At 48.5% G+C, this 275249-nt stretch overlaps 18 protein-coding genes and 3 non-coding genes across 41 annotated transcripts in view; 11 read left to right on the forward strand and 10 right to left on the reverse strand.

The window, feature by feature from the left end:
• The first annotated feature begins 25452 nt into the window (after window positions 1–25452).
• CEL (carboxyl ester lipase) lies at window positions 25453–31637 on the forward strand. Its single transcript, XM_061352345.1, has 11 exons — window positions 25453–25604; window positions 26117–26267; window positions 26685–26807; window positions 27075–27272; window positions 27369–27499; window positions 27934–28041; window positions 28270–28387; window positions 29292–29478; window positions 29983–30186; window positions 30672–30869; window positions 31371–31637. The coding sequence occupies exons 1-11, from the start codon at window positions 25539–25541 to the stop codon at window positions 31555–31557; spliced, it is 1671 nt and encodes a 556-aa protein (XP_061208329.1). The 5' UTR covers window positions 25453–25538; the 3' UTR covers window positions 31558–31637.
• Window positions 31638–32238: 601 nt separating this feature from the next.
• Window positions 32239–39754, forward strand: GTF3C5 (general transcription factor IIIC subunit 5). Of its 2 annotated transcripts, none has more exons than XM_061352347.1 (11): window positions 32239–32331; window positions 32813–33035; window positions 33279–33477; window positions 34550–34745; window positions 35100–35204; window positions 35754–35868; window positions 36454–36534; window positions 37083–37180; window positions 37817–37899; window positions 38915–39057; window positions 39567–39754. In XM_061352347.1, the coding sequence occupies exons 2-11, from the start codon at window positions 32993–32995 to the stop codon at window positions 39719–39721; spliced, it is 1218 nt and encodes a 405-aa protein (XP_061208331.1). In that variant the 5' UTR covers window positions 32239–32331; window positions 32813–32992; the 3' UTR covers window positions 39722–39754. The 2 variants fall into 2 exon arrangements, with proteins under 2 accessions (XP_061208331.1, XP_061208330.1); XM_061352346.1 differs by having other exon boundaries at window positions 32245–32410.
• Window positions 39755–41856: 2102 nt separating this feature from the next.
• RALGDS (ral guanine nucleotide dissociation stimulator) lies at window positions 41857–98441 on the reverse strand. 4 transcript variants are annotated; one of them, XM_061352343.1, is made up of 18 exons: window positions 98338–98441; window positions 50266–50376; window positions 49519–49712; window positions 49064–49138; window positions 48669–48862; window positions 48131–48252; window positions 47761–47976; window positions 47540–47643; window positions 47136–47220; window positions 46363–46440; window positions 46179–46265; window positions 45877–45909; window positions 45516–45637; window positions 45247–45342; window positions 44885–45086; window positions 44306–44665; window positions 44047–44161; window positions 41857–43864 (listed from the first exon to the last, which is right to left on the reverse strand). In XM_061352343.1, exons 1-18 carry the CDS (start codon window positions 98356–98358, stop codon window positions 43689–43691), a joined length of 2391 nt encoding a protein of 796 aa, XP_061208327.1. In that variant the 5' UTR covers window positions 98359–98441; the 3' UTR covers window positions 41857–43688. The 4 variants fall into 4 exon arrangements, with proteins under 4 accessions (XP_061208327.1, XP_061208325.1, XP_061208326.1 ...); XM_061352341.1 differs by lacking the exon at window positions 98338–98441 and adding an exon at window positions 85385–85817; XM_061352342.1 differs by lacking the exon at window positions 98338–98441 and adding an exon at window positions 67774–68065 and having other exon boundaries at window positions 44306–44551.
• Window positions 98442–102539: 4098 nt separating this feature from the next.
• LOC133211758 (globoside alpha-1,3-N-acetylgalactosaminyltransferase 1-like) lies at window positions 102540–103823 on the reverse strand. Its single transcript, XM_061352348.1, is given in 2 exon segments — window positions 102540–103039; window positions 103041–103823. Coding segments are annotated over 2 exon segments (813 nt in total). The 5' UTR covers window positions 103811–103823; the 3' UTR covers window positions 102540–102996.
• A 4652-nt stretch (window positions 103824–108475) lies between these two features.
• CCDC180 (coiled-coil domain containing 180) lies at window positions 108476–134104 on the reverse strand. 2 transcript variants are annotated; one of them, XM_061352338.1, is made up of 36 exons: window positions 133998–134104; window positions 133084–133166; window positions 132416–132525; window positions 132191–132319; window positions 131913–132023; window positions 130826–130921; window positions 130397–130560; window positions 130180–130299; window positions 129442–129521; window positions 128716–128804; window positions 128070–128189; window positions 127275–127448; window positions 126633–126748; window positions 125702–125828; window positions 125462–125501; window positions 125136–125365; window positions 124326–124543; window positions 123677–123852; window positions 122392–122572; window positions 121700–121846; window positions 121282–121426; window positions 120956–121072; window positions 120453–120551; window positions 119994–120107; window positions 119043–119242; window positions 118255–118316; window positions 117639–117771; window positions 116494–116568; window positions 115516–115582; window positions 115027–115177; window positions 114445–114605; window positions 113296–113433; window positions 112155–112266; window positions 111807–111912; window positions 110178–110316; window positions 108476–109743 (listed from the first exon to the last, which is right to left on the reverse strand). In XM_061352338.1, the coding sequence occupies exons 1-36, from the start codon at window positions 134102–134104 to the stop codon at window positions 109612–109614; spliced, it is 4569 nt and encodes a 1522-aa protein (XP_061208322.1). In that variant the 3' UTR covers window positions 108476–109611. The 2 variants fall into 2 exon arrangements, with proteins under 2 accessions (XP_061208322.1, XP_061208323.1); XM_061352339.1 differs by lacking the exons at window positions 133084–133166; window positions 133998–134104 and adding an exon at window positions 132899–133059.
• A 693-nt stretch (window positions 134105–134797) lies between these two features.
• SURF6 (surfeit 6) lies at window positions 134798–137371 on the reverse strand. The gene is made up of 4 exons (XM_061352349.1): window positions 137248–137371; window positions 136618–136833; window positions 135954–136045; window positions 134798–135514 (listed from the first exon to the last, which is right to left on the reverse strand). Exons 1-4 carry the CDS (start codon window positions 137357–137359, stop codon window positions 134846–134848), a joined length of 1089 nt encoding a protein of 362 aa, XP_061208333.1. The 5' UTR covers window positions 137360–137371; the 3' UTR covers window positions 134798–134845.
• Window positions 136702–143813, reverse strand: MED22 (mediator complex subunit 22). 2 transcript variants are annotated; one of them, XR_009725279.1, is made up of 5 exons: window positions 143646–143813; window positions 143367–143447; window positions 142856–143064; window positions 138467–138785; window positions 136702–136833 (listed from the first exon to the last, which is right to left on the reverse strand). XR_009725279.1 is itself a non-coding variant. In XM_061352350.1 (4 exons), exons 1-4 carry the CDS (start codon window positions 143766–143768, stop codon window positions 138587–138589), a joined length of 612 nt encoding a protein of 203 aa, XP_061208334.1. In that variant the 5' UTR covers window positions 143769–143813; the 3' UTR covers window positions 137861–138586. The 2 variants fall into 2 exon arrangements, 1 of the variants encoding a protein (XP_061208334.1); XM_061352350.1 differs by lacking the exon at window positions 136702–136833 and having other exon boundaries at window positions 137861–138785.
• Window positions 143814–144379: 566 nt separating this feature from the next.
• Window positions 144380–148159, forward strand: RPL7A (ribosomal protein L7a). The gene is made up of 7 exons (XM_061352324.1): window positions 144380–144560; window positions 145005–145154; window positions 146009–146149; window positions 146456–146535; window positions 146879–147009; window positions 147437–147506; window positions 147997–148159. The coding sequence occupies exons 1-7, from the start codon at window positions 144380–144382 to the stop codon at window positions 148099–148101; spliced, it is 858 nt and encodes a 285-aa protein (XP_061208308.1). The 3' UTR covers window positions 148102–148159.
• LOC133212042 (small nucleolar RNA SNORD24) lies at window positions 144863–144934 on the forward strand. Its single transcript, XR_009725362.1, has one exon. It is a non-coding gene; the product is annotated as a small nucleolar RNA SNORD24 (small nucleolar RNA).
• LOC133212041 (small nucleolar RNA SNORD36) lies at window positions 146218–146294 on the forward strand. The gene has a single exon (XR_009725361.1). It is a non-coding gene; the product is annotated as a small nucleolar RNA SNORD36 (small nucleolar RNA).
• On the forward strand, window positions 146730–146802 carry LOC133212038 (small nucleolar RNA SNORD36). Its single transcript, XR_009725358.1, has one exon. It is a non-coding gene; the product is annotated as a small nucleolar RNA SNORD36 (small nucleolar RNA).
• A 788-nt stretch (window positions 148160–148947) lies between the features above and the next one.
• LOC133211761 (surfeit locus protein 1) lies at window positions 148948–153794 on the reverse strand. Of its 2 annotated transcripts, none has more exons than XM_061352351.1 (9): window positions 153684–153794; window positions 152871–152952; window positions 152629–152756; window positions 152181–152263; window positions 151206–151397; window positions 150834–150906; window positions 150289–150451; window positions 149573–149708; window positions 148948–149330 (listed from the first exon to the last, which is right to left on the reverse strand). In XM_061352351.1, exons 1-9 carry the CDS (start codon window positions 153744–153746, stop codon window positions 149264–149266), a joined length of 987 nt encoding a protein of 328 aa, XP_061208335.1. In that variant the 5' UTR covers window positions 153747–153794; the 3' UTR covers window positions 148948–149263. The 2 variants fall into 2 exon arrangements, with proteins under 2 accessions (XP_061208335.1, XP_061208337.1); XM_061352353.1 differs by having other exon boundaries at window positions 149022–149330; window positions 149573–149654.
• Window positions 153795–153845: 51 nt separating this feature from the next.
• SURF2 (surfeit 2) lies at window positions 153846–156874 on the forward strand. The gene is made up of 6 exons (XM_061352354.1): window positions 153846–153989; window positions 154251–154405; window positions 154619–154722; window positions 155133–155324; window positions 155902–156068; window positions 156774–156874. The coding sequence occupies exons 1-6, from the start codon at window positions 153882–153884 to the stop codon at window positions 156855–156857; spliced, it is 810 nt and encodes a 269-aa protein (XP_061208338.1). The 5' UTR covers window positions 153846–153881; the 3' UTR covers window positions 156858–156874.
• A 246-nt stretch (window positions 156875–157120) lies between these two features.
• Window positions 157121–171319, reverse strand: SURF4 (surfeit 4). Its single transcript, XM_061352355.1, has 6 exons — window positions 171125–171319; window positions 163192–163378; window positions 161997–162073; window positions 161336–161379; window positions 160193–160379; window positions 157121–159943 (listed from the first exon to the last, which is right to left on the reverse strand). Exons 1-6 carry the CDS (start codon window positions 171170–171172, stop codon window positions 159677–159679), a joined length of 810 nt encoding a protein of 269 aa, XP_061208339.1. The 5' UTR covers window positions 171173–171319; the 3' UTR covers window positions 157121–159676.
• Window positions 171320–171439: 120 nt separating this feature from the next.
• STKLD1 (serine/threonine kinase like domain containing 1) lies at window positions 171440–175049 on the forward strand. 4 transcript variants are annotated; one of them, XM_061352362.1, is made up of 5 exons: window positions 171440–171572; window positions 171888–171984; window positions 172458–172502; window positions 173800–173874; window positions 174563–174733. In XM_061352362.1, the coding sequence occupies exons 2-5, from the start codon at window positions 171946–171948 to the stop codon at window positions 174650–174652; spliced, it is 249 nt and encodes an 82-aa protein (XP_061208346.1). In that variant the 5' UTR covers window positions 171440–171572; window positions 171888–171945; the 3' UTR covers window positions 174653–174733. The 4 variants fall into 4 exon arrangements, 3 of the variants coding, with proteins under 3 accessions (XP_061208346.1, XP_061208347.1, XP_061208344.1); XM_061352363.1 differs by having other exon boundaries at window positions 171440–171567; window positions 171890–171984; XR_009725280.1 differs by lacking the exon at window positions 171440–171572 and adding an exon at window positions 174851–175049 and having other exon boundaries at window positions 171672–171984; window positions 174563–174660.
• Window positions 175050–175064: 15 nt separating this feature from the next.
• On the reverse strand, window positions 175065–179546 carry REXO4 (REX4 homolog, 3'-5' exonuclease). The gene is made up of 8 exons (XM_061352359.1): window positions 179367–179546; window positions 178738–179096; window positions 178312–178467; window positions 177926–178119; window positions 177411–177499; window positions 176736–176816; window positions 175982–176056; window positions 175065–175422 (listed from the first exon to the last, which is right to left on the reverse strand). Exons 1-8 carry the CDS (start codon window positions 179529–179531, stop codon window positions 175327–175329), a joined length of 1215 nt encoding a protein of 404 aa, XP_061208343.1. The 5' UTR covers window positions 179532–179546; the 3' UTR covers window positions 175065–175326.
• A 364-nt stretch (window positions 179547–179910) lies between these two features.
• Window positions 179911–199785, forward strand: ADAMTS13 (ADAM metallopeptidase with thrombospondin type 1 motif 13). Of its 3 annotated transcripts, none has more exons than XM_061352356.1 (29): window positions 179911–180030; window positions 180332–180398; window positions 181202–181485; window positions 181681–181822; window positions 182180–182319; window positions 183083–183166; window positions 183245–183369; window positions 184115–184261; window positions 184586–184720; window positions 185273–185423; window positions 186050–186154; window positions 186601–186752; window positions 186868–186931; window positions 187464–187590; window positions 187803–187951; window positions 189242–189362; window positions 189586–189666; window positions 189957–190138; window positions 190568–190703; window positions 192328–192457; window positions 193088–193277; window positions 193985–194102; window positions 194436–194565; window positions 195936–196140; window positions 196613–196901; window positions 197249–197395; window positions 197844–198020; window positions 198355–198539; window positions 198822–199785. In XM_061352356.1, the coding sequence occupies exons 1-29, from the start codon at window positions 179956–179958 to the stop codon at window positions 198978–198980; spliced, it is 4197 nt and encodes a 1398-aa protein (XP_061208340.1). In that variant the 5' UTR covers window positions 179911–179955; the 3' UTR covers window positions 198981–199785. The 3 variants fall into 3 exon arrangements, with proteins under 3 accessions (XP_061208340.1, XP_061208342.1, XP_061208341.1); XM_061352358.1 differs by having other exon boundaries at window positions 193988–194102; XM_061352357.1 differs by having other exon boundaries at window positions 182183–182319.
• A 1414-nt stretch (window positions 199786–201199) lies between these two features.
• On the forward strand, window positions 201200–210192 carry CACFD1 (calcium channel flower domain containing 1). Its single transcript, XM_061352366.1, has 5 exons — window positions 201200–201408; window positions 205246–205318; window positions 205643–205768; window positions 205912–206019; window positions 206471–210192. The coding sequence occupies exons 1-5, from the start codon at window positions 201285–201287 to the stop codon at window positions 206562–206564; spliced, it is 525 nt and encodes a 174-aa protein (XP_061208350.1). The 5' UTR covers window positions 201200–201284; the 3' UTR covers window positions 206565–210192.
• A 1345-nt stretch (window positions 210193–211537) lies between these two features.
• Window positions 211538–216410, reverse strand: SLC2A6 (solute carrier family 2 member 6). 2 transcript variants are annotated; one of them, XM_061352364.1, is made up of 10 exons: window positions 216268–216410; window positions 215530–215692; window positions 215236–215442; window positions 214581–214680; window positions 213816–214027; window positions 213515–213667; window positions 213073–213181; window positions 212674–212847; window positions 212226–212371; window positions 211538–212143 (listed from the first exon to the last, which is right to left on the reverse strand). In XM_061352364.1, exons 1-10 carry the CDS (start codon window positions 216366–216368, stop codon window positions 211988–211990), a joined length of 1521 nt encoding a protein of 506 aa, XP_061208348.1. In that variant the 5' UTR covers window positions 216369–216410; the 3' UTR covers window positions 211538–211987. The 2 variants fall into 2 exon arrangements, with proteins under 2 accessions (XP_061208348.1, XP_061208349.1); XM_061352365.1 differs by lacking the exon at window positions 215236–215442.
• Window positions 216411–237378: 20968 nt separating this feature from the next.
• MYMK (myomaker, myoblast fusion factor) lies at window positions 237379–245104 on the reverse strand. The gene is made up of 5 exons (XM_061352303.1): window positions 244970–245104; window positions 242273–242387; window positions 239721–239869; window positions 238687–238803; window positions 237379–237707 (listed from the first exon to the last, which is right to left on the reverse strand). The coding sequence occupies exons 1-5, from the start codon at window positions 245102–245104 to the stop codon at window positions 237561–237563; spliced, it is 663 nt and encodes a 220-aa protein (XP_061208287.1). The 3' UTR covers window positions 237379–237560.
• Window positions 245105–253033: 7929 nt separating this feature from the next.
• ADAMTSL2 (ADAMTS like 2) overlaps window positions 253034–275249 on the forward strand; it is a 25775-nt gene continuing 3559 nt past the window's right edge. Inside the window, exons 1-15 of one of the 8 annotated variants that reach the window (XM_061352368.1) lie at window positions 253034–253484; window positions 254902–255013; window positions 255927–256069; window positions 256685–256760; window positions 257171–257273; window positions 258936–259081; window positions 259179–259302; window positions 260222–260302; window positions 261285–261460; window positions 262383–262647; window positions 263420–263801; window positions 268495–268598; window positions 270365–270491; window positions 272426–272639; window positions 274089–274244. In XM_061352368.1, coding sequence (XP_061208352.1) covers window positions 254903–255013; window positions 255927–256069; window positions 256685–256760; window positions 257171–257273; window positions 258936–259081; window positions 259179–259302; window positions 260222–260302; window positions 261285–261460; window positions 262383–262647; window positions 263420–263801; window positions 268495–268598; window positions 270365–270491; window positions 272426–272639; window positions 274089–274244 — 2208 coding nt within the window. In that variant the 5' untranslated portion in view covers window positions 253034–253484; window position 254902. Of the gene's footprint in view, window positions 253485–254901; window positions 255014–255926; window positions 256070–256684; window positions 256761–257170; window positions 259082–259178; window positions 259303–260211; window positions 260303–261284; window positions 261461–262382; window positions 262726–263419; window positions 263802–268494; window positions 268599–270364; window positions 270492–272425; window positions 272640–274088; window positions 274245–275249 lie in introns of those variants that run through there. The other 7 variants (XM_061352367.1, XM_061352369.1, XM_061352372.1 and 4 more) reach the window with 7 other exon arrangements.

Below are 275249 nucleotides of genomic sequence, written 5' to 3' on the forward strand. Positions count from 1 at the left end.
TAGCTTGTACAAAGGTAGTCAAGCAGTTGTGCAAGCCTGGTGTTAGCAGTCCTCGCAAGCTCTGCGTGTATCGGGAGGTGATGGAGTACTCCCGTGTGGTTGTGGTATTGTGGCAAGTATCCTTTAGGAACTTAAGTCCTCCACAGCAGTAGAGGAGAGTGTCTCAAAGCAGTTTTTAAGGCTCCTGAGTTACGTGCTTAATGAGTTATGTGCTGCCGAGTTATGTCTTGCTTAATTTTGGGCACGGAAAGTAAGTGATGGCATCGGTTGGGTGCTGTAGTTGGGAGAACCAGTGCCTGGGTTTAGACAGAGTGAAGTGAGAATGGCTTAAGTGGCAGCGAAATTGAGTAAGAGTCCAGCTGTGCTGATACTTGGCACCAGATGTAGCAAGCTGAACTATCTAATCAGGGTGTGCTTAGTCCACATCTGCTTGTACTGATCTTGCTTTGCTGCAGATGTGATGTTAGAGCTGACTAGTCTGGCAGTAATGCGTGTTTGGGTTTCGCTTACCTGAAGTGCTGAGGGCAAAACACTTCACTTGTCAAGGTTTAAAACAACCCCAGCCTTGTCTTTGCACTCTTCAGAAACGCTCATTTGATCTGGTTTGTTTCTTAACAGGCACGTGGCACGGTTACGACCATCTCGAAGGAATACCTGGATCTGCCCTCACTCTTTGTGATCCTGGATTCCAGAGAGACTTCCGAGTGTACCTGCAGCTGAGGCAAAAGTGGGTAGCGTTTAGTAAGTGCCCTTTCGACTTGGTATCTGTTAAGAGATATTCAGGAGGTTCAGTCGCTGTCTGGCTACAGTTTCTGCCTTGGTAAATCTCCTCCTCTACATATGGTGCTCACAGAAGGAAGCAGAATTCACTTTTCACTTTTTCTGGAAGGCTACAGGTGTGTGTGTAAGGGGCCATAATGCAGTCTCAGTAGCGATGAGAGTGAAAAAGGCTTGTGTTACTAGCAACCTGCTTGCTCTGTAGCAATTTCTTGCTATTTCTGATCCATTTTCTGCCTTTTCCTAACTTGGTTTAACCCATTTATGGCCCTTTTCTACCCTTTTTCCTATTTCTAACCCATTTTAAGGGTGGTTTTTTTTTTGGCCATTTGTAAACAATTCGTGGCCATTTCTATTTCATATTTGCCCTTTTCTTACTAGTTCTGAGCCTTTTTTGGCTATTTCTAACCCATTTCTGCCCATTGCTAACCCATTTTAGGTCTTTTTTGGCTATTTCTAAACAATTGATGGCCACTTCTTTCTTATTTTTGCCCATTTCTTACCCTTTTGAAGTCTTTTTTGGCTATTTCTGAACAATTTATGGCCATTTCTAGCCTGTTTTAAGATTTCCTTAGCTATTTCTAACCGGGCTTGGGCTATTTCCCCGCCCAGTTCTAACTTTTCCTAGGCCATTTTGGCAATTCCCAAACCATTTTTCTCCTTTTCTTACCAATTTCTTGCCATTTCTGACCTGGTTTTGCCCTTTCCTGACTTGGTTTAAACCGTTTTCTTCCTTTACCCCTTTTTAAGTCTTTTTTGGCTATTTCTAAACTATTGCCGGTCATTCCTTATTACTTTTGCACTCCTTGACGAGTTTTAAGGCTGTTTTGGCTGGTTTTACTCATTTTTCCCATTGCTAACCCGTTTTCAGTCCTTTTTGGCTATTCCTAAACAATTGATGGCCACTTGTATCTTATTTTTGCCCATTTCCTACCAGTTTTAAGCCTTTTTTGGCTATTTCTGAACTCCTTATGGCCATTTCTAGCCTGTTTTAAGCTTTCCTTAGCTATTTCTAAACTGGCTTGAGCTATTTCTAACCTTTTTTTGCCCAGTTCTAACTCTTTTTAAGCCATTTTGGCCATTTCCAAACCATTTTTCTCCTTTTCTTACCAATTTCTTGCCATTTCTAACCCGCTTTTGCCCTTTCCTGACTTGGTTTGAACCATTTTTATCCGTTTCTAACCCCTTTTATCTTCTTTGTGCTATTTCTGTAGGATTTACAGTCATTTCTCTCGTAGTTTTGCCCATTTGTTTCTCTGTACCAGTTTTAAGCCATTTTGGGCTATTTCTGAACAATGTATGGCCATTTCTAGCCTGTTTTAACATTTTCTTAGCTATTTCTAAACTAGTTTGTCCTATCTCTATCCCTTTTTTGTCCAGTTCTAACTCTTTTTTAAGACATTTTGGCCATTTCCAAACCGTTTTTGTCCCGTTCTTACCAATTTCTTGCCATTTCTGACCTGGTTTCGCCCTTTCCTGACTTGGTTTAAACCATTTTTGGCCCTTTCTAACCCATTTTCAGTCTTTTTTGGCTATTTCTAAGCGATTGCTGGTCATTCCTATCTTATTTTTGCCATTTTCTTACTAGTTTTGTACCATTTTTGTCTATTTTTGGACTATTTATGGCCATTTCTTGCCTCTTTTAAGGTTTTTGTAGCTTTTTCTGAACTGGTTTGGGCTATTTCTAACCCTTTTCTGCCCAGTTCTAACTCTTTTTAAGCCATTTTGGCCATTCCCAAACTCTTTTTGTCCTGTTCTGTACCGGTTTCCTGCCATTTTTAACCCATTTCTGCCCTTTCCTCTCTGAACAGGCTCCTGGCCGTGTGCTGTCTGCGCAGCTGTGCAGCAGGCCCCTTTCTCTTCCTTCTTTACTCGTGTCCTTTTAGGGTTCGATTTCAGAACTCTCTGGCAGGCACACGGTACCCCACCTTACTGTTGAACCACAGCAGCAGTTTGCAGCGGCTTAGTTTTATAGGTTGTACAAAGGTAGTCAAGCAGTTGTGCAAGCCTGGGGTTAGCAGTCCTCGCAAGTCTGCGTGTATCGGGAGGTGATGGAGTACTCCCGTGTGGTTGTGGTATTGTGGCAAGTATCCTTTAGGAACTTAAGTCCTCCACAGCAGTAGAGGAGAGTGTCTCAAAGCAGTTTTTAAGGCTCCTGAGTTATGTGCTTAATGAGTTATGTGCTGCCGAGTTATGTCTTGCTTAATTTTGGGCACGGAAAGTAAGTGATGGCATCGGTTGGGTGCTGTAGTTGGGAGAACCAGTGCCTGGGTTTAGACAGAGTGAAGTGAGAATGGCTTAAGTGGCAGCGAAATTGAGTAAGAGTCCAGCTGTGCTGATACTTGGCACCAGATGTAGCAAGCTGAGCTATCTAATCAGGGTGTGCTTAGTCCACATCTGCTTGTACTGATCTTGCTTTGCTGCAGATGTGATGTTAGAGCTGACTAGTCTGGCAGTAATGCGTGTTTGGGTTTCGCTTACCTGAAGTGCTGAGGGCAAAACACTTCACTTGTCAAGGTTTAAAACAACCCCAGCCTTGTCTTTGCAACTTTCATAAACACTGATTTGATCTGGTTTGTTTCTTAACAGGCACGTGGCACGGTTACGACCATCTCAAGGAATACCTGGATCTGCCCTCACTCTTTGTGATCCTGGATTCCAGAGAGACTTCCGAGTGTACCTGCAGCTGAGGCAAAAGTGGGTAGCGTTTAGTAAGTGCCCTTTCAACTTGGTATCTGTTAAGAGATATTCAGGAGGTTCAGTCGCTGTCTGGCTACAGTTTCTGCCTTGGTAAATCTCCTCCTCTACATATGGTGCTCATAGAAGGAAGCAGAATTCACTTTTCACTTTTTCTGGAAGGCTACAGGTGTGTGTGTAAGGGGCCATAATGCAGTCTCAGTAGCGATGAGAGTGAAAAAGGCTTGTGTTACTAGCAACCTGCTTGCTCTGTAGCAATTTCTTGCTATTTCTGATCCATTTTCTGCCTTTTCCTAACTTGGTTTAACCCATTTATGGCCCTTTCTAACCCTTTTGTGCCCATTTCTAACCCATTTTAAGGGTGGGTTTTTTTTTGGCTATTTGTAAACAATTCGTGGCCATTTCTATTTCGTATTTGCCCTTTTCTTACCAGTTCGGAGCCTTTTTTGGCTGTTTCTAACCCATTTCTGCCCATTGCTAACCCATTTCAGGTCTTTTTTGGCTATTTCTAAACAATTGATGGCCACTTCTTTCTTATTTTTGCCCATTTCTCACCCTATTGAAGTCTTTTTTTGGCTATTTCTGAACAATTTATGGCCATTTCTAGCCTGTTTTAACATTTTCTTAGCTATTTCTAAACCGGCTTGGGACATTGTACTCTTTCTTCTTGCCCAGTTCTAACTCTTCCTAGGCCATTTTGGCAATTCCTCAAACCATTTTTCTTCTTCTTCTTACCAATTTCTTGCCATTTCTGACCTGGTTTCGCCCTTTCCTGACTTGGTTTAAACCGTTTTTGGCCCTTTACCCCTTTTTAAGTCTTTTTTGGCTATTTCTAAACTATTGCCGGTCATTCCTATCTTATTTTTCCCCATTTCTCACCAGTTTTAAGGCTGTTTTGGCTGGTTCTACCCCATTTTTCCCATTGCTAACCCGTTTTCAGTCCTTTTTGGCTATTCCTAAACAATTGATTCTTGTATTCTTATTTTTGCCTATTTCCTACCAGTTTTAAGCCTTTTTTGGGCCATTCTGAACTCCTTATGGCCATTTCCAGCCTGTTTTAAGCTTTCCTTAGCTATTTCTAAACTGGCTTGAGCTATTTCTAACCTTTTTTGCCCAGTTCTAACTCTTTTTAAGCCATTTTGGCCATTTCCAAACCGTTTTTGTCCAGTTCTTACTTATTTCTTACCATTAGTAACCCCTTTTTGCCCTTTCCTGACTTGCTTTGAACCATTTTTTATTATTTCTAACCACTTTTTATCTTCTTTGTGCTATTTCTCTACAATTTACAGTCATTTCTGTCTTAGTTTTGCCCATTTCTTACCAGTTTTAAGCCATTGATGGCTATTTCTGCACTCTTCATGGCCATTTCTAGCCTGTTATAAGCTTTTCTCAGCTATTTCTAATGAGTTGCTTTATCTCTATCCCTTTTTTGTCCAGTTCTAACTCTTTTTAAGACATTTTGGCCATTTCCAAACCGTTTTTGTCCGGTTCTTACCAATTTCTTGCCTTTTCTGACCTGGTTTCGCCCTTTCCTGACTTGGTTTAAACCATTTTTGGCCCTTTCTAACCCATTTTCAGTCTTTTTTGGCTATTTCTAAGCGATTGCTGGTCATTCCTATCTTATTTTTGCCATTTTCTTACTAGTTTTGTACCACTTTTGTCTATTTTTGGACTATTTATGGCCATTTCTTGCCTCTTTTAAGGTTTTTGTAGCTTTTTCTGAACTGGTTTGGGCTATTTCTAACCCTTTTCTGCCCAGTTCTAACTCTTTTTAAGCCATTTTGGCCATCTCCAAAGTCTCTTCCTGTTCTTTACCGGTTTTCTGCCATTTTTAACCCATTTCTGCCCTTTCCTCTCTGAACAGGCTCCTGGCCGTGTGTGTCTGCGCAGGTGTGCAACAGGCCCCTTTCTCTTCCTTCTTTACTCGTGTCCTTTTAGGGTTCGATTTCAGAACTCTCTGGCAGGCACACGGTACCCCACCTTACTGTTGAACCACAGCAGCAGTTTGCAGCGGCTTAGTTTTATAGGTTGTACAAAGGTAGTCAAGCAGTTGTGCAAGCCTGGTGTTAGCAGTCCTCGCAAGCTCTGCGTGTATCGGGAGGTGATGGCGTACTCCCGTGTGGTTGTGGTATTGTGGCAAGTATCCTGTAGGAACTTAAGTCCTCCACAGCAGTAGAGGCGAGTGTCTCAAAGCAGTTTTTAAGGCTCCTGAGTTACGTGCTTAATGAGTTATGTGCTGCCGAGTTATGTCTTGCTTAATTTTGGGCACGGAAAGTAAGTGATGGCATCGGTTGGGTGCTGTAGTTGGGAGAACCAGTGCCTGGGTTTAGACAGAGTGAAGTGAGAATGGCTTAAGTGGCAGCGAAATTGAGTAAGAGTCCAGCTGTGCTGATACTTGGCACCAGATGTAGCAAGCTGAGCTATCTAATCAGGGTGTGCTTAGTCCACATCTGCTTGTACTGATCTTGCTTTGCTGCAGATGTGATGTTAGAGCTGACTAGTCTGGCAGTAATGCGTGTTTGGGTTTCGCTTACCTGAAGTGCTGAGGGCAAAACACTTCACTTGTCAAGGTTTGAAACAACCCCAGCCTTGTCTTTGCACTCTTCAGAAACACTCATTTGATCTGGTTTGTTTCTTAACAGGCACGTGGCACGGTTACGACCATCTCGAAGGAATACCTGGATCTGCCCTCACTCTTTGTGATCCTGGATTCCAGAGAGACTTCCGAGTGTACCTGCAGCTGAGGCAAAAGTGGGTAGCGTTTAGTAAGTGCCCTTTCAACTTGGTATCTGTTAAGAGATATTCAGGAGGTTCAGTCGCTCGTCTGGCTACAGTTTCTGCCTTGGTAAATCTCCTCCTCTACATATGGTGCTCATAGAAGGAAGCAGAATTCACTTTTCACTTTTTCTGGAAGGCTACAGGTGTGTGTGTAAGGGGCCATAATGCAGTCTCAGTAGCGATGAAGGAGCCAAAGGCTTGTGTTACTAGCAACCTGCTTGCTCTGTAGCAATTTCTTGCTATTTCGTATCGATTTTCTGCCTTTTTCTTAACTTGGTTTAACCCATTTATGGCCCTTTCTAACCCTTTTGTGCCCATTTCTAGCCCATTTTAAGGGTGGTTTTTTTTTGGCCATTTGTAAACAATTCGTGGCCATTTCTATTTCGTATTTGCCCTTTTCTTACCAGTTCGGAGCCTTTTTTTGGCTATTTCTAACCCATTGCTGCCCATTGCTAACCCATTTCAGGTCTTTTTTGGCTATTTCTAAACAATTGATGGCCACTTCTTTCTTATTTTTGCCCATTTCTCACCCTATTGAAGTCTTTTTTTGGCTATTTCTGAACAATAGATGGCCATTTCTAGCCTGTTTTAACATTCCTAGCTATTTCTAAACCGGCTTGGATATTTCTGACCTTTTTTGCCCAGTTCTAACTCTTCCTAGGCCATTTTGGCAATTCCCAAACCATTTTTCTCCTTTTCTTACCAATTTTCTTGCCATTTCTGACCTGGTTTTGCCCTTTCCTGACTTGGTTTAAACCGTTTTTCTTGCCTTTACCCCTTTTTAAGTCTTTTTTGGCTATTTCTAAACTATTGCCGGTCTTTCCTATCTATCTTTCCTATTTATTTCCAGTTTTAAGGCTGTTTTGGCTGGTTCTAACCCATTTTTCCCATTGCTAACCCGTTTTCAGTCCTTTTGGCTATTCCTAAACAATTGATGGCCACTTGTATCTTATTTTTGCCCATTTCCTACCAGTTTTAAGCCTTTTTTGGCTATTTCTGAACTCTTTATGGCCATTTCTAGCCTGTTTTAAGCTTTCCTTAGCTATTTCTAAACTGGCTTGAGCTATTTCTAACCTTTTTTTGCGCAGTTCTAACACTTTATAAGCCATTTTGGCCATTTCCAAGCCATATTTGTCCACTTCTTACCTATTTCTTGCCATTTGTAACCCCTTTTTGCCCTTTCCTGACTTGGTTTAAACAATTTTTATCCGTTAAGCAGCCCTTTTATCTTCTTTAGGACTCCAGGGATTTACAGTCATTTCTGTCGTAGTTTGCCCATTTCCTACCAGTTTTAAGCCATTTTGGGCTATTTCTGAACAACGTATGGCCATTTCTAGCCTGTTTTAACATTTTCTTAGCTATTTCTAAACTAGTTTGTCCTATCTCTATCCCTTTTTTGTCCACTTCTACCTCTTTTTAAGACATTTTGGCCATTTCCAAACCGTTTTTGTCCGGTTCTTACCAATTTCTTGCCATTTCTGACCTGGTTTCGCCCTTTCCTGACTTGGTTTAAACCATTTTTGGCCCTTTCTAACCCATTTTCAGTCTTTTTTGGCTATTTCTAAGCGATTGCTGGTCATTCCTATCTTATTTTTCCCATTTTCTTACTTATTTTGTACCACTTTTGTCTATTTTTGGACTATTTATGGCCATTTCTTGCCTCTTTTAAGGTTTTTGTAGTCTTTTCTAACTGGTTTGGGCTATTTCTAACCCTTTTCTGCCCAGTTTACTCTTTTTTAAGCCATTTTGGCCATTCCCAAACTCTTTTTGTCCTGTTCTGTACCGGTTTCCTGCCATTTTTAACCCATTTCTGCCCTTTCCTCTCTCTCCTACAGGCTCCTGGCCGTGTGCTGTCTGCGCAGCTGTGCAGCAGGCCCCTTTTCCTCTCTCTTTCTTCACTGGTTCCTTTTAGGTTCGATTCAGAACTCTCTGCAGGCACACGGTACCCCACCTTACTGTTGAACCACAGCAGCAGTTTGCAGCGGCTTAGTTTTATAGGTTGTACAAAGGTAGTCAAGCAGTTGTGCAAGCCTGGTGTTAGCAGTCCTCGCAAGCTCTGCGTGTATCGGGAGGTGATGGCGTACTCCCGTGTGGTTGTGCTATTGTGGCAAGTATCCTGTAGGAACTTAAGTTCTCCACAGCAGTAGAGGAGAGTGTCTCAAAGCAGTTTTTAAGGCTCCTGAGTGCTTAATGAGTTATGTGCTGCCGAGTTATGTCTTGCTTAATTTTGGGCACGGAAAGTAAGTGATGGCATCGGTTGGGTGCTGTAGTTGGGAGAACCAGTGCCTGGGTTTAGACAGAGTGAAGTGAGAATGGCTTAAGTGGCAGCGAAATTGAGTAAGAGTCCAGCTGTGCTGATACTTGGCACCAGATGTAGCAAGCTGAGCTATCTAATCAGGGTGTGCTTAGTCCACATCTGCTTGTACTGATCTTGGTTTGCTGCAGATGTGATGTTAGAGCTGACTAGTCTGGCAGTAATGCGTGTTTGGGTTTCGCTTACCTGAAGTGCTGAGGGCAAAACACTTCACTTGTCAAGGTTTAAAACAACCCCAGCCTTGTCTTTGCACTCTTCAGAAACACTCATTTGATCTGGTTTGTTTCTTAACAGGCACGTGGCACGGTTACGACCATCTCGAAGGAATACCTGGATCTGCCCTCACTCTTTGTGATCCTGGATTCCAGAGAGAGTTCCGAGTGTACCTGCAGCTGAGGCAAAAGTGGGTAGCGTTTAGTAAGTGCCCTTTCGACTTGGTATCTGTTAAGAGATATTCAGGAGGTTCAGTCGCTGTCTGGCTACAGTTTCTGCCTTGGTAAATCTCCTCCTCTACATATGGTGCTCATAGAAGGAAGCAGAATTCACTTTTCACTTTTTCTGGAAGGCTACAGGTGTGTGCGTAAGGGGCCATAATGCAGTCTCAGTAGCGATGAGAGTGAAAAAGGCTTGTGTTACTAGCAACCTGCTTGCTCTGTAGCAATTTCTTGCTATTTCTGATCCATTTTCTGCCTTTTCCTAACTTGGTTTAACCCATTTATGGCCCTTTCTAACCCTTTTGTGCCCATTTCTAACCCATTTTAAGGGTGGGTTTTTTTTGGCCATTTGTAAACAATTCGTGGCCATTTCTATTTCGTATTTGCCCTTTTCTTACCAGTTCGGAGCCTTTTTTTGGCTATTTCTAACCCATTTCTGCCCATTGCTAACCCATTTCAGGTCTTTTTTGGCTATTTCTAAACAATTGATGGCCACTTCTTTGGTATTTTTCTCCTATTTCTCACCCTCCTTAAGTCTTTTTTTGGCTATTTCTGAACAATTCATGGCCATTTCTTGCCTGTTTTAATCTTTTCTTAGCTATTTCTAATCTGGCTTATGGTATTTCTAAGCCTTTTTTGCCCAGTTCTAACAGTTTATAAGCCATTTTGGCCATTCACAAACCATTTTTCTCCTTTTCTTACCAATTTCTTGCCATTTCTAACCTGGTTTTGCCCTTTCCTGACTTGGTTTAAACCGTTTTTGGCCCTTTACCCCTTTTTAAGTCTTTTTTGGCTATTTCTAAACTATTGCCGGTCATTCCTACCTTATTTTTCCCCATTTCTCACCAGTTTTAAGGCTGTTTTGGCTGGTTCTAACCCATTTTTCCCATTGCTAACCCGTTTTCAGTCCTTTTTGGCTATTCCTAAGCAATTGATGGCCACTTGTATCTTATTTTTGCCCATTTCCTACCAGTTTTAAGCCTTTTTTGGCTATTTCTGAACTCCTTATGGCCATTTCTAGCCTGTTTTAAGCTTTCCTTAGCTATTTCTAAACTGGCTTGAGCTATTTCTAACCTTTTTTTGCCCAATTCTAACTCTTTTTAAGCCATTTTGGCCATTTCCAAACCGTTTTTGTCCAGTGCTTACCGATTTCTTGCCATTTCTAACCCGCTTTTGCCCTTTCCTGACTTGGTTTGAACCATTTTTATCCGTTTCTAACCCCTTTTATCTTCTTTGTGCTATTTCTGTAGGATTTACAGTCATTTCTGTCATAGTTTTGCCCATTTCCTACCAGTTTTAAGCCATTTTGGGCTATTTCTGAACTATGTATGGCCATTTCTAGCCTGTTTTAACATTTTCTTAGCTATTTCTAAACTAGTTTGTCCTATCTCTATCCCTTTTTTGTCCAGTTCTAACTCTTTTTAAGACATTTTGGCCATTTCCAAACGGTTTTTGTCCAGTTCTTACCAATTTCTTGCCATTTATGGCCTGGTTTCGCCCTTTCCTGACTTGGTTTAAACCATTTTTGGCCCTTTCTAACCCATTTTCAGTCTTTTTTGGCTATTTCTAAGCGATTGCTGGTCATTCCTATCTTATTTTTGCCATTTTCTTACTAGTTTTGTACCATTTTTGTCTATCTTTGTACTATTTATGGCCATTTCTTGCCTCTTTTAAGGTTTTTGTAGCTTTTTCTGAACTGGTTTGGGCTATTTCTAACCCTTTTCTGCCCAGTTCTAACTCTTTTTAAGCCATTTTGGCCATTCCCAAACTCTTTTTGTCCTGTTCTGTACCGGTTTCCTGCCATTTTTAACCCATTTCTGCCCTTTCCTCTCTGAACAGGCTCCTGGCCGTGTGCTGTCTGCGCAGCTGTGCAGCAGGCCCCTTTCTCTTCCTTCTTTACTCGTGTCCTTTTAGGGTTCGATTTCAGAACTCTTCTTTGTGCTATTTCTGTAGGATTTACAGTCATTTCTCTCGTAGTTTTGCCCATTTTCTGAACTGGTTTCAGCTATTTCTAGCCCTATTTTGCCCAGTTCTAACTCTTTATAAGCCAGTTTGTAGGTTCCCAAACCATTTTTGTCCAGTTCTTTCCAATTTCTTGCTATTTCTAACCCTTTTTTACCCTTTTCTTACTTGATTCGAGCCATTTTTGCCCATTCCTAACGCATTGCTGGCCATTTGTAACCCATTTTAAGTCTTTATTGGCTATTTCTAAAAAAAGTTATGGCCATTTCTATCCTATTTTTGCCCTTTTCTCACCAGGTTTAAGCTTTTTTTGGCTGTTTCTTGTCCATTCTTGCCCCTTTGTACCGTATTTTAAGCATCGTTTACTATTTCTAAGCTATTGATGATAATTTTTATCTTACTTTTGCCAATTTCTTACCTTTTGTAATCCTTTTTTGGCTATTTCTAATCCATTCTTTGCCATTTGTACCCCATTTATACCATGACGAGCTGTGCTGTTCCGTGCCGAGCAGTGCAGTGAAAATTCTGGCCCTTCCCATGGCAGGGGCCTTGGAAGCTCATGATCCTAAGGTCCTTTCGATCCCTAACTCTTATGTGATTCTATAGTTTTAATACAGGGCAGTGGGGGCTATGGTGGGGGAATGGGGGCTAATATGGTGTAATGGGAGGTAACGGGTTTAACCGGGGTGTAATGGGAGGCATGTGGCCGCAGCAAGGTGTTCGCGCACTAGTTCTGGTCCCTCCGCCGCTGCCCTCTTCTCCTTCATCCCTGACTGCAGCCATCGGTCCGTCACACGGACGAACACCGTTGATTGGCCGTCGGTCTCTAGGCAGGAAAGGGTCCCCTCAGCCGCTCGCTGTATCTAAGAGGCGGCCAGGGATTGGACGATGCTGACATTCCGTCTCCATATCCCGCCCTCTCCGTGAGGCGAGCGGCGCCGTGATTGGCTGGTAGGCGGGAGAGGGCGAGGCTATAAAGGGGGCGGTGGGGTGGCAGCCGTTTTTTCGTCGGCGGTGACTGGGGTGAAGATAGCGGCGGTCTCGGCAGCGGCGGCGGCTTCGGCAACAGGGGCGGCTGGAGCGGCGCGGGGTCGTTTTGGAAGGAGGGGGCAGGAGCGGCGGGGGAGGGCCGGTGGCAGCGTCCGAAGGGGCTCTTGCGGCGGCAGTGGCGAGGTAGTAAAAGAGCGGCGGCCGCCGGAGGAGCGGCAAGGGCAATGGGCAGTGCCAGCGGCGGTGGCCGGAGCGGCGGGGGGTGGGGGGGGAAGGAACTAGGGGACTTAGAGTTCATCAGTGCATTTAATTAAATTTGACTTCCTTCATGTTTATATACGACTGTATAAATTTGAGTTTTAGTGGAGGTTTTGACACTTTTGTTCACTTCTGATCACTTCTATTCATTTAATCATTTTTTAATTGAGTTGTATTCACTTAATACTGACTTTCAGCCACTTTAAATTTTGTTCTCTATTTCTTCACATTATATTTGCTTTTTAGTCACATTTTTCAGGGTTTGGTTTTTTGTTTTCCGGTTTTTAATCACTTCTGTTTCCATTTATACCCTTTTTATTGAGGCATGTTTACTCTTGCTTACTTTTACTCAATTTTTTGTACAGTTCTATTTACTTTTAATGACTTTTTATTCAGCTTTGTTGGGAAAACCTGCTTTTGGTAACACCTCGTGAGGCAGAGTGAAGTGTAAAGGCTTATTTGAATAAAGGGAGATAGAACAGAATCACAGAATAGTTAGGGTTGGAAAGGACCTTAAGATCATCCAGTTCCAGCCCCCCTGCCATGGGCAGGGACGTGTCACACTAAACCTTATCACCCTAGTCCAACCTGGCCTTGAACACTGCCAAGGATGGAGCAGTCACAGCCTCCCTGGGCAACCCATTCCAGTGCCTCACCACCCTAACAGGAAAGAATTTCCTCCTTATATTCAATCTAAACTTCCCCTGTTTAAGTTTTAACCCATTACCCTGTGTGCTGTCACCACAGCCCCTAATGAATAATCCATCTCCAGCATCCCTATAGCTCCCCTTCAGATACTGGAAGGCTGCTGTGAGGTCCCATGTAGCCTTCTCGTCTCCAGGCTAAATCTCCACCAGACATGTCTGGTTCAGGGTTTTCCATTTGCATTCAGTATTCACTTACTTGATACCTTCCCTGCCCTGCCCTGTTAACATTACTCGTTTCGTGTTCCTTTGAAACTCCTGAGGGATATTTTCGCATTCTTGGAATTTGTTGGTGTTAATTTTAAAAATTTATTCTTTGTTTCTAAGCCTTGACTGAGCAAAGCATACATGAAATGGATACTGTATGAGTAAAGCTTTACATAGCTGACATTGCAACACCAGTCAAATGCAGTTCTTCACATCTTAAAAACAATTGGAGATAGAAGAATATTTAGACAAATTCAGCAAGAAGTTGTCAGTCTTCATATGGGTGTACTTGGCATTTTCTCTTCATTTAACCTTGCAGGGTCTTTCAAATGGTTCCTTAAATTCACTTTCCAAGATAAGATAGGTTGTTTAATTTTGGCTGCTACTTGAAAGGTATAACCCAGATTAATATCTGCCTGAAAAAAATTATATTGTGACTTCAGATCAGAAAAACTGGGTGATAGCTGATGATCAGTCTGAAACCATCTGTCATAGGTCTCCACTAACATGCAGAATTACGATATCTCTGCATGGAAGTACTTTGGTAATTGAACATTTTCTAGGAACCGAGCAACCATCTCATTTGGTAGTTGAATTTGCACAAAGATTATATAAATCCTGGTAATCTTATCTGCATTTCAGGTTAACAATGAAGCTTATGCCTGTTACACCTCAAGAATGAACAGAAGTAAACAGAGAAACCTAAGCCAAAGGCCAGTCTTGGAATGAGCATCCGTATCTGACACACGTGGTTTCGAGATGTAACAGTATCTCCTATCTTTGTTTAGTACCTCTGACAGAATTGTTTGCTACATCAATCCTTCTTCCTCATGATCATGATTTTTTTCTTCAAACTTATAGTCTATGATTCAACATGTGGATAGTCAAAAAAAAGTTTCCAGGATTAGTGGACTTTGTAGACACAGAGAAATACGTCCTCAAAAATGAGGAGTCACATTTCTTTACTATGATATTTGAACTGGATGCTCATACAGTCCAGAAATATTTTCATTATGAAAACTGAATGATGAAAATAAAATATAAAATCTGTATTTGTATATCACACATATAGATAAATGCAAATTTATGTCTGTCAGGTATGTTTTTATAAACGATATTGTATCTTCTTAAATCCTAAAGCATGAACTTGTCTAAGTCTAGGCAATGCTCCCATTGCATTTAAGTGATTAAGTTTTGACATGTGAAGTATCCTATTGAGCTTTTCAGGCTTGCAGAATGATGGCATTTTGCATGGATATCTGATCCAGGCTTGGCTGTTTTACTTTCCAGACATTTTTATTGTTATACAGTATTCCATAGTGAAAGACATGCATCAGTTCTCTTGCCATACTAAGTTCCAGAGCTGGAACTGTGTGGCTCAGATCCTCTGAGCCATTCTACTCTTCAGAAGTGACAGTTCCCATGAGACAGGCGAGTTTTACAAGGCCAAGCAAGTCCTGCGAGGCTTAAAAAGTTATTGCGTTATTTTCACGGTTTCTTTTTCATAGAACCACAGGTCTTCTGTAAGATTGAGCACTTTCTCACTGTTATCAGCAGGTTCTGTGGTTTTGGCAAGGCCACAGCTTTTCTCCACACCTTTATTTAGGCTTTTTATTCACCTTTATTCACTTGTATTCAGCTTTGAACTCACATGTGCTTGCTTTAGATTCGCTTTTCATTCACGTTTATGCAGTTTTATTCAGACTTATTTGCCTTTTAGTTATGTTGAGTGGTCTTCAATTCTGTTCACTTTTCTTGGAGATTTATTCAGGCTTATTCCCTTTTAGTCTTTTTCATTGACATTTAATTAGGTTTTATTGAGTTTTATTCAGGTTTATTGACTTTCGCTGGTGTTTACTCACTTTTCAGCTTGATTCCTGTTTTATTTAACTGCAATCTAGTTTAATCGAGCTGGAGTGACTGCACTCGGCCCAGCGTCAGGATAGAGTGGAGCTTCCCGCAAAGGTGAGACCCACAGTGATCCCCACAAAGGGGAGACCCACAGCGACCCTCACGCTGCCGCGTGGTACCCCAGTGACACCCGATAGGTACCCTGCAGTGACAGGTAGACACTCCCAACACCTGCCCCATAGTGCCCTATAGATCCACAACACATCGATACTCCACAGCCACCCTGTAGGGAGCTCTGGAAGCCCTGTAGTGAGCCACGGCCACCCATAAACACCCCACAGGAACCCACTGCAACTGCTACATGCCTGTTGACCCACACCCATGACAACACACAGAGCTGTGCAGACACCCTGCACTGCCACGTAGCACTCCGCAGGTTCCTTTCACCACTGCCCCATAGTTCCTTATAAATGCATAAACACAGTGACTTTCGTTGACTTAAAATGTGGTGGTGTCACCTGGCCTGTGATGACATCATCAGTGACATGGTACCCGATAGGGAGCCCCATTGAGGGTTCCCAAGTGCCCTGTAGGGCTTGCACACATGGCCACACCCCCCCATGAGTACTCCAACACCGATTTTTTTTCATTGATAGTAATTCTTTTTCGTTGACTTCTATTTAGTTTTATTCAGTCTTGTTCACTTACGTTCATTTTTATTCAAGGTTTACGCACTTTCTTCACTCTAATGCGCATTTCACTTGCATTTTTTTCAGTTTTCTTTAAATTTGGTTTTATCACTTCTATTTCATTTTTTTTTTTTTCAGATATCCCGTAGCGGTGCAGAGCAACCCATGGATGCTCCATAGAGCCCCACAGACCCCAATAAATCTTATTGGATCGCAGAGCGACCCATAGACACTCCACAGCAACTGTGAGCGAGCCCTGGACATGCCATAGTGACCCACAGACACGTGTCGTGACATCATCAGGACTGCAAAGGATATCATTACCCACCATGGTGCCACATAAGCCCCCCCCACCCTGTTGTGTCCCATAAGTACCCCAACACCAACTAATTATTTTTGCAATTGACTTCCATTTTTTTATGAACTTTCACTCACTTTTCTTCGTAACTCATTCAGGCTTGTTCACTTTTATTCCCATTTGTTTGCTTTCTATTAATCATATTCTTCTTTTTTACTTTTTGTTGTCTACATAGTTTTATTTATTAGATTTCTTACTAAGCTTTTCTTCACTTATCTCTGCTTTTTTAGCCTCCTGTAGTAACATGCTTTGGGTTTAGATTCCTCCTAGGCCCCAGAGGCAGTCATAGAGCCATCCCATGGATGTGCACATCAATTACTAGAGACACATAGAGACCATATCCATGATTATCACAACTATGACATGATGAGGAGGGGCTGGGTGTGGGGGTAATAAAGGTGTAAGCGTGTGGTCGTTGCTGTGGGAGTGGCTAAGGGGTGCGGGGCAGGAGGTGAGGAGGCCTCTGTTGGGCTAGCCCAAGGTGTGAGAAGGGGTGTGGACTCTCGTGCAGGTGTGCTCTGGGCTGGGGGTGAGGCAAGACAGGGACGCTACTGCGCATGCGCGGACCCGGGACGCTACTGCGCATGCGCGGGTCCGTGTCCCTACTGCGCATGCGCGGACCCGGGAGGCTTCTGCGCATGCGCGGGTCCGTGCCGCTACTGCGCATGCGCGGATCCGTGTCGCTACTGCGCATGCGCGGACCCGGGAGGCTACTGCGCATGCGCGGGTCCGTGTCGCTACTGCGCATGCGCGGACCGGGAGGCTACTGCGCATGCGCGGACCCGGGACGCTACTGCGCATGCGCGGGTCCGGGAGGCTACTGCGCATGCGCGGGTCCGTGTCGCTACTGCGCATGCGCGGGTCCGGGAGGCTTCTGCGCATGCGCGGGTCCGTGTCGCTACTGCGCATGCGCGGGTCCGTGACGCTACTGCGCATGCGCGGGTCCGGGAGGCTACTGCGCATGCGCGGACCCGGGACGCTACTGCGCATGCGCGGACCCGGGAGGCTACTGCGCATGCGCGGACCCGGGACGCGACTGCGCATGCGCGGGTCCGTGACGCTACTGCGCATGCGCGGACCCGGGAGGCTACTGCGCATGCGCGGACCCGGGACGCTACTGCGCATGCGCGGACCCGGGACGCTACTGCGCATGCGCGGACCCGGGACGCTACTGCGCATGCGCGGACCCGGGACGCTACTGCGCATGCGCGGACCCGGGACGCTACTGCGCATGCGCGGACCGGTACGCTACTGCGCATGCGCGGACCGGTACCGCTACTGCGCATGCGCGGACCCGGGACGCTACTGCGCATGCGCGGACCCGGGACGCTACTGCGCATGCGCGGACCCGGGACGCTACTGCGCATGCGCGGACCCGGGACGCTACTGCGCATGCGCGGACCCGGGACGCTACTGCGCATGCGCGGACCGGTACCGCTACTGCGCATGCGCGGACCGGTACCGCTACTGCGCATGCGCGGACCCGGGACGCTACTGCGCATGCGCGGACCCGGGACGCTACTGCGCGTGCGCGGACCGGGACGCTACTGCGCATGCGCGGACCCGGGACGCTACTGCGCATGCGCGGACCCGGGGCGCTACTGCGCATGCGCGGACCCGGGACGCTACTGCGCATGCGCGGACCCGGGACGCTACTGCGCATGCGCGGACCCGGGACGCTACTGCGCATGCGCGGGCCCGTGTCGCTACTGCGCATGCGCGGGTCCGGGACGCTACTGCGCATGCGCGGACCGGGACGCTACTGCGCATGCGCGGGTCTCGCTACTGCGCATGCGCGGACCCGGGACGCTACTGCGCATGCGCGGGTCCGGGACGCTACTGCGCATGCGCGGGTCCGTGTCGCTACTGCGCATGCGCGGACCCGGGAGGCTACTGCGCATGCGCGGACCCGGGACGCTACTGCGCATGCGCGGACCCGGGACGCTACTGCGCATGCGCGGACCCGGGACGCTACTGCGCATGCGCGGGTCCGTGTCGCTACTGCGCATGCGCGGACCCGGGACGCTACTGCGCATGCGCGGGTCCGGGACGCTACTGCGCATGCGCGGGTCCGGGACGCTACTGCGCATGCGCGGGTCCGGGACGCTACTGCGCATGCGCGGGTCCGGGACGCTACTGCGCATGCGCGTCCGGGACGCTACTGCGCATGCGCGGCCGTACGCTACTGCGCATGCGCGGACCCGGGACGCTACTGCGCATGCGCGGGTCCGGGAGGCTACTGCGCATGCGCGGACCGGGACGCTACTGCGCATGCGCGGACCCGGGACGCTACTGCGCATGCGCGGACCCGGGACGCTACTGCGCATGCGCGGGTCCGTGTCCCTACTGCGCATGCGCGGACCCGGGACGCTACTGCGCATGCGCGGACCCGGGTCCCTGCGCATGCGCGGACCCGGGACGCTACTGCGCATGCGCGGACCCGGGACGCTACTGCGCATGCGCGGGTCCGGGACGCTACTGCGCATGCGCGGACCCGGGACGCTACTGCGCATGCGCGGACCGGTACGCTACTGCGCATGCGCGGTCCCGGGAGGCTACTGCGCATGCGCGGGTCCGTGTCCCTACTGCGCATGCGCGGACCCGGGAGGCTACTGCGCATGCGCGGGTCCGTGTCCCTACTGCGCATGCGCGGACCCGGGACGCTACTGCGCATGCGCGGACCCGGGAGGCTACTACGCATGCGCGGACCCTGGAGGCTACTGCGCATGCGCGGACCCTTGAGGCTACTGCGCATGCGCTTACCCGGGACGCTACTGCGCATGCGCGGGTTCGTGGCGCTACTGTGCGGACCCGGGACGCTATTGTTATTTGCATTTGATGAATTCGCAGAGGAGCAGGGCAGTAGTAGATTGAAGGGTCCTCTGAAGGAAGTGGATTTGCGTCTGATTCCACTACAAAGACCTTTCCATGACACGCACAAAACTCGGTGCAGTTTGGCAGCCGGGGGTTTTTGCGGTGCCCGGCGCTCTCGCTGCTGCCATCCTGTCCCCACAATTCGGTACTGCAGTCCGGGCTCCGCGCATGATCTCTGGTGCTTTTGTCTCCGGAAGTGGCCGGTGACTCACTGGCTGGTGAGCAATGGCCGGCGCGCCTGCAGGTTGAGGTGCGCGCGGGTCCGCGCGGTGTTCGCGCGCCGGCTCCGGGCCCTCCGGCGCCGTTTCGGTTATGCAAGTGCAGAGACCGGGAGCAGCATGGCGGCGGTCAGGGTCCGGGTCCCGGTCCCAATCTCGGCGGCGGCGGCAGCAGGCAGTAGTGAGATCCGAGCCACCGGGGGTCCGGGGCGAGCGGGGAGGCCTTGGGCGGGCGCAGAGCGGCGTCTCCTGCCCTCTAGGCGCGCGACGCGGGAAGCCTCACAGCGCCAGGTGCTCGGTTCTGGGGGGAGTAAAAACACGGGGGGGGGGGGGGGTGTTTACCCGGAGGTCCTTGATTCACACTGTACCTGCATGGGTAGGGGAAGGGACGAAACAATTTCTGGCCATTTCTATCTTATTTTTGCCCATTTCTTACCAGTTTTAAGCCTTCGGGGGCTCGTACTAAACCATTTTTGCCCATTTCTTGCCAGTTTTAAGACCAATTTGGGTGTTTCTAACCCATGTTTTCCCATTGCTAACCCATTTTAAGTCTTTTTTTGGTATTTCTAAACAATCGATGGCCCACTTATTTTTGCCCGTTTCTTACTAGTTGTAAGCCATTTTTAGCTATTTCTGAACAGTTTCTTGCCATTTCTAGCCTGTTTTAAGCTTATCTTAGCTATTTCTAAACTGGTTTGGGCTATTTGTTACCCTTTTTTTTGCCCAATTCTAACTCTCTTTAAGCAATTTTGGCCATTTCCAAACCCATTTTGTCCAGTTCTTAGCAATTTCTTGCCTTTTCTAGCCCATTTTTGCCCTTTCCTGGCTTGGTTTGAGCCATTTTGGCCATTGTGAACCCATTTTGGTTCCTTTCTAACCCATTTTAAGGCTTTCTTGGCCCTGTTTGGTGTCTGTGATATCTGTTGAAATATTTAAACTGATGGAATCAGAATGAAGCCCCGTGTTGACTATATACACGTAGCTCTTGGAAAGGCTCCCCTGAAGTGCGGTTTCAGAGATGGGATTAAAATCTTGCCCGCTGTTGCCTTGACTCAGCTATTGATAAGCTCAATGTTGAAATTCCTGTCCACTCAAGTAAGGAAACAGGAGAGTGCTTGGCAGGTTTTCCTATTTCAGCTGCTAGCATACAGCTGTATCACAAGCAGGGAACAAAAGGAAACCTTTGAAAGGCAAGGAAATAAAATCTGGTGCCTGCACGAGCTTTCCCCTCAGTGCTCTGAACCCAGACAAACAGCGCCCAGTAAAAGTCTTATCCTTTCTTTTATTCCTTTTTTTTTTTCCCCTTCCGCACAAGGAGGTTTCAGTGTTACTCTTCAGGATATTGTGTTCTGTAATCTTCTCTGGGAGACTACATCTCTTTTCCTAAATGACTGGCAAAAGACCTTCATTCAGGTTTATTCACTTTTATTCATTTTTATTCCCTTTTTTATAATTTTATTGACACTTTATTGACTTTTTACTGACTTTTTATTGACTTTCTTTCATTTTTCGTTCAGTTTTCTTCTGATTTGATTTAGTCACTTTTAGTAACTCCCCCCCTCCCCCCCCCCCAGATACACCATAGTAGCCCAGAGCCACCTCTGGGCATCCCATAGGGTCCCAGAATGACCGATAGACACCCCACAGCAACTCTTAGCGAACCATGGAAATGCCACAGTGACCTACGGAGACCCACAGGCACCATATAGTGACCTATAGGTGCCCAGAGCAACCCAGAGACAGCCCACAGCCACCCACACATGGCCCCATGACAACCATTATGAGTCTCTGGGATGTCTGTAAGCTGTCTGTCAGGGCTAGGGTAGCCATCTGCTATGGTCTGCTGTGGATGGCTACGGGGTGTCTATGATTAAAAAAAAAAAAAAAACAGCAAAAAGTGGACAAGCGTGAATAAAACTAGAATAAAAGTGAATGGAAGTTGGGAAAAAAATGAACATGAATAAAAAATTAACTGGTTGTGGGGTACTTATGGGTTGCAGTGTTTAGTGCAGGCCCTATGGGGCTGTCATTGCTGATGGTGTCATCACAGTCCTGGTGACATGGGGCCAGGAGTCAGTAAAATCTGTGAGACACGCCTTGTTGGTCTATAAGGCACTATGGGGCTGGGGGGTTCTGTCTATGGGTCACTGTAGGGTATCTCTGGGGTGTCATTGGGTCACAATGAGCATGACCATTAACTTAGCCACACCAACAGCACAGACCAACCCCCCTGGGCCTTTATTAACCTCAACCCTCCCATTGCCCTTCCATATCCACCAGCATGATCCCACTTCAGGCCTGAGAGCAGCTGAGACGACGCCCCTTCGCAAGCTACACCCTCACTCACCTTCCCCAGCCCAATCCACGCCTCTGCTGAGGTCACATCACCGGCCTTTCTTTAACCCGGCCCCAGAACAAGCCCCACCCCCTGCAGTGACAACTGCCTCAGCTCCAGCGAGGCTCCGCCCACACTTCACCTGGACCCGCTACCCTCATGATGGAAAACAAACTTCCATGTACAACAAAGTCCTAATGCTCAAACCAGAGAAGGAAGAATTTTTCAACAGAGAGTTACCACTCTACATCCCACCACCAATTTTCTCACGTCTGGACACTCCCATTGACTATTTTTATCGGCCAGATATACAACACCGGTTAGTGCCTTTTCTCACAATGTAGCATATAGCTGTGTTGGTTCTGGAATGGACAGGTAGTGAAAAGATTTCCTGGTTTGATATATACTTCTACTTGAGGTATAACCACTTGAAGATGCCTCGAATTCATTCTGACTTCACTGTTATTATAGGATCTCTGCTCTCAAAGCATCAGAGCAGAACTAAATAATTCATGTGTTTCTCCTGTTTAAGCTGATGCCTTAATCTGTTTTACCCCTCTTGATTTGGCACAGCAGAAGCAGGCACCCTTCAGAAACTGCCTGGACAGCAGAAACCCCAGCAAAAGTCCACCTGAGGCCTTGCCAGGTGAGGGGAGCTGGTGATCTGCTGCAGATGGCAGCCTCCCCCAGCATGCTCCTGGAAGCATGGCATGCAGTGAGCCTGGCTTTCTGCCTGCTTCCAGCGGGCTGGAGCCGAGGGGGAGTGTGCAGGAGTCAGTGCCATGTGTTCCTGTGACTGTGCTCACTGGACTTGGTCCCTCTTGGTCACCAGTTGGTTTTGCCAGAAGAACAACCTGTGAACTCTCCCACAAGAAACATATTTTGGTTTCTCACTGTGGTCCTTCATTGGCACTTAAAAATATATATTTATTTATTTATCTTAACTGCATTTCCATTTTGCCTGGTCTGTGTACCTACCAACCTGCAGTAGCTACAGAGGAGCAAATGGGGAGTGTGAAGCCTTTTGTGCTGCTAATGCATTTCATACAGAGCACTGGGGTAACTCCCCAGGAGTTTTCTGCCAGGTAGTGCAGAGAGCTCTGTCATTGTGGAACTGTATGTAGTTTTCATGTTGTTTTGCAGGTTTTTTCTCTTTTTTTTTTTTTTTAATATTTAAACTTTCCTCAGTGGTGTCACAAGATTCCTTTATGGTACCAGTATGTGATAGGGAGGTGGGGTGAAAGACAAACTGACCCATTGCTCACTGAAGCCGAGTCCCTTCTCTTCCAAAACCTTGAGCACAGGCTTCCATTTTCACGTTTCCTGTGAAGGCCCCAGGTCTGTGTGTGCCCCAGGCAAAAAGCAGACCTGATCCTTTCCCTGTTTCTTAGGGAAGGATACAACAATCCCCAGGTGTCTGGTGAGAACCTGATTGGCCTCAGCAGGGCCCGTCGACCACACAATGCTATCTTTGTGAACTTTGATGACAAAGAGGTCCCCGCTAAACCACTGGATGCTGCTGTACAGACCTGGAAGAAAGTGTGCACAAATCCTGTGGATGAAAAGGTGGAGGAAGAGCTGAGAAAGGTATGTGCCTTACTCTTTGTCTGAGCACTGTACTGTGGCATGCAGACCTTACTGAAAATTCTTCTGGTTGTAACTACTTCTGCTTCTTTGAAGATTTTGTTATTGTGCTTGTTTAACCTTGTTACTGAGTGAGATATGGGCCTATGTAATTAGGCCAGGGACCCAAATACAAGCTTTTGGGTTCCACTTCTGTTCAGTATCAGTTGTCCTTGTTTTTTCTGTAATCTGTCAAATGAGGAGAGCTGTACTGGCACATTCTGTCATGGATACGGGAATATTTGGTGTTCTGAACAGCTGCAGTTCCACTTGAAATGATGGATAATAATTTGTCAAGGCTTGACAATGTCACATCAGGAATGTGAGTGAGTGGCATGTGTTTGAAATGCTGGCCAAGGCTCTGAAATAGTCTTGGCCATGTTCTGAAAATGAATTTTGCAGTGTGCTTTCTGCACAGTTCTCCAGCCCTTTTGAAGAGTAGACTGGATGCTGGATGGACATTGTCTGTTTATCTGGGGATAGAAATGGCCAAATCCATAGTCTGACTGATACAGAAAGTCTCATTATATGCCACCAAGACTGCTGTGTTCAGTTCCACAGTTTGTATTATTTTAGATCTTTGAAATTTGTCCTGTCTGGTCTTGGAATGCAGTGAAAGCCAATATCAGTGTCCTACCCAGACAAGCATAAACTTCTTTCACGGCATTTGGCCTATTACATGGTAAGTCCATACATCTGCCCTTGTGCCTGTTTGAGACTGCTAAAAGGCAGAGCAAGGGAGCAACAGCTGGGTGTTGGTGGTCCGCTGCATCTCATGCAGGACAGTTAAGTCCCAGATATTGGGACACAGTGTTCCCCTGCTCTGATCTTGCGAAGGGCAAGTTGAAAGAAATGACCTTTCTGAGATCATCTAGTAAGTCCATGGCAGAGCTAGCATCCAGTCATTGCCATATCTCCCAGTCTAAATGGTTTTATAGATGAGACAGCTCTCCTCTCCCCACCTTGCTAAAATCACGGTAGCCCAAGGATCACCCTACCACTTCTGTTACTGGGCTAGGTATATTCTGCAGCGTGCTTACCCTCTGTTCATTATTGGCTTTCTCTTTTCTCCTCTAGGTTATGCCCCTAATGACATGCCCTTGAAAGCAAAACGCAGTACATGTAACTACAGTCTGCCCATCACAGTCAAGAAGCCTGATATGCTGTGCCTGCAGAAGGGCTTTCTTTGGTTAAACAAGCACTGAAGACAGCGAAGAGCAGCTGGCGTATGAGTCTGCAGAGGATGAGGATGATGAAGAGGAGGAAGAGAACTTCAAGCCTTCTGATGGAAGTGAAAATGAAATGGAGACAGAAATTCTGGACTACATGTGAACTCAGGGAGCAGTCTGGCTGCTGCTCAACTAACATTGTCTCTGCTGTTGGACCCTGAGAGCTGAGGGTTCAGCAACCATGCCCAGGATGTGAGAAAGCAGAACTTGCACTAAGAGGATGACAAGCTCACTGCACTAACTGTGGTGCTTGCTGATTGCTGTCATCCATTCTTGATGTTAGGGAGCATTACCTGTATTTTCGTAACTGCTGGCTAGTAAGTCTTCAAGTAAAGCTCAACAAACTCCTAAGACAGAGCGCAGAATCCAAAGCAGATGGTAATATATCAGAAGAGAGGAGAAGCTGCATACCCAAATGTTTCCATGTGTAGGAAGTGCACTTTAACTGGCTTGGTGTCCACATGGAAAACAGGGAATGGACATGAGGACAGCACTCGTCTTACTGGAGTCCTCAAGACAGGTGCTGCCCTTCTGCTTGTCTAAGGGGAATGAAAATCCTGGGCCATGACTTGAGCATCAGACCTCACTGGTGATCTTGGAAACAAAGCCAGCAGGAAAGAACACTTTCCGGCAGTGAGTAACTCCTTTGCACAATATGTAGTGTATGTTGCCCTCACGAGCCAGTGTGCTTCTCAAGCCTGTTCTGACTTCTCTGGTAGTTAGCAGAGACAGAAGGAAGCAGGCAATGGAGCAGAGCTTCAGGTCCACAGAGGCTGGCCACTTCCTAAGTCTGCCACTGACATCTGGATTGGTACCACCCTATTGCAGAAATTAAGGATCTGCTGGCATTTTCAGAGTCTTGGGCATTACGAGCACAAGGTTTCTCATTAGTTGCCAATAATACACTCTACTGTATGTTCAGTGTGTTTTGAGACTCTTGGGCTTGTGTGAGGCTTCTCAATGCTTCAGCTTTTTTGGTGTGCGCTGGAGTTTTGTTAGACTGAGCTATTTCCTTAGGTTTGGCTTGCAGCCCACAAAAGCAACATCTGCAGGGCTCTCACACTGTGATGCCAGCTTACCTCATCCATGGTTTGGCCTCAGCCTACTAAAGGACAAGTGTGTAGCGGCTCCTCTGGTTTAATTTAGAGCCAAGACTGGTTCATGGCATCGACTCACAGTGGCACTGCTAGATATATATGAGTCTCCACTTGGGAGCTGGCTCCTTGGGTGTGTGCTCACCATGGCTCGATGGGAGATCCTGTGCTTCGCCTTGTGCACCTTCCCTGTGGTAGCACAAGCTGCAACCGTAAGTACAAAAGCACTTTTTATGGCTTTGCAAGACAATTTGCCTGTTCCTGCCTGAATGAGTAAACTCCTTCTATGCCTGGTCTGGAGCCCATGAAAGAGAGCCTGCAGACCCTGACAGCCAAATCAGGGTATTTTCCTGCCCTAAAAATTGCAAGGTTCTCAACAACATTTTTCCAAAAGTTCCTGCACAGTTCTGTGTCAGGTCTGGCCTGGTTTAAATCTTCAAGCTGAAGGTCCTCAGGTTCTGCCATTCTCTTTGGGAGAGCAGGGGAATTGCTGCTTCCTGTCTGCTCCAGAGTGCATCCTGTAGGACATCTGCATTGAAACGTCTCCAATGGAAGCTACTTGTCATTTCCCCAGGGTTCTAAGGGGACAGCTGGGGAAGACAGGCTGTAAGTGGGTCTACTTGGGGGACTGGCCAGGGCAAGGTGTGGGTGCTGGCAACATGGGAAGCCAGAGGCATGAAGAACTGTGCAATGGATTTTCTCTTCTCCATGGTACCACATGCAGCTGGGTGTGGTGCTCACCGAGGGAGGTTTTGTGGAAGGAGAAAATAAAAGACGGGGACTCTTTGGAGACTACGTTGACATCTTCAGAGGGATCCCCTTTGCTGCCCCACCAAAGACTCTGGAAGACCCCAAACCTCATCCTGGCTGGGATGGTGAGATCCAGATTTTGAATGCCTTTGGTTTGGGGTTTTATTTTTGCTTCTCTCTCTTTAGTCTGTTTTGACAAGCCAAAGATACTGTTGCTTGCTTCTGTCTACTAAGCACTGCTAAGGAAAAACTCTTAGTCTCATGTTGGGTCTGAAAGTTTGTGTCTGAATGTTCCCCAACAACTGAAGTAACCATATGACAAGACTGAAGCATGGAACCTCCATCTCCCCCTCTGTCCAGAGCTAGTTAACATGGGGAAGGGTCCCACTTTGTCATTCTCACAGACTGGTCACAGTGGCTGGGGAGATTTTGCTGCCTCTGCCCTGGACTCACAGAGGAGAGCATGGATGGATGGAAGCTTGGAACCAAAAGATGGAGTTGATGCCTCTAACTAGGACCTGTTGTCTTTCCTCTCTTCTCAGGAACACTGCAGACAAAAGAATTCAAAAATCGCTGCATGCAGGTGACACTTACACAAACTGATGTCCGCGGGAGTGAGGACTGTCTCTATCTGAACATCTGGATCCCTCAGGGGAAGAGACAGGGTATGTGTTTGGCAGAGACCTGGGGAGGAGATTCTCAGTTGACTTTTGTGAACAAATTGCTCTGGAGCATCTCCCAGCAGCTATTTTCCCATAGTGGGTATCTGCAGGAGCACTGATTTTCAGGGGGAAAGGTGGGAACCATGTCAACTAATGTCCCTCAGCTGCAGCCTGTTGGGAGTTTCAGCCTCTTTACAGAATGTGGGCTTTCTTGGCCACATTCTGTAAAGACATGTTGTGGCTCACACTGCTTTTCTTCCTCATCTCCAGTCTCTACCAACATGCCAGTGATGATCTGGATCTATGGCGGCGCCTTCCTGCTAGGAGGAAGCCAGGGAGCCAACTTCCTCAATAACTACCTTTATGATGGTGAGGAGATTGCTGTGCGGGGCAATGTGATCGTGGTGACCATCAACTATCGCCTGGGGCCCCTGGGCTTCCTGAGTACTGGAGATGCAAACTTGCCAGGTATGGTTGCTGCTCCCTCTTCAGGGGATTGTCGTGGGTCCCCAGCTTACCAGCTTTGCTTTGTCCTTACTCAGTGGCAGGTGCTCTCTTGCTCAGGGAACTACGGGCTGAAAGACCAGCACATGGCTATTGCCTGGGTGAAGAGGAATATCAAGGCCTTTGGGGGTGACCCAGAAAACATCACAATCTTTGGGGAATCAGCTGGTGCTGTCAGTGTCTCCCTGCAGGTGTGTTGTCCTTATCAGAGTCCTCCAGAGCCACTTCTTTTCTCTGCAGACAAGAGAAATGATCCCCTTGGCATTCTGATGCTTTCCTCCACACATACCACCTGATTAACATCCTCTCCTGCTGGGGATCAGCAATGCTCGGCCTCTTTGCTTTGTGGCTTCTCCTCCCTCTTCAGTTTAATCTATCCCACTGCTGCAGGGATGTGTCCTTGCTTTTGGGACCCATGGCAAAATAGCATTTATTTGCCATAAGGCCCTACTCTGCTCTTCTTGTCACCATATCACCTTTTAACTGTTGAGACTGTTAAATAGGATGAGATCTGGGAGCTTCCCAGTGCCTGGAGCACAAGCTGTGAAGGGATCAGCCAGGTCTGGGAGGCGATGATCTCTTCAGCAGTTTGCACCTGAAACCCTGTTTCTATTTTGCACCACAGATGTTGACCCCAAAGAACAAGGGCCTGTTCAAGAGAGCCATCAGCCAGAGTGGCGTTGGTCTCTGCAGTTGGGCCATTCAGAAGAACCCACTCACCTGGGCTAAGAAGGTAACATGGAAGTCTTGCCTTTGGGAATGGAAAAAAAATAGAAAACTGATTCTCCAGAGAAAGGCATAACTAGCCAGGGATTCAGCAGGAGCCATGGTGCCAAACTGAGCTTTGAAAACATGCTGTTTTGAGATTAAAACCAACCATTCCTCTGCCTTTGTGAAGCTGGTAATGAAACCTGGCTTCAGAAGGTAGTGCTAGGAGGTTTCTCTCTCTCCCCTGCTGCAGCTTGGACAAAGTGTGGGATGCCCCACAGACAACACCACTGCCTTAGCCAACTGCCTGCGCATCTCCAACCCCAAATCTTTGACACTGGCCTACCATATGCAGCTGATCAACCTGTCCTGTAAGTCGTCCAGCCCATGCTATGGTGACTCCTCCACTCACAGCGACCCAGGTCTCTCTATGCTTTTGGTGGGACATGGGCAATTGCCAGGAGTGTTGAAGCAGTGCTTGTGTCCTATAGAAAGAGACAATAATGACAGATCTTGCAGTGACCTTCCACAGGCAGGTGCCCATTGGGCTGCATGAACACTGTCACCGTGCAATGGCAGCAGAGGCAGAGGCATTATTAAAGGGCCATGTCTTAGCTCCAGAGCAACCATATGGGCTTTCTGTTCTGTGAAAGCAGCAATTCCAGAATGAAGCTTACAAACAAAAATAATTGACCACAACCCTGGGTTTCTGAGTCACTGGGTGGAGTGTAGGACTCTTGCACCAAGTAGAGAATGTTTCTGGTTTTGTGCCTGTGGGGATTTCTTTCCCAAGAACACTGTCCTCCCCTTGCTCTCCTCATGCTCCTAGCAAATAGCTCCAGTGTTTGGACTTGCTTGGGTCAGAGAGCAGCCACACAGTAGCATAGTGCAGCCACACTGGCTGGAATCAGCTGTTCTGGCAATGAGTGAGCACAGCCAGGTGAGATGAGGAGAAGTTCTGCTCTTCCCCACATTTGGCTGGGCTTTTTGGAAAGTGACTGCATGGAAGAGAGGAATTTTTGATGTTACCTTCTGGTACTTGGCTGGCAGATCTCTTGCTCCTCTCCCCCACCTACAGGCATGAAGTTCACTGAATGCAATCCTGTGGTCACCCTGCTTCTGGGTGACATCCTGCTCATGCTGAAGTCACTGCCCAAGCTCTCATTCACCTCAGCCTATTCCTTCTACAGTTCTTTGAGTCATGGGATATGCCATGACTCACACATCTGTCTTTTCTCAGCTCCTAATGGACTCTCTTTTTGTCTTGTGCTGCAGCTCCTGTGGTTCACACACTTGCCCTCACTCCTGTCATTGATGGAGACTTCCTCCCAGACATGCCAGAGAACCTCTTTGCCTATGCTGCTGACATTGATTATATTGCTGGAGTTAATAACATGGATGGACACATGTTTGCTGGCATTGATTTACCTGTTATCAATCGCCCACTTGTGAAAATCACTGCGTAAGTGAAGGATGCACTACCTTCAAAAAAGGATGTCAATCCAGGTTAGGGTGCCTAGGGCATATGGTGCCAAGCCTTCAAAAGCAAGGGCCAGTTAGTGGAGAAGCTTCTCCATATTCCTTTAAGGTCCCCCTGAACTCAGCACCAGTGATAGGCTTAGCAGCCCTGATGCACTCTGTCCAAAGTAGATACACGCCAGACGTGCTAGGTGCCCACCCCATAAGACTCCTCTCTGGGGATGAAAGGAACCTGTGGCCAATTTGGCCTCAGGCTGTGCTGCTAAGAAAGCTTGAAGCACATGCCCTCCATCTAAGGCCTGGAATGAAATAACTCGATTTTATTCCACCAAACCATCACTAACTGCAGGGTTGGATCTGAATGTCAGTAAGGACTGGGATCCGTTTCCATGAGCCCTGCCCCACTTGAAGCTGCTGGTCTGCAAGAAGCTGCTGGCCTGCAATAAGCTGCTGGTCTGCAATTAATTGATACTACTTGTTTTTTCAGGGACGAGATCTATAATTTGGTCAAAGGACTTACTGTGGACAGGGGTGAGCGTGGAGCCAATGAGACCTACAGTGTCTACACACAAGCATGGGGCAAAAACCCAGAGCAGGAGGCCATGAAGAAGACAGTGGTGGACCTGATTACTGACTACATCTTCCTGATTCCCACGCAGTGGGCACTGAATCTGCATCTGCAGAATGCCCGGTGAGCAGCTCAGCCCTGGCAGGAGCCCAAAGCCCACCTGGGAGCCAAAACACTGAGTCCCAGCATAGGTTAAGAGGACTGAAATTGTAGGAGGCAGGCTTTTTGGTACTGAGTACACACTCACATATAGCTCGTATAAACACTATTTCTCTAATGATGCAAAGCAGTCATGCTAGAAATATGTTTAAAATTCCCATTACAACAAGTTTTTGCATCCTAAAAACTTCACAATTCATCCTAGCAATGTTTAATGCCATGAGACTTGGCAGTTGGATGATATGAGGGTTAGGGTGAGAATCAGAAATGGAAGCTAAAACTTACTAGATAGAAAGCTGTTTTCTCCTGAGACCACCTCTTAGATGCATGTGAGCCTCTTCCAAGGCTAAATCTCTGGCTCTGCTGGTATTTGGCGCATGGTTATGAATCTGCACACCTTTCTCTGCTCCCTACTTGCAGCTGCTTAGCAAATCCATTTATTTCCTCAGGAGTGCCAAGACATACAGCTACTTGTTCTCCCAGCCATCCCGAATGCCCATATACCCAAGCTGGGTAGGTGCTGACCATGCTGATGACCTGCAGTATGTGTTTGGGAAACCCTTTGCCACACCTCTGGGCTACCTGCCCAAGCACAGGACTGTCTCAAAGGCCATGATTGCTTACTGGACCAATTTTGCAAGGACAGGGTGAGTGCTTCTGGTTCCACATTTGCTGCAGCACTTCAACCTGCTCCCTTTGCCTATTAAGTTCTTAGGAGCAATTCCCAAAAGCTAGTTGTCCTCTGTCTGTACTTCCAATGTGAGCCTGGCTCTGTTTCGCAGTGGTGGAGTTTGCTCTGGGTCCTCCTGACCCAGAGAACACCTGGAGACAGCAGAAGCATTTTCAGGATTTGTGAATTCTACTTCAAACTTAATGATGAGGTTTGTTTCCAAGTCCTGGTGTTCAGACAGGAGCTAAGCTGTTGCATGCTGCCAGGGATGATGCTAGTAGGGACCAAGGGAGGAGACTGCAGGTCACCAGGTTGCTCCTAGCAGGGAGAATTGCTATTGCTTGTCCCAGTGTCCAACATCTTCTTTGCACTCACTCAAAGCCTCACCTGAGCAGTGTCCCTGCCAAACAACTCAGACCTTGCTGTATCCACAAGCTGCCCTAATACAAATGCATTTCTATGTCTCCTTTTCCCCCAGTGATCCTAACAAAGGGAATTCAAAGGTGCCTATTACCTGGCCACCCTATGCCAGTGAGGGCAGTTACTACCTGGAAATCAACAACAAGATAAACCAAAACTCTGTGAAGCAGAATCTGAAATCCCAGTATGTGAACTTCTGGAACTCTGTCTATCAGAATCTGCCGCTGGCTGCAACATCACCCTGACTGAAGAGCTGCTCAGCAGATAACAAAGACAAAACAACTTTTTAAAGAGAGACCTCATTCATTAAAAGCTTGCTTGTAACTGAGCAATTCTGTTTTCTCCATGTCTTTGCTGTGACAGGATTTTCTCCCCACTGTTAAGGCAAGTGACATCCAGCCTTTGGGCAATGCGTGTTCCCCTGACCCGGTTACACTGTGATGTGCCAGGGAAGCTGCTGACACAAGAGCCACGGCTCCCTCTGGACCAAGCAAGCACTTGACAGGGTTTGCTTTACCTCATCACCTGTGTGATGGCTGACTGGACAGGATTAATCCAGTCCTGCCCGCTCAATATCCGCACGTCATTGTCAACATCCATGCTAATTACAAGCACCTCTTAGATAATTACAGTGGTAATATATATGAACGCAAACCAGTGGGTGAACTATCACCATACGTGCCCACAAATCGGCTCAGAAGCTCCAAGGGGGCAAAAAAAGCCGGAGGATGTCGTGCCGCACAGGCTTGTGGGCAGAGGCCAGCCTGGGGAGATCCGGCTCTGAGCGCGAGCAGAGGAGGAGCCTGAGCCCGGCGGCGCTCGCTCCCGCAGCAGCCACCCCTATCGGGACCGCCCCGGCCTCGCGCCGCTGCCGTAGGAACCGTCCTGGGGCGGAACTTTTGTTCTGAGGTCAAGAGCGACTGCCGGGAGCGGCCCGGGCGGGGAGCGATGGCTGAGTGCGGGCGGCTGGGAGAGCCGGGCTCGGCCGTGCTGGAACTGCCTCGCACGCCGCGGCTGGTGTGCGTGGAATACCCGGGGCTGGTGCGGGACGTCGGGGCCATGCTGCGGACGCTGGGAGGAGAGCAGGGGGTGTCGCGGGTGAGGGGACCCCGGGGGAGGTGGAGGTGATCAGGGCGGAGGGTCTGGGGGGTAGGGAGGCCAGTCCAGGCGCTGGGGAGGGGCTGAGGGGGGGGGCAGGGAGCCTCCCATTGCGGGCTCGCTCTGTCCGACTGCCCAGGCCCTGCATGTGCCCGCTCAGGCTCCACGCGTGGCTGCGGGGTAATGCCGCTCGTCTGCACGGCAGCTGCCCGCGAGAGGAGGCGGGAAGTGCCGGCCAGGGCAGGATCCGCTGCCCGTCCACCCGGAGCGCTGCCGGCCCTAGTGTGGCGGCGATTCCTACCCCTGAGGCGGTGCGAGCGCGCGGGGCTGGTGCTAGAGGCCCGAGGAGATGGGCTGTGCAGGTGAGATGCTGACGGAGAATGTGCCTGGCCTTGCTGACAGATCTATGCGGACCCCGCCAAAAGGCTGGAGCTGTATTTCCGCCCCAAGGACCCCTACTGCCATCCCGTATGTGCCAATCGCTTCCCAACCTCCACCCTGCTGCTGAAGGTGAAGAGGAGGACCAAAAAGAAAAAGCAGTTGGATACCAAAGAACAAATCCAGCCTGAAGTCGAGTTTGAAATGGAAATTCTTGGGACTGTTGCGACTGTTTACAAATTTCAAGGTAGTACTTGGGTTTGTGTCCACGTGACTTAAAGACAAAGTGTGTCTGATGGGAAAGAGAAGTGTTTCCCTTTAAACAATTCAGGACTGAAAGGAAAATCAAATATCCTGTTGTTATAGCCTACTTGGTGTGTAAACCTTTGCATAAACTTGTCAGACTCCTGCTCATGTAAATTGAGTGTTGTGAGAAATACTGGTGTATTCACAATTAACTTTACTATGTTTTAAATTCTGTTTCGCACAGGAATGTCTGATTTCCAGTACCTGGCAATGCACTCTGGTTCTGATGGAAAACAAACTTCCATGTACAACAAAGTCCTAATGCTCAAACCAGAGAAGGAAGAATTTTTCAACAGAGAGTTACCACTCTACATCCCACCACCAATTTTCTCACGTCTGGACACTCCCATTGACTATTTTTATCGGCCAGATATACAACACCGGTTAGTGCCTTTTCTCACAATGTAGCATATAGCTGTGTTGGTTCTGGAATGGACAGGTAGTGAAAAGATTTCCTGGTTTGATATATACTTCTACTTGAGGTATAACCACTTGAAGATGCCTCGAATTCATTCTGACTTCACTGTTATTATAGGATCTCTGCTCTCAAAGCATCAGAGCAGAACTAAATAATTCATGTGTTTCTCCTGTTTAAGCTGATGCCTTAATCTGTTTTACCCCTCTTGATTTGGCACAGCAGAAGCAGGCACCCTTCAGAAACTGCCTGGACAGCAGAAACCCCAGCAAAAGTCCACCTGAGGCCTTGCCAGGTGAGGGGAGCTGGTGATCTGCTGCAGATGGCAGCCTCCCCCAGCATGCTCCTGGAAGCATGGCATGCAGTGAGCCTGGCTTTCTGCCTGCTTCCAGCGGGCTGGAGCCGAGGGGGAGTGTGCAGGAGTCAGTGCCATGTGTTCCTGTGACTGTGCTCACTGGACTTGGTCCCTCTTGGTCACCAGTTGGTTTTGCCAGAAGAACAACCTGTGAACTCTCCCACAAGAAACATATTTTGGTTTCTCACTGTGGTCCTTCATTGGCACTTAAAAATATATATTTATTTATTTATCTTAACTGCATTTCCATTTTGCCTGGTCTGTGTACCTACCAACCTGCAGTAGCTACAGAGGAGCAAATGGGGAGTGTGAAGCCTTTTGTGCTGCTAATGCATTTCATACAGAGCACTGGGGTAACTCCCCAGGAGTTTTCTGCCAGGTAGTGCAGAGAGCTCTGTCATTGTGGAACTGTATGTAGTTTTCATGTTGTTTTGCAGGTTTTTTCTCTTTTTTTTTTTTTTTAATATTTAAACTTTCCTCAGTGGTGTCACAAGATTCCTTTATGGTACCAGTATGTGATAGGGAGGTGGGGTGAAAGACAAACTGACCCATTGCTCACTGAAGCCGAGTCCCTTCTCTTCCAAAACCTTGAGCACAGGCTTCCATTTTCACGTTTCCTGTGAAGGCCCCAGGTCTGTGTGTGCCCCAGGCAAAAAGCAGACCTGATCCTTTCCCTGTTTCTTAGGGAAGGATACAACAATCCCCAGGTGTCTGGTGAGAACCTGATTGGCCTCAGCAGGGCCCGTCGACCACACAATGCTATCTTTGTGAACTTTGATGACAAAGAGGTCCCCGCTAAACCACTGGATGCTGCTGTACAGACCTGGAAGAAAGTGTGCACAAATCCTGTGGATAAAAAGGTGGAGGAAGAGCTGAAAAAGGTACGTACGTGCCTTACTCGTGGGCTGAGGGCTGTACTGCAGCATACTGTGAAGGAACAAACTGCAGGCAGCCATTTTCTCTGACTTCCCCAAAAATTCTTGGTGATTGTAACTGACTGATATAGCAAGTGTCAGTAGACACCGCTGACATTGCTGTGTTCAGTTCAATTGTACATGTCAAGATCTGAATGTTTTTGCAGCCAGCTCACATGAAGTTCCTTTTCCTGCCGCTAGTTCTTGCATTACCATTTTGGTAGCCAAAGACCCCAGCATAGAAAAAGTCCACTTGGAAAGCTGAACTGCCCTTGGTAACTCACTTCCCACTGTTCCATGGTTGGTTTTGTATTATTTTAGCTCTTTGAAGTCCGTCCTGTCTGGTCTCGGAATGCAGTGAAAGCCAATATCAGTGTCCACCCAGACAAGCTGAAACTTCTTTTGCCGTATTTGGCCTATTACATGGTAAGTCTGTATAGTTGCCCTTGTGCCTGTCTGAGGCTGCTACGAGGCAGAGCAAGGAAGCATCAGCTGGGTGTTTCTGGCTCTTTAGCATTTTTTGAGGCCCTACCACCAAAGTACCTGTGCTTAATCTTATGTAAAGAGAATGATGGAAGGAAAGCCTAGCTTCTGAACAGACGTTAAAGCTGTGGAAGATTCAGAAACTGTTCGCATTATTGCTTCTAATCAGCTCTGCAGTTCAGTCAGACACTCAAATTAACTGTTCATCTGGCATAGATAGCAGGTTTTTTCCAAGCAAACACTTTATGGTGACCTTGCAAGTCAGTTTGTAAAAGCACACAAATATTTGTGCTTCGATGCATTGATTGACTTGAGTTTCAGTAGATAAATACATGTTGTGGCAAGTGAGGAAAGGTCTGGTAAAAGAAATAACCTTTGGAAAATGAGGGGAAATACTAAAATTTTTTAAGACCCTCTGCAACACTGTACTGAAGAAATTATACAACACTGTCCTGTTTTTTTGTAACCATGTTCCCGCATGTGTGTTTATAGTTAACAGGTCCTTGGAGAAGCCTATGGGTTAGGTTTGGGTATGACCCCAGAAAACATCCTGAAGCAAAGATTTATCAAGTACTGGACTTCCGAATTCGCTGTGGAATGAAATATGGTAAAAACGCCCAACCCACAGAGATGCTCTCTCTGCTTTCTGATTAATCCTGATAGTACTTTTCTTTTTACTTGTTTCTCATACTCTTTTGTATTCCTTTAATACATTTATTTTATAGTAGGCAATAGTCTTTCCTCATTTGGCACATTCCAAACTCAGCGGACTGACTGTATAGTCAGCTGGCTGACTTTTCTCCTCCATGTATTCAAATCCCAAGTGGATGTAGCAGACCGTCTTCCCTCTCACTCAGGGGAGGCACTGAGCAATACATTCTGTTACTTACCTAGTAGCTTTCCCTCGAGGAACTCAGGAAGGACCTCATCTTGTGCAGGATGCTCAGTCTCAGACCTTTCTGAGGTCAGTCCATGGGAGAGCTAGCATCCAGTCATTGCCGTCACATCACATCACCCAGTCTAAACGATTTTATAGATATGACAGCTCTCCTCTCCCCACCTTGCTAAAATCATGGTAGCCCAAGGATTACCCTGCCTTTCATATACCAGCCCACCACTTGTTACTGAGCTAGGGATATTCTGCAGTGTGCTTACCCTCTGTTCATTACTGGCTTTCTCTTTTCTCCTCTAGGTTACGCCTCTAATGACATGCCTGTGAAAGCAAAACGCAGTACATATAACTACAATTTGCCCATCACAGTCAAGAAGCCTGGTACGCTGTGCCTGCATAAGGGCTTTCTGGCTCTTTTGTTTGTTTAGTCCACCCTAGTGCCAGGTGGTGAAGGGTCTTCCTGTTTTCTACCTGAGCCAAAACTGGAGCTTTATTTCTGGTTATAATGTGGTGTTGCTGTTAAGCCAGTAGAAGAATCTCCTCGGAAGTGTTGTGAGAGTCTTTGGTGCATGTCTGGCTGAGCCACAGTACCTGGTAGCAGACAAGGGAGTTCTGCCAGCAATACTGAGGAAATTCAGCATTCACTTCAGTGATGGTGCAGAGTAAGGGGAGAGGTTTCTGTTTTCTTTGTCAAGGAACAGTAGAAGAGGTTAAAATTCTGAACAAATGTGTTACGGAAAAAGCCACCAAACTTGCCGCTGTTCCTGTACCTGTCTAGAAATGTCTTTGAAGAATGAGCAACATGTGCTCAGTTGCTGGCTTGGTCTGGTTTTTTCAACCAGCAAAGTTGAGTCAGCATAGAGAAATGATAGTACAATGCCACAGGATGAAAGATGTCCCTAATTAGGACTCTTTTTTTTGTCTTTCAGTAAGTCACACAGTAAGTGTACATGATCTGAAACAGGGGCTTGGTACACCCAGTGCCCTTGGTGCAAAAAAGACTGCCTCCAGCAGATATAAACTGAAGGTAACTATTACTCTCTTTAACAAGAATCTTAAAATAACTTAGTGGAAAAGTGTTGTTTACCATTTTGTCAGTGAGTGAGGGAACAGTTGTGGGTGAATTGATGTCCTCAGATTTCGTGGGAAGCTGCTAGTTATACACATCACTACAGAATTTCACCTGCTGAATGTATTTCTGCAAGATGGCATTGATACTCTCAGCCCTAGTCTTAGATGATGTCATGAGCATTTTGTTTCAGTTGATAAAACTGATACTTTGTGAGCAACGAAACGCAAAAAATGGCCATGTATTTATCAAGTTGTCCTACAAGCCAGGAGTCTTTTGTTCTTCCCTTTTTGTTAGAATGAAACCTATGAGCCACTGTTAAACAGTAACAGGCTGCATAGCTGCAGTCTGAGAGATGAAATGTGTTCTCTGCACAACTGTGCTGTTGTGACTATTGCTGCAGTGAAGTTTTGCTGCATTCCTCATTCAGCTTTATCTTTTATCATATGCAGCCCTGTGTCTTGGAACTGATCTGCATTGGAAGCGCCTTATTCTTGATTCAGCCAACTGGAAGTACTGATCAGTTACACCAAAGTTGTCCTGTTGCACCATAAAAATGCACATTAATCTTTTCTCCTTCTTTCCTCCTCTTAGGAATCCATTTATATTTTCCAAGAAGGAGCCTTACCCCCTTATCGGCAGATGTTCTACCAGCTCTGTGATTTGAATGTAGAAAGGTATTGCACACTGGCAGCTGAGTCTTCTGTTAGAGCTAGATTTCAAAGCCAGCATAGAATCATAGAATGGTGTGGACTGGAAAGGACCTTAAGATCATCCAGTTCCTCTAGCTCCAACCTCCCTGTCATGGGAAGGGATGCCTCCCACTAGACCAGGTTGCCCAAGCCCCATCCAGCGTGGCCTTAAACACTGCCAGGGATGGAGCATTCACAACCACCGTGGGCAGCCTGTGTCAGCACCTCACCACTCACAGTAAAGAATTTCTTCCTTATATCCAACCTGAACTTCCCCTGTTTCACCCATCACCCCTTGTCCTATCACTACAGTCCCTGATAAAGAGTCCCTCCCCACCATCCTTGTAGCCCTCTCCAAGCTACTCTGAGGTCTCCATGCAGCCTTCTTTTGTCCAGGCTGAACAGCCCCAATTTTGTCAACCTGTCTTTAAACAGGAGGTGTTCCAGCCCCTGATCATCCTCGTGGCCTCCTCTGGACTTGCTCCAACAGCTCAATGTCTTTCTTATGTGAGGACACCAGAACTGCACAGAGTGGTGCAAGTGGGGTCTTACAAGAGCAGAGCAGAGCAGAGGGGGCAGGATCACCTCTGTCAACCTGCTGGTCATGCTCCTTTTGATGCCGTTCAGGACATGGGTGGTTCTTGCATCAGGTGCACACTGAAGCGACTTATGTTCAGTTTCTCATCAACCAGCATACCCAAGTCCTCAGGCTGCTCTGAATCACTTCTCCACCCAACCTGTAGCTGTGCCTGGGATTTTCCGTATTGTTTATAGCCAGTCCATTCCCCTCTCTCGACCATAGACTTGAGAGGTGTTTAGCTTCATTAAAATAGAACAGACTTTTCACACGTGAACTTCCAGTCTCATATGACAATTACCCGAATAAATATGCTATTCCAACTCAATGAAATAAAAGGGAAGTAAGGCATACCCTGCCTCATTTGAAGCCTGTATCTGAAAGTAGAAGGCTAACATTTCCTTCTCTTTTGCTGTTTTTTAGGCTACAGAAAATCATCCATCGTAATGATGGCACCGAGTCAGAATGCACAGAGCGGGATGGATGGTGCGTTCCAAAGACTAGCGATGAGCTGCGAGATACCATGTCTCTGATGATAAAGCATATAATCAGATCCACAAGACCTGGTAGGGATGCTTCTGAACATCAAAGTGTATTACTGTCTTACTGCCTACTACTATTATTGGGAATAGCTGGAAGTAAAGGTCATCTGTTTCATCTTCCCAGTGTCACAGCCTTCAGGTTTTAAATGTCTTTGCACAGTGAAAATCAAGATCCTATTCTTAATGATGTATCTGCTGGTGGCATTTTACTTTTTATTTATGTTATTAATCAAAGAATAAGCAAGGAAATTATTTTTGCATGCTGAGCCAAAGCAGTATCCCAGTGAGAGAGATCAGAATCAGCCGGGAGAAGGGGCACAGCACTGCAGATGTGCCAGTGTTCTGCTAGCATTTCTGGAATATGGAAACAGATGGCTTTGGGCTTAATCAAAGTCTATTAAGATGTGAAATAGTGGCTGTGCCCCTCCAGCTTCTGCCTTCCTCTCACATGTTTTGAGAACTCTACTGCAGATGCCCACAAGTTTCACTGAGAGAGGCATCATGGTGTCTTTCTTTCTTTCTTCCCAATTAAGCTCTTTTCTCAAATAAAAGAAGCAGGGAAGATAGTGAAGAGCAGCTGGCATATGAGTCTGCAGAGGATGAGGATGATGAAGAGGAGGAAGAGGACTTCAAGCCTTCTGATGGGAGTGAAAATGAAATGGAGACAGAAATTCTGGACTACGTGTGAACTCGGGGAGCAGTCTGGCTGCTGCTCGACTAACACTGTCTGCTGCTGGACCCTGAGAGCTGAAGGTTCAGCAACCATGCCCAGGATGTTGTACTAAGAGGATGACAAGCTCACTGCACTAACTGTGGTGCTTGCTGATTGCTGTCATCCATTCTTGATGTTAGGGAGCATTACCTGTATTTTCGTAACTGCTGGCTAGTAAGTCTTCAAGTAAAGCTCAACAAACTCCTAAGACAGAGCGCAGAATCCAAAGCAGATGGTAATATACCAGAAGAGAGGAGAAGCTGCATACCCAAATGTTTCCATGTGTAGGAAGTGCACTTTAACTGGCTTGGTGTCCACATGGAAAACAGGGAATGGACATGAGGACAGCACTCGTCTTAACTGCAGTCCTCAAGACAGGTGCTGCCCTTCTGCTTGTCTAAGGGGAATGAAAATCCTGGGCCATAACTTGAGCATCAGACCTCACCTGGTGATCTTGGAAATAAAGCCAGCAGGAAAGAACACTTTCCGGCAGTGAGTAACTCCTTTGCACAATATGTAGTGTATGTTGTCCTCACGAGCCAGTGTGCTTCTCAAGCCTGTTCTGACTTCTCTGGTAGTTAGCAGAGACAGAAGGAAGCAGGCAATGGAGCAGAGCTTCAGGTCCACAGAGGCTGGCCACTTCCTAAGTCTGCCACTGACATCTGGATTGGTACCACCCTATTGCAGAAATTAAGGATCTGCTGGCATTTTCAGAGTCTTGTGCATTACGAGCACAAGGTTTCTCATTAGTTGCCAATAATATACTCTACTGCATGTTCAGTGTGTTTTGAGACTCTTGGGCTTGTGTGAGGCTTCTCAATGCTTCAGCTTTTTTGGTGTGCGCTGGAGTTTTATTAGACTGAAGTATTTCCTTAGGTTTGGCTTGCAGCCCACAAAAGCAACATCTGCAGGGCTTTCACACTGTGACACACAGCTGTGCTGCTGGGTATCCAGCATATGTATTTATGTATGCGTGTATCCCCATAGAAGCTGCATCTGAGCACTCAGGTGTGTGCTCATCATGGCGTGCTGGGAGATCCTGTGTTTTGCTTTGTGCAAACCTCAGGGTAGCACAGGCTGCAGATGTAGGTACAAAGGCATTGTTATGGCTTTAATATGGGGGGGGAGGGGGGGATGCTGCACATCTGTTGTTTTGTCTAAGGGCGCCTCCAGCCAAGGTAAGTTGTCAGTCCTGCCAGTGTGGGAATTCTGAGGCACAAGCGGCTGTGCAATGGACTTACGCTTGTCGGTGCAGCACATCACAGCACTAAGAAGAAAAGGAGAGATGTAGTGGACACAGTGCTGCTATGTCAGAATATGTGCTCAGATACTAGGAAGCATCACAAATAAACATTCTTGTAAATGCTAAGAAAAACACAGGCTTCCTATGAACAGGAGGCCCAAAGCCAAAGGAGCTAGCAGTCACTTGTGCCAGAGTTCATTCACTTTCCTGGCATTTTCAAAATTTCCCTGTATTGGAAGGCTGTAGCAATTTGGGTGTTTAATTCTTCCTGAGCAGGTAACAGCATTACCAGCCCTGAATGTACAATGCAATCCTTTCATTTCCAAAAGCTTAGGCCTTAAATGGATCTACATAGCCACAGGCACAGCAAAATTATTGATTATGCTGCTGCATCCTTAATATCCACACTCTGAATCAACACAATATCCAAGTAATATCCACTGCCATTTGTGCAGTTATAGAAGATAAGCATTCTGGCCATGCTAGGAAATGAGCCCTTGAGCACCAGAATGATGCCTCAAACCAAGGCAGATCACTGTATCCAGACCATAAGGACCAACCACTGCATTTGCTCTTAAAGCCATTGCTTATATTGAAAGGACATCCAGTAAATTGGACGCAACCAGAAAATGCGAAAGTCCCAACAAGTCACAGGTTCAAATGAATAGGTTTCATTTGAAAATAAGGTACTGGCCCCTCAAACAAAAAGCCTGTAGCTTACTTCAAACACAAAATAAAGCTCAGCTCAGCTGAGTTAATGTAAGGTAGCAACCACCTTCCCCACAGTTAGGCCTACTCTTCTTTCTCCAGGAACATGCCAGCATTTTAGGGAAGGAGGACAGGACAAACTCTGCCCTGGGACAGAGACGTTTGAACATCAGTATTTTACTGCAAATATTAAATTACATTGCTGTGTACAAGTCACACCAGGGAGTGTGCGCCTTCACTGAAGTGGTACAAAATACATACGGTACAGCCAGTCCGTCCGATGACACTGGGTTGCTGGGGGACACTAGGGGAAGGGGGACCAGCATGGCCCCAGGGTGGGCAGGAGATGGCAGCACAGAGCAGAGAGAGGACCCTGGATGCTGGTGCCCAAGGGCTGGGTTTTGAGCAGGGTGGGAGGCAGGAGGCTGCCCGTGTCAGGGAGCCATGGGCTCCCATCATGTGCAGAGATGTGCAATGCCACCCAAGGGGATAGAGGGCTGTGAGAGCACACTGCCAGCAGCGCCGGTCCCCAGCGTGGCCATGCAGCCTTGCTGCATCCCCAGGTGCTGCCCAGGCCCCTCTGCTACAGAAGAGGTGCTGCGACCCCCAGGAGCATGGACAGAGGGAAACGGGAACACCACTTTGGAAGGAAGCACGCTGAAAGGTAAAAAATTAAAAGAGATGGAGGAGTAAAAAATGGTCCCCTTTTGGTTAGTGTTCCCTACAGCGATTAAAACAAGCATCTCTGCTCCTGCTTGGATGGTAGAAAAACGGGAGGGGAGGGTGGCCAGCAGTGCCTGCACCCCATGAGCATGGCAGAGAGACTGCTGCTATCACTGTCCCTCCAGGCACCCTTAAATACCAGGGTGGGGGGAGGGACTGGACTGCAGGGCAGGCGGAGGCTGGATTAGTAAAATGTACACGTTTGACTCTTCTATTTACAACCAATAAATATGGGGGGGGGGGGGGGGAGAAATCAGTAAACTATTTTGTTTTATACAAAAGAAGTCTCAGTGCTGCTTCTCCCATGGTCAGTGTTTGAAAAAGTCTGGTTGAAGCCCAAGGCGTGTGGCACTTTCTGTGGGCAGCAGCTGGGGCACCAGAAGCTCTGGCTCCTCACCTGCCCATGCAGACCCAAGGACCCTATTTACACGAGTTCAAACAGAATTTTGTTCTCCTCCTCGTGGGCTGGCAGCACTTGGGGCACAGCCCAAAGCTTCCTCAGATGGCAGAAGAGACACTGACGTTTGATCTTTGGTGCAAGTTTGAACATGGGCTGTGAAAGTCCAGCTGTGGGGCATGCTGGACTTGGGAGAGAAGAGAGACCATGCAGGCTTTCAGTTGTTGGGAGTATGAGCCACCCAATCCATCATGGCATGGACACAGCCCTCCTCCACAGGGCTCCAAGCATCGGTGCAGGGCTGCATCCTTTCCAGCTCACTTCCCAGACCAGGGCATCCACAGCTTCTCCCAAAGGAATGACAGGCAGAGAAGTGTGGCAACAGTGATGCCAGTTATCCAGGGGAGGAAGGACATGGAGGTAAAACACCACCAGGAAAGCTGGGAAGAAGAGCACCCCACCATGTGCTTGTGCTCTACTCCTTGCAGATGGCCCCTCTTGTGAGTCACTACTCCCTGGCTTGCTCGGACACAAGGCACCTACGGCAGAGGCAGCTTCAGCCAAGGGCTGCCCAGTGGCTGGGCTGGACTAGTGTCACACCAGGCGGGAGGGGAACAGAGAGTGAGGGGGAGAGAGAGGCCCCCATTCTGCTGTCTTCCTGTGCAGAAACAAGGACCCAACCGAAACAGACCGAGGTCGACACCGGCTGATGAAGTGCCCGGCTCTTGGTGCAGCAGGGCGATGCACAGCGGGACCTGTGGGCAAGGGCCACTGCTCTTGCTGTGCCAGGCAGCACAAGGACCACCTGCAGCCAAGGCCGGATCAGCATGCCCCCAAAGCCCCACTGGTGATGGGTGGCAGTGGGGCTGAGGCTAGAAGATGCCTTTGGCGATCTTCAGGCCTTTCTGCTTCATCCTGGGCAGGGTGGAGCTGGAGCCATGCTTGATCTTCACTCCCTTGGAGAAGCCCCTCTTCTTGAGCACAAAATCATAGTTGGCAGCAGAGTTCATGGCATAGAAGACATTGGCATTGTCGGGGATCTTCAGCTCTGGAAATGACCAAGGATGGGGGTCAGTTGGGTACCCTTTCCCTGAAGGGGGGGGCAGAATGGGGCTGAGGGCTGTCCCCAGGTACTGACAGCTCCAAGTCCAGCTTCCAAGCCAGGCTGCAGGGCTTCATGGCTGGCTGAGGATATAGACCCCCGGAAAGCCCCCACACCCCAGCACACACCTCTCTCCTCTGAGATGATCTGAATGAGCTCATAGTCTTCAGGCCTGTCCCCATCCAAGTTGTGTTTTGCCATGGCCTTGCGAATAACAACTGGGGTCTTATCCTGGCTCGTCACCTGCAAGCAGAGAACATTATTAACCAAAGGGTGCAAAACACGGCAAAGCCTCTCACTACGGCCTACCCCCAAAATGGGCCTTGACCACAACCAAGTGGGGTGAGCCACCCTTTCCTGGCATCACCACACATGCCCTGCACTAACCAGGATGCTCTTGTACATGTTGCCGTTGTCCACAGCCAGGCTGACACGGATGATGCAACAGTCGTCAACCTGCTGGTTGTAGAGGGGCAGCGAGAGCGAGGAGTAGCTGGAGATGCCAGAGACTGAGCGCTTGTGGGTACGGGAGGCCGTCACTGGTGTGGAGGAGACTGAAGAGGATGAGGCACTGCTGGAGCCTGAGCCAATGCCTGATGTGTCCAGGGAGGAGAGGGACGTGGATTCCCAGAACTGGAGGGCAGGGAGGAGAGGGGATGCGGAGGACACAGCAGGTTTAACTTCTCCATTGGCCACAGACAGGGCGTACCAGCGCTGGGGTAGGGAGGCCAGAGGGATCTCACTGACCTGTGAGAACAGGGGACTGACATGACTACAGCCACCAGAGGTGAGAGAGCCTTGCCATTCCGCTGGAGCAGCAAAGGGGAGGGGCCTCCCTCACCCCAGTGGATCAGAAACAACCTCTGGGAATCCCCCAGACCCAGTGCCAGCACCAGAGCTGGGGCAGTTCCTACACAATGGCCACACCTGCCTCCAGAGGCCCGGACCCCATAAACTGCCCCATACCTTCTTCTCCTGACAGTCGGGGGACTCAGGGATGAAGCTGATGTTGATCTCCTCCACATCGGAGCTGCTGGAGCCAGCGGAGGTGACGCTCACTGAATCAGTGGCATCCCCGCTGCACAGGTACTGCCCACACTTGAGCTGATCAAAGGATTTTGAGTGGGAGCTGCTGCTGCCACAGGGCTCGGTGCTTGGTGGCTGCCGGCTGCCAGGAGAGATGCAGGGCAGGTGAGAACAGGGCAGAGCAGGTGTGCACTTGGCTGGCAGGACAGTGGCCACCACAGCCTGGCTCCCTGCAATGCCAGTGATGCCCCATATTTGCCCCTGTCTCCACCCTGCATCTTGCCGGGGACAAGCAGACTCACTCGCTCCATCGCTTGATGATGCCTGTGTTTTTCTTTGCTTTCAACGTGTTGCTGGCTGACTCTGACAGTGGCTCAATCTCACATGACAGCCCGTAGCTAGGAAGGGAAAGATGAGGGTTTGAGTTCTCCATGCTGCCATGGCTGTGGAGAGGAGGCAGCACAGACACTGGAGCGTGGGGTAGCTGCTGCTCATTAGCTGGAGGAGACCAGCAGTGGGACCTCCCCATGCACCAGCAGCAGCACAGCCTTAAGTTCCCTATCATACTCACCTCTCAGCCTCACTGAGCCGCTCCAGACTGTGGAACCAGTCCACGAACTGGTCCTCCCGCGTGAAGCTGTAGTTGTTGCAGGCTGACTGAAGCAGCTTGATCTGAGCAATGACTTCGAACTCCTGCAGTAAATAGACGCCATGAGACCAGATCTGTTTGCCAGCCAGAGTCTTCTCCAAAACAGGCCAGTCCCATGTATGGAGGCAGATGTGAAGGACCAGAATCCTTCTCCCCAAAAATGAAGGCATGACAGCAAAACAGGAGAGGGATCGACCCCAAAGAGACTGGCATAGCCTGGGCTAGCACCAAGTCAGCCTCCTCCTTCCACCCTGCTGTGCTGCAGACTGGGAAAAGCTCTCACCTTCCTTCTCTTCTCAAAGTTGATCAGCCCGCCCTGGAAAAGAGTGAGCCAAATGTCAGTGTGCAGCAGGCACATCCCTCCCTGCCACTACAGTGCCTGTGTCCCTGCTGAGGGGTAGTGTGAGACTGGCCCATTTCCATGTGCTGACAGCAGTGGATGTGCAGTGTTGAATATAGGATGTGCAGGGTGCAGTGTCAGATGTAGGATGCACAGGTAACAAGCCCTCCTTTCATCAGCCCAGCCTCTGAGGTTGCTGTGTGGAGAAAAGAGAGGAAGGGGAGAACAGAGATGGAGGGACATACATCCAGGAAATCCTTCATGGCAGTGTCGAGCATCACCAGGTCAGTAAGGAAGGTGCCAAGGTAGGGAATGGTGCCCTGCATCACACCCTGTGGGGACAGAAGGGACAGTAAGGTCAGCAGAGAGCTGGGACCAGCCTGAGCACCCACCAGGGAGCGGGCATAGCAGCACCTGTGTCAGACTCACCATTTCTCTCTGCTGCTGCTGCCGCTTCTGAGCCCTCTTTGGGTTGATCTCCAAGGTGGCAAATTTGGATGTGCCTTCCTGGATGGTAGGGAGAGGTGGAGATCAGCACGGAAAATTGTACTAATAGAGGAGCTAAAATTCACAACTGCTTTTATTTGTACAACCTTCCTTGTAGAGGAAAAGAGGGATGAAGGGAAGGGGAAGAAATCAAACCTGCGATTTTTCATGGCTCACAGAGAGGAGCAGCTTAGTGAACAGGAACTCCTGCTCCCATTTCCAGCTCTGTATAAACCTTCTCAATGAAATGGTTTGTTCCTTTTTGCATTTTGTGTCCTCTCAGCCCCCAAACTGTGAAGCTGCAGAGAGGCTCCAATGGGAAGAAGGACAGTTTTGCTGCATCCTTTCACAAACTCTACAACCCCACCGGACATCAAGAGGATTTCACACTGTGCTGTTAAAATGCAGCTGCTTCCGGGGAGAAGCTGTCACCTGACGCACTGGATCCTATCCCACTGCTTATCTCTGCTTGCTGAATATTTCTCTGCAAGCTGCAGACAATGTTGACTTTTTGGTGGAGAAGCAGAAAGCACAGCCTAGTCCAAAACCCCTGCCTGCTCCCCAGACCCAGCACACCCTGCCTGCACCCCTGCCTGACACCTCAGCAGCACTGACAAGGCTTTATTCTGGTGACTGGAACACTGCAGAAACTTGTGCTGACACCAGCCTGAGCTCCATGCCAAAGACGGAGAGATGTGGATGCCACTTCCCCATACCTTAATGAGAAGCTCCCGGCTCAGCGAGTGGTTGTTCTCATCGGAGAAGATCTCTGAGAGTTCATGGAAAGTGCGGAAGCTCTCCCTGCTCAGGGGAAAAGTCAGCAGTGCTGTCACAGTTGGTCTCCTCCTCTGCTCACCCAAATGACCCCAGCTCTGCTCATAGCTCTAGAAGGGCCTTGCTGTTTGGGGGCTACTGAAGGGTGTTTCACATGGCAAGGAGGTCATAACACTTTTATCTCCTCCCTGACCTTACACTGGTCCCTGTGTTTTGGGCACACTACAAGAAGCAGTGCTGGAGCTGAGATGATCCCATCTACATATTTAAGGACCACAGCAGCCACAGCATAACCTGCCCCTTGAAACCTCCCAGCGGCCACATGAACCCAGCAGGTGCTCCTTACCTTAGGACCTCGTCCCAGGTCTTCTTCAGCCGGTGAACAGCGTTGCACTGCAGAGCCGAAAGAATGGCTCGGAGGGAGGAGAAGTTCTTCAGGATGCGGCACTCCTGGGGCAGACAAGGAGATGACAAGACTTAGCATTAGGGAAAGCTCAGGGATCTGCTGGGATTCATGCACTGCAAAACCTCAGCCCTTGGGCCGAGAGGGACAGTAAGCTGTCCTACCCGAGCCACTTCGATCCACCGCTCCACCACTTTAGCCCTGTGCTGTGGCTTCAAGGACCGGTCTCCAAGACATGTGGCAATGACACAGTTGGCCACACTATTAAACTGCGAAACCGTGGCACGGATGGTGGGTGCCAGGTGTTCTTTGCCCTTCTTGTCTCGCTGGGACCAGATGCAGCCCAGACAGTGGTAAGGCACCACTTTCTTAAACAGCTCCTGGAAGATAAAGGCATGGGGATGGGTGTCTACTTTTCCTGGGAATAGAACAAGCCAGGAGGAAGAGATGGCTGGAAGGAGACAGGCCTGTGGCCAGAGTTGCAGATATCAGGCAGGCAAAGCACATTGACCTAGCTGTTGGATGAATACTCACAGCATCCATCAGTGTGAACTGTTCTGCTACCATCTCTGGGGAGAAGGAGAGGAAATCCGGCTTCCTGTCCCCGACCCCGTTCTCTTCCACCAGCTGAAAGGTGCAGCCACTGTGGTCCACAGCTGTGAGAGATGGTGTGAAGCTGAGCACCACAGTGCTGACAGGAGCTGGGGCCCATGATGAACCACTTCAGCTCCCTGTGGACATGGACACCCATATCCCACCACCCGGGCTTTTAATTCCCACCTGGCTTTACACCATGATAAATGAGGCTCAGATAAAAGCATAGTCATTTTAAACCTGAACACATGTATCTGCAGAGGCTTAAGGGCAGATAAGCTAATCCATTTAGAAATCCCACTTCTGGTGCAGTTGGATTAGCTTCCCGGTGCACCTTCATGTAAACACAGGCAGAGTTTATGGGGGTTCAGCCATGTGGCAAGAACCGAGGTTTTGGAGACCCTTAATGCCAACCAGTAGCACTACCTCCACCTGCAGCCCCAAATGGCCCCCTGCAAGCAGGGAAAAAGACCCCCACCTTCCACCTCAGACTCGCTCTGCTCTTGCTGCTGGAACTGGGCTAACAGGATGCAGGCTCGGCGCTCCAGGTCTGAGCCAGGGATGTTGTGGCGCACGTAAGAGATGAGCTGCTTGAGGCAGGAAAAGTCCGGGGGCTTCCGGAAGTCCTCTGAATACTGGTCCAGCCAGGCACCCAGGATGGAGGAAATGGTGCTGCAGGGAGGGAGGGGAAACACAGGCAAGCCTGTGTGAGAATTGGGTGCCAGGAGACAACCATGCGCACTCTCATGAGCACCCCCATAAGCCTCAGGTGCACCTCTGGGACAAGAGGAATAACAAATGCCTTTGAGCGAGAATCAAAGAGCTGTCACCAGAGCTACCCATCTTGTTTACCCACAGTGCAGTCAGACTTACTTCTTCAGCTCCATCCTCTCATCCACAGCATGCCTGGCATGGTCCCCATTCATTTGCACATGGAGTTTGCCGTACCTGGTGGGGCACAGCGTGGAAGCAGTGAGCATCCTTGAATCAGCTGCCTCTTCTCCCTCTGCATCACCCCCCAGCTCTGCCAGGGGGTCAGGATAAACTTCCCAGGCACTGCCCTGCTCCCCTCTCTGCCACAGCCCCCATGTTATGGGAATAAGGAAGCAGCCAGCACTGGCCACCTCACAGCAGGGTACCAGTTGGAAAGGCTCCAGCTTTCTGGGAGGTTGTATCCTCCCCGCCCAGCCCCAAAACCTTCATGTTGATGGAGCTGGGAGAAGCCCATCGGCCCTCTGAAGCATGGCAGCAAAAGAAGCTGGGGCTCTCCTTGTTGAGGGGGCTTAGACACCACCCCAGCTGTGTTTTGGGACTCAGGGCAGCCTCACCTGTTAAGCAGCAGATCCAGCACTTGCTTGGTGGTAGCGAAGGCCCGGTAAGTGCACAGGAAGATGGTGACATAGGTGGAGTCGTTGCCCTTGAAGGCTGAGACCAGGTATTCTACCAGCTTCTCCAAGGTCCCGGCTTTTATTGTCCGTACCTTGCATGTCTCGTAGAGGTTTAAGGCTGACTCATTCTCAAACTGTGGGGACAGGATCAGAAGCCAGTAGGCTGGGTGAAGACAGACACTTTCAGCTTCACAAGACACTGTTCGGGTCTAGGCAGGGCCCATGGACACCCTACACAGGACCTGGGGCTCTCATGACGGGCCTGAGAAAGGGAAACCGGGTCTCTTCAGACACCAAATACCAGCAACACAGCTGAGAAAACTCGAGCATTTGGGAAATGCCAGGAAAGGCCTCAAAGTTGCCAAAATCTAGATGCAAACCAGAGTTGCCCTTTTTGCAAAATGGGCTTTAGATTGTTTCCACCATGCCCCTTCCTGTGAAGAGGCAGAGGTGCTCCCATGCCACTGCTTCCTGTGAAGAGGCCAGCAGGTGCTCCCATGCCACTGCTCCCAGGTAATTACATGATTCCCAGATAAGGCTTGGAAGGACACCCCCCAGGACAGGAGGTTTGGGGGAGCAAGAAGAGGGTGAGACATGTGCTGGTATCAACCCTGCAAAGCCCTGACTCTGGCAGGAAACATCTTTAAAACACCCTCTGGCAAGAGGCTGGTGAAGCCCCTAGCTTACCCCCAGCCATCGCTGCCCTTTGTTGGCTGTGTGATGGAGCTGCACTTTCCGAAGCGATATGCTGTAGATCACACCATCCTCCAGCTCTTCTCCAATCTCCTGTGTGGAGCTCTGCACAAAAGGATACGATACACCATGAAATAAGGAGAATGAAGTGTGGCAGAAATGCTCTTGCAGGCTCATACGAGGCATCCCAGCAAGCCAAAGGCAATGGCTGGCAGGCAGTGAGTCTCCCTTGCTACTCAGAAATGCAAACCAGGTGACAACTTTCTGGACAGATTAAGCCTGGGCCCACCTGAGCCTGCACACAGGCAGAGCCAGGACTTGGGAAGCTGCTCTCGGTCTGCTCCATGCCCCCTGGTTTGGTGTCTCAGCTCTTCCTACCTTTGCCACCACCAGGTACTGGGCAGAATGAGGACCCCTCGCCAGGCAGTGAGGGGAGCAGGTGGCAGCACATCCCTGAACCCAGCCCCAGCTGTTTCTCCCTCCCCAAGCCTTTGTCTTTCTCACAACATGACATTGCTGCCTGGTCTGACCACATTCTCAGTAATCTGCCTTTGTGGAAACTGAGCACCTCAGCACACTTTGGTAATGAATAACAACTGTCAAAGCAAGCTGCCCACAAGCTCTCGCAGTGCTGGCCATGCACAGAAGGCAGAAATCCAAAGGGGGAGCTCAAAGCTGAGGGGAAACCCCAGGGAGCCACACTGAGATGGGCTTGGGCACATCAGGAACACGCCCCTGTACCTCTGGGGACAGGCACTTCTGGCCCACAGCCCGACCCAGCCACGAGGCTCACATTTCTGCTCTGTGGAATGGAGACCATCTAAAATTCAGTGAGGAAAGAGGGGATACTTCAGGCAGGTGTCCAGGCATGCATGTCCCCTAGCCCCACATGCCAGCATGGGGCTCCATGGCAGCTCCAACCCCACAAGGATAATCTGTTTCCCTCCTTCTCTCTAACCACACTCTGATGAGTCAATGCCTCTGTTAAGAAGGATTTATCCAAATCCTTTCAAACACTGTGGGATCTCCCTTGCCCTCCATTCCCCATGCCAAACGGTGGGCAGTGTAACATGCAGCAAAACCCCACTGCTCAAGCAATGCCTGGAAGCAGTAAGCGGTTAGCAGGCGGATGTGACCACATGCTGGGGTGTAGGGGCTCAGGAACAAGCCGCCCTGCATATCACAGTGCAGCCAAGGGCTTTCCTTGAAATCTGCCTCTCAGGAACACAAAAACCTCTGAGCAATGCAACCACACAAGGCTTTCCAGGGGAGATGCTGCCAAGGAGCGACCCAGGACAGAGTCTCAGGAGCAGTGCTGTTCCCTGTAAAATATTATCCTCCCAGACTGTTCCCTGTGAACATGGGAACAGCCATACCCAAGGCCCCAGCTTCAGATGGCACTGCCCATCTCAAGAGACACTGAGCAGAAAGCACTGAACATGACCCTGAGCTGATATATCAAATGTGCACCTAACATGTTCTTCAACCACCACCTTATATTACTGCCATCGCAGCAGCAATCACTGTGCTGTTGTCACACCCTGCTCAAATCAAGTGCTTGTTATGAGCAAGGAATCAAGGCAGGGAACCACAGCCAGTTCAAAGACTAAGGGGAAAACTTTAAAAAGCTTGTTGTTCATGGTTCCAGTGAATGAGGACAGAGCCCTGGGCAGGGTTACTGGACTTCTTACTTTCTGCTGAACCTGCTCTTTTCATTTCATGCCAGACTATGGAGAGGTTTTGTCTGTTGAAGCTCAAGGGTTTGTAAAGCTCCTAACTCCAGCTGTACTGCCATCCCATGGCAGGGGGGTTGGAACTTGATGATCTTAAGGTCCTTTCCAACCCTAACTATTCTATGATTCTATCAAATGTCTTTCCTTGGATTCACTGGCTTCCAGACCAACCCTGACAGCATCCGCTCAAGGCAGTGGACACAGATGTGCTTCCAGACACCTGCGTCAGTCTCTCTTGTTCTATGCTCTGGGATAAATTATGGCATAAGTTTATGTTCAAGTATAAACAGGTCTGAATCACAAGAATGGAAAAGGCACCCAGCAGCACACATGCCCTGCACCCTCCTGGACAACATGACATGAAAATACATCTCCCTCCTGCCTCAATAAATCTTCCAAAGTGAAGATGCTTGCTGCTGGGGGTAGTGCAGCTCTAAGGCCAACTTTCCCCCAGCTTACCTGGCCCAGGCCCAGGCAGGCTGACAGCCCTGAGCCCCAGTGGCTGGCACAACGCAGCCTGGACACCAACAGGACCATGAACAAGCCCCTGAGCCCACCCTGACTCCCTGGCTCCTCTGCAGCCCCATGTCACACCTGCACCGGGAGCTCCATCAGAGCAGCCCATCCAGGACACTGGCCCCAGTGTGGAAAGACAAAGCTGTTTAAAACACATCAGCAAGGAGGAGGTGACCTTGGTACACAGCTAAAGGCACCGGCAGCCAAGAGCACTGGGCTTCTCCTCCATCACCTCTCCTCTCCACCAAAAGCTCACAGGAACAAGGTGCTTCTATATCAGGTGAGTCCCCCTCCAACCCCACAAGGTGCTGTAGCTGGGAACTGGAGGGACTTGATAGAGTGTCATGAGAAAGCTGCCAGCAATGCTAAAGGCTTGCACCTGCTCTAAATCAACCCCCTACAGCAAAGGTACCTAACTTGAGTCCAAGTCAGCCAATTTTCTTTCTTCCATCTATAGATGCTGTTTCCAGCAAAACAAAAGAAAAGCTGTGGAAACTTCCCAGTTTGCCCACTGAGACCACCAGATCCTGTTGTTCACAGCTACGTGCTGTCCTGCAGAAGTGACAGCAGTAGATGCCTCTTGAGCACACAAGCCCACTGCCCATGGGGCAGTGATAGGGAAGAGGGATCACTACCAAAGATGCTTTACATCAGCTGTCCTGGGCTCTCTCCCAGGTTTTATCACCCAGCCTGCAGACCAGCCCTACCCTTGTGTGTCTTTCAGTTATGCTGACTTCAGGCTGGAGGAGGGAGAGCTCTGGGTCCAGCAGGACCAGCAGACCCCCATACAGTCTCTCAGAAAAGAGATTTGGCTTGGCAGTTATAAACTCCAGACACAAACATCACGAAAAATCAGATGCTTTAGAGATGGAATTAAATTGATAAAGAAGTTTAATCATATAGGAGGATAAAATGTCCTTGGATCAATTAATGAATCATTGACAGCTGCTATGCAACTACAGTGGAAAGTATTACCACAACTGCACAGGGGTTTTCACTGTGTTTCGTGTCACATGCAGAGGATACACCCAATTTTTACGTGCGTAGAAGCAAAATTCATTTCCTTCCCATGTTCAAGATTGTCAAATTCATTCATTTTTTTATCTCGCTGACTTGTGTGATATCCCCTGAAGTTCCCCCTTTGCAAACCACACATGAAGTACCGCAGTTTCGCAGCGGTCTCTAGCCAGGCTCATGCCAAGAGCCAGGCAAGCTGCTACACTGGCACATTTTAAAATTTGGCTATTTATATTCTATGTGAGCTTCCTTTTTCCTACAGCCACTTCTCCAAGATGCTGATTGTGCATTCTGCACATGCTGGTTAAAAACCAAGGAAGCAAAAGCCAGCAGCAGGGTGGAGCCAGTGAAGTCCTGCTTAGCACCTGCACTGAATTTGCACACTTCTCCCTTTGCAGATGCGGAGACACTGGGTGGGAGCAGGGCTGGGGGGGACAAAAACCCTTGACCTCTGTCTTATGTACATGCCAGCCACCAAGAACACTGCAATGCTATGTATGGCACTCACACCAGGATTTCCAGCAAGACAAACAAAGATGAACATCTTCAAAACAGTCTTTAAAGAGCTCTGACAGACAAATGCTGGTAAATATTACTGCAACAGCTACTGCTCCCCACTGCCTGCTCTACACATCTGCTGGAGTTTTCTGCTCCTCACAGAAGGGAACGTGAGTCAGGGCTCAGCCAGCACAACCACAGCCCAGCCCAGCACGCAGTGGTTCGACTTGAATAACTGAGCACCCCACCATAGCAGAGGTCCCTTCTTACTGCATCACGTTGGTAGAAGAGAGACATCCAACAGGCCCAGAGAGCTCCTGGCTCAGCTGCAATGAGATTCAGCAAAGCTTTTCTGTGAAAGCACTAGCTTTGAGCATGCTGATGGTTCTGGCTGTTGTGGAAGTGACTGAGCACCCCAGAAAGCGTGATCCAATGCATTTCATGATGGGCACCAAAAAAGGGAAGACACAGGTAATGAACATTTGAGCATGATTTCTCCAGTTCAGTGTGCAATCCTGCTCCTCTCCATACAGCAAGAAAAAGGCCTCTCAGTGGAGGGGCACAAAAAAAAGACATGATTAACACAGGATCAGACATCCAATTCTGCAGAGTGGAAGCTTTTGCAGAAACAGCTGTAAGCAAACTCTCTGCAAAAGTTCATCCCTTGAAACATGAAACAGGAGGTCAGTACCTGATGGCTTGCCTGGTTTTAGGCTGCCTCTTCCAACTGCAGATAGCCCCAGGCTGCATGAGCAACCTCCCACAGTTCAAAACCTTTGTGACTATACCAGGGAGGAATTCCTACTCTCCACACTGGTGAATGCTCTAGTATATGGTGTGGTGTCAAACCATATCTTCACGCTGAGGTTTAATAATGAGCTCTAAGACGTAGACAAGGCTCATGAGCCTGGATAAAGGGCTATGGTGTGACGGATTCTCGAAGGAGCCAGGCAGAGAGCAGAAGGGAATCTGCCTTTGTCTCTTCTTGCTAGCTGAAGAGAGGGGAAAAATGCAAAAGCCAAATATTGGCTAGGGATCTGCATTTTGGAAAGCACTTTAGTTGTCACAAGGATGGTTTTAGTAAGACAGGAAGAAAGTACAGGATTACACATGAGCATGACAGCACTCCTGTGTGTTACACACAGACAATTATTCAACAGTTACCAGGTCTTCAGAGCTCTGATCTATGTCCTGGGTTAGCACACTAGCCTCCAAAGACACAAACCAATGAACTGTTATTGGAAAGAAATTAATTTCAGCAGACACGGAAGAGGCAGAACTGCTTGAAGTGCTTTTACTGATGCTCCCTGGATGACAGCTGGTTTAAAGATCAAGAATTTCATGTTACTCTGTTCCCTTTCAGCTGGGCTACACAAAACGCCTGCTCTATAGTTAGGTATAACACAGCACCCAGAGTATCTCTGCACTGTGATTTCAAAGAGCCATTAGCCACAGAGAGAAGCAGATGCTAACTCTGTCCATGGGAAGTCGGGGACCTGCACTTCCTGGGAATTGACATTGTCGCTGGCTAACAAAACAAGAAAAGGCAGAGCTGAACCTGGGAGACATCACCAGGAGTTTCTCATTGAAGCTCTGCATTTGCACAAGTTTGAGAGGATTTGAAGAAAGCTGGGAAAGCTGGAAACAGAAAGTGGGGAGCTAGTCTTTACAGCCCTCAGCCCCTTCTCATAATAAGCCCTTTCCACTGGCAAGGGGAAATAAGCCTTTACAGTAGAAAAAAAACCCACCTCCACCAAGGACCATGTCTTCTGTGGCTGACACAAGCCTAAGGTAACTTTCATTACACTTTTGGGAGCAAAATTCAGAACCCAAGCAACCCATAGCAGTGACTTTGGGGCCTCTTACGTAAACTGAAGCACACAACATTATGTAAAAGGAAATAGGAAAAACAGCACCCCTGTCTAGTGAAAGGAAAACAGCTGCAGTTCCGTGAACCAAAGATAAAGACTGCGAAAGCAGAAGTACCCTCTGTCCTACACATCCAATATAAGCGCACACAGCACAAGATTTCCTCACGGAGACTTTCAGGCAAAAAGCCCCGTGGTGCACGTTCCCCTACAGCTCCACCAGTTGGGATTGTTCCTCTGTGCCTCACCCTTGTCAGCAGTTTCCTTCCCCTGGCCGCACTCAGAAAAGCTACAGAGACTACTGAAAGCTGGCAAGGAAACTGCAAAATATCCCCTGTGTTCAGGAAAAAAAAAGGTGCCCCATGCTAGTGCCTGCTTACCCCAGCACTCTTGCTATTCAGAACACATCCCAGCAATGACCATACAGGCACTGGGGTGCAATGGTTTTCTCTAGCCAACACTGGCCTCAGGCAAGTTGATCTCCCATTGCCTCCTTTCTCCCTGAGCCATGTTTCCATTGCCAGTGATGGAACTCAAGTTTACTGTCACAGCTCAGCTGCACCCAGCCCCTCCTGGGCACTGCTCCCTTCACAGAGATGTTAGGCAGATAGACGTGATTCCTTTGGGTTTTCAACACTCTGCCGATCTGCCTGTCTGCTCAGAACTGCCTCAAACCAGAACCAATTCCAACAGCGCATTAAAACATAGTGACAATGGTGGAAACATGAAAAGAATAGAAAAAGGGCAAGAAGCTAAACTGAAACCCACTGTGAAAAGGGGGTGGTTTTGCTGGGACAGCAGGACAGCAGTAATAGTCAAGAGCCTGATCTCACCCCATCAGCTGCTGGGCTCTGCAGCTGGGCTTTCCTGACACCCTGAGCACTTGCTCTCTGCTTCCAGTGTTTCAGCAGGGAAAGCTGCACCTGTGGAGAACAGCCCTGAAGCTGAGCATCACCCAGCATCACACACTCACAGGGAGCAGGATGAGAGAGGAATGGAACACATCATCCTGTATCTGCCTGCTGTGGGGATTTTACACCTCCTCCCTGGGGTCTGGGGTTGCCCCAGAACAACAGCAAGCTGTTCTAAGCCAGGGAGGTTAGAAACAATATTCAAAGGCAGCCTCCTCCATCCTTGTAGCTTAGGAAGAAAACAGCAGTTGGTTACAAAGGTATCTTGTCACCTCCATGCAAGTGAGTCAGTGGCTGGAGTGAGGATTAGGATCTCAGTGACCAGGTCCAGAGATGAGACAGAGGAGATACATAGGATTCCTCACCCATTTGCTTCTTTTTCGCTTTTAAAGAAAATCGAGAGCCTTCCCATATGCAGAAACTTTTTTTTTTTTCTCTTTTTATGGTCAAGAGTCAAAGATCTGCAAAGATGCTCTGTCCCACTCTGGCCTCCAAGGGGCCTGATCCTGTCCCTTATGCATGAGGTGATGTAGGTGCTGGAAGATTAGCCTTGCTAGGGGGATGCCCCAGGGAAAAGTAAAACTTCATCTGTAACTGGCAGTGCCAGAGATAACGGCTTAACTCCAAACCCTGTGCTTCCTCCACCCAGGAGTATAGAAGACCACCAACACCTCTACCTAGACATTTATTCCCTATGTGAAAACACTACCAAAGCAGACTTCCCTCATGTTTCCTACCAGGTGACATGCTGGGATGGGCTCTCCTCCCAGGCTGCTGAAAGTTAGAAGAAAACTGAGTGCAGCAGGTTTTGCTTCCCCTCTAAGTTGATGGAAATAAGATCCTACTGACACAGCAGTTCTAGCTCTTGCTCCACAGTCATTAGCTTTGTATTCGTGATCACCTTGGTGTGTGTTTTAGCAGCATCCACGCTCAGTGCCAAGGCCTACAGAGTCAGGCTTGCATACAAGGAACACAGCTGGCCTTGGCTTAGAGCAACAGCTCCACTAAACTCACCCAGAGCCTGGAGAGTAATTGCTGGAAGTGAAACCAGAATAACATGCCTGATGAAAATCAGTGCATAAAAAAATATAATATATATTGCTCTGTAAGGTTAAAAATTGTCTCACAGTAAGTAATTTCTGCTCAGAACAAAGGTCTATCTATTTCACCAAGACAGAACAGAAAAATCTGAAAAAACCCACAACAGAAACAAGTTCAAAAATGGACTATTTGTGTGTGTGTGTACAGTAAGTCACATGCAATATGACAGCTATATAGTGCCTTGTTCAAACACGAAGAAAAGCAGGGCGTGTGTCCCAAAGAGGACACAGTTCAAGTGTACCTGGTCCAAAGTTACTCTATGGATTCCACTGCTGAAACAGGGCACTTCTGCACCATCGGTGTTATTTCTGCAGCAAAAACTGCCATATGTATTTGGAAAGGGAAGGCAATTAGGTTGGCACTCAGAGCTGATGTACCCTTAAACTGATCAGAATGGTCACTCCTGAGATGTCAGTTACATCTCAACACATTAACCACAACAGAGATTTGTTCCTTGTTGCAACTTCAGGGCAGTGCTTGTCCCTCTCATGTCTTGGCATCTGCAAGCTAGCAAGTTCATCTATCTCAAAAATCAAGCCTTTGCAACCTTGGACACCTAAAGCCTCGAGTGAATATTCTCCTGCTCTCAGCCCGTAGCCCAGGTGTCAGTCCAGACAGCCAAAAAAATTAATTTGAAGCAGCTTCAGCTGCTCTAAACCAGCTTTTTTTGTAAAGCCTTCTCTTTGCCCCAGCCATGTACATGACCTGCATGACCAAAGTGCACGTCAGTGGCACAAGCAAGGCACACAGGATACGCAGAACGGGCAAAGCAGCAAGCATGGCACCAGCAACTGCCAGGCCCAGCCCCAGGAGGCAGCTTGCAGCCCCCCATGCCATGCTGAACCACCCCAACAGCCCCACACCAACATTCCCAGGGAGCTCCACCATGCACTGTTCCCAAGCAGCCTGGGTAAGCTGTAAGCGGCTGCCTACGCAGTAACTCACCTGCTGCAGCTCCCAGAGGGAAAAACAACGTCCTGTCTTTCTGTAATTTTGAAGGTGTGCAGGTTGCAGTGGACAAATTGGAGCCTGGCCAAAACCCACAGCCCTGCCTGGCTGCAGTCTGCCTTACAGTAACTGTGCCATCACCTTCTGTTCCAATTTGAACAAGGTTAATTTCAGTTTAGCTCAGACACACAGAAAACTGAACCAAAATAAGCCCTGGTGAAACTTATGTGTCCACCCATGTGTTTAAACTGCCTTATGTCAACTTAAATTCCCTCCATTAAAGCTGCTGTGACTGAAGCATGGGCAAAGACCTCTTGGGCCTCCACTCCTTAAAACCCCATCACCCCTGCCTGTCCAGAACAGGATGCCCAGGGAGCTACGGATGCCCCTGACCCAGAGCAGGGCAGGCTCAGGCATCTCCCAGTCTGTCTCAATGGCACCACTGGAGAGGGGCTCACGGAGCTGGTAGCAGAGGAATGGCCTCGTTGGAAGGCTCACTCTTTGTGTACATGTCTGCATCAGGGTGACCCAGTAAACAGCTGAAGCAGAGAAAATGCAGAAACAATCCAGTACTGGGAGGCAGCAAGGGGTTGTGGTGAAAGGAAGGAAGGAATAAATGAGAGCCTTTGTTCTCTGGTCATGCTCCTCATGCCTGACTCCCACCCCAGACAGGATGACGTAGGATGCCTCCATTTGCTGAGAGCATGCTTCATGGAAGTCTGGGCAGAGCCTGTCTCATCTCAGCCTCCTCTCGACACCTGCAGCCCCAGCATGTCCCACCACATCCCAGCTGCAGGTCTTAGCCCATCTCCTTTGCTCTGGGAAGGGCTGGGAGAGATCCTTCTCCTCCACCACTTGTTTCTCCCTGGGTCTGCTGTCAGAAGCTGAAAAGGAGAAGAGCAAAGCTTCTTTTGCTTTGCAATCAAGAAAATTCCACCTACTGAGCATTACTTAAATAGGTGTCAGCGAGGCAGGAGGTGCTACATAGGAAAGTACAAGGGCAAGAGTCAATAAACTGACACATGGGGCACCTGCACTCAGAATGCTCAGTCAACTGATTTCCACAGCTGAAGCAACTGAGAGCTTAAGTTTAACTGGCACCTTTAGGGAGAAAACAACTGCAAAAAAACAAAGCCAAAACCACTCCAGCTGTTGTCAAGTGTCTGGACACACACCTCAAGAGCCCAAGCAGTCAGGTTTGGAGCTGGGCCTTGCCCTGAGCACTGGGTGTGCCAGATCCTGCACATGGGGAGGGCTGAGAGCACCTGCAGTATGAGGAACATGGTTGTCCAGGCAGGGTGGTGGGATAAATTTCCTACCTGGACCCTCTGCCTCATACTTGTAGGTGCGAGTCCTGCCATGGACCATGTCTGAGCATCAGCCAGCGCAAGAGCTGCAGGCAGCCAATCTTCCATCAGATACTAGCCAAACACTGGAGGGTGGCAGGGAGACAGGAGGCAGCTTCCCGCATGGTTGCTCCACTTTCCCACTTACCCTGACTCAGCACAGACTTTGGGGATTGTTTTCTCCCACTGCTTAAGACACAGTCCTTTGCCAGCGATGGCTGATGACAAGGGTGTAGCAAAGCCTGCAGCACACCTGCATCTGTGCAGGGACACTGGGATTTCAACCTGGCGCTGCTCACTGTAGGCATTTGCAGGCAAGCATACTCTTATGTTACTAGAGCTGTTCCATGGCAGGTAAAACACCACATAAGTAAGCCTGTTCCTCGTAGCCATGTCACTTTGTCAAGCCAGTACAGGCATGCTCCAGCCCTGATTCATCTGTTCCTGACGCATTCATCCACTGGGATTACAAGCCACAGGTAAGCATTCCTGCAGCTTGGACTCCTATTTAAAATTATCGGGGGGGGGGGGCCCCCCCCGCACAAACCCTGGGATACCCAAAAAGCTGATGTGCAGAATGACCATGGGCAGCATCAGTGTGAAGAGAGCAGAGGTGCCCACCTTCCTCCCGTGGCTCCTTTGCCATTGCCTGGCCTAAGACAGGTCAAGCCTCAAACAGCCCCATCCTCCCAGAGCCGAGTTTTGCTGAGGAACATGCTGAAATCCACAGGAATGAGCACTGGGACAGATGGAGTTTATGGGATACCCCCCTCCTCAAGAAGTGCCTCAAGGATTGTTTGTTATGACACTGGCATGAGGCATAGCTGTGTTCTGAGTCAGCCCAGCATGCTGCAAGGGAGGGACCAGCCGGCCCGTCTTAATGCCAGTTCTCATTGTTGCAACTCAGATTGAACCTAGTAAACCACTAGGTTTGTTGTATAGAAACCCAGTAATCATAGTGACGGTCACCAGCAATGGTCACTGCTGCCACATTGCTCAGCACTGGGATTTGGCCAAAGGGGCCTGACCAGCAGAACTGCAGCTGGGATCAAATACCCCTCTGTGTGCCGGGCTGCATTCCCAGAGCATGAGCAGCAGGTCAGGGAGGGGATTCTCCCCCTCTGCTGTGCTCTGGGGAGACCCCCCCTGCGGTCCTGGTCCAGCTCTGGGGCAACAGCACAAGAGGGACCTGGAGGTGCTGCAGCGAGGCCTAAGAAGTCAAGGCAGATGCTGAGAGGGCTGGAGCAGCTCTGCTCTGGAGCCAGGCTGAGAGAGCTGGGCTGGGTCAGCCTGGAGAAGAGAAGGCTCCTGAAGGGGAGACCTGAGAGCAGCTCCAGTGCCTAAAGAGGCTGCAGGAAAGCTGGAGAGGGGCTTGGGACAAGGGCCTGCAGGGACAGGACAATGGGAATGGCTTGAACCTGCCCGAGGGGAGACTGAGCTGAGCTCTTAGGCAGAAGCTCTTCCCTGTGAGGGTGCCGAGGCGCTGGCACAGGGTGCCCAGAGAAGCTGCGGCTGCCCCATCCCTGGCAGTGTTCAAGGCCAGGTTGGACACAGGGGCTTGGAGCAAGCTGCTCCAGTGGAAGGTACCCCTGCCTGTGGCACGGGTTGGAACTGGATGAGCTTTAAGGTCCCTTCCAAGCCAAACCAGTCTGGGGTTCTATGAAAAAGCAATGTTTGTAAAAAAGCTGGGCTGTTTGAAGACAATACACCAGATCGAGCATTTGCCTTACCTTGAAAAATCTGCAGTGATTGTTGGGGTCACAGCATGGGAGGAATGGGGGTGACACCATCAGCCCACTTCACATCTCCCACACTTCCCAGTTCCCGCAGCTCACCAGCTTTGCTGCTGCTCTGATGCACAGAGCCTTTCAGGCAAGTGTCTTTGAACAAAAACGTAGGGTTTTTGCCTAAACTGGAAGGTGAGGGTTTCCAACCTTAACTAGCCTATGATTCTGTGTGAGGTCCCAAGCCCCCAACCATGTGAAGGTGTGCACTTCATAATCCTTGTTCGCTTCTCACTGCAAAGTTTTCACCCTGCCAGTCTCAGGCAACATGCTTTGCTTTACCCAGCTTGGCTAAATGATGGTTTCCTGAAGTGAGTTCCAACTCTAAGAGGTAAACCCAAACTAAACATTTCACAAATGAAAACACCAGCTGAAGCAGGAGCCTAGGGCAAGTTCTCAGCTTGCAAGTCTCCATGGAGACCTGACCACCGCAAAGAGCAGGGAAAGGTTGCATGGTTTTACTCCAGCACATGAAAAGAAGTTCTGGTAAGACAGGTAGCAAACCCTTTGAAAAGCAGGTTTCCACAGGGGCCCTCAGCTCAGCTGCTGTTTGTTAAAGTGTGGTTAGCTGAAGGAAAAGCTGTTCTAAAAATAATGCTTCAGCATTCCAGATGAAGTTCCCTCCAATGAGTTTCCTCCCCAGTTAGCTCTGTTTGCAAGTTAAAAGAACTTTCTCCTCCCCTGTCAGCTACAAGGACTCAGCCTGGTGCCTAGCAGCCAGAGCCATCTCCGTCCTGCCTCCACCAAGCCCGGGCTTGACAGGTAGCTTGGTCCCGCTGCACAGCCACCCAGCACCCCACATGCAGTGGGGAGACACCTTCCCCGCTGCAGTGTTCATCAAAATACCAACTGTGTTTGGAGACAAATACACTCCTGTCGAGCTGTGCAACAGACATGGACATGCATGTGCCTCTGCATGTGCTTATCTCCACTGGCATTTAACTGTCACGTAACTACTGACCCTCAGGTATGTTAGAGAAATTCTCAGCAGTTACCTAATGTAAAAGCGCTGCCCTATAAGAACCTGTACCAACAGGGCCCCAGGAATGTAACCAAAACCTGTAGACATTATTTTATGTAACATCATAAAAAAAAAAAACCAAATTCAGGTGGAGAGAGACAGAGGGTTTAGTTTAGGCAAACCCTCCACTTCACTGCATCGAAGGAGATGGGTGTTTGCTCACTGCAGCCCACAGGACCATGCTGAGATTTAGGAAAGGACTTTCCTGTCACCTCTGGAAGAGCTGTTTCCAGGTGTTAAGAGAACAAAAGGTCCATTCACAAAAGCCGTTCTGCAAACGCCGGCTTACACATGTGAGCAAAGCTACCCCTGTGCTAAGCTGAAGCACCTGCTCCGGAGTGGGCTCATGGTGCAGCACTCTCACACCTCTGTCCTTGCTCCAAACCCCTTCTCGTGTTTCTATTCAGATGGCCAACTGACAAGGCAGAGCCCCCGGGAGCAGCTGAGACTACTCCATGCCAGACCTCAGCACCTCCCTGACGACTCAGGAGCAAAGTCCAAACACATCCTTATCGGAGCCCCATTAAGCCAGGTGGGCTGGGGCTGCTGTGGTGTGTGGTGAGTCCCTGCACAGGAAGAGGAATGAGACAAACCGAAGACTGAAGCAGCCAAACAGCTCAATCCTTCCCCGCTGCCAGTTTCCTAAGCTCCAGCCAGGGACTGTGATGTATTTTCAGTGTGATGGTGAATAGGTCTCCCTGGGCATCATGTCCTTCCTTGCAGAAGCCCCCATGCCACCCTCACCTCCAGATGCTGCTGCAGAATGAAGGTCCAACAGACCCCTGCAGCAAATGCCACACATTTTGGGCATGCCATGAATGCTGCCATTGTGTCCAACCCATCACCACACCATGGGATGAACAAATTAATCTATGGAGGGTATGAGTCCTGCAACTCAACTCTTTCTCCCCAGTCCCCAAGTAATGCTTCAGTGCTCACTCAGACCCCACAGATGCCATCCCACAAAGCAATGCACAAACTCTGACCCACCATGGGCTGCGCTGGAGACTCTTGTGCCCCCTGCCAGCAGCTTAGGCAGCTTTGCATCCAAATCCTGCTCCTTAGCAACAACATTCCCCCGCCCCCTGCCCCTTGCTGAGTCCATGGGAAATGGAAGAAATATTTGGGAACTGAAAACAGCCCTGCTGCATGTATATATTTAAATAAAAGGCACGCATCTGCTTGAAAGCCAGTCACCAGGCAGCTCTGGAGATAACAGCATTAGAGAAAGTACAAGCAGGGGATATCCAGACATTAAACGTGGTCTAGAGTGACCTAAGTAAGTTCATTGCTCCTTCAGTTACACATCCCTTGTGGACAGAGTGTCTGACAATTAGAAAGCCAGAAAGGGTGATTAAGTTGCTGCTAGTGGTGAGCCCTTTCTATGGTTGGATGAGCTCAGGCAGCCCCAAAACTAGGCTGTGCTATGCCCCTAATGGGGGGGGGGGGGGTGTGACAGCCAACCCCCCAGCTCCAGAACAGGGGTGACAGCTCAGCCAGACCTGTCCTCACAGGCACAGCCAGCCTGATGCCCTTTCCTTTCTGCAGCCCAAACCCAGGCACAGGAAGTGTGGAAATTCTCCAAAACTATGGAATCACGGCACAGCAGCCTCCAAGTAACACGATTCTTACACAGACACATTTAGAAGCCTCTCTCCAACTTCTCTCTAATCATATCAAATAGTAATAAAAAAAATCCCTCCTACTCCTGTTACTCCCACGCTGCAGCAGCCACCAACAATTAGCATCTCAGCCTGCTCCCAGCCTCATCACCAACTCCAAACCTTTCTGGAAGGCAGCCAGAAGGTGGGTCCCCATCCAAGAGATACAAGCAGATGATGTTCATCTGGCAAGTTGCAAGGAACGTATCAGGTTGTGCCTGGGGGAAGAGAACAGACTAGGAGAAAATCTTCTTCCAAAGGCACTACAGGAAGGTAAAAGAAAATGGCTTTTAAGAGGTATCTTTGTCCCTCCCTTGCCTCCTTCCCAACTGCAAAGAAAAAGCACTGACCTCCAAGGCATAGGGGCTGAGCAATTCCAGTTTTTGAGGATGTGTTTGGCAACTGAAAATCTCCTAATTGTTCAGAAGACAAAGCCAAAATACAAGGACACAAGGTTTTTTGAATGCATCAGCCAGCCACTTGTCTCAAGGTTCAGTAACATCAGCCTCATGAGAATTTTGGTCTGTGTCTTCTGCAGTGATGTTTATGGCATGCTTGTCCAGCAAGGATGAGGACAGCCACCAAATTCCCTTTGTGGCTGCTGCTGGAAAGGAAGGATTAACACTTACTGCTGATTTGGGATGGAGTGGAACTGGAAAGATCAAAGCAGGTGGTCTGCAAAGCTGCTCTGTCGAGCCTTTGCTTAAGACAGTTTAAATTTTCCATTCCCCATGGTCAAAATCATGGCAAGAACACTTGGAAGCACATGGCCACCAGACCTTGAGTAGGACCCCAAAGCGATGCCAAGGTTATCAGTACTGTTGCTGTGGGACACAGGCAAAGGTCTGCCCTGCTGACATTTGCAGGGCTCAGCCAAGGAATAGAAAATGAGATCCACATTCCCTGCAAATTGCCCAGCAGCTTTCCAGAGATCCTCTGTTCCCTGTGGGAGCAGACTAGCCACCCCACAAGCTGGCACAGCTCTGCCAAAAACAGTTCCATCCTAGTGCAGGGGCCATTCCAAGCCTGGGAAGCAGAGCTCCCTTCAGTGGAGGCAGCAGCCCCAGCCTCCCATGGAGCACCCAGCACTGCTATGGGGCACCCACTGGGACTCACCCAAACACTGAGGATTCTCAGGAGATATTCAAATAATCTGCCCTTCTCCTCCCACCAAGCACCTTGCCGTCTCTCTACCTAAGGATTATAACCACACCAGGCTGCTACCACAATAGTTGTCACAACACTGACACTTTTTTTCCCTTCCACAGTCATGCCCTCCAATGGCAACCAGCCCAATGTGTCCAGTGGGGATTAGTGAGCAACACATAGGCCCTCGCATGGGAGGCTGCTCGAGGCGAGCAGCTCTTCAGGCACCTCAAAGCCGCCCAGAAAGCAGAGGGTCACCATACACCACTCTGGAATACATCTTTTCTTGGCATCACTTGCAAATGGATGGTGCAGAGAAGGGAGGAATTTGTCTGCAAGCTGTTCAGGGCTGGGAAGTAAGCCCAAGCGATCAGATGCTGTGGCTCTGCTCTGACCATTACAAGGCACAGACCCACGAACAGCCCAGGACAGGAATCTGAGCAAAGACAACTTCAGAGGAGATCTGCTGGGCAATCATCTCCCTCCACTGTGCTCAGAAGAGCAGGAGTTTGCTCAGTACCAGTGGGGACCATGCAAAGCCTCCTTCAGCCCCCATCACCCGAGATGCTGCCAACCCTTCTCCTGAGCTCCAGAGCATCCTTTGGCCAGAGTGTATGGGCAGCTCACACATGCCAGGTACCTCTGGGTGAAAGAAGCAGCAAGCTGCATCACCCCATCAGCTCCTCCCCACTTCTCTTGCTCTCCTTGCCAAAAGTGCGGCCCCTCAGCCTCCCGGAGTGCTGCGGGCCAGAGAGGCTGGACTTCCTGCCAGGCATAACACAAACCAGACGATGTACTCTAAACCATGTCAGTACACCCACCCCCAGGAGAGAGGAGGAGGGAAGGGAAAGGAAGCTGGCTGGAGGTTGATGAACTCTCAGCAGAGCTGACGAGCCCCTTCCACCCAGCCAGAGATGAATGATACAACCAGAGCATGAGATAATCCCTTCCCATCTATGGCTGACAAGCTTTTCAAGCTTAGGTTATGGGGTATTTAGTGCTAGGAGAAGGAGCCATCACCTCCTGAAATGCTGGCTGCCTTGTGTGGATATCTACACAATAACCCAAAAGGTTTTAAGTGCAGATCCCCCCCTCCACCGCCCCACTCCAGCAGGAAGTATCCAGAGCAGAGAAGCACATCTGCAGCTGGCTCTAAATCCCAGCAAAGCCAGATTTGCTGACCCTTGCTGATATTAACCACTGCACCACCAGCAAGCTGTGCAGGGCTCAGACACTGCATGAAAGCACCACCTCAAATGCCAAAACCTTTCTCCAGCTGAGTGTCTCTTAACACCCCCTTTGCTCACAATCAGTGACGTTCCTGGCACGCCAAAGATGATCATCGATTACTAAGAAAAAAAAGCACAGCTCTGACTCAGGTTATTTCAGGTCCCTCCACACACACCTGCCACCAACAAACGGCTCAGGCTCAGGCTGAGACCCCTCGGGGACAGGCTGACTCTGAACCACTGCAGGCTGAAGCCAATGAAGCACGAATATTTTGCATCCTCCAGCAAAGTTGTCCCAAATACCCGTAACCTTCCCAGGGGACACTTTTGTACTTTGGACAAGTCTAAAGCCCTTACAAGCAGCTCAGACCTGAGCAGTCTCAAATGAAATATTAAAAGTCCCCAGTTTTAGCAATCTGACCCCTTCTCTGCTGTTTTGAGAGAAAGCATCTCAAGCATCTCTTAAGTGAAAGCAGAAAGCCTGGCAGCCTGCCCGCCAGTCAATGGCACAGGGATGCACAGCCAAGCAGGGGCACCCATTTATTACACGAAATAAAACAGCACTATGCGTGCCCACAACCACCCCCTCATCAGGCTCGGTGCCAGCTTTGCCCACGCTGCCAGTGATGTGGAGAAACACAAACTAGAGCGGGCTGCGTGCCGGGTCCTGCTCCGTGTGCTCCCCCGGCTACCCCCACCAACCACCAGGCTCTCCGCGCTCACCTCCAGCGGCGGCAAGTCAGGGTCGAGCTGGGTAAAGCTGTGCAGCACCACAGGACTGCTCTCGCCGGCCACCTCCAGCTTCACGCCGCCCCAGAGGCTCCGCACTCGCCGGCAGCCCTCGAACATCCTCTCGGGGACGGGCGCGGCGGCATGGTGCAGAGGGGCGCGGCGCCGGCGCCGGCTCACCATGGGCCCCACCGCATCCCCGGCGCCGCGCTCCGCCGCCGGCCCCGCCAGCGCCCGCGGGCTACCCGAGGCCACCGGGCAGGGAGAGCCGCAGCGGGCAGTTCGGCGGCGCAGGGGGGAAACGGGAGCGCCCGCAGCCGGCCCCGAGCAGCCGGATGTCACCGCGAGGCCGGGACGGAGCCGAGCAGGCTGCAAACCCAGGCGCTGGATTTCCTCCCGCAGCTTCCGCCCGCCCGGGGGCCGGCCAGACTCGGACCGGCCCCCGCGGGGTGGGGGAGTGGGGGGGCCGGGGGAGGACGGACACGGGGCGGGAGAAAGAGCAAGGGAGGTTGGGGAAAATACCGAGCTCACGGAAACGCGAGCAGCGGTGACGCGCCCGGAGGAGCGAAACTTGGCGCCGGGGGTTAACTAGGGTGGCAGAGAGCAAAGCTATACTGGTGGCAGCAGCTTTGGGCGAGGATCCTGGCATTACCAGATGCTGGTACAGCACCTAGGTCTGGAGTTCACACACACCACCCAAAGAAAAAATATTAAAGTCAAGTGCATGAATATTCATAACGTGGGTTTGTCTGAAAAGACAAGTTTTAACTCACCACCTGAGCTGAGCCCCCAGGAACAGTGCCGCGGGTGTTCAGAGCCCTGCCCAGTCTTTCTCCGTCCACAGCTGCAGTTTATGGGTGCCACAGTCATTGCCCCACAGGCAGCGTCCCCAGGGAGATGAAGGTGTGTGACCAAGGCTTCTGCAGCGTGTGAAAACGGACCCCTGCAGGACCAGGGACTCTGCACTCAGACCAGCAGGGACTTGGGGAAAAAGAAATGGGCCCAGGGGACAGCATGGCTTCATATCCCCACTGATTTAATGAGTCCCTGAGTCTCCAAAATGATGCTGAAACCCTGCAACATGAATTTGTTTCCAGAGGCAAAGAGAAATGGGCAAAACTGTTTGACATTCATTAGCCCCCTGTACTGAGTGCAGCACACTCCCATCCTCCCCTGGCTGTTCCCCTTCTCTCCTCATATGCTGCTGATAAAATGTGTCACAAAGTTCAGAGCAGTTGCTGCTAACAACTCCAAAACCCAAACTTCTGCTCCTCGGCTCTCTGCACAAGTGAAATACATCAGCCTCCCAGGACCTTCCTGCCCCTGGCTTTATTTCCAGTGAGAACATGAAGCGGAGGTTTGCCCATCAAGCTCTGCTGAGGGCACCCACTGCTCCTGCTAGGGGAGAAAAGGATTAACAATGCTGCCAGGGATGCAATACCTTCAAACTCAAAAGCATACCAGGCAAGATGATGAGCAAAGACAAGGCGAGCTATTGCCCTGCTTATCAGGAGCTGCAGCAGGCCAAGGGGACTTTCTGGGACAACCTGGGAAAGGGCATCCAGCACTGCATCATGGCCTTGTACTGCCCCAGGCAGTCCAGCACTTTCCAGATGCTCTCTTGGAGGCGTTGTGGATTTTTAACCCTGCCTGGGCACAGGGAGGCAGCCCTTAATTCCTGGCCAGGATTACCTGGCCAGGTCACCCCACACAGCCAGTCAGGTCCCCAGAGCTCTCTCTGCTGCAAAAACGATGTGAGAAAGCTCTGCACAGGTGTCCTTCAGCCCACTGGCATGTCATGCAAAAACTGCATGACACTGCAAGATGTGCTATGAAATGAGACCAGTGGTGTGCATCATTTCATCCACTACACACAAAACCTGGAGGTAGTGCCCAGTTCCCTCGCAGAAATCGGTGTTTGTAGGATCTTTGGGAGACTGTTCTTTGGTGTTGATCTCTTAGGGCAGTATAATCATGGCCCACCACTGGAACTGCTTGGCACTGCTCGAGTACACACAATAAACAACAGTACTACTCATTTTCAGTTGGCAAAACCCTTAAAAACCCTCCAGCTTTACTGACCTCTATGGAAAAATGCATCTCTGATAGGCAATTTTCACTGGTCCCCTGGCTGACCACTAAAGATGGTTGCAGGGGAGAAACACTTCTGATAATGGATAATAAATAATATAAAGCAGAAAGGCAACTGCAAGGGTTTAAAAATAGCCTGACAGTTTCCTTTCTTCTCTCCTGGGAACCTTCTGGGTCTGAAAAGCAAAACACTCAAAGCAGGGTCAGGAGACCCAAGTTCAGGATGTTTGCTCAGCATAGCTAACCCCAAACACTCAGCTGTCAGGGGCCAGACTCTTGAAAAGAGTGAGATTCAAAGCAAGTAACTTTTCAGGGCTTCTGATTTGTCCCTAAGCATAGAGCCAAAGAGAACACACAGAATTACACCCTCAGAACTCTCCCCTACACTGCTGAAGATGCAGAAATTGTTGAAAAATGCAAGTATTTTACAAGCATGTGACTCCAGGAGCAAGGGACCTAAGGAAATGATCAATGATTCACTAAAGAAAATACCATCGATTTATACTTGGCAAACGCAGCAAAATCATTTCACAACACACTGAGCTTTTTGCATTGACATCAGCTCTGTACATCCCATTGACTTCAGCAGGCCCAGGAACTGGGTGCTCCAGGAAACCCCTTTGTTTCTTTCTGCCACTGTAAAATCAGCACTTGGCTGGGTAAATGCAAACCCATACAGCCAACACCGGAGCATCTACAGGCCACTAATCTGTGCTCCTCTGCTGGTTTTGTGGAGTGGGTAACACAGAGAGGCTTTCGCAAACACAAAGCCAGCCTCCTGGTTTAGCTCAATGCATTTGGGTCAGGAGCCGCAGATTCAGACCTTTTGTTTCTTAATAACCGGGCTCAGTGACCTCGAGTCAATTCTCCCCAGCACATACAAGCTCATACACATGGCCTGTGAGCATCCTCCTCAGTTCTACTCTCTACGCTTCCCAGCAACTGCTCTCTTTTACTTTCATCTCCCTGCTTCACTTCCAGGAAGGGCTTTCCAATGTATTTCCTACAGGACAAAACTTGTTGTCCAGTTCCCATGCTCGGTATTGCTGGTTGGGTGTGCTTGATTTTGGTTTTCCTTTTTCCATGGGGCCACAGATTGAGTGAGCAAGACTGCCCAGCCCAATGCATCACTCTGAAACACTTTCACAGGGGTTGCTGTCTCCCACATGGCATCAGGCTGCCTGCAAACACCCCCAAAGCCTTGCCACTGTCCCAGAGGAACACACTGGCACCGCCTTGCGAAACCTGTGTTTCCTTTGAGCCTCAGTGAGCCTACAGCAGGACAGATGTCAGAGCACAGAAATGAAGAAAGCTTATCTTGGCCCCAACCAGAGAAGGCAAGAATCGACCCCAGCCACCTCTAGCAGAGCCCTGCACAAGCATCACGTACCACCAGCTTCTGCTGTGAACCAGGACCCAAACCAGCAGCCTCCGATGGGAGCCAGACTGTTTTATATGGGAGTTGTGACATCATCCAGTTTCTGTCCCAAGCTCAGGCACCAACTGACAAGCTGTGTCGAGTCAATCCCTGCAGTAGTCTGTGTCAGGCTGCTTGCTAGAAAATGCAGACAACAGTTCCTTCTACTGTAGGGGCTGGGGAAGCCCTTTCCATGGCTGTTTGTAAAGCACTCTGGAGAAAAAGCGCTACCAATAGGAAAGAATTTTTAACTAAAAGTCAGACTGTTTGTTACACTTGCATCGAGTCTTAAATCAAAACTTTTAGACATTCACATTTTAATTTGGAAAACTTTCATTTCCACTGGCCAGGCTCAAGTGGAAGATTATTTAATAATAATAATAAACTAGTACTATCTCTTCTACTTCTGGACAAGGGAAAAGCTTCCAAGCTTGTGCAAGAAGGGAAAACAATGTCTCTGCTTCATTCAGTACAATCTGTATATAGATGTCAGGTTAGAGCAGTTGCTTCCAAAATCTGTGGAACAGATCACAGCCAGCCCTCAGTCCCTCGCAGATCCAATTCTCACTTGCAAGCACAATCAGTGCCACTATTTAACCAGATTTTAGGGTGAGTCACACACACATCACTTGCCCGGGCTTACAGCATCATGGATTTTAGGACATTCTCTGGTGAGTATTTTGGATCCAGGGCACTTGGATCACTTGCTCTGCCCACAGGTTGTGGATATTTCTCAGGGCCATTTCCCTAACAGATCAGGACTATGAACTCTCTGTGCTGGCAGAGAGGAAGACTGAGGCTGACGCAGGCTCTCCTGCACTGCTTGTCCCTTTTGCCAGTGACACCACCTCCTCCCCACAGCCCCCATGGGCAGCTATAGATTAAGCATCGGGTTAATTCAGGAACACAGCTTGCCTCCAGCTTCTCTGAGCACACCAAACGTCTAATGCAGCAATGCAAGCTCCTAAATATTGTCAGTTCCTAGTAGAGGAAACACATCACACCCCTGGGCAATTAGGATCCAAACCTCTCCATCCAGCTAGTCTGTGTTTCATTTCCTGCAGCTCCTGCACACAGCTGGGTTCCAGCATCTCCTGTGGAGACTGCAGACTCCTGAAGTTCTGCAGTGGCAATACAATTACGCAAAAAGCCTTGGGGACTTGAGAGCTTGCAGGAATATTTCTCCTCAATCCTACTTCTTATTCCATCCACTTGGCTGTAAGTATTTGAGCATCTTCCATTAGGGCAGCAAGTGACAACATAAACCTGTTTTTCAAGCTTGCTGGCCTCTAATAACTTAGCAGAACAAAGCTAATACAGGGGGTAGAGGGGAACCAAGCCATTTTCCAAGAAACAACTGACTAAAGCACACTTTGTGTGGGCATTTCTGGTGAGAGGAGCCTTGACTCCTTCGCAGCAAAGTGCCACACAGCCATTTACAGTGAAAAGAAAATAACCAGAAAAATAAGAGGGAAAATATGAGTACTAAGATTAAAATATGCCCAGGATGCCGAAGACAATAGGGTCCATCTCATGAAAAGCACCAAGACACACGAGCATTTTGCAGGGCAGTCATGGCAGGGGGATGCAGGAAAAGAGGCATGAAAGCTTTCCCACAGCTCGCTGTTTCAAAGAGGATCACAAGATACCCCGGGAGTTTTACTACACGTTGCGAGGAAGCTGGGTCACAGGGTTTCCCTTTTCCACATGCTCCTCTGCTGCCAGCCGCAGCGCTCCCCCGAGGGCGGGGCTCAGCAGGCATTAAGCTGCTGAAGCCTGACACACTGCAGACACACCAGAGCTCCTCTGGTTAAGACTTATTTCTTGGGCTGTTTGTCTTTAAAGGCAGCTTTTATCTCCCTATCACCTTTCTGCCAGAATGCTTCAGTCAGCTTTTTTAACAAATACCACCTAAGGTGCTCGTAACCAAAAGAAAAACAGGAAAAACATTTTTCTGTGTTGCTTAGTGATGAGCATTCGACAAGTTGAAGTCTCCCAGGTGCTCAGAGTTATTGTAATTTCCATCCTCTCTTGCGTGGGCCCTCTGCATAACAGTTGGGTGAAGAAAAAACACTGATAGAAAAAGAAGAGAAGGGTTATGAAGCCACAGAAATTGGCAGGGAAAGATGGGAATATGTGCAGCCCCTGAAGATAAGGAAAACTCATTCCTGAAAACAAACCAGCCCTGACACATCATCTATTTGAAACACAAGTGATTGCTAGTGTTGGGCAACATCCAATGGCAGCAGCATCCCAAGCCTTGTAGGGTCCCCCAAGAGCTGGAGTCACACTCCCACAGGCAGCCCCTCCCTTCCTGAAGGGCACCCCAAGTGCTGTCAGTCCCTGTCCTGCTCAGACATGCAGCAGCCATGGGCCACACAGAGGCACAAAGCAAAGTGAATTTGCCTTCCAGCTGCAGTGCTTCCCAGGAGAAATTCAACCTAAACTTACTCACCCCACTGAACCTTTGGCAAGGAAGGTTACAGTATCAGTGAATCATTTAGGTTGAAAAAGACCTTTAAGATCATGAAGTCCAGCTGTTATGTGCTGGATTTTCTGTGCAGGTGATTGTTCCTCCTTCCAGCACATTTGTACCGTGCTACTGTGGCCAGACTGGGAGCAATAGCTCTGTTCAAAACACTGCTCTGTTCAATATCCAAAATATGTACTGCAACAACCACTGCCTATGAAACTGGGGGCAGTATCACGCGCTGCTACAGCTTTGGGATGCTCATGTCTTTGCCTGCATAGGGTTGACTGGCCCCATCTCTCCCATCCCAGCTCCCTCAAATCACTGGGACAGCAGCAAGTGCTCTCCATAGCCAGGCTCCTGAGCTCAGGTGGAAAAGAAACAGAACAAAGCTCCAGCTCTGCTCACCTTTCAAAAATACATTTAAGGGCAGGCAGTAAATTTTTCCACCACCACCAACTAGCCAAAATGAGATGTTCACCTGAATTGTGTAAAAGCAGGCTCTCAGAAAGAGGCAGCTCTGGCAACTGTTCATCAGAGAAATCCCAGCAGGTAACAAAGCAGCATTGTTTGGCAGAGCATCTCTCCTCCTCATCAGCTCCTATCCCAGCACGTTCTCCAGCCCTGCTCTCACTCATGCCTTCCCTGGCCAACGCAGGAGCTGCTGTATCCATGAAGACGACATGAACGCTGCTGCGCCAGGCAGACAGACAGATGTGGAACTCGGACTGGCCTTTGGATCCCACTCCCAACCAGGGGAGAGGGAGGGCAGCTTCATTCTGCCATCCCACTGGCTCTCTTCCTGGTCTAGAGAACATGGTGAAGAGGTCACCCCCTGCCCTCTGCCTGGGCGACAGCTCCTACCAGCACATATAGAGCCATCACTGAGTGCCTGCACTTGTACTACATCTGAGATGTGCTCTGACTGACATTGCTGGTTCTCACTGGGGACAGGGATGCAGGTCTGCATCTGTGTGACTTCCCCAGCATGCTCAGATGCAGCTCCCTGAACCTGATCAACACCAAGCATTCCCCGTGTCGCTGGAATGATGTGTCCAAACACACACAGGGGATGGAATGGTGCCACAAAGCTGCTAAGAAGTCCAAAAGAAAAGTTGATGCCACAGCACAATCACAGGGAAGAAGCACACAGAGATCGTACGTTGCATGAGACTAAATTTTGTCCAAAGACCAGCTTAAACATGGGAGCCAAGCAGGCTGCAAGATGCTGAGCTGCAGTGCTGAGCTCATCTGGAGAGCTACAGGTAGCAAAATGAAAAAGATTTACATGTAGCCTAGGTTTAGTACAGAAAGTTAGCCCAGTATAGGAATAAGGTGGAACAGATTTAAATGTCAGATCCTCAAATAAGTGAAGCAACAGGAAGGTGTACCACACACGTAACGTTAATAACAAGTATATAACAAAGTTTACTTAAAATAAGAAAAATCAATTAAACAGGAACAAAGCCCCTTAGCAGGGGATATGGAAAAGGATGTTTCAACAATGGTCCTTTATCTCCTTTGGCTACACAAACGTCAAGGAAAGCATACATCAAAACCCAGACCTGTTGGAAAGCTGCTGTGAAAGCGGCAGGAAAGCTGACTTGAGCTGAAGTGAGAAGTGAAACCTGGAGCCAGGCTCCAGCGGACTGAAACACTGATGTGACTGAAAGTGAGCAGCCTGAGAGAGGAGCCACAGGGCCTGGAGTAGCCATAAGGGACGAGGGAGAGGAGCTGCAGGAGCACAGGAGGAGACAATTCAGCAGCTGAGCAGCAGCCAGAGCACCCAGGAGCCTGCTGACACAGTGTGGCCCCTGCCCAGCAGCTTTGGCCAAATTCACCTTGGTCTGGTCCTGGGACACAGTGAGTGGATGTGAAAATATTCTCCTAACAGCCTGAGTACACACTTCCTGGTGTAGCCACAAGAGAATCAGGAAGAGGCTGGCAAGAGCTGGAAAGTTTTGCTGCACAGCCCTGAACCAGTTACAGCAGAGATGAAACAGTGACATGGCTGAAAAGCCAACTAAGAATTGTAAGAGCCTGTCAGTATTCCCACGTACTGTCAGACCCTCAGACAAAGGAGGTTCTTGTTTGTTTTTTTCTTTTTAAATGTATTTTTTTTCCCTTTGGCGATGGCTATTTTAGAAGGTTTCTGCTCTGCATTGTTCTAGTGGGGGAAGTTATTCCACTGCCTCTTTCAATGGCCAGCAAAACTCTTTTTATTGTGGATTCTTGGCATGGAGGAGCAGTGTTCTTCCAAACAATACTGCATGCTGCTGGCTGAGGGCCAGTCATCTCCCGGTTACAGTGGCACAAATATCAACAAACGGGGTGAGTGCCACTGAGTCACACCACGGCACTGAATCTGGCCACAGGGCTGCCGACCCTACCCACTTTCTACCTTCAGGTCTATGATTTATACTGGTTTTCCCTCAAATCCTGGTTCTGGGAACCACACTGAGTGCTGAAGAATTTCAGTTTTCATTAAAAAAGGTCATCCATGAACACTGAAACTGCGTGTCTTGTTTCCTGCGGTTCTGTGTATCGAGGCTGTCTTTGGTGCCTAAAAATGTATGAACTGAGAATAAATGTTTTTGTGGTTAAAGTGTTTGGAAGCATCTCCCACATGGATTTTCTGGTGTCTAATAATACACAAAATCTAGAGATGTTTTGGAGAATTTACAAGATTCTTTTCCTCCTCTCAACCATCTTGTTTCATCATTTTTGCACAGACTTAATTACCTGCCAGCCCTCAGCCCAATCTGCATGAAGCAGGGAAAACAGCTAGAAAACACAACCTGAGCTTTTGCATGAGGGGCAGGGGCCAGAGGGCAAGTGAAAAAAGCTGCTCCCTAAGGGTCTCATCCAGCTTCAGCAAGAGTTTCTGTGGCAGCAAGGCAGCATCCTGCCCCAGATGAGCTTCTCTCATCTTTCCCTCTCACAGCACAGAAGGCATGGGCTGATGAATCCATTCCTGAGCAGCCAGCACCATTGCAAGTCAATTTTTTTTACATCGTAGCAGTATACATTAGATCCACATCCATAGTTCATTACCCCATTGCTATTTGCACCGTGCCAGTGAAGAGCAGTGTCAGCGTTTCCATCACACGTGGCATGCAGGAGCAATGCCAGCTGTGTGCCAAGTCACCTTTCTGCAAAAGCCAAGCCCTGGGAGACTTCCCTTTCCCTTCTTCCTCGCCCCAGACTCTGGCACAGATTCACCAGCTCTTGCAAAGCTCTTATGCAGAGTGGGCTCACAGGAAGATGGCCAGTGGTCATGGGTACGTTTAGCAATTGAGGTTTATTGTAGGTTTGGGATGGAGCCTTGGTGCTATGCTGTGACTGACTGGGGTGTGAGCACCAGCCACTTCTCCGACACTTGGAGAGTTGTGCCGTTGCTGATCCCAAAATATCCAGGGAGGGATGTGCAGGGCCACTTCTCCCAGGGGCAAGGGCTGTGGGTGCGGAAGCATCGAGCCCTGTGCAGTAGGAAAAGGTGGAGCTGCATCCCTGTGGCTCGTCCACCTCTACCCCCGTGTTTCCCCCATCCCTGTGCCAAATAGAAAGGGAAATACAGGATTTTCAGCTGCTTTTGATCCCCTCTTGCTCTGCTCACAACAGGGAAGGAAGGGATTAGTCTCAATTTCCTGGCTCCAGCAGCTCACAGGGCTGCCCAGGTGGGACCCCTACACCCCCTTTCGGAGCTCCTCAGCTCGAAACTGCCATAGTGCTGGACCCCAAACTGCTGCAACAGCCATCTCCATCCCGCCTCCCCCTACCCTCACACATCTCCCCAGGGCCCCCTGATGTGCTTCCCAGCTGCTCTGCTCAGTCAGCCAAGGGTCTGACACTGCAAACAAACCACACTTTCCCTCCTTCCTCACTTGATTGCAGTTCCTAACTTGTACATAGTTTCCAACATGGGAAGCAGGGTACTATAATGAAAGAAATCCCTAGACTCTCAGAGCAATGCACACAGGAGCTCCTAGAGGAAGAAGCAAGGGATGATCAGAAATAGGTTATTTTGAAGGTAGGTTTTTTGGGTGCTATTTCCTGGCAGGCAGAAGAGAGAGCAAGTCCCCTGGATCTCAGGCCACCAGCATTACCAGGGATGATGCTCTGCATTCGTTTCACCTGTTACCAACAACACAGCCAGACACAACCAAGACTGTTGAATAGCTCATCCCAAACTGCTCCTCAATAACTCAAAGTCAAGTGCTTGATCCTGCCGGCTATCCTCTGGAGCATGCAGTGCCTAAACTAAAAAGGCAATGGCAGCTGTCAGTAGGATGGGATCTGGATTCCCCACTCCCAGGCTGCCAGGGGGAATAAAGACCATGGTGTGCAGCTGCCAAGCGCTGCCACAGCCCCAGAGCACCCGGGGACAACCCCAGCACAAACCCAGAGAAGCCAGGAAAAGCAGAAGGACACAGGGCAGAGGAGATGCCTGCCAGCATCTGTGCAAAGATGACACAAGAAAGCCAAAAAATCAGCCTCTGGATGTAAACAGCCCTTGGGGTTCACAAAATCAAGACTTCACATTAAGACAGAGGAAATTTCTTACCATAGAGGCACAGAGGAAGATGAGCACCTGAGACGCTGCTCACAAACAGCATTTGGATGGAGGTAATGCTTGAAAGCCTCTGCTCTGGACCATAACAGCAGGGTATACACTACTGAACCAGCACCACACTCCCCTCTCCAGACACCGTGCACAATGCCCCACGCACATGACTCCAGAAGCCAGGATTTAAAAATACCAAGCATCACAAGTTCCACCCAAACCAAACCACCAGCCAGCCTGCCCCATTACATTACAGCATTGTCATATGACAAAGCAAACAGCTCCATCCCTGGGCAGGAGGATCTGGTGAGAGCCATCCCTTCATGGCAAGATGGAGCCTTTCAGCAATGTAAATACTAAAGCAATGCAATTGAAGCACTCCAGGTTCACAACAGACAGAGCCAACACAGAGCTGCATCTGGCTGTCCTCTGTTACTTGTGCTGTCGTGTCTTACCACCTTGCAAGCACATTGCTTTTTGCAGCAAAATGGTACTTGATTGATCGCCAGCACAGTCACCAAATCAAGCTGTTTCAGGACAGGGCTCCTGGCGGCATAGTGCCTTAGCATTATGTGAATCCCACATGGCTGAATTCAGCCCTATGTGAATGGCACAGCACTGCCCTTCTGTGCTTGATGATGCTTAAACAAAAAAGAAAAAAATACTGTCCTATGCATGGGGACACTGGAGCAGAGTGATGGTCAGCACATCCACCAAAGCCACGTGTTGGCTCTGGACAGGTGCCGAGAGCTCCAAGGCACGCAGGTACTGGCCAAGGAGCAGCTGCACAGCAACTGTGTGCTGACATGAGGACATTTCAGCAACACCATGGACTGCAACTGCGGAACATGTGTGAGCAAGAAGCAGAGTCACCACATCTGATGGCAGGCAGGTCCAGCTCAAGGCATTTAATTGTGTGTCAGGCACATGCAGAGCACACCTCATCCTCAGTATTGCCACTCTCTCCTGTCTCAGCTGTCCTGGGGCTTGCTGATTGCTGCCAAAACATGGGGGTAAATATATAGGGCCAGCTCTGATGGAGTCCCTGGATGAGAGAAGTCCAGGGCTAAATCCATGCTGTGCTGTCACATCTGTGGCTCTGAATGGGGTGAAACTCCTGTTTACACCATGTTTCCAGTCAGCATACTCCAAATCAAGCAGCTGTGTCAATGATAGCCTCATTCACAGGCCAGCCCCACTCTAGGATGTGGCATGGGAATCCACGCAGAGGAGCGATAGGGCCACACTGGCAGGCAGTTTTCTGGTCTCTGCAGGATAGCCAGGGCTAAAGTACCCCTGTGCTCTTGCAAAGGCCCCAAGTGGGCACCAAGCAACCCACCTCTGACTGGTGGGACCAAGCCTCTGACTGGTAGCTCAAGCTACACACAGGCCAAGCACAGATGCTTGGTGAGAACCACACATCTCAAAATCTATAAATAGAACACCCCAGAGGTGATCACATTTGGGCTGCAATGAGGAACCCTTGGGCAGAATGAACCCCCAAGGCAGGCTGTGCCCCAGGGAGCTCCACCAGAGCTGGTCAAGACTCCAGAGGTCTGCACTCTCATTTCACTTTGGCAACCTTTGGCAACAGTCTTACTAACTGCTTACTTAAAGTAACCTTGATCTTACTGGCCCAGCAGTCCCATGGCTGCACTTCACTTGTTTATTCAGTCAACACACACACATGTGGCAGTGAAGACTGGACACTTTAGTGCCAGTGAACCAAACATAGCAGCAATTGGTGACCCTTCTCCCAGCCCCTTAAGCCATTGTAAATACTCAGCTACCACACCAACCCTTCCCCTCTCTGAAGCCTCACCAAGGGCTGGAAACAGGGAATGATGCCACCCCAAAAGCCTGCCAAAGGCTCATGGCTGATCCTGTCCATGTCTGCAGCCCATGGGGGTTTAGCTGGCTTGCAGGACAGCAGTTAAACACCCTGCCACAGGGCTGATGAAACCAGCCCAGAGGTACGGATGTGGCAGGAGGTTACACATGCTGCCCAGGGGTGCCACAGCAGCACCTTGAGGCACTTGTGCAGGAGACACAGCCAGGCTTGAAGCTGCCCTATCCATGTACACAAGGCGTTGCACTGGCTCAGACCTTAGCCTGGCCAGGGCAATTCCCAGAAATCCAAGACTTTACAGCGTGCTCCTAAATTTCTGCCCTTGCAGATGAGAATTCAACCTGGGAGACTTTTTCCATAGTTTCCAGTTTGCTCCAATAAAATGGGTGACAATACACCCAAGAGAAACACAGAGCTTGGCCAAGAGCAGGGACCGAGGGATTTGTTGGTTTTACTGTGATGTGGTCAGGAAACAGTCCTAGCATTTTCAGCTCCTCCCTCTTGATAACATCTACCATACGCAGGCAGTGGAAAAGAAACAGCCTTTGATATAAACATGATAGTGTGATTCATTGCAAGGCTGTTTGCAGCTATCGCTTCACCCCAGAGCTCGGTGCATGGTGTCACCCTGTGATGAACAGAAACACTAGCCCCACTGGCTCTTTCTGCCCGCAACAGCCACAGGCTGGCAGAGCCACACCAAAAGAGCAGAGGGATGCAGGAGATGTCAAGTGTCTCAGCAGGGCTTGGCTGCCAGCAAGCATTCATCAGCAGGACAAGAGGCTTTCACACTGTGCAACTCACCCCCTCACCAACTCACCCCATGGCCCAAAGGCACCTGCTGTGTCTGTGCCCCACTTGCAGCCCCTGGGAGGGAGCTGAGCCCCATTGACCCAACATCTGCCTCTAGCCTTGGGGATTCAGTGTTCTAAGCTTGACAAGGAAGGTGTGTTTCCAGCTCCTTTACAGTGCTATGAGGACAGCCATCACTGCTGCTGTGGAACATGACCCTTGACTGCCAGACTGAATCCAGGGGCTGGCCTTGGTGCCCATAGACCAAGTAGATGCTTTCACCCATTAGTGCACAGGAAGTAACACCATTCCCACCCACTCCTGCACGGATTAATTAGGTGACATTTATGCAGCACTCCAAGGTGATACCAGTGCTGCAGACAGGAACAACCAAGCTGGAAATAGCAATTCAACACTGCTGATCTGAAAGCTTTTCTTCTCTGTGCCAAAGGAAAACATTTCACCCAAGATACCTGGGTTGCAGTCAGCTAAAACACTTAAAGCTCAACTGAACAAGATCTCAAATGCATCAGGGAATAAGCCTGTGCTATGGTAAACATGGGAACTAATCATTTGTTCCCATCTCCAGCTCTTCAGAGCCTGACCCTAAGGTCAAACCAAGCTTTTACCTTCTGTATTCCAGTACCTGGGAAAAAAATAATATTGGAGGAATAAATTAGTATGTGAAATTTAATTAGCCCACTGGAGTGGAAAATACCTGGTAACTACTTTGAAATTGAACCTACTGCACCTATTAGGACATCACAGAAGAGAAAGGAAAGAAGTAAAGATGGGGAGACCACAAGGACAGGTTCCAGAGGATGCAACTGCCTAAGCAGCAGTTTCACCTGGTCATGACTCTTCTCAGTCTGCAGAGCTGCATTAAGTGTCCAACTCAAGACCAAAGGCTGTGCTGTTTTCCTCCTTAACTTGCCATTTACTGGACACTTCAACAAGGGAATACTTCCCAGTGATTTTCACTGTGACAAAGGGCTAAGCATTAGCCTGGGATGTACAACCATGAGTGAGCCAACTGACCAGGAAGGAGCGAGGCACTGAGACTGCACATGGCCTGAGCAGCAGCACCCACCACTGCGTGACATCAGCCCACTGTTCCCTCCCAGCCTTGCAGGCTCCAGTGAACAGGGAGCCGGTACTGCTGACAAAAGAACTGCCCATAAAGCTCCATCATGTTAGGCAACTGCCTGAGATGCCACAAAAAGCTGTTATAGCACTTGCAACAGTCTGTTCATCGATTTCCCCATTTCCCAGATATAGAAACTTCTTTTATTAGCAAAGCTTTGGAAATCCCTACCCATAATAGCAAGAGAGGAACCCTGGGAAATTTTGCAACTGCTGTGGCTGAATTATGAAAGGGAAGGAATGATGGCCCCACTGGAAGACAGCAAGAGAGACAGAAACGAGAGACACCTCTGCCTGACACGCACCTCACGTTCCCCTTTCAGCTGACCACCCACTAAACATGGGCACAAGCAGCCCATGTCCCTCCAACCCATCCAGTGGTCTACTGCCTGCTGTTGAAATGCTCCCCAAAGGAGCCCCACTCCATGCTGGGACAGAGCAGTTTTCCTGATAAACAGGAGTATGAGGTGTTGCTCATCACAGAGGCTGCAAGGCACTTTAGAAAGAGGGGAGCTTGCTGATGGGGCATGATACTCCTTTGGCAAAGGGCAGGGAGGGTTGTAAAGTGCCAACTCAACTTCAGCGAGGCACTTACCACCCCAGAATATCCTTTGCAAAGGACAGCAGGGCTAGGAGCTGATGAGTGATGGAGCTGAGACCAGCAGTGCTGGGAAAACCTCCAGTTCCCTTACTTTGAAGCTGATTTGTTTTACTCTGTCCCACCCCTGCCTCCTGCACACTTGCAACAGGCCAGGAAGGCAGCGCTGGGCCAGCCTGCTTCAGAGAAGGCAGGGTCTGACTACTTGTTAGGACATTCCCTGGATAATCGAGTTTCTGGACCCCCATCTCTTAGTAAAACTTCCTCTGGGTTCAAGCACCTAAAGCTCCCCACAAAATACAGCTCCTAAACTTCTTCCCAACCTGACTGTTCCATCTCCAAGAAGAAGGGCTGTTAGTGAGTCTGAAAGTCCTGAAATAGAAGGGGGAAAGCCAACACAGCTCCCTCCAGGTGCCCATGCAAACTGGCAGAAGTGACTGCAGGGAGATGAGCAGGTACTTGGATGCAGTGTGAGCATGAGACACTAAACCCTGGCTGGCCGGAGGGAATCTTTCAGCTGTGAAAGAAGAGTCTTCCCATCACTCCAAAAACACCACTTAGGACTTCCCCGTGGCTTTTCACCACGGGCCCATGCTTTGCAGCAGAGGGAGGTGCCAGCTCCATGGTGCACAGGAGCTGCTATTCCCCCAGTTTCCAGGAATGGAATACAAGGGCAAGCATCCTCAGTGCTGAGCAGCAGCACGCAAACACAAGAGAGGCAGAGCAATCCCTAATCCACCTCCTGATCACAGGTGCTGCCAGCCAGTGCTCACCCCCGAGGATCCCATCCTGCTCTGCTAAAGCACGAGAGAGCAGGGGATGAAAGCACCAGTGGAGCCCTGTGCTGGGATAGGTGATCACAGCTGGGAAACACACACAGTGCACATCCAGAGCCTCAATTTAAATGGAAACGGGGATGCTGGAGATCACATTCCCAGCCTAACCTCACGGCAGTTTCAGTAAGAAGAAAGCCAACCCTTTCAGTCTTGCACAATGGAGCCAACATGCCAGTAATGACCCGAGGGTTGGGGATGCCCCGATGTGCCAGATTGCTGAGCAGTGCCCCACTGTGACACAACCAAAACTCCCACCAACCTTTTTAAAACAGCGCACAACCACCTTAAAAATATTTTTCTTTTGTGCAGTAAACCCAGGAACGTGATTAGCAGCAGAGATCATGTCCAAGCAGCCCAGCGTTCAGTCCCAGCACTGCCCACGCCTTCAGCTTAGGTTTCTTGCTCTGCCGGGAGGGAAGCGGAGCCTCCACCCCTGTCAGGCAAACCCTGAGGATCCCCTGTGCTGCATCACAGGCCACAGAGAAATCCAGCACCAGATCGCACTACTGAGCAGGAACGGGTCTCACATAGTGTAAGCCTTAAGAAACCTGCTGCTTAAAAAATGAAGCTACATCGGAAGCAAGCACCGAGCCGCGGGCTCCCGGCACCCGCCGCCTGGCTCCTCACACCGGCTGCTGGAGGCACCCGGCTCTCGGGCGCGTTTCCCGGCACAGCCCCACAGCTGTGCAGTGGCCATCGCAGGTATCCTCAGAGCAGCAGCACAGGAGGTCCCGGCAAGCCCCGGCGGGGGGTGTGTCTAAATATAGGACTCTCCCTGCAAGTCCCCTGATCCTGCAGAGGCTCCTGCGCTGGGGCTTTCTGCCCCTGCCAAGATCCAACACACTGCCCTGCAAGAAACTCCTCCCTGCTCCCAGGGAAGCAAGCTCCTTTCTGTACTGTCGTTCCACTTCTTCAAACACAGAGATGATGATGAAGAGAAGACGACATATCAACCTTGATATCAACCGTGACATATCGTTTCCCATCAAGAAAATCCAGATTTAAGGCTCCTGCAGTGACAATACAAACAGTGAACACACAGAGCAAGAACATGGCTTTTCCCTGCTCCAAAATCAAAGGAAGTTCTGCCTGGAATTTTAACAGCACCTGGATCACATCTAAAACCCTTACACAGGTGGGACACCAACTGCTCACCACCTACCCCTTTGGAAAACAAGGTCCCTATTTTGGGTTCTCCAGTAGCTTTATCACAGGTTGCCTTCTTGTACGTCAGATTTGTGGCATATTTCTGTGAGAGGCAGAGTTAAAGTGACAAGAGGAGCCCTCAGCAGGAATCCCCTGACCCAAGACACATCAGGAAACCTCTACCTCACTGCTGCAACCAGCACCATTTTTTGCCTCATGGACCAAGCCCTACTCTACAATGGCTGCACCTGCAGCACAGCAGCAGAGAGGGCAGGATCAATGCCCACACAGATGGGAGACGACGCAAGGCAGGCACCACGATGTGCCTCCCAGGTTTCACACGCACCAGCCACTCCAAGGCAGAAGAGCCAGGACATACATGGCAAACACTCCCTTTTGCACTGAGCTGCAATACAAGGCTGTTTCCATGTAGGAAGGCTTCCCCTCCCTCCCAAACTCCTCCTTTAAATTTGGTGCCTTGGATGTGGCAAGTGCAAGACATGGTCTGTCTCAAAATATGCTACTTCAGAGAGGAAACAGTCACACCTGGATGCAGTGCCAGTTCTTGGCACCTTTAACTTTGCCAGAAGTTCATCACACATGGATAGTGCTGGGGTAGGGTCACAGCACCTCTCCTTGCACACCCGCCCCATCCCTGCAGCTGAAAATGGGCTGGCAGCTCACTTGCCTTCTACTTACATCATCATCCTGCACGCTCAGGGGGATATCCAACATGCACATCTGCACAGGCTGCACCAGAGCCTTCTGCACGTTGAACAAAGGTTTTGCCTCCATCTTCCCAGGGATGGAGGGGCTGCTCATCCTCCTCTCTCTCCTCTGCCACTCCTCTTCCAGGAGCAGGTCCAGCCCAGGCAGCAAAACAGATTTGAGATTTCTCCCTGGTCGATTTTGTCAGCACATCTTGTCAACAGCTGCTGCTTCTGCTGCTCTAAGAGGTCTTATTTCCTTCCTTGCAAATCAAAGAGCAGTGAGGAGCTGCACCAAGAGGCTGTGTGTGCGCGTGTGTGAGCAAGTGCGCCTGTGTGTGTGCGTGTGCATGTAGCCAGCGATGTTCCCGAGGCTGGTGAAGCAGCCCCTTGCAAGCACGCCACGGCACACTGCCTTATTCCAGCCTCTCCTTTCTTTCAGGGCAAGCTCAGTGCTGGCTCCAGCTGCTGCTTTGCACTGGCGTGAGGTTTTCAGCCTCATCTACATGCACGGCACTTGCAAACCCCGTGCATTGTCCCAGAGACACAACAGGTCCTGCCTGCTGTTGATTTCAGATTATGCTCAGTGTCTGCAGCAGCTACAGCATTTCACTCTGGCTTTTGTGGCAGGCAGACAAGCAGAGCTGGAAGGATGAGAGGGTGTGAGAAAGAGAGAGCATGGGTGAGGGTGTGAGAAAGAGAGCATGGATGAGATGGTGTGAGAAAGAGCATGAATGATTGGAGCTACAGCCTCCCTTTTTCATTCCTTCTCTCTTCCATCCCTGCTTTCCATTGTCCAAGGCAGTTTCAGCTCAACGCCCTCCTGTACTCCAAGGACCACAGTGAGGCTTAAATAATTCACATCCAGAGAGTGCTTGGGAGCCTTATGGCAGTGCAGCGTGGCACTAAAAGACAGTGAATACTAATGTGCAGGTCAATCCTGCATGGAAAGTTTTGCCCAGATGAGTATGGCACCGGTTGACTTTTCCATCAGAGAGAGACAACGACACTGAAACAGTTTTGCTAAAATGAGTATGGCACAAAATGGGGTGGTTTTGCTACAAAGGGCATCTTCCTACAGAATGCACACTAACAGGAGCAGTAGGATGAGAGAGTAAACACGGAGCAATGTGTATATCACAGGTGGTACAACTCTCACAAAAAAGAGTAAACCTGTGGCCAAGTCTGAGCCATTTTTGCACCCTCATCAGCTGCAGAGACCCAGCTTAGTAACAGGGGAAGATATCCCTCCAGCGAAGACAGCAGTAGACAGAAGCAGTTTGGTGGATTCATCCAGCCACACCCAGGAAGGGGACTCACTGGGACCAGTTAAGCACCAACACAGGCACTGCAAAATGCCAGGGCAAGTCAATACAAAGTCCTTGTTGCCCTCAAACAAACAGGAGTTTACGTCCTTTGAGCTGCCCTTCTTGCTAGGCCCAGGAGGGATGATAAGTAGGGTGAACAGACCCTGCTCCAGCACGCATTTTTTGGTGGTTTCCCATGACTGCAGGCAGCAGCAGGTCCCACTCTGGGGCTGCCTTTTGCCAGGCAAAGGTTTGCAACAGGGCAGCTCTGTCCCGGCTTTCCCAAAACCAGCTGCTGCCTTGAGGCCACAAGCCTCAGTGTGTGGCATGCCTGGGTCTCAGAGTAGAGTAAGGAGCCCTGCTGAGCCGGGCATTCCTGTGGTGTTAGGTAAGCTGGGCTGGGCCAGCCCTGCTCAGCGCCCAGCCAGAGCGGGGCTGAGTCACTACCCCAGGAGCCAGAGCTGGCCGGGGTTCGACAGGTCTCACACACACTTGCAGAGCTGGCACCTTCCCAGCACACTGGTGCGGAGCATGGGACTGCAGCGGGGTGCAGCCCACCCTTCCTGGGAGAAACACAAGAGTGAAAAACCCAGTGTTTACATCCTGCAGGAATGGGAATTCACATACAAGCCTGAAACAAGACCGGATGGGATTAAACCCACCATAAAATATGTTTTAACTGGAAATAGGGCAGATTTTTCAATCATTGTGTAGCTGAGATGAGCAGCAGCAACGACACAGAGGGCAGAGCTGCCGCAGCCCTGGGAACCGCTTTGCAGGAGAAGAGAGAGGGGACATCACAGCTCAGCCCATGGACAAAGCAGTATTTCCAGGGCCATCTCCCAACTTCTAGCTGACAGCATTTTGGCAACTGTTTGGCTCTTTTCATCGCAGAGAGGTAGTGCCACAGCCCAAGAAACACCGTGACATGTCAGTCAGTATCCCCCTATGTGGATGATGTCTTGGTGACTCAATACAACGTGCACTCCCAAGGACAGTCCCACATTTCACACTGCTATCATAAGCAACAAAATCTGTCCCCAGCACGGACAGTTCCCATAGCTCTGATTCCAGCAAACGTGACTCAAACCTTCGCCTCAGCCCAAGCTCAGGTTACTCACCTCCCCACAACAGCAGGTAGGCAGAACATGGCTTTCCAATAACAATCTTCCAGTAACAAGCTGGGCTTGGCCAGATGGAATTGCACCTTCCGAAGGGCCTAAGTGACTGCATCAACATCCTTTGAAGGACACAGATTTCACAGTCCAGTGCCAGAGTCCCCAAGGGCTACCATCCACAGGAACCCACTTATCACCCTGTTCAATAGCTATTATTTACCATGGGAACAGGAGTCTCTGCAAAGGTGGTGTGGAGGTGTAGCAGGCCCATCACCTGCGGGTGCCCGGGTCTGCAGAGGCTCTCCTGGACTTCACGGTAACAGCAAGGGATAGACAGCAGAGTTTGCTACCCCAGAGCACAGACTTCTGGCAGGAGCTCAGTCTGCTCTACTGGTCCCCAGAACACAGAACGGTTCTGCCAAGCAGCTGTAGACACCAAAGGGTTGTCCTGAACCTTCTGGAAAAGTCACAAGCCACACAAGCAGACTGCAAAGGAAAGCAAAACTGTAAGTGCAGAGTCCCAGGAGAGATGGCAGGCAGCACAGCAGTGGCTAAACAAAAGAACAGCCACACTGGAGAACCACCTCCAGCTAGCAGGAACAGGACACAGTAGACGGGCTGATGGGACATGAGAGCTGCTGGGTATGGAAGGCTTCAGCCAAAGGTAACCAGCCAGACATGGGTATTCACACAGTCCCAGAGACAGCACAAAACCTTCTCCTCATGCCAACTCGTACACATCCACCCACCGGTCTCCCCAGACACCTGCATAAGTCACTGGGGAACATAACATTCCTTCAACAGAAACAGGCAAAGTGGTTTTGAATGATTTTGCATCAGGAGATTTTCTGCAGAATTACAAAGGAATGATTTCCGCAGCATGAAACCACCCCAGACAGGATGATCCTATGCAGGCTTCTGAATGACAGCCTCATCCTACTGCTCCTCCAGTCTGCCTGGCATGAGTGCTACAATCTCAGATCCTCCAGCAACAGCAGCAGATTACCTTAAACGCACCACTGCACTGATAGCAGAAGAGCTATTCTCACAGACAGGATGCACAAACTGCTGCAGCCCAGCAGCAGTGCATTCAAGCCCAAGGAGTGGGAAAGCCCTGCAAAGGGTGCAGGAGAAATCTCCCCCTGGTACCACCTTGGCACAGTGGCCACTTCTGGCAGGCAGGGAAGCCCTAGCACAGCCACTGATGCTTCCCCATTTCATTTTGCACTAGAGCTCTATTGTTTCCTGCAGATCCAGCTGAGCAGATAAAGCACATCATGAGACCTAACTGCTTAGCAACCATTACTGGAAAAACACTGTTTTCCAGCAAGTTTTGGCACTAACAGAACAACTGCAGGGCAAATAAACTGTGATTCCTATGCTGTATGTATCCTTCTCCCAACTGCTTTACTGCTGCCCCAGGGAGAAATGGATTGCTGCACTGAGAAGTGCACCTACTCCTTAAGGTATGAACGGCCTCTACCACCCTGCAAGCACATGACTTTGGGCACACCGCGATGGACCAGGACTGAATCTCTGCATAGGAGGATACATGTTTCAGTGACAAACTCATGCATAGGAGGATCTTAGTACCCAGCATAGCTGCAATGGCATAAATGTTCAGAATGATCCAAAAACTGGTGACCAGCCTCTCCCACCACATTGGCTGCTCCTCACACCAAGTGATTCACAAGGACAAAGGCCCATCTAAGAAGGGCTGACTCCAATGCCTGATGCAGTCAAGTGAAGACTTACACAAAATTAAAGAAATACCACAGAAATAACAATGGCAAGTTTGTTTTTCAAAGGAAATTGCAACTCTGCATGTTGTCCACAAGCCCAAATGTCATGGCATCCTACATATGCACCATTTGGTTTTGAAATAACACAAACCAAGTGGTTTATTTTCACTGTGCAAGGCTGATAGAAAGGCAAAGAGGAAACAAAGCAGCATGATGGGTGAAAGGCAAATGGAAAATCCCAACACTTCTTCCCCTCTAATAGCTCTCGGTAATAGAAAGGGGAAACCTGCTTTCAAAAACACATAAATCCCAATCTGAAGCATCCCCCTGAAGAAATCTGGCATTTACAGAAAGCCTGTGGATAGATTTAGAGGCAGACACAGGAAGCAGACAAGAAGACGGACGCCTAATGGGACTTGCAGGAGACCAGGAGCCAGTAGGATACGCATTTCTTAGTGAAAATCTTGATACATAAGTTCATAGGTGCTTCTGCATATCCCATTTGAAATCCATCTGCTTTGTCCCAAATCAGTCGCAAGAAGAAATCCCACTGCAGATCCCACTGCACCCTTGTTCTGGTGTATTTATTTGAAGAAGCCACCCTTGTTCCTTCAAAGTTATTCCCAACGGCGGCCGCAGCTCATGCTGCAGCTCAGGCCCCTGGAAAGCCCATCTGCCATTCAGCATCCTGAGGCGGATAAATTCCCATGCTCCCCAGAAGAGATACATATGCAAAATTAATTTGCAGTTGAGCCCGCACGAAGCATGGGGCGGCCTTCTAATAGCTGCAGAGTAGCAACGATCCATGCAAAGTGAAGCCAGCAAGCTTTAGAGGGGGGGTGGGGGAAACCAATTAGTTTTCTTGGGATTCCTCCACACATTTGCCACCTGGGGGATTTCAATTTTCATACTCTCCTGAGGGTGGAGAGTGCACCCTGGGAGCCATCGTGTCCCAGAGGGGAGGGACAGGGACATTTCCCAGTGGCCACCCCTTATGGTCCTGTGATGCAGCTGTGCTGGACCAGTCTCCATGGAGACTGTCACTGCAGCAACAGAGACCAGAGGTGCAGCTCATGGCACTGCAAGAAGATGCAAACAAGGACAAAGACCACCTCTCTCCCATAGAATAGGGATCATCAGGTACCCATGTACCTCATTTCTGCTTCTGAGACCATTTCCCTGCATTGGCAGAATAAAAGGGTTCTACTGCTTGTGATCCAGCTGCCTCATCCCATGCTGAAAGCACTTTATCCTGCTGAAATCAGTCCCACAGGAGCTGATAATATTGAGCTGTCACAGCGGGTAGAGCATCGGGAGGGAGCCATGCTCAAAGCTGTCATGGCAACAGTTATTGAGTTTCCATAACCACCCTCTCTCCAGGTGGGGACAGACCCCAGGCTGGGGACACTGATGCAGTGTCCTCTGCCTTTACAGGAGGCCCCACCAGAGCAGCACACAGCCCGGGAGGTGGAACAGCCTCCCTCCAGCACCACACTGGTCTCTTGCCACATACACAGAACAACCATCAACTGCCTGTGCTGTAAATAGGATGAAATTCAGCCCTGGAGGCCCACCATTGATTTTCACTGCCTAACAACAGGAAAGCTTTACAATCCTATTAACTAAACACCCTTTCAAGCAGCACTGGGATGTGCAGAGGGGAGCTGTGCAGTTAGATCCACCCCATGCAGCGCCTGGCTGCAAGAGGTGCTGGTGCCACGTCAGTGGTGGGCCCCGCAGAGGCAGGTTGAATCCCACCAAGAAGCACAGAGCGTTGGCTGCAGATCACTGGCCAGAGTGCAAAGGAGCGAGCAGGCCTTGCACAGGAAAATGGTGCCCACACGTGAAAACCTGGCCGGACTTGAGCCCTGAAATATTGACAAATATCACTGCATTTCAATCTCTTCCTAATTACCACCTGATCATATTTGTAGGTGCTTCCTTGCAAAAGATAGACTGCTTTGGCCAAAATATACAAGCATTTAATAGAAAAATGTGAATTTCATCCTAGGAGAAAGGCTGTATCTCAGAATACTATTTGCAAAAGGTTTCAAGATTATATCCCTCCTCTCTAGTTTGCAGCAACAGCCAGTATGAAAACAAAAATAAGCCTTTCTGGGAATGTGAAGTCCCAGCTTCCCAGCCAGCCCAGAGCCACATCGCATCTGCACACGAGGGTGAGAAACCTGTGTCCAGTGAGCTCAGAGGACACTGCTCGTCACACACAGGGACAGGCACCAGTGCAGCCATGGGCACTGTGACCAGGCCTCCTCCAAGTGACATAGGAGGGGCCGTGCCACTGTATAACATACGGGTGCCCCGCTGATGCCTCATCTGACCAAAGTCCCTCGGGGTCCAGATCTGCCTCCAAATGGCATGGCTGGGGTATCTGCAGCAGTTAGCCTGAGGACAACGGTCTGTGCTGCATCAGGAGGGAGATAAACGCCTTTTCACCAGAGGAAATGCACCTTCCCCAGGCTGTCTAAGCATTTATCAGTCATCTCCCCTTCCCTTCTCTTCAATCAGTTAATCACACAGCACTGCCAATTGCCAGACCTAATATTTTTCACTATGAGTTAGGAATGCAGAGACACAGGATGGGCACTTTGTCAGAGGACACGATACTGCCAGCATCCCCATCAGTATCACCTGCAGTGACAGAGAAGGAGGCTGGGCTCACCTCTCTGAAACAAAACTCTCCCTTCCTTTCAGTGTTTATTCCACAGGGAGGCAAAACAGGGTGCCCTCCACAATCACTGGGACAGCAACCTGTCCAATTCCCCCATACAAGGGACAAGTCTATGGGGCCACAGGCTCTAGTCAGCAAATCCACCACACAAGAGGCACCACGCTTGCACCAGCCTCCTTAATATTGGTGCCACAGAGGACAGCACAGCCACCATAAGTACCAGCCTGTCACCATGGAAATGCTGAATGGGAGGGTTTGAAGGCTGCTGGGACTTTCAACAGGGGCCTTTGTACAAATGCTCAGGGCTCATGGCTGTTTAGGAGGAGACCTGTGCACCCCTTGGCCTGCTGGGCACAGGGCAACTAACATGGGACTTCTCCCAGGATAAAAGAAAACACCTGGAGAAAGGACATCCCTTCTCCTCCAAACTTCACACAGGCAGAGCTCAGCCCCATTCTGTGGCTGTCCTCTCCTGTTGTGACCACCAGGTCTGCAGCTGTGGGGTCCTGGGTCTGCACAATCAATGCTTCTGCATGCCTTGAACAGCACCGCCATGGGAAGACTCCTCCACACCCCCCAAAGCAAACCTGACCACTGCTCCCACCGAGGCCACCCATATTCCTATTCCCCATCATTCAAAACAAGCACAATGCAGCAGCCAATCTGACCAGGAAGCTCTCACCTGCCCTGGACCTTACTGTGCCACCCCAGCTGCCATTGCTGCTTTTCATGTCAGCGGCATCTCCTCCCCAGGGAGGTGAGGGAAGAGCCATGACCACATGGGACACAGTGCCGAGAGGGATGGGCAGGAAGCACACAGTGGGAAATCTGCTGTGAGGTGGAGGCAGCAGGGCCAAAAGAACAGGGCAGGGTGGCTGCCAAAGATTTCAGAGGGACCTACAGGCTGCCCTGTGAAATGACCCCAGCCTCCTCATCTCACACCAACAGCCTGCACAGAGCCAGACAGGTTCCTCCAGCACTGAACATGGCCTTTGGAGTGTTTGCTTCCTGCCTTCAGGCCAGGCAGGGCGTTTATAGCAAGGAAGTGGGAAACAGATTGGGACCACATGGAGGAGGAAAGATAAAAAGCAACAGCGGATGTCCTGAGAAACCAGCAAGGGTGTAAGCCAGGCACAGTTTGCAGGGTAATATCAGCCAGCATGAGCCTTCAGGGAGGAGGTTCACATGGCCACAGTGTGGATCCTGGGCAAAGCATTACCTCTAGGCTGTGCCAGCAACCTGCACCCCAGCTGCATATTCCCTCCTCTGGTAATGCCAGGACTGCCTCTCCCACCACACAAGTACTCCCTCCAAACAGCAATGGTCAGCCTACAGCAGTCAGTGTCTACACACGGGACTCACTCTCCTGTTTCTTTCTGTTCTAGGTCCTACAGGGAAGTGTGGAGCCTTACCTGGGATGCCTTTTCATCCCAGGGCTCTCACACCACATCTGAGGTCTCTCTCCAGATCCTACACAGGAACACGACAGACCAAGGGACAGCTTCTCCACCCTCTCTGAGCTGCAGCAGGCGAGTGACCTACCAGGGCACAGCTGAACCCCTTCCTTCCCCACCAGACCCACTGCCCTGCCTCTTTTCTCCCTTCCCCCCGCCTTTGAAACCTCTCTCCAGGCCGGGTGGTGGAGGATGCTGTATTGCAGCTACACCCTCTCCAGGGAACACACGAGGGCAGGAGCCCACGGGGCCATCCCAGAGCTCAGCGAAGCCGGGAGAATAGAGGGGCTGTAACTCTGCAGAGGATGAACTCTCACTGCACTCCCGGGCCTCAGGGGAGTGGGAAGTCTGTGATCCTCCAGCACCACCACCCCCAAGCTGCCTTTGACGTCAGCACGTGTCTAAAAACATTGTCTTTGACCAGCAGCCAAAACTTGCAGTGCAGGCAAGTATCAGTGGAGAAAGCAAATACGAGCAGAGAGCCTTCTCCAAGATCACTGGCTGGTGGTGACAGACAAAGGTGAACATGCAGGGGTTCATCCAGGTGACTTGGAAGCTAAGAGGTCCCCAAGAAATCAAATTTAAAATGAAAATCCCCAAGGAAAACAGATGGGTGAACGCTCACTGCAGGTCACGCAGGCTGGGCTTGGACGGTCCCAGCAGGAAAACCTGCTAATGTCTGCAGGCTCTGCCAGTGCCACTGGATCCCACAGCAGCCGGGGCCAGCTCCAGACACAGCAAACCCCAGCACTGCTCCAGCCATGGGGGCAGGAACACAGCACATCCAACCACACTGCCCCATTCACGGGTTTAAATAAAGCTCTACCAACACTGACAGCACAGCCGGGGCAGCCAGAAAAGCAGCAAAGGCACCTCTCCCAGCCACTGCTGATGGAAAGGTCATGTATTTGCCTCTAGTCTACCAAGTGCTAGAGAAAGCTGGGGGGATGGGTTGACTGGTGGCAGTGGGAACAAGCACAAAAGGGAGCTGTAGATCAGGGCTGTTTTTACAGGAGGGACACAGTGACTGATCTGGCTGAGGTGTCACAGCAGGCCCATGGTGGCTTTGGGATTGGACCTTAGGTCTCCGAGGTTGGAGCTGGCTCACATTACTCATCACCAAGAAGCCAAACACTGCTCCTCCTTCGTGAGCAAGACAAGGCACAAGCACCAAGCTCCTCTGAGCAGATCTGCTCCCTGCAGCAGAGCTCAGGTCCCTACGATCGCCGCTTTCCAAGAGAGCCTCTGCCACGCTCCCACTCCTCAGCACTGATGAAGGCAAAAAGCGAGGCAGTGATTGATAGGGAGAACAACAGCGCCGCCTGCCGCACAGCCCGCCCGGCCCCGCAGCCCGGGCCTCCCCCCCCCCGGCGCACTGAGCCGCTCTTCACGACCCGCAAAGCGCATCCCCGGCCAGCAGCACACCCGGGAGCAGCAGCAGCCCTGCTGCAGCAGGAAGGAAACCTGCGACAGCCCCTCCGGGCACCCGCAGCTGACTGCCTGGGGACTGCCTCTAGCTTGGACAGCAGAGCAAAGGACAACAGGATGGGGGAAAAACAGAGCAGAAAAAGAGCATCCCAGAGCCCATTTAGGGACCATAGTGTGTGAGGGAGATGGATGAAGAAGCAGACAAGCCACCCCTCTTCTCCATCAGCAACCTGCAGGTGAAGCACATCTTCCAGCCTCTCTACAGGCAAGGGGATAGGAGAAGAGGCAAACAGTACCTAACGTACACAAGGCCTTGGCAAGTAGCTGATACGCTCCCAAGTAGAGAGAAATCCCAGATCCTGTCACTACATACCATGCACTCCCATATGTACCAAATCACCCTGTTATCCCAGGGAAACTCCAGGCAGTGGGGACACCTGGGAGAGCAAGGTCAGCCTGAGGGATCCAGCTGCAGTTTCTCTACACCTCCAGTCCCAGTGGCTGTGTGTAGTTCCCAGTTTGCCAGCCCTGCTCCACAAGTGACAGCACTATGGTGGCAGGTGAAGCAGTTTCTCTGCATACACCACCTGAAAAGCATGCTGGCATCCTCCCTGAGACAGATCCATGGAACAGTTTGGGTTTGAAGGGACCTTAAAGCTCAGCCAGGTCCAACACCTTCCACTAGAGCAGCTTGCTCCAAGCCGCATCCAACCTGGCCAGGAACACTACCAAGGATGGGGCAGCCACAGCTTCACTGGGCACCCTGTGCCAGCGCCTCATCACCCTCACATGGAAGAGCTTCTTCCTTATATCTACCCTAAATCTTCCCTGTTCTGAAAAGCCCCTTCTTTCTTCACATGCAGAGTCATCTCGGAGCAAACTGACCCAAAGATAATAATAAACTGCACTGAGCTACTGGATAATATCAATGACTACTGTATCCCAGAGATTAATTCTGGATCCTGCAGCAGTCACTGCATCCTCTGTTCACATCTGATCAGCACTATCTGCAGGCACACACGCATGATTGGGAGCTCCAGATGGAGCAGCTGAACCACGCTGAGGAGGAACTTTTCATCTCTCTACCCGCTTCCTCACAGGCCTGCTGCCAGCTGGACCCTTGCTTGCTGTCACTTGTTGCCAACTCACACTCCTACCTGTGGCAAGGCATCACCAAGAGTTAACTCCTAGCCATTGGAGTCCCCTCAGACACAGCTCCCTTCCCTACCTCAGAGCAGATGACAGATCGCCTGCACTCGGGCACTCTGAGCCCTGCCCTCAGCCAGCCCCAAGCCTGCTTGTCTGCCATCTGCTCCCTTCTCCAGCCCCAACAGCCAGGAAGGGAGAGAGCTTGGTTGAGGATGGAAGCCACCTTCTGACCCAGCTGACAGGCAGGTTTTGGTTTGAAAGGCTGAAATTTACCACTGCACATGAATCTTTGCTTTCAGATGTCATGACACCGTGAACAACACATCTGCAGCAACTAGAACAGAGATGAAAAAAAGCTTGTTTGCTCAGCTTATTTACTTTGCAGCACTGAGTTTTCCCAGTTCTTTGTGTGGGTCTTTCCCTTAGCAACAAGGGAGAGTAACATTAGAGAGACATGAAAAATGTAGCTGTGCAGTGGTGAGGCAGGGTGCCTGTGGCAGGGTGCGGCTGTGGGTGCAGCTGGAAATTCCTTTTAACTGATAGTCACAAGTGACGTGACTTGGATGAACTGCATCCCTCAAAGCAAAGTGGCCACCCTCTTCAAGCAGGATTCAGGCTTCTAACCTGTGCTCTCCACGGTAACACCTGCCACGAAGGATTCCAGCCTTGTAACAAAAACCTCTACATGCCTTAGCTTACCCAGATATAAACCAGGAGTGAGCATAAAAAGTGACAAGAAGGCTAAAGTGGAGACTTTAATACAAAGCTCCCCATAGGAATGCAACATGCATTCCCAACATGGAAGGGAGACTGAGCTCTGGACATTGCTTTTCTGGACAGCTTTACACCTGTAGTTTTCTGGATTGCCTAGCAAGATTATTCTGCTAGTGAACAGCCATGTTGACAGAGCACTCTTATTCTTGGCTTCTGGCAGGGTCAGGATCGAAACCCCAGTATTTTGGTTGCCAATCCCCTTTTCCAAAGGGACATGCCACAGTCTAGCACACATGCATGCTGGCTCCTGCCTCACACACTCCCAACAGAGCTAATTCAGCTTTTGTTTACAGGGCTGGACCAAGGCAAATGAGGTCCAGACCAAACAGACCCAATGGGTGCAGGAAGTGGCTCTGGTACGCATATTTTCCAGTCCAAAAACACGAATCCCTGCCCACTTTTCCACCACAGCATCAGCCCTTCCCTTTACTCATTCTTGGGTTCCCAGGAGCCATCCCTGCCCACTTACCTTACCACCCCCACAAGGGCAGCAGCACAGATTCCCCTTCCCTTCCCAGGGTTGGTGTTGTGAGGGGAACATGAGAAGAGGAATAGGAAGTATAAAGTCAGAAGAGTATCACGACCAAGCACCCCATTCTGATAAGACCCCAAATTTCATACCTCTGCTTCATCCTGCCCCCGAAGCTCCAGTGGATTTGTGAGCATAGAGCTGTTGTCCACCTTAGCTCAGTTTAGCTTCATTTAGCCTTGTAAACACACACAGGCAGGGACAAGGGACCTTTAGGTGTCACTTGGCTTAGGTGCTGCCTGAAGAGCTGCGGCCCTGGCCTGGTGGCATAGCATGCAGCTTTGCAGCCTGCCAGCAACCACACAGCTCAGCAACGGCTGCAGCATCACACTGCCAGCCAGATCCTTGTCCCAGACTGTCTTGCTTTCACTCCTAGTCCTTCACTCCCGCTTCTACCGGCAGCACTTACCCACTGCGCAGCCGGAAAGCAAACGGAGAAGAAACAGAACAAGAACAGATTCCCTCCTGTAAAAGATTCGGCCTCTCCCCGGCCAAAGCTCTCGCTGCACATCGGGGCCGGGGCTGCTGCACAGACGGTGTCCTCCCCGCCGCAGCGGTCAAAAACAAACAGGAGCCCGCAGCGCCGGAGCGCCGCACACGCATTAAGCACCCACCGCGAGCCCCCCGCCCCCCGCTTGGTGCTGGAGGGGACGGAGCCCGGCCGCCCACGCCGCTGCGCACCGGAGCCGGGAGCTCGGGATCACCGCGAGAGAGCTCCGGGGGCACGGAGCCGCCGGGCGAAGCGCGCAGCTCACCTGAGTGTCAATCATCATCATGCCCCGCGCATAGCCCCGCCGCGGGGGAGAGCCACCGGGCCCCGCTCCGGGGTCCCGCGGGGCCAGGTCACCGCCGCACCGCGCTGGCCATGGAGCTCCGCCGCCCCCGGGAGCCTCCAGCGCCAGCGCCGAGCGCGGCCGGGAGCGCCGAGGGCAGGGCGGGGCGGGACGGCGAGGCCGGGGGCGGGGCCAGACTCGGGGCCCGCGGGCGCTGCGGGGCGGAGAACGCGTCCCCGTGCGCGGAAAGGGGGCGCGGGGAGAAGCTGCGGGAGGTTCCGGAGCGGGGTTGCCCTGGAGCGGAGGGGCTGAGAGCGACGGCTCCGCGCTCTCGGCGCTCTGCCTCTGCAGCGATGTCAAGAGAAGCAGGAGCCGAGAGGAGGCCGCGTCACTCTTCGTGGCGACTGCATGCAGCCGGTGCGATGCTCCCGGTCCGCGGGGCACCGACGGGTGCGCCGTAGCGTTGGATCTTGCTGAAGGGCAGCACCGTGTGGTTAGAATAACGGTGTCAGTGCTGGACAGTGGGAAAATACATACTTCAAAAGGTCTCGCTACGGTGAAAGAAACTGAAAACAAAACCAGCAAAACAAAACCCCAGAATTAAGCACTTTTAAAAATTTCTTATCAGACTTCCTTTAAATTAACTAAAGGTTCGGCAGGGGCTGGGGAATGAGGAGGGCATACAAGCAGCAGAGACTTTTGGTTAAATCTGTCTGGCTATTCCCATGACTTTATACTGGTTTTACATGAAATTAAATCTAGCCCAAGACAAGCATTACTCTTGTGCTTAGAGAAAGAAGGGAGATAGGTGTGTAGGCAGACATCTACTCCCATGTGTTTTGCTGGGAGTGCTTTCCTGGATGATTTGATTTTATGGACCTACATGTGGAGCAGAGCTGCAGGATGGGGGATTTGGTATGAGTAATGTGCAACTGCTCCTGTAAACTCCTTCTTCAGTTCTTGCCGTCCCTGGAAGTGCTGTCGCTGCCATAGTGCCTCCACATGCAGAGCAGTCCTTACTCTCTGTGTGGTTCACATCTGGGGATCCCAGATACTTGCTGGGGCAGTGAGGCAAGGCACAGCAGGGGCAATTCAAGTGAGAAAATAGTAACCCTGGTGCTTAGAGCTGCCCTTTGAGATTAAAGCAAACCCCCACTGAGAAAGAAACTCATTCTGTGCATCTCATTCACTAGTGAGCAACCAAGACTAGTCCCTGTGCAGACACAGAGAGACAAAGCCACAGGCTAAACAGGTTAAGACAAAGGGCAGGATAGTAAAACCAGCCATTCTGGCAGAGAGCTCACAGCCTTCCAGATCCTTCCCACCACCATGGCGCTTTACCTGCATTAACCCAGCCAGACACACATTCCCCATGCTGGTTTAATTCAGGGAATGTGCAACTGATGTTCTTATCCTTCCTCATCCATGTCTGCTCCAGGACAATCTCATCTCCATGATACTGGCCACAGATCTCTCACAGAGGTTTGATGAGGCCAGTCCTTTCATAACTACCCTTTTATACCATATCAAAGTGGTTCAAAATAATATTTCTGGTCAGTAATGTCAGGCAACACAACACATGGGAGGGTTAAGGGAAAACTGAATAGGAGCAGAAAAGGGTCCTGGTCTGGCTTAGGGGAGGTAATTCTTTTCCTGTCAGTGAGGAGAACAAGAGGATCATGGTCTGTCCTCACCTTGGATCATATTCAGTGCTGGAAGTTTCTGTTTCTGATCCCCTGAGAAGTTTTCCCTTTGGGGATGAATGCACTATGCAAATCACCAGCCAGGACAAGGAGAGAAAAAGCTTGTCAAAGGGGTTCTTAAACAGACAATGAATGATGAGTCTGTTCCAGCCAAGTAGAAAAGGATGGATGGATGGATGGATGGATGGATGGATGGATGATGGATGGATGATGGATGGATGAGTGGATGGAATAAGGGGCCATGGGGGAGGCAACAAGCTACTGATCTGAGGCTTGGATAAGGATAAACAGAGCTTGAGTTGGAAATGCCATGAAAGCAGTATAAATCGGCCAGTGATTTATTTACATGTGGTTACCCCCTTTTCATGCAGTACTACATGTGTGTTTCCAAGTCCAAATCTCTTTGACACAAGGACATGTAAGACAAGCATTGTCCCTTGTGGCAAATGGAGGAAAACCTCACATGCAAGAGTACGAGGCTGCTGCCTTACTACCACATGCCTCAGTTTCCCCACTGAGTAATGGATGTCAATGGGGGATTCAGATCAGAAAGTATGCCCTTGGGAAGCTCCCACCCTTGGGAAGGCCCACAAGCCTCAGGCTGCACAATGCAAATGAGAGAAGGAAAGCTTGCTGCTGGTGTTGGGGGAAGGGGATTAATCATCAGGAGATGAAAACAGAAGGCCAGGTTTTCATTAATTAGAGGAGGGCATGAGCTGATTCAGGGAGCATCTCCCACACTGCACTGGGGAGCGTGCTTCTGCAGTCACATTCTCCTGCTTCCTAGAGACAGAGTTTCTAGGTATTGCTTCAAAATGAAGCCCTGTTTGGCAGCACTGTGTCACCTAATATGTGACACAAGACCTTCCCCTGGGGAGAATGGCACTGCACAAGTCAGGCCGTTACCACAATGCCAACAGGGTCCTGGATTTGGCCAAAAGGTGGCTATGAAACAGAGCTGCAGACCAAGCCTCTCACTAAAGGTTTTCAGAGCAGGTACCCCAGAAACAGAGACCACGCTCTATCACACATGATTTGTGCTGGAGAACTCCCTCTCATGGTGGATTTAACACAGGCTGTGCATATCTGCACAGGAGTTCAGTATGACAGCACAAAGCCCAGTGCCTGCAAACACAGACCAGTTTAGAGGAGAGTTAAGGCATAAGGGAAGCTAGGCATTGGCAGAGCTGATCTATGGATGTGTGGCTGCTATATCATTTCATGGTTATATTGGATCTGAATGCTTTTGTAAGAAATCTAGCACAGCACAGCCACATCCGTTCCAGCTAATGCAGGACTGAAATGGCTCATTAAGTCATCTGCAAGCAGTGGTGGGGCCCTAAAGCTTTGAATACTTGATACACTGCCATACAGCATTTTGCTTATGTGAAGAGAAGCAAGTACAGTCAAGCAGCTCTTCCCCATTTTCTCTCTTTCTGCTGAATGAGCTCTTTTTCCCTTTTTCCCTTCTCTTTTCTCCATTTTAAAAACCTGTTCCCTTAGAAACAGCCAGCTTAGCCCTTTCACTCCTGCTTCTTCTCTCCATGCCATACAGTGCTGCCACACTGCTCCCTGTGGTGTCTCTCCCCTCTCCCATTAAACGAGCACAGTGCAGATGTGCACAGCCCTTTGGTAGCACACCTCAGGAGGTAAGGGAGATGTTGCCTGCGGCAGACATGCTGTAGCAAGGGAGGTGGCACCTGGACCTCCATGCTGTGATCGTAGCTGGCAGCTACACAGCCAGTGTTGCCCAGCCGTGGCTGTGCCCCTGTTTGGACACCCCCAGCCTGCTCCCCTGAGTGAGTGTCAGGTTTTAAAGCCTGGTTTAGGTTCTCATCACATTCCCACAGAGCAAATGTTAAACCCAACCTAATTCCACTTCTATACTGAACTCACAGCTTCACTGGAGCATTTCATTATAAAATGAAATCACCCTGTTTGCTGGAAATGCATCATACAGGTTTTTACTGTAAGTTCCAGCAGCTTCTAGCCAATTTATTTCACAGAGCTTAGAAAAGTTGGAAAAGACTGGAGGAATGGATAGGAAAAGATTACGTAGTCCACAGAGACATGTAAACCAGGGAAAAGGTTCAGAGCACATCTGTGATTGCAGTAAACTCAAAGAAGTTCAGTTTGGGTCTGAGCTGTGCCAGTTCTGTCTGAACTCAGGTCTCCAAAAGACAGATTGCAATTTGGAATATATAAATTCACACACGTCCTGTCAGACCAGGGTTCCTACTGAGGGCAATGGCTGGCACCGGCTGGCACCAGCTCTCTACTGAGGTCCAAGAAATCCTGCTGCACACTAATCAGGTATAACTTGCTCTGAGCACAAGTTTCCTCCTGATCCTGACAAAGAGTGTTGTGAGTTTAAATTCCAATGCATGAAACACAAAGCATGGGAATTTATTGCCCTGCAAAGTTGTTTGTTTAGGTTTTTGTGGGGTTTATTGTTCGGTTGGTTTTGGGTTGTTTTTCGGGGGTTGGTTTGTTGGGGTTTTTTTAAGTGAAAAGGTCTTTACTAAAACTCTAGGTCTTCTCCACAGGGATGGTAAATATTGTTTTGATTTTGACAAGTTTCTGCTAGGCCTCAGGAAAACAGTCAGGCAAAGGCATCTGCAGCCTTGCCGTAAGGACAAGTCTTGCATTTGGTAACTGGCCTTTTGGATGCTTTTTTGTGTGCTGCAGCCTTAAGTGGGAGGCTTGTATTGACAAAGATTAGGAACTTGGAAACATTTTCATTCTCACCTCCACTTCAGCTGCTGCTTCTAAAATGCATTAAGGCTTCTGTTCTCCAGAGAAACCATGACATCTTCCTTTCTCAGTTTGTTCACACTGGGAACAAAAACTCATGGTGGGGCATGTTCTGTGGGAGCTAGTATTTAGTTGCTTTGAGGAAGGAGTGTGTGTGGAGGACATCTCTGCAGAGATCAGATGGTCAATCTCGTATCTCATTGTAGTTCTTATCCACTGTGGAAAAACATTAGGTGAATTTTAGGGGGATTTGGCTTCCTGGCATCCCATACATACTCTGCAGAAAGCACCTTGGAGGGTTTGTGGAAGAGGAAGCGACTGTTGAGATTCCTTTCTTCCTGCCAGGCTGCCATGATCTTATTGGCTTTGTCCATCAGGATGGTCATGTGGCAGATCCTGGTGAAATCACAGACCTTCTTGATAAGCCCTCCAAACACAGCTCCTCCTCTGCAGAAGTCCCCTTCTTCATCAGGGATGTGGGCTGCTGAAGAGCTCTGCCTCTCCTAAGGGGTCTGGCTTCAAGGGACACTGAAATAGGCAGGGTGTACAGCTGCTACTATATCACCCAGGGTCTCAGGCCCCCAGGCATTGTAAAACACCATGTCAATGTCCAGGCAGAAGAGGTAGTCCACCTCCTGATGGCTTGTCTCTGCAATGTGCTTTTTTATGGCCTCCATCCTGAGCATGGAGATCTCTGGCCAGCTGGGGTATTTCTTGATGGGAACAATGACAAACCTTCATCCAGGTTGCAGCCAGACGTTGGGAATTGTCTCAGGGTTGTCAGTGAAGATATAATAGTTCACCCAATAGCCTTTCATGAAATGTTTCTCTGCTGACTCCAAGAAGCAGCCCACAAACCTGGTGTACCTCTGCAGACACCACATGTGAATAGCACAACAGACACCAGGGGATGCATGTTGGCTTACGGAGGGTGTTTTAACAAATGGAAGAAGACAAGGGATGAAGAGTATTGTCCAGCTATTGCTGCAAGGATTCATGCACTATACATGCAATAGGCTGAGAAAGTTGGGGCTGTTCAGCCTGGAGAAGGCTGAGTGGAGACCTCATAGCAGCCTTCCAGTATCTGAAGGGGGCCTATAGGGATGCTGGGGAGGGACTCTTCATTAGGGACTGTAGTGATAGGACAAGGGGTAGTGGGTTAAAACTTAAACAGGGGAAGTTTAGATTGGATATAAGGAGGAAATTCTTTCCTGTTAGGGTGGTGAGGCACTGGAATGGGTTGCCCAGGGAGGTTGTGAATGCTCCATCCCTGGCAGCGTTCAAGGCCAGGTTGGACGAGGCCTTGGGTGATAAGGTTTAGTGTGAGGTTTCCCTGCCCATGGCAGGGGGGTTGGAACTTGATGATCTTAAGGTCCTTTCCAACCCTAACTATTCCAGGATTCTAATAGGTGAAGTATAGAGGAAGCCAATGAACAGGTATATTATCCCTGCTTTGACAAACCAACCACCTATCTACAGCTCTAATGACCAAAGCACATAGGGCATTAGGAATACTTCAGGAATACTGAACATGCTCCAGGTGCAATAGGTGTTGAGTCTGTTGTGTGTAGGCTTCTATGCTTATGGACACAATACATGGGCATAAGTTTATGTCACAGATTGCGACAGATTTCAGTTCTGCTGAAGACAAAAGCCAAAATAATCTTTCCACGGAGGAAGTGCACCAACCCAAGAACTGTGCCCACTGAGCAGCTCAGTTACTTTCCAATGGCAAAGGCAGGCACCCCTATGATGAGATTCAGTGGCTTGTAGGCATTGTCTAGGATCTCAGAATTGAAGGTTTCTTCCCAGATGATGCGAGCCAGCCATGGTGTGTGACTGTGAGCACATCCTGATGCCTGAAGGAAAAGAATGTTCATGAAATGTAACTGCTCCTTTTGGTTTCAAGTCCAGTAAATCGGAAAGAAACACTAAAAAAGGCAGCTAGAAGAATATAATGACCACTGAACTCACAGAATGAGAACGTACGCATATTTGTTATCAATCTGATGTAGATTGCGACATACAGATTAAAACACAAGTGAGAATATGAAATTACTATGAAAATATACCCCATTGCTGTGTTATTAAAATACAGCTTGTGGTATGACAGTTTATTTTTCCAGTATTTATATATAGCTTTATCATGTTTAGATATAATTTAGAATGCTGGATACATTTGAATGCTGGCTCTCATACAAAGTTAGAGAAAATCCTTCATCTCCTGTGTGAGTAGTGGATATACTGAATATACTATGTCCTGTTACAGCTATGCAATGCCATTTCAACTTTTTTCTCAGGGTTTCTTTCTCACCTTTTTGATTTTAAAACAAGATGTCATTTGTAGTGTGTATTTCACCCTGGCCTGCTCACATCCACCCCAGACCATGATCTGTAGCCCTCTGCTAGTGAAATTTGTCATGCACAGCACAGTGCATGACAGGGGGAGGCTGAAGCAGTCTTTCATCTGACACGCTCCTTGAAGGCAATGATACCACAGAGCCAAACTAAGGGACCTGTGGGGAGCAGTTTGACAGCTGCAGGAGCACCACACTTTCAACCCAGATCTAATACTTTCAGTCTGTGTGGGTAACATAATAACAATTTCTCTCCTTCCTATAGTAATGCATATGATTAAAAGATTAAATTATATAGGGAGAAGAATTTGGTCTGTAGGAGATGTACTAACTCAGCTTTTTGCTTTCTGTGTTAATTATCTGAGAGAGAGAAAAGAAGTGTGCAGGTTTGCTTCTCTAAGCAGGGCTTTTTTCATTTCATTTGAAAGGGCTGCACTGGCTTTCCTGATGACTCATTTCCATGGTGTGCATCCTCAGTGCATGCTAGTGAACCCCCTTCAGAAGACACTACACTGAAAGCTACAAGCTGCTCTCCTCATTTAGTCGAGAGTATACGAGTTGATTTCACACATTAATTTATTCCAATATGGAGAAGAGAAATATTCAGGCCTCATGTCCTGTTGAAATAGTGGGGGAGGGTAGGGAAAGGTATGTACCAACAGGGTACATGCTTATCATGTACCCCAACAGGGTACGGGTTCGTTAACATGCAAAAGAATGGTGGTTGTTGAAGGTGAACTGCTAGAGATAAGAGTCAGGTTACAGGAGCTGGACCAAAGGAGAGCACTAACAAACAGGAGCTGACAAAGGAGTGTTTGTTTGCCAAAGTAACTTCGTAGCTGCGGCTGCCTGAAACCTTCCATGCCTGTTTAAACTCATGGGCTTGTCTGCTTCCCAGAGAGTGCCTGCAATTTGTTCCAGAGTAAGATCCAGCAGGTTAGCTGAAACCATTGCTGAAGGTCATACAAGGCACCTGCTTGATTTTGCCCTGAAATAGACTCAAAGCTCTCCACAGCTGCTTACAGCTACAACAGCTCCAGAAGCTATTTCTTACTGTCTTCCAGCTATTATGATCTCCCATCTCAATAAGAGCTCCTCTGTAGCAGCAACTCTGTAGACAGGCTGAGTGTGTGTGCTAATGTAATTTTATAAACTCACCAAAACCAATCCTGCCAGGTCATATGTAAAGCTAACACAGTTACCACTTCAGCTGATAAACTCCATCTTTCAGAGAGTAACTGCCGCAGGCAGCTCCCCCCAGAGGTGCATGTAGGAAAACGGTAAACTGAGGTCCAACACAAGCAAAGAAACATTACACAACAATAATCATGCATATTGGGTAGCGATATTTCTCTGTAAATCAAAGAAATTAGTCACGTTTCAGCAGACATAAAAATCAGCTCCACCTAGCTTAGCTTACTTACCTTAAAAGCTCAAATTAATCCCTTTTCTGTTCACAGGGAAGCAAAGGTTCCCACAGTGTGAAACACAGGCCCTGTGGAAAAAAAACACCATAAAGCCTTTGCAATTGGCCTCCAGAGGGGCTTGTTACAAGCACATTCATTTTTACAGGCTACATTCATTAGTACCTTCAGGGAATACAGAACTACAACACTGCCGAGAAGTTCCCCATGTGTGCAAGCTCGCTTCTGCCTCCTCAGCATCCTCTGTATGTATGTAAAGTGCTGCTCTGCCGAGCAGCTTTCCAGGCTGCTGCTGAGGAGGCTGTAAGGCAGCTTCCAGTTAGAGCAAAGCACTTCCTAGCATGTGGCTGGAGCCTCGGTAAAAAAAAATAAAAAAGCTGTTTGTCAAACTCCTATTTATAGACAGTCAGGAGCACTGATGTTAGTGGGAGGAACTGGTACAGGCTGCTACTTTGGGGAGCCCTTCGCAAGGCAGGCAACAGTGCCAATGGAGCTGAAATGTCAGTGGCCATTTTCCCACTTTCATTTATTTCCTTTCCCCATAAAAAGATAGGTAGCAAAAAGTTCTTTAATTTGCTTTACGATGCCATACAGAAACCCCCCTCAGTGCTTCTTCCACACTCTCCTGTCAATGAATCTAATCAGTTTTCACCAAGAAGCATCACAAAATCCAACTTAGTAAATAATATTATATATATATATATATAAATATAATGGATTTTCATGGGTTCATGCTGAGCAGTTTGAGATTCTTGCCTAAAAATGCTGCAGATTCACAAACGTAGAAGGATTTGCAACCAGCCTTGCCCCTCTGGTTGTCATTCTGTGCTTCGGCCAGTTTTAGCTAATTGCCCAGCTCATTCTGTAATGAGAGCTGCTACTGATGCCAGGATTTTGCAGTGCCACATATCTGACCTTGTGTTTGATGCCTCCAGTGCATGTGAAAGGGAAAAGTGTGCAGAGGGGGACTCAACAGGCTCAACCATGCTTCGTGAGCTGGCTAGACATGGGGTGGGCAGGCAACCAGAGCTAATGACTGCCCTCCTCATCAGGAGACTTCCTAATTTCCAACCAGGATCTTGCTTGCAGCAGTTCAGATCTGTATCTTTTTATGACAGTGATCATGCACCTGGAGCCTCCCTTTACATATTCGAAAGATACAACTTTTCCTTCCGTCTTCTGTCCTATGAGCTCAACCACCACAACTTCTTCAGTCTTTCTTTGTATATTGTTAACTTCAAGACCCATGATTATTGCCATTTCAATTTTGTTTGGACTGTCCTCTAATCAGTCCATTCTCATGAAACCTGGTGCCAGACCAAACCAAATACTCCTGCTGACCCCTCACCAGTATTAAGTTAAGCAGGATTACCCCACAAAACTGAAATACTGTGCAGTTCATACATTCCAAAGTATGTTTTGCCTGCTTTGCAAAAACACAGTACTGGTGATGACATTCAGCCTGTGGCCAAATCTAACCCACACATTTTCTCTCCTAGCCAGACCTATTGCATATAAAACCTTGTACTTGACTTTATGGAATTCTACTCAATTTTCAGGCTATATATTTTTCTAAAACTTCAAGCCTCAGTTTGATGCTGTCTCTGTGGTGCTTGCAGTCCCTCCCAGATTTCCAATTTCATAAGCATCTCTCAGAATTTTCCCCCAAAGCATAAGTAAAAACTTAAGACAGAACCACTCTGCAGATGCTCTGCTGGGGAGTCTTGTTTTCTGCACCTGCATCCTCATGCACTTACCACCATGGCATACAGAGACTGACAGCACAGAACTTGGGTAATGGGGAAGGACAGCAGATAATGAACAGACAGAAGAAAGGAGAATAAAAGTTATCCTCAAATTCAATAGTAAAATTAACACAATTAAAAACATACATTGGCATTCTGGTTATTTTAATGTAGTTTCAGCTATTTTAATAAGCATAGTTTACTTCCAGGTATCTGTACAGAGTAAATATCTAATCCCTCAGGAAATGTAATAGACACATTTTGAAATACTGCATCATTAGGAGCACAGCTGATGCATTCCCCCCTTGCTTCATTTTCTGTGTTACAAATCTGGAAGAACACAGGAGCCAGATGCATTCAGAATGTCTCCTTGCATCTAAAGCCATCTCACTGACATTTACCATATTTGTCCTCAACTGATTTACAACTGCGGGGTTCACAACAAATGCAAACAAACACAAAAGAGATGTGGTTGCAGCTAATGACAAAGTCTCAGTAAACACAAAAACCAGGTAAAGCATTTTTAATAGTTACTCAAGCTCCTCAAATATGTTCAGAGAGTTTTCTAAAAGTGAGATGGTTGAAGGTAGCTTTGTTACTCCTAAATAAACTTGCTTGACCTCCTGGAACAAAGCGGTGCTTTATCTTCAAGACCTGCTTTGGGAAGCATTCCAGATTGCAGGTAAATATCTCACTTGTAGACCATTGCATGGAAAATATTCTTCAACTATTTAAAATTTCTAAACCTGTATTTCAGATTTCTAAAACTCAAGCAGTGAGCTGTGTCATTAAGAAGGTGAAGAAAGAGAGGATACTCATGGGAAAGACTTCATCTGTGCTGAAGAAAATGTTTTCTTGCTGGATTCCATTATTAAAGAGGCTGCCTTTCACTATTATAACCTCAGGCTCCCCCATGACACAGACAAATTCAGTCATGCCTGACACTTGAATATGAACTTCAGTATAAATCCACTGCTTGGGCTTCTAGCTTTTTAGATTCTCAAATTACAGCTAGCCCCACAGTGAATTAACTTTACTCTGGTTGAGATATGACTGGGAAGAGGTGCAGAGTCTACATTTGATTTACAACACATTCGTCAGATTTGTTTCTTTCATGAAGCAAGATATAGCTCCTTTTCACCACTGCACTGGTTCAGCGCAACAGGAAAACAGATTCTGATGGACTAAACTTGTAACATCACAGACATTAGTACAAACTTGTCAGTTTACAACCAACAATGACCAGAAGGACATCGGTAAGATTTGATTGATCTCATCTATAGAGTTGTTTTATCTTATGGATGGATCGTTTCCACCAGTCTTCCCAATGCTGAATTGCCCGCAGTTGAGCTGTACTTTCTTCCTTGATCTGGGCAAACTGCTGCTCAAGTTTACATTTGTATTTCTGTATGAACAACAACAAAGGACAAAATTGTACTTATAGTGAAGAAATATAATTTTATTTTACCTAAATCTATGTCCTGATTCACTGCGTCAGAAGACTGCTTTATGCCACTTATTTTCTGCCTTTGGCAGTAGAACTATATGAACAATGAATTATTCACTGCTTTCCTTCTGTGTCCCTTTTAAAGACTTCTGAAACTAAATTATCAGCAATATCAGCAATTATCAGGAATTTTTAAATTGCTGATCTCTTCAATCAAGATCACCAATTTAAATATTCATATATGCAAGATCTTCACCTCACTTCCATTATCCCCTAGGATTATAAAGCAGCCTTCTCTAGAGAACAGAGAGGAATGCATGCATCTCAAACAAAGAACTTGCTCTGGCTCTTGCCCAAACTTCCTAAGTCACAGTCCCTTCCCACAGACTAACCTTATATACAGCATCTCTTGCTTCTACTGCTGCTACATGGCCCAGTGTAGTCTTAGCTGTTGTAACTGATGCAGTTTCCCTGCAAAGAACATAATCTGCATTGTCTGCAAGAGTAGTCATGGGTATTCCTGGCCAAGTCCTTTAAAAACCAAAAGAAGCAAACACTGTATGAGAGAGAACAAGTAAGAAAAGAGAGCAGATTATACTAATTCATGTTACTTGTATTTAAAGTGCAAAAGATTAATTATTTTTTAATCTCCACAAAAGGTTTATCCTAAAAACTACCTTATTTAGTACAAGAACCTTTTCTTTTAGAACTCCAGGGTCTCTGCAAAGTAAATACAATTCATCTGAGTGCAAATACACAGTATGTTCATAGATCTGAAAGTGCTGAATTGATAAATAGTGGCTAGCAGAGTGGTCGGGTTTGGGACCGGTCCTGTTCAACATCTTTGTCAGGGACACGGACAGTGGGATTGAGGTATCTTCAGCAAGTTTGCTGATGACACCAAGCTGTGTGGTTCAGTTGATACACTGGAGGGAAGGGACAGGATCCAGAGGGACCTGGACACTTTTGAGGCGTAGCCCATGCGAACCTCATGAAGTTCAACAAAGCAAAGTGCAAGGTCCTATACCTGGGTCAGGGCAATCACAGACACAGCTACAGGTTGGGCAGAGAGGTGATTCAGAGAAGCCTGAGGAGAAGGACTTGGAGGTGTTGGCTGATGAGAAACTGAACATGAAATGCTTCAGTATGCACTTGAGCCCAGAAAAGACCTGTGTGCTGAACTGCATCAAGATGAGTGTGACCAGCAGGTCGAAGGTGATCCTGCCCTTCTACTCTGCTCTTGTGGTACCCCACTTGCAGCACTGTATGCAGCTTTGGTGTCCTCAACATAAGAAGGACATGGAGCTGTCTGAGCAAGTCCAGAGGAGGCCACAAGGATAATCAGGAGCTGGAGCACCTCCTATATGAAGACAGGCTGAGAACACCGGGGCTCTTCAGCCTGGAGAAGAGAAGCTGTGTGGAGACCTCAGAGCAGCTACCAGTATCTGAAGGGGTCTACAAGGGTGCTGAGGAGGGACTCGTTATCAGGGACTGTAGTGATAGGACAAGAGGTGATGGGTTCAAACTGAAAAAGGGCAGATTTAGATAGATATAAGGAAGAAATTCTTTACTGTGAGAGTGGTGAGGCACTGGCACAGGGTGTGCAAGATGGTTGTGAATCCTCCGTCTCTGGCAGTGTTCAAGGCCAGGTTGGACAGCACTTGGAGCCACCTGGTCTAGTGGGAGGTATCCCAGCCTGTGGCAGGGAATTGGAACTGGATGAGCTTTAAGGTCCCTTCCAAACCAAAACATTCTATGATTCTATGATAGTAATAATATTGAAATTGTATTGCTTTAGAATACAATACATAATTCACTTTTATTTGGATCCATTGCTATTCCTTCTTTCAAATCACTGCCTACCTAAATTGACCTTAACTAGTTAAATGACATCACTAGTTATAAGCAGAGTATTCAGCAGTTTCAACAAGTGCAGAAAAAAAAAATTTGAGGACAGTGTCTGATATGAGTTTAGAGAAGAGAAATTACATAGAACAGCACTTAGCAGCTTCAGATGTTACCTGCTCCCCCGGTCAGTTATCTGTTTAACTTCACAGATTTCTAGAGGAAATCCAGCTTGTTTACAGTGCATTAGAGGGGATGTTTTCTCTCTTGATGTTTCAATTTCTGGGAGATAACAGGAGATATACTCAGCAGCAACAAAACAACAGCAGTAATACCATTGTTTTGAAGTCAATATATGCAGCTAGTTGTCTTCACTTTCAAGAAATAGCTTTGCATGTTTCATCATGCAAATCTACCCATTTAAAGTACTATAGCACATAAAAGCCTCCTCTTCCCAGGGGAAGTCTGTTGCAATCTTTGAGAGGGAAGCAGAAGCCTGATAAAGAAATCTCTTCTTTACTTACTTGGTACTTGTACATCATCAGCAGTGATGCTTTCATCTAATTCCAGAAGCAGCTTTTCAGTGAAGGCAGCTAGTGCAGAAACAAAGTTCTGAGCACACTCAGCAGCACAGTCCTGTTATGACATTGGAGAAAAGTGAGAGCAATTCCTCTGATAATTTGATCTTCTCTTAGTTTATCTCCAAAGGAACTACACAAGCATCCAACCTTAATGTTTTGCAGCAGCTGCAGATAACACACAGAAGGCTCTAAGTTGCATATAGAAGAGTCTAAAAGTGCCTCTCTGCAGTGTTCTTAACACTACCTGATTACCTAAAGTACAAAAAACCTACACAGTTCTGTGTTAGGTGCCCATTAGTTGTATATTTGGGTTAAGAACCTAAACCTGCTAAAAACAGCTGTTTGTAAATGCATCCTTCTGCCCAAAGCAAAGGCCATGCTGGAATTTGGGTACTTGGGGTGCAAATGTTCTGCCAAGGCATTATTCTAAAACAGGGAATGTGTGGTTTTGTGTGTGTTCACAGAGCTAAGAGAAGGAGATATTACTTCAGAATTAAATATATATATATACTCTGCAGACACTATAGCGTTTTAAGTCAGTAGCCTAAACTAAAAGCATTCATGCAAAGAACTGATATTCAGTAATGCTAGAGTATGGAGCAGAAAAAGTGTTTTGATTCCCAAAACTCTCCTGTAAATATCTTCTTATTCCAGTTCTTACTCTTGTGTAGAAAAATGTCAATTATTTGCACTAATGAAACGCATACAGAAGAAAACCTTCCAGACATATGTTGTCTGCAAGTAATATAACTAACCAGAGGACATCACTCTTGCTCCCAATTTAGACATATATCTTTATTCTTACCATTTAGATCTAAGTCATCTTTTCCTCAGTATGTTCAATGAATGATACAAAAGACCAGTTAGTTCCACAATAAAACATGTGCACATGTGCATATGCAATTATGTATATACAGATTTAATGCTTATAAAGCATAACTTTTAAGTTACAAGATATATGAATTGGATTGCCTAAAACTGAAAACATTCTCCAGTTTACTTTTGATGGGAAGGAAAAATGTATTCAAGGTGTATTCTCCTTTCCAAAATCTAAGTTCATGCTGAGCAATGGCTATACAATTACCTGCAGCATCCGCATTTTGAGATGAATACCATCAGATTGCTCTTTTTGCCTTTTTAGTTCCTCTTGACACAAAGCGTCCAGCTGCAGCAAGTTGCCTGGGTGTCCTAGGGAGGGACGTAACTGATTCTTGTGTGCAGCCTTTAAGTAAATACATTAAAAATGCCTTCAGTAAAGATGCACAATTGAGTCATAATAAGGAAGACGTAAACCCACACATTCTGTATAAAGGTATTCAGAAAGACAAAGAAAATGTAGCGTGTTTTGTGGCTAATGCAGTATATACCAAATTGCCTGTCTGCTGCAGAACAGCACGCTTTTGATCTCACATTTGTGTTTGTTTTCAACTAATAATCTCTCCTATCAAGTGGTAAACAGGATGGGTTTATTTTTTTATATTTGTATTTTTTTCTGAATTTAAATCTCAGGATGCAGCTCTGTAACATTTCCTGTGTGATCTTAGAATCATAGAATCATAGAATGGTTAGGGTTGGAAAGGACCTTTAGATCATCTAGTTCCAACCCCCCTGCCAAGAGCAGGGACACCTCACACTAAACCATCTCACCCAAGGCTTCGTCCAACCTGGTCATGAACACTGCCAGGGATGGAGCATTCTCAACCTCCCTTGGCAACCTAGTCCAGTCCCTCACCACCCTAACAGGAAAGAATTTCCTCCTTATATCCAATCTAAACTTCCCCTTCTTCATTATGATTCTATTATCAGGTCTGATATTACTGGACAAATATAGGTCTCTTTTGAAAACTTAATAAATGATATTTCATTACCCATCCATACACCATAGTACTTATACACAAGTGCATCCATGCAGTATGAGCTGTGTAGCGATACCACAATCTCACAGCCCTTAAAGAGTCTACAATTTAAGTGTCAAATGACAGGCAGAGCTGCACAAGATTGTAAAGAACCAGTCCTGTGCTGGAAGCAGTGAGAAAAGAGCCTGAGTTAAGGGAAATCCAAAGCTTCCAGTAGAACTATACAAACTAACTGCAAACACAGAAACCAGATGTGTGGCCAGCTCAGCAGTGAGTCATTAAACAAACAGTGAGATTAATAAAACAATATTTTTATAATTATGATGCACTTAGCATTGCTTCGACTGGAAGCATTACCGGATGTCCATGACACATACCTTCAGGTTCTCCCAGTCTTCCAGCTGATTATTGAAGAGGAGACGAACCTGACCAGTGGAATAGCTGAGCTTCTGCTCATGTTCTTTGAAAAGGCTATCAACCGCCAACAGGGAGACGTAAGAGAGCTCCTTCTCAAACAACTGCAACTGATCCTGAAATTCTTTTTGGAAAAGACAAGATATTTATGTGACACAGAAGTCTTAATTGCACAGAGAAAAAACACTCAGCCAAGTTCCATGTATGCTGCAAGGGTCAGACAGCCTGGAATTTTCTCTGACAGAGATTCTGTCCCTGCCATTCCTTTTTCTAGGTCCAGTGCTTTGAAGAACATGCACTTGTTAAAAGATGTGACCTTGTACAGATCTTTTAACTCAGTCAGGTTCCTTTCTGTCACACCTTTTGTAGCTAATGGTATAGAAAAGAGAATATTGGCCCAATTTCCAGTAAAATCAACTGGACTTTTTCTGCTGAGTATGATGGATTAAGAAAGCTACATAAATCCCAACCACTGCAATTTTCAGTTTTCGTAACTGAAAAAATACATACACAAGGAACTAAAAGTCTTTATTGAATGAATTTACCTATAAGACAGAAGTTGTAGTAATCATCTGTCTGACTTTGGTATGTCAAAAGATTCTGTCTGAGCACTTCTGCACAATGTTCAAATGTCTCTGGCAGACCTTCGGGCACTGTGATTTTTGTGACTTGAGGCTTCCCTATTTGGTAAAATTCCTTCAGGAGGTAAAGATAAACCAGCAAAGTTGTTGATAACACATTCAAACAAGTCACATCTAGGCATAAAATAGAAACAGGGATACATAAGGCTATCAACCACCCTCTTATTTGAGACCAGTTTTCTTCCTCTGATTCTGAAATGCTTAGGTAATGCTTATGAAGAAAACTGTGTTTAGAAATACACTGTGCCAAATATTATTTAAAAATCAAATGCACTGAAAGAAGAAGTTCTGGACAGCCATCCAGACATTGCAAAGAGCCAAATGATTCAGCTGACATCTTAGGGAGAAGACCTATGAAAGCACAAGTGACTGAACACCACTGGGTTTTCTTACCTCAGCAAGGCAGAGCAAGCTGTTGTTACCTCTCCAGAGAATATTCATAATAATCCTCTTAAAAGTACTGAAAACAAATTAAATAAATAATAATAAATAGATAAACCCCACCAAACGTAAAAGACAATCCCTCTGTAAAGTGACCACATAAGCAATATTGACTGTTTTTTTTAATATATTGTTTTGGATTTTTTTAATACAGTTTTCAGAGCATACACAAACAAATGTTCAGAATGCCCCAGAACCTTCATCCCGTCAGTGCAGATCCTCTGGAGAAGCCCCAGAGCTGAGGAGCTATTGGAAACACTTACCAGAGAATACTCCATGTAACAAAGCAGCCATGGGAGCATCCTGTACTGAAACCTCACCTTAGGAGCTTAGCCATTTGGGATAAACCACAAATATCTGAAGATGGGTCTAGCTGTTTACTGGAAGTATTTTGAAGCACAATGTGGAATAAAATTCCCAAGTATTTAAACACCTTAGGCATCAATTTTAATAGTTTTGTGTAGTGCATATGAAAGATCTCAATTCTATGTATAAAAAAATTAAATCTTCTTAGAGGAGAATAGAACCATTTAAAAATCACCTTCTAAACAGTTTGTTCCCTGATTATCCATATGAATGTAATATTGAGCACAAGAATGTAGTGTATAATATTTATTAATCATCTTAGAGATGAAAATAACTGAAAGACAAGACTTTCACATTTTACAGCCCATTCTTTGTAAATGTACAAAATGAGCTCCAATGAGGCTACCCATTCCAGACACTAAATAGAATAAAATGGATGACTATGGATTCACTGTTATTATGCTGCAAAAGGGAACTGTTCTGTAAACACTTCAACTCATAAATATCAATATTAAATACCTCAAAATTCAGTGGTGAACTCTACAGTTCACAATTATAAATAAATATAAGGTAGGGGTTTTTTTTTCAGATCAACTTCTATTTCTGAAAATATACATAACTTACTCAGATTCTGGAGGCTTCTCTTCAAACATCTGGAATTCCTTGTCACTGAGAACTGCTCTGGTGTATTTCTGTATTCTAGGGAGGCAAAACATTAATTTGAAGCTATCCACAAGTATTTTCCTTCTCTGGCTGGTTATTTGAGCAGGTCAGTCATATGATGGACATGAAACTGAAGAAAACTTCAGGAAAATGTAACCCTAAAACTAGTGTTATGTGAAAATAAGTTTTTAATGGGAAAAAAAGGATTCTCTCTTCAGTGGCTTTTCAAACTCTCCTGTTGCTCCATTTCAATATAAAAAGGACATGGAACTGTTTGAATGAGTTCAGAGGAGGCCACAAGGATGATCAGGGGCTGCAGCATCTCCCGTATGAAGATTGGCTGAGAAAGCTGGCACTGTTCGGCCTGGAGAAGAGAAGCTGTTTGGAGACCTCATAGCAGCCTTCCAGTATTTGAAGGGGGTCTACAAGGATGCTGGGGAGGGACTCTTCATTAGGGACCATAGTGACAGGACAAGGGGTAATGGGTTAAAACTTAAAGAAGGGAAGTTTAGGTTAGATATAAGGAAGAAGCTCTTTACTATGAGGGTGGTGAGGCACTGGAACGGGTTGCACAAGGAAGTTCTGAATGCTTCATCCCTGGCAGTGTTCAAGGCCAGGTTAAATGGAGTGTTGGGTGACATGGTTTAGTGTGAGGTGTTCCTGCCCATGATACTGGGGTTGGAACTAGGTGATCTTAAGGTCCTTTCCAACCCTAACTATTCTATGATTCTGTGGTCCTATTCTATTACAGTAGCTCATTTCATTTACTTATGGACTAAGCTGAAGACATACTATTTAAACACCAGACCTGAAAATTAAGCCATATTGATTTAAGAGGGGGTTAGTGTGTATTTCAATAACTTCAAAAAAACAAAACAGCAGGATAAAAAGAAGAATGTTTTCCAGCCAAAACCCAAAAAAAAAGAATGCAGAGTTGATCATGAGGACATAACAGGGAAGAAATCCCAAATGATAAGCACGGATGGAAAGAAGGCAAATACAAATAAGCATTAACAATTTTTCAAAGAATAGGCAGGGGACAATGTTTAGGTGAATTTCTGCATGCAAATATTATAAGTGGAATTTCTCCTTTCTGGGGATCTTACCTTCCTGTTTGTATCAGTTTTCTAGGAGACGTCTTCCTGGTAGTCAGAGCTGCAGAGCTGCAAGAGGCAGATTTCCGAGGATCTTCATTCGATACATTAAAGCAAGAACTCTTCTTTGATGTGGGAAGAATTGCTTTATATTTAACAAGAAAAGGTTAAGAACATTGCATAAATGCCAGCTGAAGATTGTTTTGTTTTATGGTTGTATAGTTTGCATTCTCATTTCTATACCGTTTTGTTACAACATTAAAGGGACAGTGATAAGAACAATAATTTCTGGCAGACAGAACTGAAGTAGCCCAGCAGTGGCAACAGCTATAAAGGTTGTGCGCTGGGGAGTGGGAACATCATAGAGAATATGTGGTAGATGGGAGGAGGCTTAAAACAGTATTAAGGTAGGGAATAAGGAAAATGAGAGGGCTACATTCATAGTCTTGGCTGTGATGGGAACTTAGGAATGTGGAAGAGAGTGAGTGTATCTCTGGAAGTGGCTGGAGGACCCAAGATCAGGACAGTAAAGATATGGAAATGGAAAACTTTGGCAGGGGCCAGTTGGGGTTACCTCAGGAGCCCCTATTTAGATTAATGTAATATAGTAAAAGAAATTCTGACACACCTGCTCCTGATGAAAGTGAGTGATCCTGATTTAGGCCTGAAGACCTTCTGTATGCCTGAATTCTGAAACAAAAAAAGAGCTAATGAGCTACTGAATACCGTATTTTATGTTATATACTAAATTATACATCATATAGAGAACTATGGAAGTTCTCTACCCCCACTATGTGCTAAGTGAAGTTAAATTTCTGAGATAATATTTAGAAGATAGGATTACTTTTAGAGCTGACAGTGTAAATATAAGTACTTTCATGGGACTAACTAATCATTGAGCTAGAATTTCATAATTTCTGCAAGCAAAAATGTATTAACATATTTATTTGCAAACCACGCACTTGTCATACTGTTCATTTCACACTTTGTATGTTCTTTCAAGTATGTAGCATGGAATTATCTCTTAATTAAAAATAAGGCTTTGGAAGACAAAAATTTAATACCTAAAATTCATCACAGTGCTATAAACTAGATGTTACTCATTACTCACAATGGGGTATTTTTGGCTATTAGAAATCTTGCTCTTACAAAGAAAGCAGTCTCAGCTACCAGGAAGTATGTAGTAATATTAAGTAGGAATAATATATTCAATAGTTCTTTATATATAAACATAAACTACAAAATATGAATTCAGGAAAACCTTTATATGCTTCTGGAATACGATTTTTAGAAATACTGTAGGGAAACCCCTTGTAGTGTTATGGTGAGCCTCATGAAGAGAGAAGGTGTATGTAGCAAAGGAAATACAAATAAAGACAGGCACAGAAAAACACCTTTAGGCAAACAAGTACTTACTCAAGTAAATTTTTTATAACACTTATTGCTAAATCATCAACTGCAGGCCTTCCCATTCTGCTTGGATTTAACAAAGGAAATTTGACAGGATCCAGCCCCATCACCATCGCTTTGTCCTCATGTCTGAGATACTCTGTTCGAGTGGCAACAGCAATTGGACCTTGTAATGTAACATCTGTTGCAAGAGGGGTAAAGTCTTCCTGAAATATGAGGAAAAATGAAACCCTGTTGACTGTACTAGGCAGTGAAAACATTACATGTATTTACTGATTACTAAAGCAGATCTTCCAAACACATTGTTTTGCTTCACAGGCTGAAAGAAAGATTTTTTATAGTTCCAGTAGTAAAGTTGTTAGAGCTATTAAATTCTGAGACACAAGTAGTTAAGAGCAGATTCTCACAATTATCATAAGCAGTATTTAAGTATATATCCTTAGAACAATGATCCTTTGTAGACTACAAATTACATACTTTCCAGACAAGGAAGTTAAAACCTAACCAAAGCAGAAAAAGAAACAACAAACCACTTCATAAAAAGACCTCTTCAGGACAATTTTTTTTTTAATTTTTTAATTTATTTAAAGAAACCCATGAAATACATATCTATGAATAGTGCTACATTTTGAAAATAATTGTGAAGAACTTTATATCTTTAGCATTTAGTGAACTCAGTGGCGACTGATTTACTCATCCTCTTAAAGAAGCTGACCTTAGCGAGGTGTCCCTGCCCATGGCAGGGGGGTTGGAACTTGATGATCTTAAGGTCCTTTCCAACCCTAACTATTCTCTGATTCTATGATTCTAATGTTACAAAGTCTTGAACAGCTTGCCATAATGCAGCATCTTCCCTCATTTGAAAATGCAAAGCATGGATTCTGAAAAACCTGTGCAACATACAGATAAAAATTCACTCAATATTAAGTAAAATATAGAATTTAAATTCTATCTTACATTCTCATGCAGGCTCATTGCTTTTACTAGCAAGCAGTCGAGATACTGGCTCCTCTTTTTCAGTTCTTTCAACACTACTTTGGCAAAATCATACAACTCTTCTGAAGTCAAGGCCTGAAACAGACGATATTACAGGTGGTATTTGATAAGCTAGCTGTTTCAGACTTTCCAAATATGCTGATTCTTGCATACAAAATCATATGATTTTCTCACCATTTCATTTACACACACAGAAGCTATGAGATTGTATAGAGGCTGAGGTTTATGTTTGGCAAACAGGAAAACAAAAAAAAGGACCTTCCTGAGCAAACATTCGGTGGTAAAATACACTTTTTGCCCACCCCCAAATGTGTGTAAGCCTACCTCAAAAATATTAGTTATACATTATACAAACATGCACAGTGAATCAAATTAAAACCAAGTCAAATTAAGTACTATTTCATGCCGATTAAAACTTACTTCATTATCTGCAGTAGGATGGGCACAAGCATCCGTCTTCGTATGGAGCTTCTCTAGATAAGAGTTTAATGTCACTGCCTGCAAATTGGAATTCGCTACCTAAAACAGAAGCAGATATTAGTGAAGCAAAATCCCATTCATAGGATTTTCGAGGCTCCACTTTGAGACTAACTGGTAAAAACACTCAAGCACTGGTACTCAGAGAAGCTGAAAACAATGAAGAGAAGCAACACTTCATGTTCTTTACTGCACCACAAAAAATGCCGGTCTATTCAAATGTACATATTCAACATGCTGCAAGATCACGTAGTGTTCCAGCATAGCTACAGCAGCAGTAAAAACGTAGTTTTAAGGTTATAATGACTTAGAAAACAGGTTTTGAATTAATATAAAAAGTCAGTTAATGCTTGTCCACTCTGAATTCAGCCAAAAATGTCTTCAATGTAATATGAGAGAAATTATTATAATTCATTTAAACAAACTTCTGACGTTTCTGTTTATACCTCTGACTTGATTTGCACTTGTAGATTTGTCAAAAATTGTTGGATCTTCTCCATAAAGACTCTACTCATAAAGAGGTAACGAAATTTCATTTCAGATTGCTTGATCAGTTCGGTAGCCTTTAAGAATGTCAGAAACAAGAGACAGAGGTAATTAATTTTCACTTTTTAAAACTTTGATAATAGAACTCAGCATTTCTATTTATATTTTTCCATCACGTAATTGCCATGCATAACAGTCTTACAGTTCTAATCTAGGGGTGGGCTGAGTATAAATCACATCAAATATGCCAATCTAATGTATCATTTGAAAGAAGGAAATGGCACACCTGCTCCAGGCAGCTCGATTCCATTTTCTCCATATCTGTCTTGATTAAACCTTCAAAAGCATCAATATGCTCACTCTCCTCCTGAAGACGCTTGCTGAAGGACTTCACCTCCTCAGGAGAAAAGTTACCTCCCTCCGAATATAATCTGAAAACAACCAGCAAAGTAAAAACAATTGGCCAGGAGTCTTCCTTTTGTCAAAGACTATTTCAGCTAAGTAGCCCTAAAACATAGATATCAACACAAATGTAATGAAAACAGTATAGTATTAGTGGCTTACCAAAATACGTTTGCTTTTTTAAATAACAGACTAGACAAATAACAAAATAAACTTGAATCTTGCTGTCTTGCCTTATGCAACAAACTCAGGTGCCTAGAAGTAGTACCTATTTATAAACAACAGTAATGAAATCTCTATACCTGCAAGTTTTAAGAAAATCCACATTTGAATTTTTTAATTTTCCAAAAGCTTCCTCTAAATAGTTTCGGTAACTCCTCAGGGAAACTTGGATTATTTCCAGATGATTATGTAGCTCTGACTGCAGATTGTTGCTGAAAGAAACTAACCTAATAGCAAACAATATAAGACAGGGAAAACATACAGAATGAGGAACAACACACATTATGATTCAGAGGCTGATGGCTATAGAAACATGAACAAATCTCAGAACTCAAGAGTGATTTAGTATTATGAAAGCAGCCCACTGAATTGTGACTGTTCGGATGGACATGTTGAAGAGATCAGCAAGCAGTTGGTGCTGTTGAAAAGTATCCTTCAAAACCAATTAGTCCATTCATATTACTGTGCAGGTTCAATAAACCAGATAAAATGTATACAGATGAAACATCTTTTCTACTTTAAGACTGCCATGACTTTGAAAGTGCGTGAGAATAGTTGCCATTCATTCAGTTCTGGGTTTAATTTCTTCAGGGAGAGAGAAATGAAAGAAAAACTTTCCTTTTTTTTTTCTTTTGCATTTCATAAAGCAATCTTCGCTGAAGAGTAATAACATGCAAAACAGCCTCAGAGCACAAACCAGCAATGGTGCAGACAGCAATGAGGAGTACTTAACTATGGAAATTCACACCAGCAACACCTGTGGCACACTTACTTCTCAGTCATAGGAGCACTGAGGAAGACAGACTCCATATCACGGAGATGTGATTCTAAGTTTTTGCAGATGTTATCTTGCTGCTCACAAAATCTGAGAAATTCAGCTCTCTCCTTTTCCAGAGCCTCCCCCACCCCTCTGCAGTGGCATTCCAGACGTTCTTTGTGAAGCAACAGTTCCACTGACAAGAAAAGAAATGTTACAATATAGTCATTATTCCATGTTTACTGTAACCATCACAACCATCAGCCAACCTATTAGCAGAAGTAGCTGTGAATAGACTGAGACAGATCTCAGAGTGGCTAAAAGGTACAAATAAAATACACCCAATTCTGTTTCCTCGATTTTACTTATGGCTTTGACATGTATCCCTGGCAGCTCCTAATCCATTCAAATCACAAATGTCTTTGCTCTAAGCCCTCTTTTTTCTTTTAGTTTTGGTCACTCCTTACATTCCATTATCTCTGTTCTCAGTTTTGCAACCAAAGTAAAGGATTTTCTTTTGAATGGAAAATACACCCCTCTATATTTTTGTGGGGAAAAAAACAACAAAACCCCAAACAAAAACCTTTTTGGTCTCCGTTGTGAACTGATGGGCAGGTAAATCAAACCCAATCTCTCTCAAGAAAACTGCCAGAAAGGCAGCTATCCTCTTGGCAGGAAAAAGTGGCATTGACAAATTATTTGCCTGTTCTCCCCAAAACGAAGTTTCCAGTTTAGATGTTCAGGGCCACCAAACCAGTCTTAAATCTTCCCCCCCCCCCCCGAGAAAAACTTGACACTTCTCATACAGAAAAGAGCTGTTGTTAGCGGCCAATCTGCAGCTTGTCGGTGCTGTGCCCGGAGCTGAGCCCTGCCCCCCCCCATGGCAGCAGCCGGGCCCCGGCATTTCGGCTCTCCCAACATTTGCCAATTCTTTTTCTGCAACACTCTGAAAATTATTTTTTGTACATTGCAGATTCTTGCTAAATAACTTCCAGAACGAGGCCTCACATATATTGACAATAGAAACTGAATGTTCATTTCTTACATCTTTTACCATCAAGCTATTGATTAAGACACTGCTGGCTGTTTTCCAAGCACACTATAGCAGCTGAGCCAGCATGAACTATAGGATAGAAACAGCTTTTTTAAATACGAGTAACATACTAGGAATTAGTAGGCACTGAACTGCTTCCTATTGTCCTCTACTACTGAACCAACTGATGCCAAAACAGATCTTGGTCCACTTATGTTCCTCTCTAGAGAAAGACATGGAATGCTCAGAGTAAAAACAAGTGGATACCAGCTCTAACATTGTAGATATTTGTCTCTATGTTCTCCTGCTTCTGCTGGTGCAAGTGAAGATACAGCTGAAGTTCTGAATTCAGCTCCTCTTTCTTAGCAGCCACAAAGGCACAGGAGTTGGACAAGGACTCTGCAAACCATTTCTCCAAGTGTTCAAAAAAGCAGAGGCGAATACTATAATTGAAATAGAAATACTACATTGAGAAACAGTAAGTAGTAAATAAGAATATTAAATATATTAAGAATTTAAATTCTGACTATAGGGAGATGTGTTTTCACTACCATTTGCACAATACTGGTAGAGTTTTTAAGCTAGCTGTATGATACTGAGTACCAAGGATTTTACCTCCATGGTTCTGCAGGGAATTTGGGCAAACTAATTGCTTTTCTGTAATAAGTTTTCTCACTAAATAATATTCTGTAAAATATGAACGGTCTGTAAAAGGTAAATGCTGATGAGGTAATTTGAGAGTCATGGATGAAAAACAATATACAAATTTTCTCCTATTTTTATCAGTTTAAGAAGAGGAATAACATCAAAATCATTAGATTATTTTTGTATCTTTAATCCAATGTCTCTTCCAAACAGGTGAAATTTGTCTATTACCTAAAGGTAAAGAATGAACAGAAAACTGTTTTCTACTAACCGTTTTTTCAGCTCTACAAACACTGTTTCTTCAACAAGTATGTATTTCAGGTACACAGGAAGTGATTCTTTTGGTTCATATTTTGTAAAACAAGTCTCTGGGATGCCAGTCTTTCCTGCCTCTTCAACTCTAAGAACCGTGTAAGAATTGCCACTAGAAGTGCAAAAAATCTCAGTGGCAATTTCAGAGCTTTCTGCCTTGCTGCTGTTGAACATAACCTAGGAAACAACTGGAAATCATCATCTGTTACCTTTAAAGACACAGAATCAACAGTGAACAAGCTAATGTAAGAATTCTAAGGATATTAAAGATAACATTCTCAATTTGAACAAACTTTGTACAAAGAACAGATGTTTGCAAGTGTCCTAGGTAGAGTCACCAAATTTTTAAAATGATTTTTGTTATGGTGATAAATTCACATCACTAAACACCTGAAAAACTAATACTTAGGTACAAATACAGCTTAAATCAGTCACCCTGGGTTAAGAATACCAAGATGAAAGAAATAAAGATATTTCAAAAAAAAAATCTATGCAAAAGTTTTTTTACAAGGGTAAAAGCAGGGCAAAAGCCCATTGTAAATTGTTTTATACATTCCATTTGCCCATAAAAAGGATCTAAAGCCCTAATACTCCAGAAAGAAACTAAAACAATAAACCAAATCTAATCTACTTTAAGGAATTCAGACTTGCACCATTAAAATAATAATAATAATAAAAATAATAAAGACTTGCTATTCATCACTATTTTGTGCAAAATTTATTGTACCTTCAATTTATACTCTTGTTCATTTACCCGCGTAAAACTTACCGCCTGCTCTGCATGCTCAGTTTCTTTACTTTCATGAGGAATACCCTCCTCATCTTCACTGTTCTCTTTTTTTTCAGTTTCCTGGGCAAAAATCTCCTCATTCTCAACTGTGTGTGTTTCTTTATTTTCCTGTTGACAACTGTATATCTTTTCCTCTCCTTCATTTTCTTGCACACTGCTCTCAGCTTGCTGCTCCACCAGGCATTCAGCTTCTGAAGCCTTAACTAGTTCTTTCCAGTTAAAGAAGAGTTTTACTGGTCACAGTCCAAAGAAACAGATTGAAAACAAGCAAGCAAAATTACCTGTTTGCACCATTGAGATATTACCTTGATCTTGAAGCATGCAGTCTGTCTTTCCTTGCAAGTTCTAGAAGCAAAACAGCAACAAAACCCCACACACAATTTAAAAAAAAAGAATCGTTTAACCCAAACCCACTTCAGTCCTACGGCCAAAAAATGCTTCAGTTTCTATAATCTAAATTTTAAAGCTCATGTAAATTTTCCCCAAAGTGAAAAATTCATACACCAGTAAGATTTTAAACCAGAAGAAGTTTGTTTTCTTTATACCTGTTTGAAGACTTCTTTCACATTAAAATATTGGCTGATGGATATACTATAAGAAATCAATTCCTGAAAAATAGCTTCTGGGTAAGCCATTATTTTATCCATTAGAACTTGGTTGAAGGTCTCATACCTGTCAAATTTAAGGTCACTGTTTAATAGACTTGAGTATGTATAGAAATAAAATGAAATACGACTACAATGTCTAACTTTTCGACCAATCTCATGAAAACTTTAGGCTAAACATTGTACTCTATCATTATTTTCACTCACCTAAAAAGGTACATTACCTTGGGGTTTTAAAATTTTCCCAAAGAATAAAAAGAGCATTGAACCAACAGCTCTAAACACAGGTGCAGGGGAGGTGTGTGCATGTGAGAGTATCTGCCTTGCAGGTGCGTATCACCCTTCTAATATGTCTCCGATCTAACAGATACAAAACACCTTCTGGGTGTGAAAACATAACTGCTTCCTCTCTGGTTATTTATTTCTCAAACCTTAGGCTAAGATCTTCAGCAAGGAGAGAGGCATATGCTGTTTTGACGTGATTTTTAAAGTGACTTCTAGTCCTCGTTACTTTGAAAGGGATCAAATCTGTGAGCACAGGTGAGGGCACTGACTTCCTTTTGATGCATGTGATTAAAGGATCGGAAACACTACTTTTGTCTTCTGAATAAACAATCAGCCCTGTGGCATGGATGACATGTTACCACATAATAATACTGGTCTGGTATATCTTAAAACTTCTATCAGTCTCACTTCTAACATGTGAGTATATTTTGCCCTACTTCATTCAATAAAGAAATTATTTTATTTTACGTTCTTAGATGAAGTAGCAAGCAGTGCCTTTCACACTACAGCATAAACAAGACCTAAGTAACAAAAGCAACATTTAAACGTGCGTTACTTTTTAAGTTTGCACCTACAAAACTCATACCTAGCTCTAATGTCATCTAAAGAAGAAAATGCATTCTCCAAATATTTCTTCAGATTTTCTTCGGAGCTTTCTCTTCTCATTTTATTCAAAATTATATGCAGATTAGTTTCCAGCATCTAGGGCCGCATAAGAAGAAGCCAGTAAAAATGATTTGTAATTACTAAAATGCTTCATCACTATTTAGGATTCAAATAATTTAATTAGGTACAGATATTCTACACCAAGAAGGGAATCTACCTTAGAAAAACTCATATACTCTGAAGATCTTTCATAGATAACGAACAGCTCTGGCATTTCCACCCCAAGTTGCATGTTATACCCATAATTCAAGAATTTGACACACAAACAAGACCCTACAACTTACAAGATCTTACGAGTAATAGAAACTTGTAGCCACTCGATACATAAAATATAATCTTTATCACCTTTGCCATGTCAAGAATAAAATATCACCGTACATTAAGTGTGAATCAAGCAGCAAAAAATTTACCTGACTCAATGAAACTACTCTATAGAAATTCCAGTATTACGTCAAAGATAATGTTGTAAATTTTATAGCAGCTATTTTGAATTCCAGAGGGTTCTCTGCATTAAGAAGTCCTCTCTTTACATCAAACTGCATCCTTGGGTTTATGTTTATACCTGAGTTAAGTTATTGTGTTCCCGTCTGCACCCATCTAATTTCTTCTGAAGTTCATCTTCCCGCTGGGACAGTTTGAGCTGATGAACATCCCAGAGACCCATGGCCTCCTGAAAATAGCTGTACAAGTCTTGACAATTCTGCTCATGCTGTTTAGCCAGCTCCTCAAAGTCTCTCTAAAGAAAGACATTAAAGTGAACCAGTTACTACTAAACTGTTGCTGGAAGGTGAAATGAATGAGTAAGGGGACATATGACATGTTAGAAGGCTATCTGGCAGTGTGCTATCAATATTCAACATGGCCACTTCTATTTGGAGAGTTAAAAATAGTCCAAGTAAACCAAGGAAGAATGTGGACTTTTGTTCCAGAAGCTGTGATACTAAAACTCCTATTTATTATTCTGGTACTGTAAAGCACGGAATCACCAAGTTCAGCACATGTCCTGAAGTATTGGGCTACCTGTCATTTTAGGAACAACTGCCCAGGCATTTTCATGTATGGAATCATAAAAGATAGGATTGAAAGAAATTTGGGATATCACTTATACCTATTCCCTGCCTCCAGGCAGGATGTGCTATAGCTAATTAATCTGTGATAACCTGTTATAAATATATACCAAACAATTAGGAACTCTTCTCCTTGAATCATACCAAACTGGTTTTATTTGTGGGGCAGGTGTTGAGTCACATTCTAGACCTCTGTCTGATATGACAGCAGCAGCTTAAGATGCATGTAGCATTTCAGGCAGTAGCGCAGGAAGAACAGAGAGTGAGAAAACCAAATGCAACAAGCATACATCCATATGCTCCAGCTCTTCTTCAAAGCGATTTTCTAGTTTCTCAGTCAACTGAAGAAAGTCACAATTCACAGTTTCTTCAGCCTCTTTTGTGCAAATGTTTAGATTCAACAACTTATTCTAAAGAAAAAGAATGCTAAGTTATTGACATATGCATAATGTAACAAATACTGTGTGACTTTTAGAGAGCACAGCTAAACTTGGTGTTTCTTCTTTTCTTGTGAATAAAGATTCAGCACACACCCCATTCCACACCCCCCACTCCCCACCCCCCAAATCTCATATTCTGTTAGTAAACAGTACAATTCCATTTGGACCCAAAGGTAGAAGCTAAGGCAGAGAGTTGGAATTTCTTTCCCAAGAAAAGAGAGATTTTCCCAATGATTGAGGGTTGTGACCCTGGGTCCTCCACCTAAAAGTGGCACAGCACTCCTTTCACTACTGGCATTTTTTACTGCTTTTACACATCTCAAGTACAAATACCATATGATACTGTGAAACAAAATGGACAAAAACTTTTCTAACATAAGACAGGTTAAAAACTTGTTATCTCAAGTTGGGTGGATACTCAAACATGTATTCATGTAACAACCCGCTGTACGCTGTTACTAGCAACCTTCCAAGAACTTGCAAAGCTGATACTAACCTTATGTAGCTGCATGGCTGCCAAACATGTCTGCTGGACTCTCTCATACTGGATGCGTATTTTCCCCATACACTGCACATTGTACGTATCTTAAGGACACGTAAGAACAGAGAAGAACAGTGTAAAGATTTCTGTATTTCACAATGCAGTGTGAAATGAGGGCCTCTGCTGAGTCTCAGCACTGGTAACATCCCAGTAGTGTTTTCACACTTACGTAATACTATCAACCAATAAGGTGTTTTAATACAAATCTTTTAATTATTATGTTTAAAGGCAGTGAGTTATTTACAATCACTAGCAACTTCTTTGTTGCTATAGAGGCTACAAATATTAAGACAGGATGTGTTCAGGAGAACGTAGACACACGGAAGGCACACTAAAGGACTTGGAGGAAGGAAGCATTCCAAATACTTCCCCTCTAATTCTCCAAGAGGAGTATTTTTGTATTACTGAGAACTGATCTGCATTAAGATTAATCTTCTATTTCCCCCACATTAATTCTAACCAAGTCAGTTCCTGCTGGGTCTCACCATGAAAAAATATGCTGGCAAAAGGGACGTGAGGCAATGGACAGTTTATTTGGGTACTATTGCCAGCTCAAAGCAACTTAGAAGATATATGGAAACCCATGGAACAAACATAGCAAATACTTCAAAGCAACTGTCTGACTCAGTGTTGCCTGGAATTGCTTGAATTACAGACTGTTTTTATGATTTTCCAACTTACCTATACTTTTGTTTAAATTCACCAAACATCTGTACCACTCACTTATCTCAGCTTTTGTGTGTGTTGGAGGCAACAAATCACTATTGAAATATGAAACAAGAGTTAGATATCTTAAAAGAGAATCTGGTTGGCTCTTAAGGGATACAATTATGGTATTATATGGGATATCTTAAGGGACACAATGAAAATAAAATAACTGCTGTTCAACAAGACCACTGTTTACCAACAGGGAACTAACTGTAATCTATCCTGTTGCTAAATACATTGTAAAAGAAAAACTGTAAAATATTTTAATGCATTACACCCAAACCATCTTCTGGTCAGGATGGATATGCAAATGTAGCAGTGTTAGATTTCCGTAAAGACTTCTTTCTTAATTTATTATGTAAATTAAACTTCCTCCCAGCAATAATGCCTTGACAAGATCACCAGTTTATACAATCCACCCATACTTGTCTGCCCCTTTCTAACATGTTTTAAAGGTTAGGAATATTTACTTTCATGTTCCTGCATTTCTAGCCCTCGATCTCCCCCATTTAGTGTAACTGGTGCACTCAAAACCAAGAGTGCTTTTTTTTTCTATTAAACATAGCTTTACAAATGAAGTCCTGGCCCTGCCTTACTGCTACACTGTACAATCACACACTGAAAGAGAGCAAACTGCATTTTGCTATCAAAACCTTCATTAACTCTAGAAAGAATTATATTTTCCTTTGTTCCTGTTCAATTTTGTCATACCCCAGGTGCTGCAAAAACTCCAGTCTCCTTTCACCAAGTAAAATCTGATCTGTTATCATATTTTCCATTTCTTTTTTCACAGATGGGGGATTCTGTATTTCTTCATTTGCCATAAATTCTCTGTAGGATTGAAGAATACACTGAAGTAAGTATCTGTTTGGGACACTAATCACTGTGTCTTATTCATACGTCAAAACATAACTGTAAAATATCTGACCTGAAACTGTGAACTACACAGTTCTTTTGGATGAGCTTCCAGTCCTTGACTCTGTCTTGCCATTTCAATCGATGGAATAATTCCTTCTTCAGCTCTGATTTCATTAGATTACAGAACAGCTTGGCAATTGCCCTCTGGTTAGCCAACAGTGCTCTGTTAATGAGCTGTGCAGTAAAAATTCAAAACAGGAATAAAAGCAGCATAAAATATATATTAAAAAAAAAAGAAAAAAAGAACATGTTCTGTGTAAAATGAGTGGGAAATACAAATGATACAAATCATAAAGAATATCCTTCAAAATAAAAAGCTTTCCTACAGGCAGGGATTGGTAAGTAGAAATAATGAATTTCAGTTGGAAAAGAAGACACTCTGGGAATATTGATTGCTACTTCTCACAAGTAAATCAGCCTCTCAGGATGAAAGATTTACCATGGCCTCATTGTTTATCAGCCTGTAAATATCAGCCGACAAGCAGAAGGAAATGTTTTCCAGTATCACAGTATACTTCCTCAGTACAGCTGTTATCTGTAAAATAAAAAAAGAACAGCAACAAAAAAATCCGTGTAACTCCAACGTCACTTTCCAAAGTTAAGCAATGCTATGAACAAACCATTTTTTCCATTATATTAAAATCAGACAGATTGAGCAGAGAATCTTAAAATACTTAAAATCTTAAATACTTTTTTAAACCACTCATATAAATAGTAACTAAAACATTCCATTTTGTTACTATTCAACCAATTTCTCTTTAATAGCTGTGATGAGTGAGTGTTCTGCAGACAGGCTGCAATTTGACTTTAAAAATTAAACCAACTTCCTTTCAAATACCTGCAGTGAATCCACCAGTGTTTGGTGGATTTAAGCAAACATGATCATCTCTGGTATTTTTTATAACTAATCAAATAGAAAAATTATTGGACCTATTTACAGTGTCTTCATTACAAAGACAGTGTCTTCATTACGAAGACATACCCAGACTGACATGGGTATAACAGCTTTTGTTTGTCTGCAAGGACAAAGCAGCAAGGACTTCCTTATGGACTATTTGTTTGTTTATTTATCCTCACATTTCCTGTGATCTCAAATGACTTACAGGTCAGGCTGAAGCCTGCAGAAGCATAGCATATCTATTACTAATACCCAGCCTGCCCAAGCTCCAACCAGCTTGGGCAGTTCCCAGCAGTGGAGTAGGTGCTTCCCAACAAAATAACCTCAGACCTGCTACAGTTTGACCTAACTAACTGCAGAAAAATAAAAGCATCTCACATGTCCCTTGCATCTTTAATACAGGTAATTGTGAATGAAACAAACACCTTGTAACTGGTAAAGAAGTATTTTCTGATTATGGGGGTACGAGAGAATCTACTGGGGAAAAGACATTAACTGCCTACACAACAGAACCCCTGGCAGATGTCTTTGGCTCCTGTGGAAACAAACTACTCCCTGCACTACACCCAGCACCAGAAGCAAAAAACCATCTTATGTTCAATTAACAGCTATGAAGACCACAGCTCACTTGATCAGCTCGACTTCTTTCAACATTTTTTAGGGATTCATCCATTTCCTTAATCCACTTCCTTCTGGTTAAGGATTCCTGGTGGATGATACTCCACAGTTCTTCCAAACCCTGCAAGAAGGATTTATTTTCACTCTCACTGAAAATGAAATAGCAGAAAAAAAAAAAAAAAAAGGCGGCATTTATATATATCTTAAAACTACAGCAAGGCATAAGAAGCTGTTACGCAGACCAGGTACAAAGAATTGAAGAGGAGACAATGGCATAAGCTGCCTTACTTCAATTGAGAAACCTTCCAGAGTAGTGGCAAACTCAATCTTTTTAAACAGATGTTCAACTTTTCTATCGGATTCCATCAGTTTTGTCAGAAGGAATTTTCCAGGCTCCAAAACAAAGGGCTCCATCTCCTAAAAAGGTAAGGAAGTCAGTGCAATCTTTTCAGCATTAAGCCTTGACTTTAGCAGAGGACTTAAGACTATCTGAATTACAAAACCCAGTCTTACCCTGGCAACGCAGGCAAGTTCATGATACATTGAGGTTAGTGCTTCATCATGACGGCCTCGCTGGTGTTCTGACAGGCGTTCCAAGATATTACTCCTCATTTCCTCAGGAACTGCCAAGAAGAAATGAGGATGATGTAGCTTGGAACTGTAGCTGCAGAAAATGTAATGCATGTACAATGAATCCCTAAATCTACGCTCTGAGCTCTGTAGTTTCTACATCTGTTACACTGCATGACAGCTTTCCACTAGAAGGAAACCTATGCAAATGTACGTTAAAAATAGCAAAGCATATATTAAAAATTCCTTTGATTTTATTAATTTGTAATTTTCAGAATGATAAAAGCATGGAAACCATGAACTAAGTTCAGGTACTATTGATCAATTGCACCATTCCAGGAGACATTCAAGGCCAGGCTAGATGTGGTTCTAGGCAACCCTGATCCACATGAAGATGTCAGGTCATTTCTGAGTTTGATTTTATACCTTGTTCAGCTGAAATGATTATATGTAGGGTGGTTCCCAAGAAGGCAAATTAAAATATCTGACATTTCCTTCAGTGACATGGCTTAGAGGTGGTTTTGGCAGTCCTGGGGTAATGGTTGGATCTGATGATCTTAAAGGTCTTTTCCAACTTGGATGATTCTATGATTAAAGGAAATATATTTTACCGATAAAATGAGGAAGGGATCTGACTTCCTCAGCTGCATTGAGACTGACACTTCTGCAAGCCTTCTGAAATATTGTAGCTTCTCTGAAACAGAAAGAGAAGAAAGCTTTGATTTGTACTAAATACATAAGAGGAAGGACTTGCAGTGGTATAATATTCAATTTAATTGTCAAAATGTAACATTTAAGTGAACATGAACATAATTCTAATTTAAAAAAATATTATTCAGAGTCAAAGTTCCTTCTTCTGAGATGAACTAAACTGAGGAATTAGCCTACGTTGATCACAAGCTCCAAACTGGTGTGATGACATAAAAGCAATAAATGATAGATTTTATACGTGAAAACTACAAAGACATACATACTATCTCTAAAAGGTATAAAGATTTATGAACTGTTTAGTAAGATTCTAGCGAGAAACGTGTAAGTAGCCTTTATCTGCCCACTGCTCTTCCCATCAGCTGGGGTACTCTGTTTCTCCTAAGAGAAAGTGAGGATAAAGGTGTCATTATTCAGCAGAAGGATTAGGGGGAAAAGGATGGACGCACTGATCTATTTTTTTTGCTTATTACATAATCATTACTTCATCATCATGTAAACCGAGTCGGAAACAGAGTTCAAAAATACATATCAGACCAGGTGTGGTTTGGATTCCTTTGAATAAAAAAGACATACAATTTATTTTTAAAAGAAAAGCCATACAATGTGTGTGCCACTGCAAAATTAGCATATTAATGAGCATTTCAACAGGCATCAGCTCACTATATTCTATTTACATCTGGCAAGGAGACAGTCCATTACAAGTTGTTAGTGCTGTGACCAAGAATTCAGGCATGTCTAAGTCCCAGTGCAAATCTTCGTTTCCATACCTGTAATCATCAACACATAATTGGCGTTTTACACTCCTGTTCTCTACCTGTACAATGGTGGCTCCTGTGTGGACGCATTGTAGGCTGTTCTTTCAGCACTCTGCTGCTGGTAACGCTGTAGCAACTTGGCATCAGTAGGGATTTCTGAATCCATACCAAGGGAGCCTTCCTCTGTTCATAGGAAATCTAGCCCAGTTCTTACTTTATCCAAAGAGCATACTAAGTAACTTCCCTGCCTGGAACGCGGAGCACAACTCCCACCGTTGACACGCAGCCACCGCAGCCAACTTCCAGGCCTGTTTCCAGAAGAAATGAGGTTTAGAAGCTGCGGGACAAAGGGTTTAAAGGCTCTACTCAGGCCGAAACTACATGGCTTCCACTGAAACTGCTGCAGGCGGAGCGTTCCGATGATTTAAAGGTATGCGATGACTCGGTGTCCGAGGGGCCTGGACTGAATGGGAAGGCCCCTTGTGCAGCCAGGGGGCCCGGCCGCCGCCAAGCCTCAGCACAACAGCAGCGCCGCGCGGCGCACTGCAACGCGCCGGGGCAGTGGCGGCATCCTCGTCGCCATGGCAGCGCGGAGGGCGGGGCCTCGGGACGCCCCGCCCCGCCTAGGGCAACCACGGCGCTAGGGCTCCGCGCCTCCTCCAGCACTGCGCCTGCGCCTGAGCAGCACCCCCCCTGTTGGGACAATGATGATGGCGATAAATCAGCCAGAAGGGGACAGGAAATTTAACGGCCAAGGACACAACGGGCTGGCTTATTACAAAGTTTATTACAAAACCACCGGGTTTCCTCGAGCACTGCCTGCTTGGGCCGCAGTGTCAGGCAGACAGACAGACAGACAGACAGACCGACCATGTCCCATCACTCCCCACCTGGCAGAGCCCCACGCTCAATTCAAGCCAGCTTTTTTCAAGTCTTCTGGCAGAACTCGGCCTTTCTTCCGGGCCCTGGCTTTCTTCTTCTCTATTCTGTCTTTCTTCTTCTTCTGAATGTTCTTGCGACGCTTTTCCTGCCGCTGCTGCATCTTTTCCACCACTTTTTCTGTACGCTTCTCCCACTGCCTCTGGTGCTGTGCTTTACGCTTCTCCTTACGCTTCAGGGCTTCTTTCAGGCGCTCCTCGTTGTCACGAATCTTCACACCCTCCGCCTTGTAGAGAACATTTGTCCATTTCATCTTGTTCTCTAGCTCCTGAGCTTTCTTCTCGTCCTTATCCTTGAGTTTCTCCAGCTTATTCTTCCTGGTCTCCAGCCTGCTCAACAGTTGCTTGTAGTTTTTGCCTGTCAGAGGAGTGATTTTGCCTTTCACTGCTTTCCTCTTTTCTTTCTTTTTCTGGATCTTGCTCAGCTCATTCTCTTCATGGACTTCAACCCTGTTGAAGACGATTTCAGCTTTGCTCTCCTTTTTGCTTTCTGGCTCTACCGGTACCTCCTCAGTTTCTTTCTTCTCTGTTTTTGCCTTCATCAACAGCTCCTTTCTTCGGCGTTTCTTTCTCTCTCTCTCATATTTCCTTCGCTGCCTCTTCTCCAGGACTGCAGGGGGCAATTCTTTGGCATCATCCTAAGAAGGAGGATGGACATGAATCAGGAGCCTTACAGGAATAAATCAGAATTAAAAGTGGGATGTCCTCAAGTTCCCAATTTCAAATCTCTCACAAGGAATGCGTGACTTGTGACAAGGAGTCATGGGCTCAGCGTTCAGAGACACTAAGCACAGTAAAGGTGTTTCAGACCCCTTAGTCTCTCTCAACACCCTATGGCTATGCTCCCTTTCAGGTTCTCAGTGCTCTTCTTACTACAGATCACTGGGGGCTCTGTTCCCTTAGCCGGGCTCTGGCTCTTCTCACATACCAGAGAACACCCCAGCAACACCCCCTGGCACTTCCTGTGGGGATGGACAGAGCCCAAACCCTGAGTTTTGTCCCCACACCCCCGGAAGGCCAGGGAGAATGCCTATTGCATTAACACATGTATGGATACATGTTAAAGAATTCTCATACTTGTCCAGAAGCTTTTTTAATCTTCTCATGTAGTCTCTGACGCAAGAGATTTATTGCAGAAAGGGAAGAGGAATCCAGGTCACTTTTGCTCCCTGAAAACAAGAGGAAGAAAACAGAAATACTTAAATGACAGCACTAACTAAGCAGAACTTTCTGTGGCTATGGAAAAAGCTCTGAGAACTCTGCAGATGCTGTGAACAGAATGGAAAATCTAAACAAGCCAAAAGTTTCTATTTCATTGGTTTCTTTAGAATTAATTCGCCCTTTTCTACCCATATTGACATTTAGACACAGCCCGGCATGCTCTGTGGCTGTCAGAAGACAAGTACCTGTCTGGTGGAAACTAAGACACTGATGATACGTTTTCTTGGTGACCAGGCTTTTTAGGCTGTCAATGGAAAGCTGAGCTGGCATGGCAGAGACTGCAGCAGAGGCTTACTAGATACACTAAAATTGCAGCTCAGGCTAAATGCATTTTCCCAAGAGCCACCCAATTTCAGTATGTGCACAACAGCTTTGAGGGCACATGGAATATGCAAAGATGTTTTCAATTCAAATGAACTTTTTAAAGGCTTTCTGAACTACACGTGTGTGAAGCAACCAAAAAGCAGCTACCTCAGCTCACGACACTTTAACCTGACCATGGCAATGCTGGCATTCTCACCTGTGACCAAGCTCTCACTTCTGCTCTGTGCAGCACTGTCTGGAGATGCTTTACTGGCCTGAGGGGTTGCCCTCTGTCCCAGAGCAGGTTTGCTCGCGTTAGACACCGTCTGTTTGACTGAAGGTGTGTTCACCTTCTCAGCTTGCTTCCTGGGTTTCTTTCTCTTCTTTTTCTTGATCTGCCTACCAGCATCCTCAGACTGCCCTGGCTGAGGCACTAGAAGGCAAAACCAAATCACGCAAACCAGCACAACATTCCCACTTCACAACGTCAAGGTATTACTAAACACTGAACTTCCAGTATTTCAATGGTGTACCTTTAAAAATTACATATTATAGGGTTTATTTAAATAGCCCAATAACATGCTTGTACACTTCAGTGAAGTCCCAGTTCCCCCCCATCCAATCGCCACGTGTATAAAGTGAGCAGAGACTACTGCTTCCCCTGGGTAAGACCGCAGAGTGCTCAGGAGCCCCGTGTTGCAGCACAAGCAATGGGGTTTGTTCCTTACAAACCGGCACAACAGCCTCCCCTGGGCCAAGCACCCGCGGAGAGAGAGGCGGCTATCAGGAGCCAGGCCCCGCGCACCGGCCCGGAGCGGCAGAAGGTGAAGCGCTGCGGCTCCGTTACCGAATTTCCTCTTCCGCGACTCCGGCGCCAGCTGCGCGCGGACCCTCCTGGCCAGGCCCTGCAAGTACGAGTCCTGCGCGGCCAGGCTCGGCCCTGCGGTCAGGCCTTGCATCGCGGCGCCACTGCTCCTCGACACCCCCGCCTTCCGTGCCGCCGGCAGGACGTGACTTCAGCCCGCACCGGGCAGGAAGTGACGACAGCGAGCCGGCGGCGGGCCCGGATTGGCCGTGGCTGGTCCGGGGGACTGCGCGCGCAGCCTGCGCGGTGTTGGCGGACAGGGCGGTACCGCTTCCCGGCGCCCGCTCGCCACGGCCGTTTCCAGGACGCCGGTTAAAACACACGAGTGGCAGAGAATACAAAAGATACACTTTATTGAGTGACTGAATTACAAAAACGAATGGAATGAAGGAAAACCAAAACGCACGTGCTCAGGAGCGCGGCCCCGGGCAGAGCACTGCAGGTGCAAGAAGCCGTGCTCCGAGGGCTCGGCACGGCCCGAGGGGGAGGCTACTGAGATGGGAGGAAAGTACGACAGGAACAGCAGAACCACACTGCTCTGCACACCCCACTGCCCAGTTAGACACAGCACGGGCAACACAAACACCAGCGTCCCACTAGCTCACACAGTGTTAATAGAAACTTTATGTGTTAACACTGAGAAAGGAACCAGAGCCTGCCACTGCTCCTGCCAGTGGCCTCTACAGGTGGCATCACCAGGACCTGCCCCATTCCTATGTGCCCTTTGCTCTTCAAAGGGAGTACACTGGTCCTCGGTAAGTGCCTCCTGACAGCCTCTTCCCAAATGGCTGTGAGCAAGTTGGACACTGAAGCCTGCTGTGTAAGAAATACTGCAAGGTCCTTACTGTCCTGTGCAGCAGAACAGAGGCTGATGGATGCCATCCTGAGAGTTTTAAAGCAGCAGGATGTCTGTAACCTTGTGAAACAGGGTCAATACTCCAAACATTCACTGCCTCCTGGTTTGGCTCAGGTTTATCCCCAAAAAATTCAACTCCCAATGCTCCAGTGTTTAACTTACTGAGATCCACACAGAAACAAATGGGATATCAAATGAACACCACATGTAACAACATGTAACATAATCATGTAAAAGCAAACCTGACTCTAACTTGTTAGAACAATCTCTTACAGGAGAAGAACACTCTTGGCAATGTCCTGCGGTGGAGAAGGCACTGTGGCTGTCCGGGGAGCAGAAACCTACCTGCACACACAGCTCCAGTGCCTTCTCCTGGCCATGGGCGACGCTCCTCAATTCAGCAGGCGGAAGACTTCCAGCAGCACAGAGCGCTGGAGGAAAGCGCTCAGCGGCAGAGGATGCTCCTCAGGAGTGCTCGGCGGGGCCTGCGCCGTGCCCGTGGCCGGAGGGGGGCGCTGGGGCGGAGCTCTGCGCGGCGGCCGCGCTCTGCTCTGCTACAGCCGCCGACAGAGGCATGGAGAGGCTTTCAGGAGACAGCGTGGTAAAGTCTTGTCTCCAGTAGGCTTCGCACAGCGGGAGGTCGTTGCTGTCACACAGACTGTAGCTTTATAGAACAAACAACCCAGTAAGGAGAGGCAGCAGTGCAGTAAGGCGGGGGGGGGGGGGGGGGGGTAGGCAGGGGAGAGCAGGACAGAAGCAAAGCATTCAGAAAATCGCAAAACATGGCTCCTAGATGCCAGGCCCAGGTTCAGGAATTCATCACAAGCCTTGTCACATCCGCCTTCCCTAGGTCACCTGCTCAGGGCTGGTCTTGAACCTGATGGGTCTGGTGAGATCAGGGGCACCTCAGAGACAGAATCGTTGCTACAAACTGAAACAGAGCTCAACTCTAGTCCAGATGCTCCAAGTCCCTGAAAACATATGGACTGAAGTTCTGGCACCCCATAGGAATCATGCTACCGATCTGAGTGAGGCAAGGACCTCACCATCATTATTTTACTTGGAATTAGATCACAACCTAACTGAGAAAAAAAAATACCAAATCCTGCTCTAAATTTCAGTATAGAAAACACCCCTAGCACTATTGGCTTGGGGTCCCTCTCTGTCACGACACAGAAGGAACTGATGCACACCTCTTCAGAAAAGCTCTGCAGCAGCTCTGGGTCTTCTCTTGAAGCTGCCCAGACCACAAGGCACTGAAGGCTCCTATTCAGCAGAACCTGAGCCAACAGCACTGCTAAAAGCAGCTGCTGGGTTTGCCCACTGCAGACTGTGGAGCTGGGTGAGCCAGCACTGTGGGAAGGGATGTTTTGTACAGAACTGGCTAACTCTGGTCTGTGCTCTCAGAAAAAGACAAGGTGGAAAGGCCAAATCTATAAAGGAAAATTATGGAAGAAACCGCAACAAAATCAAAACAAATTCCTGAGAGGAAGGAGCTGCACACACAGGAGACACCCAAGACAAAATGAGTGCTAGAGCGAAAGCAGCTTGTGTTCAGAGTAAAACAAACCCAGTGGGTCAAATGATTTTGTTGTTGCAGCTTTATTTACATTTTTAATGTATGGACTTGAATAGGTGCTTCAGGAAATATTTTAAGTGTAGAAATACGAGACACTTCAAATTGCACAAGCATGAAACGTGCTGAGATCTAACCCCACACTCAAGACAGACTCCATGGTCCCAGAGACAGGAACAATGGAACACAAATGCAGGCTTGGGGTTGAGGATGAGAGAAGTCAAGCTGGGCTTGGAGTTACTGCTTTGGGGAATAAGCACACAAAGCATGAGTTGCAAGCATCTAGCTCTGAGCTCTTTTCTGGCAGCATCGCCCACCGGGTTTGCAGCAGAAGTGAGAAGGCAGTGGATGCAGGTTTTGTACCTGGAGCCTTTGTAAAATCCCTTAGAAGATCACCCTTCCCCCCAGCCCCCAGCACACAGTGCAGCTGGGTTCAGCTAGCAAAGACCTTCAGGACCTGACCAGAACTACAATTCCTCTTCTGTCAGCCTTAGACCTCAGGCCAGGCTTTCCAAGGAGAACCTGGTCACAGCATCCACCCCATATGGGCAGGGGAGTTACTAACAACATTTTAGCTCTGTCAGAAGCATAACCACTGCTCGTGCTACTTGAGATAGAACAGTTCCAAAAGTCTGAGCTTCACCTCTCATCTTATGCTCCTCAAAAGTCAGGGTCAACAAGCAGCTACTGCTCACCATAGCCCGCTGCTACTCTGTCCTTTGACTGAGGTCTTCTCAGTGCATGGAAGGGACTTCACTACCCCCCTCGAGGCATGCAGCCAGGTCTATGCACAGGGAAACTGCTGAGAAGCATCTTTAGGAAACTGTCTGAGCACAGGAACTGAAAGCAAAGATTCCTTCAGAACAATCTTTAAGTTTCAAAGACCTGCTTTCAGGTCTCCTCATCAAAACCCTCATGTATGCAATAAAAGCCTATCAGTGAAACCTGGCCATACAACTTCAACACATCCTGTTAGTTGCTCACTATGGCAAGGGCCTGCCTCCTAAGCCCCTTTAGCACAATGACAGCGACAGACCTGGACAGGAGACACTCCCTTCCACAGGCTTGTCACAGTGGTCAGGAACAGAGCACAGAGAACAAAGCTCTGCAGCCTGGGGCAGCTCTGTGCGGCTGCAGGGAGCTCACTTTGCTGCAGCCTCCCCTGGAGGAACAACTAAAATAAACCAGTGACCTTCAGGGGCACTGGCACATGGGAGAAAGGCCGGCAGGATGCCTGTGTGGAACCCATAGCTGGACCTCATGGGACTGCACCCTTCTTAAGGCAATCCTGTGGACTCAGGACCCATGAGGAAGTAAGAGATGGTGCAAAGAGGCAATCGCAGTTGGGCTCCCAGGACCACACAGAATGTGTGTCTGTGGGCAAACCAGCTACTACAGCCATTTGAACATGATTATCACTCTACCACTATGTGACGTAACAGAAACCCTTTTTCTCCACATTAGACATTAAAGTTTCATTAAAAATATCTTAATACCCCAATTATAAAAGGACTTTAAATAAATTAGTACTTCTATATTTACACACATACAATTTCTTTGGTGCAGAAAAAGACGGGAAAGAGCACAGGAAAGGAATAAGTGCTAAAAGCAAATGACTAAGTGCTACATGACAACAGGTTTCAGATCACAGCTCTGCAGAGCTGCTGAGTTTCCTCACCTCCTGACCACTCTTACAAGACAGAACACAAAGGCAAAACCATTTGGTGCATGCCAACACTTGTTCTTAGACAACAGTTCTGTTATGAAGGGTCGCTTTACACGGCACCTGGTGCCAGGCAGGTGAACAGACCATGCCAGCATGGCCACAACCCCCTATGCCAAAGGTCAAAGCTACTGACACACAGCAGTGTCAGTCTGGTGACAGCATGGTGACATACGTGCACATGTGAGGCACTATCAGCCACAGCATGTCACACTGTTGTGTGGATACAGCCTGTGTAGGCGATGCACCCCTGACCCATCAGAGCCTGGGCTGGCGTGTGGGTTTGCGACTGTCACTCTTCATTGCTGTGCTGTTTCCAGGATCTCTTGCTGCCCTTCCACCCAAGAATGACCAAAGTTTGAAAAACAACCGTAAACATCTACCTCTAGTTCTCTTCCAATGTCACAGGAGTTCCTAAGCTATGTCATATCAACATCTTTTTACTCTTAAAATACACACATTACTCAAAACCAATGGCCTAACTTCCAAAAATATTGAGCAATTAAGGTTTAGTTGCCTTAGCTCAGGTTACAGGCATTCAGCATTTTTAGAAAGAAGGGAAAGGCAAAAATAGAAATCCTGGGCATTAGAATTTTAAGTAAGGTTTTTAAAAGCTAAGCTTTTGTTTGGAAGTCATAGCATTATTGCACTGACTTTGCTTAGCTCGGACAGTACAGCCGAATTAATCAGCTTCTCAGTTGCTTTCTCTCACTTTTCATTTACTGCATCATCAACTAGAAGTGCTGGAGTGCATGACAGAAGATAAAATAAAAAGATAGTGTGTCTAAATCTTCCAAAGCCTGTTTTCTAAGTATTTTAAAAATATTAAAAATCCCACAAATCAGTAACAATTTGTTATTCTGTAGAAAATCCTACCGCAATGCTTCATTATTCAATGAAACCAAGCAAGTCTCTTACATTCATTTCAAGCGCTCACCCCCAGAGGACTCCAGGAGGCCGGGGACTACAGGGGAAAAGGCACAGTGTGTGACCAGGTCACTTGTGAAAGCACTCACTATGAGAACGTGCTGATCTCCTCTAACATTAGAACCCAGCTCAGCAACCTAGCCTCTCTGGAGACAGAGGCTCCTTCAGAGGGATACTCAGACAGAAGTCTATACTCCCAAGGAAACTCATCTCCTTTTACAATGATTACAAAGGAAGCCTAAGCAGATTATCTGTCAAATCTAGAAAAAAAAAGCAGGGACCTAGAGTTGGATACTGTGAACACCTCCTTCCCTATGATATTCATACCCTGTAGGGTATCCACAAGGAAAAGACAGTTTAATTGCAGAAAAAGAGTTTGACCTAATTAAAAACAGGAGTAAAGTTTTGCTGGGAACATTCTCAAGACCTGTACTTTAAGGACTACTTGTTTGTCTGGACTAACCTCCCCATGGAGTCATGAGGCAGAAGGCCACTGCCCTATTTGTACCTGGAAGAGTAATATTCTTCTTCTAGTTCATACAGGTCAATGGAGACCTCATCCCGCAGTGCAATCAACTTCTTGTCACACTCCTCCTGCAAGCTTCTCAGCTGCTGGTTGCGCTGGTTGATAGCTTCATTCACAGAGGGGAAATCATTGAGGATCAAAAACTGCTTCAGGTCAGACACAAGTTTCATCAGAGACTCACCAGCTCGCACCTTGTAGCAGAAAGAAAAACCACAGCGTATCAAAACTGTGCTTTGCTCCAATTCTAAACCAAGATCCCCTAAGCTGCTCCTTCAGCCCAAGCTTCGAATAAAGTAAAAAATCCCACATTCCACGAGGATTCTGACAGAAGCCTGCAGCTGACAAGCCAGGCTACCCCACCTTCCCCAGCCACCCCAACGACCAGGATACTTTGCTAGCAGCAGTCCTTGTGAGCGTTATAAAGGCTGCCCTAGGTGCAACAGTGCATCCAACAGCACCTGCCCACTGCTTTGCACAGCAGAGCGCTACTCACAATGTTGGCAGCTCTGACGTGCATCTCGTAGTTGTCTTGTTCACCCTGGGTTGCTCGAGAGACTTGAGTTTCGTCTTCAATCTAAAGAGAACCGCGCACACAGCCGCCTTCACACACAGGACCCTGGACAGGACCGCTGGCTTCCGCTCCCTCCCTCCCTCCCTCCCTCCCTCCCTCCCCACCACCGCGCTCGCGTGCCTCCACACCCCCCCTTCCGCGGCCCGGCTGCCCGCTGGCGATGCGGGGGCCCCGCAGCCGGGAGCGCGGCCCCGGGCGCACCTTGGCCGTCTTGACGATCTCGGTGAAGTTGTCCAGGATGGACCTAACGTCATCGCGGAGCCGCTTGTTGTACGACTGCAGCAGCGTCTCCTTGCTCTGCGGCAGCGCGCGCGCCTGCGACATCACGGACGCCGCGCCGCGCCGCGCCGAGCCGCGCCGAGCCCCGCCCCCCCCGCGTGCCGCCGTCCTCTCGCGAGACGTCGCGCCCCGTAGATATTTCCCGGCAGGCGCTGCTCATCCTTTCTCTGTCGCAGCCCAAGATGGTGAGGGGCCGCGGGGGCAGGGAAGGGCTCATCCGCTGCCATCCGACGCCATCCGCCGCCGTCGCTGCGCCGCGGCCCGGCGGGGAGGACCGCGCGGGTGTTCGGTAGCCTGGCGAGGGGGGTGGAGGGGTGCTCGTGCCCGGCTTGTGGTAAGCGGGGATGGCCCGGGGAAGGCCGAGTCTGGGCCTCCTCGCCCGCACCGGAGCGCAGGGACTCGGGACTTCGCTCGGCTCGGGCTGCATCGTTTCTCCCAGTGTGTGGCTGATCCCGCGCTCGTGGGGCAGCAGCTCACGGTGGGCGTTCTGGGGGCGCAGGACTGCGGAACGCCAGTGGCTGCGCGGCCGAGGGGATCAGCACGCGGGTTTAAGCGGTGGCTCTGGCAGGGAAGCTCGTAAACCTTTTGAAGCCAAAGGGAAAGATTTGTTCTCTCTGGAAGAGTAGGGCTGGGCTGGAGGCTGCCGGGCTGGAGAAATGCATTTCCGGGGGAGTGAAAGCTCTTTGAGTACGAAAGGGTGTGTTTGCTTCTTGCAGCCGAAAGGAAAGAAGGCGAAGGGCAAGAAGGTGGCACCAGCCCCTGCTGTAGTCAAGAAGCAGGAGGCCAAAAAAGTTGTCAATCCCCTCTTTGAGAAGAGGCCCAAGAACTTTGGTATTGGTAAGTGAGTGTTTGGGCTACTCTCTCAACACGGGGGTTTGTTAATAGATGTCGAAATTGTAAAGAGGCATGTACTGTAACAAAACTTTGGAGTGGAGACAGTGATAAAGGTACTTAACTTTGCTGCCTGCAGTTAAGTGCTGCTCTTCATTAGGGCAGTTATGTGGTGGCTGGTTATGGCCAATGTGCTGTTTCCTGTACTGCCTGGATTCATTCCATGGTTCTGTTGGGATTAATCTTTACTTTTTGCATGTGGTATGGTAACTCAGTTCAAACTTCGGTAGTGCCATCTTTGTACAGTGTGCAGATGATGTGAAGAATATTTGCTATCTGAATGATAGTGCTGACATATCACCACCAAGATCTCTGATGCACTCATGCCTGTTCCATGCTGTTGCTCTATGGCTGTGGAACAGCTGTGCATTAAAGGGTCTCTATTCCCAGGACAGGATATCCAGCCAAAGCGGGACCTCACGCGTTTTGTGAAATGGCCGCGCTACATCAGGCTGCAGCGCCAGAGGTCCATCCTTTACAAGCGCTTGAAGGTGCCTCCTGCCATTAACCAGTTCACTCAGGCTTTGGACCGCCAGACAGGTAAGGATGTGCCACGTGCAGTTGTCTTGACCTGGGTCATTGATGGGATGTGCTTCAGAGGAGGAAAGAAACTGAAATAAGACGTAACTAAGGTAAGCTGGGGAGAATCTTTGGAAGCATTTTAGGGAGGCTTTAATAGTGATAGGGGTGGTGTGATACCAAGCTGCTGTCTGAATTTGCTGGCTTAAGTCTTGATGGCTGCTGTGTACCCTGAAAAGGGATATAGAAAATACCAGAGGTCCCACTTAAGGATACAAACACAGGGTTGTCTCAACTGCACGTTTCCATCGGAGGCTGTTCTTCTAGCTTGCTGCAGAACCACCTGCGGTTCTTCATGTGAATAAACGTAGTTTGAGCAATGTGTGGGTGTACAGGCCTTGGGGGAATGCTGGCATCTTGCAGGCCGACGTTAAAAAAGAGCTTCAGTGTCTTGTGTGACTATTTACTTCTGAACAGAGCTTCAGTGTCTTGTGTGAACTATTTACTTTCCAAGTGCTAGTGTCTATGCAAGACATTTCTGACCTATATAGAGCAATTTCTTCATAGATGCTGTAATAGAAGTTGCTTGCTTTAAAGGAGAAAGTGCACCACATTTAACTGTAATTGCTGAGGGGGTCCACAGGCATTTTCTTATCCAAAGGGGGAAGGAAGAAGCTCATTGCCAGCAGAGGTGCATGTAGAGGTAAATAGGTGGTCTGGAGGTGCTCCTCTTGCACTGTGCAGATGATGCTGACCTTTTGCTGTCTAAATGCACTTGATGACAACTACCAAGATCATTGACGCATTTCAGTACTTTCAAAAGTAATGCTTAGCTTTTTGGCCTGTGCAGCTGACCAGTGGATGTTCTTTTCCAGCTACGCAGCTTCTGAAGCTGGCACACAAATACAGGCCAGAAAACAAGCATGAGAAGAAGCAGAGGCTGCTGGCTCGTGCTGAGCAGAAAGCTGCAGGAAAGGGAGATGCTCCAACTAAGCGGCCACCAGTTCTCCGAGCAGGTAACTTTGTACATGGACTTGAGACTCTGAAAAGTCTCTGCTTCAGCCAGGCAGGACTGGACAAGCTATTGCAATGATGTATGAATTTCTTCACCTGATCTCAAAGTGAAGAGCAAAATAGACGAGCTTTTTAACCCTGAGCTTTAGCAGATTGTCCAGGGAATATCTTCTGAGTGGATGTGGAAAGTTTCATAACTTCTGTAATGAATCCGGTATGGAGTCTGAGCTGGTTCTATGAGGCTGACATGAAAGCTCTGATAAATGGACTGAGTGAAATCAAAGCTTACCTATTTTTTTTTTTTTCAGGTATTAACAGTGTCACAACTCTGGTGGAGAACAAGAAGGCTCAGCTTGTAGTTATTGCCCATGATGTAGACCCCATTGAGGTATGTGTATTCACCTAGTACATCTTACAGGCTACGCATGTAACCCAGGCTGAGGCCAGAACTGGACTTGGGGTGAAAATGCATTTTAGAACAAACTTACTGTGTGAAAAGGGAGTGCATAAAAATATATTTACCCACACTGGAATGCATATGCATGTTCATAGTTGTCCTGGTTTTACAATGAGGCTTGGCCCTTGCAGTGATGTGTGAATTTCTTCACCTGAATTAATAGTGAAGAGCAAAACAAGCTTTTTAACCCTGAGCAATTGCCACAGCCCAGGCTAATCCAAAGAACAGACAGATGTTCTCCTTAAGTTCTACATCATGCTCCTTTTCTTTTTAGCTGGTGGTCTTCTTGCCAGCCCTGTGCCGCAAGATGGGAGTGCCATACTGCATTATCAAGGGCAAAGCCAGACTGGGGCGACTGGTTCACAGGAAAACATGTACCTCTATTGCTTTCACCCAAGTTAACCCGTAAGTGTTCTGTGATCTGAGGTGATTTTCTGTGGTAGAAAGCAGACTGTCCATAGGCACAGGCTGTAGGGCAAGTGGATAGCAAACCTGTGTCTGTCTAGTATAAAATAGTAAAACTAAACTGTTACTTCTGTAACATCCGATACATACGGCCTGTTGTCTAAAGAACATTACTGGACCTTGAAAATACAGATTATTTTGGTTTACCAAAATGAATGGTTACTCTGAAAATACATAGATGGAACTACTAACCTTAACCTGAGCAGTGCAGATTCCTGAAGTATTGCTAGGTGGAGTGGTTAAGCCTTTGCAGATGATGCTTAACCTGAAAAACCACATTGCTACTATGAGCTTTAAATGCTGAGGCAAATCATTTATGGAAAATGTTAAATTGAGGCTTTAAAGGAACTAAAATTGTCACCAACAGGGAGGATAAGGGAGCCCTTGCAAAGCTGGTGGAGGCTGTCAAGACCAATTACAATGACAGATATGATGAGGTAAGATTCTTTGTGCTGCTAGCCTTCTCTTTCATCTTACACTGTTAATATCCCAAAAGCTTCCTAGTGAAATGCAGATTATTCCAGACATAGTGAAATCAACTTAAAGCCTGTTCAGTGTGTTGTACCAAGATTTGCTTATGATGCGTGCAGATTCTTTGCCTCAGAGCAGGGTAAACATGAATACTGTCACCAAGTTAGAAGTCAACAGGGTTAGGATTGTAGTGAGGGCAGCAGCTTCTGCTGGGCTTGACTCCATCCTGAGTCCAGAAATTACATGATGGCTCAATCCAGCACCATTCTTGGGAAAGACTTTTAAACTTTAGTCTCTGTGCTGCCCAGAGATTTAGTTCACTGCTTGAAATGTGTAAGACTCCTAGTTGAGGGAGCTCTTCCATTTGTGCAAAAAGGAGTGGAATTGAGCAGGTTGGTTGAATGGTACATTTAAGAGGTGGTATAAGGTACCTAACTTGTTACTGCTTTTTTGCAGATCCGGCGTCACTGGGGTGGTAACGTCTTGGGTCCGAAATCGGTGGCTCGCATTGCTAAGCTTGAAAAAGCAAAGGCTAAAGAACTGGCTACTAAGCTTGGTTAAAGATGTACTGGATGGCTCCATGTTTTCTGTACATAAAAAGAATAAACACTCGGATTCAGTTTTGGTGGTCTCTGTTAATGGCAGTGTTCCAGGCAGTGGGTAGTAGCACAGTGGCTTTGCCTTACCTCCGTTTGCCTTCATCAAATGATTGAATAGGGCCACACAAACAGCATTATGGAGCAGGTACTTGGAACAGCTGCTCTTAACTACTACTCCTCTGTAACGATCTGTGTTCTTTAACACAGTTCATCTACAGCAGCTCCGACGCATATACACTGTGATCATACAGTTGAATGTACTGGGCTACTTTTGGCTTTAAGCCTAGTCTGCATATGGAAGTGTGTCTCAATTGAAAATTGATCCAGGACATCTCCATTAGTACTTATGACTGGGTTACACTATGGGTGATAAAGGGTGATGCTTCATTTTAGCAGACTAACCAGATAGACACCTCATATGGGCAGGTGCCTCGTGCCTCTGCCAGGGCAGGAATGGACAGGGAAGGCAGGCTGAAAGCAGGGGGAAATCTAGACCACCTTGTGCTCTTTCCTCCGTGCTGACTTGGTCTCTTGGTATTGTGGGAGGCTGCCATGTTTTACAAGGCTATAGAGGTGGGAGCTGCTGCTTGTTTTCAGTAGCCCTCAGCATGCTTTTGCAAAGCCCTAGGCTGCCTGAGTCACCTTGACTTGAGCATCTGCAATAGCTGTTCTTTTGGTCACTGGATGCAAGCTGCACAATGGAAGTCACGAGGCAAGCACATGAAATATGTCTTTGTTTATTCTGATGCAACTGCTATGAACCACTCCTGACTGACAAAACCTTTCCATCGTTTGGAAGGTACAGCTGTGGAGAAGTTAAAATGTTGGAGCTTACCACCAGCCACAAAAGAAACGTATCCTTAAGATTAATGTGTAAGCCAGCTTCCCTGAAGTCTCAACTGACACTTTCAAATTCAGTGCTTCCAAGCTGCAGCTAAATAATGCTGGCAGGAGCTTAAGAGTCAGCATCTGTTACTTAAAGTCTATTTGCAGCTTGATAGCTGTGCACCTTTACTGCACATGTTGCCCTAAAACTGTGCTGCAGTTCCTCAGGACTGATCGGGCTGCTATCTTCCAGAAAAGTCTGCTCTTGACTGCAGTACAGAAGAGACTTGCTCTTCCCCTCATAGAGGTATCTTCTGTACAAATTTTCTGTACCACAGGAATGCAGTTGTAGCACATAAGCCGTACCTATGAAAGAAAACTGCATTTACACCTTTTCCAGATGAGCTGGACCTTCCTAAGTCTGGTGCAGTGCAAACCCCATAGTTATCTCAAATCACCTTGAGGATGTTACTTGGGTTAAACCTTCAGATTATTACAGCTTAAGAGCTCATGCGGTTGCACTGATGCAGGAGCCAGAATGCGAGGCAGAGCTTCACATGCAAAAGAAACTTGTGGAAGGTCAGCCCCATGCTGCCTGGGTAACTTACCAGGTGATGATGTACTGCATGTGCTCGTTTCTCAGGCTCACTCGTGTCTGGCCTCCAATGGGCCCTCCAGGAACTGTGCTTCCTGCAAGTACAATAGGAGTTAAACCTATATCTGCATCATGCAGAGCTGTCCTTGCTGCGGGGTGTGAAGGTGTTAATTTAGATGGATGCTCTGCTCCTCTTCCTCAGGTTATGGTATTCCCGAATCAGCAGCAAAGCCAGAGCTGTAGGGCAGGCGGCAAGGGGCTGGTTGTGCTCAAGGCATTGACCACCACCTGCACCTCTGCTGAGCATGTTGCCATTCCCCAGCGCTGGCTGCCCAGCATAGTAGAATGGTTTGTGTTGGAAAGGACCTTAAAGTTCATACAGTTCCAACCCCCTGCCACGGACACGGACAACTTCCACTAGAGCAGGTTGCTCCAAGCCCTGTCCAACCTGGCCTTGAACACTGCCAGGGATAAGGCAGCCACAGCTTCTCTGGGCACCCTGTGCCAGCGCCTCAGCACCCTCACAGGGAAGAGCTTCTGCCTAAGAGCTCATATCAATCTCCTGTCTGTCAGGTTAAAGCCATTCCCCTTGTTCTGTCACTACACGCCTCTGTAAAAAAGTATCCAGGTTTCTTGTAGGCCTCTATAACCTTGAAAATAGCAGACCTAGCAGAAAGGGAGTGAGACCTATGGAAACTGGATGTGTGGTCGGGTTTCTCTGTGACTTACTGAAGTCGGCATCGAGAAAGATGGGCTCAGCACCTGTCACCTCTGCCATAGCCTGCAGGTCCCGGTAGTGCCAGCGGTTTTTCTCGATGTTGTTTTCAGGCACAAAAGGTTTTCGGGTTTCTGATAATCTCACTACGCCAGTGAGATCAATTTCATCTTCAATCTGAAATGTGGAATGCAGAGGGAAAAAAAAAAGGAATCTTGCAAGATTTGTTTCATTTTCTGGCATACCAAGTCCTGGTAGAACAATTCGGCACCCGCGGGGTCTGGTTACAAAGGAGTTGCGCCTTACAGTGAGGCACTGCTGTAACACAGCAGGGAAAGAAAGCAGATCAAGCTCCTTTTGTTTGTAAAAATGTTTGCAAAACACATTTACGTAACACAAAGGTGGGAAGAAGAGGTCTGCCTTCTTTGAAAAGCACAATGACTACCATAAGTAAACTCCAATGACGCTGAACATGGCTGCTGCCTTTCTTGATTTTTCTGTAGTGCCTCTGTAACCAGGGGGCAGAGAGCAACAGGCCTGGTCCCTGTGTCCCTCTTACCTGTCCCTTCAGCCTGGTCTCCGGTTTCAATTTCTTTTTGGGCACAAATCCTCGGTTGACTAAGATCGTGACCCTAGAATTACATAAAGAAATACAGCTCATGAGTGGAAGGAAATTCATTCCTGCTGCTGCTGGCTAGAATGAAGTATGAAAGAAAGAAGGAACCCATATGTTTAGTGCCATGTTTTTGTCATCTGAGTGCACATTATAGGGGAATTTAAACACAATTTCAAATCAAGCCTCAGTGACCAAACAGACTGAGAGATGCCTTTTAAGGGAGAGGGAGCCATTTCTATAAACCCAACCACTACGATTCAGCTTTTCACAACAGAAGCTGGTTGCTCACATGAACCAAGACTTTCACTAACTTACCCCAGGTCTGTGCAGTAGAAAGGAGTAATGACATTTGCACCATTCTCTGGGTGGGACATAAGCCGTGTGGCTGCTTTGGCCTCTTGCTCAGGTTCTACAAGTGACCGTGGCAAAATATAGAGCTCCTTGGAGTGGTCAAAATGGCCCCGGACCTTTACAGGTCTGTACTCCAACTCCTTCAATTCCATGGGGCTGCATGGAAAAATTTGAAAATAAAATCATGGCCAAATAAAATAATCCCAAATCAAATTAGGGATTTTATACGGGATTCTCCTTTTCCCAAATGGTTCACTCTAGAGACAGCTGACAAACAAGCAAAAGATAAACACCTCATGGAATAACCATCTGACTTAACATTTATTACTGTCCCAGTGAATCAGAGATGCTCATGAGCAGGCAGAATGCAGTCCTTTTCCATGGTACCTGTGACCCACATGCAGCTGCTCAGCAGGTGGATACAGTGCACATATGTCCAGCCCACAGGGAGCATTGCTCTCCTATCTGAGACCATGACACAGAACAACTCAACTTTTTCACAGCTGTGCCATATGCCCAAGTGACCTTAAAAATTTCTCTCATATCTGACACAACTGCCTCACGCTTGGGGCAGGGCCAGTTATCCAAGACTTCCTGTGGCAGCAATAATTCCCTTGGGACATCACAGATACCAACTACCAAGCCCTCCTTCTCCAGGAGGACTACACTACGCATGGTACGAAATACATACCATGTTCTCCTGAACAGACATTCATGCTTTTTACTTGCATTTGCAGTATCCCACAGGGAAGCATTCACTTATTCTTTTACTATAAATAAGTAACAGGATATCTTTCTAATTTGCTCGCACATCCCGATTCCCATCAGATTCCTTCATTTTAATGCAGTTTAATTTAGAATAAGGTCATTAGTGCAGGGATCACTTCTACTATCCCCAGCACACTGTCAGTGCTCTGCAGACAGTGACAGCTTCCATACTCTAATGTCAGAGGGATGGGCTCTGATGTAATTCTTGACGCCAGTTGTGCAATCAAATCTAATTTCCACTTTCGTCGCTGAACCTGAAAATACACAAACAGAAAAGTAGCTCCTCAGGGTGGAACAGAGCAATGGAGTAACCCCAGTCAGCCTGAAAACCTTTGCCACAAGTTTCTTGTCAGACCTTGCCTAAAGCAGGGGAATCGGAGATATGAAAATAGAGGCTACTGACTTGAATTTGATGAAATATTTACACGGAAATAAAAGTGTAAAAAACCAAGAATCTCTCCTTTCAAAGACTTTTAAATGAAAACTTGGAAAACAGAAATTTAAATTAACAGCAAATCTTTCCCCTACGAGATTTGAACTACATTAAACAGCCAGAGATGGAACAAGCTGACAGCCCTCAAGTGCTTATCTCTTGAAAAAACTGAATATTTATTTGTACCTGCCATGTGCCGAGACAGAATGCAGACAGAGGGACCAGGAGAAGACCCCATTTGAGTAAGGTATCTTCTCCAGTTGCATCAGCAGCTGTTGTAGAACTTTGTGGTCTGCAGAACCTCAAAAAGACACCTGAGGAAAACAGAATGAGGATCAGGATTTGTACAGGAGAAGCGATGCCAAATTCCTGCAAGAAATGTCACCTCTTGGTATGAGGCTGAAACAGAACAGAAACCCACACCTTACCTTTAGTCTGCTGGACCAGACCAGAACCTGCTTTAGTTAGGGGATATCCAAAAAAAGTTCTTCTGATCAAGCAGTGTGATATCTACATGAAATATGAAAGACAAGAAAGATCCTTTGTTGTGTCTCTGCTTTGTAGAATTTGTATCTAGATGATATTATTTGCTCAATGGGGCATGAAATTTTGTTTACCTGTGGATTTAAGTTTCCTCTGAGCAACTGCCTGCTTGTGAAACACTATTAGTGAGGTTATAATAAAATATGCTTATTTATTTAAATCAAATTGCAGTGATGGCGCCGGCCATAGCACAGCACATGAGCTTTCCCTTCCCATCCACGCTATGGGCACACATCCGCACCAGCCTAACCCGGTTTTGCAGTAACTGCCAGCGCGGCACCTGCCCTCCGACCCCGCTGGAGGGCACAGGGGCACATTTACAGCCTTTCTGCCGCCGGTTCGGCGCGCTTGCAGCACCGCTGAGTGCCACGGAGTGAAACCGGTGCCCTCACCCGCCGCGGGGGGGACACCAACCCACCGCAGCCAGACCTCGGGCCCCGGCAACGGAAGGGCAGCGGCTGGGCGAGCTCGGCCGCAGCTTTTGTAGCGCCGAGCACCGCGAGGAACGGGGTCCGGACGAGATGGGGGCCTTATCCGGCTGAGGCCGGCCCCGCTGCCCTCGGCCGGCCCACCCCCGCTCCCCCCGGCCCGGCCCCACTTCCTCCAGCCCGGCCCCGCTTCCCCCAGCCCCAACTCCACTCCCCCCCTGTCCCGCTGCCCTCGGCTCAGGCCCAGGCCCCGCTCCCCTCTGCCCTCACCCGCCCCCGGCGCTCCCGCAGCACACGCGGCCCCGCGTGCAGTAGCAGCCTCCCCATCGCCATGGCAACACGAACACCGCCACTGTCCCCCGCGACTCCCACGAGCCTTCGGTCCCGGATGTCCCGGCGTGGGCGGGCTCCTCTCTGACCGCCCCTCTCTATGGTTCCGGCACCGGAAGTCGGGCGCTCTGCTCTGGCATGGCGGAGCGTGCGGCGGGGCCCGCGGACGGTGGGGCTGAGGTGCCCGAGGCGGAGCGACTCTTCCTGCGGCAGCATCCGCTGCTTAGCCTCGTGCAGCCGGGCCGGGTGCGGCTGGAGCCCTGTGGGGGACCGCGGCTGTCTCTCGGAGGGGTTTGCAAGGGGAGGCCGGGGCCAGGGCCGCGTCCGCGTCCCTTGAGCGAGCTGGGGAACCGCGGCGCATGGGCTCGACCCAGCGAGCCCCGGGCCCAGAGGCTTTATCTCAGTGTGGAGGTTGGGGACGGGCCGGGAGAGGGGCGCTGGTGGGGCTCGGGGTGTGCCCCAGCGGTGGGTACCCCTTGCGCTTCCTTGACCAGACGTTTCCTGCAGGTGCGGTGCAGGCTGACGGGACATGAGATGCTGTGTCGGCTGTCGGACCTGCAGAATTACACTAATGGCAAGAAGTATCAGCGGCTGATAAAGACAGCCAGAGAGTTTGACTACAGCGTGTTTGAGCCCCATATAGTGCCCAGCACAAAGAACCTGTACGTATTCTTCCCCCTGTGTGACATGCTTACGCTTTGTTCAATCTCAGACATACAGTGGTAGAATTTTACAAAGGTTCTTGAGTCTGTGGGTTTGGGGAGACTGGAGAAGTCTTTATAAAATATTTATCAACTTCGAGCACAGGCCTTGTAAGTGAAAAGTTACTGCGCAATAGCAAGCTGTTGCTGGCTCTTTGTTTCTGCCTTTGTCAGGCACCAGCTGTTTTGCAAGCTGACTCTCAGGCACATCAACAAGTACCCAGAGCAAGTGCTGTCTCATGTCCAGGGGAGGCGCTATCAGAAGGCCCTCAAAACATGTAAGTAGCTTTTCTGAAAGATATAAGCAGAGATTTTTCTCTGAACTTTTGAGATTCCAGTAGATCTACGTGAAGGGAGTCGGTCAGTTTTGTTTAGATTGATAGTAGAGTGCTGCTGTTGCTGTGTGTGCTCCTCAGCTACAGAGGAAGATCCCAGATGTAGGGAGCAATTGGCCTCTAGCAAATACCTTGGAACATCCTTACGGGAGAGGGCAGTTCACTCCTCCAGCACAGGCTCAGTGTAAACGTCTTTCCCCTCTTTCATGGTCCATAGCATTGCTGTAGATTACATGAATGTATATTAGAGTTGGAGGTTGACTTGCTTTTGAGTTGCATTTAGCACAAGCTAGGAGCTGGGAATGAAAAGGCCTGAGGTGGTAGGGTGGCCTTCCCAATAACTGCTCTCTTAGATGAGGAGTGCCAGAAGGAAGGAGTGGAGTACATCCCTGCATGCCTGCGACAGAAGCAGCGACGGACGCACCACTCTGATGACCAAATGAACAGGAGCAGGCAGCCTTACAAAAAAGAGGAATTCTGGGAGCCACAGTCCAGCGATGAGGATGGAGAGGAGACAGACGATAGCATGAGTGACCTGTACCCATGTGAGTGAGAACATCACTGTCATCTGTGTCCTGAAGGGAGTTTTTTGAAGGGATTTTCTCCCAGCTTCTTTATACTGTTCTTTGTTGCTTACATGCCAGAGGCATGGAGTTCTTGGCTTTCAGTAAAGCTTACCACCACCAGATAAGAAACTGCAGTTTCCACTAAGTAATAACCAGAGCTGGATCACATAAGGTGTTAGGGGAGGGATCTAGGGTCTGCTGGGATTTACTGCTTTAGGTATCTCTGCTTTCCTCATTTCCTAGCAAAACCTTGAGTCTCACAGAAGCTGGTCAGGCTGTGCTGCTTACACCTGTAGGTGTTGCCTGGCTGTGGGAGGGAAAGGGATGACACCCCAGAACAGCCTGTGCTGAGCAGTCCCCGAAGTGGGGCGAGTGAGAGCACCAGCACACTCCTCATAAACCAGCATGTTTATTTCCCAAGTATTCCAGTAGTGACACATACGAGCTCAGCAACTGGAAGCAGCTTTGGAAATTGCTTTTGAGATGTCCTCGGTGTAAAGTCGGGGGGAAGCCTGTGTCACAGGGCTCGATGCTGACCTAAGTATTTGTATTTTAGCTGCACTCTTTCCAAGAAAAAGCCCAGCGGCTCCACAGACCACAAAGGGCAGTGATGACTTTGCAACAGACAGCGAGGATGATGGGATCAAGCAGAATGGTGACATGAATAGAGAGGATGGTGGAAGAACAGATGTCAGCAGAGCCAGTGGCAACAAACGGGGAAAGGTGGGAGTCGCGCTGCATGCAGCAGTAGGGGAGCCTTGAGCTGGGGTCCCATCCTGTATGTGTTTGATCTGTTCCTGTCTGAGAACCAGCAGAAGGTGCAGTTACTCAGAATGGCTTTTCCCCATGTGCCAGCCTCTGGCTGTGTCCTGAGTTGTGAACTGCCACCAGCAATTCACCCTGTCTGCGGTCACTAGGATTGTTCCTGCCTGTACAGACAGGCCATTGACAGGATCCTGCTGCACACTGCCTTAAGAGGGAGACTGAAGCATATCCCTTACACACACAAACACAAATTAAACCCTCTGAAGGGACAGGGTCCTTCTAAGCCCTTTTTCTACCTCTTGAGGAGCTGGCCAGGTCTTGCCTTGCAAGAATATTCTTTCTCAGGTTGAGAAGCAGACAGATGTTCCCTACATAAAGGTGGACAAACGTGTTAACTCTCCAAGGCAGACTCCGAGGAAAGGGCTAGATCCTTTATAACTGTATCAAACTGGAGAGATGAGGCTGGGTGAAATTTGGGTTCATCGCTACAAACAGTATCTAATGAAACCAGAGGCCTGTCAGAGAAAGGGACGCAAACTTGTAGGGTAGGGGCAGGGAAAGATCCCTTCTGCTCTGTCACTTGATGAAGGAAATCACACTGAGTTTCTCTTTAAGCTGTCTTGGGGTTTGGAAATCAGCTGATTAACTTATTTTTCTCTACAGAAACAGTCAGGCCTTTTAAAGAAGAAATTCAAGAGTCATCATCGAAAACCCAAGAACTTGAAGAAAGCAGCCAATGGCAAATAAACTTTGTGATAACTACAGTGGTCTGAAGCCTGTCGTGTAACAATTCTCGTGGGAGCTGTTACCTGTTAGAGCTGAGGAGGGGAGCAGTGGGGTACAATCAAGTGGTATTTAAAAGCCTTAAGCTGCCCCCCAGGGAGAAGCACTGCCACATGCAGGCAGCCCAGAGCTGGGGACTCTTCCTCATGAAGAGGATTGTCAATAGGTGGCACAGGAGCAGTAATCAGCAGCCTGCTTGGGGAGCGTCACCACTCACACACGCCAGGTGGATACAAAGATGCCATTGTTTTATTTTGATTGTTTCCAAAAATCAAAACATTTTCAAACACAACTAAGGTACAAAATACAGCATAAAAATGAGAATTTATACTTTTTTTTTCCACATAGAAAGCAAAAATATATTCAGAATGAATTCCAGAACACTTTGCAGAGCCAATTGACAGCTGATATCCTGCTTGTGAGAGCTTCTCAGCCATGGGGAGAGGTCATGGGATTTTTGGGAAATGCACAAATACAGCAGCATAGGTAGGAAACCAGAATCTTCGCATCAGGACTCACAGTAAGTCTGCATATTGTGCTGCCTGGAAATACCTTTAATGCCCTCCTCCTGACCATGTCCCTTTAGTACCAAAATATTTTTGCTGCAAGGGACAGTATCAGTTCCTTTTCTGGGGCCTTTTGCTGGAAAAGGGACTCGATTTTCACAGAGAAAACTGGTCAGTCAGCATTTCAGACCAGGCTGTCATCCAGCTCCTTAGACAGGACATAAGTTGAGAAAGCCAACTTAAGGGCTACTTACAGGAGCAGTTTCTATCATTCCATTTATAAATACTATGAACACCACCAGCAGTTAAAGTATCTGAGATTGGCTGCCTTGATGTAGTCCAAAACCATTACAAGACCTGCAGTGAAACTGAGCAAAAAGTACCTGTGCTGCTTATCTGTAACTGGAAAGACTAGTTTTGCTATGAAAAGATGGGCACAGTGAACACTCAAGGTAAAAAAACTTCTCTTGCAAAACCTTTTAAAAAGAAAACTTTCTATATGACCCAACCGAAACTGCTGGCTTCCCCTCCCACCTACCACCCCCCGATTCCTTCACCAGCAGCGTATCTTGCTATTAAGCTAGCCATTTTCCCTTCAAGATGATGAAATAATTGGTTTAGCACTCATCAGTGCTCTTCTATTTGGCATCAGTTCTTTCAGACTAGTCTTCTCTCCTAAAAAGCAACCATTAAGTTGAACTGTCCAGGTTAGTGTCCTTACCAGGAGACCCTGGTAAATAGCTCCTGCTGGAGACATTCAGCTGAATTACTCCTTGAACAAACAGTTGAGCAGCTTTCTCAAGGGAGACAACAGTGCAAGGTATCCATGTAATATTAACAAGTTGGTAGGGCTCATGCTTTCTAGAGCTCTTTCATGATCTAGTGAAACAGGCTTACCTAGCTGACTGGCAGAGGACAAAATCCCTCCTCTGAGCAGCACTAAGGATGTTCATGGCACAGTGATTGTGGCACTGAAAGGTGGAAATGGGGTCTTTCCCCCCCATTATACTGAGGAGTTCCTCCCTCTGAACACACAAGTTACATCCCCAGCTGCATTCGCTGCATGGGTTTGAATTTGCATTCTTCAGCTATAACCGTTGGATTCAGAGCCAAGAACTGGCGCTCTGGGAGCACAGAGCTGATGGGTGTCCTCCCTGCACAGCCTGGGATGAGCCATGGGGCAGAGAAAGGGCTGCCCTCGACTGGCCCCTTGCTGTCACAGGGACTGGCACAGCCTGGACCGACAGAAGCAAACCCTACAGATGAAAAGACTGACTGCTCCTCTCTCACCTGTACCAAGTGCAGGGAAAAGGGGGAGTTCTGTAGTTTTCAAGATACTTTTACCAGTAACCTACAATTCAGATAGGAATTTGGGGCATATGTGGATGGAAGCTGCTTAACAGCAGAAAGGAGCTTCTGTTATGGAACGTGCAGCACAACTTGGCTCCCTTCTTGGGAATTCAGGAGGAAACTCTGGGGAAAGAATGCTGAATACAGTTCTTTTGGCACACAATTTTCACAGAATCTGACATTCTGTCTCTTCAGGAGTACTGCCCCCTCCGCTCCTTGAAATGTGATTAGCAAAACAGGACTCCTGATTAGCAATAAAGGATTATCCCTTGTTCCTCTTGAGAGGGGAAATGGGACATGTTAGATGACCCCCTCCCTTTTCTTACCTAGAGGGGGTACAACTACTTTCAGGGTTTTTCTTTTTACCTTCCATTTGGGGGTAGGAAATACTTCCCCTGTTAAACGAAATGGAATTACAGGCCTCTAAGCAGCAGAATAACAGTGGTTTTTCTTGATGCTGCTTTCCACATTGATAAGAAATGCTATGATCAGTAAGGGAACTCCTCATGCACAAGACAGTTTTAATGAGGGTGAGAAACGGGAGCCACTTTTTTAGTTATAGCTAGAACCCAACAGTACACAATGATACAGCTGTATCTGCTCACAGTACTTCAAATTTCAAAACACTGCTGACATTAAAGACAGCAAACTACTGTTCTACTGCAACTCACTGAAGCATCAGCAAAATGCAGGTTCCTTGGGTTAGTTCCAAATCTAGGAAGTTAGAATAAGCCTAGGCAACTTTTCTTGAAGAAATAGGATTTTGTCTATTACATTACTGGTGCCACTGTAAATCAAATTCAGAATATCTGTGCCTTTAATAGGAAGGGGGCATGTACGTGTAAAATGCTGGCAGTTTTTGTTGAATCCATAAAGAATCAGTTCTGGACTTAATACGTTATGTCCCAAGAAGTGTTGCTATTCCTGTTACCACTCTTTTTTCTTCTCATCCATGGAGACTCCACCAGGACCCAGTGCAACCACAAGGAGGAGGCCTCCAATGACAGACATGGTCTGGAAGAAATCATATTTGAGGAAGTCGTGCATGGGCTTGTAGGCTGGGATGGTCCAGAAGGCATTAAAGTAGATATTGATGCCAAACAGCCAGATGACTAGAGTCAAGGCAGCCAGCTTAGTCTTGAAGCCAATTGCCACCAAGATAATCAGGGCTGTGCCCACAATGTTCTGCAAAATCTGCAAATAAAACAACACCACAAGCTTACACATGCCTCTTAAATAGACAGACAAGCATCAGAACAGAGCACGGACAAGTTCAACAGAACAGGCTGTCATGGCACAGATGATCTAGTAGCTTTCTCTACATATTAATTCTACTAAAAAAATAGACTTAAATGATAAGCACTGAGCAGCTGCTGCAGCTGATCAGGGAGTTGGTACTATATTCTAGTTCCTTAACTCATACTTTTATACTCAGATACTTACAGAAAAGAAGTTCATATCAAAATGTAGCAGTGTCATGAACATGAGGACCAGCAGCACACGGCCCCCCAGCTGCATGTACTGCTTTGGGGAGCTTTCCCGCATGGTGGGGACACCAGCAAACATACTCTTTCCCTCTGAGCGTGACTCGGCCAAAAGCAGCAGCAAACCTCCCCCAAGGGCCAGGTTCCTACAGGAAGACAGGAAAAAAGAAAAAAAACCAAAGGCAGTTTATACTTTGCACTACTCTAATGATTTAAAGTTTTATCCGACAATTTGAACTCAGTACGAATCTGCATGCTGGGGAGGAGTGACCTACTCCTCCCCATGCAGTGTGCCTGCATCAGGCTTCACAGCTGACACAGCAGTATTGTGCTCAAGGATTTCCCCAAGCCTGTGCAGACACATAAAGCCTGCCAGGAAAGTCCAACACCCTCAGCTCAGGCACAGTTGCTTAGCATCTGTCACTGCATGACTTTAGTTGTATTGAAGTTATTCTGTACCTCAGGTTTAATCACGTATGCCAAAGTAGTTCAGAGGTTGCTTTGAGAAAACAGAAGAGCAGTCCTGCTAAAAATTACACAGGTACACAGCTTACAGGGTTGTAGTAAGCCCAGAGTATAGTTGTTGTGCTGCCCCCTACTCCCCTTCTCAAAGGAGAGGGGTGAAAAGGCAACAGCCATTACTCAGGATTGGCAAGAAAGCTCATGTTTAAAAGCCCTGTCTTGTACTCCAAGGTGTTAGAGATTTAAAATCCCATAAACCATTCTAGTATCAGTATGCTTTAGCTAGCCCAGAAAATGGCTGCACAGTTGCTATTTTAACCATTTAGGAAATAACAGCAGCTCACTGATCCAGTCTCGACAGCTGCTTGTGAGTGCTCAGCAAGAAGGTTAGTAGCAGAAGCACTCAGATCCTAGAAGGCTAGGATTAGTCTTTTGCCTTCTACAATACTGGTCTATGGCTTAACACAGACTCTACTGATTTTTTAAATGCTGACATTTCTTGTTTAATGTAAATGCACAATTTGCAAATACTTCTAGTGGTGTACTTCTAATAAAAACTATGTACAGAGATCACTTCCTCTGTCAGTCACAGAGGACTGTTTTGGTTCTGTTCTGATAAACTCTTAAGAAGTAGGCATACCTCATCAAGAACTTCAGGTCCCATAGAATGCTGTATGCAATAGTCTAGGCAAAGGGAAAAAAAGCCAGGTTAAAACACCATATAAACTGCACTGACATTATGAATTTATGTTACAGTCTCAAGCCTGCGCTATCCGTAGCAGAAGTCAGTTTACAAGTATGTTACACTGAAGGAAACAAGGTAGGTTACATCAGTGTGGTCCAGTCAGCCAGTGGGAAACAGGGAACAGAAGCCAGGATTGACCTGTGCTGTAGCCACACACCCCACACCCCTTCCCCCCCCCCCCCCCAGTTCATTGGTTTTGAAGAGGAAGGAGGCTACTACTAGCTAGGATCTTGTATAACAGCTGTGCGCTGAAGGCCAAAGCAACCGCAAGTTCCACATTTGGCACTTTACTGACATACAGGTAAAGTGCAAGTTACTTCTGCTAAACTGGTCAAGTATTGAATCAATGTCTCCAGCCAACTAACTTACAGCTCAGGATCTATTGGGCACACCAGAAGCAGCAAAACAGTTCAGTGCCATTGAGGACTGGCACTAGGCCAAGGTGAAGAAGAATTCCAGGGCTGCAAGTTGTATTTAACTACATTGGTAGTACTGGGGCTAAGCGAGAAGATTTGAAAGATAAAATTTAGAAGGGCTGAAGACTCAAGCCTCCTACCTGTAATGCTATAATTCCAAACAGTCCAAAGCAGGCATATTGCACAAAGTTCCTACTCAGCACCAGGATGCAGCCGCCTGAGTTGGGGAAATTGAACACAGTTACACTTCTGGCTTGCACAGGAAAAGATGCTGCAGGAATGCTAACTTGCTCTGAACTGAAGAGACACTGGTTGCTTTCCACTGAGCCACAAATAACATCAGGCAGGAAATTTTACGGGCACAAATCAGTCTTAGAACCTAGAAGTCTTAGTGCATTTTAAAAGGTATTCCAATTCCAGAAACATCTTTTATTTTACAAAGAGTAAGCACATGCTGAATGCAGCCCCCAACACAGCACTGTACAGCAGCCGTTGGTGTTGAAGCATTACAAGAAATTAAAAAGGAACTCAACTAACTATGGATTTATTTTATTTTTTGGTGAAAGAAGTGTTAGGGCAAACATGCTGTACTCCTTTTGCTTTAAAGCTTTTGGTTTATAGCCTTCCTCAAGTCTTTATCACAAAGCACTGACAATCTTTGCTACTCTGACACGAGGACTGGTAACTGCATTCAATTAAGCTGATTTGTTATACAAAAATATGTGGTTAAAATAAAATAATTTAAACCCAAACACAAGACAAGAAATTGCTGGAGCAACCAAGGGACACAACATGAACAGCATAGGATCTGACTTCTCTCCGTTTCTCTAGGCCCACCAACACAATCATAAGAGCTCTGCTTCTGGGCTTACTTCTAATCCTGGGCTTTAAAAAATCTCCAACACAAGCCCCCCCCCTCAGGTTTAAGCACACAAGACTGCCATTGATATTAGTACCCCTTCAATCAGGACACCAGGAAAGTCTTAACACTGCCCTGTTTAAGAAACAAGAGTATTTAATTTAGAAAATTCAGGGGGTGTATGGGTTTAGAGAGGCAGGTACAGAATTGAAAACAGATTGTCCTAATGAATTCTTGGCATCTGACTCAGAGATAGTGTCAGAAGAAATTCTTCAAGATCACTTCCAGGAAAGACTGAAGCAGGTCAATTGAGCTCATTCATCCCATGTGGTACTATCAGTTCTAAGCTTTCAGTGGCTATTAAGAAGTCAGTGAAGCATCCCGTGTTTACATGATTCACAGTGGTTACACAAGCCAGGGTGGCAGACACACTGGAGTGCTCTGGCATCCACCTTAACAGCCTTAGAGCCACTTACTTAGCTGTCCAAAGAGATTTATGAACACAAAGATGGAGGCCAGGAAATAGCCACAGTTCCATGTGCCATCAATGTAATCCCTCTGTTCGCTCCACTGGAACCACATGCGGATGCCATCCTCCAGGAAGGTGCTGATCAGGCACAGGCGGGCCACATGGGGCAGGTACTGCTTCGTCACCCTCAGGAACTGCACGGGCAGACAGCATTGTTAGCAGGGGACCAAGGCAAGGTGATACTCAAGCCATAACAGATCCATGCACTCTGCAGACTCGGAGGTCGGCAGTTCTCATGCACGTAAATCATCAACATCTGGAAAGAAACACATACTTGGGACTCGATTTAATGAAATTCTTCTCCACTTCAGTTTGAGAACAGCTGGGAGCAGCAGGGCGAAACCTGTTGTCACATGCCATCCCAAGAACATTTGGGACTAGGACCTGGAGAAAACCAGAATCCAGCAACACCTTCCTACATAAGTGGAACTGTGTTTGATGAAGCTCTTACTAGCTGAAGGCTGACCCTGGTTTTAGCTTCTGTCTCAGGGTTTCCTGTTACATCTCAACTATCAGCCAACCAGGAGCTGAAAGGACAGTCCTACATGCTCAGGCACTCAACACCCTGTAACAAACTGACTCAGGGAGTCAGGCTGACAGGAGACCCATTCTGCACGAATTGAAAAACATTAATAAGCTTTCTGCCAAGCCAGCTCTTCCTAACAGCTCAGAAAAGCACTGGTGCAAAGCATGTGCACTTGTGTACCGGCAACAGCAACCAGATCAGTGTGGCCATCGCATGAAACTGCACCCTCTGTCCTAGAACTATACACAGTTTCTACTTCCAATAAAAAATAGCACTTGGATTTGCATTGTCACTTGGTGCAAGCCAGAGCCTGGCTGGCCTCTTCCACACACAGGTTCAGCTTAGCCACATCTCTCAGAGGATGTATCTGGAGCCAGCGTATGCTCCTGTCTGAGCAAATGCAGTCTAGTAAGAAACAAATGTGAATTTAACCTAAAACTCCCTACAAGATTAAACAGCAGGTTTTTGCTTCCAGATGACAGAAGCAGTTTGAGCACGTTAATACTCATGAAAGTAAATGCCCATGTCAGGAGGCTTCATGCAGAACTTGCTTCCAGAATCCACAGGGATCCCCGCATTAAGACTAGGAGGAACTGCTGTTTAACAAAACCCCATTACCCCACATGAAGTTCCATGTGTTGTAAGGCACATTGAGTCGTGTTGTTTATACATTATTGGAATAGAATCATAGAATAGTTAGGGTTGGAAAGGACCTTAAGATCATCTAGTTCCAACGCCCCTGCCATGGGCAGGGACATCTCACACTAAACCATGTCACCCAAGGCTTTGTCCAACCTGGCCTTGAACACTGCCAGGGATGGAGCATTCACAGCCTCCCTGGGCAACCCATTCCAGTCTCTCACCACCGTAACAGGAAAGGATTTCTTCCTTATATCCAACCTAAACTTCCTCTGTTTCAGTTTTAACCCTTTACCCCTTGTCCTGTCACTACAGTAAATACTACAATACTTCAAGCATGAAAAGGGGTGGGGGAGCCCATGTGTGTATAGGTGTCTTCTAGACAGCATTGAACTGTGCTATGAAAAATGGACTGAGAAGGCACACAAGCCTTTTCTTTTGTAATTCAGTATCTCCATTGACCTCAGGATAGACAAGAGAGCTGACTGGTTTCTTTCTGGGCAAAATCTTTACAGCTCTGGCAGCACCACATGCTTTCAGTCTATATGGGAGCATGGAGCAAGGAGACTAAAGCCATTGCTGAAAGTTTACCCTTGCCAAAGTAACTAGTAATTACTAAAGGCTGCTCTAAAGCTTATGTAAACGTCAAGCTTTGCTTACCGTTTAACTGAAAATTATCACAAGAAAAAAACCCAACAGTCACACTTAATTAAACAGTGACTATGGGAACAAACTACAGCAGTTGTACTGCATGCAGCCAGAGTCTAAGGGTCAAGAGTCAAGTCAACGGAGTACATTTTAAGTGCAGCTGTACTCTGATTCAGGGCTGCCACTTCAGGTTTTTTTAAGCCATGTCAACAGTTGGATGAATGAGTCAGAAGAAAATCTGTGATCTTTGTCACTGCATGAGACACACAGCTTGGTTTACAGCTTGCTTTTCTCCTGGATTTCACTGTGCATTTGGGCAAACTTGCTGTGGAATACTAAGGACAAAGTTATTTTGGAACTATTACAAACCCAGAAGTGGTTTGTGCAGTAACTCTGCTGTGTTGAGACCCAGAACAAGCAAATCTGGTCTAGGAAAAAAAATAAATAAATGAAAGTGGAAGGCATCTGTAAGGAAAAGGAAGAGACCCACTGTGGAGAGGCAGAACAAAGCAGAAACCTTAGAGAGGCTATCTGCCTCCAGGCCTCATCTTTGTTATTTTGAAATGGGTCATGTAAGCTGATCTCATCTTCCCCTTTCCTGAAAGGGTAACTGCCAACAGTCCAGGTGAAGGAAGCGAGAAGGCATTTAACGTTCACCTGTTCTCCAGGTGTAAAGGAGCAACCTTATCGTCACTGGACACCCATAACCCATGTAGCTGCATTTACTTAGCTACACACAAGTTGATGGCCCCTGTACACAGCAAGCCTGAAGTAAATCGCCTTCAGAAACAGACCGTATGAACAAAAATCAAGGCCAAAAGAACAACTAGCCATAGACATCCAGAGAGAAAGCAAGAGAACAGTTATGTGATGACTAAAGGAAGAGAACACAACAAACATCAAGTGATTCTGCAATTAGAGGGTTTGGGTATAAATCACCCAAGTCATTTAACTAAGGACAAGATAACTTCTAAGAAACAGGAGATCTCCAGAAGCGGGACTGAACTAATAGTACCAAACACCCTGTTTTTATGCTCTGCACATCACTGTGTCTCAAATGCTGTAACCTTAGACCACTTCCTACTTCCTTTAAAATTCACACAGATAAAAGCAGCACGTATGGGAAATGTGGTAACTGCAGTTGATAAACATATCCAGCTAAGATGTGGGACCTGAAATATGCATGCCACTAAGCACAATACCTGTAAATCAAAGCAAAACTGTTGAGATTGATGGAGGTTGCAGTGTTAAACTCATGACATCAAGTAATAGGATAGCTTGTTCCACTGTGGATTTTGCATCACCTGTTCTTAGCACACACTGCCTCCTTCCAAGAGGCAATGTATCTTGAGAAGAGAAAACAACATGCTGAAGTAGAACTGTTTTGAAGACCAGCTGGTTCTGTGTTGGCAGCCAAGTCACTAGCATACACTAGCGGAGCTCTGCGTTGCCACTTTCCCCTCTAACAGCATCAGAAGGGCAGAGAGTTCAATGTTCCTCTCAACAAGCAGAGATGTACAAGAGGATCCAGGATCTTTCAAAAGGAGGCTTAAAATACTCAAACCCATGACAAGGGCCTGTTCTGTTTTGACTCTTTATGATGCTTTCTAAACTATATTCTACCTCCAGCAGTATCAAATTTGTTAAAAACTCTAGTCTGTGCTGTTCAAAGTGCATATACCATAACTAAAGGTACTTTAAGACAAGTACATAGCCAGGAGGTGCGTGTTCTTACATCAGGGAAGTGCTGATCATGGTGATTAGCAGAACAGCCTGCTGATGTACCCAGAAAGTCCTCATGTGCTGCACAGTATTATTAGCTTAGAGCTGCCCATAAAGGCATATTGCAAATATCTAAATGACATGCATTTAAGGGTTTCCTTTGTTCCAGGAGGGCAGATACCTCCAGCAGCCTGTGATCCTTCACGGAATAGGATGCTCAATCCTCTGGCAGAGAAAAAAAGAACAATTTCTTTCACCAACCTGTGTATATCCACTGAAAGAACTCCCACCTAAACATTACAAGGACAACAGCACCTACCACGCTGAGTTGATCAATGTATGCGAGTTCCTTGGGAAAGCTGGAAACAGAGGCTTTCCTACTTACTTCAAAAGGCAGGAATGGAGCTGTGACACACTAGAACATTGCCAGCAATCTTAAATTTTTAATTGCAGGAAGATTCTAGTAATGCTTTTCACTCCTAAAACGTGCCTTATACCAATTCCATTTTTCAAAAAGCTATTTAGTAATCAAATCTTAAAATGGGATTTTTCTGTATATTGGTATTTGTTATCATTCTTCATAGGGAGATTATTTTCTAGCCTAACCAGAACAGGGTATGTGGCTTATAATGCTAAAGGACTGATGTACTGACATCACTAAGTTACAGAGAACATTTCCAAATTCATGTTTTAATATAAAATGCAGGAAAGTTCAGACTAACATTAGATGTTTTATTCTCCCTTCCATGTTCTGCAAAATAGGATACAGAGATGTTGTCGTTAGCTGAACATGCATCAGCATTTATTTTGGAAAATTAAATGAAACCCCCAGAGTCTGGGTGTCCCTTGCAGCCCTTTCACTGCAGCAGAGTGACTCAATAGTCTCCTTGCACTTCTGTCCATAACTTTTTTAGAACTGCAGAAATACCAGGCACCCACATTCCTAAAGATTAGCACAGACACTAGAAAAGTTCCTGAGATCTGCTCCCTCTTACGAGGAGTGACAACCAGCTCTCAAACCCTAAACAGTCAGCACAGGGCCCAAATACAGCTATTTTTCAGTACAGTAATGTCAGCAGTACATGGCAACTGCACTGAAGTGCTTAGCATGCAATATTTTAAACAGGAATCACTAAAATAGGGCTTACTAATCAAGTAATTTAGAATAACTCTAAATATTATCTATTAATAAATAATTCAGAAATTAAGATTGGGCTGGTGCTGTAGTGTTTAAAAAGAAATCAGCCCATGAAACCCATAGTTGGGCATAATTTTGAACCAAGATTGTGATTTCCTTGCACTGTGGCTCACCCACACTTTAAGAGCCTTTAATACTTTTTCCCACCCTCCCCAGTATCTAACAAGTTGCCTTCCCTGAATTCAACAGGCCCAGCCCCAAGCAAGGCCTCTGCTGCAGGCCTTGGCAACCACCAGCAGCTCAGAGCACAGCTCACCAGCCATACTGTGCACCTGCGGGCTACAAACTCATGCTATAGCCAAGCTAAACTCACAGCTAGCTATCACAAGTGATCATCAAAAGGAGTGTGACCAGCAGGTCGAAGGAGGTGATCCTGCCCCTTTATTCTGCTCTCGTGAGACCTCACTTGGAGTATTGTGTACAGTTCTGGTGTCCTCAACATAAAAAGGACATGGATCTGTTGGAACAAGTCCAGAGGAGGGCCACGAGAATTATCAGGGGACTGGAGCACCTCCCATATGAAAATCGGCTGAGAAAGTTGGGGCTGTTCAGCCTGGAGAAGAGAAGGCTGCGTGGAGACCTCATAGCAGCCTTCCAGTATCTGAAGGGGGCCTATAGGGATGCTGGGGAATGGACTCTTCATTAGGGACTGTAGTGGCAAGACAAGGGCTAATGGCTTAAAACTTAAACAGGGGAAGTTTAGATTGGATATAAGGAGGAAATTCTTTCCTGTTAGGGTGGTGAGGCACTGGAATGGGTTGCCCAGGGAGGTTGTGAATGCTCTATCCCTGGCAGTGTTCAAGGCCAGGTTGGATGAGGCCTTGGGTAATATGGTTTAGAGCGAGGTGTCCCTGCCCATGGCAGGGGGAGTTGGAACTTGATGATCTTAAGGTCCTTTCCAACCCTATCTATTTTATGATTCTATCCCACCACAAGCACTGGTGCTCACTTGATCTGAACAATGATATAATCACACTAACAGAAAAAAAGGATCTCTTTTTTTTCCCTGCCAGTTAAGCTCTCCAGTCCAGTGACTGGAAAGTGCTGGTGTGAGAGAAAAGAGGCCCACAGCCATAGGAGAAGCAGGACAGCACCTTTCCCTGACAGCTAGCTGTCAGAAAAGCTTAGCTGCCTTGTAAGACCACATCTTCACTGCACTAGCTCCCTTTTGGATTACTTGTTACTACTGAATATCTTGGCATCTAGGACATAATTTGCTAATTCACACAGAAATTACAGGGTCTGAGAAAAGTTAAGCTTTAGTGTTTCAATTTAAGGAATGGATTATTATTGCATTTGTAAGAGACATTCAGGACATGCTGATAAACCATGGAAGTAGCTGTAACATTTTACCACAGGGCTTTTATGTTGCAGAAATTTAAGACTCGTTATTCTTGAACACTAGTACAGGCAGCGGAGAAATCCAGGATACACTGAGAATGCACAGAGCTCCCAGAACAGACACTGTCCAGCTCAACTACCTCCGCCTCTATCAAGAGGAGCTTTAACACTATTTCAGTCCAAATGTTCCAAGTATTTTTTTTTTGTCTAGTATGAACTAACAGTTTCCATAAGCCAAGTGTTAACTTTGCAATATATACTAAAGGTTATCCCTTAGTAAATCACTCCTGCACTGGTGGGATACTGAGTTCTAGCAGCATACACATACGGAAAGTGCATGATTGAGCTATTAGGCAGCTATCCGAAGGCAGAATTATCAAAGGGGCTAGTTACTTGGAAAGCATAAAAATTGTTTTATCATCTGATGGCTAAGTGTAGGCAAACACTGAATTCTGCAGCTAAAGACTCATCTTTATATAGGATACGGCCAAGCACAAATGATGTTGTGCCATTTAAAACTCATTTCAGGAGGAAGCAAACAGCATTTTAGCTGGATAAAAGAGCTTTCATTAGTATGAATAAAGAGGTGCTACAGACATCTAGAAACAGTCACACAAGAGTAAACAGAGAGGTGTTATGAAAAGGTCAGGACAAGAGTCCTAAATTTTAGCAAGTAGTTTGAACACTATAGCAATAGTTTACTTTCTTCTCTAAAGGGAGTGAGAGAAGAAGGTAAACAGGGTGGATAACCAAGATGATCCAGACACCCTTTAAAGAGGATACTCCATGCACCATAAGAAGCTCTATCTCTGAGATTTCCATCTGGGGGTGAGGAGGAAGCATGGAACAGGTTTTCCCAGTGAAACTCGGTTAAAGACACAGAGGCAGCACAGCCCCCTCAGAGCTGTGACATGTTATCTTGCACCACACAATTTCAACAGTCAGAGTTGTAGAACCAGGCAGAATCAGGTTTTCCAGAGAACCTGTTAAATATAAGATGTTGCCTCTCATTTTCAAGTAGATGAACCATAATGACAGTGAATATTTTTCTAAAAGCATAACCAGCAGATCAAGTACTCAAAATGTTTCTACTCTTACATATAAGAGATTAGAAACCTCTATTTAACAGAGAAAACTGTAAGAACCTTCACTGAAATAGATGTAAAGAGAATTACCAGACAGCATCAACTGGCTTGCTCTAGTTTTACCCCTTTACTGCTTTTATCTAAGCACAGCACTGGAGTGCCGGCAAACATCTTCCAGTTTGGGTTTTCAGGTACCGGTCGGGGCTTAGATTTTCGCTTTCCTGTCCCCCATCACCTCGCTTCCATTTCCCACACCGCTTTAAGCCCCATTTGCCAGCATGGACGGCTTGCAGGAAGACAAGAACAGGTCGGACCTTGCTCTCTTTCCACTCCCAAGAAGAAGCCCAGTTCCCAAGGAGAACTTGTCTGCTTCATTGTACACAGGCTGAAGAGCAGTCGCGAGGCTCGTATAAGGACAGGGGGCCGCCACTCCCAAAGGGACACAGCAGCCGGACCTGCGCCAGCCACTCCCTCTCCGGCGGGAAGCCGGGCCGGAGCCTTCCCCCAGGGCGACGCGACCGAGATAGCCCGCAGGCCCGCCGGAAGAGCAGGCCCCAAGGTGGCGACCCCGCTGCGGGACGCCGCCATTCCGGATCCTCTACTGCGGCCTGCCCTGCCCTCCTGTTCCCTCCCTCTCCCGCAGGCAGCCTCAGCACCCGAGGAAGCGGCCCAGCACACAAAGGCCGTCCGGCCAGAGAAGGAAAGGCAGGCGGGCACGCACCTGATCCGCGAAATCCTCGGCGGTGCTCATGATGTCGTTCTGGCCCATGGCGGCGGCGGTGCGACGGCTCTACGCGCCTGGGCCCGGCTCTCAGAGACAGCGGCGGGAGGAGCGTGGCGGAGGAGCGCCGGGCCGCGCACCGATCCCTACGCTGCCACGTAGGCCAGCCCTTAAAGGCGCCGCTCGGGGGCCAGCGCCGGCGCACGCGGGGAGGGGCGTGGCTCGGGGAGGGTGGGGCGGCCCCTCCCCTCCGCACCGCGCCTTAAAGCGGCAGCTCCGGGCTCAGGGTGGCCCTGTTGGGCGCGGTGCGGCGGTCGCGGGTGCCTGTGGGGGCGCCTTGTCGGCCTGATGGTTGTGCTGCGGGAAGCGGGCGGTGCGCCCAGCCGTGGGGGTCCCTCCACACCAGCAGCCTGCTCTGCCTTCCTCTGTCCCGCCATGGAGAAGTATGAGATGCGGCCTGCAGGACCAGGCCTCGTCCGTCAGGAAGGTGGCGGTTGCAGTCTTGTTGGGAATGGTGGGGGACCCTGGGGGATGAGGCGGCCCTAGGGGCAGGGGTGTGGGTACGCTGGGCTGCTCTGCCCTGCAGAGGGAAACTGAAAGCCTGTGTGCTTCCTGAGGATGGGATGGGGATGCGGGAGCCCGTCACCCTGCCGTGGTGATGCGTGGAGGGTGTCTGCAGGGAAAGTGGCTTGAAGGGACTTTTTGCATTGGTCGTTCTACTGCTTGTAACTGACCAAGTGCACGAGTGTTTCCTGTGCCCCGCAGGTGCTGGAGCAGCTCCAGCCTGGGGCCCTGGGCACGTGCTGGTAGCTGAATTGAAAATGGAAAAGGGTGTGGAGAAGAAATATATAATAAAGCAGGTGAGAAAGTGGTTGCTAGGAAAACAAGAGTTCATTGGCACATTCGCTAATCTCTGTGGCCCCTTTGATAGTAACAGACACAGAAGTTGCTTGGCCCCTCGGTAAGAGCAGGCTTACATCTTACTGTGCTGCTGTTTTGGAAATTGATTCAGACCAGATTAGTAGAATATTCAGGTTAAAAGTGGGAAAGGGGAGCAGCCTATTTAGGTCCATCTGGTGTGTTTTCACATTAGCTTGCTGCTACTTTGGCAGTACAAGAAAGGAGTAGGTAGAACTGTTGTGGACTCATTTGAAACTGTTTCTGGCCATTTCCCAGGGAGACTGCCCTAAATATTAGGGACTGGAGTTGTCACTGAAAATTTATGCCAGTTAATTCAAAACTTGCAGTTCTAGTATTCTTGACAAGGTTGCTCAGGCTTAAAGTGTGCCTGTCTCTATGTTATAATCTCATCCTTGTCTTTTGTTTGTTGCAGGTGCAGTGCATTAAAGAAAAGCAAGCAAATGAGGCCTTGAAGGAGGTATCAGTGCAATTTTTCTTTAGTACTTTATTGAAAAGACCAAAGCCTTTAACAGACCAAAGTCTTTTATCTGTAAGGATTAACTAAGTAAATAGTCAAGAAGTAAATCAGGTAGGACTAACTGAGGGGTGTTCTCCCTGCTCTCTGCTTGGGCTTAGGTCTGTATTTTGTATTAATTCTCTTCTGTTTGAATATGTAGATTCAAATGGATGGCTGTTCTCAGAGGATAGTCCTTTTTCAGCATTTGTATTTGTTTTGTGCTGAAGACAAAGAGCAAAGCTCACTGTTTTGGCCTTTAAGTTTAAGGAGAATCTTGGTCTGTTTATAGTTTTACTAATAACTCAATTTCTAGTTAGTATGCTTCATGACGTGTTCTTTTCTGAGAGCTGGACATTTTTTGATGTGAATGATTTAACTGGTTTTCTTCTTTTGTTATACTTCTTTTTTTTAACTTGTTTCAATGCCTTGAGGAAGAAGCAACACTAGAAATACTATTACTGAAACAAATTTTGGTATTTTAAAACATGTGCAGTAACAGATGATGGATTAGTCTCACGATGTCCTGCATGCATAATATCTGCAGTTATAAATGAGTGAGAATACACATCTGTACAGATGCTTCATCTTGCTCAAGAGGTGATCTCTTTATGTACTAAGGCATTATTGATATTTTGGTCCAGTTTTTCTCTTGATGTATGTGTCTATTGAAACAAATGCAGTTATGCCAGCTGGGAGCTCTTAGAGTTCTTCTGTTGTGTGTGCACAGCCACAAACACAACTATAGGAGAGTAAGGTGAATTCTTACTTTTCACATCATCAGCAAGCTTGTTGAAGTAATTGGTAATTGTTAGAGTCCTTACAGTGAAAACAACTTCAAGGAGGTAGATAAGCATCTCACCAGTGTCAAGCTTGCATGGGGTTACTGGAAATAATGGCTATGCTAGAAAAAGAATCTTGACTTTCATATTCTGTGTTTTCAGGTTTAGGAATTGAAGAAGGGGGGTGGTTCACATATCATCTCTCTAAGGATCAGTTTATATCCTTGAATCTCACAAGGCTGTTGCAGCATTTTATTGAGTAGAATCTTAATGAAATATTTTCCTTATCTTGACACTGGCAGATGCATATAGATAACAGAGCTTGCACACTGAAAGAATTTGAGCAGGCATGTGACACAAACAAGTCGGGAACTGGCTTGGGATATTGTTTAAGGTCCTGTTAATGGGAAGGACTGTGTAGCTATTGAAAGCTCTCTCTGTAATGTTTCTTTTTTTTTTTTTTTTTTTATTCTGTGCAGGCAATGAATTTGCTAAAATTTCATCACTCAAACATCTGTACTTACAAGGAATCGTTTGTGACTTGGGATAATAAGGTGAGAATGAAGAAGGATTGGTTACACTGGAACGCAGGGTTAACATTGTAGGCATGTCAGCATTTTTGCAGGTTTAAATCTAGGGCTGTTGGTGTGTGATGCTAAAAAAAAAAAGTGGTTATATGATCTGAAACAAGCCTGCTTTAGCTCCTGCGTAGACATGCTGAAAAGCTGTGCAGATACGCGGATTGGAGTCCCTCACATGCAGTACTGCGTGCTGACTCAGTTTCTGATATAAACCAGTGTGCAGTACTGATTTTCATGCCTGCATGAAGACCCTTTTATAGGAGAGTATGGGAAGCTGAATGCCCTGGCTCATTTACTTGCAGAATTTATTGAGTGCTCAGGCAAACTTTGCACTGATTTTATGGATGTGTATTTGACTTGAATTGTCCCACATGGCTTTGGATAAAATGCTTAATGATTTATTTATTTTTTTAATTAAGAAGCTAATAAACAAAAAAAACAGAACATCCTCCAAAATTTCCCCAAACAACATACATGGTATATTTTTAATAAAAGAGTAAATATTGTCTCCTCTGTGAGAAATTACTCATCTCAGAACACCCCTTGGTATTGGGTCAGCAGCACACCCACCAGTTTGGCCAAGTTCTTGGTTTTATCTTTCTTACTGGATATGGGATTCCATGCAAACAATTGGACAAAATTGGTGTGGTGTTTTTTACAGGTGTCATGTCTGTTCCTTCATCTGGTAATGCAGCACTCAGGCCAAGGAGATCTTTCATCAAGGAAAAAAGGCAGAAGTCGGAAAAAATAACAGACATGGTAAAAAGTACAGAAAAAGCATCTGGTTGAACTGATAGTTTCACTGCTTTTGTATTTCTCCCTTTCTATTCCCTCTTTCAAAACCTTCAAAGCACAGTGTTTTGCTGAAGGGTGCTTTAGAACCTGCCTTCCAAAAGGTATCTGTAAGTTATTCTATTTGTTATTCTTTAATGTATATTCCCCTCAATAGGTGGTTGTGAAATTCCTGGGACAGATGGTGGATGCTTTGTTTTATATAAACAAACAAAATATTTTCCACAGGTGAGTAGAAATCTCGTTCTCTGTGTCTGACAGGTGACTGCTCTTTGCAGTGACTGTTGGTTCAGCACAGCTGCTCAGAGGCAGTGATTTTTACTGTTCTGAAAGGGGGAGTAGGAGCTAGAAATTCTCAACTTACTCAGAAATTTAACTCATGAAGTACTTCACAAATGCAGGTATTGGTTACAGCTATTGTTGAAACACAGTGGTAGGCATCAGAAAGGGGGTGCCAGCAGTAGTCTCGGTTGGCAGCATTAACATACCAGGTTAGGAAGTACTGTCTCTTGATTATTATTTTTCTTTAAGTTGCTGCTGTCAGTTCCGAGTTATTTCTAAATTTGCCCTGGAAAGTGACACGAAACCAGCAGATGCTGTAGATAAAAACACAGCGGTAGAATCATTCAAGTTTTACATTTTTTTGTTGTTAGACTTGTTCTTAACACCAGCTTCCCATTTGTTTTTCTCTAAGGTGTAAAGTCTCATTGCTGCTTGTGCATCCTGAACCTAAAAAGGAACAGAACAAACAGGAGGCTTAATAAAACATAGCTGATATGGGTTAAGAACATTATTATTAATAAGCAGCTAACTCATCATTTTAATGATGAAACTCCTGTTTCAGTCTGTTCTTCTCTTATGCCCTCCTGCCCACTGAAAGAAAGGAAGTAAGGGCTGCGATTCAGTAGTAGGCTCTCACTATTTTATCCAACTTGCCACAGTACAACTGTGCAGAATTTTGCTTTTAAGGGAAGCAAGTCAATACTTGGGAATTGCTTTTTTCCCCTGGGGGTCTTAAAATAACAAGAATTAATAACATTTACACAAAATATGGTTGACTTGTGCAACGGCAGTTTATGAAGATAATAATCCAAGTGGCATGAGACATGTAATGGTAAACAAGCTAGATGACAGTCCTGCAGCATGCAGGCATGTAAGCAGAGCATGTTAACTTTGACTGAGAGGCTAGAATGAACCCACAGTATTCTGTACTGAACCCAGATCCTAGAGTTAATGTCTAGTGCCTTCTTGATCTACCCAAAAATGTATGTTAAGAGGAGTTACGTACCGAGCAGTGCTCTGATGTCTGCACTTGAACATTTAGCAGTTTCTCACAGAGCAGCTTCAGTGATGGCCTCCCATTCTGGAGACAGAAAAGACAGAATCATGTCCTGCACTACTTAAAATGCATATAGAGATGTGTGTGTATGTATATAAAAATACTCATTTGTGTAAACTTCAAAATATGGCACATCTCAGCTTCTACTGGTGACCTGTCAAGAATAATGAATTGAGATTTGCATGTATGCTACTGAGAGGATGTTGTGTATTGCTGTAACCCTCGGATCTATGTTTGGGGTGCTTTGTTGTGAAAAAGGAAACCCAAGTATGTAGCTGTGAAAGTTGAAATATTTCCCCATAACCTGACACTTTACTCCTACAGTCAAAACAGAAACTTGAAGCCTTTTAACATCGCTATGGAAATGGTACCATTAAGAAGATGGCCTAAGCCTTACCTTAAGTAGAACTCTACCATTTTATTTTGCTATCCAGAAGAGCATTATGAAGGCCATGCAAGTGCTAAAGAATGGGAAAGTCACTGAGTTTTCTGCACTGAACCAAAGTTATTGATGTACTGCAAACACTAAGAAAGGATACAACTAGATTAGTATTTCAATTGACAAAAAGCAGTCATCTGTTTCAGGTAGGAAAGAAGAAATAGGGTCCGGCAGAGGCAAGTGTAGGGGTGAGCTACCACTGGAAGGCAGCAGCTCATGAGTCGGTTAACTGAGTTGACAGGCATCTTCCCATCAGTCTCTTACCTTGATTCCGACTCTCTGCCTGAAAGGTTTGTATCTTTGTGTGTCACGTATCTTCTTCTGAGGATGATCAAGAAACAGGACCTAGAAAATGTTACATTTACAGTCCAAAGTGTGCTGCTGCATGAAACTTTAATAGAGATGAACGTACAGCTTCCTGCTGCTTCATTCCATCCGTTATACGGGAGGGCTGAAAACTCTGAATGGACAAGACCCAGATCATCCAGACCCTGGCTGGATTCAAAGAACCACAGATTCAAAGAACCACAGAAGCAGAAATTAATCTGAAGGCACAACCTGTAGAGACTACCTCTGCAGTGCTGGTACAGCATGATGTAAGGTACTTGTCTCTGGTGACACCAATCAGACTGCTAAGTTTTGGGTACTAAGCAAAGCATGCAGATTTTTCATCATTCTGCTTCTTTCCTGCCTCTTTAGTAGGCAGATTAAGCGCTAGCAACACCATCAAGCAGTTTGAAAGCTGAAGAATCCTAATGGGCAAGTGACTAGGGCTGTAACTGTTGCAGTATGAAATGCCAAGAAACCAAGATAGCAGTAATAAAGCTGTAGTTTCTAGAAGTTCAGGTTTGTTCATCTGATCCAGAATGTTGTACTAGAAAATTAATCTAAAAATTATTGCATCCTCTTCCTAAAAATACAAGATGTGCAGCCATGTACCTTTAGATCATTCCGCAAAGCGTGGCCAACCAAAATCCTTCCATTCAAGATGTCAGCGACTTCCTTCTGAACTGTTTTAAAATCTTCACCTAAAAATACCACAAAAGGAAACACTTTCTGTTAGATGCAGGAGACAGATGAGCAAGTTATAAAACTAAAAAGCTGTCTCTTTTCTGTGAAAGCAATTGTATCCTTGGGACTGTAGTTACACAAATTGGCACAGCACACTAAATCCTCTTCTTGTTAGAACAGCACAGAGAATTCCATAAAGAAGTAAATAAACTCCCTTTTATTCCCATCTCATTATCCACACGTACATTTCTGCCAGGGCATTAGTGACCACTCTGTAAAAAGTACTTCTTCCCACATCTTTTCTTGGCATTCAGGCTACATTTTGTGTTCCATTTCCCAACAAAGGTCTAAAACTTTTCCAGGCTCAGCCACCAATGCTTCTGTGACAGCCTGTTAAATTTTCCCTCCTTAACAAACCTTTTCTGGGGAAAATAATACCCTACCTGTATTTATATTCTCTGGGCGGATGCCACTGACAGCAGTTCTGTAATCGGTCACCTCTTCCGTAGGCTTGACATACTTGTCATAAACACACTTTCCAAACTGGTTGACTATGGACACACGAGCCACAATACTGTCCTCTCCCTTGGGTCCCGTTCCCACCATCTCGCAGTCCATGGCCACAGCTCGCGTCAGCCTAAAAGACAAACGGCAGCTCAGTGATGCCTGTGTCACAGGGCCCACAGAGCAGCATTCATGGGGCTCCTGTGTGGACAGGAACAGGAAACTCAGCAGTTTGTCAGCTTATGCTGTGCACCCAATAATCATGCTTACGAGAAGATGCTCTCAATGGCTCTGCTGCTATCCTTCCAGCTGGAATGCCACTCACCCTTCAAAAGCACCTTCCTTAACCAGCACCTGCTTCACAGAGTGACTGGATTGACCTGTTTCAAGTCCCAGATTTCTTCGTGCAATTTTTGCTGCTTCACATCCTATTGCTGCTTCGATATCTTTTGGATCGACGTCATCAAACCAGATTTCAGCCCTGGTAAGTACAGATTTAATTACATTGGGCGGTTTTAAAGCACTCTTTCATCTTTATAGTGTAGAAAAAGCATTTGTTTTAAAATCAAGACATCGGCTCTGTGACAATCAGTTAAGTACTGTCACCTATGCATGCTCCTTGCTATACTTGCAGGGTAAGGAGAAATAAGAGGCATGCTGCAACAAGGCTTAGTTTTTGTGCTCAGCTGGTCTGAGTGTACACCTCCCAAAATAAATGTTCACATAAATGTACGATGCCTGAAGTACTCACTCTTTGAGTTGCTGCTCCACATGTTCTTCAGCTTTCCTCCTCTTATGTTTTATATCATCTTTCTCCTTTAAAACATCACCATTTTTCGTTTTATCTTTGCAGTCTTTTTGATTGCTTCTGGTTCCATTCATATTCTTAACCATTGCAACCCCCTTGGGTTTTGCCTTAGCCAAAGGAGAACTGTATTTACCAGAACAACTGTCCATTTTATTTGTGGATCTGACCTTTACCACATTGCCATTCCCATTGGTAACCAGGACTTCTTGGCTGTTTCCTGGTTTGAGTGGCTGTGTAGTTCTGGTGTGTGTCTGACACGTAGTGAGGGACTCGTTGGAGCTATTTGCCTTTTGCCTCAGTAGCTAAAACGACAGAACAAAATAAACCCCAAAAGTATTATCTCCCCCCGCTTCCGACCCCACCATCATTCCTGGCGCTCACAGAATTCCAGGCTGGAAGGTACCTCAAGGATCACCTGGTCCAACCTTAAATGGCTCCCGGCATCCCGCTTTATGTACTGGCCCCAAGCTCGTGCCTTTCTTCATCGCCAGGCACGTGGCGGAACCGCGCTCAGGCCCTGGCAGCGTGGCCCAGGCCGGCCCGGGGCCTTCCCCATCCCCGCTGCCCCTCACCTCCTGCAGCGCCTTCCAGTTGGAGGAGAACTCCCGGGGGCTGCGGGGGGGACCCGCGGCCGCCGCCACGTCGGTGCCTTTCGGCGCGTTCGCTTCCCCGCGGCCCCGCCAGCCCTTCCTCCTCCCGCGGGCCGCCTCGGGCTCCCCGGGGCTCCGGTTCGCCATGCGGCGCAGCCCCACGGTGCCAGCGCTACCGCTCCCCGCCACTCCGGCACCGGGGCCGCGCAGTGCCGCACCGGCCCGGCCGGGAACGCGGACCCGCACTTCGGTTCCGGGCTGCGAGGCCTGCCCTGCGCGTGAGACCGGTGCCTACGGCCCGCGTGGGCCGGCGGAGCGGTCGGGCACAGCCCCGGCAGCGCAGGGCCCATTCCCCGCGGGCGCCCCTTGCGCTCGGTCGTGGCGCCGGACGGAGCTCGGCCCTGGCCTCCAGGAGGCTGCGGACGTTGCGCAAACCGCCCCGAGCTGCCCCTCGGGGGAACCGTGTTTGCTTGGACCCTGCGCTCTGCCCTCCCGCTCCACGTGATGCCTCGGGCCCGAGACCAACTCCTCCGCCCCGGCGCGGCCCGGCGCAGTCCGCGGCTCCTGCAGCATGAGCGGCGGCTTGGCGCTGCGGGCGCTCCTGGTGCTCCCCTGGGGGCTCTGCTGGCCCGCGCCGGTGCGAGAGGTGAGTCCGGCCTCCACAAAACGCCGTTTCCAGGAACGCTTTTGTATTTCTAGGGAAAAACAAAGAGGCAACAAGAGGTGTTGTGAGCCAGTAGCCGTCAGACGCGGTAATGGAGCAGATGGAGAGGCTTCCTCTGCGTGGCTGTTGTGCAGCCCATGCTTAATGTGAAATAAAGCCACGAGAACTTGGCATCAGTGCCTGTTGAGTTGCCCACTGTGTGCTTTCCAGGTTGGGTTCGGTTAACGACAGTCTCGTATCCGGTTGGTTTTTTTTATAAACCAGTAAATTGTTGTTCTTACAGAAATTTCTCAGCGCTTTGGATGCAGAAGATGTTTTTTCGTATTTTGGAACCAGCTCAGTGTCCAGTGGTATGCATCTGTTGGTTCATTTCTAATTCTCTATGTTTGATAACACTAAGAGCACTTACTAAGGAGCTGTGATCCGACAAGCATTTAGCACTTCTGAGCCTTGTTACTCAGGCAATTCCTGTTTCAGTGTGAAAGCGGCTGAAGAACTGGGTCAGTATTTAAAGTCTGCTGGAGGAGATAGGGTAAAACTTTGTGCATGTTTCTGCTGCAGTTCTCATTCTCTCTATTGGTATTTTTCTACGAGATGAACAGATCCAGGCCTTCTGAATGGGAAGACTGAAAATAGCTTTAAATGCACATGTTTGTTTTAAAAAACCCAGACAACTAGCACATGGAGAAACTAGTATTCTGGCTTTGGATTGATAATAGTTCAGAATAAAGGTACATTTTAAACTCTCAAATGCTTAAAGGAAAGGAGATTGTCTACTTGTGAGTTCACCCAGTGCTCATCTCGCTGTGTCTCTGTCTGAACTATAATTCTCACTCCCTAATAATTAACATGTGAGGATGTAAAAGCATCTCAGCCTTTGTTAAATGAGCTGCTCTCCTTATCGAGAGAGCAAGAGCACTGATAAATCAGGAACCAGTTCCAGAGCTCTTGTCTGTTCCCAATCAGAGTAACTTCACTTTTGAATACATGAAAGTGCAGAAGTTCTTTGGCTATTGACACGGTGAGCCCTAAAGGCCATGGTTGTCATTTGGGGAGCATTTTTTTCTTAAGGAGATAGATCATTACATTTGTTTTGTATTGTTGTTTCTCATAACCTTTCCCTTTGTTCTGGTCTTGTTTCATTTCTTTTCAGTACCAGAGTTTGTTGTTGCTGAGCCAACTTGCCCTTGTAAAGAAGGGGAGATTGGGCTGAAGTCCTGTTGCATTCAGTATTGCTCCATTGAGGCCTGGGGAGAGCTCTATGCTTTTGAATTTCTGGAGGACCATGCCTTCCTTTCCTCTTCCTTTGTGAGCAATCAGGTGGTGAACTCTTCCTTTAGCTTACTGAAGCGATTCCCAGGCAACTGCTTTGCAGGTGGAAATCTACTGCAACCCCCTGGGATGAAGTGTAGAGTCACTTACTGTGAAGGGCAGCTGGTGAGTATGCACTGAACTTACTCTTGCAAGCTTTTACAGCCCTTGTAGCTTTGCAGCTTAATGCACCAAATGTGTGATCCATCTGTTTAATAAATCTAAGCATTACGAAGGAGAAACAGGAAGGATATGGCACATGGTTCTCCACTGACAGTAAATGGCTTTGGAATAACTCAGATGGAATTTCATCTCCTTTAGCAAGGAGTTGTCATTGCAGATGAGGAAAAGATTCATATCAGGCCTGTCAGAAGCAAAGATGTGGCCCTGCTGAAGGACCTTGGCTTTTCCAAACCTCACATTGTCTTCAGAAGTGCTGCCAGAGAGGCAAATACAGCAAGAGGTAATGCACATGGAAAGGAAGCCTTGCTTGTTCTGCTTGGAAAAGATGTCTCCTGTTAGTGGGGTTGCTTGCATGAGTGCTGAGGAAAAATTGGTGTCTACAAACAGTATACTTGAATATGTTTCTTGCCTCACAGAGGTGTAACTGGTGTGTTTTCATTTAGGTATTTGTTATTCTGATAGTAGAAGGTTGCTAGCAGGTGAAAGAAATCAACGGAAGTGGGAAACCTGAGCAAGTAACTGGAGGAGTGGTCTCCCAGCTTGGTTATTTTAGTCTTTCAGGAAAAGGGAATGGATCTGCAGCACCTTTTATGTTGTCTTGCATTTTAAACTCCCTGTGTCCCTTTGTGCTGTTCAGCAGGGTGGTTTCCCTCTCGCCTGCAGAAGAGGGATGAAGGAACTGTCAAACATCTCGAGCTGATGGTCATAGCAGGTCCAGATGTTTACTTGTACCACAAAGAGGACACGGAGCGGTATATTCTTGCCAACCTGAACATTGTGAGTAGATTTCTGTTTGGATTGCTGTCCCAGTGTGAGAGCTCACATGGTCATGGACTGTCACAAGCAGGCAGACCTCTTTGAGTGCACTTTCAGAGGTATTGGTGGTTATGTGCTCCTAGTACAGAGCACTGCTCAGGTGCAGGGAGATCCTCTCTGCTCCCCTTAGCAGTGCATGGCAAGCTTTGCCTTGTACAAGGAGCTTCATGAGTAAAAGTGAATGTTAGAAGCGTTGGGGTTGTAGCCTTGAAACCCACATAGAAAACGTAGTTCTTTATTTCATTACTAATATTGTTGTAAGTCAGATAAAATAGCAAGTTTTATCACCAGAGCCTTGATCCAGTCCCTGATGATTTCACTGAAATTGAACCAGATCCACTGAATTAATATTGTATTTCACATTTCAGCATTTTATTTCTGTTACAGAATTTCTCTAAATGTCTTAATCATTTATGCATTTTCTTTGTGTGTATTGCAAAACAGTCTTTAGCCTTCACTCTCTTACCCTACGCAACTCTTTTCCATGGAGATTCTTCTCTCTGTTTCAGAGTATCTGGCAAATCTGACAACAGTTCCCATCTGTTACCAGATTTATTTACATTTATAGTGCATATTTGAATGTTGTATTTCCTGGTGATTTTATAGTTGCCCCTTATAGTTACCAGGTGTGTTACCTTTGTAGTGAATGCAGCCTGTCATTGGGAACAGGTAGTGGGAGTCATTGAGTTGCCCCCTTTATTGAATCCTTTCTGTCTCTTATCAGGGGGCAGAGCTGCTGAGAGATGCCTCACTGGGAGCTCATTTCAGGGTTCATCTTACGCAAATGCTTGTTTTGAGAGAGCCAGAGGTAAGTGGGGAGAACTCCGCTCAAGTGGTTGCTAAAAGCTGCACATAATGAAATTGTAAACATGTGCCTTCACTCTAGGCAGAGGTAAACATCACAACAAATATTACCTCCTCACTGATCAGCGTTTGTGAGTGGAGCAAGAAGGTCAACCCCCAGAATGACTCTGACCCCCAGCATGCTGACCTTGTCCTCTACGTCACGAGGTAACAAAGCTCCCCTGCCCTGGGAAGGGACTGGAAACAAGGCTGGTGACATCCAGCATTTAGCAAGTGACAGTGATTTGCATTGGCTCTTCCAGCAGCTGGGCATCACAGAACCTTTGGAAATGTCCTGTTTGGGATTGAGTCTCCCACCCTTAGTGTAGTACAGTTAGTCAGAGATGCTCTTTCTTCAGTTTCTGAAGGAATTGGAATATTCCCCAAGAGCTGACCAGCCAGACTTGAGCAGCAGAGCCAAACACACTGCAGCTTTTTGCGTGCAGAAAAGTCAGACAGCGACTGGAAGTTTTTCCATAGAAGATTCCTAGTGCTACTCTGATTCAGACATTTTGTCTGACTTTCAGGCACCTTGCTCTAAATTGCCTCAGCTAAATTTGTTGAAGGCAAACTTCTCTTGAGTGTAATGGCTTTGTTTTAATGCTCTTTCTTCAAAGAGATGATGACACTGCTCTGTCATCATTAGGTCATTTCAGTCTGTTCTGCTTGTCAGGGATGTCAGGATTTTTTTAATGTAGAATCACCACAAATGTGAACAGTGTGCACTTGTGGGACCATCTGGCACACTGCTTCCAGCTTGCCACAGGGAGCTCCATGCATCAAAAGAAATGTTAGCTGGCTGGCAAAGTTAGATCAGGAAAGTCCAAATAAATTCAGTTGAGTGTTGAGACCTGACTTGAGTAGCTGCAGCGGTTCTTTGCTCTTTCCTCTGTATCTGTCTTCCTTACTTTAGGTTTGACTTGGAGTTACCTGATGGGAACAAGGAGCTGCGTGGAGTCACTCAGTTAGGTGGAGTCTGCTCCTCCTTCTGGAAATGTGTTATTACCCAGGACACTGGCTTTGACCTTGGAGTTACTATAGCCCATGAGATTGGGCACAGGTCAGTAGGAAAGCCTCAGAGCAGCGCAGTGTTTTATTCAAGTAAAAACATTCCCCAATTTAAGGGATTCTGAAGAAGGAAGAAGATTTCTTGGTGTTACAGGGGACTTCCCATAGAGTATTCAAAACTTTTGGAAAGAATTCCTTGCATTTCTTGCATTCCTGCATGCTCTGTGACAATTGAAAGCTGCAGAGAAAAAACCTTTGTGATGACAATAGAGGGAAAGGCTGCAGAGTGAGCTCAGTCCTTGCTTAGAGAAGAGAGGCACTAAGGGAGCTCAGCCCCCGGGCTGCTTCTCAGGGCACTGTGCTGCTTCTGTTACAGTCTTGGAATCCCCCACGATGGTGAGGGGAATCAGTGCAGTAGCAGCGGTTACATCATGGGGTCAGCAGGAAACCACAACAGCATCGACCTCACCTGGTCTCAGTGCAGTCGAGAAGAGTTCCTGGCCCTTGTCAGGTGAGGGAATGGTCGAATTCTGTGTGCCCGTGTGGGAGCGGTTCCTCGTGCTGGGATCTTGGGAGAGAGCAGGGAGAGTCAAGGGACAAAATAAAGCTCTTGGAAAATGAAGAACATTGAAAAGCTGGGGGGGTGTTTATTTCTTAGCACTTGTGTCTGTTGCTGAGGTTAAACCCGGTTTCTGCTTCAAGTAGATAGAAATGACTTTGGTTAGTCACTAACATGCCTGGGCTGTGTTGGACTCTCAGACACTAGCTCAGCCTGGAAGTTTTATTTCAAATGTGAGAGCATCTAGGTTGAAAGAAGCATTGTGGGCTGTGAGGTGCTTGCGTAGAGGGTAGGAATAGGTTTCTGTTACAACTTCAGCAGCAGGGAACTGTGAGCATCTCCAGGCAGCTGCTGCAACTAAATCCATCTCAGCCCACAGGAAGCATGTGTTATCTGGCAAAGCAACAGCCAACTCCCAGAATGAAGCTCTGCACAAGTTTGCAAACATGTCGTTGTCCTTACTGCCCACAGCTGGGAAAGTGACATTTCTTATATTTCTATCAGTACAGGCCAAACAGACTGCTTAAACGACCTGCCGGACGTGGACGGCAGCATCCCTGGATGGAAGCCTGGCTTGTACTATGGAGCAGATGAGCAATGTAAAATAGCCTTTGGGACTGTTGCCACAGCATGCACCTTTGCTGACAGCAATGTTGTAGGTAGAAAGTTTGTGTTGCTAGGGGCAGCAGGGAAATGATCTGGAGCTAAGATCTGGGAAAAGGGAGCTGGGGACATTTTTGTTACAAAGGACAGAAGGTGCTTTCCTGCCACAGATTTCTTGGCAAAGAATGAACCTTCAAAGGCTTTTAAAATGCTTCTCTTCTGTCCATCACCTTCTTTGTCCACATAAGTCTCCTTTAAAGTTTGCACAGTACCCAGAGCCTTCTGTCCAAAAAGGGGCCTGGTGCCGCTGGTGCAGCTACCCGGGGCCCTGTCTTAGGGAGCTCATGTGCACTGGATTTCTTCAGCTTCCTTCCTTTGCTCAAGTCTCCATGTCTGGGAGATGCAGCATGGCCATAGCTGCTATCTGGGCATATTCTGTTAATGAGGAAGCACTAAGGTGGGTGAAACTTTAATTGCTTCAGCATTACAGCTGGCAGTGATGGTCTTGTCATGCCCACAACTTCTGCCCAATAGCAGGAGAAATGAGGGAACTTGCTTGCATTGCTGGGTAACTGTGGAGAAAGCAAACATCCAGGACATGCAGCATTTAAATGGAGCAGCTTTTGGGACTGTTGTGTTGATGTCTTCCTGAACTTGCTGATTTTCTTGTCACATCAGGACATATGTGAAGTTCTCTCATGCCATGTACAACCAGCAGACAGATTCAGCTGTACTCGGCTTCTTGTGCCTCTCTTGGATGGTACGGAGTGCGGAATCAATAAGGTAAGGAGGCTGTTGATCAGAAGTGGCTGTGATGCTATGGAGCTCACCAGACAACAAGACGTTGGTGGCTGGAAGGTGCGTGGCACTCGCTGCCCTTTGGACAGGGAGCTAAGGCCAGACATGCCAGTCATAAACTGGTACCGGCTGATCATGGTGTTTCCACCTGGTAGCTCTGGAGTTGTTTTACAGTTCTATAGCTTGGTAACTGAATTGTCCTCCAAGGCTTTACTTTCTACTTGAAATGACCTATCAGCTCTTTGTTTTAGTCCCAGTCTCATGTCAGACCATAATTAGGAATGGGATTCTTCTAGCCTCTTGTGAGAAGGTGCCTCTTTCATTTTGGGATTCTCTTTTAGTCTGGCCTGCCAGATGTGCCATCCTTAAGATCCCAGCCCTGCTGGGTTTGCTATGGTGCTGCTGACAGTTTTGTTTATTCTTGGTCTTAGTGGTGCTCCAAGGGACAGTGCAGCTCGCTGGAAGAACTGAACCCTACGGCTGTAGTCCATGGGCAGTGGTCTGGCTGGAGCCCCTTCTCCTCCTGCTCCCGCAGCTGTGGAGGTGGAGTTGTGATAAGGCAACGGTTCTGTAACAACCCCAGGTCAGAGATGGGGAGTTTGCAGTGCCTTTTGGCGAATTCAGGACCCTGGGGTCTGAGACTTGGTTTTGCTTGGGACAAACCTGCCTCTGCTGAGAAGTTCTTCTATTATTTCCAGGCCTGCTTTTGGAGGGCAGGAATGCCCTGGTGCCAGCATGCAAGTGGAGATGTGCAATACTCAGGTAATGGAGCTCATCACATCTTCCAAGTGTTTTTCTTAATTCCGTTTAACAGTTTGAGAGCTGCATGGTTTGGGACTACTTCTCACAGCTGACTGCTCTGGGAAGAGCACTAAAGGTCCGTCATACAGCCTCCATCTGTCTGACAACAGGGGAGGCATTTGTTCCACTGTGTCTGAAGATAGTATTATTTAATAGCACTGTTTTGTGTGTAATGAAACATTTTCTCTGTACCCTCATAGCAGGATAGACACTGAGAAAATTGTGATGCACGTGACAGTTTTCTTCAGCGGGACATTCTTACATTGTTCCTGTCTTTCTTATCTTCTCTATGAAAAATAGATAGATGCCAGCTTCCAAAAACAATTCTCTGCGTATCCCACACCCTCCCTTTAAAGCGGTTTTCTTTATTTGCAGTTGTTCTGGTGTTTTACTTAACACATCTTTCTGCCTTTAGCAAGTGGGTAAAATGCTGCTTGGATTCTGTGCTCAGTAACTTTCTCCTGTGACCTGTACCATTCTGTCTGGGACGTAGGCCTGTTTGATGACCCAGCAAGACTTTATGGCTGAACAGTGCGTGGCAACAAATTCAGAGCCACTGTATCTCGCTGTAGAAGCACCATCCTTTTATACCTGGACTTCTGCTGTTGGCTTTGCCAAAGGTAAGGAAAGACAGAAAAAACGTGGCTCCTTTGTGAAGCGGAGTGCTTGTGAACCTGTGTGTACTTTGAAGTCAGAAGGCCATTTCACCGATTTAGTTTTCACATGAAAACTGGGTACTCTTCCTGTCAGATGGTTTTGTCTTCTTCCTGTTGCTTGATGATCAGCCATGTGCCTTTCTGAACGAGAAACTCCTTCTGTCTGCCTCCTCCAGGGGACATGTTATGCAAACGCATGTGCAGGGCTGTTGAAAACAAATTCATGGTAAGCCGTGGAGACAGTTTCATAGATGGAACCAGATGTGAGCAGGATGACTCCAAGGACCACTGGGCTTTCAATCTGTGCGTAATGGGAAGCTGCAGAGTAAGTGCCTGGGGAATCCAGGTGAACCTCTGGCATGTAATCTGCACTAGAGGAGGCAGTTTACTAGGAGAATGGGAAAAAACCGTCCTCCAAACAACAGAGTTTTGTTCTAATCTTGCTGGATGGAGTCCAGCAAATCATAGAATGGTTAGGGTCGGAAATCTACTGCTGTGTCTATGCATCCAGTGCCAGTGACCTCTAGGTAAGACATTCTTTTAATTATGCAGTAACTACATAAGGCTGTTCATCCCTAAGCCAAGAGGCTATCGGTTTATGCACTGGTTGGGGAGACAGAATTAGCTGTTCAGTTTGTGTGGTATAAATACCCTTATGAAATGTTGACTCTGTTGGAGGGAAGTTCCATGATTTGAACGTACTGTATCAGAGCCAAAGTGAGGAATAAAACCTGGGAATCACAAGTTGACAAGGTGATTGTTGCAGTATCACTAATCAAAACTGAAGTAAAACTTCTTTCTGGATTTGCTGGGAGGAAAGGCATTCTTTCATGATAAACTTGAATATAACTCCCCTGTGCTGGCTGCAGTTTAGAAACTGCTCAGTGCTGACCCAATTACATGGTTTTTTTGGCATTTATTTACATTCCCAGAGTACACTTAAACTCTTGGGTTTTTCTCATGGTCTTGGTGCTCCCGGTGTTTTGCAATGCATTTCCACCTAGTGAACAGCAGAGGGTGTAGGCATTACCTAGTCTGATTTCTGCTGTTCTATTTGTAATGGTGATAAATGCATATGTTATGGCAGCATCCAAAGCCTGGGATCAGTGCCTCTAGCATAAATTCAGCAGCTGCACATATTTTGTTGCTAAGCCTGCTGAGATCTTCCTGTAGCTTTGTGTAAATCGGGCTTGTTCATTGGAATGGGGATAGAATCTCTTTTCTGAGCTCCATAGGATTGAAGGCCAGGCTGAAGGGTGTGAGCTAGATTTGGATTTGGGTTTTGGGGAGCTAAAGAAGAGAGATGGAGTGCAGAGTCTTTGTTCTAGGTCACAGGAGAAATCTTTCTGAGTTGCTTCTTATGGGAAAGAAAATGTCACACAATTATGAGACTCAATATGCTGTCAGCTAAGACTTTCCAATCCCTGACTTTGTCTACTGCTGTCCAGTGATAGATCTAGGTACAAATGTATCTTTGTCTATGTTGTCATCTTAAATTCGAATTACAAATGAAAAAGGCAGTTAGGCAGTTGCAGGAGTTCAGGCAACATTGTTTTAATTCACTTGTTTTCTTCTCAGAATAAGCAAGTCTTGACAGGCTGTCCTCTTTGCTCAGGCATTCGGATGTGATGGCCAGATGGACTCTGGGAAGACAATGGACTCTTGCAAGGTCTGTGGGGGTGATAATACCACTTGCACCGAAGTGAGTGGATCTTACACAGAAGGAAAAGCTAAAGGTGTGTAGTCCTCACCCTCAGGCTCAGCATTATGGTGCTGTTTGTATGCTGCATATTTGCATGCATATTCAGTGTTCATAATCTTTGTGACTGCCTGTAAGGCTTGTTCTCCAATGGATAATGTGCCAGTAAGGTGAAAGGGGTTGATCTGTAATGCCCAGCCTTCTTAACAGAGGTACAGTAATGGAAGGTGACTGTATCTTCTTTCTCTCCATCCTTCCAGAGTATGTTACATTTCTGTCTGTGCCGTATAATACCACCTTGGTCCGTGTTACCAATCGGAGACCCCTCTTCACACATTTGGGTGAGTTGAATGAAAAAGAAAAAGAGGATCTGCAGGCAGGACTAAAACAAGCTTGAAAACCAAGAAAATGGAATCTGGGAGGAAAGTTCTTGATGATGCAGTTTGTTTGTGGGATGTTCTCCAGTGGGAAATGGTAGAAGCCCTGCTCTTCAGGATGCCCCACTTGGATCCAACTGGTTTCTAACAAATGGGTAGTTTGTAGCTGCCAGCACGTGGGGATCCTGGTGATCATATATCATATCATATCATATATCAATCTCTTAACTTCACTGCTGCTTTTGCTATTCTAGCTGTGAAGGTTAAAGGAGAATATGTGGTTGCTGGAAAAGGCAAAATCTCATTGAATGTCACCTATCCATCAGTTCTGGAGGATAACCAGATCAAATACAAAGTTTTTCTCACTAAGGACAACCTGCCAAGTCTGGAGGAAGTCCATGTGGATGGGCCAACGCAGGAAGATATCGAGATACAAGTAAGTTAAAATTGCAGTGTTGGAAAGGGGCCCGTCAGAACTGAGTGGGGTTTTGTAGCTCTGCTGCAGTGCAGAATCCAGATTTAGTAGGTTCCAGGTGTCTAAGGCCAGTGGAGAAACTGTTCACTAGGAGTGATGGTGTTGCTCTTGGGAAAAGTTGAGGGTTGTCTGCCTACTGGCTTTCTGCAGGTCTGGGGGATGGAGGTGTGAGAAAAAGCACACTGGGTTAAACATCTTGCTTGGTCTAGTCTGTGCCCCGTGCACAGAAATCACAGGGTGAGGCTCTGACTGCATCTGACAAGAATTGAGAGTCATAGCATGGAGGCTCAGGGTTGGATAGAAAAAAGGGGGACTAGCTTCTGTTATCTCCATCTGAAGAAATAAGTCTGAGTTGATTTGTGCATTGACCATGACCTTTTTCTTCACCAGGTCTATCGGAGGTATGGAAAGGAATATGGCAATGCTACCAATCCAGACATCACCTTCAGCTACTTTGTCCCCAGAGAGAATCTGATGTATATATGGATTCCTCAGCAGGGTCCATGTTCAGTAACCTGTGGGGAAGGTGAGGCAGCAGTACTTTATTTTGCACGGAGATGCGGGCAGGCTGCTTGTTGGGTGCCTACCAGCAAGCCAAGATCTTTACTCCATGGGCTTTCCTGGGCTCTGAAAGAAATGTGGTATCAGCAATAGATACTTGGTTAGAACTTACTGAACAACTGAACTGAATTTAAAAGCAAGTTGTTGAAAGTGAGCTGTGGTTGCCAGTGTTAAACTGAACCAAAGAAAAGACTTGCAGCTTTTGAATTGAATTAGCAAATCAGCAAGTGAGCTGAATCATCAAAAGGATAGTGCAAATGTTTGGTCAGGATGAGGATTTTTAAATAGGTTTTAACCAAACTTTTTGTTTAGGCCTAAATAATTTTCTCAGGTTTTTCAAAGCTGTTGAAGACTGTAGTTTGAAGTTGGCTGAACATCAAAAGCCTGAGACCAAAGTGGCATCTAGTGTCTACCTAAAGCCTCAGAGCTAATTATGAAACTTCCTTCTTAGAATTCTGTTCCTGTGCCATGGCTAATCCTTTCTGTCCCCCTGAAGAAATCGTAATGCAGATTGTAGCAGATCACTCTGGTAGACAGTCTGACATCTTGTTTATCAGCTAATACATGTGACACTGGCAAGCCTCTCAGGATTTTATGATAAGGATTAAGAAAATACAGTAATGAATACTTCTGGAAGTCAACCTATAGGACTAGTTATATCTGGAGAGCTTTTCTCCGGCACATTTCCCAGTTGAACTGATTGCTGAAACCTTGAAGTAAAGAACTCAAAATGCTTTAGGGCCCCCAAGCTAATGCAGTCACAAACAAACAAATGAGAAAGCTGGGACTTAAAATAACACAAAGTTGAGAATTCAAACTGAAATTGCATCCTGGGAGCTGAGAGACATTACTTGAAAATGAGGGTAGTGAAAAGATAACACTGCTGATTAACTTTTTGGCATTGCATCTTAGGGTCGTGCTTTCTGAGGTTCAGGAGCACCTCTCTCTGAGTGGTTAGCTCATTCATTGTAAAGGCGACTCTTTCCAGCTCTGCTTGAATTTGGATTTTCACTTGCTTTACTTGTTGGGTTCAATTTTGTTAGAAATCTTGTCTATACCTGTAGCCTATGAATATTGTTTCTTGCATGCCACAGGCACTGCAAGTTGGCACCTTTTCTTGTAGTGCTTCTAGTCTAGGTTTGGCTATTGATTACTGAGGACATTGGCACAGCTCTGATGATATGACATGATTAGTTCTACAGTATGTCATTTACAGATGGCTGACTCCTAGAGCTTATTGTCAGCAAGCTGCCCCTCATCAGTCAGACTTCAAGATCATTGGAAGTTATTTGGACAAAATTAGGATTGATATCCTTGTTCTTGCAAATGGCCAATTTAGAGCAATGTTTCTGTTTTGGCGGTGGATTATCCATCAGACTTCTCAACTTTGGAGTGTTCATTTTGGAAAGTCTTGAGAAAAAGTTCTGTCAGAAAGCAAGGGTTAGTGTGTTTATGGAAAGTGTGTTCCCAAATACACTATTTTCGTACAGATGATTTGAGTAAAGTGAAATTACTGCATGTCCCTAGCATAAGGAGGTAAACTGTTCAATTTGTTTATAACTTCCTTTCCTTTTCCTTTTGTGTCCAAGGGATGCAACCTGTGGATCATGTGTGCTTTGACCAGACAAAGAATGAAATAACAGAGGAGCAGTGGTGTCTGGAGCTCCTGCGGCCCCTTCCAGAGCAGAAGCCCTGTGCCATGGAGCCATGCCTGTACAGGTTGGTGTTCTGGAAGCTCAGCTAAATTCCTCCTTAGCTTGTCCTTTCAGTGCCCACTAACCCTGTCTCTGCAGTCTCATTTGCATTGTGCAAGGTGTTAAAAAAAAGAGAAGTATGAAGTAATTTCTTCCCAGTTATAATGGTGTAGCAGATCCCAAACCACTTTCCCATGAGGTAATGGAAATGTCAGCTGAATCAATGGGAGATTGTCCTTCCAGTATTTTACAGTAGTCTGCTAATGAAAATGCTTTGATGTCTGCTCACATCCTTTCCAAGTTCATGCCAACAAAGATTTGATCTTACCCTGCGGGTGACTTTTGTGTTCTTTAGACTGGAAAGAGGACCAAGAGCCACACCTGCCCAGACACTAATCTCATACACTTTAGTTTTTAACAAAAAGTGATTACACTGTGAACTTCAGCTCCTCAACTTTTAGGTGCTTTTAGTCCTAGAGAGCTGTTAGTGCAAGGACTTAAATTTCCAGCAGCTGTCTTCTCAGTCACACCTGAGCAAGGCTGCTGAAACAGAGAAGCTCAGTACTCTGTATGGGTCACTTCTGTAATCAGTGGTGAGAGTAATAAACCTTCATGATCAGAAAAGAAATCAGGTGATACAATTACTTCCCTTTAGGTGGAAGATGTCTCAGATAGGTGAATGCTCTGCTGCCTGTGGAACTGGAGTTGCCCAGCAGAATCTGACCTGTGTTCAGTTTCGTGGTGGATTGGAGACTGTTGTGGATGACAGCTTGTGCCCAGCAGAAGAAAAACCCCTCTCCATTGTGCCGTGTGTGGTTAATGTCTGCCCTTTAGGCTGGGACAAAGTGAGTTTACTGGCTTGGCTTATTTCAGGATTCACACTGGTAGCTTTGCATTTGTGATCCACAGGAGACTACCAGTTAAGAGCCACAACCTTACTGCCGGAGTCTGGGAGGGTGGTTTACACCAAGGTTGGTCTGCCTAGTTAAAGGTTCATCCTGTCACTCTAGACAGATCTGTCCCTCTTAATTTATGCTCCTGAACTTGTCAGTTCATACTGGTGGTTTGTTTAAGTCAGCTGTTCCTTTTTCATTTTTCTTCTCAGAGTCCAGCAAAACTAGAAACAGAAATAAGCCATGGTCAACTAGGAAATACCTCATTGGCAAACAGGTTCTGACATGGTAGGGAGGATTGCTAGCAGGAAAGAGGGCTTCTCACCACAGGATCACTGGTCCAGATCCATACTGGGGAGCCACTGCCAGGTTTACATTTACAGATGGGGAAGATAATTGCTTTAGGCATCTCCAGTCTTAGGTGTCTCTCTTCAGGTAGTGTGAGTTAGGAGGGGCCGTGGCTTTTGGATGTCCTTAGCTATTGCCGATCCTTGTATGTTCTGCAGAAATTGAGAAAGTGCTTAAATGTTCCTCTTTCTTCAGTGATAGGAAGTATGTTGTAGGCTTGATCTGGAGGTATCTTCCAGCTTCATTAGATCAGGACTGGTGTGGAAAGCAGGTGCCAGTGTCAGTCTGGGTCCTTTTTGCTTTGTTTTGAGGAGGAAGATGCACACGTACTTCAGACATTGGAGTCACTTGGGCATATCCAACTGGAAAATCAGACTGTGTATGTCTGGAGCCCTCTAGCTGGAGAGTGTTCCGTCTCCTGTGGTAGAGGTGAGATCTTTCAGTGCTGCAGGGGAATGTTAGTTACCTGTAGTCATGAGCTCAGTGCCTAGGAACCTCAGAGACATGGTCTTTTCTCCTCTACAGTTTTAAGAGCATGTGTAGCTTACAGTTTGGTGTTTGTTTTTTAGTCTGGAAGAGGCAAGGGGGCCTGGTTCAAACAGGGAATAGTTTAAGGGGGCTGGCTGGCTGCTGCTGTGCTTCAAAGTTGGGGGAGATCAGTGCAGTAAGTGTGCCTGGAGCTTGGGCAGAGTGTGCTTGTTTTGTACATGCAGATGCAACCCTTGCATGCATGCCATGCAGTAAGATCACTTCCCGTTCTAGGTAAGACTCGGCTACAGTATGTATGTGTAGCTTTTGACACCAAAGAAGAAACCAAAGAAGAAAACTGTCATCCAGTGCCAAAGCCGGAAAGCAGGATGGAAGTCTGTGATCTTAGTCCCTGCCCACCCAGGTAAAACAGTTACCAGGGGATAAGAGACCAGTGGGAGGACATTCCTTCCTCTCTCTATCTCCAGATACACAGTAAAGGAAGGGTTAAACTACTCTGAGGATGTTATCTTCCTCTCCCCCTGCTTTGAAAGCACAGACAGCTGCAGAAACAGTAACACTGAACCAAACTCAGCAACTGGTAGTCTTTTGTGGGCTGGTACATTCTCAGGCAGAACCAAGTGAAGTCTTTGGAGTTTGAGTCTGGGTTAAAACTGAAAAAACCTCTTGATCCCTTATTACCCTAGGGAATCTGTAACTGCAAAAGGTGGTGGTGTGACACATTTGCCAGCTGTACAGTTTCCACATAGCATCAAGGAAAATAGCTAGGATTAGATGTTTGAAGAATCTGGAATAGCTGCTCTGAGAGCCGAAGGAAATTGTTTGCACTGTCCTCAGGATGTATGGTATAGCAAACTGCAGTCAGTGGGATGACTGATCTCTCAGACATGAGCCGGTGTGTATGTGTGTGTTAACAGAGTTCCAGTTGTGCTTCCGTGAGCTAGTTGGATTTTAAAACCAGTGAAGATGGGTGGCAGGTGGAGGTACCACTGATGGCTGCGTTATTCCCAAATGGCATTACAAAATGGGCTCATGCTGTGTAAGAACTGATGCACTAAGTCCTGTACATGCAAGAGAGACTGGGGAGAAGGCAGAAGAGATTTTGGTAGACACCCAGGGTGATGGTTTGCCTTGCCCAGAGGAGCAGGAGCCATGTAGTTTGGAGCTGTGTCCTCCAAAGTCAAAATGGCCACATGAGCCAGAAGGGCATGAAATGGAGAGAAGGGGTTGTCTCTGAATATCTGTGTTGTGATCTAGGCTATTACTCAGGGTTGATAAATGGGGCAGAACTTGCTCAGCCCCTCTGCTGTGGAACTGGAAAGCCACTGGCATCTGAGCTTATTTTTATGTGCAATACAGGATGCCACTCCCAGAGTGAAATACCCTGGGTTGGTTTGTGATCTGACTGCTCAGTGGTGTGTGTTTTGGACAGATATAAGATTGTTTTTGCAGTTAAGCCTGTGTATGTCACCCTGGGGAAGACTGTAATGGACAGAGAATAAGACTCGATGTGTACCTTGAGTCCTTGGGCTTCTTGCAAAATGTGAGTGCCCTCCCTCTGGGTCCAGCTCCAGATCTGCTCTGGGCTGCCCAGCCATGTTTCAGAGGCTGCCTTCATAGACAGCAAAGTGTCTGGGATGGAAGGATGAAGAAAGTTGGTGAGGAGCAAAAGAGGGAAGGAGGGGAGGGAGTTGCAGTGCATTTTCTACAGTGAGAGAGAGTAGAGGATGGGGAATTCATCACTAACTCACCCTCCTCCATGTCCTCTGTCAGATGGAAGGTAACCCCAGCTGGGCCCTGTTCCTCCAGCTGTGGGCTCGGCTTAGCTGTTCAGCTGGTCACCTGTGTGCAGATTCACCAGGGCAAGGAGGTTTTGCTGGAGGAGCATTTGTGTCCTGTGGCAGAGAAGCCTCTTGCCAGCGTCCCCTGTGTCATCCGAATGTGCTTGTATGAATGGAGCTTCAGTGAGTGGTCAGAGGTATGGGCTCCTGTTCAGTTTGCCTCCCTAAAGCGTGCAGGGGACAAATACCACTTCTGCCTTCTATACTTGCTTCCCAAATAAATGCTAAACTGTTTCAAGGGGTGTTTTCCATCCTTTCCACTGCCCCATGTTTAGCAGTTGTAGGGTCTGCTTCCCACCTTTCTCAGATAAGGTTCTGGCTGCAGTTTGAAAACAGTCCTTGGTACGTTTTCTTCTGGAATGCAGGTATTTTCAGACTTTTTAGGAAGTGGTTCTGCAATTCAAAGATCTAGTTTTGAAAATCCCCTGGGATGTGGACCATCTTATAGCTGATGAAACTAGAGCACTGAAAGAGCAAGAGACAAAATAGCATCAGTGATCAGCTTCCTCCCTCACTCCTCCCCGGTCGTGCCTGAGCCAATAAATGCATTTATGTATAAATACCAACTGAAACACATTTATAAAGGCCTGTGGGCTTCTTCCTTTTCAGTGTTCAACTTCATGTGGGAATGGCATTCAGACACGGCAGGATTTCTGCCTCAACCTGCTAACCCGTAAGCGCGTGAAGCCCATCTTCTGCAGACAGTTCCCCAAGGCCATTGTGGTACGTGGCTGTTCTGCAGGGCCCTGTCCTGAGCTGGTGGTGGAGACTGGGTCCCATGGAGCACAATTACAGGCAGTGACACCAGCCACACGTCTGACCACAGCTGTGCCTGCCAAGGAGGACCTGGACCTTCTTCTGTCTGCTGTGCCACGGGAACAGACTAAGACCCGTGGAGGTGAGGAGGTAGAGACAGGTGCTTGCTGCGTGCAGCTGGGTTGTGGTGACCCTACTGCTGTACAGGGACAGGAGAGTGGGAGCGAATTCTACTTAGAAGGAGCAACATGCTGTTCCTCCCAGCATGCCATAAGTCTGTGTTATCTGAGCTAGAAGCAATGACTTCCTCCCATGGGCTTCCCAAAACTCTTCTGACATGGGACTCCTTGGGGCAGCAGCTGACTCTTCCTGTGCTTTACCGAGAATGTGTGCACTTGTCTTTTCATTGCAGCTTGAAGGGAATGATGGCTCTTTTTCAGCAGCTGTAGTTTCTTCTGGATGTGTTTCTCATCTGTTTCTGCTGTATAGGTGTCTGTGGAAAGCTCTTTCTTAATGCCAGCGGGATCATCAACATGATGGGTGTAGAGAACAGTGACTGCACTGTGGCCATTGGACGTCCTCTCAGGGAGGAGATAACAGTACACATCTTGGAGAGCTCCCTCAACTGCAGCGCAGGTACTGCCTGGGCATGCTAGGGACTAGCCTGGTCCTTCGGGAAACCTGCACCTCTTCTGCTCATGTGCTTTTGCTGCCTTGGAGCCTGTATAATCTCTGAAACCATTTTACAAGTTTTTCTCTCCCACCAAGTCATTGTCAAATGGGGTTAAGTGAAGATGTTGCCTGTCCTGCCCATATGTACTGATTTCTTGTCTGTCATCTTGATGAAAGGAGTTTATGGGGTTAAAGAAGCTACTTGCTTTTGGACTGTTATAAACCTTCTCTGAAATATACCCTCTTGCTGGAATCAGTACAGTTAATTAGGTAACTGGACTGTTTTAATGACAAGCATTGATAAGACAGGGACAAGATGCAGAAAGTCCTTGGTTCCAGACCTATATAAGACAGGTTGTGACCTTTTACTTAAAGGAAAAGCACTTCTAGTCCCTGTGCTCATCTATTTCAGGTGAGGTAGTGCTGTTCTCTGGGCGAATGATGTGGCGGACAGGCTGCAGGAAGCTTACTTTATCACTGATAAATTCCAGAACAAATACACTGATCGTGAAACAGCGTGTTTTGCTGCCAGGAAATGGGGTCATTCTCCAGTACAACAGCAGAACTGCAACTAAAAAATATTACCAAGGTACCTTACTGAAAGTTTTGCTATTGCTAAGGCACCACAACAAAGCCCATAGAATTCCACAGATCATGGTTGCCTATGGAAATCTGTGGAACCCGTGCTTCATTTTTAGCAGCTAATAAGCCCCTTCTTAAGGAGTGTTGGAATTAATATTACTTGTGGACTACCCCTCCATTTTAAAAGCAAGCTCCCTGCAGGTGTTTGCTGGTGCCTAGAGGTTCCCAGATTAAAATCCATAGAGAAACTTCTCTGCCTGTGTTTAATTTAAATTATTTCTTTCTTGGAGATGCTGGTCACTCCTCTGAATTTTATTCTCTGCTCCCTTTCCCTCTCTTAGACTGTGATAAGCAACTGTTTGGTCCCCAAGGTGAAATAGTGAATCCTGTGCAATTGCCTGATCAAAGGCAAGAAGTTGTGTGTCGGACCTTCATCAATATGGCTCCTCGACATCGCATAGCTATCCGCGCCCTATACATTGACCTGGGCAATGAGAGCAACAAAACACATTTTAATTACATCTTGGTGAGTCAGAAACCTAAAGGGAATGATGTGATGGGAATGGATCCATGTCCTCAGTAGCGATTTCCAACCAGACGCGAAGTTTAATCATAAATCCTAAAGTGTCAGACTGATCTCGTACACAAACATAGACATGAATGAGTGTTACTGATGTCTACAGTATTTCTTCTAACCTTTGTTTAGGGCAGCTTTTCCTCCTGAGTGACCAATTTGCAAGCCCTCCAGTTTTTTTTGGTGCTTCACTTGTAGGCTGCTGCTATAGTGGTTTGGTCTTCACTTGTGCAGGTCCGTGATGTTAGCACCATGAAGACGATGGTGTTCCATGGGAAACAACAGTTCTTCTGGCAATCAACAGGAAGCCAAGCTGAAATTGAATTCCATGAAAATGTTAAGGATCATCAAATCAATTTCTGGGCTGAATATTATGCTGTTGAGCCAAAATAAAAGGGTCCAGGGCCACTGCACTGAGAAAGGCCATGGTCCAGTTAATCACTGCTGCCTGTTCACTGTTTGAGGTCACATGAATCTTTTAATCTTTTTGCAACTGCTTGTGCATTTATTAAGAACACTAATACCTTCTGACTCCTTTGGGATCTCAGTTAACAATTATAAGGTTTATGCAAAGGACATGTAACTACCAAATATTTAGCAACCAGTCCTCATATGGATTTTCTGTCCATATTTGTTGGTGTTAATGCAGTTTACATGCCTGCAGTCAGTGACTTAGACACTGAAATCTTTGGGTTCTGCTTCTGTAACATGCTGTGACCTTTTAGGATAGTAATTTAATTTTGTCGTGGCTTAAGTGTCCCATTACAAACCTCTATACAAGTAGGTGTGATTATAGTTTAGTCATTAAGTTCACTCTCCTGCAATTTAAATGCTCCTTAAAACTGAGAGCTCTTGAAATTCTGGAATGTTATAAAGGCAGAGATGTGTGTGAGGATGAACTGCTAGCACAAGAAGACTAGAGCCATGTGAGGGCAAGAGAGTTTCTTTGCCCAGGATGGGGGAGCACAGCACTAGGACAGGTCACTCTGGAAGCTGAAATGTTTTCGGGAGTTGGCAAGAACCTGGTCAGACACTGCTGACCTGATCAGGCCCTGCTGACAGTTGGCTTTATATGGGAGGACTAAATGGCAATCAGAGGTCCCTTCCTAGCCACCCACTGCTTCTGTGGTTCTACTACTATATATCTGATAGTGATACCAGTACTTTTCAATGGGAATATAAAAGAGTTCTGTCTCTTAATGATGGGTTTGGTGCCAAAACATTACTCGGGTAAGGACAGTAGCTGAGCTACTGTATACTGTACATATAGTATAGAGTATATGTATAGTTTATCTGTACTATGTATATACTATAATCTGCTTGTGTCTTCATCTCACAGGAACTGTGCAATGAGAGATGGTTGAGACTGTGTGATACAAGTTACAGCAGGAAGAAGTATTTTAGAGTAGTGACAAATACTCATTTGATTTAAATACATTTTTAGGTTGATCTTATTTAACGTTCTTGAACAGTGGACCATGCTTTGGTCCAGATCTCTCACCCTCCTCAAAACAGTATACAGCTTAAGGGGTATTTTTTGCACCTCAGGCCTGATGGACACATCTGCCCTTGTTCTTTGTGCTGGATGCAGTGAATGATTCTGCCTGGGCAGTTCTAACCCTGCTTCTGCCTGCTTTCAGTTGAATTCTCTGACATCTTTTTACAACTGCAAAACCTTTCTTCTATCTTGTTAATAGTTGTGTTTTTGCTGGTTACGCCTGCAGTTTTTTGCCTGCCAGCCTCCAGATTTTACATTCTGTTCCTGGAACAGCTAGAAAGTAGATTCTTGAAGTGAGATCCTTGAGGAGCTGGATATATCAGCTATCCCGCTGCCATGCGTGGGTGATGCAGGCACTGGGCCTTCATTTCCTGCCTAACAGGAGATGTTAATGAAAAGACATCCTTTTCTTAATCCTTTTTTGTAACCTTTTAGCAGATGGGATCTGTCTTCCATCTCTGCTCAGGATCCCAAGTCTCATTGCTATTTATTGTTCCAGATCAGCTCTGCAGAATCCCTGCTCTGCAGAGGTGGGCTCTGGTTACTGGCTGTATGTCCAACATTCATTTGCAAAAAATGCAGATGTTTTTATAATTTAAGAGAATTCAGGCTGTTTTCCTGTACTGTGTGTTTGGATACCAACATGTTGCCTACTGGGAAATCTCTTGCTTGCAAAGTACTACTCCCATTTTCTAGGGAGAAAGTCTGATTACATTCAGATTAAGGGGAATGTTAACCTCTTGTCTTCAGGGCAGAATGTTTCCCTTCCTCCCGAGCATGTGCTGCCTGCCTGGATTACAGCGTCCAGTTGGTACCCAGGGGAAGTGGGGCCCAGGCCCTGCTGTGGGTCCGTGGCGGCGGATGAGCACGCACACCACGGCTCTGCCCACCGGCATTTATAATGCAGTGACATCAGGGCCCTGCCTGCGGAGGGGGGGACCCACAATGCAACACGCAGCAGACGTGGAGGCAGCTCCCTGGCCGCTGGCATCGCTGCTGCAGGCAGAGACCCTCCATTGTCAGCCCTGGGGGGGGCAGTGGGGCCAGGCCCTGCATGGGGTTGTGGGGAGAGGCTCAGCGGTGGCAGGGCTGGTGCTAGGGGCTGGCTGGAGGGGCCTGGGGGGGCTGTCACGGGGGGGTGTCCTGCGCTGTGGGGGCTCGGGGTGGGCTGCCCCTGACCCGCTGGGAGCAGGGGTGCGATGAGCGCTCAGGATGAGCAGTTCCAGGCAGCAGCCCCTGAGCCAGGGGCTCCCTCCGCCGATGACGGCATGACCTGGTGGTACAGGTGGCTCTGCAGGATGGCCGGGGTCGCCGGGGGCCTGTGTAAGTATCCCCGTCCCCTGGGCCAGACGTGCCCTGCCCCGGTGCGCGCGTGCGGCCCAGTGCAAGGGTCACTCTTGCTCCATGAGGCGGCCTTCTGGGGTCACTGGTTCGTGTCTGCTCCAGAGGGAACTGTGCTGTGCTTGGGGCAGAACAAAGAGCCCTGGGATGGGTTTCTCCAGCACCCAGGGACGTGCTGTGTGCGTGCTGAGCCTCCAGAGCCTGGGCTCGGGAGAAGGGGCATCCCGGGGGACCTGTGAACCTGTGAGTTTCTGTCTGGGCATGGCCCTCGGCGGGAGCAGCAGCCGAGCCCTGGCGCTCTGGGGAGATAAAGCTGACCAGGCACAGCAGGGGCAGGGCTTGGAGAGGGGCCATTGAATCCGGTTCATGCCTTGTTGTTGGGTGTTTGCATGTTCCTGCAACTTTCTTTCCTGTCCTGAATGTTGGAGCATGTTTCATGCTACTCCTGCTGTAGATTGCTGATGGCTTGCCTGTGTTTGCTTTCTTGAAGGTGAATAATGGACTTAGTTTGTGTTGTGTGTTTTTAAGGGGTTTAATGTTGGACACAGAAGAAGGGAGACAGCAGACAGTGAAGTGAGTTGGCTGTGCTTGGAATTACCTGCTGAAAAAAACTTTCCCAGGGAAAGAATCTTTGCAACTTTGCCAGAGATCAGCCTGTCCTGTAGTGCTGTTTGCTACGTTCTGTGGAGAGATTAATGGCTCTTAAAAGCAGGAGGGACTGTTATGACCACTTAGTCTGATCTCCTGCAGAGCACAGGATGGATAATTTCTTCTGCTTCAGGTCTACGACTTCGAGAATGTTTCCCAGCCAGTGCAGTCAGCCCTGATTTATTCCCTTGGCCATGGTGTTTTGCCTGATCCCCCTTTTTCCCTGCCCCTGCCTCTTGCCTCAGGACTTGTCTGCACAAGCCCCAGGCATTTTTGCAGTGGACCCTGGAGCCTGTGGTGGTGTTGGGCAGCCTTGTTCCAGCCCCTGCTCGCGGCTGGGGAAGCACACGCTGCTCTTGCTGTTTCATGTCTGAGGTGCTGAAATCCCGGAGGTGTGAAAGGATTTGGTAGGGCTGCTCTTGCGGGGCGGAACGCGCCGGCCCTGCCATGCCCTGCCTGGGGCCCGTGCTCCCGGCCGCGGCTGGTGGCCAAGGGCCCAGCTGGGACATGTCTGGAGTGCAGGGCCCAGGGTGGGTTTAGTGCAAAGGCGTTTTCCCATGGCCTGGTCCTGCAGCTGCAGCCTCGGTGCTTTCTGGGTGCCTCTGGCCCATGCAGAGCTCAGGACACGTGTGGATGGAGGATGCTGCTGGGTGGCGTCGGTGGCATTGCCCGCCTTGTGCTAGAGCAGCACACAAGTGCCTTACAAATGTAAGTCTTTGAAGACTTTTTTCTCTCGGTCTGCATGTTTCAAAGCAGATGAATCGTACTTGGATTGTTTTCCCAACCTTTTGTTCACATCTCTGAGAACTCGTGCCTTGTTTTAAAGGGAAGCTAAGAGTTTTGCATGGTTGTGTGTCCTGGGTTCAGCTTTAGCAAGACATTGGTAGCGTCAAAGAGCCAGGCTCTCAACAAGATTACTGATGATCTGGGCAGACATTTGCCCTTTAGCCCTGACAGTCTCCCTTCATGAGGCTTGTGAGGCACGGAACGAGGCAGCACTATTTCCTCTTACAAGCAGGTAAATAGGGAACTTCAGAAAGAGGCAACCCTCCAACCCCCTGTGCTAGTAATGGCTCTTTTCAAAACGCTCCTTGTTCAGCCTCACCTTGTTTAAAGTGGACAGTTTGGAAAAAGGGTGACTAATAAAACAGCAAGGCTGGAGTTTGCTGCTGTGTTTCAGAGCTTGCTATGAGAAAACAGAACCCATTTAGAAGGGTTTTGAGCAACTGGATCATGGTCCTGCTCCAGGGCTGGATTATTTATGACAGAAGGAAAAATTCCCTATAGAAAGGAAGAGAAACTTTGTTAGCAGAGTTGAGACTGGGAGATGTCTACCACATGCAAACACCTGCAGCACACAACTCGCTTAAGCCAGAAGGGTCCAAGGGCCAGAGCAGGAGCAAGACAAACAAGGTTCAGGATCTGTTCTTGGCTCTTGCGCAGGCTGGCTTGGAGATCTTGGCCAAGTCCCTTGTGTTCCTGTTTGTAATAGGACAAGGAGAGTCTGTGGCTTTTGTGAAATGCTCTAGGAGCAAAAATAGGATTGTGATGAGGACAGTGACCAGCTGCTTGAAATGAATAGAGCCTTTGTGTGTGGGGGGGGTAGCATTCTTCTTTCTCCATTTTAGCTTCCAGTTATCTGCTTCCTCAGGGATTTGAGATGGGTTAGCAGTTGAACAAATGGCAGAACTGTGTGTCTCCTGTAGCTTACGTGCCATTGAGTGTTATCTGGATTTTAAATCCATTGTGAGGCTTTGTCTCTGGCTTGGCAGCTCCATCCCCTTTTGGCTACTGAGGCAGGAGCCAGCCCTGTCCTGGTGGGACAAGGATGTGCGAGGCTGCTGCGGGACTCACTGCTCTGCAGAAAAGCCCAAAGGTCACCAAACTGTTACCAGTGGCTGCTGGCTTTGGTTGGTTGCTTCCTAAAACCAGGAGATCACTTACCTGTGGGGTGACCTTAGATTGCTCCTGTCACAGCCCTGCACTTCTGTTTTCCAGTCTGATAAATAAGGAACTTATTTATGTTAAGGGAACTTTGAGGATTCAGCAGTGACTGCTGAAAAGAAACCTTGCAAACTTGTGCCAGGCTTTTGAGGGGCAGGACTGCCCACAGCAGCTCTGCCTGCAGCAGCCTTGCTCAGGGATCCCCTTAGCGAAACAGGAGCAGCCATCTGAAATATCCAAACCCAGACTGATCTCATTCTTTAGACGGCCTCTGCTGTTCTTCAATGTGCTGCTGATGGTCTGCAAGCAGCGTTTAAGGGTTATGGAATGTAGCTGGAGTTGTGCATGCGCTGCTGCCTCCTGCCCAGGCTGGGTTCCCGGTGAGCAGCAGGACCTGCTGTTGTCAGAGCAGGGAACAAGCGTATCGAGTGCTGGGGATGCTCTGCAAGTTTCATGAGGCAGGAAGGAACAAGCAGACTTGGCATGGGCCCTGCTGCCTCGCTCCTCAACTTGCATGACAGAGCCGGGAGTGTGGGGGATACTTTGGGCTCTGCTTTATCCGCTTCCATTTATATTAGTGGACACAAACTTGGCTCTTTTCTGCCCATCTCTAGCGCAGCACTGGCAGCGTGTGGCAGAGGCTGGATTCACCTCTGCTTTATTTATTGTCTTTGTGCCTTGGTGCTGCAAGTCTTGTTTTTGCTGAACTTCCCCTGTGCTGCTTGGAGATGGGTGCCTGCTGGGACCTCTTTGTTCTTCCCAGGACAAAGCAGTAATTCCTCAGCAACTAAAACCCAGGGTGCTGCATATGTGACTCCATGCAACAGCAAGTGCTCTGTTCTCTGCAAGTGAAAAAGTTGTGCAAGTGTCGTGCTAAGAGATCCAGCACTTGAAGGAAAAGGGTACCTGGCTGGAGGAGCCAGGATGAAAACCTCTCTACTGCATCTTGGGCTCCTGTTCAGGCCATCAGACTTTCCCAAGAGGCCTTCTGTGCTGGTCTGTACAGTGCCTGGAGGGGCCAGCCAAGGCAAGGGCTCTTCTGAGCAGTGCCTGCTTTGCAAAACATGCCCAGATACAGGAGAGCAGCATCATGCTGGTGTGGTTGCAAGGTCTGGTGTGGGCAGAGCTGGGAGGAGCAGCCAGCTCTGCCTGCTGGGTCTGGCCTCGCTGCCCCCGTGGGCACACAGGATTGGTCTTTATAGTTACTGAAACCGCTTTGCTTTCCAGCCTGTGCCTTCGCTGGTCTCTGGAACTGTGTCACCATAAACCCCCTGAACATCGCGGCTGGCGTGTGGATGATGTGAGCAGAGTTGCTTTTTTCTTTTCCACCGGGAGGGTGGTTGGTTTGTTAATGGAGCAAGGGGCAGAGCTGTCTGCTGGGGCAGTGGACATGAGTTCTTTTGTTTTTTCTTTACCCCTTTTTAGGTAAACACTGAGATACCCTTATCCAAAGTATGTCTGAGGCTCAAGGGTTTGGGAATTATCAAAGTGTGGGGAGAGCGCAGAGCGGTCCAGCCCTGCCATTCCCTTCTGCCAGCAGCGGCTGGTCTCTGGGGGTGGGGGCACTGCTGACCCTCCTCTGGGCCATGTGGGCAGGATTAACTCTGGTTTGCTCTGTCTGGAGGCTCAACGCCTTCATCCTGTTCCTGTGTGAAGCCCCCTTCTGCTGCCAGTTTATCGAGTTTGCAAACGCCGTCTCTGCAAGGGCAGACAAGCTGCGACCCTGGCAGAAAGCTGCTTTCTACTGCGGGTGAGAATGCTCCTGGGGTGCGTTGTGGCGCTGAAGTCATCCCGGGAACTATGTTGGGATGCATATGGGGTGCCAGAATGCATGAGCATCCCTACATCCTGCAGGGCATGGAGCCTGGCTTTGAGAGCTGCTCTGTCTTGCAGGATGGCTGTGTTCCCTGTCATGCTCAGCCTGACGCTCACCACGCTCTTTGGAAATGCCATTGCGTTTGCCACTGGGGTGCTTTATGGCCTGTCGGCGCTCGGCAAGAAGTAAGAGAGCACTGTCTGCTTGTGGAGGGGAGGGGAAGGTGGACCTCCAGCCCTCACCCCATCTGCCTTGCTAAGGCTATGCTTTCCTCTTATACTAACCATGCTTTCAGGTGTAAATGGTGCCAGAGGACATTTCCCTGCCATCACCTCTCAGGCCTGGGGAGGAAGGTCCTAGGGTTTGCTGAAGCTCTGAGCTTTTCCTTGGAAGCTCAGTCTGGGTTGCCCTGTGGGTCCCAGCTGTCTTTATGCAGCGGCTGGGCAGATGGGCCCAGCTCTGGGGGCAGCAACCCACTTTGGTAGGGTTGGAGAGGGCCAGCAAGTCTCATTTCACTCCCAGCATCCCTCAGCACAGAGAGACCCAGGCCCCAGTTGTGAGACCTGTCTGCTGGGTGCTGTACCCACCATGGTGGGCATCTGGAGCCCAGAGACCCACTATTCCTTCTCTCTGCAGGGGAGATGCTATTTCCTACGCTCGGATCCACCAGCAGCAGAAGCAGATGGATGAAGAGAAGCTCACGGGGGCCCTAGAGGGACAGGGTCTCTGAAGCACTCGAGCTCAGGGTAATCTCTCCTGGACACTGAGGTGGTGAAGCTGTGCAAATCCACTGCCCTTCCCTCTGACCACTCCCCTCTCTGCTACACAACAATTTTCCTGGACACTGCAGCGACTGGAAATCTCAGGGGCTGGGGCAGGCTGTGCCCTCTTCTCACACCAGCATCCAGACTTCAGTGTGTTGGCTCCTTTCTACTCCTCAGCCAGATATCTCACAGTCCCCTATTCTTTAGGTTTTTGTGTTTTGTTGTTTGTCTTTTGGGGTGGTGGTGGTGGTGTTTCTTCTTTTCTGCAGAGGTGTTGGCTTTTGAGTGCTGTTGCCACAGCCTGAACAGGTAGCCTTTCTTTGAAGTGATGCCTACAAGGAAGCGGAAGATGCAGAGCTCCTTTTGGAACTGCTGTCTGCATGGGGTGAGGAGGGACAGAGCTGACATACCAACTCCTTGCCTGCACTGGTCTCGTGGGAGTCAGGAAGCTGCTGGCCTCACACTGGGGGTGACCTGCCATTGCACATTACATGTTTATAGTAACACTCCCTGGTGTGGCCCTTCACAGGTATAACACATGAACGCGGGGTTTGGCAATGTACAGTGCTGCTTAAGCTTGGTCTTCTTCCATTGAGTATGGGCCAGTTAGGGCAGGCATGGGGACGGACTTTCAGCAAAAAACCATGCAAAGACCAGAACCATCTCTGCAGAGGAGCTGCCAGAGTTGCTGGGGCAGATCCTGGTACCTACAAAGCACAGTCCCTGCTTCCTCTGTGTAGAGCTGCAGGCACTTACTGCAATTTACTTGAATTACAACAATTAATTACTTTGTCTTAATAAGGGTGCTTTTCTTAAGCTTCACTCTTTTCATGTGGAAGAAGGTGAATAAGGTTTGCTTTACCTCAGCTGGGAAAGGGTATGATTGCTTGAGCCAAGAGGGTTTTTTTGTCGGTGTTAAGGAGCATCCTCTTGTAAACCTGGGACTCTGCTCCATTCCCTCTCACTCTCTTCTTCTGCTCCTATGACCCACCCTTTCCCATAAGGGACCTGCTTTTTGCTTCTGTTTCGTATTGTCTTTGGGCTCATGTTCTTTCTGTATCAGTCATGTGCTGGTTTTGTATGGGGAGGTATCATGCCCTTCCTTTGCAAACACAAAGTCTGCACCGTTTCAGTTTGGATAGCTGGGATGTCTTGCTTCTTTATTGCAGGCTCCATCAGTGCTTTTCACATCCTGTTTTCTGTTTGCTTTGTAACATGCAGAACAAAACTGCTCACAAAGCTCAGACCCCCCTCTTCTTGTTAGGTTTCTTCTGTGGAGGGTTTTTTTTTTTTCACATGATTGCTTTTTGTTGTCATTAGGAAAAGGGGGAATAATTTTGTTCTGTTTATTTAAGTATTTTGCTGAGGGTCATTTTCTTTGGACACGGGAAGAAGGAGTGCTCTGTTTCCTGTCCTTCAAAGGACTGTCTCATCCTGCTGGGGGGAGTCTCTGAACCCTCTGAGCCCTGGCTGCTGTGGCTGAGATGCTGTAACTGTAGAATCCTATTTCAGCCTTCAGAGCATTTCTCAGATTTCTGAAAAGTGTGTTGTCTTTTGACCCCTTTGTTTTCTTCTGGGCCACTGGCTCGACAAAGTTTGGTTTCCCCCTCTCCTGGAAGAGAGAAGGGAGGAACACTGAGCTGTAACTGCTGGGCTGGAGGCTGGTGCTCGCTTGGCAGCCATGGCAGGTAGCAGCTATGGTGAGCAGTGGCGGTGGGGACTGCAGCCTGTTCTTCATCCTCTGCCCTGGGAGCAGAGCTCCCGCTGCCACCAACACTCTGTGGTCCCATTTGAATCCCTGGGGTACCAGCGGGCTTGTGCTGTGATCAGGGAAATGCTATTGGAGGCTGACTGCTGTATGTCAGATGAGTCTGTCCACCAACCACTCTGCAGCTTCAGAGCAGCGTCATGTTGAAAAGTATCCAAATTGCATGTCCTTCCTCTGGATATGGTGTATGTTCGCATCAGGGGAACACCAGCACATCCCTGGCAGGCCTGGAGAGGTGGCTGGGTAGGGAAGTAGCCTGTGCATTGCAGCAGGAGCAAAGCGGTCCCTGGAGATCGCAGGGCTAAGCTGCCAGCTAATGATAGGTCTTGTTTCCTCCTTGGAGTTCAGGGAGGTGTGAGGATTTACACCAGTCAGGAGCGCGACTTGCGTTTATTTACACACAGGGGTGCCTGCAGCTGGATGCTGGATAACCACTTTGTGCTAAGCCTCTTTCCCCCCGGCCTCTGAGCCATGGTTGCTCTGGCACCAGCTCGTCTGGGATGCAGAGTAGGCCTCGCCAGCGCAGGTGCAGCTTGTTTCAATGAAAGCTGGGCCATTTCAGAGCCCCAGGTTCTGGGCTGATCCCTGCTGCTGCACGCAACACATGAGCCACTGTCAGGGAACACAGCCTCCTGCCTGGGTCATGCTGCCCGCAGCAATGGGGTGCTGCAGGGGGAATACATGGCAACCCGTGGGGTACCTTAGTGGTAACAGCCTCTCTGCTCTTGGAGCCAGAGGTGTCCCTGTGCAGCACCTTTACTGGCTAGTTTGAGTGCTGAGTCCTGCCTAGCAAACAAGACATCTGCTGTTATTTCAGGGTGTTTTGGGGACTTAAGTAGTGCTTAGTAGAGGAATGTTGCATACTGATGCACGTAGCTACGAGCATGTCTTTGGTAGTAACTGCTTTGTGAGTAGTTCCACGGTAGCTTTAGTGACAGGAGGTTAAAAGCAAAGCAGAGGTGATAGAGAAACATTTGCAGCCTGGTCTCCATCTGCGGTGATGAACAACAGAGCTTGTAGGACCCTCGCTGGCTTCATCTGATTGTCCTCATGCCGCAGACCAGTAGCAGTCCCTGTTGCAGGCAGGTGCTGCTCTGGGTCACTTGGAGGGCTTGTGAGAGGAGTTGTTGTGACAGTTAGTGGATGGTCTGACCTCCGTGTGGACGTTTTTTGTGGAGATAGAAAGGACCTTTAGAGTAGTAGCATCACAGTAGTTATATGCCTATTCACATTGCATGGTGGTTATTAATTTTGTTTAGAGGCACCATGGGGGTGCTTGGAGCTGTGTAAGGATAAATGAAGTTAAAAGCCTGCTCTAGAGAGAGATTTTACAGGCTCAACCCAATCCCTGTGGATGGCATCCAGGCTAATGGACGGCTAGTCCACAGGGTCTCTATGGAAGACGTTCTGCTTGCCAGGTCTTGGAAAGGTCTCTGGGGTATGATGGGGCAGAAGCTTTGTTACTTGAGAACTCAAGAGCGGGTGATGCATTGACTGTAGTGAGTTGTTGATACCAAGTGTGGAAAGACACTGGCAGCACGTGTGCACTTGGCAATGGACTGTTACACCGTTCAGCATGAGCTGTGCACTTCTTACCCAGGTGCATTTATACAGCTGCAACTCTTCCATGTCCCATTCAGTCATGAAGTTGACAGCACTTGTGCATGCTAACTCCACTATTTCCTGGGGCTGTCTGTTGAGCCTGAAGAGTAGAAGCTCACCTGCTGTGTGCCCGGACTTCACTGCTCTGGGCAGGAGCTGATTTTGTAACACCAATTGATTCTCTATGTGTGCAGTGAATAAAAAGACTATTCTACCTCTGCAAAGAGCCACTGTGATTTCTCAGCTATAAAAACTGTAGCAAAACTGCTCAGACTTTCTATATTGAAGAAAGGAGTCACTCAGAAAATACTTCTCCAGTGAGGTTCTCACAGAACATGAAGAGCCCAACCTCATTTCATATTTGGGCACTTCCTCCTTAGGCCAAGCCCTGGGAAGCTCAATTAATCTTTGTCATTTTTTTAACATAGGAAAAAAACACATCCACTGTCTTCAGGGAAGGGTTTCTTTGGAGTTAATATATTAAGACCTAGTCCATAGCCATGTGAGCAAGAGAACACTTTAGCACAGGGCTACCATAGATCCTGATCTTCAGAAGGAAAGAAACATCATATTCCAGCCAGGACTGAACTTTCTGGAAAGGGGTCTCAGCAGCACAGGTTGGGTCTAATGCTGAATTTTCTTTGTGGGTTTGATTTTGGCCCATCTGTTCCTCTCTTGTAGGCTGCTTAAAATCAGTGATCTGATAAAGCATATCTTCAGGGATTTCTCTCATCTCCTGCTGTAGGGCTTCTAAATACTAGCTAGCATATCTTGAGATCTGGGTCAAATACATGCTGTTACCCTGTGCTTCGTCACAGTGGGCTGAATGTTCTGGGAGTGGGAGGACACAAGCATCTCCACCAACTCTTAGGGTGCCAAGGGCATTTCAGGAGGTTGAACAAGTGCTTGAGCAAATCATCTCCCAGTTCAGCCTTTGTTGTTCTGCCCTTCTGGGTGAAGTTGTATGTGATACTCAGCAAGGCCATTTGTTCCTTCCATAACCACCTCCTGCAGCTGTGTTTTACCTGGGGTTAGGCTCTAAATAAATTATAATGTCCTTAGTCCTGCAGGACACACAGGAAAAAGGGAGAAGACAATTTGCTACTAATTATGCAGTTGAAATCTTAAAGTGGTAGAGGTGGAGGCTTCACACACAACTGTGATGGAGGCACATCCACCTTTCTTTATGGATGAGTAAAACCCTGTGGGGGGAAGCACCCACCCCACTACATTGTCAGAATCCACCATGTCTTTCCTACAGTGAATCACTTGCACTACAACTGAATGTGTGTCTGTTTCTGTTCTTTGTTTTTGTCTTGGATCTTCTTTGTGAACTGTATTTGGTCTTGTTTTTTAAGCTTCTAGTGTAATGCGTGTTTTTAGAGCAATAAAACGTGGCAGCTTTTAATACAAAATATCTGGCTCTGCCTCTTTCACAGTCCTTAAGTACCAGAGACTCATCTGGGAAGCTGCAGGCTGCTGTGGTTCCCTTGTCACAGTCCTCATCTGCCTTTCCCATCCCACCCACCTGCAGCTCCCTTCTTCACAAATCAAGGCAACATCTCGCAATTGGAGGCAAAACCATTTTATTCTTGCAACTACATGATGAACTTTTGCCAGAACAGCTACAGCTGCTGACTGTGCTCCAGCCAAACCCTCAGGCTCTCAGGCTGCTTTGGTGGCTGCTGCACGAAGCACTTGTGGTTTTTTTGTCTGCAGCATAAGTTTGATTTTTCAGGACATCTTTATCTCTAGCCTGGTGCTGGTTACCTGGTCCCATACTTTGGGTTGACCTGTTGCCCGGAGCGCAACATGTAGTGTTGAATAATAGGAAGAGAAGGTAAAGTTCCAACTGGCAACTTCTATATCCAAAGCGAGATGATCATTGCTGCCCATTCCTCTCCTATTGCCTTCACAGAGAGCTCCAGCCACTACCTCCATCAGTGTAACAGTTTTCTTTGTTGCCCTTGAGCATGTGGACAGGACTGGTAGCCTGGCACAGTTGGCACATGGCAGCTCCTACCTCATGAACGACCTCCGGCCAGTTCTGAAGAAGGCCTCGATCTGTTCTAGGGACCTGCCTTTGGTTTCTGGAATGCAGCAGCCTGTGAATAAGATGTTCCCAGCACAGATGACAGTGAAGAACAGGAATGGTACCTCGAGGCCAAAGGTGTTCTAGAAGGTGGAGCAGAAGATGTGAGCTGGTGCATAAGGTGTCAGGAGGGGCTGCAGAACCCCCTCTCAGGGCAATACCCACCACAGCCAGGAGGAAGGACTGGGTCAAGGCAAAGGCTGTCAACCAGCTCACGACGACACAGAGGCCCGAGGCCACCCCACGGGCTTTCAGAGGGAGGATCTCTGACATGAGCAGCCAAGTAATGGGGCCCCAGCCCATGGCATAACCTGCAGGGAGGAGGAGTAAAGGGAGGCTGTTGAAGATTTGAAGCCTGCTGAGGAGTGCAGAAGAGCCTTGTGCAATCCTGCCCTGGGCTCCATCAATCTTTATTCCTGCCCATTCATGCTCTGTCAGCCCTCAGAGTGACTTCAGATACTGTCTCTCGTGGTCTTCCAGGGATAACTGCCTCCCTTCCACCTCCAAGCCAAATCTCTTTGCTCTGCATCACCCTGACTGGGTAAGAAGAGTTCCCCCAGTCTGGTACTCAGCCCTGTGCTGTGAGTCCTAGGCTCTCACTCTCTGTACCTACCCATTATGAAGAACATGGTTGCCAGAAGGGGGATGAGGGTGATGTAGTTTGTCGGCTCAGCAAAAGCGTTGGCAGAGCTCACCAAGGTCTTGTTGGCAATAGTGCCATTCTGAGAAGCTGGCACAAAGTGGATGTAGAGGCCCATGGTCAGGTTTGAAACCAACATGACACTAGCTGTGGAGAGATGCAACAGCACAGTGGGACTGATGGGTGAGTGATCCTCTCTATGCCAATGACTGATCTGGGAACGCCTCTGCTTAGGAGCTGGGACACCACCTCACTCCCTGCCCCAGTTCTGTATGGCTGAGCATAGGAGGAGTTTCCACTCCTGCATGTTTGCAGAGCTCCTGCAAGTCCTTCAGTAAGAGCTGCTCTTGCACAACAGTACACGAGACGTACCTGATACAAAAAGAAGAATCTTCCTCCCAGCTTTATCCATTGACACAGCAGCGATCGCCACTGAGAACAGACGTACCAAGCCAACAAGAGCTGCATCATACTCTGGTTTCTGCAATGGCAAAAGCAGTGGGGAAGCTGAGGTGGGAGAGCTGGGGAAAGAGCAGGTTCCTACATGTGTTGTCTTGACGCTGGCTGATGACTTTGTCAAAGCTGTTTTCCTATAGTAAGAGACCAGAAAATCTGAAGCTCAGCGAAGAGTGGGGAAACAGTGGGTCCAGTGCTGCTCCCCAGCCTCACGCATCCTCACTGGCTATTGCTGCTAACCAAGTGCTTTAAAAAATGCTCCACAGCTGGGGTTGTGGGGCTGCAGGGGACTTGGAGCATAGGGCATCTGGCGCTAAAGTCAGTGCAATGGGAGCACAAGCCCAACCCCAGGGCTCACCAAAATGACGGAAGTTTTCTTGAATATTGACTGCAGGTACACAAGGATGCAAGTGACACCCGAGAGCTGCTGCAGGAACCTCATTCCCCCTGCGATCAGGATGGGCTTGTAAAGGAAAGGGTCCTTGATCTCAGCACAGGAAACACGCCGGCTCTGGAAGGGACAAAGCCAGGAAACCGAAGTGCGACTCCCTCTGAGCACCACTGTGGCTCCCAGAAGATGGCTCAGGACTTGCTTAAAGGAGGTTGGATTGTGTGGCTGCCAGGTAACCCCCCCCCATGCTGGAGGTGAACATCCTCACCTGCTTCCTCACGCTGTCCTTGATTTGCTCATACTCCTGCATGTAGTCCGTGCCCTTGCCCCGCAGCCAGCACAGTGACACCAGCGCCTCATCCTTCTTTCCCTGGGAGAGCAGGAACCGGGGCGAGTTGGGCATGAAGCAGAGCAGGACGCTCATCGCAAGCACGGGCACCTCCCCAGCGACAGCCAGAGAGCGCCAGTCCAGCACCAGCCCTGCCGGAGCAGCACAGTCAGGAGCAGAAGGCACATCAGGAAGGATGTCCTGGTGCCTCCACATAGGCAATCCCACAATTTAAATTTAATAAATCCAGCAGGGAAAAAATTGAGTTATTGCACATATTTTTCTCCTAGAAAAGAAGCATTTTCAGCTGACAATACAGGGAAATTCCAGCAAGCTCCGCAAATCTTAGAGTGTCCAGCAAGATCCTGCAGCAACCAGGGCACATGCTCACAGGAGGTGCACACACAGTTCATTGCGTGCGGCTTTTCAGCCCTGGCAAAACCTTGGCAGGACCTGGGTCTGTAGGTGCGGTAGTGGCCATGATCCATGCAGGATGGGTTCGTCCCTCTGGGTGCACTCACACACAAACACACACATACAAGGGCAAGGCACGCAGGGGTGATCCTCTCCAGGCCCCCTGTGCACACCTGAGTTGGTGGCTGTGAGGGAAAGGAATTAATCAACTTGCTGACAAAGTTGAAAATAAACTCCCCTCCCGCAAGGTCCCACGGGGGTTTCCTGCCCTCTGAACACTGAGGTACTTGCCCAGCGCATACAGGAAGAGGGAGCCCAGCACTGCCATCATCTGAGGGCAAGCGCCCAGCATGCCTCTGACCCCAGGATGGGAGATCTCCGAGATGTACACCTGGAACAGGACAACACCTGCTTAACAGAGCTCCAAAACATGGCTGTTGCCACCAAAAGCTGAACCCTGTCACCTTGCAGTGATCCACTGCGGCCAAGGGAAACCCAAGCTGCTGGGAAACTGTCCTCTAGGGGTGGGAACCTGACTGGTCCAGCACTAGCAGCCTTGCAGGCACCTCCAGTTTCCTCCCTCTCCCAGCATGGGAGAAGTGCTCCTGCAGCACACTCAGACTCCCATTACTGGAAAGTCGTGCCACAGGGTTGCTCAATGCCCGCCTTCCCCTCTGCATGGGACATGAGCTCAACGTTTGGTAAACGCTGAGGGAACCACTGCTGGGAGGAGCAGGGCAGGGCTGAGGACTTGCCTTCCCTTTTCTGCAAGCAAGAAAGTCCAGCACCCTGGGACTTTCCAGCGCATCTTCCCCAGCCCCAGTCGCCAGCCACAACGCTGGATCTCTGCTCATGCCTTCAGAAAGCAACGGGATGTCCCAGGCTCAGCTACAGCCCCGTCTCCTGCCGCGCAACCCCCAGCAAGCTCCCTCCAGTGGCACGTTACCGGGATGGAGGCGGACGTCACGCCGCCAGCATAGCCTGTGAGCACGCGGCCCAGCAGCAGCATCCCGATTCCCTGGGCACCGGCCATCAGCGCGTATCCCACGGCGGAGGGCAGTGCCGAGAACATGATGCTCAGTTTGCGGCCCAGGCGGTCGTTGAGGAGCATGGTGCTGAGCCCCCCTGCCGCTGCCCCCAGCATGAACACTGACTGCGGGGAACACAGAGAGGGGGCCCGGTGGGTCTGTGCTCCCCCGGCTCTGCCTTCCTCCGCAGCGGGGACAACCCCGCTCCTTACCCCGAACCAGGACGCTGTGTTCTGGTCCAGCCTCAGCGCGGGGTTGGGGTGAGCCTCCAGGGCAGGGATGACGGGTGAGGGGTAAACCAGGGCAAAGCCGAAGCTGAAGTTCCCCAGAACAGCGGCAAACACAGCCAGGTAGAGACGCTTGTTGTGGAGGCTCCTGAGGGAGGGACAGAGCAGGAAGGAGGGGTGCCCTTATGACACCCAGCAGAAAGTTTAACTCTGTCTTGCAGCTTCCCCAGCCTTGGCTGAGACTCTGGTGACACCCATGTGGTTTCCTGGGAAATGGCCCTGCACAGCACCAGGCTGAGGGTTTCTCCGAGTGGAGCAGCAGCTGCTGCTGCCGTGTGGTGGGGGGCAAGAGCCCATACCCTGAGCAGTGCACCAGGCAGCTTTCAGAGGGTTCAACAGACCGAGAAAAGCAGAAGCTGGAGCCAGGCAGCAGCCGGCTCGTCCCAGTACAGCAGGGAGGGAGTTCTTTTCAAGAACCCCATCGGGAACATGAATCCCCATGAGTCGAATGGCCCAAAAGCACCCACAACCGCAGCTCTCCCAGGCAGGCTCATCCAGCACTGCACACCCTAGGCAGGATGAGACCCCATCTCAAGGCAACTCATCAATAGCAGCAGCATGAAACAGCTTTTCCACCAGCTGCCCCCAGCCCAGTGCTCTGGGGATGGGGGGCACAGCCCACCCCGCAGGCAGCCCCGCGGCCCGGCCCAGCCCGGCCCTTACTGCAGGTACTCCCTGTCGATTCTCTTGCCAGCCTTCTCGGGAAAGGTCCAGTACGAGGAGCCCGTCCTTCGGACGAGGGGCTCGCGTGCGCTCGGCTCCATGGCAGTGCCGTGTCCGGTGCCTGTCACCGTGTGGGTGCTCGGGGCTGCGGGTGGGGAGGAAGAAGCAACGGGAGGCGGCGTTGCCTAATCACAGAAATCTGTGCCTCGTGGGCTCACACCCGGCTGCTGCTGGGGAGGAAACCGGGGGGGGGGGCGGAACCCCGCTCGGCAGCGAGCCATGGGAGAGTGATGATGCCCTGCAGCCTGCACCTTGCTCCCAGGCAGCGCCTGTTCCTCCCAGCTCACATCAACGCAAATGCCCATTGCTTGCAGTGGCACTTACAGGGACAACCCTCGCAGGACCATTTCCTTTGCTGAGGCCGCTTCTCTCCCCTAAGGAAATTATTAGCAGTCAGACTGGCCAAACACTGCTGCTTTTCACAAGGGTAAATTGCATCTGTCTGAGCCTGGGGAAATGTTTTCAACACAGACCACAGATGAGGAAAAGGAAGGAGAGGAAATGAGAGGGAGGTGAACATGGAAGGAGCAGGTGAAGGGGATGAAGAGTGCTGATGAGGATGGAAAAGCGGAGGAGGGCTGCCCACCAGTACCTTGGCCCCCTCACCCTAATTCCCCAAGCCTGTAGGGCTCTGCAGACAGCATTGTGCTGAGGCATTTGCAGGTCCCAGCGGGCTGCAGGGTCCAAACTCACCCTGTAGGAAAAGGGAATGCACCTGCTGGGGTTGCATTTTAATTAGCGGAAGATGTCTTTCCCTAAACTACTGTGGTGCTCCTCTTATTTCTATCATTCATCTTAGTCCCTGGTGCTTTTGGGACCATGTAGAGGGTTTCTGCACCCCCAAGCCTGCATGGGAGTCCCAGTGATGCTTTGGTGTTAGCCAGGATCTCTTCCCTCCAAGCAATCTGTTTCCCCTTCTGCAACCGCCAAGTGCTACATTTAGTGTCTGATCGATGGTGAGGATTTACTGCTGACTCAGGTGCTTGGGGCTCTGATTTCACTGCAAGGAGCCCAAAAGCAGAGTGGTGCAGCAGGGGGTCTGGGGGGTGGAGGGCTGCAGGATGGAGCTGCTGAGGCTGCTCTGGCTAATAAAAGGCTGCAGGTGCAGAGCATGATGGTGCTTACTGAGGAACGTGATTTCTGGAGCTGCATCTGTTGCAAGGTAAGGGTTGCTCTCCTTTTCCTTTCTGACCCTTGTTTTTGCTATAAGTATCTCTAGCAAGGAGGAAGTCCTGGGTTTGCTATTTTGTTATCTCTGGCTTTTTCCATTGTGGAGCTGCTTGGCTGCTGATTTTGGGGACTCTGGTGGGGCTGAGAGTGCTGCCTCATGCAGGGTCAGGCCAGCTCTGGGCTCATGCTTGTTGCAGAGGTTTGCGAGTCTGTCCTGGGGGGGAATTGGTTAGAGCAAAGGTGTGAAACCTGAATTGCTGGTCTTGTGTGCTTGAGTTGAAGAAAGGCTTCTGGGTAGGTTGTTCTGTTGTCTGTGTATCCTATGGATGTTCACCTCCCTCAAGGATAAAGGCTGGGAACTTCCTGTTTGCAGAGGCAAAATCTGCAGCAGGGAGCAGTGATGTATCCTGATGGGTTGGGGGGGATTGGTGGCGTGGGGTGCTGACCTGACTGTGCAGGCTGGGGATGTGGACAGGGAGAGGACGGCTCAGAGCAGACGACTTTGAAATGGCTACCTGCATGCAACAACAGGGTTGGAGCCCCAAGTGCTGCCTCCTGCCCCAAAGGGGCTATTGCCTGTGTCTGATTTAATTCTCATGCTTCAAAGCAGCTATTTACTGACGAGTCAAGCCTGTAAATGTGCGTTGGCTGGTTTTGCTGTGTTTACGTGATAGTTTAATAACCAAGACTTTTCCCTACATAGCCCTGTTTGTGGGAGGCTTTTGGGAGAGAGCAGGGAGGTATCACTAAGGGTGCCTGGGGCTGCTGTGTTCCCTTCTTGCTGACCTCATGGAAGCGTGTGCATCTGTCCCAGACCTGAAGTCCCTTGGACATGAGGCAGAGATGAGCACTCAACCCAAACTCCCCTGCCCATTATATCTGGGGGAAAAACTGTGTTGGAGAGGAGGGCTGAGGCGGATCTCCCCGAGTCGCGGAGGTTGTCTGGTTTCTGTGTAGATTTGTCAGTTACTTGAAGCAGGAAATCACTTTGTGTCTTGACGAGCCTCCAAGCACCTGTAATGTGGGAAGCAAAGGGGAGCCTGCCCTGTGGCTGAGCTCCTGGGCAGGCCCTTCCCTGTGTGCAGGGGACAGTGCCCTCTGGAGGGAAGGGGGGGGGCCTTAGGTCACCCAGTGTTCCAGCATTCGCTTTTGGCGTGCACATCCTCTCTCTGCCCTCTGTGGTTTCTTCCTAGTGCAGTATCGCTAAGGAATAAAGCATCCATCAACCTGTCCCTGCTCTTTATTTCCCTGGAGACTCTCTTTGCTTGATGTAGGTCCTACCAAAACACACAAAGGGTGGGTAAGATGAAAGAAGACTCCACATCAGCAGAGTCTCTGGTGGCCTGTGCTTGGCCATAGGCACAGGGAAGAGGCTCCTGCCCCATTTGCCACCTCAGCAGCAAGTGGCAGGGCTCTAGGCCCTTGAGAGGGAGCCAGGAGGAATGAGGTTGCCCACTTCAGGAAAGCAACAAACCAACCTGTGGCCAATTAAAGGGCAGTCTGGTTTTGCTGAGAGCTGTTGGCTGCCTCAGCCAGGGTGATGCATTGCTCCAGCTCAATAGGACCATCCTCCCTCTCTGACAGCTGTGCAATAGATCATGAACATATGCAAAGAAATAAACTGCATCAAAGCCACTTGGCAACTTGACTAACTAAATTCATAACTAAATCTCTGTTCCTCTTGTGAGAGAGAAATCAGTCATTCCTCAAGGCAATTCATCTCTATTGCTCATTTGGCCACATCCTTTCATACATTTTCCCTCTAAGTCTGAACTGGTGATTGCTGGGTCAAGATGCAGTGATGTGCAGGGCCTGTGCTGGGCTCAGGGCATCCCCACAGCTGGCTTGCCCTTGTCTGGGGCAGTTGCATCACCCATGTCGTGCATCGCTGCAGCAGAGTGGGTGTTTTCGTGGGTGCTGGCCTATGAGTGGCTTTGGGTAGCAAGTGGTCCTTGGGGGGAGCACTGGGGCCATGCAGAGGTGCGGTGGGGAGCCATCCCCATGCAGAACGTGGGTTTCCAGAGCTCTGTGTGGGGAGGCTGGTGGCTGCAGGGTGCTAGGGCATGTGCAGGGAGGGGGGGTGCTTGGTGCAGCTGGCACCAGGGTGGGGGCACCCCCACAGCTCTGTGAAATGGGCGCTTGCATCCTGGCCCCAGGTGGGCAGCAGCGCCCACAGTTCAGCTCAGCTTCCCCAGCCAGGCAGAAGCTGGTTCTTCCCTCCTGTATTCCTTGCCCCGCTCCCCCCCCTCCCCAAGAACATCGCCACCTTTTCAGGTTGCCATCTGTTTATTTTGTTGGACTTGGAACTTGCTGAAATGTCTTTCGATGGATGAACGGACACAGAGTAGAAGAACAGAGCCTGGCAGGCTGCATGGTGAGTGGAAAATAGTTTTTGTGGACTTTCTGGAGTTTGAAGGCCTGATGATGGATATGCGTGCAAGAGATGGTAATGGCTTTGTAAGTACCAAAACACAGAGCAAAAGAATAACTCTGCCGAACAGACTGAGAAATGTATGTCAGACAGGATCCGCTCTGACCCGGGCGAGAGGGCGGCCCTGACTGATGAAGTGCTGTGGCGCTTGGGAGCAGAGCCTTGTGTTGGTTTCATGTATTGGAAAACCCGGCAAAAGTAGTTTTAAAAAGTACTTGATACTCACTGTGACTGTGCTGTGAAAGGTTGAACCTCCCCTCAGAATGAGTCCCACGGAGCCCCGCCGTGATTGCAGCCAGCTTTGAGGGGCTTGCAGCTGCCTGTGGCTCTGGCCTTCAGGCAGGGTTGCCTGTCCCTGTGCCTTCTGGCTCCCCTTTGCTGCCTTCCCTCTGCTTCTGGTGTCCAGACCTACCGACAAAAGTGGTGGGTTTCTGTGGAAATTCTGTGGGGATAAATATTTGCCTGTCAGCAGCGCTAGGTCAGAGCACGATTCCCCAGGCACCACTGGGAAATGACATTTCAAGCAAAATTAGAATTTCCCACTGAGGGAGTTTTCTGTTGCTTTTAAGTTGGAAAAGGATTGAACTTGGGGGGTTTCCTGTTTGCCATGCAAAGGAAAGACTTGTTCACCCCCCCATGCTTAGAGCGAGGAGTTTTGGTGTTCCGTTTCTGATCTGGCTAACCCAGAAGCCAGGATGAGCTGGAAGATGTGTGTGTGATCTTCAGCTTCGGATTTACCACAGGAGGGGTGGGTTTTCCACTTTTTTTGGGCTCATGTGAAGTCCTGCAGCTGGCAACTTCCAGTGCCCACAGGTACAAGTGAAACTGAGGCTGTAGATGCAGCGGGCAGGTTGCAGGTTCGCAGCCCTTCCTGTACCATGTGGTGGCTTTGTCCCTTGCTGCATTTGCTGTTGCAGCTTTTGGGTGGTTGCTGGCCTGGGCCGGGGTATGAGCAGTGCCAGGGCAGTGCAGGGCCATGTTCTTCTGGAGCCTCGATTTCCCCAGGGCTGTGGTGGCTCCTGAGAGAGGAAGGTAAGCAGCCAGTGGAGCTCTGAGCTGGATCACTGCGGATCCGTGACATGCCTTGCTCAGTGATGAGACTGAACTTCGTGCAGAGTCACCTGTGCAGTGATGCAGCACGAGAACAGGGGCTGAGCATGCCCATGGATGCTGTGCTTTTGGACATGTCAGCCCTGGTTTTCCACAAAATCCAGTAGGATGAGCTGGGATGGGGCTGCCTCCAGTGCGGACAAGCCCTGGTGGCTCTCAGTGCTGAGCTGGGAAGGGGTTGGGTGCTGTGGAGCTGCGGCACTGGTTGCGTGTGATGGGTGAGCAGACAACCAAGCCCAGCCTGGCTATGGGAGCTCCCTGGGCTTGACTTTGTGCCTCTTAGGGATGACATGGGTGATCTGCAGTCTTGGGAGGCCGGTGCTGCTGTTGCCTCCAGGATGGAAGGGATTTAAGGAACAAGCAGAGGGAAGTTTCCTGTCTGAAGGGTTCTCTATGTCCAGGGACGTGTTAAGGCACTGTCCCAGGACAGGCACCAACAAGGTTTTTGCCACCCTGTGTTGGCTGAGAAGTGGCAAGATGAATAAATGAACTTTCAGTAACAATTTTTTGAAGATTCTTTTTTGTTTTTAGTGTGTCTGTGAGTGCAGGGATGGGCTTGGAGGCGGCGCCTGTTGTGGTGCCACAGCTTGGGGTTTTCTGGTTCCACCTTCCCTTGCCCATGGGTGTTTCTGCTGGGTATTTTGAAGTGAGGCTGCTTTTTTCTTTGGTGGCAAGGACTGGATTTCTTTATGCCTGGGACACAGATTCCTGAGAGCTGCTCCTGCTCCTTCCCTGGCTCTGTGAGATTTTTTTTTCCTGTTTAATATGATTTTTATTTTTTTAAAGGGCAAAACAAAACATAAATTTCCTTGATTTAATGTGCGCCAACTACGGCTCGCAGGCTGTTAACTTCATCACCACTTCTTCCAAGAAAGACCTTGGTAAAGCAAGGCACTGTGCTGGCTGAGCAGAGCGGCGCTGGCCGCCTTGCCGGTGCACTGCGAGAGACCAGCAGAGCCTTGGCCCAAGCCGAGGCATTCATCCCCCCCGGCTGGCTCTGTCACACACCCATGCCCGCTCACATATCCCAGCACTTGTTGTACATCTGCTGATGGACACCAACTGGAAAGGAGATCAGGGCTCAGACTCGCTCGCTGGGCTGTCTGCCCTCCTAATGAGTACCAGATTGGAGCTGCTCGAGTGTGGCACGCTGCCTCCTGTGCCCGCAAATGGCAAAATCAGGAGGGCTGGGGCGGCCAGCGGGTAGCGGGGCGCAGGCAGCCCTAAGGACTGCGCTGGAGCTGTAGGAAGAGCCTGGGCTGCAGTTTGGGTGGGTGCTGGTGCTGTGAGTGGTGCTGGGGGGCCTGCAGGGGAGTGCTGGGGTCTGCAATGAGCCTGTGGGACACTAGGAGTTGGGGGGCAACTGAGTTGGTGCTTGTCTGCAGTAAGGGCTGGCATGGGGTACAGGTGTGTACTCTGGTGAATGGTGTGCTCCCCACATCTGGAAGCAGGATCTGACCTCTCCAGTCCAGGCACTGCTAGCGTGGGGACCTGGAGCTGGATGGCACCAGCCACAGTGAAACCCACAGAGTGTGGTCACCTTCTGTCTGGTGTTTCTCAGCTGCTTTGCCTTGGGAAGAAAAATGCTCATTGCATTTGGAAACACCTGGAGGTCTCTCCCAGGAGCAGGGCGCGGGGCTCATGCTCTTCCCCACAGCAGTTTCCCTGGGGTTGTGCTCTGCTGCGGCACCATGACCCACAGCCCACGCATGTGTTTGCCAGTGCCTTCATTGCTGTCTCTGGACTTATTCTGTCCACGGGCCAGGAGCCAGTGCAGGAATGTTTCCATTTTTCTGTGGCTAATTCAGGCCGGTGCTGCTGCCTCCCTCCCACCTCTGCTGCTCCTTTTATTTTGTGTTGCTTTTCAGGGTGGTTGAATTGAAAAGCGAGATGTGCTAATTCCAATTAAAAATGCAGTGCATTCCCTGCAGGGCCCTTGGTTTAACCTCCAAGGTGGGCAGCACTGTGCTGGTCCTGCAGCCATATGTGCGGGACTTGTCCCTATCCCCATCCTGAGAGGGCAGGATGCAAGGATGCACAGGGCATCCCATCCTCCGAGGGCAGAGGGAAACACTGCAGCATCCCTTTGGCAAATCGTCTTCCACTGGTGGTGGGGTGGGGATTGCTCATGAATGTTTTTCCTTGCTGGGAGTTTGGGGACTGCAACCTTTGGGCTGCCTTTGCTGGGGAGGATGATGCTCTCTTGGGTTCCTTGGGACTTCCACGCTGTGCATCATCTGCCACAAGCCAGACACTGCTGACTCCCTATGGGGTAAGGGATGGGGAAAAGGCTGTGTCTCAGCTGCAGCACCATGGCAGGATGGTGTCCAGCTGCCATCAATCTCCAGCTGCTGGCAGAGAAGAGCAGGAGAGGAGCAGAATTGCTGCAGCGGCCTATAAAAAGGCAAAGATAAGCTGGGATTCACACATAAGGGGAATGGGAGGCAGCTGTGTCCTCAAAGCTGGAGAATAAGTAGATTTTTTAAGCCCATTTTTTTTGCAGGCACCTTTTAACCTGTTTATCTGCTGACAGAGGATCTCATGGATGAAATCTGGAGTGAAAGCAGAGACCTGAAAGCTCATTCCTGCTCTGCTGGTGATGTGCAAATGGGATAATCTTGTAACAGCCACCTGTTAGTCCTGGAGTGAATCTTAAGTATTCCTGGGCAGATCTGAATTGGTTTTACTGGCGTAACAGCCCTCTGCTCTGTGATCCCTGGGTGTTCCCCAACACCCCAGCCACTGATTGCCTTCCCATTCAAGATCACTGAAAAGGACACTAAATACATTCAATTGGTCTGTAGTGAAGGAAGCTTTGAGGTTTCTGAAGCTCAGGATACACCAGATGGACCAGGATTTTATCCAGGGGCCTTTGGGCCAAGCCCTACCTGTGCTTAAAAAATCCTCTTCAGGCATCTCTATGGCCTTGAGTTTCTTTGGGTTTTGTGAAAATTGGTGACTGGGCAGGAGAGAAAGATCCTGAAGAGGTGCCTGGGGGAAGAGCTGGAGCCAGCCTGCGCCCAGGCGGGGAACCATCCACCCACTGCCTCCGCTCCTTCCCCTTCTCTCAGCTTTGCTGCAGCTCCTCTGGGGTTTGCGTTGCACTTTCAGGCCCCAGGAGCTGTGTGTGCCCCAGCCCGCACAGTCCCAGTCTGCCGGGAGGATGGGTCAGCAAGATCTGGGAGTGAGAGGGAGCCAGGTCCATTGGTGGGAGCTGCTACCCCTGCTTGGCTCCTGTCTCCTTCCAGGGGCTACCTGCCTTTTGGGGAGCACTTGCCTGGGTGTCCTGAGCCCTGGGGCTCTGCCTGCGTCTGGAGGAGCTCATGTGAAACCCATTAAAAGCGTAAGGAAAGGGAGCACGACGGTTGGGAATCATTCTGTTTGGGTTTCTGAAACGTGTGCATGAAAACACTGTGTGGTTTTCTGATAAATTTGAAACAGCGCTGCTCAATCCGCTCCAGCGCTGCTACTGTTGATCTAGCAGACTGTAAAGCATTTATTGGAGTTGCTTGAGGCGAGCTTAAGCATCTGTGGAATAACAAGTCCAGGAAGTAATTGCATCCTCAAGGAAAATATTTTTATGTATAATTCAGTGACCCATTTTATAAACATTGTGGTTCCACCTTGGACTCCCCCCCAGCCCCCCCTTTTTCCCCTCCCGGCTGCCTGAGCCCTGTGACCTGCGCTGGGCATGGGGAGGCTCCGTGATGGGCCCTGAAGGTGGCACCAGCGCTGGGCTCTGCAGAGCACGGGCACCGCGTGGGCAGCTCCTGCCAGGCTTCTGAGCACAGAGCAGCGGTTTCTGTGCGAGTGCTTTCCTGTCCTGCTCCACAAGCCGGCTCCGTGCGAAGCTGCCATGCTGTCACATCCAGCCCAGTGACACAGGCTGGGGCCCAGCGCCGCCGCCTCCACTGTTGGCGTTGCTGCCCTTTCTCTCCCCGGGAGCTCTGCTCGCTCTCAGGGCGCAGCGCAGGTGGGAGCTGGCAGGAGCCATGGCACAAAGACCTTTTGGAGGGGACAGGACATGCCGAGCGCAGGCACAGCTGGTCTGGGGAGAGGCTGTACATGCAGGCGTTTGGGTGGGTCATGACCTGAAGAGCGCAGATCTGCTGTAACAAAGCAAAGGTATGAAAAGATAACACTGCAAAACACTGTGTAAAAACTGCACCTGGTTTCTGTGTGGTTAATGTTGTGGGAGTTTTGTAGGCGTGCTGGTACCTTAGCCGGGGTAGAGCTGCCCATACTGGGCCAAGGCATGGGGCTGATGGCACAGATGTGCCGGCACCTTTATTCCTTGGGGATAAGCATCCAGTCTGAATGGCAAAAGGCCATTTTGTGGGTGCTGTGTCATGAGACAAGGGGGTGTTTCGTGGGTCCCCTTCCTGCCTGGGGCACCGTGGGGAAGCAATCGACCCCTAGTCCTGAGCTGCTAGGATGTACCTGTTGCCTCCCCGCAGGCAGTGGGCGCTGCCTCTGCCTGTGCTCAAAGCTATGCTGAAAACCAGAGGGCAGACCTCAAATTCAAGTGCAGGCAAAGCCTCACATGCTTTTCCCATTGCTTCCATTGCCCCAGGCAGCCGTGCACTGCCTGTGGAGTGGTGATGCCGCGGGCAGTCACAGCCCTGGGGCCAGGACCACTCCAGGAGGGAGAAGAAAACTAATCAAAACAGGCCTGGGAGTAAATATTATCTGAATATAAAGGAACACGATGTTTCTTCATATGGGTCTAGAATTTCTGCCTTTTAACAGCTAACCTTGACTCAGCCAATATCCACAACATGCAGCCCTGGCCAAAATATGCTGGGCCTTAAAGTACCACAACAGCTGTTTTTCTTGCTAAAATATGACATTAAGGTTTTGGACAGCTGGATGCTTCCTTGATGAAAGTGCAATAAGGGGCTGTTTTTCCTCTCTCCTCTTCTCTCTCTCCCCCTCCTGCCTTTCCTCCTCCTCCCGTGCAAGGTGATAAAGCCCGAGCGGGTGCAGACATCCCTTGTGGGCAGCTGATCGTGTGCCTGCAGGGCTGAAGCCCAGATGCAGCCCAGATGAGGGGTTGCCGCTCGCTGACCCCCCTTTGTTATTGCTGGATCCCTCCCACGCCCCGGCCGGGTGGGTGCCAGCAGCAGTTACAGCCCTGACATCTTGTTTTGCTGACGGTTTGCAGTGTATCAGAAATGTTCTGCCCCTAAGCCAAGTGCTGGCGGGGGACAGGGGTGGCAGGTTCCTCACTTCAGCCCCCCTGTCCTTGCAGCAGAGGCAGTCTGGGCCTTTTCAAGAGCTCCAGCTGCAGCCAGCAGTGCGGGACAGGAGCCAGCGTGTGCTCGTGGTCCCTGTCCCTGAACCAGGCTGTGTTTGGAGAAACTGCTGGTGGTGTGAGCAGCACTGGCCAGGATTTACCCCTCTTCACCCCGCAATGGCAGTGAGGTCTTGTGCAGGGTTTGCAGCCAGCCACATGCCAGGGTGATGCAAACACTGCTGCAGTGATTTTTGCCTTGGTGGTGCCAGCAGGATGGTACCTGGAATAATGGGTGCCCTTCTGGACAGCGTGTTTGTCCATGGGTGCTTTTGCAGGATGAGCTGCCTTTCCTAAGCTGCAGTGGGTACTAGGACAGGGATCTGCAGTGGAGTCACTGCCCTGGGTCTTAAAACAGAGGCATGGCGTGGAGGGAGCAGGACTGCACGATGGAATGTGCGAGTCAGAGCTGCAGGCACCCACAAGCAGCCTTGCCCAGGGGTACCTGGGTGCAGGTCTGGGCAGCTCAGGGCATGCCTGTGCATGATGGGTGATGTGGGCAGCATCGGATGGGGTGTCATCTGCCCTCAACCCCATCCCAATCCCATCCTCACCTCTGGAATCACTGTGGTTTCTTACACGGCTCCTTGTGCACTGCTGGGGACAAAGTCCCTTCCTTCCATGCCTCGTCCTCCCCTTCCTTTTCCTTTTTTAAATATCAGCTTGATTTTTAATGAGAGACAGAAGAATTTTTTAGAAGAGGAGAGGTGGGAAGCAAGCCAGGATGTGGGTTTCATTGCCCAGAGCCTCCTCAGCTCACTGCTTTTGTCTGGGGGCTGAATTCTCACAGGCTGATCACCCAGCCATGTGCAATGTGGGCAGCGGTGGCACTGCCACCCCAGGGTTGGGGCTGGGGGCTTCAGCTCCAGCTGGAGGTTGCCCATCACTCCTCTTTCCTTAACAGTTTTGCTGCAGTACCTTGTTTATAACTACCGCTGTACCCACCAGACCCATGGAGACCCATGAGGACTGATGGTGAAGGGGATGCGGGTGGCGGTATGCGGGGTACGTGTGTGTGTGTGTGTGTGTGTGTGTGTGTGTGTGTGTAAGGTCCGTGTTCCCCTTCCTGGCCGGTGAGCATGTGGTTGGAATTAGCAGCGCGGCTGCAGGGGGAGCGGGCAGCTGGGTTTCTCCGGAGCGTTTCAGTGCTTAATCTCTGAAGAATGCAGAATGTCTGTCTGGACGCCCCAGCCAAGATCAACTCTGCGGCACGGGGAGGCCAATATAAACGTTCATGTTTTGTGTCACCGAGATTTCATTAGATGTTTTTTATGTAATTGCATAAGTTGAACTACTGTGATGAAAAAGCTACAGTGAACAAATGATATGAATTGTGAAACCTCTCCTTCGAGGAGATGCTGGCCTCCTCCGGACCGCGGGGATCCAGCTCCGATCTCTTCCAAGGTGCTTGTGACCCTTTGGGATAAATGAGAGGCTGTTTGCCTATGTCCAACCTCCACCCCTCACCCTGACGTCAGGGTGAGCTCAGCCCTCAGCCGGGCAGCACCTCTTCCAGTGCTTGGAGGCAGAGGGGATGAGAGGTCGCATGCCCCAATGAGTACCCAGCCCTTCTCCAAATTCTGGGGGGAGTCTGTGGGACTTGGGGAGAGGAAGAAAAAAATCTCTCCTCCATGTCCAAGTCCTCTGTGGCATCTGAATGATACCACTGCCCATTTGGTTTCATGCTTTAAAACCCTGATGGAGGCAAGGAGGGTGAGCTGCAGGGCTCAGCTAGCATTTGCAGTGATGCTGTACCCCATCCCTACCCTCTGATCCTCTCTGCTAATGCTAGTAACTTTGTCAATCTGTCACTTAAAGGCCTGGTGTGTTTCCCCAATGATACAGACTAATGACAATTAATTAGGTTGTAATCAGTGCCTGCTTGGTTCAAACTCAAGCATGCTCCCTGATGCCCAGAAGCTCCATGGTGCTGAGCACCAAGACAGTGCAGTGCTGCTCCTCCCCAGGATGTGAGGGCTCAGTGGGGTGGCATCCCGGCCCCCACTCCATCCTGGTTCGTGGTGGCTCATCAGCATGGGCACCCCTGCAGGGCGAGAGGCTGGGTCCCTGGCACTAAGTTCCTCGGTTTTGCTCCCAGGTGCAGCATCCCTGTGGCAGCTTCTGTGAGACGGACTGGAATGGTCGCCCTCACCGCAGACACGTCTGCTGGGTGGGAGGGCCTGGAATCTGGGATATTGTTTTCTGGCGGGGAGAGGTGGGTGCCAAAAGCCTGATAAATTAATCACCTCTGACATGGGTCAGTCCAGCTTCTGGCGTGTCCAGGCTGGGCCCCCTGAGCTGCCGAGTAGAGATGGCGCTGCTGCAGTTGATGATGGAGCGAGGCTGCCCAGGGAGTAGCGGGTTGTGGCTGGGTTGGGAGGGTGCAGCCACTGCTGCAGGGTTCCATCTGGATACAGGAGGTGTGGTGGCACGACCCTCACCATCTGGTGATCCCAAAGCCTGGCAGTACCCATCACGTGTTTCAGAGTAGGACCTGGCCGGGCTGCTGCTCACTGTGGCCTCTGGGAGACAGGAAAGTGTTTAGGATTTGTGCAGCTCCTGACAGATCCTTGGTCAGAGGCTGTGAGAGTGCTCATGGACATACAGAGCCCGGGGGAGATGAGCAGCATGCAGGAAATGTGCAGGACATAGAAGCGGTGCAGCTGCTATGGGTGCATAACAGCTCATAGGCAACTTATTGTAGTCACTCACCCCAGCCTCTGCAGGCTGGTATTTGCTGGTGGGGGCTCGGGGATGGATATCCCCCTCTGCATGTTGGTGACCCTGAGCTGGGCTAGTGGGGTGATGCTGGTGTAGTCCATGGTCCAAGGTGGGAACCACATTTGATGTGGCATTGTGGACCTGCAGTGGTGGGGCTTTGCTTCATGGAGATCCACAGAGCAGACAGTGATGGGCTTTGCTGGGAAACAAAGGTCATTTTTGAGTTTCTAATGACTCTGCCTACTCTTTGCCTCCTCCCCATTTTACTTACTCCCCCTCTGCTGCTTCCCTTCCTGGTACCTGCCAGCATCTCTCTTCCTGCAGCAGCAGCATTTGCTTTACTTTCCCCAGTCTTTCTTGAGACCGTTTCTGCTCAAAAAAGGAGAAATTGGGAAGCAGAGTGGGGAGCGAAGCCTGGAGGAAAGGGTCCTGCTGCGCTCTTCCAGAGTGTTAGAGCCTGTGTTTGTGCCTCGTGCTCGCCGGCGTCCGCGGGACCGCTCTGCTCTGGATATCAGAAGCCGTTCAGGGCAGGAGGTGTTAAGACATGCAGCCTGTGCTGCAATCTGCACTTGGATCTGAGCAGATCTTATCAGGACAAGGCAGAAGCCTCCCTCCATCCCTCCTGTCTTCCCGACTTGTTCTCCTTATCCCCTCACCCCTTTTTTTTTTTGTCCAGACATAATTAATGTAAACCAAATGCTTTGTGCACAGCTGCTGGCATCCTGAAACTGCTTGTGTGTGGTCTTTCCTTTAGCCTGGACAGAGATGGAGCAAGACTCTGAGCACTATCCCAGATCTGCTTGGGTAGAAAGCAGCATCTATTGCACAAGAGGCACCTTGAGTCTTTGCGTTCCCCTCATGGGATGAGGTTATGAGATGGCTGGGCAAACTAGCTTAAATAAAACGATGGAACTGCCCAAAAACTTTGTCTCCCAAATCCAGCTAAATCCAAGCTCAACTTTTCTTGCTGGTTGGAAGAAAATTGCTTTGCTGAAACCCAAAATATCTGTCTCCCTTTTGTGGCTGTCTCTGTGTGTCTTTGCTACCCAGGGGTTGGATGCTAATGTACCAAAGCTGCTGCAAGAAGGATGCAGGAGGACCTCATGCTGCATCTGGCACATTTGGAGCTGGAGAGCAGTGAGATCTTGTGATTTATTTTTTTCCAGCCAAAGGGACAATTTCTGGTCATTGCTACCGCTTGGTATTGCCCCTGGACCTTTGGGGCATGATGTGCTAGAGAAGGAAAGTATTTGACCCTACCTGTTATGCTCCCACAAGCTCAAGCATTCCGAGCAGCTCCCAGCTGCCTGACACCCTGAGTATGCTGAGAGAGCTGCAAAGGGAAGCATCAAAAGATCCCTTTGTTTTGCCAAACACCCCCATGGCAGTGGGCACGATCCTGCCATGGTGCTGAGGTGAGGGCAGCCGAGCGCCCGCGGCAGCCAGGCCCTGCATGAGTCAGTGGCTGAGCATTTTGCAAACTAAATGGGAAGCATCTGAGGGCCTTGCCATGGACGTGCTTTGGATTCCAGGGTGATTAGGATGCTGCGGATGCCGGGGTGAGGTGGGCTGGGTGGTGGGTCTAGGGGTGACCACTCTCATGTTTCTGCTCAAAACCTCTGCCTCTCTTGTGGCTGGGAGCTTGAATTCATCCTCCCCATGGATGCTGAGCAACTGGGGCATCTCTTAAGGTGGCTCCTTCTGGGGTGGCTCTGAGCAAAGAGCTGAGCAGAAAACTGATGTGCAACGGAACAGGCACAGTTTTGGGGGCAATGTTTGCAATTTACTTTTCCCTTTCTCAAAGGCACGGGTCTGGAGAGCACGTGCATGAATCCACACAGTATTTTGGTTGCAAAATTAAAGACAGATCTGACTTTCTGTGGAAGACTTTCAACCAGCCCATGGTGTGGTGCCTGGAGAGGCTCAAGTATCCAGGAGGGGTGACCTCTGCTCTCAGCACTTGGTTGAGTGATGCTCACAGGAGAAGGGGAGGGTTCAGAATCTCAGAGAAATGCCTCTTCCGGTCCCCCATGCTCATTTCCAGCCCCAGGATGCTCCATGGCTGTGGGGCTGATAAGTGCCTGTGCCCACAGCTCCCTGGTGATGATGGCTTTAAATGAGTGAGAGGCTGAAAAATGACAAGTGAGATTTTTTTAAAAGGTCACCTCGGCCTAAGAGGCAAAAATTCTCCCTTGCTCCAGTGAGATGCTTTAGGAACTGCCTTAAAATTAATCCAAAACATGAACCCAGCTCCAAATGAGTGGGACTTGGCTGGACACAACATCTTTAAATATAGGCAGGATTCCCAGAGGGTTTCTGGTGGTTTTCCTGGTCACTTCTTATTCCTCCGTCTCCCCCTCTGCTCCCCCCTCCTTGCATAGTTCTCTCTTCATGCCTCTTTCCACATTTTGGGTAGTTGCTGTTTGTTGGTCTGAAGCCTCCCCAGACCAGCCGGGGTTGCGACACTGCAAGGGCTTTTGTGTTGGGATGTTTTGCTTGTGGTGGCACTTTCCCGGGAAGGCATTGCCCGGGCAGCAGCGGCCTCTGCCTGGGGTTGTGCTCCTGGGGCTGGCAGAGCGTTTCCAAAGGGGCAGATGCTCATGGGTCGGGGCCCTGATGGACCCCAGGCTGTGCAGAACTGGATGAGACTTCGTGTACTCTGACCCTCTGTGCGGTGACCGGAGCAGGTCCTCATGGCCAGTGCAACCCTCACAGACCCTTTGGCTGGGCAAGTGGTACCCAGTGCGCTGGTGGGCTTGTGGGGATGAGCTCTGTGGTGCTTTCCTGAGCTATTCAGCTCTTCCTAGCCTCTTCCCACCTTAAACGTGAGGCTGGGGGCATACAAAAGATGAAAGGGAATCAGTTTAGGTTGGGAAAGAGTAGCAAACCCCTTACCAACAAAGCAGGGAGGCTCAGGCTTTGAAGAGGGCTGTTGGACATGTCTGGACATACCAAGACACATCTGTCTTTAATTCTTCCCTCTGTAACTGAGACCAGGACCAGGGAGAGGCATGGCAAACCCTCACCACGTGCTGCAGGTATGTGTGTGTATGTGTTTAAAGAGCCTTGGCAATGCGGCAGCACTAGACGGGTTATAGCCACATGTTCTAGTGAATGCAGCTTCCTATTGACTTGTTAAACATTTGCTATTTATCAGATTTTACTTTTAAACTGTCTGTAACAGTCTGGGAGAACTTGTGTTAAAATCCCTTCCAGATGTGAAGGTGCTACCCGATACTTTGGTTATAACCTGGACCCTCGCTCCTGCTCCATTCAGATCAGCTCAACTACTGTGAAAACGAAAATGCAAATAAAGACACAGAGAAGAGAGAGGCATGTAAAATTTCCCCAAAGTTTCCCTTTTACAGGCAAAGCAGATCCTGCCTTTATAAGGAGATTGTCAGTTTTATCAGAGAACATTAGCTTTGCTGGAAAACCACAGGTAGGCAGGGGAGAGCAGCCACCAGCTCTGTCTGTCCCTGCGGGTGTTTTTTAAAGTATTATTTCCTCACTGAAATAATGTGTCTTTGGGCTTCCCAGACACATCAGCTTGTTTTATGAGCATCAGATGATGTGTGCAGTTGGAAACCTGAGCGGTTCCCTTGCACTCGGAGCACATGGATCAGGTAACAATGGTTCCTTAAATGCTCAGTGAAAGGCTGCTGCAAGGTTGGGAACTGGTTTTAGCAGCACCCGCTCTGCAGACACGCTGCACTGTCCCACTCCAGAAGAAGCTCTGGGGCCACAAGGTAGTCCCAGGTTACAACAACTTCTCCCGCTCCATGGTGTCTGTCAGATACACGGCCCGAGACAGCTCCCATTGTAGCAAGGGAGGGTTTTTCCACTGACTTTAAGAGGCGCTGGACCGGGGCCATGCTCTGTGTAATGTGGATCCGGGAGTGTGCGTGATGCACTGCATGATGACAGAGTTTCTGGGAGATTGGCCTAGACCAAACCCCTTGGACCCGGCTCGCTGGGACGGCTCCGACAGAGGAGGGGGGCGGCTGGAGACACGACCCTGGCCCTGGCGGGACTGCAGCTGCGAGCGCGTCCCCGCTGGAGCCCAGCTGCTCAGCGCCGGCGTCGAGCCCATGGCCCGCGGCTGTGGGGAGCGGACACCTGCAGGGGGCTCAGCCCGACTGCGCGCCTTGGGAGCACCCGGGACGGGGATGGAGTCTCTGGTGGGAGCCTTGCTGAAGGGCTGAGCGGGAGGAGGAGAAGGGAAACCGTCGGGACGCCGCAGGGCATTGCTTTAAGCCAAACCCTGCTGAACCCGTGGTTTTTTTTCTCTTGTTGGTGCTGGGTTAGGCTGCTTTGCACCCGAACGGGAGGACCCACTTTGTTGCATCTGCTCTATCTCCATCCTGTGCTCCTGCGGAAGGTGGTTACTGCAGAACAGCACCAGCCATGGAAAATCCCTCGCTGCTCCTCCTGGGTGCACCCTGCCTCCTCTGAAGTGCAGGGTACCTTCTCTGAGCACCAGAAAAAGACGTGTATTGGGTCTGGGATAGCTGGAGCAAGGCTGAGAGATACGAAGTGGTCCCAGATAGGTGCTTCAGTTGCTCCATCTCCCCTTTTTTCCAGGCTGACAATGGGGCTGGTGTCTCACAGTGCATCTGTGCTATGTACCAATGTTTTTGGTCTGTTTAGGACATTGATACTGGTCCCCCTTTGCCCCTGCAGGCCTGTTTTATCCTTGCTACAGGGCACAGACTCCTCCTGCACATCAGAACCAGAGGGTGATGGAGGACCCCACGGCAAGGACTCTCCCTGAGGCTCCCCACATTGCTCTTGCTCCTCCCTGCACAAGAAATCAGCACTCAGATTTCCAGAAGAATCAGGTTCCTTTCCCTGTCAGAGAGGAGGCAGGACTTCTCTGTTAGTCCTGGTGGATGCATCTCCTTAGGTTGTCCACCACTGCTCTCAATGAGCTGCATGTGCCTCAGGATGGAGCAACAGGACTTTCTGAAGTGAAACACCACTGTGGCCTAAAGGGCATAAAAATGAGGAGAAGGAAAACCTTGGCCCCAGGGTCTGTGATTTAACCTGGCTGGGCTGGCTCACAACCTGAACATGCACAGAGGAATGGTGGTGCGAGGGTGAGGAGGGAAGAGCAGCGTCTGGAACAAAACGTGAAGCAGTCTTTCAAAATCACATGGTGATAAGATGTTTTCTGGAGTGCCCCGTAGAGCTGGCAGCAGAAACCAGGCTTTTATGTTTTGGTCTGGCTAGATTTTCACTTTCTGCAGCCAAAGGGATCTGGATAAAGTTTGCCTGGAAGATTAGCTGGCACCAAGCCTGACTAGACATCTCTGGAAGCCTCCCCTTGAGCAAGAGTAGGTCCTCATTCCCCCTTGTCCTGGCCCTGCTGTAGGTGAGTGCAGGGGGGGGCGTGTGTCCCTGGAGGAGACAGTTCCACCATCGCTGCAGCCCAGGGCCAGCCCCCACCCCTCCGCAGGCCGGGTCCCGTCCTGTTCCCCCCCCCCCGCCCATGCGGCTGAGGGCGCTGGGGAGCGTGCAGAGGCGAGCGGGGTACAGGGAAGCCCTGCGATGGAGTGGGATGGGGGCACAGAGCCTTGGCCCTGGTGCCCGGCTTCAGTCCTTGCCTTGGGACACGCGTCCTGCATGCGGTCTGTTCCGACACCGAGGCTGACCAGCGAGATGGGGTGCTTGGAGTCCCCGGGCAGGACCGGCCCCTCTCAGTGCCAGCCCCGAGACAGATGTGCGGCGGCCGCTGCACGCCCGATTCGGCACTTGCTGCCGTGTTCAGCCACATCCGAGCTGCGGGCCCTGGGACAGAGCTGCCAGGGGGCGGAGGTGCGGGATGGGAGGCCGAGCAGTGCTGTCCGCACGGGACAGCAGGCACCCCGTGCTAGCCCAGGCACAGAGCAAATGGGGTTTTGTGCCTGGGGAGGCATCGCAGAGCAGGGGGGTTGCTGGCAGCTCCTGCCCGCCCTTGGCCCTGCTCTTCGCCGCTGCACTGGCAGCAGATGCTGATGCCTCCGGAGCGGAAAGCCCAGTCCCTCCCCTCTCATTCCTTCTTTCCTTTTTGCTTTATTTTTTTCTTCCCCCCCTCGATTGATCTTAAAAAAACCCAGGCGGTTTGGGCTTCATGAAACCCAAATGCCTTTTGCAGCATCAAGCCCGGATCCCGTAAGTAATATCCCAGCGTTTCAGAATAAGACAGTATATGAAGTAGACAGGGAGCTATAAAGACACTTTAAAAGGGGCAATAAAAGTTTTGGGTTTCATATCATCTTACCAAAGAAGAGAATAACAGAGAAGCAGGAAATTTCAGTAGCAGACATGACAAAGGTCACAGCACTCAGACTGCACCTTAGACAAAAACACCTACTCTTATGAAAACAGCAAGAATTTTTGGCAGGGGCTCAAGAGCTCCTACAGGCAAAGCTCTCGGCAGCGCTGAAAGGTTGTAAGACTGTTTTGTCTAAGTTGCTGAAAATGTTTAGAATATTTCCCTGCATTTGTATTGCAGGGGATATCCTGCCTGGGTGACAGCGAATTCCGGCTGTGAACTGCTGGGTGCTGGCACTGCCACCAGCCGGGACCCTGCAGAGGTGCCTGGCTGCGCTTTGGCTCCAGGGGTGGTGCTGGTCCTGCTGCACAGGGCAGAAACGGATGGACGGTTTGCACAGTCAGAGCAATGCCGTGGGGCAGCAGTAGCAAGAGAGGAAAAAGGCAACCTTGCCTGTGATTTTGCTGTGTGCAATGTACTCTTGGGGTGGTTTTCTTGGTGTAACACCTGAATACATGGCAGGTGGGTGCAGGACCTTTCATCTACTCAGCTGGGCCTTAGCTGACATGTGCTCCTTGTTTGCATGGGGTTTGACAAACTATTTTCCCTCCTGCTCGGTCGTGGTAAAGTGTTGCAGTTACCCAGTGCCTCTCCTCTCGGCGCTTCACCCGCACAAGGCTCTCCCCATGCCCACGCTGCCCGTGGCTTCCTGCAGGGCTGTGCATATCCCCCCAGCCCGGGAGGGACCCAACAGCCATCAAATGAGCCAGGAGTTAAGGTGCCACTTCTCAGTGGCTGCAGCGAGTGGCCGTGGCTATGCAGTGGGATGGAGGCTGTGGGCACGGCTGGTCTGGGTCCTGGGGAGGGTCAGCACTGAGTGTTTGCACCCGAAAACGTGCTTGGGGTGCTCAGTGCGGCCCCGGCTGCGGGAAGCGGCTGCTAAACCTTGGACCAGCTCTTGCACACGCTGCTGAGATGCTGCTTGTGCTTGGCTCTGTATCAGGAGTTGGAGCACTTAGGACCATGTTTTGGGGATGCCCTGAGCTGTCTTCTCATGGGAAGGTTCTCCAGCCGTGTGCAAGCAGTGGGAAAGCACATTTTGCAGAACATCCCCAGGGCTGGATGCTGAAAAAGACCCCATGTGTTGTGTTGGTTTAGGTGTTGCTGAGCTCTTTGAAAACTCTTTGCTAGCACTGCCTCTGTGTGCAGCTGCATCAGCTGTGCCACCGCCTGCCAGTGGCTCTTGGATGCTCAGGGTTCATAATTCATTTATATTTTTGTTGGAAGCCCATTTGGTTTTGGTTGTTGCCCTGTCGCAGGAAGTTGCTCTGATGAATGACTGGGATGGATTTCTCTTCCAGAGGAACCCAGGCTTAATATGGGCTTTCTGTGGACATCACTGTATATCAATACTGCTCTAATTGTCCATGACATACAGTCTTGGCATTTTTCCCAGACAGTCTAAATAAATCATACACTTCTGCTATAGTAAACAGTCTGTTAGAGGAGATGTTATAGGCTCACAACTCCCTCCCCCTGCCACCCCCCGCAGGAGCTTCTTTTCTCTGCCTCTATTTTCCATGCACTTCCCATGCTAAGGAGGCACCTGCAGCAGAGCCAGGCTGCAAGCACAGCGTGCCCAGTGCCGCAGCGCCCGCCGGGCTGTGGGCAGGGGAGGAGGTGTGCTCGCCCCGAGCTCTGCACTGGGGCTGGCATCAGCCCCCGACTCTGTGGAGCTAAGCTGGGAAGTGTCTTGTGCTGCTTAAGAAATGCTGGCATCTCACACTTGCGAAGTCTTTGTTAGTTTGTATTATTTACATCAAGAGAACGCATAAATAAAACAGTAAACATCTCACAAAAATACAGGTTCTGTTAAGCGGGCATTGCAAACGAAGCCTTGAGCACTCGGCGTGGGCAGGCCTGCACCAAGGGGACAATTCGGGTCCTCCTGGGCCAGTGCAAGGGACAGCCTGGGCGGTGACAGCCTGGGAATGCCCGGGTCTCCTGGGACAGGGACAGGTTCACCAGCCCGGACAAGGGAGAAGTATGGGTGTGTGGCCATCTGGAAGCCCGACATCTGCTAGGGCCGACTGTGGAAAGGTGAAGACCTTCCAGAGAAGGAAATCTCAGGGTGTGCCCAGACCTGGTGGGAAAAGATGCCCATGTCCCACAGGAAAATGCAGTGGGCATTTGGCTGTGCCCCTCCATGGCCTCAGGAGCAGAACAGCCACTGCCCTGCTCAGCCAGACACCTCAGACACAGCAGCAGAGTGTGGAGCAGTCGAGCCTGGCGGGGGTCCCGCCGGTCCCAGCCTTCTTGTTCTCCTTAGGCAGCAGCAGCACGAAGGCCATGGCCAAGGCGCAGTGGTAGAAGCTGTGCACGTAGGTGTAATCCCACTCCTACAATGGGGAGAGCGTTAGAGAGACCTGCCGGGGTGTTTGTATTAGGTGCAAAACATCAGGATTCTATAAGTAGCCAAAAGGAAAGGAATAAAAATGAATTCCTGAGCCTTCTGCCTCTTTTTCTGTCAGAGAAGAAAGGATGTGCAGCCTTTAAAACAAAACAGCAAAGTGGATTTAGCACATTCTAATTTGCACGTTTCCCAGTCGTTGAATGAAGTGTTTCATTACCCCGCAAAGGCTGTGGCGGTGAGGCTGTGGTGTGGGGGGAGGTGGCTTCTGCTAAGTGACGGTTTTATGTTCTGCTAGAACGTGCAATTACGGAATGCTTTGAAGAACACCCCTGGGGATGCTGCGGGGTTGTGCACGGTGGCTCCCGACACACAGCGCGGCCGCTGCGGCGGGGCTGGGCTCGGCTCAGGCGGGATCGGAGCCGTGTCGGGGGTTATCGCCGTCCCCATGGGATCGACGGACCCTTCTGTGCCAGACAGGCGCCTGGCCAGCGGGAGGAGCAAGAGCCTGGAAGCACGGACTGAGTGCCCCTGGGAGCCCACGGATCATTTTCTCTTTGGTGTGAGCCAGCTTTCGACCTGGCCATGCCTCGGCCGTATCCAGCCCTGCCGTGGCTCTGCACACTGTCCTTAAGTCACCCATGCCCAGCATCCAAAAACCACCACTCGTGTTTGATAAAGCTGTTTTGAGGACCACATATGGCTACAGAAAGCATGGTCCATGTCCTTGTGACTCACTTAACAGGGGGGAAGAGGGAGCATCACCCTGCATGTCAGTTGCTGCCATGTCTGTCCTTGCCCACACTGCAATTAATGGGCCAGGGGTTGGGATGGGGGCAAGCAGGGAGGGACCTGAGCTGGGTTTTGTCCAAGTCTGGAGGCAGCCCTGCATGCAAAGGGGGTAGGTCTCCTATCTTGGTAATGTCCTTTACACCTTGTAAAATCAGTTTGAGTGTGCAAACAGATACCTCAAAGAAGAACCTCAGCATCAGTGCTAATGCCCCAAAACAGAAGCCAGGGCCGATCTGCTGGGTGTAGACGCTCTTGTCTGGATAGAGCCCTTTCTTCTCTTTCATCTTTTGTAGCTGAAAGGAAAGAGAGAGCATACCAAGGGTATTGACCCGGATTTAGCTGCTGCTCCGTGTCTGAATGATCCAATGAATGCTGAAATAAAACCAGGCAAGACCCCCAGAGCAGCTCCGCTCAGCTGTGACGTCTGCCTGCACACAGGAAGCACCTCTGCCTGTGATGTGCAGGAGGACCCGTGTGCTGCAATAGGTCTTCCTGCCTCATTCATGATCATAATGTTTTCTTAATATTCAGCCCCAAAACTGGCTCAGGGAGTGTGTGCCCTCGCAAGCCCAGTCTCTGGGAGAGTGGGTTCCAGCACAGCATCTGCCAGCTGGGGGATTCAGGGTAATCCCCTGCCTTGGTCCCCTCCTTGCTCATACCCTCCTCATCATGGCCACTTGCTTTTAGCTGCTGGCTGAGCAGCTGGACAGGACTTAGTGACGGTAGACAGCTGGGACTTGAAGCACTGTATTTCTGTGATGCTTGGCAGCATCTTCCTGCAGTTTTTATCCCATCACTGGATCCTTCTCCTTGCCCTCTCCTGCCAGTGGCTCCACCAGTGTGCTCCTGCCTGGGTCTGTGGAATCTGCTGTGCGCAGGACACAGGATGCAGCTCAGTGCCCGGCTGTCCCAGCCTGGTGCAGGCAGGCTACAGGCAGATTCCTTCCCACTTTATCACTGTGTTTTATGCACATCCTCCACTGGCTCCGGGGCAGCTTACCGGACCCCTCTGCCTCTGAGTAGCTGTAAAAACTCTATAAATATGTTCCTCCTGATTAGAAATGCAGGGACAGAAGATGTGGTAGATTGCTCAGACTGATAGAATCTGGCATTTATCAGTGGGGCCGCTTGCTGTCTGCCTGCTTTCTGCTCAGGTTGAAGGAGAAGTTCTGTTTAACCACTGTGATGGCCTGAGCCTTTCCCTACATACCCATTTCATGGTTATCACCAGCACGGCCGTCCCAATGGGTCCTGAGTAGACACCGTAGCCCCAGCGGTCATGGTAGATCCTCACGGCGATGGTGAGGACACCAAACATGACAAAGGTCGATCTCTTCGGTTCATCAAACTCTGCCAGGGCTGCATGGCACCAAGCACAGGGGGTATCAGCTCACCCACCCTCATCTTTGGCTGCTCCCCTAAAGTCTTACTGGGGCCTGTCCTGCCTGCCCTGGGGACCCTCAGCATCCAGGTCTGGTTTGCCCTTCTTATGCCTCCCTGATGGGGAAACCGAGGCACATGGGGGCAAAGCAAACCACCCTGAGACATCTGAGTGGTGGGTCTAGGAGCTGATTTTAGGGGTCTTACATTCAGTGTTGTGTGTGGGAGCTAAAGGAGATTTCCTACCTTTCCCCTTCCCTGCCTCGACCCAGAAGTCGGAGGTGATTGCAAACACATTTGCACCCAGTGAGCTCTCCATCAGCTCTTGGGTTTGTCCTGCATCTCCAGCCCTCCCGAAGTTGCTGGCTCAGCCCTAAGCAGCTTCCACCACACTGCTGTGGTAGGACGGTGCTCACTGAGCGATGGGACTGGGCTGCCCGGCCCCGCCAGCACCTGCCGGAGGTTCCAAGCTGGAAGTCGCCAGTGCGAGTGAATTATTAGAGGCTTTTGTTTAGCACAGAATGGGGTAATAACTGATAAAAGTTATGGATCCCAGTGGGCTCCATGCTTTTCCAACTCGCACAGCTGTGTTATGGCTGTCCTGGATTTGCATTCCGGGAAGTGTGCCCAAGGGTCTGAGTCCACACATGTGCAATTGGGCTCTACAAGCCACAGCAAGAGGCTTCCCTGGGCTTCAGTCACCACACCTTCCATGTCCTTGGATCATGGTTTTATAGGGAGTTTGGCTAAGGGATAATGTCCGTATTTTAATCTCTGTTTTTTCCCTGCAGGTCAATATTTTAAACACTGGAGTCCAGGATTTGTATTTTTTTGCAAGGTTTTTGAACGCAGTAATGAAGCAATCAAATTGAATTTTGCTGCAAGGAGCCAGAGTGTCTGGATCAGCTCTGACCTACCCTGACACTGCTGTTATCTACTGAAAATGCCCTTTGGAGATGGTTTTCCTCATTGCCTTCTCTAGCTGAGCAGAGAGAGCCTTGGAGTGCCATGGACAGTTTGGGAGTCCCCCTTGGGACTTGCAGCGGGGGGGACAGAGCCATTTCTAAGGTTAATATTTTCCCCACTCAGTTTTCCTTGCATGGAAGAGTTATCCTGTTGCATATCCTAGAAGGGGGCTCATGCTCTCTGCACTGCTCAGTGGTGAAGGGAGGAGGGATGGGTCTGTGGCCAGTGGAGGGGATGCTGCCCCACGGCTCGTGCTGGACGCAGGAGCTGCAGGAGCCCCCCATCCTGGCTGGAGGTCCTGCACCATTCCTGGAGTCTCAAGGAGAAGAGGGGAGAGTCTTGGGGGTGTTTTGGGGGCTTTACATCAGTGTGGTGACCCCAGTTCAGCCCTGGGAGGGCTGGGGACCCTGTCTGGCTGGAGCAGGGACTGGGTGTGCAGCTACTGGAGAAGGTCTGGGTCTGTCGAGCAAAGCCTTTGTTGCTGAGTGCCTGTCCCATGTCTTTCCCCTTACCCTGCTCTCTTCTCCTATCAGAAATACTCATGACCTTCACATAACTGGTTTGAATTTTTCATCCTTCTTTAGTAGTGGACTTTTCTTTTTTAAATCTGTTATACCTTGTCTCAGTGGCAAACAAGGGACAAAATGAGAAAAAAGAGGAAAGGGAATGTGGGAAAAGGAAAACTGAGGAACAGGGAAAGGGACAGGAATTTTTATAAAAAGGAAGTAAAATACATTTCTGTTTTTTCTAAGCAGATCTAGTATTTCCCGTCAACCCAGACTAGGGTTTTGATAGACTAGGAAGATATATTTGTTTTGACTAAAACTACTTTGATTTGCATGTTACCAAGGGAAATGGTAGATTCTGCATGTCTTAATGTCACCCAAGTCAGGACAGGACAAGCTGATGGGCTCAGCGTGGGAAAAAGGGGAAATGGGAGATTCCCTGGTAGACAAGGTTTCAGACTAAGTCATGGCATAGTACTGTCCTGCTTTGAACTAAAGCACAAGGCTTCATGTGTGACTTGCCAATTTGAAATAGAGAATTCTACTGTTGTAAGGACATGCAGAAGAGCTGATGAGGGCAGGGGAGCACCCGACTAACGCAAATGCGGGTGCCACAGCTCTGTTTATCCAAGAGAGAAACTTCCCCAGCCACCACCCAGGACGGTTTTCGTGTATGCCTGGACCCCACTGAGTGCAATAGCTTTCCAAGTCATTAGTGATACAAAAATGGATTAAACCATAGCATGGGCTGACTGCCAGAAAAGACAGTCTCAGAGCTAAGTCTTGTAGATGGGAGCTCAAAGGCATCAGGGTTTCTGGGAGCTGAACCCACTAACCATCCCACCAGTGATGCTGACAAATCCTGCCCGACCTGCAAACACCGGTGGAACCATGAGAGACCAGTGCTTACCCATGAGGGACACCCAGATGGACAGAGCTGTCCCATAGATGCTGAAGTACTCCAGCATGTCGTAGCGCATGAAGCACAGCACTGATAAGCCGGGGCCATCACATGCATGGTAAATCTAGAGAAAAGGAAAGGAAAAAAAAAAGAAAGGATTAGCAAACTAGTTGTTTACTCACTGAGCAGTGAGGTAAAAGCTCTTACCAACTGGTCTGAAACAGCCTTTGCATGGCTTTTGAGAGGATGGCCAGCCATAACAATACAGTCTCAAATGCACCAGGGTTACTGGTACACAGTAATGAATGTATTTGAGACATGTCACACATTTCCTGAGAATGAGAATTCTTCTCCCTTAGCCTGCATTATGTGTGGGTGAGCTTTTGCTGGCATCTTGATCTGTGCCAGAATTTGCAATCTGATGGCCTGGGAAGGTCCCAATTGACTGGAAGTTAGCAAATGGGATGCCCATCTCTAAAGAAGAGCTGGAAGGAGGATCTGGGCAATGACAGGCTGTCAGCCTGACCTTGGTGGAGGGGAAGGTTATGGAGCAGACCATCTTGAGCAACTTGAAAGGTCTTTTCCAACCTAAAGGGTTCTGTGATTCTATGATTCTATGGTTCTGTGACCAAGCTGCATCGAGCCGAGCCCCAGGCAGTGCAAGGACATCCTCTCCAGCAGAAGAAGGACTCTGGGGTTGTGGTTCTAATTGCAAAAGGTTCTTGTAAAACAATTCAAAATGAGTGTCCTGATGAAATGTGTGTGGATGCCAGGTCACTAGCCAGCGAGATGGGGTTTGCATGGCCAGAGTCTGAATAGTGGGGAATTCACTCATTAGTGCAGTCTCTTAAAAGCCACTGGCTGCTGCCCATTAGCTCGTTGATCAGGTTATTTGCAAAAAGTCCATTGTCATGCAACATAAATGCAGACCCAGCCAAGAGAAATTTTCCAGTGCAACCAGAGGAATGCTCCCGATGTTTGCCTGGCGCTCCCCTTTTCCTCTGAGCATTCAGCCCTGCAGGTCTGGTAGCACCAGTGTGTTCGGCTGTTTCTGAAGAAGCCCCTTCGCTGCTTGGCAGGATGCCCTTGGAACAGTCCCTGCTGCCATGGCCCAGCAGGGATGCTGATATTATTTATAATGGGAATAGCTGCAAATCCTTTGGCTCGCAGCAGTTTCTAGAAAAGATTGCACCACAGCCATAATTCTTTTCTCCGTCTGAGATAGGGCTCAGGGAGTCTGGAGACGGGGAAGAAATGGTAGAAGACAAAGAGCGTGTTTCTGGCTGGCATCGCAGCACTTGTCTGCTACGGACATCTGCTTTCACTACACTGATGAGGTCTCCTGGGGGAGGAGGAGTGGGATGCTACAAGAAAGGCAACAGCAGCAGCTGCTGTCCTTCCTCCTCCCTCCCCCTGACCCTGCTGTCAGCTCCCTTCCCTTCCCCACACACAGATATTCTGCCTCTTCAGGCTCTTTGCTGAGGACCTATTTCACCTCCCATTGAAACCCATGCCAATTTTCCTATTGACTTCTTGGGGAGGTGAAGCAGACACAACCCCAGTGCGAGTGGAATCATAGATGTCTGGCTTCCCTGGGGAGATGGGGGGGGGGGAGGGGGGGCTCAGATGGGACGGTTTTATTAACTAGTCCTGTAGTTTTGATGGAACTGGCAGAATTTTCCCACCTGCATTGTGTTTTAATTGTAGGATTAAATGGTGGATCCTTAGGACTAAAAGACTGGCCTTGCTCAGAGTCCTGCTAATGTGGAAGAGTTTTACACACCAGGAAGGTCCTTTATCTACTCTCTGCCTCAGTTTCTCTGTTCCTGTGCAAGGGATGTGACAACCATCATGGAGATGCCTTGAGACAGGTGGGGAAAAGAGCTAAATGCAGTATTGGTTGGGTTGCTGGGCTATTTCCTTCATATTCTTTAGCAGAGCATTGTCAGGGGGTTAAATAGGAGATTTTTCCTACTGGGATGCTGCTTTAGGTGCTCAGCCCATGTGTGTGCAGAGGCAGGAATACAGAGTGCAGGGCAGCTTACTTCCAGGAGCAGGAGTATTAATTACTTTGTGTAAGTAAAGACAACTGACTTTCTCCACACATTATTCCCAGGGGGGGAAGGAGGGTGATCCCGAGCCTGGTGAAACACATGGCTCCTAACTGCTCTGCCAGGATGGAGGGTTAATAATAATGTTTCTTGATAGCTCAGCAAGTCTTAGTCTTTCCTTTCACAGTGCAGAAACTCCCCTGACTCCAGCATTGCTCCCACCACCAGTCAGCAATTGCAAAATCAATAATTCGACTCCGTGCTTTTGGCTAAACTGACAGAAGCATAGAAAGAGACTCTGGATAGAATTTAAACCCCAAGTTCAGCATGGCCACTTACCAGCTGTAAAACAAAGAGAAAAACCAGCTCCAAAACATTGCAAATCAATCAAGTCTCTGCACCCAGACCCTCTCCCTAACCTCACAATCATAAACCACCATTAAATCTATGTAAGGCCACCCCTTAGGACACCCTAAACTGAAGAATTAGCGTCAGCACTGCGCATGGTGGGAAATAACTGAAAACGGATATTCTGGGGGTCGCACCAGCAGCAGCTGTTGGGTGAGGTCCAGGTACCCCTCCCCATGGAGACCACTGCCGCGGGCAGGATCCCAGGGGGGATGCAACACACATGGAGGGTTTGGGTGCATCTTACCGCCACAAAGAACATGGTGAAGAAGTAGACCATGGCTTCCATGTGGAAGCGCCGCTTGGCTGCGATGCTGATGGTGGGGAGGAAGACCAAGGTGCTGATGGTGGGCAGAAGGAGCTTGGCCACCAGTGAGCCCATGGGTGCCTTGTGTGCTGCCGGCTCCCGGGACCTGATCTCTGCGCGCTGGACAGGGGCAGTGCAGGGAAGAGCTGTGTCGAGTGTGCTTTAAAGTTTAAATGTCCTGGGCAGGGAGGGCTCGGGTAGGGAGCAGCTGCTGCCGCAGCCGCCCCTCTGCTCCTGGCTCTCCCCATCAGCCACATTCCTGGCACAGCCGGCGGCTCCTGCAGCAGATGCTCTGTGCCCCCAGTATTGTGCCGGTGTTCCTAAAGGAGCCAGGGGAATGTCGTCCTTGCATGCCTTGTGCTGAGCGTCAGAGCTGATGCAGGGTGGGTGAGGACTGAGGGTTTGCTTGCTCCCCATGGGGAGACCCTACATCTGCATCCTACTGCCCCTGTGCCAACCCTGGGTCAGTGCTGCTGGAGCAGCCCTGCAGAGAAGAAGCATCCTCTGTGCCACACTGGCATGAAGTAGGGAAGAACTGGTACATGGCAGGTACCAGGCAATTCTAAAACACTGGGATGTGTCTTGCTACTTCTGCCATACCTGAGAAACACACACCAAGCTCCAGATCTGCCTTTTATTTCCTCACAAGGACATTCCTGGAGCAAGTGGGCCTGCTCTAGCAGAGCACAGGCCTGGGGAGCCCATTTGATGCAGGGTCTATAACATCAGCTACGTGCCTATGTGCCCTCCTGTGCACTTGGTGGAGTTAAGTGCAGTGAAGTTTCCCAGCCATGCCCTCAGTTTTTGCAGCGTGGCCACCTCCAGGAGCTCTGTCTGAAATTCAGGAGCTGAGCTTCTCTGGGATGGAAGAATTTGAGCAGAAAAGCTGGAGGGAAGGAGACCAAAAGCCAACCAGCGCTGGGGCTGTTAATGCACTCAGTGGCTTCTCTCTTTTGTTATGACTTTTATGATACCGCTGCTGCTTCCCTGTTAATATCTTTTCCTTGGAGCCTCTCATGGATTCTCGGCATCTCTTCGGTACAGCTGTTCCCAGGACGCAGGGACCAGGAATGCTGCACTTGAGCAACCGCCCTCGTGGCTGTGGATTTGGGGGGAGGGTGCGAGCTGTGGTATGAGCCACCATTCCTGAGGCCGACAGGATGGGCTCGCCTCTCCCCGGGAGGGGTCCGCTGGGAAAAAGGATGCACACAGCAAAGAATGCTCTTTAAACCACTCCAGGTTGGAAAGGACTCCAGGAGGGGGAGCAATGGGGTGGTGTGTGTGCAGTGAGAATAGCATGACAGTATTAAAACACTGATCTGAGAGGGCTGTGCTGAGAGCCTTGCTTGGGGCTCAGCAGAGATGAGCTGGGTATGGCTCCTGCTTTTAGCTGATACTGCAGGAACCATCCACATTCTCTATCTGGCTGCAGGCAGCATCCTTCTGTGGGATGCTGCCCACACCATGTCTTCGGCTGCCCTCCTGCATGGACAAGCCATAAACTTGCCGCAAACCCCTGCAAAATTTTATCTCTCTACCAATAAATAGTGAAAAACCCATGTCCCTATTTACTGTGCAAATTAATCCCTGCAGGCCAGCACATGAATACCTGCTCCTCCCCAGACATCCGGTCCTGGGCAGAAATCAGAACCGAGAGCCAGTGTGCCCCAAAGTACCTCTTCCTTTCCTCTGCCACATTCTCAGACATACCCTTTATTCCCTGTTGTTCTTCCATTAGCTGCTTGGACCAAGGAAGGTGGTGGGGCCACCGCACAGCAGTGCTTGTCCTGATGGGGTTGGCTGGTTGCACAAACTGCTCTGGGTTCCTGGCTAAGCAAAACCACATCCGTCTTGCTTCTGTGGCCATGAGGCTGGTGTCAGAGAGGTGAGGACACAGCTCGGAACCTGCTGGTGAGCACAGACTTCCACATCTGGGTGCAAAGGAGCCACCCACACCCTTGTGGGACCATTTGCAAAGCCGTGCAGTGATGTGACAAGCCGCCTACCTGCAAGGCCTTGCAAGGCTGGTGGTTGTGCCATAAGCCAAGTGGCATCAGGTGAGAACACGATCACACCATTGTTAAATGCATTCCCCTCGTCCCCATCCTGTGCCCAGAGTCCAGCTGCAGCCCACTGGAAAGGAAACCCCGGCTGACTGCTGAATGCAGCAAGTGCCAACTGTGGCGAGCACTCCCCTGAGCAGGGAAGTGTTGGAGTTGTCGGGAGCAAGAAAACATTCCACAGGTTGTCGGGGGGGTTGCTTTTTCCCTCTTCTCCCCCAGCTGCACAGCTGGGGCTGGTGTTTGGTTTGCAGCCAGTGCTGTAGGCACTGAGGGGAAAAAATCCCACCGTTTTGCACACGTGTTCCAGCCATTGTTAAAAAAGAGACCCCAAAGTGAAGTGCAAGGCAAGGGGCAGGCAGGTGACGAGCTCCTGTTGGGAGCTGCTGCTTAAAAGGTCTTTGTTCAGGCTGCAAATGAGCCGCAGTGTGAGACGTGGGCTTTGCAGACCTTCCGAGGGAGGAGCCCAGGAACAAAGGACCAGGACTTTGCTCCCACTCTCCTAAACAGGTAGGAAATGTAGAAAAAGCAAATTAGCTTGTGCATTTAAGTACTTCTGGAAAGCAAATCTTACATCCACATTCCACAGGGCTAATTTTGTGTGGATCAGAGTGCACGCAGCAATGGTGATACATATGGCTGAAAACTTGTTCCCAGATGCCAAAACCAGGTTCTGGTACGCTTTCCTGGATCCTTCCAGGGTAACATTAACCATGATTTTCTGTAAGCACGCCTACCCTTTCAACACAGACACTGCAGCAAAACAGAGAGACATAGATAGCTTTGTTTTATTTTTAATATTAAGGTGATAGTTTGAAAGCAGTATATATTGGAACAGAGAATGAGGAGCCTGGGCCTATTGTGAGTATTGAGAGCATATTCTTCTTGGACTAAGTATAGGATGATCTTTCATTTGTGTGGGGTGTAGACTGCCTCAGAATTGAAACCTGCTCCATCGTGTGCCCCCAGTTACCAACTGGTTTGAAATAATGGTGATAATGGCACTAAAATGGAGGTCAAGGTTGCAGCTCCTATACGGGCTGCAAGTTGCGGTGCTGCCGTCCAAGTTCAATGTGAGCAGGTATGCACGGATGGCTGCGCCAGCTCAGTGCTTACTGCAGAGCATTGTTTACCACTTCCATTACTTCAGAGTCCAGCTTTTCATCTCCACAACACTGTGACTTGTACATTCTGGTCTTAGGAATGGTGGTGAAAAGCTGGACGACGGCCTGGCCAGGATGATGCTCAAGAGCCGTGGCCCTGGAGCAGCACAGTCAGCCCCAAGGAGCCCTGAGCAATGTAATGAGCACTGCACCATCCATCTGGCAAAGGTTCCTTGTCTTCTTGCTGCTCTGCCCTGGGAATTTGATCAGGAAACCTCCTGGTGTGAAAGGACCTGGTGCAAGTGTGAAGCAGCCCATGGGCACAATCCCTTCCCTGCCCAGCTGGAGAAGGCATGGCTGCAGCACCTGGGTAAAACACCTCTCACCACCCACTGCAGCCTGTGGCCAGAGCTGTCGCACAGGTCGCTGGTGTGGGTTGTGCTTTCTGGATAGCAGGGATCTGAACACCAGGGAAAAAGAGCCCAATAAAGGCAGAGCCACCAGCTGCGCCTGAGCCCCTTGTGTTGCAGACTCATCTCTGAACTGCCGCAGTGCTCACCTGGTCCCGTCCACAGCCCTGCCAAAGCACCTGCATCCTTCTTTTTTTTATTAGTGGAATAAATTGCCACTTAAAATACCTATGCTTCATAAGGCCTGGCCCCATTTTAGGCAGCTTTACTGAATATTTGCCCTTAAAATTTTCCCTTTCACTGTTGAATAAACCTATCATGCATATTCCTCGCAGGTATCCCTGCTGCTTTTTTCCTTAGGGCTTTCTTTTTTTTCACTCTTCCCTTCTCCTCTGCCCTGCCATGGCCTGTAACAAGCATGTCACCACTAACGGTAACAACACGTCTTTTCTCGTCACTGCTTCTACCCCTTGCTGTGTCCTGGGTGGCCTAATCCCAGGAGGCAGCACAGGGGTTTATTGCCCGTTTCGTGGTGTTTAATGGGCTTTTTACAGTCAGGACTCCTGGAGCCCAGGGATGATGTGAGGGTCTCAGCACTCCCACCCCAGTGTTCAAAAATGTCGTTTTCTGAAGAGAAAAGCTTGAAGCTGTGATGCTTCCAGGCTCAAAATCCAGAAGGGAACAAAACAGGTCTCGGGTTTTTGGGGAGTCTGACTCATGACTTTTGAATGCCTGTGGTTGGCAGTGCCGCATAGCTGATGTCCCTCAGCACAGCTTCCCTGCAAGACTCATTCCATTAAAAGAAAAGGCTTTGTACTTTTGGGTTTTTAATCTTTGTATAGCTAAAACTGTGAACCAAGCACGACTCGTCTGAAGCTCCTCCAAGTTCTTGCAGGGATGTTGACTCCTTGGGGACAGGTAAAATTCAAGTTTGCACAGAAAACAAGGGGCTTTTAAAGCCACTGAAACTACAGTTGGGACCATACCTGGGGATACTGTGGTCACCTGGGGCTTTCAAACTGCCCAGAGATGTTTTTGAGCAGGAGTCTGGTGGCAAGAACAGTCTGGGGGCTTCGGCTTTGTTGGTTTAGACTCAACAGTTTGCAAGTCTCTGTGGAAGCAGCCCTCACGCTGACAGACATAAATCATCCCATCCACATTCCAGGAAGGCACGCAGAGACGAAGCGCTTGCCCAACAGTGCGCCGCAGATCACTCTGCAAGGGACTGGACTGTCTCTACAGGACACTGGTTTTGGTCTCCTCTTGCCTGTTTCAGTTACGCAGTGGTAGGCACAGCCACAGCTCTCGAGAAGAAGGTAGGGCTGGCTGCCAGGGCCTTTTTTTCAGCTTTGACATGTTTCGACCCCCCTGGCAATGTTCCGGCTGTGCAGGGGCCTCATCCGCTCCATGTGTGGCTTCAATTTGCCCAAGAAGCACCGGGCTCGCCTGGAAACAATGCCCGTGGCTGTGCAGAAGTGTTGAACAAACGGGTCCCTTCTGTCAGAAGTCTTCCAGAGGAAGAAAAGCCGTTAGTTGTCTGGCCCTGAGCAAAGGCAAAGCTGCTGGGGGGTCCTGGGCCAACAGGCTCCAGACCATGCTCCTGCTCCTGCTCCAGCGCAGCCTGCCTGGACTTGAGCGGGTGTTTCGGTGGGGCTGGCTACAGCAGAGCCATGCTCTCTGCCACGCCAGCACCAGGCCCAAGCCAGGAAAGGGATGATTTTGCTGGGAAAGCAGTGCCGGAACGCCCCAGCCCGTGGTTCACCGAGAGCAGGACCTGCTCCAGGGACATGCCTGGGGCTTGGTGGTGCTGGGTGTCAGCTCTGGGGGGTCAGAGGGCTGGTGCGTGGGGCAGGATGGGGAAGGTGTCCCATGATGGGGCGCACAGTGAGACAGCCACCGTCTTGTGGATCAGAGCTGAACATCACTCTCTCTTCCAGGTCAAGGATGGATGCCCCTTGACCACAGCAAAGGGGTCCCCCCGCCCCTCCCTAGAGGAGAGAGGGCCTGATCCTGCAGAGCGCAGAGAGCAGCCCCAGCTCCTGCTGAGCAGCAACAGTGCCCAGCCCAGTCCTTTGCTGAACTCATGTCAGCCAAGGAAACTCCTTTCCTCTGCAGGCACTTCTCTGGCCAAACCAGCAGCCAGTTGCCGGCGACATTCCCCCGGCTGGAGGAGGTTATTTTGAGTGTCTGTCTTTCCTTTAATTTGCTCTTTGAATGGTGCACAGCACTGGTTTGGGATGGAAAGCCTGGCAGCTCCCTGCTGGACGGCTGCTGCGCGTCCCTTGGGGCAGGAGCCCACCAGCCCCACACCGCTGTGGGGCCGGGCATTGTGCAGGGGGCTCTGAGCCCCCCTGTTCAGTGCTGGGAGGTGAATGCACAGCGCCAGGCCCTGCTGGGCTGCCTGGCCAGAGCGTGGGATGTGGGAGCAGGTCTGGCTCAGGGACCCTTGCCTGAATCCTGAATTTCCCTGGGAAAGTCCGATCCGAGCCCTCGGTGGGAAAGCCTCTCAGTGTCCATGCAGGTGCATCTTGTCTCAATTTATTCCAATCCCAAAAGCAGTAAATAACATCTGCGAATAATTTCTAACGCTTATGCCAAAAACTGGGAGATAAAAACCGCTGTTGTCTGAGCCTGGCCGCCAGTGATTGATGCCGAACCTGCCGGCAGCTCTGGCAGCAGCAGTGGGGCTCTGGGGACAGCACTGGCCCTGGGGGTTTCGGGGTGTTGGGAGCAGGACCGGTCCAGCCCCACATTGGAGCTGTGGGGCTTGGCCAACATGGAGCTGGACAGAGGCTCGTGATTTTGAGCTGCTCTCTGGTGCCTTTTGTTTTTGGGGATGTTTTTGTTCCCACTGAGGCTATGGCATCGCTCCTGCTGATTTCATGAGGATGGGCTGGGGCTGCGTATGCTGTGCTGCTGCAGCCAGGGATAACACTGTGTGATTTATGGGAGCAATCAGTTGCCACTAGGAGCTGGTTAGGAATTTTCCGATGAAACAGGGATTGCGTCAGAAACCGCTGAGTCATCTCAACTGCTTCATAAAAAATCTAAAAAAATCTTTTGGCTTTGGTGAACTTTGGTAAAGGCAGAGCCCGCCCGACCGCGTCTCGCCTGCTGCGCTCAGCGCCTGCCGCAGGGACAGCCCCCAGCCCTGCGGAATCCCTGTGGCAGGACAGGGTCACCCTGGAATGGGGTCTGCTGGGGTGCAAGATCCTGCCAACCCCCCAGGCTTGGGGGACCCTGGGGGGAGAGCGGGGGGATGCTTGGGGCTGCTCTGGCTTTTTCAATGAGAAATATTTTGATGCTTTTAAAACCTCTCGTGTTCAGACTTTTCCCTCCTGGCCATTCCAAAACGGAAAGGGTTTTCTCCTGCGTGTCTCAGGCTTGGATATTTTGAAATGCAGAAGTTGGGTGAACTCAAGTGCTAAATTTTCCCAGTGTCCTGGTCACAGCCAACCAATGGAAAATTGAAAGTTGCAAATCAACCTGGCTGGGTAAATTAGAACAGGCTGGCAGACATTTAGCCAAACATAAAAGGAGACTTCATTTCCCATAACTTTTCTGGGATGGATTCTCTGCTCAGCTTCACACAGCAACCCTGGTTCTGAAGGAACACCACCACGGACCCGCAGCGGTTCACCAGGTGCTGGAAGCTGTGCAGGGATCTGTGCCCTGTGGCGGGGTGGGAGCTCACCCCAAGGCCCTGCAGATGGGAGCTGCTGGCCCATGGCACATGGTGAAGAGGCTGAACGTTGCCACCAAGGGCTGGGCACAGCCGGTAGCAGTAACCACAATAAGCTGCAGAGACCACCTTGGGGGCAGAACCAGTGCTGGGGTGCAGTGCCCTGCTGGGAGCACAGGTTTTGCCCTATGTGGAGCAGGTCTAGAGGGGAACGAGGGAGGCTTGAGCTGAAGCAATGAAGGAAATAGTGCAGGTGGGCTGCTCAAAGCTGCCGGGATGACACTGCCGTGTGTGCAGAGGCGGTGGGCCTAGGAGTGCATGGGAGTGTGGTCACCACATGGGTGAGGTGCCTTATTAACCACGTTTTACATATCAAGACTGCAGAGAATGGACCACATATATCGTATATATGTTATGCACTGTGTAAGTGTGTCCTTCCTTATGCATAGGCATTTCTCCCTGACACACATAGATCAGATATGACATGCACACGCCTGCCACTGAGCCAGGGGACTGTTCTCATCCAAAAGGCTCTTGATGTGCACCATGCCCGTTTTCTGACCACCACCGTCCTCCTACGTGCCAGAAAGCTGCCTGAAGCCGCATGCCTGATGCCGAGCCTTAGCAAATGACACCAAGAGCAGAGCGCAGGGGATCTGGTTTATTACTCAGCGGAAAGCGCAATTGAAACCCCGGCAGACCCAGTCTAGCCCTCCTGCACCTCCAGCGGAGGGACCGGCACTGCTTTGCCCACCTCGCTCCGCCGGGGCTGGGGGCTGCAGGAACCGTCCCCCCACCTGGGGGCAGCGCATCTCCCGGGTGCGGCGGACGCATGCGTGCGGGCTGGTGCGGGCTGCCCCTGTCTCTGCCCCCCGGCCTCGCCGCAGGAAACCGGCTGGCGGCCGCGGGCCGGCGCCGGGGGAGGCGAGGGGTTAACCGGGGTGGGGGCATCCCGGGCCGAGAGGTGTGAATTCCGCCCGCTCCCCCCCGCCCCGGCTGCCGCTATAAGAGCGGCCGGCGCGGGCTGGGGGGAGCCACTGCGGCGGCTCCTCCTCGCTGGAAGCCCCGGCGCTTCTGGCTGCCCTTTGAAGTCGGAGAGGGAGCAGGAGGGAGGGAGCGGCTGGGGCCGCCGCTGCTCCGATCCACCGCCACCACCGCCCGGCCCCGGAGCATCGCCCCGCCCGGCCCCGCCGCCTCCAGGTACGGCCCGTGCCGCCCCGGCTCCCCGCGCCGCCCGCCCCGGCTCCCCGCATCGCCCGCCCGGCCCGTCTGCAGCCTGCGGCGGGGCTGCCCCTGCCCCGCGGTGCCGCCGGCCACATCCCTCCCCCTCCTGCAGCTCTCTCGTATTCAAACACGCAGCTCTTACCGGCCGGGGATAAGCTGGGAGCGAGCTCCGTTACTGGCTGCAAGTCAGACGTGTCTGGGAGCTTTAATGAGAACCAAGTGTAAGGCAAGTCGCAGCCACCTGTACCGGGATACCCGGCCAAGCGCCGCGCTCCCATCAGTCAGTGCATCTGCCTCTTGGAAGGGGTGTCTCGCATGGGAAGGACTTTTCCAGCCTAGCCAGTTCTGTGGTTCTGTGCTGGACCCTCTCCCCGGGGGCGGCCGCGAAGGCGAGGTGGGACCTGGCGGCCCTCTGGAGTGTCTGTAAGCCCTGTACCACAGCCGTGCTGGCAATCTGTGTTTGCAAACTGCTGCAAAAGCCCTTACAAGAAGAAAAAGGGGTAGGAAAGAGTCTCTTTATGTTGCAGGTCTGCAGCACCGCTTCCACCTCCCTACTTCCCAAAGGTTCTGCCTAGTGACTTTTCAAGGGGAATTAATTTAGGGGAGAACACTTTTATTTTTGCCTTGCAGGCATGAGCTGCTTTGATTGCCTGGAAGCTTGATTTCCTGAAACCTGCTCCTTTCTGGCTCTTGCACTGAGGTTTACAATAAAACGCATTGTGGTTTTGAGCTGAGTTTTATTTCAGAAAATGCTGTTCTGGGTTACTCTTTTGTGAGGCAGATGGAGTAAGATGAAAGGCTGACACTTGGGATACTTAATTTCTGCTCTTTAATTGCAGGTGGTTTCTCCTCTATACGAACAGACTTCTTCCCTGGGAACAGATAGGAATTGGAGTGAACAAATTAAAAAAGGAAAAATGTTGGCTGTTAATTGAATTTATTTATTTATTTGTTTATGAAGCCTTTCATCTTGCTGTTGCAGGAACAGTTCTGTAAATGGGATGTTAAGATGCACTGCTGCTATAGAGCCAGGGATACCTCCTGTTACTCGCTGCCTCTTGTGCAGTACTTGCTTCTGTGTAAGACGTACTCCCTTTCTAGACATGCTTAGAGCTCCAGCTCACACTGCTGGGATCAGGTGCAGCCAATGGGAACCAGTGTGAATTTGTGGTTTGGAAGATGACAGCTGAGGTGGGATGTGGACTTTGTACTGTGTTAATGCTTCCACTGATTAAATGTAACTTCAGGATGAAGCCCCTGCAGCCGGTGGTGGCTGGTGTCACTTAGCTGACTGGGAATGCTGAAGAGGATGTGTGCTGTGTAACTCCTGCTCGTGACAGGCTATGGGGCTGGGTGAGAGCTCTGCTTAGTGTGGTGTTTGGTTGTTTTCTAGGATGAAGATATCTGAGGGGAGGTGGAGCAGCATCTCCCTCAGCACACAATCCCAGCTGAAAGGCGTTCTGGCCCTTCTCTTTGTGGGCAACGTTGCCTTTGTGATAGCTCAGGTAAGCACATTGCCTTGCTGGGAGGTCTCTGGGTTTTAAAATGGTGTGTCTGGGATGGGTAACCCCCAGGACCTGCAGGGCTGGTTTGTGCATGCATCAGGTCTCCAGCATGTGTGAGGATGTACGATTTGCCTTAGCTCTTTGGTCTCGGCTTAACCTAAGTTGTACCTCCTGTAGCATGCATAGGCCATTTCTAGGGCTCTGTAAGGCCATGTTTGCTCTTGGATGTGCACTGCTTCCTCAGTCCCTCCTCCCACAATAATGAATAGCTGGGACCCCCCCCAGAGGTTCTGTGCCCTAAAGGGATGCCAACACCTTGTTGAGGGCAGGTGTGTAGTGGTGGCACTGCTGGTGGAGCAGCTCCTTTCCCTCTGTGTGGTGACACTGCTGCCCACAGTGGCTGAGGGGTGGGGGTGTCAAGGACCTTCCTGAAGTGACCAACCTGTCCTTGCCAAGAGACCACATGGGCTTCCTCAGCCTGCTAGCATCCACTGGCATGGTCTCCTGCTGCAGAGTGGATTTGCAAGGGTTTGCTGAAGCTTTCAGTAAAGGTTTTGACTGCAAGTGGCTCTTCAGCTCCCTGAATTTGCTTTGGAGCAAGAGTCAGGGAACACCAAAAGGCTTGGAGGGTTCAGGGTTGTTTGTGAGCTTGGTTTTGCCAACTGAGAGAAACAATAAACATTTCCTTTCCTGAGGAATCCCAAATATTGCCATTTCATTCCAATTTGTAATGAAAACACAATTGGAAAAATGCAGGGCTTCTTGCAAGACGGAAATCTCAAACTTGACCTCGGATGCAGAGGGAAATGCTCGGTTGCTCAGGGTGGGCTGGATGGGGGATATCCTCATTCCATCCAAGTGGTGCAGGTGCTGACTGCTGCTGCTCTCTCCACCTTCCTGATGGTCCAAGCAGGACGTGGCGCAGACCTCCAACAGCCTGGAGGAAGGGGCAGACGTCACTGCGTACTGGTGGGGCGAGTGGACCAAGTGGACGGCATGCACCAGGACCTGTGGGGGGGGCGTCAAGTCCCAGGAGCGGCACTGCCTGCGGCAGAGGTACGGCCCCAGCTCTGGGGGTGGGAGCTGCAGCTGGCTGGGGATAGCTTCATCCAGGAGGTCATTGCTCGGTAGATGAGCACTGGTGAAAAGGTGCTGTCTGGCAAATGCTGCTCATGCAGAAGGCAAGCATGGCCCTGAGCCCGCTGCTGTGAGGACGCTGTGCCCTGGGCATTCCTGCCAGAAGGGCCAGCTGAGCTATTCCTGTGCTGGCCTTGAAGTTTCTCATGTGGGGATTAGTGCAGATGGGCAGCAGATGTGGCATAAGCCCATTCCCAAGGCTTCTGGGCACAACAGTGAGGACACTATGGGTGCAGAGTTGGTCTGCTCTGTGTGTGGCTCTGCCCTCTGGGCTCTGTGGTTGTCAGAAGGCACCTTGCAAATGTTGTCCCCAGGCCATCATCCCCATGATCCCTCCTAGGATACTGTAATATGCATAGTGGATGCTGCAGGTAACAAAGCCAGAGAGACCTTTTCTATGAACTTCTGTGGGATTGTAAAAGATCCCTGTGTGGTTCTGCTGCATGGAGACTGATCTTGCAGAATTAGGGAGAAGTATATTTAAATGAGGGGAAAGAAGGGTTTCTGATCCCATTCTGTTATTTCTTTATTCAGAAGAAAGTCAGTGAGTGGGCTGGCTAATAAAACTTGCACTGGAACATCCAAAAGATACCAGCTCTGCAAAGTACAGGTAAGGATATCCTTTTTCTCACTGGGAACACTTAATATAGAATATGAAAAGCTATGATTGCTTCGTGCAATGGCATTTCTGGTCCGCTCAGAGATGGGACAACATTTATCCTGTAGCAGTCACTATGTTGCCTCTCCAAGCAGCTGGTCTTCCCTTTTTTGGTGCCCATCACCACTGTGTCAGGGCTTTGGGACTTTTGCCGGCACTGGCGGTCATAAAACCCAGTGGGTAGCTCTTGTACCATCTCCCATGAGGGCTTCCCCTGGCTGTCCCTGCAGTGGGAGGAGGAGGAGGATGATGTGGCTCTGGATGGGGCAGGCAATGGAAACACTCCTTGCAGCCAGTTAAGATGTGCCAGAAACCTTTCCCACACTTTGTTTTCATCAGGATATTAATGTATCCCATTTTAGGAGTGCCCTGCAAACGGAAGGAGCTTTCGAGAGGAGCAGTGTTCATCATTTAACTCCCATGTGTATAATGGCAGAACATATCAATGGAAACCTTTATATCCTGGTAACAAGACATTCTTTGTGTGTTTCATAATGCTTAGCCAAATATTTTGATAGTTATGATGCTATAGCCTGCAGGAAGGCTCCTCCTCTGCTGTTTTAAAGTGATTTTTCAGAGACACAATCAACTGTCTCCCAAGCTCAAAGGCACATTTTGCAGCTGCAGTGTAGCTTAAAAATAAAATAACAACATGAATTTGTGGCTGTAGCCTGTGTAGGTCGCATCCCTTGAGGACCAGAGAGCTGAAAGGCTAAAGGAGGATGTGGGAGCGTGGGCTGATGGGCTGCGCTGGTAGGGAGAGTCTGGCTCACCCAAACAAGTGTCCTTAGAGCTGGGGCCATTGCTGGCTGTGTTGTGTTTTGGTGGCACTTACTCACTCCACACCCTTCATGTGCTCTGCCAGATGTCGCTGAGATGCAGTCAGTTGGCTTGGTCACCCGGGTGAGCAGCACAGAGCTGCAGAAAGCTCGTGGGGGTCAGAATGAGATCTCTGTTTAATTTTTAGGCACAAAACTCCCATCAAAATTGAGCACTAAAAAAATCATGGCCAATTTTTAGAGGTGTTGGGAGCCCTGGATCCTGCTCCCAAGGAGGCAGCTCCCAAGTGCTGGTTCTCCAGGTTCACAGTGCTATTTGGGTGTCTAAAAACAGAGATGGGATCTAATGTGACTTTCTTATTTTAGGGGTTTCTGTAGATGCCTAAGAACAAAACTATGCTTCATTAAATTCCTTGTTGCCTCCTTCTATGTGAAACAAGCCCCTGTCTTGCCAGCCTTTTTGGCAGGGTCAGCGTGATAGGACTTGGCTCATGGTAGCCTGCTTGGCTATAGCTGCTTGGCTGCTTTGTCCCTTTCCTATAGCAAGGGGACAGTTTCTTTAAACACACTTGCTCTTTGAGATGATTCACCAGAACAGTTACAGTGAATTGTTTTGTGTTTTAGCAGGCGTTCACGTGGCTCCTGGGGGATTTGCAGGATAAGTTTTGACACTGATGCTGTCTTGCTTGGGCACACAGGCCAGTGGGTATATGCTGCTCACTAGCTGGAGTTCAACACTTAGTGCTGGGCTTCTGATGCATATATGAATGTCATTTACTTCCTGTGGATATTGCCAATGGATGCAGCCAGCCAGTTGCCTCCAGAAAGCAAAGGGTGACTGAAGTCCAGCTTGGGTGAATGTTTATGGAAAGGTTCTTATGTTTTGAGCTGCTATGGGTTTGACTATAGTCTTACTTGTGTATGTATTTATATGTCTATGTTAATTTAACTCATGTATTAGATGTTGATATGTAAGCATGCATATGTTTTTATGTAGTGTGTACATATATCACTGCTGCAAGTCCTTGCACAGAACAATGGCAGCTGATGCTTCAGTGCCTCCCTGGGCTGATGTTAGTGGTATCTGTAGCATCAGGAGAGGCATCTGCTCCTGGCAGCAGAGGGCTGCCTGGCTGCGCAGAGGCTTGCAGCAGTGGGCTGCCACACTGTCAGAAGTGCTATCTTGTGTCCAGCATAGAACACAAGAGATGGTGGCTTCTGATCGCTGGCTGCTGTTTAGTTGTGCTGCTGCTGCTGTTTAGTTTGGCAGAGATTCATTGACATTGGTAGGATGAAAGTTTTTGTGTTTCTGTTGTTTTGAATGTATCTTTATATGCTTTCCCCTTAGATGACTATGTTCACATTTCTAGCAAGCCCTGTGACCTCCATTGCACCACTGTGGATGGTCAGAGACAGTTAATGGTTCAGGCTCGGGATGGAACATCCTGCAAATACACTGATTTCCGAGGGGTTTGCGTGTCTGGAAAATGTGAGGTTGTTAAACATTATAGCAAAAATCTTGTTAGTAGCATTCAGAAAGCTACAATGGGTGCAACATTTGCCTGACCCTCAATCCTCTGTGCGATTGTAGCCGATTGGATGCGATGGCATTCTCTTTTCCACCCACACCTTGGATAAATGTGGAGTTTGCCAAGGAGATGGGAGCAGCTGCACTCACGTCACCGGCAGTTACCGGAAAGGAAATGCTCATCTGGGTAAGGCTGCTGGGGACCTTTTGCTTTATTTGAATCAGGGCTATTTTTTTAAATCAACTTATCTTTTTGTAAATTGCTTGCAGCTCTTATCATCTGCCTGCTTCAGCTCTTCCACGTGTTCTATGTGTGTTAATGCCACTTGTGATTTGGGCAGGGAAAGCCTTCCTTAAAGAAAACCAGTAACTCTGCTTGGTGCTTGTCAGAAGCCTGAGGTCTCTGATGCTGAACGGTGAAAAGGGTTATGCAAGAGGCTGGTGCCTATTTTAGGCTTCCTCATGATCCAGTAAGACTAGAAAGAAATGACTTGTTCTAACAGGAAGCAGGGATATTTTGAAAGACCAGGATTTCCAGAATTAGTGAGATGTGAAGCAACAGAACCTACTTGTCCTAAATACTGCAGTCTGACTCAGGAATAATAATCAGTGCGCTCTGAGGATCAGTTTAAGATGGAACCGGCTGTAGGAACTTCAGTGGCCTTAGGAGGTCTTGTCCCATCACTTACCTAGTGCTAAGAGGCCTCGGAGTTGTAATCTCTTGCTGGGGCTTTGGGAAGACTGCCTAGCACAGGGTTCAGTACTGAACCACAGGACTGCTTCACTAGCAACAAAGCAGTCTTCAGGTATAGATCCTTGCAGCAGTTTAGATAAATGTGATACCTGTGCAGGTAAAGGTTGCATCCTGTCCCTTTCTTGCTTGTGTTTTTCCACCGTAGAGCCAGGACGTGTAGTTCACACAGTTCTCTCTTATTGCTGAGGTTCTGTTTGCAGCCTAAATTATCAATATGAGTTTTTTAATCCACTGCTTACCAAAAATGATCATAGAAGAAGGCCAATGGGCTCAATAGTTGCAGTATTGCTTCAGTGTGTTGTTCAGAGTATCTGTTACAAAGTTCCTTTCATTAATCTGTAGTTTCCCATAGGCTATTCCCTGGTAACACACATTCCTGCTGGAGCAAGGGATATCCAGATAGTAGAGCGGAAAAAGTCTGCAGATGTTCTGGGTGTGTATAACCTCTTGGTACTTCCCTAGCATGTGTGCCTATGCTAGCTAATGCTTTTTCCAATGTGAGGCAGAATGTGTACATAGAATATTACAGAATATTGCACCATGTTGGTGTAAATCACAAGCACGTTGTCTAAGCCAGTGCATTTCTCCTTCCTTTAGCCTGAGCCCCTGGTCTGTATGTGTCACCACTCTGGTTGCTTGAATGCAGAAACTGTTGGTCAGTATTACTGCTGCTTCAGTGTGGTGTGCTGGATCACGGATAGCCAAGTGACTTCACCTCTCTTGTGATCTTGATCTTCTGCTTGGGGAATGGCCACATGACAACAGCACCAAGGAGCTGTGACCTGTGCGTTGCCTTTCTGAAGTGTTGGTGGCCACAGCACCCATCTCGGAATGGAGATGGTGGAGCTGCTCAGGAGAAGTGTGGAAAAATCTGGAGGTGCCCAGAAGAAGCACAGTTGCTCACTTGGCAGAAGCCATTGTGCTCTGCAGCCTCATGCGGCCATGTGCAGGGAGAGGGAGACTTGAACGGAACAGGAGGATGTAGTACAGTCCCTGGGCTAGTTCTGGATGATCTGTCTTGGGTCACTGCTGGGTCAGGGGGCATCAGCTCAGTGCTCCCAAGGGGGCAGCTCCTGCTGTTGGCCATCTGACACTCTTGCTGTCTGCAGAGCTGTGATTATTCAATGTTCATGCTGTGCTAGTGCCAAAAGGGTGAGAGGAGCCACAGACTAGTGTAAGCCATATACTCAGGAGCTTGCAATGTAGAGGGATGCGTGACCGGAATGCAGGGCATATAATCACATGATAACGATATGTGTTGGAAATAAGTGACAAATGCATTGTAATATGGGAGAAACACTTGTTTTATTACTGTGACACTCTGGTTTTTATCCCGTGAGTGAACAAGTGGCACTATTGCATTCCTCTTGCCTTGGGATGGCACTGATTTATTTTTTTTCCTCTCCTGTTGGAAGCTGTGGCTGATGAAGCTGGGTACTATTTCTTCAATGGGAACTACAAAGTTGACAGTCCAAAGAACTTCAACATTGCAGGCACAGTGTTTAAGTACCGCAGGCCCATGGATGTTTATGAGACTGGCATAGAATATATTGTTGCACAAGGACCGACAAATCAAGGGTTAAATATAATGGTGAGCTTTGACTTTTCAAGTTAGCAGTGCTGGGGCTGATGGGGAAGAGAAAATCTTTGTTGGATTGGGAAAGGGGTGGGCATGGGGCAGACTCACAGCTCCCTGGGCAGCTTGAGGAGGGGAGTGGGAGTGAGGACTGTGCCTGGTTCTTATTTTATTTGCATCAGTGCTGTTGGATGCAGGCAGGGCTGTGAGTAGTGAACGTGGGCTTGGTAACTCCCCTCTCTGCAGTGTGAAGATGCCTCAGGCACAGATGGAGGATTTCTCTTCCTTGGCATTTTTATCCAAGTTACCTGGCAGGAAAAGTAAAAATAAGAAATTGGGCCAGACAGCTTAGACAAATGCACAAAACTTAAGCCCCAACTCTATTGAAAGCAGCCCATTTAAAGTCAGGCATACAAAGAAAAGTCATCTAATTTTCTTCTGGGCAGTGCCATTGCCATGTAGCTCCAGGCTTCTCTGGAACAGGGAAGGAGGGATGCTTGGGTGCTTATAAAGCGTAAAACCAGTAAGAGGTTGTAGTGCATCATCTGTGAGTCCCTATCCCCAGTAGCCACAGACATGGGTTTGCAGGTGATGGTCAGTGACTTCTCAAGGGGCTCTCTGCTCACAGGAGGAAGTGTGACCTGTGGCTCCCAATCCCTGTGCTGGGGCTAATCCCTGAGGCAGTGCTGCCAAATAACTCTTGGAAAATGGTGCTGGGCTCCAGTTGTAAGAAGCTGGCAGCATGAATCACAGAGGCATAGAGTACCAGGTTGGGAGGGGACCCCAAGGGTTACATGGTCCAACCTTTCTTGGCAAAAATACGATGGAAAACAGATCGGAAAAGCAAGGTAGATTCTCACCAACTGTCAAGTCCAAGATGAATCACAAGCTTTGCATGCCATATACTCACTGCATCCGCTGATCGTTTGTTTGCTAGGTCTGGAATCAAAATGGCAAGAATCCATCCATCACATTTGAATACACCCTCCTGAGGAAGCCACACTCAAAAAATCTGCAGCCCATCTACTACACCTTCTCTGAGTCAGACAGCGAGGAAAGCAGAGAGTTCGATGGAGATGTGCCATTGGGTTTTATCCAGCACAATGCAACCTATTTTGGGAAAATCTCCAGGGAAAGGATAGACTTGGAGAACCAGGTGTTTGGAAGTCAGGACATGGAGGAAGATTTGAACTTGAGCAAAGGTCAGGAAACCAATGAGGTCTATGAAAGAGCAGAAACAATTGACTGTGAGCCAAAACTGAAGGGCAAACAACCCCAAGGTGAGGAGGAGACTTGGGCCTCAGTGTTGTGTTTCTTGGAGCTCTTGTTGAGCAACGCTCGGTTTCTACCTCTGCTGATTCTGCTGGCTCATTTTTTTTGACACCTTGGAAAGTTTTTAAAACATCTCTGCTCGTAAATCCTCTTTGCCCTTCAGGTTCTGGTTTCTGGTGGGTGGGGGGTGGCCATGGGTAAGGTCTCCCCGCTGGTGCCCTGCTGGGCTTTGCCTCATGCCAAGGACAGGAGAGAGCCCTGGGTGCACAAAGCTCCCTGACACATCTGCTGTCACCTTCTGCCTCTCAGTGGCCTCCAGCAACGTCCCTCCTCCTCCTCCCGTCCCTCGGGCATCCCACCACCAAACTGCCTTGAGTGCATTCCCAGTACGGCTGCATGGGCTCTGGGTCCAGGACAGCATCTTCCTTTCTGACCTCTGCTATTGCTTGGGGCAGTGCTGGCAGGTGCTGAGCTCTTTTCTGGCCATGTGCTAGCAGGGTAAGACCCACAGAGCTGCACCCCCTTCTCAAAGGGGTACAACACCATCAGTTTTCTCCTCCCCAGGAATCCAGCTCCTGCCTCTGTCCCCCTGGGCTGCTCAGGCTCTGCCATGTCCCTGCTGCTGCAGGCTGCTTTTGCCTCCCAGCCTGAATGCGTTTTGTGGTTGTCACTGTTGTTTTCCCCCTGTTGGCTCCAATCTAGATTCAAACGTAACCAGGTCTACTTACCAGACAGACCATGGCGACAGAGGCTTCGACCCCAGGTTCACCTCGAGGGAATTCCTTTTGGAGAATGCCATCACGGACAAGCTGCGGGACAAGACCTCGGACTCCAAGGAGCTGATGCTCAACATGACCATGAACAGCATCTTTGCCCAGGGAGACCCAATCAACTCTGTGGGGTCACAAATTGACAGTCTTTATGTTGACTATGAGGACACTGATGGTGGTGTGACCTACACCAGTAACAGCACTTACATGGAGCTGAGCAACAGCAAAACTGGCAATGCTTCTGCAGAGACACAGTTTTCAAATGCCACTGTCACCATGAGCAGCCCTCAAGGGAACAGAACTCACAAAGCAAGGTAGGAGATATGTCCTTTAATTACAGTAAATCCTATTTATTGCTATTCTTGCCTCAGCCCTGTACTCAATGCAGACCCCATTGTGTGCTTTCTGTCTGCTTTGGAAGCCCAAAGGTAAGTGGGGGTAGAATGTTGTATGTGAATACTTTCTGTTGGTGATTAATTTGGAAGGAAGGGCCAGGGGTTTGGGAGCAGAAAGTCAAGAGAGCATTAAACAAGAGGAATACTTGCTGTCCTCCTCAGTGGGGATGTTGGCAAGTCCATGCTGATGGCTGTCAGCTTATGCATTGCTGTCTGCCTGTCATAGCTTGTTATCAGAGCCATGACTACAAGGAATCGCGTTCCTCTTGCCTCTCTTGATGTCCTGCTCTGATTCCCCAGGCCCTTCCTTCTGAGTTCTGATGCAGCAGAAGTTGGTCTTGGCCCCTTTTTACCCACCCTGTTGACTGCCACTCTATCCTCAGTTGTGTTGGCAGGAACATGCTCCCAGGCATGGCCCTGCCTGTTTTAACCTGCTGCTGGAGAGGCAGAGTGGGACATGAGGAGCTCCTTGGTAGGGCCTGCAGAACTAGCCCAGGTTTGCTGCTGTGACAGAAACAGAAACAGTGAAGTTAGTCACAGCTTTGACAAGAATATCAAAAGCTCTCCAGTGGCAGCTCATTGACTGGTATTAGGATTGCCACTTGGGATTCATTTTAACAGCTGGTTTGGACTGGTAGTGTTACAAAGTGCAGTGGGAAGTAATGAAGAATTAATCTAGCCATAGTAGCAGAGTTTGTCCAGGCAAGGATGGGCTGGGTGAATGGGAGCCTCAGGTTACTGCCTGTCCAGTCTGTGTCTAGCATTTTACGGAAGTGCCCTGATGCTGTCTTGGGAGCAGATTTTAGTCCCAGCCCATGGGAGCTCATCCCCAGTGTAGGCACACAGGGCTGAGATGGGACCATTGCTGCAGGATAGCAGTTAACGCTCTGCGTGTAGGTACTGGTCAGTGCATCCCCCAGAGAGCTCGAGCTGCCACTGAGGCCTTGGGAGTCATCCAGGTCACAGACCCACAGCTGTGGGTTTGAGTCCCACTGTGCACCCCCATGGCACCCACTCCTCCCCTGTGGGTCTCCTCCTGGCTATGCTACCTTGACTCTTCTGTCTCCCAGTCGCCACCAATAAAACATGGGTTGTTATGCTGAGCTCCAGAAGATAAAGTGTAAAGCACTGAGCAGGTGCTCTCCAGCTGTAGTCAGGTGTATTTCCCCACAGCTTGTTCTAGATTATGCTAAAGACACTTATGCTAAGGAAAATGTTCATGTAGGCAAATGTATCAAGAAACTTCTTAAGGATAGGCACATTAAACCATTGCCAAAGGTTTGAGTCTGTCATCTCGTCTTGTGGCTTCGTGTGGAAACTTTGCCTTCAGCTGCCAAAGCAAGCATTGCCTTAACCCTCTGACAGATAAGGGCAGTGCTGTCCCCTCCCTGCTTTCACATGCCATGGGGTGAGGGAGGAGGTTCCCTGCCCCTGGGGGCTCCGCAGCATGCTTCCTCGACTGGCCCCCTGTACCCCAAACCTCTCTCCCAGTAGCTGTTAAATGGGGCTAGTGCCTTCCTCCTCCTAGGAATACAGTGACCTTTATGTGTGCCAAGTGTCAGAGCAGTCACAAAAGACTGTCAGAGGTTCTAGTAGCGTTTTGTAGTGCTAAAAACCACTTGCACTACCCCTGGCTGCCTGTCTGTTGAAGACATGGGGCAGGGGGTTAAAACCCTTCAGGCGTGATACCCAGCACTGCTCTCTTTCTCCACCCACCTCCTCCCAGTTCTTCCCTAGTTCTGTTCTACAGCACTTCCCCTTCCCACCACTCTCTCTAGAATAAATGATGAACTTTCAGATATAAGTGTTAACATGCAAAGATGTTTTGCACTAGCCGAAAGGCTGTGTCCAGGCCCAGCTGGAGCTGGCAGCTGGCACAGCAGGATAAAGCCCCTGCTGCTGGTAGGAGGCAGGTTTGGGTTTGGCATGTCTGGGGCAGGATGCTGGAGGCAAGTGAAGAGCGTTGGGGATTGGACTTGTTCCTCCAGGAGGAGGGGAAGGTTCAGGGACAGCTGGAAGCTGTGCTGAAGGGAATGGCAATGGGGCACAAGGGGAAACATCTTGCACTGGGTGGGGGATCCCCATCCTTAGAGCTCAGCTAGACTGGACTGTGCAAGGCCCTGTGGGACCCAGTCTGTTACTGGGGTCAGCCTAGGTCTGGGCAAGAGCATGGACTTGAGATCTCCTAAATCCTTCGCAGGCTTAGCTTGGGATGGATGGTGGCTTTTGCTCACTTTCATTTCATGTCAATGAAGATGTACAGGAAGATAATCTCTTTGCATGCTGTATCCAACAAGTCTATTCATGTGGGGTAGTGTTGATTAGAGGTGGGCATCTTACTTCTTGGCAAACAATTGTAATTCTTAGTGTGGATGGAGTGTAGGCACATGTTGCACCAGTGTGGTGTGTTATAATTCCTCTTTGGGAACAAACCTCCCTGGGCAACGTCAGGTGGGTGACTCTTGTGCTGTGGTAGGGATGCAGTGCTGTTTTTCCTCTCCTGGAGTGGAAAAACCCTTTCCATGGCATTCCAGGGCAGATCTGGGCACCCTTTGTCCTTTACTCCGTGCTGTTCGTGCCATGTGCAGCCAGGACTGATCCTACAGCAGAAGCCATGAGTTTCCCTCTTTGCTTCAAAATAAAAACTCAAATAAACCCCAGAACTGTGAGCCCAGGGCTCTGGCTGCTGACCTCTGGTGTTTGTGTGCACTCCAAAAGATTCTTCTTCTGCTACAGGGAATGTTTTGGGAAGATGGGCAGCCCAGACCGCAGCTAGGGTCATGGGATGGTGATGACTTCCGGTGCTGTTGCATGCTTGAAAAGCAGAAGCAAAGTGCAGGCAGGGAAGAAAACACTTGTCTTCATCATAAAGCTTATAATAAAGAGGAGAAAGAAAAGCAAAAAGCCCGGCAGCTTTGTGGGCCAGGGTACTGCTGTTGCACTTAGAGGAGAACAAAATGACAGTTTTGTCTTTGCTTGAAGTGGTAAGTGATCAACACACTGCCCTGTGACCAAATGTCTGATTTATCTGGAAAGAACTTGTCCCTGCAGCCTCATTATCCATGGAAGCAATCCTTTAGTTAGGATAACATACATTAAAGGGATGCTGTTACGGATCTTCTGTACTCAGCTGTGGCATAAATCTTATTTTGAAGATTATTTTTTCCTTTGAAGGGAGAGGAGCCCCAGTCACAGGGAATTGGTGGCCCTAGACCGGAGGATCTAGGTACTGCTTTTTCTAGGCAAAGTATAAAAAGCAGCTGTTGTATTTTAATGGATTTTACTGAAAACTCATCTTGTGACCCCTCTCCTGGCTGGGTGGCAGGAGGCAGCACATGGGGCTGAGCTGGGAGCAGGGGCTGATGTGGGTCCCCAGGCAGAGCTGGTTTGGGAAGATAAAACACTATTTATAGTGAGCTGAAGTTGTTATTTTTCCACAAAGAAGAATCGTATTCATTTCGGTTCCCTTTTAAACGCAGGAAGCAACCATTTGCCAAACTGACAGAGACAAAATCAACAGGGGAAAATGAGATTGTTTTTTAATCCTTCTGGAGGCTCAGTGCTGGCGGTGGAAGGAGGGTGGGTCCGAAAGGAAATGGCTGGATTCTCCACAGTGTCCTTTTAAAGGTTGATTTGATAGACTGGACCTGAACGTTTTCTTACGAACAATTAAATAAGGCAATTTCAGAGCTTCTGCTGCCTAGAAATCTTACAAGCTGCATATCTTGCCAGGCCAGAGACAACTGGATGTCAGGATACGACCTTGTACGCTATTTCAGTGTAGCCGTCTCAAGGGTTTGAACAAAGGTATGAGAACAGAATTGAAGCCTTCTGTTGTAAAGGTGCAGTATCCCTGGTGCGTTAAACCTCACAGCAAGTAGGATGCACTGAACTGGGATAAGCTGTTATTCTTGGTTTGACAAATGCTTTTTCATACACCAGGCTGACTCTGTTACTCCTTTCTCAATGGCATTATGTGTTTGAGCGCAGCATGGATATGAGAGATGCAAATTGCCTGCCCAAAATAAACCAAACCAAAACAAGAGTGGCAAAAGCAGTGGGTAGGCAAATGGCATGCCTTGGTGTTTAAAAGCAAAGTGTGCTTTGAAAAGCAAGCTTAGAAACTCCTGTGCCACATGTTGGCTTTTGGACGGAGCGAGCTGCTGAGATTTGAGCAGCAGCAGGCATGCCTGGCCCCACAGCCACAGGGGAGGAGATACTGCACCTTTAGTCGCTGTATGCCCAGGGCCAGGTGTATTTGAGCAGAAAATGCAAACTTTGTTAAATTCTGAACTGTTTCTACTTGTGGGTATTTTTATCCCATTCTCTCTATTTCTAGACAGTGGAAGCTCTGCCTCTAACCGGGCTGGGGATTCTACTTGGGGCTCAGGACAGGTATGTTGTGAAACAAACCAAACCAATTCAAACAAACAAACAAACCCCCAAAACTCAGAACCGCCAAACACAGTAAATCCCCTCCCAAACCCGAACCCAACCGGACTGCAGCTGCTGGCAGATGTGTGTGTCTGACGTGGCCTATCACCGCTCGCCTTGTAAATGCCTTGTTTTGTTTTGTTTTGTTTTTGTTTTTCTTTTGTTTGCTTATCGCTAGAAACAGATTGAAGTTGTTAAGAAAGGGCCAAGGTGTGAGTGCTGCTGACATGTACAGGTGGAAGCTTTCCTCCCATGAACCCTGCAGCTCTACATGCACCACAGGTAGTTATAAGAAGCAGCCAAATTCTGCACAACTGCTGAAATCACCTGGTGTGTGAGTCACTTTTCTGTCTGTTAGGGATGGGAAGGACCTGGTGCTGCGTAGGGGATCTCGCAGTCTCTGGAGCTGGTTTGGCACAACCCCAAATCTGCTCTGCCTGGGTGCGAAGACTGCGGGGGCCAGGTGCTGGTGCCTGGCTTGTCCATCATCCCGCACAACACCCTCCCTTGGGTGGGCTCCCAGTGCTGCCTTCACTTCCCAGCCCAGCAGGGATGCCCTGGGGCTCAGCAGGATCCCCAAACCCCTGCAGAGTCCCATCAGGTTACCTCATTTTTTTAGTTCCTCCCCTTTTTGAACCTTGAGCAGGGTTTGAAACCCTCTGCTGCTTCCCTGCATGGTGAAGTTCTGAAGATTGTTCAGCTCTGGCAGGAAACAAAACGGTGTTTGCCTTTTTGATTTTGTTTCATTTCTCCCACTCCTCCTACCCTGGAGCCTGGTCTCAGCTGCGAGGGTATAAATCTGGAACAGCCATGTAGACACCAGGATGTCAAATCTGGGCCTGTGTTCTTTTAGCATAAGTTCCCCCTTTTTGCCTCTGGAACCTTCAAACCAGCTGATCTCTCTCCTCCTTTACCCCTTGCTAAGCCCACCACTTGTGATGAAGCATATGTGGGGGTCATGTGCTGCTCCCCAGTGGCACAGTCCCTGAAATGATCCAGATTTGCAGTGCTCCTGGAACTGGAAAGTAGGAAAAAAGGGGGAGAGAGGGGTTTGCAATTGAAGGGCATCTCTTAAAAGAACAAATTGTAAGGATTTTATTTTTTAAGCATTTGTTCTTGCCCAGCAGACAGACCCATGCCCCAGTGTGCCGGCAGCAGGAGCTTTCCAAGCCGTCCCCAGGATCCCATCAGCCACGTGTCTGGGACATTTTTGACTTCTTTGATCCTCTCGAAACAAATTTCCCCCTTGTCCAGGCCAGGCTGCCCTGGTTTTGCAGCTAGCAGAGAGAGGTTTTACTTACATTTCTTCTTTCTCATTGCCCTTTCTTAATGACATATCACAGAGAAGCAATACCATGTCAAGAGCTGTAGATCTTTTTTTAGTTTCATGTAAACCATATGTTCCCGAGAGCTGCAGTTCTTGTTACCTGTAGCCAGAGCAGCCGCCTGGTCCCCAGCCAGGTCCCAGAATGGACTTAACATTTACTCTGGCACGGCAGGCTGTGAGGGAAAAGGTCTTGGTCTGACTACACTGACTGCCTTCTGGGGGAGCTGGAGGTGCCTCCTTGCAGAGCCCTGTCCTGGCCCACAGTGCTGGGTGCCCCTGGGGAGCACCCTGCTGCAAGCGGGGTGTACTGCACACAGAGCAGGTGGATGGAGCGGGTTGGGGACTGCTTGCTGTCGCCTCCACCCTTGAACCGGGCAGGGTGGGAGCTGCCCAGCAGACGCGTTGCCCCGAGTGTTTCCTATAAAACCGAGTTAGTCATGTATTGATCTTGGTGGCAAGCCCTGGCAGGGGTGGCCGTGCCTGCCTGCAGAAGCGGCCAAGCTCAACCGCACTGCCCATGTTGGCTGGGTGACCGTAGCGGTCCTCCCCTCCCAGCAGCATCCATCCCACGGGCCAGAAAGCCTGGCTTGCTGCTGGGAGGAAGCTTTGGAAAATGCAGCTCAAAAGAAAAAGCAAAAAAAAAAAAAAAAAACAAACGAAGTTTGGATGTCAAAATCACCAAGCGTCCTCTGTTGTGTGTGTGTATTCTTTTTGAAACTAGGAGTGATGTCCACATATGCGATGTGTGTTCGCTATGATGGGATCGAAGTGGATGATACATACTGTGATGCCATGACCCGTCCCGAGCCCATCCATGAGTTCTGTGCTGGGAGAGAGTGCCAGCCAAGGTACCGCCTCAACTGGGCGCTCCTGGGGGGCTTCGTGTTTCCTCTGCCATGGATGTATCTGGGGAGGGGGTCGGTGTGGATTTAGTGGTGGGGCAGCAGGGATGGCCTCTATCACCCCAGTTTGCTGGAAGTCCTGCAGAATGTTTCCCGTCTGATGTGGCTCTTTACCTGAAAAGCAGCCCTGCTGCTGGTCTGTAACATGGGCTGTGCTTGTTGGGAGGTTTGCAGCATCTGCAACTCTGCGTAGGACAGACCAATGTCTGCTGAAGCAAGGATGACTGCAGTGGTGTCAGACTATGGACAGGGCAGGGAGAGAAGTAAAGTCGTCTGGTGCATGCCCTGAAATGGTGTCACTTGTGAACACTGCAAAGCAAGACTACAGTGATTCCAGGGACCAGGAATGGCACCTGGACAGGGCTTGCTTTTGCCTTGGGGAATTGTGAAGGAAGAGTGGAAAGGAAAGCATGTGCCCTTAGCAGTTAAAAGCTAAAAGCCAGGGCGGGCTGCCACTGAGGCAAGAAAAGCGTTAGAAGGTGGATGGTGCAAGTGCTGGGAGCCCTGTAGACACCATGAGGACCTTAACCTCTACTTGCATTAACTTTGTAGTTTTTTAGCACAAGCATTAGGGGTCTTTTCATGCTTAGATTATCTCACTGGTGGTTTATAAGGCTGCTCCTTATAGTTGTGCTGTTTCTACTCCATGGGCTTGCACTGTAAGGGGGAAGAGCTGCTCTGTGATCACTGGTGATAGCAGCTTGCTGGTGGGTAAACGGAGGAACCTAGGAGCTGCCGGGAGCAGCCAGGGCAGTGAAGCACATTCATCGGGCAGGGGGGATGCTTCACGGGCTGCCAGTGCTTTCCCAGCAGAACGTACTAGGAGAGTTTTGCCTCATCTGGATGGGCTTTGGTTTCATCTCCCTTCTGAATTTAGGTGGCACCTCTAAATGTGTGACATCTCCCTATGGCTGCTGCTTGTGCCCAGAGCCCTGTGCGTGCAGTGGGGATGTGTCTGTCCTGCTCAGTGGCAGCAGCGGTGGCCCTGTGTTCAGAGGGGCTGTGAATTCTAAGCCAGTTAAATTTTTACATCTTCAACTTATTCTTTAATTGAGAATTTCTATAATGTTACTGCACTGTAAAGATCTTTACTTTTTATGTCTTTCCCCTTGGTTTACAAGCTGTTTCCCTCTTGTAACATCAGGACAGTTGTGGCAGGGACAGTATGGGGCTGATAGTGTCTCTCAGCAGATCTCAGCTCTTGCAGCCCATTGCATCATGACATTAGCAGAATTAGACTGATGCTGGTGCATGAATTTCTGTCCAACCAGGGCGCAGACAGCTTTGTGTAACATCATTGCTGGGATTCACAAGGTGATAGATGATCGTGTCCTCATCGTACTTCAGAGGCTCAGGCATAAAGGAAAGGGCAAACATGGGCTGTAAGCATGGGAAAGAAACGTGCTGCACACACAGGGTTTTGGCTGGGGAGTGTGCAGCCTGTGGTAGCAGGCACTGGGCAGCAAGGGTATCAATTCGTGCCCCACTGTGCTGGTGTCTCCTTCCTCTCTGGTTTTAGCATCCGCCCCTATGAGCATGAGCTCAGGTCTGCTGGGTGAAACCACCAGCAAACACTTCCATCCCTGGCAGTGTTCAAGGCCAGGTTGGACGGGGCTTGGAGCAACGTGCTGTAGTAGAAGGTGTCCCTGCCCGTGGCAGGGGCTTGGAGCAGGAGGAGCTTCAAGGTCCCATCAACCCAAACCAGGCTGTGATTCTGAGGTATTTCAATGATAACAGATCCCATCCTAGGGGAAAACCTCTTGCACACTGGCAGCCTGACCGCAGCTCGCTGCTGCTGCAGCTATCTCCCTCCATCTGGGAGCAGGCAGGGCTTCCTGTGGGATGCTCTGGCTTCAGTCCAGCCTTTCTTGCCCCCGCAGGTGGGAGACGAGCAGCTGGAGCGAGTGCTCCCGCACTTGCGGGGAGGGGTACCAGTTCCGCATCGTCCGCTGCTGGAAGATGATCTCCCCGGGGTTCGACAGCTCCGTCTACAGCGACCTCTGCGAGTCCGCGGACATCACGCGCCCGGATGAGCGCAAGGTCTGCAGGAACCCGGCCTGCGGGCCGCAGTGGGAGATGTCCGAGTGGTCCGAGGTAGGTCCTTGCGGGGCTGGGCTGAGCAGGGGCCTGCGCTGCTCCGTTCCGTTCCGTTCCTGATTTAAGCTCCTTGGTGCCAGCTGAGGCTCTGCCCTCAGCACACCGGCTGCAGTGCACCAACGTGCATCAGGAAATCTTTTTACCTGAAATGAAGCCCTGAGTCCTCTCCAGCACGAGGAAGCCACTCATGAGGCCTTTGACTGCATATGAGGTACTAGCATTGCCCATTGAGATGGGGCAGGAGCCCGCTGCTCAGGTCCTCCCACCTCTACTTCCTTGGCAGCCTCTTCGACCAGGGGAGATCCCACCTCATACGTGAATTGCGTTCCTATAAACTTCCCTTCCCCACCTGCAATTTCTCTGTGACTTGTGGAGAGTTCAACCTTTTCCCACTGTGCCTTAAGCAGATCCCTGAACAGTTGCAAGATGGTTTGGAGTGGTGCAGTGCTGCTCCTGTTTCAGCTTGTTGTTTTGCTTGGGAAACCCTGTGAAAGGGTTTGTGTCCTTGAGTTCATCTCCAGGCATAGTCAGTGCTCTGGCATGTCCCTTGCAAATGTAAACCAATGGAAACAACCAAATCCGTGCCTCTTCCTTGGGGAGCTGGGGCTGGCCTCCAAGCTGGGGTGGCTTGGGAGCAAGTCCCCTGTCTGCCATGGCCCGTGGTGCAGGCAGGGGAGCGCAGCGTGGCTCACGGCGTATGCAGCGGGTGTAACTGTGCCCCGTGCTTTGCCAGTGGGAGCCAGTGTTTTACAGGAATCTGTGTTCTCCTCCAGCCTGTGTCAGGGAGTGAGCTCTTGAGACAGTCCTGGAGTAGTCTGTACTTAGCCAGCAGCAAAGCTAATCTCATTTGGATCCCATCTGGAGCCGGGTGCCAAATTGGCTGGGGAAATAGGCACTAAAAAAAAAAAAGCAAGCATATTTCCAGGACCTGAGGATTAACATATCGAGCGGCGTGTCTGCGCGCTGCGCTGTGACACTTCCCTGCTTTATGTTATGCACGAAGCAAATGTGTGTATGTGAGACTGTAGTAACTCAAATCCAGTTCTAAATAATGTCACTGGGCTGCGCGGTGCCAGATTTATCCGCAGCACAGAAACCTCAGTTGTGCAGTTTGGGGAAAACGCTTTCCAAAGAGGGGGGAAGGAGCAGGCTGCTCTGGGCAGGTGCTAGGGGAGAGCTCACCCTGGCTGCGAGTGACAGCTAAAACCTTTTAGCTCTGAGCAGGCGTTTCTGGGGCCTGGGGCAAGATGCAGCCCTCCTGCACCTTGAGCTGAAGCTGCTGAGGCGTCTTGGGGAAGAGCGGTGGCTTTGCTAGGGACAGGCACAGAAAGCTGCCACCGTCTGCTTTTAGAGCTCGTGTTCACAACGTAAAGCCACAAACAAAGCCCAAACCCAGTCCCTACCGTGGTGGGACCCTGCTGATGCCGTCCCATTCCCTCCCGGCAGTGCTCGGCGCGGTGCGGGGAGCGGAGCGTGGTGACACGGGACATCCGCTGCTCGGAGGACGAGAAGCTGTGCGACGCCAGCACCCGGCCCCTGGCCGAGAAGAACTGCACGGGGCCGCCCTGCGACCGGCAATGGACCGTCTCGGACTGGGGACCGGTGAGACCCCGGGGTGGCCATCACTGCCGCTGGCCCCGTGTGCAGGCTTGCCTGTGTCTCTGGTGCTGGGAGTTTGGGGTCGGGCTCGTTACCCCTGGCAGCTCCAGCTATGATGAACCCGCAGGCAGCCTGCATCCACTGCCCACCTCCAAGTAATTCTGCTGTTTGGCTCTTCTGGTGCCCGTGTCACCTCTGCCAGGGGTTGCCCACCAACGCTGTCACCCTGACTGACCACCTCGGCTCTGCCCGTGGCACTGGGGGTGATCCAGCATCCTCATGGGTCCCACGACTTCCCAGTAGGTCCTCCTGGAGCTCATTCCTTGTGGGGGACAAGGTGCAGGAGGTGTTAAACCATAAAAGACCTGTCCGAGGACCTTGGTGGGTGTCAAACTCCTCTTGTCTCTGCTGCACAGCGTACCATGACAATGCTGATGCTTCATGCCCAGAAAATGAGCCTTTTCCTGTTTTTTTTTCTCCCCCCTGCTCTTTTCCCTGCCTGCACAGTTCTGCTACAGAGACCCCCTCCATCCCAAGCTATTTTTACCCAGGTTTTGATGCATTAGTGTCAGCTAAAAATAAGCAGTTTCCATGGCAGCGGCAGTGCTGTGGAACACCGTGGGGCTCCCGCGGCCTCCACCGGTGCTCAGCATGGGACTGCCTGCCCCGGTGCAGTGCAGGGGAATATCTGTAGCCACTTGCCTTGACCTCTTCAAGACCCCCTCGGGGTTCCCTGCTCGTTGTTTCCCCTCTTGCCTGGCTTGAGAGGTGCTGAGCTTCACTCAGCATGGGCACGATGGCACCGTGGGGTACGCGGCTGTGGTGGGGCTGCCCAGGAAAGGATGTGCTGTGCTTCCCTGCAGCTGTTTTAAATTGAACCTAAATAATGCCGCCATGATTTGGGGAAGGTGGGGGTGGGAAGGTGGCTGAGCCCTCTGGAGGCATCTCTGCCCTGATGTGGGGATGGAGATGGAGCTTCACTGCCGCTGCTGAGTGCCGCCATGCCTG

The sequence above is a fragment of the Neopsephotus bourkii genome, unplaced genomic scaffold, assembly GCF_033783945.1.
Source record: "Neopsephotus bourkii isolate Nb327-2 ecotype Australia unplaced genomic scaffold, CSIRO-AGI_Nbou_v1 NB_659, whole genome shotgun sequence".
NCBI classification, from domain to species: domain Eukaryota; kingdom Metazoa; phylum Chordata; class Aves; order Psittaciformes; family Psittacidae; genus Neopsephotus; species Neopsephotus bourkii.

Bases quoted from the DNA above. Each gene is read 5' to 3' on its own strand.
- RALGDS (XM_061352340.1), bottom strand. From the start codon at position 67,962: ATGGTGAGCCGGCGCCGGCGCCGCGCCCCTCTGCACCATGCCGCCGCG. The intron at 49,713-50,265 runs GTAAGCTAGGGG...CTGTCCCCACAG, and splicing joins AAGGGCAGCGATGGCTGGGG to TTTGAGAATGAGTCAGCCTT. The intron at 45,910-46,178 runs GTATGTCCCTCC...ACTCTTTTCCAG, and splicing joins CCATGAAGGATTTCCTGGAT to GGCGGGCTGATCAACTTTGA.
- CCDC180 (XM_061352338.1), bottom strand. From the start codon at position 134,104: ATGGATTCAGAAATCCCTACTGATGCCAAGTTGCTACAGCGTTACCAG. The intron at 132,024-132,190 runs GTAAGGCAGCTT...TCCTTCTTGCAG, and splicing joins TGGAAGGTTTCTCAATTGAA to GGTTTGGAAGAACTGTGGAG. The intron at 130,300-130,396 runs GTCAGATATTTT...TCAATCCTACAG, and splicing joins TGTGTAGTTCACAGTTTCAG to AGAATTTATGGCAAATGAAG.
- MYMK (XM_061352303.1), bottom strand. From the start codon at position 245,104: ATGGGCTCACTGGTGGCCAAGCTCCTTCTGCCCACCATCAGCACCTTG. The intron at 242,388-244,969 runs GTAAGATGCACC...CCTTTTCTCTAG, and splicing joins TCACCATGTTCTTTGTGGCG to ATTTACCATGCATGTGATGG. The intron at 239,870-242,272 runs GTAAGCACTGGT...GGTGCCATGCAG, and splicing joins CATCTGGGTGTCCCTCATGG to CCCTGGCAGAGTTTGATGAA.
- SURF2 (XM_061352354.1), top strand. From the start codon at position 153,882: ATGGCGGAGCGTGCGGCGGGGCCCGCGGACGGTGGGGCTGAGGTGCCC. The intron at 154,406-154,618 runs GTACGTATTCTT...TGCCTTTGTCAG, and splicing joins GTGCCCAGCACAAAGAACCT to GCACCAGCTGTTTTGCAAGC. The intron at 155,325-155,901 runs GTGAGTGAGAAC...TTTGTATTTTAG, and splicing joins CATGAGTGACCTGTACCCAT to CTGCACTCTTTCCAAGAAAA.
- SURF4 (XM_061352355.1), bottom strand. From the start codon at position 171,172: ATGGGCCAGAACGACATCATGAGCACCGCCGAGGATTTCGCGGATCAG. The intron at 162,074-163,191 runs GTAAGTGGCTCT...TCCCCAACTCAG, and splicing joins AAATCTCTTTGGACAGCTAA to GCGGCTGCATCCTGGTGCTG. The intron at 160,380-161,335 runs GTATGCCTACTT...GTCTTCCTGTAG, and splicing joins GACCTGAAGTTCTTGATGAG to GAACCTGGCCCTTGGGGGAG.
- STKLD1 (XM_061352360.1), top strand. From the start codon at position 171,473: ATGGTTGTGCTGCGGGAAGCGGGCGGTGCGCCCAGCCGTGGGGGTCCC. The intron at 171,573-172,455 runs AGATGCGGCCTG...TTTGTTTGTTGC, and splicing joins TCCCGCCATGGAGAAGTATG to AGGTGCAGTGCATTAAAGAA. The intron at 173,875-174,562 runs GTGAGAATGAAG...TGTTTTTTACAG, and splicing joins TTGTGACTTGGGATAATAAG to GTGTCATGTCTGTTCCTTCA.
- ADAMTS13 (XM_061352356.1), top strand. From the start codon at position 179,956: ATGAGCGGCGGCTTGGCGCTGCGGGCGCTCCTGGTGCTCCCCTGGGGG. The intron at 183,167-183,244 runs GTAAGTGGGGAG...CCTTCACTCTAG, and splicing joins TTGTTTTGAGAGAGCCAGAG to GCAGAGGTAAACATCACAAC. The intron at 196,902-197,248 runs GTGAGGAGGTAG...TCTGCTGTATAG, and splicing joins ACAGACTAAGACCCGTGGAG to GTGTCTGTGGAAAGCTCTTT.
- LOC133211761 (XM_061352351.1), bottom strand. From the start codon at position 153,746: ATGGCGATGGGGAGGCTGCTACTGCACGCGGGGCCGCGTGTGCTGCGG. The intron at 152,757-152,870 runs GTAAGGTGTGGG...TGTTTTCCTCAG, and splicing joins TCTGGTCCAGCAGACTAAAG to GTGTCTTTTTGAGGTTCTGC. The intron at 149,331-149,572 runs GTAAGTTACCCA...TTTCTTTCATAG, and splicing joins ATGCAGTACATCATCACCTG to GTACGGCTTATGTGCTACAA.
- GTF3C5 (XM_061352346.1), top strand. From the start codon at position 32,261: ATGGCTGAGTGCGGGCGGCTGGGAGAGCCGGGCTCGGCCGTGCTGGAA. The intron at 35,205-35,753 runs GTAAGTCTGTAT...GTGTGTTTATAG, and splicing joins CGTATTTGGCCTATTACATG to TTAACAGGTCCTTGGAGAAG. The intron at 37,181-37,816 runs GTAACTATTACT...TCCTCCTCTTAG, and splicing joins CCAGCAGATATAAACTGAAG to GAATCCATTTATATTTTCCA.
- MED22 (XM_061352350.1), bottom strand. From the start codon at position 143,768: ATGTCGCAGGCGCGCGCGCTGCCGCAGAGCAAGGAGACGCTGCTGCAG. The intron at 143,448-143,645 runs GTGCGCCCGGGG...GGTTCTCTTTAG, and splicing joins AGATCGTCAAGACGGCCAAG to ATTGAAGACGAAACTCAAGT. The intron at 143,065-143,366 runs GTGAGTAGCGCT...TTCTGCTACAAG, and splicing joins ACGTCAGAGCTGCCAACATT to GTGCGAGCTGGTGAGTCTCT.
- RPL7A (XM_061352324.1), top strand. From the start codon at position 144,380: ATGCATTTCCGGGGGAGTGAAAGCTCTTTGAGTACGAAAGGGTGTGTT. The intron at 145,155-146,008 runs GTAAGGATGTGC...GTTCTTTTCCAG, and splicing joins GGCTTTGGACCGCCAGACAG to CTACGCAGCTTCTGAAGCTG. The intron at 146,150-146,455 runs GTAACTTTGTAC...TTTTTTTTTCAG, and splicing joins GCCACCAGTTCTCCGAGCAG to GTATTAACAGTGTCACAACT.
- CACFD1 (XM_061352366.1), top strand. From the start codon at position 201,285: ATGAGCGCTCAGGATGAGCAGTTCCAGGCAGCAGCCCCTGAGCCAGGG. The intron at 205,769-205,911 runs GTGAGAATGCTC...TCTGTCTTGCAG, and splicing joins AAAGCTGCTTTCTACTGCGG to GATGGCTGTGTTCCCTGTCA. The intron at 206,020-206,470 runs GTAAGAGAGCAC...TTCTCTCTGCAG, and splicing joins CTGTCGGCGCTCGGCAAGAA to GGGAGATGCTATTTCCTACG.
- SLC2A6 (XM_061352364.1), bottom strand. From the start codon at position 216,368: ATGGAGCCGAGCGCACGCGAGCCCCTCGTCCGAAGGACGGGCTCCTCG. The intron at 215,443-215,529 runs GTAAGGAGCGGG...TGTTCCCCGCAG, and splicing joins ACACAGCGTCCTGGTTCGGG to TCAGTGTTCATGCTGGGGGC. The intron at 213,182-213,514 runs GTGAGCCCTGGG...TTGCCATTGCAG, and splicing joins AGAAAACTTCCGTCATTTTG to AAACCAGAGTATGATGCAGC.
- REXO4 (XM_061352359.1), bottom strand. From the start codon at position 179,531: ATGGCGAACCGGAGCCCCGGGGAGCCCGAGGCGGCCCGCGGGAGGAGG. The intron at 178,120-178,311 runs GTGAGTGGCATT...TTTGTCTTTTAG, and splicing joins AAGGAAGGTGCTTTTGAAGG to GCTGACGCGAGCTGTGGCCA. The intron at 175,423-175,981 runs GTACGTAACTCC...GTTCCTTTTTAG, and splicing joins AGACATCAGAGCACTGCTCG to GTTCAGGATGCACAAGCAGC.
- CEL (XM_061352345.1), top strand. From the start codon at position 25,539: ATGGCTCGATGGGAGATCCTGTGCTTCGCCTTGTGCACCTTCCCTGTG. The intron at 27,273-27,368 runs GTATGGTTGCTG...TCTCTTGCTCAG, and splicing joins TGGAGATGCAAACTTGCCAG to GGAACTACGGGCTGAAAGAC. The intron at 30,187-30,671 runs GTGAGCAGCTCA...TTATTTCCTCAG, and splicing joins CTGCATCTGCAGAATGCCCG to GAGTGCCAAGACATACAGCT.
- SURF6 (XM_061352349.1), bottom strand. From the start codon at position 137,359: ATGCAAGGCCTGACCGCAGGGCCGAGCCTGGCCGCGCAGGACTCGTAC. The intron at 136,834-137,247 runs GTAACGGAGCCG...TTTGCCTTCTAG, and splicing joins GTCGCGGAAGAGGAAATTCG to TGCCTCAGCCAGGGCAGTCT. The intron at 136,046-136,617 runs GTGAGAATGCCA...TCTTGTTTTCAG, and splicing joins AAGTGAGAGCTTGGTCACAG to GGAGCAAAAGTGACCTGGAT.